The 254,174-nt window shown below is 42.1% G+C and overlaps 3 protein-coding genes and 2 long non-coding RNA genes across 10 annotated transcripts; 3 read left to right on the forward strand and 2 right to left on the reverse strand.

Moving 5' to 3' along the window:
- On the reverse strand, positions 20,408-126,741 carry LOC102160777. Its single transcript, XR_001300354.2, has 3 exons — positions 126,542-126,741; positions 85,478-85,582; positions 20,408-21,586 (listed from the first exon to the last, which is right to left on the reverse strand). It is a non-coding gene; the product is annotated as an uncharacterized LOC102160777 (long non-coding RNA).
- Positions 64,013-123,522, forward strand: LOC100515582. Of its 4 annotated transcripts, none has more exons than XM_013982099.2 (11): positions 64,014-64,152; positions 69,063-69,295; positions 71,153-71,305; positions 77,823-77,971; positions 80,364-80,504; positions 80,898-81,043; positions 88,641-88,733; positions 106,608-106,740; positions 113,369-113,448; positions 121,339-121,451; positions 121,897-123,522. In XM_013982099.2, the coding sequence occupies exons 2-11, from the start codon at positions 69,116-69,118 to the stop codon at positions 121,906-121,908; spliced, it is 1,200 nt and encodes a 399-aa protein (XP_013837553.1). In that variant the 5' UTR covers positions 64,014-64,152; positions 69,063-69,115; the 3' UTR covers positions 121,909-123,522. The 4 variants fall into 4 exon arrangements, with proteins under 4 accessions (XP_020925206.1, XP_013837553.1, XP_020925205.1 ...); XM_021069546.1 differs by having other exon boundaries at positions 64,015-64,152; positions 113,342-113,448; XM_021069547.1 differs by lacking the exons at positions 121,339-121,451; positions 121,897-123,522 and having other exon boundaries at positions 64,013-64,152; positions 113,342-114,315.
- On the forward strand, positions 126,776-133,189 carry RNF7 (ring finger protein 7). Of its 2 annotated transcripts, none has more exons than NM_001245011.1 (3): positions 126,776-127,095; positions 131,246-131,293; positions 132,618-133,189. In NM_001245011.1, exons 1-3 carry the CDS (start codon positions 126,921-126,923, stop codon positions 132,734-132,736), a joined length of 342 nt encoding a protein of 113 aa, NP_001231940.1. In that variant the 5' UTR covers positions 126,776-126,920; the 3' UTR covers positions 132,737-133,189. The 2 variants fall into 2 exon arrangements, with proteins under 2 accessions (NP_001231940.1, XP_005669960.1); XM_005669903.3 differs by having other exon boundaries at positions 126,921-127,088; positions 132,618-132,674.
- Positions 155,905-208,990, forward strand: GRK7 (G protein-coupled receptor kinase 7). Of its 2 annotated transcripts, none has more exons than XM_021068531.1 (4): positions 155,905-159,225; positions 161,014-161,451; positions 198,343-198,617; positions 201,106-201,639. In XM_021068531.1, exons 1-4 carry the CDS (start codon positions 158,614-158,616, stop codon positions 201,191-201,193), a joined length of 1,413 nt encoding a protein of 470 aa, XP_020924190.1. In that variant the 5' UTR covers positions 155,905-158,613; the 3' UTR covers positions 201,194-201,639.
- LOC110256308 lies at positions 208,306-232,099 on the reverse strand. The gene is made up of 4 exons (XR_002337704.1): positions 231,919-232,099; positions 221,603-221,696; positions 210,447-210,511; positions 208,306-208,396 (listed from the first exon to the last, which is right to left on the reverse strand). It is a non-coding gene; the product is annotated as an uncharacterized LOC110256308 (long non-coding RNA).

Below are 254,174 nucleotides of genomic sequence, written 5' to 3' on the forward strand. Positions count from 1 at the left end.
TCAGGGAGAGAAGGACTATTGGGTGGAGACAGAGGCCTGATGCCCCAGATGCAGTGGAAGCCTCTGAAAGAGCCAGTGGAGGGAGGCGGCACAGAGTGAAGCCCAGGGCCACAGACCTGTCCAGGAGCTGCTGTTTCTTAGTTCAGGTTCAGCTCTGAGATGTTCAGTGTCAGCTCTGACCCACAGGTGGGGCTGGGGGTGCTCTGAAAAGGGCTATGTGCACGGTTCCTCTGTGCTGAGACCTGCCAGGGCCTACCCAGGAAGGCCCCGTGCTCTGGGAAGGGCCTGCCCAGATGAGCCCATGGGCTACCCAGGTGAGTCCCATGCTCTGAAAGGTGCCAGCCTACTTGAGCCCCATGGGCTACTGGGTGTCTGCCCAGGTGGGCTGCATATCCTGGGAGCACCTGGCCAGTAGAGCCCTGTGAATGAGCATCCGCTTTGCAGCCAGCACAGGGTTGCTTAGCAACTCACCTGTGGGCAGGGCCGGAATGAGACAAGAACCAGAAGAAACTGCAGGCCCCTGGACCCATCTAGAGCAACAAGGTCAGTAGGGGTGGGTGCCGGCTGCTGTGCTGCATCAGGGAGGCCCATGGGTACTTATCTTGGAGAGACAGCAGTGAGTGCTGGCTTGAAATGAGATCTTAATTCTCTGCCAAGGAATTGAACCTGGGCAGCCTAGGTGAAAACCAAGAATCCTAACCACTAGACCAGCTAGAGGCTAAAAGCAGAAATGCCCTGATTCTTGTCTCCTGTTAAAAGCAAGAATGTTTCAAGGAGACAAAGACTATAAAACAGGTACGAAGTTTATTATTAGAGACACAGACACCACGTGGGAGAGCACACAGAAAAGTAGTTTATTTAAGACAGAAGCGAAGCAGTAATACACACCCCAAACAGGAGCCTGGGTGCGGGCCTCCTCCTCAGTGAGGAGCTCCCCAGGGAGGTGATTTAAATAACTTACATAGGACAGTTCTTCCTGGTCTTTGTTTTCCTTTGGCCAACTGTCTTGTTTTATTTCTCACACCTGACTAGACCCAGGGCCCTCCCTGATATGCATGAGCATTTTTGGCAAAGGTGGCTTCCAGAGCAAAGTGTTCTGGGACTGTATCAGCACTTGTTATGACCTGGCGCCCCCTCCTTTTTTGACCCCTAGGAGTTTTTCTGCGCGTGTGCAATTGGGGAGGTCTCCTTGACCCCAGGGGTGATTGAAGTGGTCATCTTACTTTTTTTCACTCCAGCAGAACTCAGCTACTGCCATTAACTTTCTCCTTGATGTGCCGAAGAGAAGCAAGGCCCAATGTACTCAGTCTAGCAAGTCCCAGCTGTTCTCAGCCCAGGGGCCCACCTACTTCCTACCTCATTACCTCTTATTTCTTCCACTTGACACCATGGAAGCCTCCCAAGGACAGAGTGGAAAGCCTGCCCCAGGCTGGTGGGACCTCCTGGTGACTCTGCAGGGACACAGAAGGGAGGGACCAGGAAAGGGGAGAATGGGTGTGCAGGCAGAGCCATGGGGCTCAGGGTCCCAGGGTCCTTCCTGAGTCTGAACTGAGAGCAGATGAGCAGGTGATGAGTGTGACCCAAGAAAACTTCGCCGGTGATGCTGAACCTACTTTAGGATGACAGGCCTCGAAGGTGACCCCCAAAGTAGGATTGTAAGATGAATCCTGTTAAAAGAAGATTTTGTAACATGATTCCCACTGAAGGGGAGGTTTTGCAAAGCTAATCCCCCTAAGAGAAGGCTCTGCAACCTGGTCCCCTCAGAGGTGGGACGTGGAAACTGCTGGGAGCAGGGAGTCCCCTCACACTGAGGTCCCACACCTATGCTTCTGGGTGGGTTATCTGGCTTCTCGGAGCCTCAACTTCCCAGTCTGTTCTGGGGTGATGGCAGTGTGGACTGACTGACTAGTAAGCTGCTCAGAACCGGGTAGAAAGGGGTCTTGCAGAAATTTCATAGAACATTGTCTTTATGGAAATTGCAAATCCTATTTCCCACAAGTCTGTCTTTAGGATCAGGAGAGCCCTGGGATAGGCTTGGTTTGGTGGGTTCTATTTCCTGAATCAGACAGGGAGGTTCTGGTGAGCAGTGACAGGTTCAACCCATATCTGGAAGTGTTTGGACCTCAGGGCCCAGTAGCCCCCAAGCCCTGTGTCTGGACTCTTGGGTTGTGGAGAAGACAAATGGGCTTCTTCCTCGGCCTCCTTCTTTCCCAGGACATGCGAGCTCCAGGCTGTTTTCAGGGAGAAGCAAGAATGGAAGGGAGCCCCGCGTGGGAAGAGGAGAGGGGACAACTTGAGTACATGGATGTCTACACAGGAATGTGGGTCAGTGGGATGTACCTGAGTAAGCAGGGCAGGGCTGGGGGTGTCCCATGGAGGGGATGGGTCATGTTTCACTGATCCTGGGCCTTGGACTCTACTAGCCTTCCCTCTCCTGGTCACTGAGTAGGAGGAGCTGAGCGGCTTTGGTGGAGTGACCACTTTCATCCCCAGGCCGAGCCATTGTTAGCCACTGGGGCTCTTGTTAGGGAGTCCGTGAAGTGCAGATCCAACTGTGCCCACTGGGGATGTTTGGAGGGACTGGCCAGGAAGTGCTGGTGTGGCCAGCACCCATGCAGAGGCTTCTGAGACAGTGTCCTGAGGGAACTCTCATTCTGCACATGGGTTTCAAGTCCACACACAAGCACAGATCAGCCTCTAGTGGGCTTGGTCTATTTTTTCGACACAAAGTCCTAGCATTCTGTATGTCCACTGCCCATGGAAAAGCATATCTGATTTGGTGCCAAATGCTGCTTCCAGGCCCCCTCCTGACTGGACATGGCAATGAGTGTCACCACATCATGACTGTGTTTTCAGTGGAGTCAGGTGTCAGGGAACAAGAGCAAACGGTCCAGGCCCCTGAGGGGCTGCGCTGTCCATGGAGCCAGGGCTGTGGCTGAATGTCTGTCCTCTGCTCACCCCAGGGGCAGAGACCACATCCGCTTACAGATGATGAGGCAGTTGGTCTGACACCTGTGTTGGAGCCTGTGGCCAGTATGTGGAGTGGTCAGCAGTGGGCATGAGGTCAAGAAAGGCTGTGTGTTTACACACTAGATGTGAACATGGGTACAGATGCAGAGCTGCCTGCAGATGGTGTTATGAACACCCTTGAATTCTTTCCTGAGAATATTAGGGGGGACATTCAGGCAACAAGGCAAACAGCTTGTTCTAGTTGCTCTTGTCAGGGAGTGGGGGCACAGACAGGGGCTCAGCCTGCAAAACCCCAGAACTGATCCTAGAATGGCAAGGAGAAGTGGTTCTTCCACTTACTAGACTTGGAGAGAAGGGTCTTGGTCTTGGTCTGCAGGGCCACCCTCACTTTTGGGGACTTGCTGGGAGGCTCACTGGGCTCAGCACATGCTTTGTGCTCAAGGCTAAGATGGCTCAATCACAGTGCACAACAGGGATGCATAGGGGTGCTGGGGGCAGGAATCCCTGCACCAGCTTCCTCATGCCCCCCTCCTTCCCTCAAGGGTCTCAAGAACATCTCTTCTCCCAGTAATGAATGGTGAAACCATGACATTCCCCCCCACCCCGACCAGGGAAGCTCATTAGAGACTTGGTCCCCAGCTGGGACTGGTCACATGGCATCATCTGCCCTCACCTTCCAAAATGCCAGTGTCCAGAAAGGGAGCTGGTGTTCAGCAAGAACTACATGGTTTGTGCAAACTGTGTAGGTGCAGGGGACAGCCCCTAATAGGAAGGAGGTTTAGATAAAGGCAGAGAGGTTTTCACCAGCTATATTAGCTCCTCAAGTGGCTGTGACTAATGATCACAAATGGATGCTCAGAACAACAAAAACCTATACTCTCTCCTGGAGAACAGAAGTCTGAGATCAAGGTGTCTTAGGGCTGAGCTCTCTCTAGAGGCTTCAAGGAAGGGTCCTCTCCGCCTCTTCCAGCTTCCAGCTGTTGCCACAAACTTGGATATGGCCAAGTCCCTAGGCTTGTGGCCACATCCACTGAGGCTCTCTTCCCATTTTTCATGTTGCTTCTCCTGTGTTTGTCTTCTTCTGTCTCCCATAAGGATACCTTTCCCTAGGCTTAGGGCCACCCTCATCCAGGATGACCTCATCTCCAGATCCTTAACTAATTATCTATGCAAAGACCTATTTCCAAATAAGGTCTCATTCCTAGGTTCTGGGGGTCAGGATGTGGACATAACTTTTAGGAGGGGCATTCGACCCACTGTAACAACCCAGTTCTCAGTCCCTGCCTGGCCAAGGGCCATCCACGTGGACTGAACTAACCAGGTCCCCAGTAGTGAAGAGTGGTTATATTCTGGTTATATTTGATAGTAGAACCAATAAAATTTCTTGACATACGGAATGTGGGAGAAAGAAAGAAGTCTAGGAAGACCGAGTACTCTAAGCAATTGGAAGAAAGGAGGGGTCACTTACTGAGATGGAGAAGATTATAGGAGGAGATGGTTTATATGTGCCTTACCTGTGTCCATACTAGTTATTTCTAGAAACCAGTACGTTTAAATCACTTAGTAAGTATAGCATGTAGTTTATCTAGTTTTATACATTTATCTTATCTTACTCACTAGATTGTAAATGATTCCAAGGGTAGGGATGACTTTATCATACCCAATAGCTTCTTGCCCTTAGATGAGGAAGACAATGCAAACTCCATGATTGAATGATATACTGTGGTTGATGGTGGAGCAGCAAGGGCCATGGTTGAAAGTCATTGACTCAACTAGAAACAACATTCATGATCTTGATCAGATAACACCTTTGGGTTTGGGTTTCCCTATACATGTGAAATGTAAAAGTCTCTATCCTTAAGAACAATGTATTGGGCTCTTGCTATGCACTAAGCACTCTGCTAAACCCAGGAGCCCCTAAAATACTGTCCTCAGTTGTTCAAGGTCAAGCTAGAAACTGGAGCAGAGTAACTTGAGGTTCTTCTACAAGCTCAATATCCAGACAACCCCTAGCATCCCTCATACTACCACCCAACTAAATATGTAGATAATTCAGTTCCTTCAGTTGGCCCTTCATGGAAAAATCTTCCTAGCTATTCCACAAAGCTCCATGACTATGAACCAAGTCAGCAGCACAGATCCTGCTGGACCCTATGGATTGTAATATCATGTTTTAAGGAATTAATAGAGTCCTGGTCGTTATTGAAATAGCTGACTTATAAATGAAGCAGACTATTTGTAGGAAAAGCCCAAGGTGTTATTAATTAAACAAAGAGACCATTAGATTGAGGTGGCTCTAATGCATGGCACCCATGTAAGCAAATCAAAAGCTAAGCCTGTAAATGCCTCAGGGTTACCAAAATGCTAAGAACAAGCAACCCCAAATACTCAATCAGGCTTTAAGCAATCAGTTTCCTTTCTTTGCTTCTGCACTTTCTATATCTTTCCCCAGCTGCTCTCAGAGGAACTATCCTAACGATTTCTGGTTTGGTGCTGCCCCATTCAAACTGGTTTTTGCTCAAATAATTCTTAAAATTTTTAATATGTCTCAGTTTAATCTTTTAACATTTTGTAGAAGAAAATCAGCCTTAAAATAGCACAGCTGGAACTGGCTTGTTTAGGTGGTTTCTATTTGGACTCAAATTAAGGAGATAAAGGGACACTTATATTCTAATGTCACAGAGGACATCGTTTTGATAATCAGCCCTTCCAGTGAGCAAAGCTGAGGCACAGACCAGGCATTTTCCCCTCTGCTGGTGGCTTCATCTCCCACAGCAAGCTGCTCCCCTGTGGCCACCCCCCCCTTATTTATGGGGAATATGGAAGAAATTGAAACCCTTAAATAATGACAGTGTAATGATCATTTGGGGACTCAATTAGTGGCTGCTTTTGTGTGTGCATGTGTGATGGTTTAAAGGAAAACAACTAAAAATGCTAAATTTTCAAGATTTTTTTTTTTTGGTCTTTTTAGGGCTGCACCACCAGTGGCATGTGGAGATTCCCAGGCTAGGGGTTGAATCAGAGCTGTAGCCACCAGCCTATGCCACAGCCACAGCAATGCCAGATCCAAGCTGTGTCTATGACCTACACCACAGGTCATGGCAATGCCAGATGCTTAACCCACTGAGCAAGGCCAGGGATAGTATCTGCATCCTCATGGATACTAGTCAGATTTGTTTCTGCTGATCCATGATGGGAACTCCTAAATTTTCAAGAATAGTTGTAGCAAGAAAATGAAAAAAGTCATTCATTGTCTCTCATTGACTTTTACAATGACATACCCTGTTTATTGGCATCTTGGAAATTTTGGATACATTTTATTTTACTTAATGCATACAGAAATAAAGAGACCTACCCAGCTAAGAGATCAAAATACTTCAATCTAATTAATCTGTTTGAAGTATTTTGTCAGAGGAAGGATCAAGATGGCGGAGGAGTAAGATGAGCTCACCTTCTCTCACAAACACATCAAAAAGACCAAATTTACATGTAAAATGATTCGTACAGAACATCTACTGAATGCTGGCAGAAGAACTTAAACCTCCAAAAAAGGGCAAAAAACTCTCAACATAACTGGGTAAAACAAAAGAAAAAAAGAGAGAGAGAAGGAATCAGGACAGGACTAGCATTCCTGAGAAAGAACTGTGAAAGAGGAAAGGAATCCACACCCTGGGAAGCCACCTAACTGACCCGGAGATCAGCCAAGACAGAGGGACCTCAAAGTCGCTGAGAAAAGTATAGCAGCTGGACTGAGGAGAGCAAAGTAGAGTGAGAGCCACACAGATCATCTTCACCACTGCCCTGGACACCACAGCCTGAGATGCTAGGGCGGGGACTGGGTGCTGAGACTCTGGCTCTGGAGGTCAGTTCTGGGGAAAGGACTAGGGTTGGCTTTGCAGAGGCAGCCTAAAGGGCTAAGGGGAGGTGTGCCGTGGGCTGGGGAGTAGAACACCACAGCTGAGGGAAGCCAGGAGGTCTGGGCACACAGGAGAAGCAAGGTGCCATTGTTGGGGAAGGCAAGAGCAGAAGGGGTGGACAGCCATAGGAATCTCCCTGTGGCAGTGCAGGCTCTCAGAGGGTGGGGCACCTCTGGCACAGGCTACAGGTGTCAAGAAGCCACTTGCTTGGGCTATGGGAGACCAAGAGATTTTTGTGCAAGCTATGGGTAGCCAGGCACCTCTTGTGTGGGCTAAGGACAGCAGGGGCTAAGTGCGATATGGTGCCCCTTGAGTGATCTACACATGGCAGGGACAAGCCAAAGCAGTCATCTAAAAAACCAGAGGGAGGTGTGGCCTGCCACCACTAAGGGTCTGTGAACAGGCTCCACCTGTAACCCCAGTCACCTCAGAGGTCAGCAAAAAAGAGGGCACTGCAACGGAGCACCACCTGTTGTTGCTCTCACTCCCCTGGGTACATACCTGCCCTGCTGCTACCACTGCCAAATGCTCTAGGCTGTGCCCAGATGCTTGATCAATGTTCCTTCCCCAAGACCCTGCAGTTAGAAGCAGATGGTGTAGCACCTTCTGTGGGGGCTATGTGGGACAGGGTGCTTCTTGCATGGTCTATAGGTGGTAAGGGAAAACCACTGCAGTTATCTCTGAGTCCAGAGGTGGGTGTGGTCTGCTACCACTAGGGGTCCCTGAACAGGCACCACTTGAGGCCCCAACCACATCAGAAGGCACCACAGAGGAGGGCACTGTTACTGAACACCACCTGTTGTTGCTCTCACTCTCATGGGAACATACCTGCCCTACTACTGCCACTGCCAAATGCTCTGGAAAGTGCCCAGATGCTTGATCACTGTCCCTTACTAGGAACCTACAACTAGGAGCAGCCTTTGCAGCACCTCCTGTGGGGTCTAAGTGGGACAAGGTGTTTCTTTTATGGTATACAGGTGGTGGGGGCAAACCACCGCAGTTATCTCTGCCTTCATAGGTGGGCATGGCCCGCCACAACCAGGGGTCCCTGAACAGGCACCACTTGTGGCCCAAATAACCTCAGAGGACACCACAGAGGGGAGCATTGTGTCTGAACACCATCTTTTGTTGCTCTCATTCCCTTGGGAACTCATACACCCTGCCACTGCCACTGCCAAATACCCTGGACACCTCATAATAAGACCCATTACCACTTCCAAGGGCCCTGCAACTAGGAGTAGCCTGCACCACCTTCCTGCAGTTGCTTGCTGCTATTAAGAGCTCAGCAACCAGGCACTGACTACTAACCCTACCCACTGCCTCCTTCTCCATGGAAACACACTCAGCACCCTGGGGATAACAGCCTGGTCACACTGAAGAAAGAGACAGCAAATATCCAAACTCCCATGGCAAAAATTAATGGTAACCCCCCACAAAATACAAAGGGGTGCTCTTGCGTAGAAGTAGCCCTCTAAGACTACAGTTTGGCTTCCATAAACTCACAGAAAATTAAAAACATAAGAAAAATGAAGAAGCTCAGGAACCATTCCAAGTTAAAAGAACTGGAGAACTCACCTGAACCAGCAATGAAACAGACATGTGCAGTCTGATAGACACTAACTTAAAAAGGGAGGTAGTGAAAATACTGAAGGAAATAAGGCTGAGTATCAAGGATTTAAGAGCAGATATGAACAGTAATACAGATTACTTTAGAAAGGAACTAGAAAATATAAGGAAGAACATAGAAAAATTAGAAAATTCATTTGCAGAGATGCAAGCTGAGCTAAAGGCACTAAAGAGCAGAATGAATAATGCAGAGGACTTGGAAGACAGAATAATGGAAATCACCAAATCAGCACAGAGACAGAAAACCACATGAAAAAACATGAAAGCAATATAAGAGACCTATGGGATAATATAAAGCAGGCCAATCTATGCATAATGGGAATTCCAGAAGGAGAAGAAAAAGACAAGGGGACTGAAAATATATTTGAAGAAATCATGTCTGAAAACTTTCCAAATCTAAAGGAAACAGATATCAAGATACAGGAAGCACAGAGGGCCCCAAACAAGTTGAACCCAAACAGGCCCACAAAAGACATATTATAATAAAAATGGCAAAAGTTAAAGGTAAGGAGAGGATTCAGAGAAACACAAAGTGTTAATTATAAGGGAACCCCCATAAGGCTATCAGATGATTTCTCTACATAAACACTACAGGCCAGAAGAGAGTGGCAAGATATATTCAAAGTTATAAAAGGGAAAAATCTGCAACCTAGAATACTCTACCCAGCAAGAATATAATTTAAAATAGAAGGGGAAATTAAAACATTCTCCAACAAACAAAAGCTAAAAGAGTACAGCAATACTAAACCCATTCTAAAAGAAATACTGAAAGTGTTTCTCTAAATAAAAAAAGAAGTAAGAAGAAATAGGATGGGGGAGATCACAACTGGAAAGCAAAAACTTAAATAATACAGAACTAAAAGGTGGGAAAAACCTATTGTAAAAGAGACAATAAATACAAGGAACAGCAAAAGGACAAGCATGAAGATGGTAAAAAAGGAATTCAAAATAATAGAATGTGGAGAAGGAAAGTAAGAAAATCTTGACTCTATTTTTTAAATAATGTGTTTGAGCCTATATGACTGTCAGGCTAAAGGAAGCAGATATAAGAAGGGGTTAACATACTTAGGAAACACGGCAACCACAAATCAAAAGCAAACATTATATTCACAAAAAAAAAAGAAGAGGATATAAGCACAAAATAAAAGGAAATCATCCAACGCCCCCCCCCAAAAAAGGAAAGAAACAAAGGAGATATAGAGAATCAACTGGAAAACAAGGTTTAAAATGGCAATAAATACATATTTATCAATAATTACCTTAAATGTCAAATATCAATGGACTGAATGCTCTAATCAAAAGTCACAGAGTGGCAAGTTGGATAAAAAAGCAAAAATTTTGAATCTCCTGTCTATAAGAGACTCACCTTAGGGCAAAGGATACATATAGATTGAGAGTGAGAGGATGGGAAAAGATATTTCATGCCAATGGACAAGAGAGGAAAGCAGGAGCTGCAATACTCATATCAGACAAAATAGACTTTAAAATGAAGGCCATAAGGAAAGACAAAGAAGAACACTATTTAATGATAAAAGGATCCATTCAAGAAGAGGATATTATAATCGTCAATATACATGCCCCTGATAGGAGCACCCAGATACATACAGCAAATACTAACAGACATAAAAGGAGAAATTGATGAGAATACAATAATAGTAGGAGACATCAATGGACAGATCCTCTAGACAGAAAATCAATAAGGCAACAGAGATCCTAAAGGACACAATAGAAAAGTTAGACTGAATTGACATTTTCAGGACATTACATCCAAAACAACTGGAATATACATTCTTCTCAAGTGCACATGGAACATTCTCAAGGATTGACTACATACTGGGGCACAAAACTAACCTCAACAAATGTAAGAGTATAGAAGTGATTTCAAGTATCTTCTCTGACCACAATGGCATGAAACTAGAAATCAACCACAGGAAAAGAAATGAGAAAAAACTAACTACATGGAGACTAAACAACATGCTACTAAAAAAAACCAATGGGTGAATGAGGAAATCAAGAAGAGAAATGAAAAATACCTCAAGACAAATGATAATGAAGACACAACCATTCAAAATCTATGGGATACCACAAAAGCAGTGCTTAGAGGGAAGTTCACGGTGATACAGGCCTTCCTAAAAAAAAAAAAGAAAAATCTCAAATTGATGACTTAACCCACCACCTAAATGAATTAGAAAAAGAAGAATAAGCAAAATCTAAAGTAAGCATAAGGAAGGAAATCATAAAGATCAGAGAGGAAATCAATAAAATAGAGATTCAAAAAACAATAGAAAAAAATCAATAAAATCAAGAGCTGGTTCTATGAAAGGGTAAATAAAATTGACAAACCTCTGGGCAGACTCACCAAGAAGAGGAGAGAAAAAACCCAAATAAAATAAGAAATGAAAAAGGAGAAATCACAGCGGATACTTACTGCAGAAATAAATAAAAAAAAAAGATGGAGTTCCCATCATGGCTTAGTGTTTAATAAATCCTGCTAGGAACCATGAGGTTGCGTGCTGGAGGCCAGCTCCAACAACCAGGTCCGGCAGCCAGGGTGTATACATCCCAATTGGAGATGGACAGCGTTGGCGAAAGAAACGGAGACAGCCTCTTTGTCCCTTCTTTCAGGGCACTGGACTGCTCAAACTTTATTGGCATAAATGGTTGATTATACAGACAGTTTTTCACTACAGATTACATCACAGTGTTAAAAGTACACTGGTTAACTATTAGACTTTGTTTTTTGATCACATGGTACAGTAGCAATATGTCATGTTTTAAAATCTTCAACTTAAGTAAATTTAGTGAGTACAATTCAAGGACAAACAGGCACAGCATATCATGTGGGAAAGAGGAGACCCAGCACAAACCATCTCATGGCCAGCCAGTTCCCACAAGCTGAAGAAGTTACAAACACAAAAAATCTCATCTTCAGACTAGTGTCTATCTTCAAAGTGTCCTTGGCAGAGAGACAGTGTGAGAAAATACAAATAAACTTAGCTGGCTACCACAAAAAGTTTCTAAAATCAAGGACAAAACTCACAGCTGGGTTTCTTTTGATCAAGAATAATATATGTCTAACTTTTAAGAACATCATTAAAATCCTAACTCTAAAGTTTACTGTATAACTAGTTAGTAGATAAACACTATGTTTTAATTACATTGGATATGAATAGGGAAAAGTCCTTCAGGATGAAATTCTTATTATATTACTGTTGTAATTTTGTTAAATTACAAATCACCACAGGAAAATAAGAATGGGAAATAAGAATAATAAGCAAATAATCAGGAAAGACTGAGGAAAACTGAATAACAAAAAAAAAAAAAAACAACAGGAAAGACTAGATCACCTGAGAAACAATCCATGATCTCTGGTGCAAACAAGGAAATTGTTTTCCCAGGAAAGCCCCAATTCTTCCCCATCAACATCAACATGAGAGCCGTGTAACCTGAGGCCTGCCCTCAGATTGCACTGTACAGGCAGGCCTCAGCCTGTCCTCGGTTTTTCACCACACAGGCAGGCCTCAGCCTGTCCTCGGTTTTTCACTGTATGGGGAGGCTTCTATCCTGACCAGAAGCCCACCCTCAGCTTGCACAGTTAAGGCAGGTCCCTTTTTCTGATGAGGAGCCTGCCCTCAGTTTTGTACCTTTCAGGCAAGCTCCCTTCCTTGGCTCCTTGTATCTTCTTGGCTCCCCGCAGTTGCAGGTTTGATTCCTGACCTTGCTCAGTGGGTTAAGGATCCAGCATTAAAGTGAGCTGTGGTGTAGGCTGCAGACACAGCTTGGATCCTGCTTTGCTGTGACTCTAGTGTAGGCTGGTGGCTACAGCTCCGATTAGAACCCTAGCCTGGGAACTTCCATATGCTGTGGGTGCGGCCCTAAAAAGACAAAAGACAAAAAAAAAAAAAAAAAAGAGAGAGAATACTATAAACAATTATATGCCAACAAATTTGACACATAGAGGAAAGGGACAAATTTCTAGAGACTTACAGCCCACCAAAACTGAACCAAGAAGAATTAGATCAACTTAACAGACCAATCACTAGAAATGAAATTGAATATATAATGAAAACAATCCCTACAATCAAAAGTCCAGGACCAGATGGCTTTACCAGTGAATTCTACCAAACATACAAAGAGGAAATTATACCCATCCTCCTTAAACTTCTCCAAAAGGTTGAAGAAGAAGGAACATTCCCAATGACATTCTGTGATGCCACCATCACCCTAATAACAAAACCAGACAAAGACACTACAAAAAAAGAAAATTATAGGCCAACATCTTTGATGAAAACAGACACAAAAATTCATAGCAAAATTTTAGCCAATGGAATCCAACAACATATAAAAAAGATAATGCACAACCAACTGGGATTCATCCCAGGTTCACGACCAAGTGGGATTCATCTCAGGTTCACAAAGATGGTTCAACATAAGCAAATCAATCAACGTCATACACCACATTAACAAAAGAAAAGTCAAAAACCACATGATCATCTCAATAGATACAGAAATAGCATTTGACAAAGTCCAATATCCATTCATGATAAAAACTCTTACCAATGTCGGTATTTTTAACATAATAAAAGCCACTTATGACGAACCCACAGCAAATATAATACTCAATGGAGAAAAGCTGAAAGCCTTCCCTCTAAAATCTGGAATAAAACAAGGGTGCCCACTCTCACCACTGTTATTCAACAGAGTAGTGGAAGTCCTCGCCACAGCAATCAAATAAACAAAAGAAATAAAATTTATCCAAATTGGAAGAGAAGAGGTAAAACTGTCACTGTATGCAGATGACATGATACTATATATAGAAAACCCTAAGGACTCAACCCAAAAACTACTCAAACTGATCAATAAAGTCAGCAAAGTAGCAGGATACAAGATTAACATTCAGAAATCAGTTGTATTTCTGTATACTAACAATGAAATGTTAGAAAAGGAATACAAAAATACCTTTTAAAATAATACCCCCAAAAATTAAATACCTGGAAATAAACCTGACCAAGGAGGTGAAAAACTTATACAGAGAGATCTATAAAATGTTAATCAAAGAAATTAAAGAGTATTCAAAGAACTGGAAATATATTCCATGCTCCTGGGTTGGAAAAATTAATATTTTAAAAATGGCCATACTACCCAAAGCAATCTACAGATTCAATGCAATCCCCATCAAATGACCCATGACATTTTTCACAGAACTGGAACAAACAATCCAAAAATTCATATGGAACCATGAAAGACCCAAAATTGCCAAAGCAATCCTGAGGAACAAAAACCAAGCAGGAGGCATAACTCTCCCAGACTTCAGGCAATATTACAAAGACGCAATAATCAAAACAGTGTGGTATTGGCACCAAAACAGACATACAGACCAATGGAAGAGAAGAGAGAACCCAGAAATAAGCCCAGACACCTATGGCCAATTCATCTTCGACAAAGGAGGCAAGAATATAAAATGGGAAAAAGACAGTCTTTTCAGCAAATGGTGCTGGGAAAACTAGACAGCTGCATGTAAATGAAACTGGAACATACCCTCACCATGCACGAAAATAAACTCAAAATGGCTTAAAGACTTAAACATAAGACAAGACACCATCAAACTTCTAGAAGAGAACATAGGCAAAACATTCGCTGACATCAACCTTACGAATGTTTTCTCAGGTCAGTGTGCCAAGGCAGCAGAAATAAAAGCAAAAATAAACCAGTGGGACCTAATCAAACTTAAAAGCTTCTCCACAGCAAATAAAACCATAAAAAACACAAAAACACAACTTACAGGATGGGAGAAAATAAATTCAAATGATACAATGGACAAGGGCTTAATCTCTAAAATATACAAACAACTTATACAACTCAACAGCAAAAAAGCCAACAACCTGATGGAAAAATGGGCAAAACACCTGAATAGTCATTTCTCCCCCAAAAGATACACAGATGACCAACAAGCACATGAAAAAATGCTCAACATCACTGATTACTAGAGAAATGCAAATAAAAACTACAATGAAGTACCACCTCACACCAGCCAGAATGGCCATCATTAATAAGTCCACAACAGAGACAGGATTAAGATGGTGGAATAGAAGAACTTGAATCAACTTCTCCCATAAAACAACAAAATTACAACCAAATGCTGAGCAACCTTCAACCAAATGGACTGTAAACTTTCAAAAAGATATCCTACTCCAGAAAACAAAGAGAAGGCCAAATCAAGAGGTAGGAGGGGCAACTACACGATAAAAGCAACCCCATACCTGCTGGGTGGGAGGCCCCACAGATTGGAAAGTAACTGTATCACAGAGACTCACCTACAGGAGTGAGATTTCTGAGCCCCACATCAGTCCCCACACCTGGGGATCTGGCATTTGGAGTAAGAGCCCCTGGAGCATCTGGCATTGAAGGCCAGTGGGGCTTGTGTGCAGGAGCTCTACAGGACTGGGGGAAATGGAGACCCCATTCTTAAAAGGCGCACACAGACTTTCACGTGCCCTGGATCCCAGGGCAAAGCAAAGTCTCCAAGGGAATCTGGGTCAGACCTGACCACAGTTCTTGGAGGACTTCCTGAGACAATAGGAGGTGAGTGTAGCTTGTTGTGGGGGAAGGACATTGGAAGTAAAGCTGTTGGGAATATTCAGCAGCATGCCTTTCTCTGGAGGTGACCATTTTGGGAAAATCTGGCCGCACCCATCAGTGCTGAGAAGCCCTAGGCTAAACAACAATTCAGGTGGGATCATATCCCCACCCATCAGTAAACAAGCAGTCTACAGGCACAGAGCCACCTCCTTCTCACCTAGAGACAAAGCCCCACCCACCAGAGGGATAGGAATCAGCTCCACCTACCAGTGGGCAGGCAGCAGTCCCTCCCATCAGGAAGCCTACAAAAAGCCCCTGTACCAACTTCAGCCACAAGAAGGGGTAGACACCAGAAGTAAGAGAGGCTACAACTCTATTATCTGTAAAAAGGTCACCACACCAATAACCTATAAAAATGAAAAGATAGAGAACTATAACTTTTGGAGATTTTCAGCCTCCAGGAAAAAGACTTTAGACTGTTGATGCTGAAGATGATGCAAGACATTGGAAATAAACGGGAGGCAAAGATGGATAACTTACAGGAAACACTGAGCAAAGAGATACACGATATAAAACTTAAACAAGAAGAGATGCAAAATACAATAACTGAAATTAAACAATTCATTAGAAGCAGCCAAAGCAGAATACAGGAGGCAGAAGAACGAATGAATAAGTGAGGTGGAGGACAGATTAGTGGAAATCATGGATTCGGAATAGAAAAGAGAAAAAAGATTGAAAAGAAATGAAGAGAGTCTCAGAGAACTCTGGGACAATGTTAAATGCACCAACCTCCATGTTATAGGGATTCCAGAAGGAGAAGAGAGAGAAAAAGGGACAGAAAAAATATTCCAAGAGAAAATAGCCAAAGAATTCCCACATGGGAAAGGAACCACTCACTCAAATCCAGGAAGCACAATGAGTCCATATAAAATAAACCCAAGGAGGAACACCCCAAGACACATACTAATCAAACTGACCAAAATTAAAGACAAAGAGAAAATCTTGAAAGCAGCTAGGAAAAAGAAACAAATAACATACAAGGGAACCCCAATAAGGTTGTTGGCAGATTTCTCAACAGAAACTCTGCAGGCCAGAAGGGAGTGGCATGATATACTTAAAGTTATGAAAGGAAAAAACCTCCAACCAAGATTACTTTACCCAGCAAGGCTCTCATTCAGATTTGAAGTAAAATCAAAACCTTCACTGATAAGCAAAAGCTGAGAGAATTCAGCAACACTAAACCAGCTTTACAAGAAATACTAAAGGAACTTCTCTAGGCAGAAAATAAAAGGCTGCACCCAGAAACAAAAATTCCACAAATGGCAAGGCTCACCAGTAAAGGTATATATACAGTAAAGAGACAAAATAATCCATGCACAATTATGCCACCAAAATCAGAAATCGTGAGAAGAGGAGGGTACAAATGCAGGACACCCAAGATGCACTTGCAATTAAGAGACCGACAACTTTAGGAGTTCCCGTCGTGGCGCAGTGGTTAACGAATCCGACTAGGAACCATGAGGTTGCGGGTTCGGTCCCTGCCCTTGCTCAGTGGGTTAACGATCCGGCGTTGCCGTGAGCTGTGGTGTAGGTTGCAGACACGGCTCGGATCCTGTGTTGCTGTGGCTCTGGTGTAGGCCGGTGGCTACAGATCCGATTAGACCCCTAGCCTGGGAATCTCCATATGCCGTGGGAGCGGCCCAAGAAATAGCAAAAAAAAAAAAAAAGAGACTGACAACTTTAAAAAGTCTCATATATATAGAGAGAGACTCTTATACCAAAACTTCAGAGTAACTGCAAACCAAAAATCTACAATTGATACACAAACAAATAAGAAAAATCAACTCAGGAGAGAGGTGAGATGGCAGAAGAGTAAGAGGACATGCTCACCCTCTCCCACAAACACATCAAAAAAACCACATCTACATGTAAAACAAGCACAGGACATCAACTGAATGCTGGCAGAGGAACTTCAACCTCCTAAAAGGGCAAGAAACTCTTGACATCACTGGGTAGAACCAAAAGAAAAAAAAGAAGAGAGAGAGAGAAAAGGAATCAGGAAGGGACAAGCATTCCAGAGAGGGAGCTGTGAAGGAGAAAGGCAACCCACACCCTCGGAAGCCACCTAACCTATGGAAAGATCAGCGGAGTAGTAGGGATCTCCAAGACACCTAGGAAAGCACAGCAGCAGGTCTGAGAACCAAAAAACAGAGTGAGAGAAGCACAGATCATCTGAACCACTAGTGCAGACACCACAGCCTGATAAGCTCAGGTGGGGCTGGGCCCTGAGACCTAGACTCCAGAGGTCAGTTCCTGGGAGATGGCTGGGGTTGGTGGTGTGGAGACAGCCTAGGAGTCTAGGGAGCCATGCACTCCCTAGACTCCTAGGCTGAGTGGAAAGCCACAGCAGAGGAACCGGGAGAAGGTCCCGACCCACAGGAGAGATAAGGCGCCACTGTTGGGGAGGGGAGTGGAAAAGGGGCAGGCTGTCTTTTCATAGCAGAGGGCGGAGCTTCCGGGGCAGCCCCTCGCCCAGTGGGAAGCTGAGAAGCTGAGCTCCACACCTGCAAGAAGCTGGCCGTTTTACAGGGCTCTGGCCTTGACCTGACCCAGGAGAAGCCGTGTGACTTAGCAGTGCTCCAGGCCCTGCCCCAACCCGGGGGAAATCACTGTGCCTCACTGCATAGCTCCGGGCTGCCTCCCCACGCCGCTCAAGAAGCCCTGCGCCTGTTGTAGGGATCCAGTCCCGTCCAGACCCAGGGAAAGCCCTGTGCCAATCCGCAGAGTTCCAGGTCACCCAGCCCACCCTGCAGAAAGGCGTGTGCCACTTTGCTAGGTGCTCGGGGCCCTGTCTCCAACCACAAGAAGCCACCCACCACCTTGTAGCGCTCCAGGCGGGGGGAGAGGAGCCGAGCACCCATCCTGCATAGCTCCTGGCCACCTGGACCCACCCAGCCAGATGCTGCCAGTTGCTTTGCATCGCTCCAAGCCACCTCGCCCCCCAGAAAGCCGCACTACCCACCCTAGATTGTGCCTCTTATCTGATACCCCTCAGGACCAGAAGTCATTTGCTAGCCCAGCATAGACCTGGTGTCTCCAGCAATGGGAAGCCCCTTGCTAGTCCATGGTGGACCAGACCTGTAGGTGGTGGGAGCAAACCACCGCAATTATCCCTGACTCCAGAAGTGGGCGTGGCCTACCACAGCTAGGGATAGCTGAGCAAAAATCACTTGCAGCCCCAACCACTTCAGAAGGCATTACAGGGAAGGACACTACAGTGGAACACCACCTCTGATATTGCTCTCACTCCCCTGGGAGCACACACACACACTGCAGCTGCCACTGCCAAATGTTCTGGGAGGGGCCAGACACTTGATCACTGTCCCTTCCTAGAAACCTGCAACTAAGAGCGCCTTGTTCAGCACATCCTGTGGGGGCTAAGCAGGACCAGGTGCTTCTTGAATGATTTACAGGTGGTGGGGGCAAACTGCCACAGTTGTCTCTGGCTCCAGAGGGGGCAGTCCCTGGACACCACTAAGGATTGGTGACCAGGCACCACTTGCAGCTCCATTCACCTCAAGGGCATCACAGAGGAAGGCATTGTGTCTGAATCAACTACTGGTGCTCATGCACCCTTGTGAACACACTGGCCCTGCTGCTGTCACTGCTGAATGTTCAGGGCAGTACCCATATGTCAGATCTCTGTCACTTCCCAGGATCCTACAACTAGGAACAGCCTGTGCAGCACCTCCCATGTAGACTAAGATGGATCACCTCATACATGGTCTACAGGTGGCAGAGGCAAACCACTGCAGTTATCACAGAAGCTAGAGATGATCATGGACCACTCCCACTAGGGGTCCCTGAACAGACACCACTTGTGGTTCCAGTCACCTCAAAGGAGGGTATTGCAATTAAACACAAGCCTTTATTGCTCTCACTCCCCTGGGAACTCACGAACACTGCTGCAACTACAGCCAAATCCTCTGGTCACCTTGCAGATCCTTCTAGAGCTCATTACCATTGCCCAGGGCCCTGCAAATAGGAGTAACCTGTGCCACCTTCATGCAGGTCCCTGCTTCTGTTGAGAGCCCAATGAACAGGCACTGAATGCTGGCCCTACCCATTGTCCCCTTCTCTCTGAAAACACACTGGGCATCCTGGGGATAACAGACTGCTCACACCAAAGAAAGAGACAGCAAAGATTCAAACTCCTACACCAAAAAAAAAAAAAAAAGTAACACCCCCCAAAAATACAAAGGGGTGCTCTTGCATAGAAATAGACTTATAAGACTACAGTTTGGCTACCCCAAATTCAAACACACACACACACAAACAAGCAAGATGAAGAAGCTCAGAAACCATTCCCAGTTAAAACAACAGGAGAACTCACCTAAAGCAGTCAACAATGAAACAGACCTCTGCAGTCTGACGGACTTTGAGTTCAAAAGGGAAATAGTGAAAATACAGAAGGAATTAAGAGAGGATATGAACAGTAATGCAGATTCCCTCAGAAAGGAACTAGAAAATATAAGGAGGAGCCAAGAAAAACTAGAAAATTCATTTGCAGAGGTACAAACTGAACTAAAGGCAGTAAAGACAAGAATGAATAATGCAGAGGAACGAATTAGTGATGTAGAAGATAGAATAATGGAAATCACCCAAACAGGAAAGCAGACAGAAAACCAAATGAGAAACATGAAAGCAATATAAGAGACCTATGGGATAATATAAAGCAGGCCAATCTACACATAATAGGAATTCCAGAAGGAAAAGGGAAAGAAAAGGGGATTGAAAAAGTATTTGAAGAAATTATGTCTGAAAACTTTCCAAATCCAAAGGATACTGATATCAATATACAGGAAGAACAGAGGGCCCCAAACAAGTTGAACCCAAACAGGCCCACACAAGACATATTATAATAAAAATGGCAAAAGTTAAAGATAAAGAGAGAATTCTAAAGGCAGCAAGAGAAAAGCAAAGCGTTAATTATAAGGGAACCCCAATAAGGCTATCAGCTGATTTCTCCACAGAAACACTACAGGCCAGAAGAGAGTGGCAAGATATATTTAAAGCACTGAAAGGAAAAAATTTGCTACCTAGAATACTCTATCCAGCAAGAATATCATTTAAATATGAAGGGGAAATAAAAAATTTCTCCAACAAACAAAAGATAAAAGAGTACAGCAACACTAAACCTATTCTAAAAGAAGTACTGAAAGGGCTTCTCTAAGTTAAAAAAAAAAAAAAGGGAAAATCTAGGATGGAGGAAACCACAATTGGAAAGCAGTCACTTAAATAAGCCAGCGTACTGATCTAAATGTGAAGATGTTAAAAGAAAAAGGAAAAAAAGGCATCAAATTCATACAATGTGGGCAAGGGAGGTAAGAAAAATTAGAAAAATCAGCTCAAATACTGCCAGAGTCCAGCTCCAGGAGCCAGGGTGTTCCTGCGGGGATGGATGGTGTTGACGAATGCACATGGAGACAGCCTCTTTGTCCCTTCTTTCAGGGAGCTGGACTGCTCGAATTTTATTAGCATAGGTAAGAATTTATATAGACAGCTTAATTGTAACTTACATCACGGTGTTTAGATCATATTTTTAAAGGTTAAACTTTTAGATTACATGGTACAGTAGATATACATTGTGTTCTAAGGATTTCAATTAAAACCAACAGATACAATACATCATGTAAAACTATAATGGGTACAAAACATCATGTGGAAAAAACATTATATAAAAATAAGGAGTTTTGATACAAAGCATCTTGTGGTTACTACCTATTATTATGTTAAGTTAATCATTAACAGTCAGAAAGGTCACAGGCATAAGAATTGACACTAACAAAGTTCATTTTTAGATTAAAACCTAGGGAAAAAACTTCAAAGTATTATGGCAAGGGGACAGAATAAGAAATTATTTTTATTTCTAAATTAACCAATTTATTAAAACTTAAAAGCTTCCCAGGAAATTAAAAACAAGATTTATAATTATTATATTTTTAACATGAATAATGCATACCTATTTTCAACCTATTGTGTACTCCAAATACCTAACTCTAAGACCTATTGTTACTTATAACAAACTAATGAATATAATTTCTTACTTTAACTAAATTAGATTTGAATGGGGGGGAATTCTACCAGGGTGAAACTCTTATTGTTCCATTGTTATTTCAGTTTACTAAGTCACAAATCAATACAGGAAAGTAAAATAAAAACAAATAACATAAGAGACTGAATTATCCAAGAAATAGTTTCATTTCTTGCGCTGCTAAGCAGCCCCTTCATTTTTTTGTTGTTAGGTCAGAGGTGAGCCTTATTGTCTTCTAGGGCCTGTCATAGGAATAGTGCCATATAGGCAGGCATTTCCTTGTTCAGGAACCTGCCCTTGGATTTGCACTGTTCAGACGGGCCTTGATCAGGAGCTAGCCCTTGGAATTGTACCATTCAGGCAAGCTCCCTTCCTCGGCTCCTTGTATCTTCTTGGCTTCCTGCAAAATACAAAATTAAAAATAGTCATCAAACCACAAGAGGAGAGAAAAAGAGAAGAAGGAAAAGAAAAAGAGCAACAAAAACAAATCCAAAGCAATTAATAAAATGGCAATAAGAACATACATATCAATAACGACCTTAAATGTTAATGGACTAAAGGCCCCAACCAAAAGACACAGACTGGCTGAATGCATACAAAAACAAGACCCATATATATGCTGTCTTCAAGAGACCCACTTCACTTCTAGGGACACATACCAATGGAAACTGAGAGGATGGAAGAAAATATCCCATGCAAACGGGAATCAAAAGAAAGCTGGAGTAGCAATACACATTATCAGACAAAATAGATTTTAAAATGAAGACTATTTTTAGGGACAAGGAAGGTCACTACATAATGATCAAAGATCCATCCAAGAAGAAGACATAACAATTTTAAATGTCTACGCACCCAACATAGGATCACCATAATATATAAAGCAACTGCTAACAACCTTAAAAGGAGAAATCAACAATAATACAATCATAGTGGGGGACTTTAACACCCCACTTACAGCAATGGACAGATCAACCAGACAGAAAGTCAATAAGGAAACACAGGCCCTGAATGATGCATTAAACCAGATGGACCTAATAGATATTTATAGGACATTCCATCCCAAAGCAACAGAATACACATTCTTCTCAAGTGCACATGGAACATTCTCTAAGATGGATCACATGCTGGGCTACAAATCAAACCTCAGTAACTTTAAGAAATTGAAATCATACCAAGCATCTTTTCCGACCACAATGCTATACAACTGGAAATCAACAACAAGAAAAAATCTGCAAAAAACACAAACATGTGGAGACTCAACAACATGCTACTAAACAACCAATGGATCACTGAAGAAATCAAAGAGGAAACTAAAAAATACCTAGAAGCAAATGACAACAAAGATAAAACACTCCAAAACCTATGGGATGCAGCAAAAGCCAATCTAAGAGGTAAGTTTATAGCAATACAAGCCCACCTCAGGAAACAAGAAAAAGCTCAAATAAACAACCTAACTGTACAGCTCAAGCAGCTCGAGACAGAAGGACAGACAAGACCTAAAGTTAGTAGAAGGAAAGAAATCATAAAGATCAGAGCAGAAATCAATGAAATAGAAACAAAGAAAACCATAGAAAAGATCAATGAAACAAAAGGCTGGTTCTTTGAAAAGATCAACAAAATTGATAAACCCTTAGCCAGACTTATCAAGAAAAAAAGAGAGAGGACTCAAATCAATAAAATTAGAAATGAAAAAGGAGAAGTAACAACGGACATCACAGAACTACAAAGGATCATAAGAGACTACTACATGCAACTATATGCCAATAAAATGGAAAACCTAGAAGAAATGGACAAACTCTTAGAAAAGTACAATCTTCCAAGACTAAACCAGGATGAAATAGAAAAGATGAACAGACCCATCACAAGAACTGAAATTGAAACTGTGATTAAAAAAACTTCCAACAAACAAAAGTCCAGGACCAGATGGCTTCACAGGCGAATTCTAGCAAACATTTAGAGAAGAGCTAACACCTATCCTTCTGAAACTATTTCAAAAAATTGCAGAGGAAGAGATACTCTCAAACTCATTCTATGAGGCCACCATCACCCTGATACCAAAACCAGACAAAGATACCACAAAAAAAGAAAAGTACAGGCCTATTTCACTGATGAACATTGATGCAAAAATCCTCAACAAAATACTAGCATGCCACATCCAACAATACATTAAAAGGATTGTACATCATGATCAAGTGGGATTTATCCCAGGGATGCAAGGGTTCTTCAATATCCACACATCCATCAGTATGATACACCACATTAATAAACTGAAGAATAAAAACCATATGATCCTCTCAATAGACGTGGAAAAAGCCTTTGACAAAATCCAATACCCATTTCTGGTAAAAACCCTTCAGAAAGCAGGCATAGCGGGAGCCTACCTCAACATAAGAAAGGCCATATATGACAAACCCACAGCAAACATCATTCTCAATGGTGAAAAGCTGAAAGAATTCTCGCTGAGATCAGGAACAAGACAAGGATGTCCACTCTCACCACTATTCTTCAACATAATTTTGGAAGTCCTAGCCACGGCAATCGGAGAATTAAAAGAAATAAAAGGAATCCAAATTGGAAAGGAAGGAGTAAAACTATACCTATCTGCAGATGACATGCTACTATACCTAGAGAATCCTAAAGACTCCACCAGAAAACTGTTAGAGCTCATCCATGAATCCGGCAAAGTCTCAGGATACAAAATTAATACACAGAAATCAACCGCATTTCTATATACTAACAATGAAAGATCAGAAAGAGAAATTAAGGAAGCAATCCCGTTTACCATCACATCAAAAAGAGTAAAATACCTAGGAGTAAACCTACCTAAAGAGACAAAAGAGCCATACTCTGAAAACTATAAGCCACTGATGAAAGAAATCAAAGATGACACAAACAGATGGAAAGATATACCATGCTCATGGATTGGAAGAGTCAGTATTATCAAAATGACTATACTACCCAAGGCAATCTACAGATTCAATGCAATCCCTATTGAATTACCAAGGACATTTTTCACAGAACTCGAACAAAATATTTTAAAGTTTGTTTGGAAGCACAAAAGACCCAGAATAGCCAAAGACATCCTGAGAAAGAAAAGTGGAGCTGGAGGAATCAGGCTCCTGGACTTCAGACTATACTACAAAGCAACAATCATCAAAACCACATGGTACTGGCACAAAGACAGACATATAGATCAGTGGAACAGGATAGAAAGCCCAGAATTCAACCCATGCACCTACAGTTAACTAATCTATGACAAAGGAGGCAAGGATATTCAATGGAGAAAAGACAGCTTGTTCAATAAGTGGTGCTGGGAGAACTGGACAGCCACATGGAAAAGAATGAAATTAGAACACTCCCTAACACCATACACAAAAAGAAATTCCAAATGGATTAAAGACCTAGATATAAGCCAGATACTATAAAACTCTTAGAGGAAAACATAGAGCAAACACTCACCGACATAAAGAACAGCAACATCTCCTCAGATCCACCTCTTAGAGTAATGACAGTAAAAACAAAAATAAACAAATGGAGCTTAATTAAAAGTTTCTGTATAGCAAAGGAAACTCTAAACAAAACAAAAAGACAAACCACAGAATGGGAGATAATCTTTGCAAATGAATCGACCAAAAAGGTACTAATCTCCAAAATTGATAAACACCCTCTGCAGCTCAATACCAAAAAAACCCAAACAACCCCATCACAAAATGGGCAGAAGATCTAAACACACAATTCTCCAAAGAAGACATACAGGTGGCCAAAAAATACATGAAAAGATGTTCAACATCACTCATCATTAGAGAAATGCAAATCAAAACTACGATGAGGTACCACCTCACGCCAGCCAGAATGGCCATCATCAATAAGTCTACAAACAATAAGTACTGCAGAAGGTGTGGAGAACAAGGAACCCTATTACACTGCTGGTGGGATTGTCAACTGGTGCAACCACTCTGGAAAATTGCGTGGAGATGCCTCAGAAAACTAAAAATAGAACTACTATATGATCCAGCAATCCCACTCCTGGGCATCTATCCAGAGAAAACCATGACTCACAAAGACACATGTACTCCGATGTTCATTGCAGCACTATTTGCAATAGTCAAGACATGGAAACAACCGAAATGTCCATTGACAGAGGAGTGGATAAATAAGACATGGTATATACACACAACAGAATATTACTCAGCCATTAAAAGAAATGAAATAATGACATTTTTAGCAACATGGATGGCCCTAGAAATTATCATGCTAAGTGAAGTCAGCCATACAACAAGACACCAACATCAAGTGCTATCACTTATATGTGCAATCTGAAAAAGGACACAATGAACTTCTTTGCAGTATCTTAGAACAGATACTAACTCACAGACTTTGAAACACTTATGGTTTCCAAAGGAGACAGGTTGGTGTGGGGGATTAGGCTGGAGGTTTGGGATGGAAATGCTACAAAATTGGGTTATGATGATCATTGTACAACTATAAATGTAATAAATCCATTGAACAATAAAAGTAAAAATTAAAAAAATTAAAAAATAAAGAGACTCACATACGAAAAAAAAAATTAGTAAGTCAACAAATAACGAATGCTGGAAAAGGTGTGAAAAAATGGAACCCTCCTGCGCTGTTGGTGGAACTGTAAACTGGTACAACCACTAAGGAGAACAGTATAGAGGTACCTCAGAAAACTAAATATAGAACCACCATATGACCCAGCAATCCCACTCCTCGGCATATATCCAGACAAAACCTTCCCTGAAAAATACATATGCAGTAATATGTTCATTTCAGCACTATTCACAATAGCTGAGGCACAGAAATAACCTAAATGTCCATTGACAGATGAATGGATTAAGAAGATGTGGTATATATACACAATGGAATACTACTCAGCCATAAAAAAGAACAAAATAATGCCATTTGCAGCAACATGGATGGAACTAGAGATTATCATACTAAGTGAAGTCAGTCAGAAAGAGAGAGAAAAATACCTTATGATATCACTTTATCTGGAATCTAATATACAGCACAAATGAACCTTTCCACAGAAAAGAAAATAATGGATTTGGAGAACAGACTTGTGGTTGCCAAGGGGGAGGGGATAGAGCAGGATGGACTGGGAATTTGGGGTTAATAGATGCAATCTATTGCCTTTGGAATGGATAAGCAATGAGATCCTGCTGTATAGCACTGGGAACTATATTTATCACTTATGATGGAGCAAGATAATGTAAGAAAAAGAATGTGTACATGTATGCGTGACAAGATCACCTTGGTATAAAGTAGAAAACTGACAGAACATTGTAAACTAGCTATGATAGAAAAAAATAACCTTTTTTTTTTTTTTTTTTTTTTTTTTTAAAGAAAGTATTGGAGTTCCCGTTGTGGCTCAGTGGGTAACAAATCTGACTAGGAACCATAAGGTTGCAGGTTTGATCCCTGGCCTTGGTCAGTGGGTTAAGGATCTAGCACTGCCGTGAGCTGTGGTGTAGGTTGCAGACGCAGCTCAGATCCTGCGTTGCTGTGGCTCTGGCGTAGGCCGGTGGCTACAGCTCCAATTCAGCCCCTAGCCTGGGAACTTCCATATGGCTCAGGAGTGGCCCTAGAAAACACAAAAAGACAAAAAAGAAAAAAAAGGGAAAAAAAGGAAAATATTTTAGCCACATATTAAGAAATATGTGGAGACTTTTACAAATAGATCACTAAAATGCAGTAGAGAAGCCATATAACCTGCATAATGTGATTTCCAAATAGCAGTAAGTAAAAGTTCCAAAATTCAGTTAGCTTTCGTTTTTCAGCCACCCTAGCAAACAGAGGGGCAGAGAGGTGGCATTCAAATTTCCAGCTACAGTTCAAGGGGTATTTTCTCAAACCCAGATGCAGTTTTGCTGCAATTCTGGTTCAACAAGCCCCATTGGGTGTGGTTTGGTAAGAACCTGTCTGTTAGTGGCCTCTCCCTGGGACTCCTCACTTGTCATCTTAAGGTTACAAAATGGACTTGGGAGAGGGGACCTCCTGGGCGTACAGGAGCCACTTTGCCAGAGCACGAAGGGCTGGCCCACACCAGCCTCTTAGGGCCACATAGGTAGGCTCATGGAGTCCACGCCATCATGGCTTCTGCTGAACTATGCACATGATTCTTTCTGAATAAATGGTATCATTAAGACTGTGAGGCCAATATAATCCAATAACCCTACTGCCGGGCATATAGCCAGACAAATCTATAATCCAAAAATATGCATATACCCCTATGTTCATAGCACTATTTACAACAGCCAAGACATAGAAACAGCCTAAAAGTCCATTGGCAGAGGAATGGATAAAGATATGATACATAATACAATGGAACATCACTCAGCCATAAAAAAGAATGAAATAATGCCATTTGCAGTAACATGAATGGGCCTACAGATTACCACACTAAGTGAAGTAAGTCAGAGAAAGACAAATACCATGATATCACTTATATGTGGAATCCAAAATATGACACAGGGAGTTCCCGTTGTGGCTCAGTGGGTTAAGAACCCAACTAGTATCTATGAGGATGCAGGTTTGATCCCTGGCCTCACTCAGTTGGTTAAGGATCTGGCAGTGTCATGAGCTGTGGTGTAGGTCGCAGGCGCAGCTCTGATTTGGAGTTGCTGTGGCTGTGGCTGTGGCTGTGGCTGTGGTGTAGGCAAGCAGGTGCAGCTCCAATTCAACCCCTAGCCTGGGAACTTCCATATGCTGCAGGTGCAGCTTTAAAAAGAAAAAAAATAAATAAAAATATGACAAAAAAGAAATACCTATAATACAGACTCACACACAGAGAACTGACTTGTGGTTGCTAAGGGGGTGGGGTGTTGAGGAGGGAAAGATGGGGAATTTGGCATTAGCAGATGTAAACTATTATATATGGGATGGATAAACAACATGGTCCTACTGTGTAGCACAGGGAACTATATTCAATATCCTGTGATAAAACTATAATGGAAAAGAATAGGAACAATACATATACACACACATATATAAAGCTGAATCACTGCTGTACAGCAGAAATTAACACAACATGGCAAATCAACTATACTTCAATAAAATAAAATAAAATAAAATAAAAAGCTGTGAGGACTAAGAGCAAGTCTTTTCTCACAGAAGAGCCCCAAACACTGGTAGCATCCCTTTCAACCCCTTAGGTTCTCTCTGAAGGAGACACCACCTTGCTCTGCCTGAACTATTAAGACCTTGTCTTAACAGCTCAGGGCATCAGGAGACCCGTTCCCACTTCCTGACCTCCACCCCCACCCCAGCCAAGCACCTAGATCTGTCCTCACTGATAATCCTGGTGATGTTGATGTCCATGGCCAGCTGTGTCTGGGACCCAAAGGTACAATCCAGTGCTACCAAGAATGCCTGTTCTTTCCACGAGGACACAAACAGGTGGGAACTTCTGGACAAGCCCCCCTGCGCAGTACCTGCAACTTCTGCAGTGATACCTTCCCACCCACCCCACCACTGCCCAGTGGAAGAGCCCTGAGAGCCTCTAGGAAGGCCTCTGAGGAGGCTTCCCAACAAATGATAGCAAGTTGCTTTGTCCTTTGAGTTGAGATGACTGACTCACTGACGCTGATGACAGGATCAGGTTCATGGTGGTGTTGATGTCTGTCTGCCCTGGGCATGGGCTTCTGCCCCCCTGCTATAGCTCAGGGCCTAGAGCCTTGCAGCACGTGTAGCTGAAGCCCAGGAGCCCCAACACCTGCCAGAGTTTTCCAACAAAAACATGTTCACCAACCAAAGAAAGAGAGAAAGAGAGGGGAAGGAAGGAAGGGAGGGAAGACAATATAGGAAATCCAAGTTTAGATTTCAGAGGAAAAAAAACTACTTTTTAGTATAAGTCTATCCCACGTAGTATTCCCCAGTCTAATCTGGCAACCCTGCTTCTCCATATGCAGAGTTCAGTCCCACAGAATAAGCGCTCTACCTGCAGCCAGCACCAGGGTGGAGGGCTCTGAAGCCCAGAAGATGCAGGATGCCTGACGGGGGCAGTCCTGTAAGCAATAACTAGTGGTATCTTCACAGTTCCCTTTTGAAGAGACTATTTTCAAGTCAATGGGAAGTGCTCAGGTGGAAGATGGGACAGGATGACAAGCAGACCCAAGGTGGACCCACCCTCCCTCCCTTCCCCCTGCCCACCAGCCCTCTCCTCCCTCAGTCTCTGCCCAGCCCCCTTCCTCCTGGCCCAGCCTCAGCATGGACTTTGTGTCTAGAGCCCTCGCTGAGGAGACCAACTCACCCAGCCCTTACTCAATTGATGAAATCCAGCCTTCTTACTGAGATGAAGAAACATAGGAATCCAGGCTGGTGTGGACATGTCCCAGAGCCTGGCTCCAATCTTCACCATCATGGGCCCTTAAGGCAGGTCCCCAGCTGGCACCAGTCTCCATTCCTTCCTCCATCGGCTGCTTCCCTCAGAGGGATTGTATGGGGCCAAAAGTATGTGGTCAACCGTAAAAGATGACACCTGTGTCAGGATGGTTACTGTCCTCTGGGTCCCTAAATCCAAGTCCATGCAGGGGCCACTCACGTGCTCTCCACTCTTTCCCATTTGAAACATAAGGTTCCAGATTAGCTGAGGTAGAAGCTCCAGGATCCCTTTAAATTCTCCTAACAGAAGAGATAAACTGCCTATGGGGAGTCACCAGAATTAGTGGCACCTCAGAGCAAGTGTGGCCCCCTCAGTTCCTGCCAGTCCAAGTCCTCACTGTTGAGTCTTTTCACATATCAGAAATCTTCAGAGCATCGTCCACTGTTTTTTAGATTCCCATGTCATCTAAACTTTTATGAGGTGGGGGACAGGGGAGCCCTGACCACACTTCTAGCTTCACCAGGCTCTATCTAGATGCACACTCACCCCTGTCCCTCCAGCATCCACCCCAGGCTCCGGTTGCCAACTGGAGGGCAAGGTTCTGGTGCCAGACACAGAGGTCAAAGGGGACTGCAGTGCTAGAAGTGGGGACAGAGGCTGGAGAGGCATTAATATACACTTAATGAGCATTCTCTTATGGGATCTCAACAGTCCTGACACCAGGGAGAACCTGCACCCTGAGAGGCTAAGTGACCTTCCCAAGGAGAAGGGTGTGGACCCAAAACTGTCCTGCTTGTCAGGCCAGTGGGTGGAGCTGGAGCTTAAGGCTTCAGAACATGAAAGCAGGCCTATGTGCCAGCGAGTCCCACTGCCACTGAGAAGCAAGGGGCAGAGTCACGGGATGTGGTCAGTCTCTCCGAACAGGAGGGACTCTGAGGGTTCATCAGGGCCCAGGAATCTGGAAGCTGGATGAGGAAACAGGAAGCAGCAAGGCAGATCTCTGAGGTCTGGATGGGCCCGGGGGAGTATGGATGACAGTCAGGATATGGAGGTGCTATCAGAATCTGTGACCGGGGGCCTGGGCCAGAACTCAAGGAGATAGGTGGGCCAAGGTGGCAGCATCAGAGCCCAGAGCCCTTGGCCAACCCTGCAAGTGCCCTGAGGGCTACACAGCACCTCATTTGCTGGGCCCAGACAAAGGGCATTGGGCTGCAATGGGGCCTGAGTCACCCCTGCCCTCAAGCTCAGAAGCCACGTCCACCTCCATGTTCCCACACCTGCCTGCCAGCTCCTCAGCATGACCCCCTGACCAGCCCACTTGCCCCCACGCAAGCCCAGGTCTCAGGCTGCCTGGATTTCCCCCATACAACACCTGTTCCCAACCCCTAGTTCACTGACGGAGCTTTGTGCCCAGTCTGTGGACGCCCTCCTGGGCAGAGAGTGAGACTAGGACCCAGGGCTCAGGCTCCAGGCTCCCTCCTCTCTCTGGCTCAGTCCCAAGGACTAGGCTCAGACACCCTGTATTTCAGGCAGCCACAGAGAGCCCAGGATAAACCTCTTCCAGCAGAGTCATACCCAGGGAGTGGCCATACCTGGGTGCCTTCCAGAAAGTTGTCAGGTACCAGTTAGACCCTAGACCACCTTGATACATCCCCTTCTTATCCAGGCCTGGGAACCAGCAAAATGGCTTTTCTTACCCCTCCCTACTTAAACCCCCACTTAATTAGCGGGGGTGGCAAAGAGAGCCTTTTCTCAGGCCTCTTGGAATCAGCTACCCAGCTGTGAGTTAACATTTTGGAAAGCTTTGGAAAGAAAGAGCAACATTAGACTAGATGTTTTTAAAGTGAAGTCCCAGGACCAGCAGCATCGGTATTACCTGGAAATGTTTAGATGCAAATACTCAGCCCCCAGTCCCTGCCTGTAGAGTCAGAGCTCTGGGGGTGCGGTCCAACCATCTGGTCAACCTGCCCTCTGGGGATTCAGACAGCTGCTCAACTGGAGAAGCCCCACTTTAGCCTTGGGGAGCTGGTCTGCAAAGTTTCAGGTATCATCAACTCCATGGGTGTTCTCCCTGACCACTGCTAAAGAGGGGAAACCAGCCTCCACGTCTGGAGGCTGAAGATATTCCTAGAAGTGCCATGTTGTCTCTAATGCTCTCTGACTGAATGTAGGTATTAACATTGGGGGGAAAAGCCAAAACTGAATCAAGTTGGAGTGAAGCCATCAGAGATAAAAAATTAAAGTTTCCAAAATATTATTGTTGGGAGTACTTAGGGAGGCTCTTGTGTGGTGCCTTTTACACAAATATTGTGAGTCACAATAACTGTGTTTGTCTTCTTTTTCCTTCAGCAAATAAGGAAACATCTGTGGGCGTGCTGATATTTATTTATTTTTGGATAAGCATCGTGATAGTGGAAATATCTCATATGTGATTACAGAACCCTTCGCTAAAGCACTGCCCCTGAGGAGGAGGGAGGAGTTAACTGGTATATAATGTAGACATTCCCTTGTGCTTAAAATCTCACTGTGTTCCACTTGTCTTTAAAGTGACGTCACTCCAGGCATCTCTCTTCTCAATAAAAGGCAAGATCAGGCCGGTGTGGGAAGGAAGGCAGTTGGGAAGGAGGGCAGTCCTGGCAGAGGGTGCCTGGCCCGACAGTCTCAGATCATACTGCTTTTCTGTGCCTCCATTTCCCCTATTCCTTGGCCTCAAGGGGGAGCTGAGAAGCCAGATGCACTGTAGACTCAGACTTCTGAGCTCGTCTGGAGCCAGCCCCTCACGAGGAATCTTAAAGTATGGATCCCTACAGTGGCTGCCATAAACCTCCTGCCTAAAAACGGTGTTGACCCACGCGGCTCATGCAGTAAAGAGGGTACCCATGCAATGTGATGATGGAGGCCTGTTAAACATATAAGTAAAAAAAGTCTGACTCAAAGGCAAGGTACATCCCCTGACTCTACAGTCTTGAGAAAAAGCCTGGACACGACTGGCCTTTGGAGAGAACAATGATTTTTAAGATTGGATTGAGAGAAACAAAAACACATGTACACACAGAGACTTGTATGGAAGGTTTAGAGCAGCTTTATTTGTAATAACCAAATAGTGGAGAGAACCCAAATGTCCATTAACAGGTGAATGGATAACGAAACCATGGTATGTCCATCCTAACAATGGATCACTCACTGCTCAGTGAAATGAAGACACGAACTACCAACACACCAAACAATAGGGGTGAATCTCAAAGTCAAAATTTTGAGTGACTGAAGCTGAGCAAAAGGGTATTTGCATACTATATGATTTATTAATATAAAATTATAGAAAGTATAAACTAGTCTGCAGTGACAGAAAGTAGACCAGTGGTTATCTGGGGGGAGGAAGTTGGGGAAGAAGCTCCAAAGGCATGAGGATCCAACTCACCTCTCGACTGGGGTGTTGTTCTCATGAGTCAAAATAATCAAATTATACACTCAAAGATGTATAGTTTATCGTATGCCAATTACATGCCAGTGAAGTTTAAAAAATATGAGTTGGCGATTCTGTTTCTCAGAGAAACTGGTCACATTTTTGCTATAGTCCCTCCTCTTTCTGGCTGAGTTGGAAACAGATTTTTGTGATGCTCTATTGATATCAAGAGAAAGATGGTAGGTATTCCAGGGTAAATGGTATGTACGTTTGTGAGTGTGTGAAGCAGGAAATGAAGAAACATATCTCTTTCATAGCAACTGTGATATTAATAGTCAACAATCTGAGCACTGATTGTCTGCCAGGCTGAGTATTTTACAAACATTGTCTTATTTCATGCTCACATGACCTTGTGAGTATATGTTAATAGACCCTTTTTACAGAACGTACAACCAAGTCTCAGAGAGATTACATAACTTCCTAAGGAGTGGTAGGTAGATACAGAATTTGAAATGGATATTTACTCAGGTGCTTTTCAAACTTTCTGCAATGAACATGTATTAACTGGAAATATCTTTCAGTGTTTAAAATTATTATAACCACTTTGTCACAACATTTGAAAATTTCATCTCCTAAAAAGATAATTCCCATTCCATTGAGCTTATTAGACACCACACACTTCATCTCTCTTTTCAATATACAAGTTAAGAATGGCAAGCTGAGGCTCAGAGCAGGTGAGCTATGTACCCCAAAATGTTCCCAAACCCAAGTTTGTGTGTGCACAGAGAAGCCCAAAATACTGAAACGTCAGAGTTTGGAGCAGAGAAAGGTTTACTGCAGAGCCATGCAAGGAGAACAGGTGCACATTTCTCTGACTATGTGATGGTGAGGTACCAGGGCAGTGTCACAGGGTTAACATTATCAATCCTTAGGTTCCAGAAAGACTGGGGGATACGAGTCACTGATCATCAAGTAGTTAATTTCTTCCATTTAGTGATGGTTTTTAGCATCTGAAAAACTCAGGAAATATGCATGATATACTACTTTCTGAGTACTTGAGAGAGGAGCTACAGCAGAGGACATGGGGGAGGGGCCTCTCCTGGAGAAGCCCCTATAGGGTCCTGCTGGGTCACAAAATCACAAAGCTAAGGAGTAGGAGAGCAGCATGTGAACTCAGAACACTCTGGGTCTGAAACGCTTGTCCTTTTCCTGTTTGTAGCCCCATATCTCACCACATCCACCAAATGCCTGCCTGGATGTTTCAACTCCTGGAGTCCCCTCTGGTCTAGGCCATGTGCACACAGATTTAATGTAGCTGCAGTCACAGTGTCCATCTGTCACTGTCCCATTTTTTCCTCTTCAGATCAGAGGAGAAATGTTTTCCACAATAATACATAGATTTCTCATTCATTCTTTAAGAAATGTGTAATATTTCATGCAGAGATATATTATCACTAGTTCAGCATCCCTCTATGACTGGTCTCAGTCAGCAGCAAACTTTTCATGGAGAACAATGCTATCTGTCAAGGAGCCAAAAGAACACCTGGTAACCTACAATGGTCTCCAAAAACAACAGAGAGCCAGAAGGGGAAAGATGCTCTGATGATCAGAGGCAGGTTATTCATATCCCCAATCAGGACAGGGAAAGGCTCAGCAGTATTAATTTTTTGTCCACATGAAGGAATGCCACTGGGTTTAGGGAAGAGTTCAGAAGATTTCTCCATGGTGATTGCTTGCAGAGCTTGTGTCAAAGTTTATTTCTGCTTTTCAATAAAGACAGCACATTTCTCTTCCACTCACCACGAAACAAAAGATTGTTCTTCTAACCTCTTCCTTGGGAACAGTGCACAAGGGTTCCAATTTCTCCATATCTTTGCCAACACTTATTTTCTCTTTTTGTTGATTATTACTTTTCCTATACATTTTTAAATGGTTGGAAAAACAAAAATAAAAATAGTACTTCATGACCTAACAAAATTATACGACATTTGAATTTTTTTTGTTTGTTTTCTCTTTAGGGTGGCACCTGTGACATATGAGAGTTCCCAGGCTAGGGGTCAATTTGTTGCTGAAATATTGATTGCCTCTGTACACCGATGCCAAATAGAAATGTGGAGACAGAGTTGGAGGAAACAGAAAAAGTAGCTTTAATTGCCAGGCAAACAGGGGTACACAGTAGGCCAGTGCCTCAAGGACTGTGCCCCCCCCCCTTGGAGGGTGTAGTGGGGAGTCTTATAGTGTTTGAGGAACAGGGTGTGATCCAGGGTGTGATCAGCTCCTGGATATTTTCCTGACTGCTTGATGGTGAGATAATTGGGAGTCAGTATTATCAACCTTCTGGTTCCAGTCAGTCTGAGGTCTATATGCTTGTGGCCAACATACATACCTGGTTGGGGCTTCAGCACCTGCAAAACAATTCCAAGGACATGGCTCAAAATATTATCTATAGGGAGAAAGATCAACATGGCAAAGAGTAAGACATGGTGCTCACCTTCTCCCACAAACACAGAAAAAAAAAATCTACAGATAGTATGATTCACACAGAACATCTACTTAAAGCTGGCAGAAGACCTTAAACCTCTAAAAAGGGCACAAGATCCTCCACATAACTGGGTAGAACAAAAGGAATAAAAAAAGAGAGATTCATTGCAGCACTATTCACAATAGCCAAGACATGGAAACAACCGAAATGTCCATTGACAGGTGAACAGATTAAGAAGATGTGGTATATATACACAATGGAATACTACTCAGCCATAAAAAAGAGCAAAATAATGCCATTTGTGGCAACATGGATGGAACTAGAGATTCTCATACTAAGTGAAGTCAGTCAGAAAGACACATACCATATGATATCACTTCTATCTGGAAGCTAACGTATTACACAAATGAACCTTTCCACAGAAAAGAAATTCATGGACTCAGAGAACAGACTTGTGGTTGCCAGGGGGAAGGGGGAGGAAGTGGGATAGACTGAGAGTCTGGGGTTAATAGATGCAAACTATTGCATTTGGAGTGGATAAGCAGTGAGATCCTGGTGTATAAACTAGTCACTTGTGATGGAACATGATGGAGGATAATGTGAGAAATAGAAGGTATATATGTATGACTGGTTCACTTTGCTATACTATAGAAATTGACAGAACACTGTAAACCAACTATAATAAAAATCATTAATTAAAAAAATAAACTTAAAAAAGAGAGAGGGAGAGAGAGAAAAGGAATCAGGAACAGACTATCACTCCTGAGAGGGAGATATTAAAGAGGAAAGGAACCCACACCCTGGGAAGCCACCTAAGCAATGGGGGATCAGCCAAGATGGAAGGACCTCAAAGTCGAGGAGAAAATCACAGCAGCTGGGCTGAAAAGGGCAAAGCAGAGGGAGAGCTGCATAGACCCTCTGTACCACCACCACCAGACACCGCAGCCTGAGAGGCTTAGGCAGGGGCTTGACACTGAGACTCAGGCTCTGGAGAATAAGAAAAATATAAGCAAAATGAAGAAGCTCAGGAACCATTCCAAGTTAAAAGAAGAGGAGAATTCATCTGAAGGAGCAAAAATGAAACAGAACTTGCAGTCTAACAGACACTGACTTCTCAAAAAGGAGACAGTGAAAATACTGAAGGAATTAAGAGTGAATATGAGGGAATTAAGAGCAGTTGAATAGTAATGCAGATTAATTTAGAAAAGAAGTAGAAAATATAAGGATGAGCCAAGAAAAATTAGAAAATTCATTTGCAGAGATGCAAGCTGAGTTAAGAGCAGAATTAATAATGCAGAGTAATGAATTAGTGACTTGGAAGAAAGAATAATGGAAATCACCCAGTCAGTTCAGCAGACAGGAAACCAAATGAATAAACATTAAAGCAATATAAGAGATCTATGGGAAAACATTAAGTGGGCCAATCTATGCATAATAGGTATTCCAGAAGAAGAAAAAGAAAGGGGGATTGAAAATATATTTGAAGGAATTATGTCTGAAAACCTTCCAAATCTAAAGGAAACAGATATCAAGATACAGGAAGCACAGAGGGCCCCAAACAAGTTGAACCCAAACAGGCCCCACCAAGACATAATAAAAATGGAAAAGCTTAAAGATAAAGACAGAATTCTAAAGTCAGCAAGAGAATAACAAAGCATTAATTATAAGGGAAGCCCCATTAGTCTATCAGCTGATTTCTTGACAGAAATACTACAGGTCAGAAGACAGTGGCAAGATAATATTCAAAGTTCTAAAAGGGAAAAATGTGTAGTGTTTAATACACTCCCCAGCAAGAATATCATTTAAAATAGGAGAAATAAAGAATTTCTTCAACAAACAAAAACTAAAAGAGTACAGCAATACTAAACCCATTCTAAAAGAAATACTGAAAGGGCTCTCTAAATAAGAAAGAAGTAAGAAGAAATAGGATGAAGGAAATCACAATTGGAAAGCAATCACTTAAATAAGCAGTATACAGATCTAAAAGGAAGAAAAAACTATTGTAAGAGTGATAATAAACACAAGGAATAGCAAAAGGACAAACACGAAGATGTTTAAAAAGGACATCAAAACTTAAAATGCAGGGAAGGAAAGTAAGAAAATCTAGATTTTTTTCTTTTTTAAATGCATTTGAGCTTATATGACTATCAGGTTAAGCAAGCAGATATAGGAAGGGGTTAACATACTTGAAAAACAGGGCAACCACAAGTCAAAAGCAAACATTACATTCACAAAAACTAAAAAGAAGAGGACACAAGCATAAAATAAAAGGAAATCATCAAACCAAAAAAAGAAAGGAACAAAGGAGAAACACAGAATCAACTATGTTGATTCAATCAAACATAGACTCAACTGGAAAACAAGGCTTACAATGGCAATAAATACAAGTTTATCAATAATTTCCTTAAATGTCAATGGACTGAAGGCTCCAATCAAAAGACACAGAGTGGCAGACTGGATAAAAAAAAAATCAGGAACATACAATATGCTGCCTATAATAGGCTCACTTTAGAGCAAAGGACAAAGATAAATTAAAAGTGAAGGGATGGGAAAAGATATTTCATGCCAATGGAAAAGACAGGAAAATAGGAGTTGCAATACTCATATGAAACAAAATATACTTTGAAATAAAAGCCACAGAGAAAGACAAAGGCAGACGCTTTTTAATGATAAAAGGATCCATTCAAAAAGAGGATATTACAATTGTCAATATATATGTCCCTAATATAGGAGCACCCAGATGCATATGACAAATAATAACCGACATACAAGATAAATTGATGGGAATGCAAAATAGCAGGAAACATTAACTCCCCACTCACATCAATGGACAGATCCTCTAGACAGAAAATCGATAAGGCAACAGAGATCCTAAAGGAGACAACAGAAAAGTTAGACTTGACATTTCCAGGACATTACATCCAAAACAACTGGAATATACATTCTTCTCAAGTGCACATGGAACATTCTCAAGGATTGACCACACACTGGGGCACAAAACTAATGTCAACAAATTTAAGAGTATAGAAATGATTTCAGGTATCTTCTCTGACCACAATGGCATGAAACTAGAAATCAACCACAGGAGGAGGACGGGATTAAGATGGCGGAATAGAAGGACTGGAGCTCAACTTCTCTCCTAAAAACAACAAAATTCACAACTTAAGACTGAGCAGTCTTCACCCAAGTGGACCGGAAACCTTAAAAAAGATATCCCACTCCAGAAGAAAAAGAGGAGGACACATCTAGAGGTAGGAGGGGTGATTACACAATATAAGAAACCCCATACCTCCCAGGTGGGAAGCTCCATAGACTGGAAACTAACTGGTTCACAGAGACTCACCTGCAGGAGTGAGAGTTCTGAGCCCCACATGAAATTCTCACGTGTGGGGATCTGGCATAGGGAGAAAGAGCCCCTGGAGCATCTGGCATTGAAGGCCAGTGGGGCTTGTGCGTAGGAACTCCATGGGACTGGGGGAAACGAAGACCCCATTCTTAAAAGGCACACACAGACTTTCACGTGCACTGGGTCCCAGGGCAGAGCGAGGTCTCCATAGGAATCTGGGTCAAACCTGACTGCAGTTCTTGGAGGACCTCCTGGGAAAAAAGGGGTGAATGTGGCTTGTTGTGAGGGAAGGACATTGAAAGCAAAGCTCCAAGGAATATTCAGCAGCCATGCCTTTCTCTGGAGGTGGTCATTTTGGGAAAATCTGGCCCCACAATCAGTCAGCTGCTGAGAAGCCCCAGGGCAAACAACAACCCAGGTGGGATCACAGCCCCGCCCCTCAGTAAACAGCCCACCTAAAGACCCCTCAGGCACACAGCTGCCTCTAATCCCATCCAGAGACTAACCACACCCACCAGAGGGATTAGAATCAGTTCCACCTACCAGTGGGCAGGCATCAGCCCCTCCCATCAGGAAGCCTACAGCAAGCCCCCATACTGACTTCAGCCACAAGGGGGGCAGATATCAGAAGTAAGAGAGGCTACAACTCTATTATCTGTAAAAAGGTCACCACACCAAAAACCTATAAAAATGAAAAGACAGAGAACTATAACTCAGATGAGAGAGAAAGAAAAAACCCCAGAAAAACAGCTAAGCCATTAGGAGATTCTCAGCCTCCAGGAAAAAGATTTTAAACTGTTGATGCTGAAGATGATGCAAGACATTGGAAATAAACTGGAGGCAAAGATGGATAACTTACAGGAAACACGGAGCAAAGAGATACAAGATTTACAACTTAAACAAGAAGAGATGCAAAATACAATAACTGAAATAAAAAATTCACTAGAGGAGTTCTGTCATGGCACAACGCAAACGAATCTGACTAGGAACCATGAGGTTGCTGGTTCGATCCCTGGCCTCACTCAGTGCGTTAAGGATCCGGCGTTGCCGTGAGCTGTAGTGTAGATTGCAGACGTGGCTGAGATCTGGTGTTGCTGTGGCTGTGGTGTAGGCTGGCAGCTGTAGCTCCGATTAGACCCCTAGCCTGGGAACATCCACAGGCCGTGAGTACAGCCCTCAAAAGACAAAAAAAAAAAAAAAAAAAAAAAAAAATTCACTAGAAGCAGCTAATAGCAGACCACAGGAAGCAGAAGAATGAATAAGCAAGGTGGAGGACAGATTAGAAGAAATTATGAATGCGGAACAGAAAAGAGAAGACAGATTGAAAACAAATAAAGAGAGTCTCAGAGAACTCTGGGACAATGTTAAATGCACCAACATCCACATTATAGGGGTGCCAGAAGGAGAAGAGAGAGAAAAGGGGACAGAAAAAATATTCCAAAGATAAAAGCCAAAAAATTCCCTAACATGGGAAAGGAACCACCCACTCAAATCCAGGAAGCACAATGAGTCCATACAAAATAAACCCCAGGAGGAACACCCCAAGACACATACTAATCAAACTGACCAAAATTAAAGACAAAGAGAAAATACTGAAAACAGCTAGGGAAAAGAAACAAATAACATACAAGGGAACCCCAATAAGGTTATTGGCAGATTTCTCAGCAGAAACTCTGCAGGCCAGAAGGGAGTGGCATGATATACTTCACGTTATGAAAGGAAAAAAACCTCCAACCAAGATTACTCTACCCAGCAAGGCTCTCATTCAGAATTGAAGGAGAAATCAAAACCTTCACTGATAAGCAAAAGCTGAGAAAATTCAGCAACACTAAACCAGCTTTACAACAAATACTAAAGGAACTTCTATAGGCAGAAAAGAACAAGAGAAGAAGGAAAGGAAAAAGAGCAACAAAAACAAATCCAAAGAAATTAATAAAATGGCAATAAGAACATACATATCAATAACGACCTTAAATGTTAATGGACTAAACTCCCCAACCAAAAGACACAGACTGGCTGAATGCATACAAAAACAAGACCCATATATATGCTGTCTTCAAGAGACCCACTTCACTTCTAGGGACACATACAAATCGAAAGTGAGAGGATGGAAGAAAATATCCCATGCAAACGGGAATCAAAAGAAAGCTGGAGTAGCAATACACATTATCAGACAAAATAGATTTTAAAATGAAGACTATTTTTAGGGACAAAGAAGGTCACTACATAATGATCAAAGATCCATCCAAGAAGAAGACATAACAATTTTAAATGTCTACGCACCCAACATAGGATCACCATAATATATAAAGCAACTGCTAACAACCTTAAAAGGAGAAATAAACAATAATACAATCATAGTGGGGGACTTTAACACCCCACTTACAGCAATGGACAGATCAACCAGACAGAAAGTCAATAAGGAAACACAGGCCCTGAATGATGCATTAAACCAGATGGACCTAATAGATATTTATAGGACATTCCATCCCAAAGCAACAGAATACACATTCTTCTCAAGTGCACATGGAACATTCTCTAAGATGGATCACATGCTGGGCTACAAATCCAACCTCAGTAACTTTAAGAAACTGAAATCATACCAAGCATCTTTTCCGGCCACAATGCTATACAACTGGAAATCAACAACAAGAAAAAATCTGCAAAAAAACACAAACATGTGGAGACTCAACAACATGCTACTAAACAACCAATGGATCACTGAAGAAATCAAAGAGGAAACTAAAAAATACCTAGAAGCAAATGACAACAAAGATAAAACACTCCAAAACCTATGGGATGCAGCAAAAGCCAATCTAAGAGGTAAGTTTATAGCAATACAAGCCCACCTCAGGAAACAAGAAAAAGCTCAAATAAACAACCTAACTGTACAGCTCAAGCAGCTCGAGACAGAAGGACAGACAAGACCTAAAGTTAGTAGAAGGAAAGAAATCATAAAGATCAGAGCAGAAATCAATGAAATAGAAACAAAGAAAACCATAGAAAAGATCAATGAAACAAAAGGCTGGTTCTTTGAAAAGATCAACAAAATTGATAAACCCTTAGCCAGACTTATCAAGAAAAAAAGAGAGAGGACTCAAATCAATAAAATTAGAAATGAAAAAGGAGAAGTAACAACGGACATCACAGAACTACAAAGGATCATAAGAGACTACTACATGCAACTATATGCCAATAAAATGGAAAACCTAGAAGAAATGGACAAACTCTTAGAAAAGTACAATCTTCCAAGACTAAACCAGGATGAAATAGAAAAGATGAACAGACCCATCACAAGAACTGAAATTGAAACTGTGATTAAAAAAACTTCCAACAAACAAAAGTCCAGGACCAGATGGCTTCACAGGCGAATTCTAGCAAACATTTAGAGAAGAGCTAACACCTATCCTTCTGAAACTATTTCAAAAAATTGCAGAGGAAGGGATACTCCCAAACTCATTCTATGAGGCCACCATCACCCTGATGCCAAAACCAGACAAAGATATCACAAAAAAAGAAAACTACAGGCCTATTTCACTGATGAACATTGATGCAAAAATCCTCAACAAAATACTAGCATGCCACATCCAACAATACATTAAAAGGATTGTACATCATAATCAAGTGGGATTTATCCCAGGGATGCAAGGGTTCTTCAATATCCACAAATCCATCAGTGTGATACACCACATTAATAAACTGAAGAATAAAAACCATATGATCCTCTCAATAGACGTGGAAAAAGCCTTTGACAAAATCCAATACCCATTTCCAATAAAAACCCTTCAGAAAGCAGGCATAGCGGGAACCTACCTCAACATAAGAAAGGCCATATTTGACAAACCCACAGCAAACATCATTCTCGATGGTGAAAAGCTGAAAGAACTCTTGCTGAGATCAGGAACAAGACAAGGATGTCCACTCTCACCACTATTCTTCAACATAATTTTGGAAGTCCTAGCCATGGCAATCAGAGAAGTAAAAGAAATAAAAGGAATCCAAATTGGAAAGGAAGGAGTAAAACTATACCTATTTGCAGATGACATGATACTATACCTAGAGAATCCTAAAGACTCCACCAGAAAACTGTTAGAGCTCATCCATGAATCCGGCAAATCTCAGGATACAAAATTAATACACAGAAATCAACCGCATTTCTATATACTAACAATGAAAGATCAGAAAGAGAAATTAAGGAAGCAATCCTGTTTACCATCACATCCGAAAGAGTAAAATACCTAGGAGTAAACCTACCTAAAGTAACAAAAGACCTATACTCTGAAAACTACAAGCCACTGATGAAAGAAATCAAAGATGACACAAACAGATGGAAAGATATACCATGCTCATGGATTGGAAGAGTCAGTATTTTCAAAACGACTATACTACCCAAGGCAATCTACAGATTCAATGCAATCCCTATCGAATTACCAAGGACATTTTTCACAGAACTCGAACAAAATATTTTAAAGTTTGTTTGGAAGCACAAAAGACCCAGAATAGCCAAAGACATCCTGAGAAAGAAAAGTGGAGCTGGAGGAATCAGGCTCCTGGACTTCAGAATATACTACAAAGCAACAATCATCAAAACCACATGGTACTGGAACAAAGACAGAAATATAGATCAGTGGAACAGGATAGAAAGCCCAGAATTCAACCCATGCACCTACAGTTAACTAATCTATGAAAAAGGAGGCAAGAATATTCAATGGAGAAAAGACAGCTTGTTCAATAAGTGGTGCTGGAAGAACTGGACAGCCACATGGAAAAGAATGAAATTAGAACACTCCCTAACACCATACACAAAAAGAAATTCCAAATGGATTAAAGACCTAGATATAAGACCAGACACTATAAAACTCTTAGAGGAAAACATAGAGCAAACACTCACCAACATAAACAACAGCAACATCTCCTCAGATCCACCTATCAGAGTATTGACAATAAAAAGAAAAATAAACAAATGGGATCTAGTCAAACTGAAAGTTTCTGTACAGCAAAGGAAACTCTGAACAACACGAAAAGACAACCCACAGAATGAGAGAAAATCTTTGCAAGTGAAACAACTGACAAGGGATTCATCTCCAAAATTGATAAACACCTTCTGTAGCTCCATACCAAAAAAAACAAACAACCTCATCAAAAAATGGGCAGAAGATCTAAACAGACAGTTCTCCAAAGAAGACACACAGATGGCCATAAACACATGAAAAGATGTTCAACGTCATTCATTATTAGAAAAATGCAAATCAAAACTACGATGAGGTACCACCTTATACCAGCCAGAATGGCCATCATCCAAAAGTCTACAAACAATAAGTGCTAGAGAGGGTGTGGAGAAAACGGAACCCTAGTAAACTGTTGGTGGGAGTGTAAATTGGTACAACCACTGTGGAAAGCAGTATGGAGATTCCTCAGAAAACTTAAAATAGAACTACCATTTGATCCAGCAATCCCACTTCTGGGCATCTATCCAGAGAAAACCACGACTCACAAAGACACATGTACTCCAATGTTCATTGCAGCACTATTTGCAATAGTCAAGACATGGAAACAACCGAAACGTCCATCCACAGAGGAGTGGATAAAGAAAAAGTGGTACATATACACAACAGAATATTACTCAGCCATTATAAAGAACGAAATACCAGAATTTTTTGCAACATGGATGGACCTAGAAACTATCATGCTAAGTGAAGTCAGCCATACAATGAGACACCAACATCAAATGCTTTCACTGACATGTGGAATCTGAAAAAAGGACAGATTGAACTTCTTTGCAGAACAGATGCTGACTCACAGACAATGAAAAACTTATGGTCTCCAGAGGAGACAGTTTGGGGGGTGGGGGGATGTGCTTGGGCTATGGGATGGAAATCCTGTGAAATCAGATTGTTATGATCATTATACAACTACAGATGTGATAAATTCATTTGAGTAATAAAAAACAAGAAAAAAAGAAATCAACCACAGGAAAAGAAATGAGAAAAAAACTAACTACATGGACACTAAACAACATGTTACTAAAGAGCCAATGGGTGAATGAGGAAATCAAAACGGGAAATTAAAAATACCTTGAGACAAATGATAATGACACAACCGTTTAAAATCTATGGCATGCCACAAAAGCAGTGCTTAGAAGGAAGTTCATAGTGATACGGGCCTTCCTCAGAAAAGAAGAAACATCTCAAATTGACAGCTTAACCCACTATCTAAATGAATTAGAAAAAAGAGAACAAACAAAACCTAAAGTGAGCACAAGGAAGGAAATCATAAAGATCAGAGAGGAAACCAATAAAATAGAGATTCAAAAAACAACAGAAAAGTCAACAAAACCAAGAGCTGGTTCTTTGAAAGGGTAAACAAAATTGACAAACTCCTGGCCAGACTCACTAAGAAAAGGAGAGAAAAAACCTAAATAAGTAAAATAATAAATAGAAAAGGAGAAATCTCAACAGATACTGCAGAAATACAAAAAAACATAGTGAATATTATGAACAACTACATGCCAACAAATTTGACAACCCAGAAGAAATGGACAAATTTCTAGAGACTTACACCCTGCCAAAACTGAATCAAGAAGAAATAGATCAATTGAACAGACCAATCACTAGAAATGAAATTGAATATGTAATAAAAACACTCCCTACAATCAAAAGTCCAGGACCAGATGGTTTCACAGGTGAATTCTACCAAACATACAAAGAGGAATTTATATCATTCCTCCTTAAACTTCTCCAAAAGGTTGAAGAAGAAGGAACACTCCCAATGACATTCTATGAAGCCACCATCACCCTAATACTAAAACCAGACAAAGATACTACCAAAAAAGAAAATTATAGGCCAAAACCTTTGATGATGACAGACACAAAAATTCTAGGCAAAATTTTAGCCAACCAAATCCAACAACATATAAAAAAGATCATACACCATGACCAAGTGCGATTCATCCCAGGTTCACAAGGATGATTCAACATACACAAATCAATCGAGGTCATACACCACATTAACAAAAGAAAAGTCAAAAACCACATGATCATCTCAATAGATACGGAAAAAGCATTTGACAAAGTCCAACGTCCATTCGTGATAAAAACTCTTACCAAAGTCAGTATAGAGGGACCATACTTTAATACAATAAAAGTCATTTGTGACAAACCCACAGCAAATATAACACTCAATGGAGAAAAGCTAAAGCCTTCCCTCTAAAATCTGGAACAAGACAAGAGTGCCCACTCTCACCACTGTTATTCCACAGAGTAGTGGAAGTCCTAGCCACAGCAATCACAAACAAAACAAATAAAAGGCATCCAAATTGGAAGAGAAGAGGTAAAACTGTCACTATATGCAGATGACATGATTCTATATATAGAAAACCCTAAGGACTCAACCCAAAAACTACTCAAACTGATCAATAAAGTCAGCAAAGTAGCAGGATACAAGATTAACATTCAGAAATCAGTCACATTTCTAGGTACTAACAATGAAATATTAGAAAAGGAATACAAAAATACAATACCTTTTAAAATAATACCCCCAAAAATTAAATACCTGGGAATAAACCTGACCAAGGAGGTGAAAGGTTTATATGCTGAGAACTATAAAACATTAATCAAAGAAATTAAAGAGTATTCAAAGAATTAGAAATATATTCCATGCTCCTGGGTTGGAAAAATTAATATTGTAAAAATGGCCATACTACCCAAAGCAATCTACAGATTCAATGCAATCCCCACAACATTTTTCACAGAACTAGAACAAACAATCCAAAAATTTATATGGAACCATGAAAGACCCAGAATTGCCAAAGCAATCCTGAGGAACAAAAACTAAGCAGGAGGCATAACTCTCCCAGACTTCAGGCAATATTACAAAACTGCAGTAATCAAGATAGTGTGGTACTGGTACCAAAACAGACGTACAGACCAATGGAAGAGAAGAGAGAACCCAGAAATAAGCCCAGACACCTACGGTCAATTGATCTTCGACAAAGGAGGCAAGAATATAAAGGGGGAAAAGGACAGTCTCTTTGGCAAGTGGTGCTGGGAAAACTGGACAGCCGCATGTAAATCAATGAAACTAGAAGACACCCTCACACCATGCACAAAAATAAACTCAAAATGGCTTAAAGACTTAAACGTAAGACAAGGCACCATCAGACTCCTAGAAGAGAACATAGGCAAAACATTCTCTGACATCAACCTTTAAGTTTTCTTAGGTCAGTCTGCCAAGGCAGCAGAAATAAAAGCAAAAATAAACCAATAGGACCTAATCAAACTTAAAAGCTTTTGCACAGCAAAGGAAACCATAAAAAAAAAAGTCAGTCTATGGAAGGGAAGAAAATAGTTTCAAATGGCGCAACTGACAAGGGCTTAACCTCTAAAATATACAAACAATTTCTACAACTCAGCAGCAAAAAAACCAACAACCCAATTGAAAAAATGGGCAAAAGACCTGAATAGACATTTTTCCAAAGAAGACACACAGATGGCCAATAGGTACATGAAAAGATGCTCAACATCACTAGTTATTAGAGAAATGCAAATCAAAACTACATTGAGGTACCACCTCACACTAGTCAGAATGGCCATCATTAACAAGTCAACAAATAACAAATGCTGGAGAGGGTGTTGAGAAAAGGAACCCTCCTACACTGTTGGTGGGAATGTAAATTGGTACAATCACTATGCAAAACAGTATGGAGGTACCTCAGAAAACTAAATATAAGACTACCATATGATCCAGTAATCCCACCCCTGGGCATATACAGAAAAAAACTTTCATTCAAAAGGTTATATGCACCCCTATGTTCACTGCAGCACTATTCACAATAGCTAAGACATGGAAACAACCTAAATGTCCCCCAACAGGTGAATGGATTAAGAAGGTGTGGTATATATACACAATGGAATGCTACTCATCCATAAAAAGAAAAAATAATGCCATTTGCAGCAACATGGATGGAACTAGAGATTCTCATACTAAGTGAAGTCAGTCAGAAAGAGAAAGACAAATACCATAACATATCACTTATATCTGGAATCTAAAATACGGCACAAATGGACCTATCTACAGAATAGAAACAAACTCATAGACTTGGAGAACAGACTTGGGGTTGCCAGGGTTGGGGTGGCGGGAGTAGGATGGACTGGATGTTTGGGGTTAGTAGATTCAAACTATTGCATTTGGAGTGGAGAAGCAATGAGATCCTCCTGTATAGCACAGGGAACTATATCTAGTCACTTGTGATGGAACATGATTGAGGATAATGTGAGAAAAGGAATGCACATATATATGTATGACTGGGTCACTTTGCTGTACAGCAGAAATTGACAGAACATTGTAAATCAACTATAGTATAAAAAATAAAAATCTTTAAAAACATTTTTAAAAATGGGCTCAAAAAATATTACCTATAGTCCTTGAAGACGAACTAACCAAAGGTCCTTGACTTTGTTGAATGGCTAAACCATTATCTGTCTTGCTTGATTGTTTTCCTTTTTCTCTGTATTTGTTTTTCACTTCTTTGATTAAATTGATTTTTTTTTTTTTAGGGCTGCACCTGCAGCATATAAGTTCCCAGGCTAGGGATTGAATCGGAGGTACAGCTGCTGCCCTATACCATAGCAACGTGGGATCCGAGCTGCATCTGCGAACTACACCATAGCTCATGGCAATGCCAGATCCTTAACCCACTGAGCAGAGCCAAAGATTGAACCCACATCCTCATGGATACTAGCTGGGTTCATACCTCGCTGAGCCACAATGGGAACTCCAAATTGATTTTTGACTAAAGTTTTTCTACAGATAAAAAGTCAGGTGGAGGACACGAGTCGGGGGTCCACTGTGGGAAGGCCTCGAAGGGTCCTGCTCAGTTACAAAATCATAGTTGCAGCCGCCAGCCTATGCCACAGCCACAGCAATGCCAGATCCAAGCTGCATCTGTGACCTACGCCACAACTTGTGACAATGCTGGATCCTTAACCCACTGAGTGAGGCCAGCGATCAAACCCGCATCTTCATGGACACTATGTTGGGTTCTCAACCCACTGAGCTACAAGAGTAACTCCTGACTTTGAATTTCAGTGTCCATGAGTAAACTGCTCCTTGTAACACATCCATGTTTTGTTCATTTACCTATGGCCACTGCTTTCACAGTATAATGGTAGAGTTGACTAGTTTCAACAGAGATCATGTGGCCTGCAAGCTTAAAATAGTTACTGTCTGGCTTTTTACAGAAGAAGTTTGCCAATTCCTGCTATAAGAGCTTCCCCCAGGGATGATGGTGGGTCAACTTGGACTGAGGCTCAAAAACCACACACCAACACACCAATGGCCACATATCTATGAAATCTGTGCAATTTGTGTGCCTCCCACCTGCCTCCTAGCCCTCAATTGCTTTCTCAATGTCGACCCCAGCCACACTGATGTGTGGCTCAGCCTCCCCGCATTCAGGCTGTGCTCTGGCTTGACCTCATTCAGCCCATGAAGCCAGAGCCCACTGAGACTCTGCTCCCCTATACACTCTAGCCTCAGATGACATATTTGCTTCAGAGCCTGGGGTCTGCTCCCCCAGTGGCTCTCCTGAGAGCCACAACCTGGAAGTGCAGGGAACTGAAAACTGATCCATGAGAGACAGGAGGGAGCTAACAGATGAATTCTCCTGGCTCCTCCCTGACCATCAACATCTGCAGGACGATTTGCTCTTCACCCCTGTAGGTCTTTTCCCTCAGCCCACTGCCCTGGGTTTGCCATCTAGGAAAGCCTGACTATGACACCTGTAAAAGTCTTTTGTTTGATGTAGTAATTTCCTTAAAGATTCACACACTTTACTATTATAAGCCTCAAAGGCATGCCTCTATGCCTATGAAACATATTTCATGAAATACTCAGGAATGGTAGATTTGTTTGTTGGTATGTTTTAGATATTCCTATAAGGTACCATATCATTCACTTTGTAGAGGAAAAAAAAAATGGCACATGTTATATTTGATCACAATCAATACAATAGAAATTACTTTGAAAAATCAGTTCAGTACACAATTTGAGGAGTAGATGGTAACTGCCAATGCACTTGTTAATTACTCAGAATAAAAATATCCTGTCTCCCCTGATATATAATGAGCTTCTAGAAATCAATATGAACACCAAAATTAAAAAGTAAAGAAAAATAAGTATTAGTACAGTAGGTTCATAGAAAAGGAAATATGGCTTTTTTTATATATGAAAAAATGCTTAATCTCACATAATAAAAAATACAAATTAAAACTACAAGGTACTATTTTTCACCTACCAGTTTGGAAAAAAATTGAAAGTCCCTATGCACTGGAGTGTAAATAAATACCTTTAGAAATTTCTATAAGAGTTATTTGCCCATAGAGGAAAACTTTCCACTACAAAACACCTAAAACCCTCGGAACAAATTTTTTAATATTTTAAAATTTATGGTTGGAAATTCTTTAGAAAATTTATGGTTAAGCTGACATGAAACTAAATCCTCAGAAGTCAGAATTAAAGTGACAGCACAAAACTAGGAAAGCCAACTAATGCAAAAGCATGACGCAGAAGGGCATCGGCAAATCCCTGGAGAGAAAGGCTTGGCGTTTCAGGCTGAGGGAGGCAACAGATACTCCTGAGGCCTGAAAGAAAGAGGCCAGCACTTAGAGGCAGACAAAGCAAAGAGGCCTTAAAGAAGACCCTTAATGAAGGAGTAATCCATGGAACCATCCATCCCACAAAGGGAGGTAGCAGGAAAACTTGCCAAAGTGGAAGGGACAGAGAGGCCCCTGGAAGCCTCAACTCTCCAACTCATTATATAAAGTTAATATTGCTTTGATACTCAGACAGAAAGCAAGAAATAACTCAGAATACATCTTGCTCATGAACATATATTCAAAATCCTAGATAGAGTAGCAGCAAACTAAATTGGGTATTGATCAGCAAATATAACACAAAATGTTGGATTTATCTCAGACCAGGCTGGTTTAATATTAGTGTCCAAAACCAAAATTCAACTTTGGTTGTTGGATAAATAGGATCTTCAAAGTTTATAAAGTTTGAAGATCCTATTTATCCAACAATTCCTGAATCAGGCAGCATCCCATCTAGCTGATGGAAGGAAGCACCGAGGAGCTGTACAAAATGAAAGACTTTTATAGGCAGAAGTGGACAGAAACAAGGTAATCATACTAAGCTAAAAAGCAGACTGGTTATTGCAAGGTCACTTTCCTTTAGCAGATGGCAAGGGTCTGTCAGGCATATGACCTAAGTAGGGCTGACCAGGTGTTCCCTGAATGATTGGTTCAAGATTCCATTGTTGGGAGAGCCAGAGACTGTAATTAAGTCTCAGTCTGGTGATAGTGGGGCTTAGCATGATCAACTGCATTTGGGACCTAGTATCTTGTTTTTAACATTAGAAAATTTATTAATGCAATTGACCATAAGAACAGATTAAAAAGGAAAAGTGATATGATCATCTTGCATTTAGATTCAGTGCAAATACAATGCCAGTGCACTGGTTTCAATATTGAGACCTAAAAAGCACTGAATAATGATTAAACAAGTAACAGTGGAAAAAAAAGGCATATGAAAGCTCCCAGGCCAGAGTTCTTTTTTTTTTTTTAATAATTTTTTTTTTTTATTTTCCCACTGTACAGCGAGGGAGTCAGGTTATCCTTACAGGTATACATTACAATTACATTTTTTCTCCACCCTTTCTTCTGTTGCAACATGAGTATCTAGACAAAGTTCTCAATGCTATTCAGCAGGATCTCCTTGTAAATATATTCTTTGAAGTTGTGTCTGATAAGCCCAAGCTCCCGATCCCTCCCACTCCCTCCCCCTCCCATCAGGCAGCCACAAGTCTCTTCTCCAAGTCCATGATTTTCTTTTCTGAGGAGATGTTCATTTGTGCTGGATATTAGATTCCAGTTATAAGTGATATCATATGGTATTTGTCTTTGTCTTTCTGGCTCATTTCACTCAGTATGAGATTCTCTAGTTCCATCCATGTTGCTGCAAATGGCATTATGTCATCCTTTTTTATGGCTGAGTAGTATTCCATCGTGTATATATACCACTTCTTCCGGATCCAATCATCTGTTGATGGACGTTTGGGTTGTTTCCATGTCCTGGCTATTGTGAATAGTGCTGCAATGAACATGCAGGTGCATGTGTCTCTTTTAAGTAGAGTTTTGTCCGGATAGATGCCCAAGAGTGGGATTGCAGGGTCATATGGAAGTTCTATGTATAGATTTCTAAGGTATCTCCAAACTGTTCTCCATAGTGGCTGTACCAGTTTACATTCCCACCAGCAGTGCAGGAGGGTTCCCTTTTCTCCACAGCCCCTCCAGCACTTGTTATTTGTGGATTTATTAATGATGGCCATTCTGACTGGTGTGAGGTGGTATCTCATGGTAGGTTTGATTTGCATTTCTCTTATAACCAGCGATGTTGAGCATTTTTTCATGTGTTTGTTGGCCATCTGCACATCTTCTTTGGAGAAATGTCTATTCAGGTCTTTTGCTCATTTTTCCATTGATTGATTGGTTTTTTTGCTGTTGGGTTGTATAAGTTGTTTATATATTCTAGAGATTAAGCACTTGTCAGGTGCATCATTTGAAACTGTTTTCTCCCATTCTGTAAGTTGTCTTTTTGTTTTCTTTTTGGTTTCCTTTTCTATGCAAAAGCTTTTCAGTTTGATGAGGTCCCATGGGTTTATTTTTGCTCTAATTTCTATTGCTTTGGGAGACCGACCTGAGAAAATATTCATGATGTTGATGTCAGAGAGTGTTTTGCCTATGTTTTCTTCTAGGAGTTTGATGGTGTCCTGTCGTATATTTAAGTCTTTCAGCCATTTGGAGTTTATTTTTGTGCATGGTGTGAGGGTGTGTTCTAGTTTCATTGCTTTGCATGCAGCTGTCCAGGTTTCCCAGCAATGCTTGCTGAATAGACTTTCCTTTTCCCATTTTATGTTCTTGCCTCCCTTGTCAAAGATTAATTGACCATAGGTGTCAGGGTTTATTTCCGGATTCTCTATTCTGTTCCATTGGTCTGTCTGTCTGTTTTGGTACCAGTACCACACTGTTTTGATGACTGTGGCTTTGCAGTATTTCTTGAAGTCTGGGAGAGTTATGCCTCCTGCTTGGTTTTTGTTTCTCAGGATTGCTTTGGCAATTCTGGGTCTTTTGTGGTTCCATATAAATGTTTGGATTGTTTGTTCTAGTTCTGTGAAAAATGTCATGGGTAATTTGATAGGGATTGCATTGAATCTGTAGATTGCTTTGGGTAGTATGGCCATTTTCACAATATTGATTTTCCCAATCCAGGAACATGGAATATCTTTCCATTTCTTTACATCTGCTTTGATTTCTTTGATTAAAGTTTTATAGTTCTCGGCATATAGGTCCTTTACCTCCTTGGTCAGGTGTATTCCGAGGTATTTGATTTTGTGAGGTACAATTTTAAAAGGTATCGTATTTTTGTATTCCTTTTCTAATGTTTCATTGCTGGTATACAGAAATGCAACTGACTTCTGAATGTTAATCTTATATCCTGCTACTTTGCTGAATTTATTAATCAGTTCAAGGAGTTTTGGGGTTGAGTCCTTAGGGTTTTCTAGGTATAGAATCATGTCATCTGCATACAGTGACAGTTTGATCTCTTCTCTTCCTACATGGATGGCTTTTATTTCTTTTGTTTGTCTAATTGCTGTGGCTAGGACTTCCAAAACGATGTTGAAGAGCAGTGGTGAGAGTGGGCATCCCTGTCTTGTTCCAGATTTGAGTGAGAAGGCTTTCAGTTTTTCCCCATTGAGTATTATATTTGCTGTGGGTTTATCATAAATGGCTTTGATTATATTCAGGAATGTTCCCTTTATACCCACTTTGGCGAGGGTCTTGATCATGAATGGATGTTGGACTTTGTCAAATGCTTTTTCTGCATCTATTGAGATGATCATATGATTTTTGACTTTTTTTTTGTTAATGTGGTGTATGATGCTGATTGATTTGCGTATGTTGAACCATCCTTGTGAACCTGGGATGAACCCAACCTGGTCATGGTGTATAATTTTTTTGGTATGTTGTTGGATTTGGTTGGCTAAGATTTTGTTGAGAATTTTTGCATCTATATTCATCAATGATATTGGGTGATAGTTTTCTTTTTTGGTGGTATCTCTGCCTGGTTTTGGAATTGGGGTGATGGTGGCATCATAGAAATGTCTTTGGGAGTATTCCTTCTTCTTCAACCTTTTCAAAGAGTTTAAGGAGGATGGGCACCAATTCCTCTTTATATGTTTGATAAAATTCACCTGTGAAGCCATCTGGTCCTGGACTTTTATTTGTAGGGAGTAATTTTATGACCTCTTCAATTTCATTTCTAGTGATTGGTCTGTTCAGTTGGTCTGTTTCTACTTGATTCAGTTTTGGCAGGCTGTAAGATTCTAGAAAATTGTCCATTTCTTCCAGGTTGTCAAACTTGTTGCCGTACAGTTGTTCATAGTATTCTCTTATGGTTTTTTGTATTTCTGCTGTATCCGTTGTGATTTCTCCTTTTTCACTTATAATTTTAGTTATTTGGGTTCTTTCTCTCCTCTTTTTAGTGAGTCTGGCCAGGGGTTTGTCAATTTTGTTCACCTTTTCAAAGAACCAGCTCTTGGTTTTATTAATTTTCTCTATTGTTTTTTGAGTCTCTATTTTATTGATTTCTTCTTTGATCTTTATAATTTCCTTCCTTCTGCTGACTTTAGGACTTTTTTGTTCTTCTTTTTCTAATTCATTTAGGTGGAGGATTAAGTTGTCAATTTGGGATCTTTCTTCTTTTTTGAGAAAGGCCCAGGCCAGAGTTCTAATCTGAGCCAAAGCTGTGACCTATCTCATAACTGTGGCAACACTGGATCCTTTTTCTTTTTTTTTTTTTTTTTTTGTCTTTTTGCCTTTTCTAGGGCTGCTCCCGCGGCATATGGAGGTTCCCAGGCTAGGGGTCCAATCGGAGCTGTAGTCACCAGCCTACGCCAGAGCCACAGCAATGCAGGATCCAAGCCGCGTCTGCAACCTATACCAGCGCTCACGGCAATGCCGGATCCTTAACCCACTGAGCAAGGCCAGGGATCGAACCTGCAACCTCATGGTTTCTAGTCAGATTCATTAACCACTGTGCCATGATGGGAACTCCAACACTGGATCCTTAACCCACTGCTCCAGGCTGGGAATTGAACCTGTGCACCTGCAAAGACAAACGGATCCTTAACCTGCTGCACCACAGTGGGAACTCCTGCCACAGTATTTTAGAGATATCCTTTATCTGGTTCCTAGTTTTTCAAAATGGTTTTGTTTAATCATTCTTTAACAAAATGCCACATATAACTGCAGTAAAAAAGGTAATGTACCTAAGAGGAAATCTAACAAAAGACAGATGGGAAAAAATGTGAAATGTAATTGAGAGATTCATCAGTATAAACTAACTATTCTAACAAGCTCCAAACTCTGGATGGTGTAACACAATAGAAGTGTTCTGTTTTGTTTTGTTTTGTTTTCTTACTCTCCCAACCTTTCAATGTGTGTATTCAGTGGGAGACTATCACACAGGGACTGGAGGACCCAGATTCTTCCATTTTGCAGTCTCTTCATTTCTTGGGGGCTCAGAATCCTCCTCATGATCCCCTGGATCCCTTTACAGTTAAGGGAAGAGCTCCTGTGAGGAGGATCCCAGAGGAGGCCCGGTCTGGGAGTACTGCAGGAAGCAATCTCTGCTCCCTCCATTGTTCATAACCCACCCACGTGGGCCACACCACACTTCTGGGGAAGCTGGGAGATGTAGTCCTTCTGTGAAGTGGGCTCAGTGAACCACTAGACAATTCTTGGCCACAGACTTGGGACAAGGTCAAAATTAATGTTTAATGAAGGAAGACAATACCACAAAAGCATTAATTATCCCCAAGTTAACTTTTGGATTCAGTGCAAATGCAATGCCAGTCAAATTCTAACAGAGCTGTTCACAGAACTTGAACAGCTGGTTTAAAGATGTATATGAAAGAGGAAATGGCCAAAAATAGCTAAAATTTTCCTAATGGGGGATGGGGGTTGGAGAATAGCCCTGTTAGGATATATAATTTACCGTAAAGCTCTAGTAACTTAAATGGAAGGGTACTTGCCAAAAGACAAAAAAATATACCGAAGGACCAAAAACAAAAGCCCATAAGCAGAGCCTCAAACATGTAACATGGTGGGGAACCACAGGTCAGCAAGGAAAGGACTGACTTTCCAGTTAATAGTGCTGAGATCAGTTAAGGATCCTTCTGTCAACATTACTATTATTCAAATACTCCATTTACTGCTTTTCTTTTCTTTTTTCTTTTTTGGTCACCCCACAGCATATGGAGTTCCTGAGCCAGGGATCAGATCTAGCCACAGTTGCAACCTACGCCACAGCTGTGGCAATGCTGGATTCTTTAACCCCCTGTGCCGGGCTAGGGATCAAGCCTGTGTCCTGGTGCTGCAGAGATGCTGCCAAGCCCACTGAGCCACAGCAGGAACTCCCAATTATTGCTTTTCTTGATCAAGAATTAAATGTGAAAGGTAAAAACTTAAATGCTTTTAAAAGAAAACACAGAATATCTTTAAGACCATGGGAAGAAAGGATCTTCAAACACGACACAAAAACATCATACAGAAAAAGGAAAGAACTGACAAATTAAACCAACACTAAAATCAAGAAGTAGAGTTCACCTGAAAAGGCCATAAAGAAAATGAAAAAGCAAACTACAGACTATTTTTTCTCAATACAAATAACTGACAGGGATTAACACCCAAATATACAAAGAATCCCCACAAGTCAATAAGAAAAAGAAAACAAATGTAAATTAGAATAAAGACAAGAGCAAATTTTCACTAAAAAAAAAAAGGAAACCCAAATGAACTTAGGAGTTTCAACTCATTAGTAATTGTAGAAATGTAAATTAAAATTATAATGACATAGTGTTTTCCACTCACTAGATTGGTAAAATCTAAAATCCCCAATCCAACAACTGGAGAATAACAGGCATCTTTTTCAAGATGCATACATATATTGTAAATTTATAAAGAAAAAAGGGAACAGTAAATAACTGAGTATAAGGGTTATCTCAGCAGAGGGGGGATAAAGGGAGGGGAGTACATCTGTCTCTGTACTTAAATGAAAGTTGGCTACAAAAATGTTACTATTTTTACTGTCAGTACTACCTTATATGTGTTACATATATATTCTACTATATACACATATATGTGTGTTCTATTGTATATAGAAAATATTCCAGAATTTTAAAATCAGGCTACGAAAATGAAATAAAAATACTATTTTGACTCTGGAAGACTTGAAATATAGTCAAGAAAATAGAAAATCAAATCATCCCAAGATGATGTGGGTGGGTATTAATGCATCATGAGAACCAAAAGGACAGAGACATTAATTCTGCCTGGGAGATGTGGACAGGCCCTACGGAAGGAAGGAAATTTTGAGTCGAGTCTTAAAGAGTGAGAGGAGTTTTCCAGAGAGAGAGAGAAGCGTCCACATGAGGGAGACTAGATTTCCAAAGTGGAGTATGGGGTGTAGAGTATGGCCGTGGAGAGGAAGAGCACAAGAACACTGACTCTGCTCTCATGGGTGTGTCTATACCACACAGCCATTTCTGCGGTTAGGTTGAAAGCAAAATTGTTGCTGCTGTTGTTCTCGTTGTTTTTCAAGCCACCCCACAAGCCTGGCCCCTAAACGGAAAACTGAATCTCTGAAATAAATGAGATTGTGGTAGAAGCATGAAATGGTCAAGTACCCATGACCAGTGTGGGCCCTTCTGCCCTCAAGGTGGTGAGATCCCCCAGCTGACAGACTGCAGGTCTTACTGTGCACCCTCCTTACAAAGCAAACACAGTAAGCTTGTGACAGCGTTTGCAAAGCCCAAGAAAAATGTTGTGGTTATTCTGAGTAAACATAAGCATGGCTTTGAGAGGAAAATACATTGTAGATTTTGAGATCTGTCTAAATTTTAGAGACTTCATATCTAAGTACATTACACTGCCAAGGAAAGGTGGCATTTTTTTCTTTTCCATCAAACAAATGTAAAACAGAATAGACAGGAGCAAATTTTCACTAAAAAAAAGGAAACCCAAATGAGTTTAGGAGTTTCAACTCATTAGTAATTGTGGAAATGCAAATTAAAATTATAATGAAATATTGTTTCCACTGGCTAGATTGGCAAGATTTTAAATCTCCAATCCAACAACTGGAGAACAGGCATTCTTTTTTAAGATGCATACATATGTTATAAATTTATAAAGAAACAAGGGTATGGTAAATAACTGAGTCTAAGGGTTATCTCAGGACTCTAGATAACTAAACTGGCATCCAGCTTTTCCTCCGCACCCCCTTCTGTTCTCTGATAGAAAAACTAAAAAGGGAAAAGGGGCACGGAGGTGGGGGGGAAGTATATTTCTAAAAGGCAAGTGGCCTAAGAAAAGCAATCAGCCAGTAGGATTTGCAGCCTTCACAGCCAGTCAGTCCACACAGAACTGAATATCAGGAGGGAGAGCCTGAGCCACAAGAATTCCTTTAATTTTGACAACTTTCTTCCATTATTGTTAGAAAATCATATTTCCATTATCCAAATTCTCTAATAATTGCTTTTCTTTGCTCAGTCTTTTTCATACACCCTGGGTTTTGCTGAAAGAGTTTTGTGCTTGAATTAGGAGTGACCCAGTAAAGCAGGCAGAAGCCATGGAAACTTAAACTGACATTGTTTTAACTTTTAGCTGTTTTTGGTCTCTCAGCAGGAATCAGGCAAAGAATCTCAAAGGAGTCTACAATCTCTCAAAAGTGACAGTTGAAAAAAGAATGCCAGGAACCCCTCTACCAACTCTAGTCCTTGAAGAATAGGGGCATTGTATTGCATTGACTTTTTTATTAAGTAATCAAGTTTTGGAGGGTTTTCTGTTCTTCTGCTTCCATTGTTGTGAATGCTTTTGTTAATAAACCCAAGAAGGAAGTAGCAACTGACAAAGTGGGTTTGGAGTCAGACCTGATTGGAAGCCAACTGCCATGCCTTAGTAGTTTTAGTAGTTCCTTCATCCAAATAAATGTTCTGTAATTTTGTAACCCCCTAGTTTCCATTTCTTTATATTTATGAATAACACTGTATCAAACATCTTTGTATGAAAATGTTGGTTCCCTATGGCAGACATTATTGGCTGCTTACCTAAGAGTCATTCACCCTTCTTCCTGCCAGTAACACTCTGGTGCCGTGTAGGAGCCCCATCCATCAAGGCAACCTTGGTCCCTTTGTTAATGATATGTCTGGGGGTGTGCATGTGGTCCCATTTTGAACAATGAAAAGGGAAGTGTTGTGGAGGCTTCAGAGAAGGCATTTCTTGTGGTGCAGTGGGTTAAAGATCTGGTGTCACAGCTGTGGCGAAGGTCACAGATGGGAATCAGATTCAATTCCTGGCCTGGGAACTTCCATATGCTCCAGATGTGGGGAAAAAAAAAATAATAACTGAATGCACATTTTCTGAGGATGCATCAGTCAAGGAACACCTATTTCCAGAGATCCCCACTCATTCTGCTGTAGGTAACAGAAATCTGAATAGCTTTGCCTTAAACAAATCAGGGTAATGAGAACCCAGAAGAGGGCAGCTCCGACAGGTCCAGCAGCTCCATGATGCTATCAGAGTCGTGACTCTTACAATCCATCTTTTCAGCCATCCACGCCATGGCTGATATCTGGGGATGACCTACATGACTGGGCATGACAAACATGATGGCAGCCTCACCTTTAGCACAATGACTATACTCTGAGTGAGAAGAAACAGAAGAACAGAAGGTGCTGTCCGGGTCTACCTGTTTCAAGAGCTTTCTGGGAAGCCTCAGCTATCAACTGCTTCTGTCTCATCCACCAGGGCAATGTCACGTGGGCACCCCATGTACAAGGAACACAAGGGAGATGTTGTTTCCCTAGCCTGGCTTACTGACCCACGTGCCAAAATTGAGTTGTCAGCAATGTAAGAGTGAAGGATGGGTAATGAGAAGGCTACCCGCAGCTCAGCCATGTAACCCTCCGTCCCTGCAAATCTTCCATTATTGAGAAAGAAGTTCCTCGGTGTGTTAGTTATATGCTGGAGGTGGAGGAAATTACTCCAAAACATTATGGCTTAATACAACAAAGACATTATTATCTCACACAGTTGCTTAGGGTTGGGATTCTGGGAGCTGCTTAGCTGGGTGGGTCTCATGAGGCTGCGGGACTTGAAGGCTTGACTGGGTTTGAAGGATCCACTTCTAGGATGTCTTGCTCACAGAGCCCTTGGCTGGAGGCCTCAGTCCTTATCCCAGGGGCCTTTACCAGGGCTGCTTGGGTGTCCTCACTACATGGTGACTGGCTTTTCCCAGAGCCAGTGATCCAAGAAGGAGACAAGGAGTATGTCATGATACCTTTTACAAACTAGTCACACACCATCACTTCCACCATCGTTTATTTTTAGAAGTGAGTCACTTAGTCCAGCCCACACTCAAGGAAAGAACAATTAGGTTCTGCCTCAAAGGGAGGAGTAGATATATTTGTGGAGACATTTAAAAACCACCGCCTCTGGAGTTTCTGTCATGGTGCAGCAGAAAGGAATCCGACTAGGAACCATGAGGTTGCTGGTTCAATCCCTGGCCTCAATCAGTGGGTTAAGGATCCTGTGTTGCCATGAGCTGTGGTGTAGGTTACAGAGGTGGCTTGGATCCTGCGTTGCTGTGGCATAGGCCATCAACTGTAGCTCTGATTCGATTACTGGCCTGGGAAACTCCATATGCCATGGAAGTGGCCATTAAAAAAAAAAAAAAAAAGAAGAAGAAGAAGAAGAAAGAAGAAAGAAAAAAGAAAAAGAAAAACCACCACCTCTGGGATTTCCCATTATAGTTCAGTGGGTTAAGGACCATGAAGATGTGGGTTCGATCCCTGGCCTGCTCAGTGGGTTAAGGATCTGGCATTGCCAAAAGCCACAGTGTAGGTCATAGGTGCAGCTTGGATGCTGTGTTGCTGTGGCTGTGGCATGGGCTCCAGCTGCAGCTCCCATTTGACTCCTAGCCCAGGAACTTCCATATGCCACAGGTGCACCCGTAAAAAGAAGAAGAAGAAGGAAAAAAACTCTTCGCCTCAGGGGTAGAGTGCCCCTGGGCTCTTGTGCACCTTCTGACCTCACACCCTCCTTTGTTTCTCTTCTCTCCTCTGCTCACTTTCCCTTTCTTTCCCCTCTTCCTTTCTTCTTCTCCTCCATCATCAGTTCCCCTGGGTTTCCTCTCCTCTGGCATATGATTTCCTGTGTCTCCAGTAGCAGAACAGCCTCCCTCCCCCAAAACCAAATTCACCTCAAAGCCCTTCTAAGATTCTGGTGGCTGGAGTAGGCAGGGAGCAAGGTACAGGGATGAGGTGAGCTTATCCCAGTATTGATTCTGAGGGTACAATCAGGGCTCTGAGAACCAAAATGATCATGGAGCATCTACTTCCTTCCCACGCATAAATCAAAAGCCAAAACAATACTACACTGTAAAAGACAGATAATGAAGTTCAACAAAATTCTGACTTTTCCCAAAACTACCTTGCTAGAGTTTCTCCTGAAGTATGAAATATCAAAGTCTCCCCCTGCATTTGTCGTTATTGTTTTTTTGTTTCCCAGCTTGGCAAGAACTCAGAACTCATGCTTAATCTCTCCAGTAATTGAGTCCTTGGGAGTCACATCTAAAATGGTAACGATTGTGAAATGAGCTCTGGGCTGCTCTGACTTACAAATGTTTGATGTGTGAGGAATCCATAGAATACTTTCAAACTAGTGCCCATCCCACCCACTGCACCGGCTATCCCTGTGGTCCTGGCAGCCAGCATCTGCTGTGGCTCAGGTTGCTAGTTTGCTAGTTATCTCCCAATATCCATCTTCCCCTTCTGTAGTAACAGAAGCTCCCATTTTCAGCTGGGCTCATGTCTGCCTGGAATAAAGACCATATTTCCCAGCCTCCTTTGACTAGGTATGATCATGTCTGTAGGTCTGGCCAATGGAATGTAAGCAAAAGTGTCATACTTGATTTCTGGGAAATGTCCTTAAAGGGAAAGAATATGCCCTTCTTTATCCAGTTCTCCTTCCTTCTATCTGAAGCGGGAACAAAATGGCTGGAGCTCAGCAACCATTTTGGGCCATGAGATGAAAGTCACAGACTGAGGATGGCAGAGTAATAAAGTAGAAAGAGTCTGGATTTCTTGTAAACTTGGGCCTTCTGTAACAGATCTGGACTGCTTACCCCTGAATTTCATTAACATGAAAGGGAAATTAACTTCTATATTGTTCCAACTAGTGTTATTGGTTGCAGCTGACCCTGATCCTAGTGTTACATTTCCTTTACGAACCTGCCCACTGTACATAAGGACTCTTCATCTCCTCTCCTACGGTCTGTCTAGTCTTTGACCCTGGCTCTGTCCCTATCCTCTTGGGCTCTGGCCTTCCTGGTCACTCTCTGCTCCCTCAGCATCTAGTTTGAATCCTAGTTAGACATATCCTTCCTCATTGTGCTCCTGGTCATGTTTCGGGAAGGCTGGACTAGGGCTCAGCAGGGGAAGGAAAAGGTAGCACAAAGCAGACATAAACCAGGGGTTGCTGACTCACCAGGGTATGCTCACTGGAAAGTCTGTCCAAACGAAGGAGCCCTCCTTGCACTTCTTTACGTTCTCAATGGCTTTGATTCACTTTGTGCCAAAAATTCTTTCCATTAGAGACATTTAGGTTTAAAACATATACTTAAAAAACTATAGCAAGTGTGAAGGAATTACGTGACTACTTTCCATCTGAAGTTTATTGTGAATTAGTTTAATTCTAATTTTCTTTATTCATTCTTTTATTAAATTTTCATCAAGAGTCTATTCTATATCCTAAGAGAGTGAGATTATCTGACAGTTCAGGAGTCCCAAATGGGTCTCACTGGACTAAAATCAAAGTGTCAGCAGACCTGAGTTCCCTTTTGCAGGTTTGATAAAATCCACTTCCACACCTTTTCCAGCTTCAAGAGGCTGCCCACATTACTCAGCTCACATCCCCTTCCTCAGTTTTAAAGCCAGCAACCAGCAGTTGGGTCCTCAGTGCATTTCTCTGAACTTTCTTCTAATCACTATTCTCTCTGAGCACAGTTCCCCCACTTCATGTTTTCAGACTCAGGCTTGGATTGGTCCCGAATGGATAATCAAGAATAACATTCTAGGAGTTCCCGTCGTGGCTCATTGGTTAATGAATCTGACTAGGAACCGAGGTTGCAGGTTCAATCCCTGGCCTTGCTCAGTGGGTTAGGGTTAAGGATCAGGCACTGACATGAGCTGTGGTGTAGGTCGCAGACACGGCTGGGATCCCACATTTCTGTGGCTCTGGAGTAGGCCAGCGGCTACAGCTCTGATTGGAGCCCTAGCCTGGGAACCTCCGTATGCCACGAGTGCGGCCCTATAAAGCAAAAATAAATAAATAAATAACATTCCATCTCAAAGCCTGTAACTTTAATCACATCTGCAAAGGCGATTTTACCACATATGGCAACACATCTACAGGTTCACAGGATTGAAGCATGAATATGTTTGGGGGCCCCCAGATCCTTAAATTTACAAGCCCAAAAGCTGCCGTCCACAGCAAGGTTTCTTAAAATCCTTTTCCTCCCCCATTTACTTCCTCTGAAAGCTCCAACTACTTTTGCGTCTAAATATTCCCCAGAAACACCCCTTCACAGACAGTCCCTGAACTGCCTCCATTATCCTGGCGCTCCCCTTCCTCCTGGGGTTGGGGAGGGAAAAAAAAGTCAAAGGAAACCTCTCTAGTGGGCAGGAAAGTGCCCTCACACTGGTTTCTGCCTGTTGCTGTGGGATGTAACCACCATTTATGACTTAGTTTCTTTGGGAAACCCTGTTATGGGCTCCCGGTGCAGTCCACAGTTGACCTTAGCACAGTAAAGGTGGTGGCATCTATCCTTTGGAGACCTTTGCCCCCACCCCGACCATCAGTGCTCTACTAAAGTCCCCAGTTTTTGATCGCTTCTAGACTTCGTCCTTGCAGCACCATTGGCTGCAATGACCTTGACCCGCAGCCGGGACACCTGGCGTTCTCCAGGTCCGAGGCCAAGCCCCGACGAACCCCCACCCCCACCCCCACCAATATTTCAGCCACGGCCTCCTCCTCCAGCCCTCAACTCTTCTCCCTCCAGCTCCCGCCCGGCCCTTCACAGGTCACTGACTCTTTCCGGCATCCGCCCCTCGTTGCGCCCGCCCCTGGCAGCGGTCACCAAGGCGCCGCGCCAGCCGACGCAGGCAGCCGCCGGGTGAAGTACGCAGGTACCGCAGGTACCCGGCGCCCGCCCGAGTGAGTGCGGGGCGTAGGCAGGGGGCGGAGGGCGGGGGGCGGCTGGGAGCTTGCGAGGAGGACGGGGTTGCTCTGGCACCCGAAACTGTGAGGCCCCTGGTTGGATGCGCCAGACAGGCTGGGACCTGGCTCCGTAGAGATTGTGCTTGGGCCTCCCTTGCCCCACAGACACCGCCCTTCCCCACCGGGGCATCCCCAGGGCAGGGGCACCCGGCGCCCACAGCAGGGATTTTGGGCCTTGGCTGAGAGAATTCTTTTCGGAATCTGTTGAAATTGTTGCCTTGGGAGAAAGGAGCAGAAAGCAGCCCCTCCTTGCCTTCCCTCTCCTTGTCCCCTGGGAGCCAGCAGCTGTGGGAGCTGGGCAGGCAGGGGACTCAGAATGGGCCTCTTCTCCCTCTCCTCCTCAGGATAGACAACAGGGCCTTCTGATTCCTACTCACTCCCTCAGCCCCCACCCCCACCATCCCATCTCCAGGAAAGTCATAGCCAAACAGATGAGAAAACCTAGCATAGGGTGGGGTACCTGCTTCTTAGGCCTCCAATAAATATTCATTAACTTATTAGCCAATCAATGCTGGCCTTGAGCATTTAGGTAGATGCTAACCTGGGCCACACATTTACTGTATATGGAAATTACAGAAAGAAATGCTCATGATAAAATATTAAGTGAAATACGCAAGATTTAAGAGGGACTTAATAGAATATTTATAGAATGTATGTGTTGTACTTTGTACCTTAATAAATACCCAGAACAGGCTGTTGAGAAATACTTCATTTTGTGAGCAGAAATTATTGTATAGTACCTTTCTTAGTCAGCTTGGGCTGCCATAATAAAATACCAAAAACGACAGAGACCCGGTTTTCACAGTTCTGAAGGCTGAGAAATCCAAAATCAAGATACCAGTAAGGGAGGTTTCATTCTGAAGACTTGTCTCTTGTATTGTAGGTGATGGCCATCTCAACAGCCAGGGGTGGAGCAGCTGGGGATGAGACCTCAGGTGTTTTTTCTTATAAGGGCAATAATCACATCATTAGGGCTCCACCTTCATACCTCCTTTAATCGTAATTACCTCCTAAAGTTCCCATCTCCAAATACTGGGAATTAAGGCTTCAACAAAAGAATTTTTAGTGGGTGCAAACATTCAATCCATAACAGTATCTAATAGGTAGTACCTCAGAGTGGTTACACATTTGGGCCTGGAGCCAGGCTGTCTGAATTTGAATCCCAACTGCACCATTTACCAGTATCTGCCCTTAGGCAAATCTCTTAACCCCACTATGCCTCATATTTCCCATATGAGCATTTACTATGTGCCAGGCTCTGTTATTAGCATTTGTCATGAACTAATTCATTCTTCTTCTTATTAATCCTTTGTCATCATCATCCCCATGTTACTGATGAAAGAAACTTTATATATGTTGTCTCATTTAATCCTCACAAATGCCAAAGAGGTAATATTCCCACCATTCTTACAGCTTAAGAAAATGAGGTTCAGGGAAATGAAATTTATTACCCACAATCACCCTGCTAATAACTGACAGACACAGAATTCAAACCAGTTCCGCTTGACCCAAAGCCTGGGCCTCTCCCTTGCCACCCTCACAGTCTTCCATGGTGCCATGCCAGTGTCTGCCACTTGTGAGAGGTTAAGCATCACCTGAGATGCTTTTCAAAAATAATTCTGGGATTCAGCAGGCCAAGTTCATTTTCAGCCAGGGCAAGTCCCCTCTTTCCCTTCCTGGGCCTCATTTTTGTTCTGTGTAAAACAAAGGTTAGACCAGGCCAAGATGGCAAATAGGTCTTGGGTAGTTGTCAAGTCTGGTTGCTGTGCAGCAGCTGCTGGAGCATAGCTGGGGCTACAGTTGGGTGATAGCCATGGGTGGGGGGAGTGGTAGGATGAATAACTATCTGGTTTGCCCAGTACTTTCCTGGTTTTAGCACTCAAAGTCCTGGGACAGTTGGTCATCCTAGTGATGGCTTCTCTGTAAAGTCCAAACTACAGCTAATAATATTGTCATTTTCCCTTACTCATTCCTTGTGTCTCTGCATTCTACTGGGTTCACTCTCTTTTTCCAGAATGTTTTTCTTTTTTTTTTTTTTTTTGGTCTTTTTGCCATTTCTTAGGCTGCTCCCGCAGCATGTGGAGATTCCCAGGCTAGGGGTCGAATCGGAGCTGTAGCCATTGGGCTACACCAGAGCCACAGCAACGCAGGATCCGAGCCGCGTCTGCAACCTACACTACAGCTCACGGCAACGCTGGATCCTTAACCCACTGAGCAAGGCCAGGGATCAAACCCGCAATCTCATGGTTCTTAGTCGGATTCGTTAACGACAGGAACTCCCCAGAATGTTTTTTCATTTATGATGGGTTAAGTTGTTTTGTAGCAATAGGATACTAGTATAAAGTGATCTAATATGAAAATGTGAACTACTTCCAATAGCTCACATGGCATCTAAGAGATGTTGCTAGCTTTCCCTTGAGTATTTAACATATTCCAAAGTGCCCTATAAGTCTGCAGTGCCTCCATGAACCTCAGTACAGTTGGAGAATTGTGGCACTGAGACACAATGCATTTCTAGAGATAAAGAGGGATATTAAATAATGAAAAAAGGGTAGATTCCCCCAGGAAAATTTATCAGTTCTAAATTGGTAATCACCTAGTAATATAGCTTCAAAATATATAAAAAAAAATTTATGCTACAAATAATAAATGATAGAGAGGGCATGGAGAAAAGGGAAGCCTCCTGCACTGTTGGTGGGAATGTAAACTGGTGTAGCCACTATGGAAAACGTTATGGATATTCCTTAAAAAACTAAAAATAGAGTTACTATATGATCCAGCAATCCCACTCTTGGGCATGTATCAGGAAAGGACGAAAACTCTAATTTGAAAAGACGCGTGTAGCCAAATGTTGATAACTGCACTATTTACAATAGTCAAGACACAGAAGCAACATAAATTCTCATCAACATATGAATAAAGAAGATGTGGTCTATATATACAATAGAATATTACTCAGCCATAAAAAGAATGAAATAATGCCATTTGTAGCAACATGAATGGACCTAGTGATTATCATACCAAGTGAAGTCAGAGAAAGACAAATATCATATGATATCATTTATATGTGGACTCTAAAAAAAAGGATACCAATGAACTTATGTACAAAAGAGAAACAGATTCACAGATATAGCAAACAACTTTTAGTTACCAAACGGGAAAGGGTGGGGGATGGATGGGTAAATCAGAAGCAAGGGATTAACAGATACACACTGCTATATATAAAACAGAGAAACAACAAGTTTAGGTCCCTGTACTATACTGCATTAATGTAATATAATAAATTATAATGGAAAAGAATCTGAAAGAGAATATATATATGAAACTAAATCACTTTGCTATATACCTAAAACATTGTAAATCATATATACTTCAATAAGAAATCATAAAAATTTTCTTATTTTCAATAAGAAAAATAAAAGTGTATGAATTAATAGCAGAAATAGACAAATTTACACTTACATACCTCTCTCAATAACTGGTAGAGGAAGCATATATAAAATTCAGTAAAGGTAAATGTAATAGGGAACCATGGAGAGATTTAAGTAGAAGAGTCATATGATCTGACTTATATTTCAAAAACATCACTGGCAACTGGGTGGAGAACAGACCTAAGGGGGGCATATAGGCTGCTAGAGTCATGCAGGTAGAAAAGTAATAGTAGTGACAGCAAACAAGTGGTATTCCTTTTGATGTCTGCTTTTCTCTACAGCCCCTGTCTCCTTCCATTTTCTTTGGAATGCTCCACCAGGCCTGGATTCAACAAGGAGAGGCCCCCCCCCCGTTTTTTTGTCTTTTTGCCTTTTCTAGGGCTGCTCCCACAGCATATGGAGGTTCCCAGGATAGGGGTCTAATCAGAGCGGTAGCCACCAGCCTACGCCACAGCCACAGCAATGCGGGATCCGAGCCGCATCTGCTACCTACACCACAGCTCATGGCAACACCAGATCCTCGACCCACTGAGCAAGGCTAGGGATTGAACCCGCAACCCTATGGTTCCTAGTCAGATTCATTAACCACTGAGCCACGACAGGAACTCTGAGAGCCCTTTTTAATGTGAGATAATAAACACATGTTTTGACAGTCTCTAGCTAGAAAATTTCTCAAGTGGGAAAACAATAATTTCCATAAATCTTTGTCTCTATAAACCCAGTTCAGAGGCCTTAAGTTATCATCACATGGAGAGACCCGTTGAGTCTAGATAATTTAAAGGACAAAATCAGTACTGATTCTTGTGGCCAGCAGAATAATAATAACACTGGTAATAATAGTTTATTGCGCACTTCTACCATGTGCCAGATGTTGTGCTAAGTGCTTTATAAACTTACCTCATTTAACCCTTATGACAACCATAATCCATTTTACAGATGGGGAAATAGAGGCTGAAAGAGCTTCATACTTATCTAAGGCCATCCAGTGAGTCAAATGTTGAAGACAAGAATAAAATTCAGGCCTGCTCCCCTCCCTCCAAAGCCCACATTCTTAACTACTATAGCATACTGCCTGGCAAGAATTATGTTTGTAAAGGGAACTATGCCACTTTTAAATCAATTTGTCCTAGGAAATATTTAGTACTCATTATTAAGGTTAATTGTGTTCCTTTATAATTGAGTTCCATGAGTACTGTCCCCATTTTAAAGAATCTAAAAGAAAGAACCTGGTTCCATGAATATAGAAGTGGCAAACTGAAAAATTCTGCTCAGCTGTCTCGATCCTGATTCCCTTACTCCCCTTTTAAGACTAGTGAAGCACTTTTACGATTTTCAGAGAAGGATGTGCAGCAGTATTTGCCAATTTTTAGTGGGGAAGGTGTGACCTACTCCTTAAAACGACATTTGTGTGTTAAGTTTCAGGGCAAGTTACTGTTTTCAGAATCCAAGGGGAATCTAACACCTAAACAATGCCACGAGAAAAGGAAGGAAAACGAAAAACTAAAGGAGCACTCCTGCCCATCATTCCAACTCTTAAAAAGTTCCTGAAAACGTATGAGAAGTATTGTGCACAGACTCAGACGTCTGTGTGTCCAGCCATCAAAAGGGACTTGAAAACCAGCATCAATAATGAACAAATTCTCAGGAAGGTGAGTGTATCCTCTCCTTTCCTTATTTTTCCCTGAAATGAACTGACTAGGTTTTCAGCCAAGGAACATGAGCTCCAGTCCCCTCAAGCCTAGAACTGGGGGTGCTGCCCCCTCTGCGTTCCTGCCTGCATGCCATCCAAAGCCTGACTCTGGCACCAAGGTCTGCTCAGCATTTCTCCCACCTTCCTGCTCCTCCCTCCCAACCTGCTCATCCCAGGCCTTCCAGCAGGGCTGCCTTTTCTCACACTACTTCATCTCCCAAGTGGCCAACCTGCCCCTCCTCCCATTCTACATCTGGAGAGTCCAGCTCAAAGCCACCACTTTTGTCATCCTTGAAGGACCTCCCTCCCCTAGCACTCCTGACCCCTCCGAAAGAATGTCTCCTTACCTTGACAGCTGAGTGTCCATGCCATACGGCCAGACCTGCACACAGCCACACCTCCTATCTCAGAGTGAGGTCAGCAAACACATAATTTGGATTTGGGGGAAAAAAAACCTGATGTCATATCTTTTCTGAGATTAAATCTAGGGATGGGGTGCCAGGTCGGGGAGAAGAAAGACCAGCTGTGAAACCAAAGGGTCAACTGAAGAAGGGGCACCTGACAGGCCAGAAGCGGAAGCCTGGCACCCAAAGTCAGACTGTCCAGCTTTACAGCTTTTCTATTACCAGCCCAGAAAGACAATGTTTTGATAATCACATACCTACTGATATCCTAAAATGCTGAATGTTAAACCAGACAACAAATTAGAATAATTAGAGACAGATGCTTTAAAAAACATTAATGTGATTTTGACACAAATCCATTCTACCCATATCCTTCTTGAATGAGTTTTTGGAGGTGGGAGGGTGATTATATTGCACCCCACACAGAGAGTTCCTCTCCGTCTCCCTCTTTCCCCTGAACTTCCACTTCCCAGGGGAGCAGCCCTCCACTCCACCCCCTTTTGTCCCTGCAGCCTATGCTGCAGCAGTGGCAATGCCAGATCCTTTAACCCATTATACTGTTCTAACCTGCATCCTGGTGCTGCAGAGATACCCCAATTCTCTTGCACCACAGTGGGAACGCCCCAGGTCTTTCAAATTCCTTCTTTTGTAGTTGCTTCTTGGGCTTCCCACACATCTCCCAATTCATCCTAATGAAGGAGCTTCCTGGAGCCATCTTTTTTGTGGTAAAATAATTACTAAAAAATTATTTTTTTCCCTGGCCTGGGAACTTCTATAGGCCATGGGTATGGCCAAAAAAATTATTTTCCTAAGAGTCTTTATAATTAGCCTCTACAGCTTAATCATAAGAGATAATCATAAATCTTGTTCAAATCTATAACCTCCTTGGCAATGTTTTCCAAATATTTTTAATTACAATCATCATCAGAAATATAATTAATATCATGACCTCATATATAAGTCCTAGGGTGAATCAGTATGACCATAAGAGCTGTTTATATTGGGTGGGCTGTCTTGGCTGGGTCTCCATTTTGATTTTGTTTATTTGTTTAATTTGATTTTTGTTTTATATCCATTTTGATTTTGAATATCACTAAATAAAAGTCTCATGAAACAATTATTCTTTACTGCATAAGATACACTCAGGTAATGTTTTTTCATTTCTATTTCATTAAAGAAAGGAAAAAAAATGGTTGCAGCTGCTAAATTGATTTCCTGACCCAATAAGGGAGAGTAACCTGCTGGAAAAATCTCTGCCCTGTGCTGAATTTTTACCCCAATGCACACCTGGTCAAAAGTTAGTAACTATTTTAAATGTTTTGCTGCTGTCTAATGATATTATTTCTCCACATATTAGGATACATGGACATCTGCTTATGACACCCACTTACAGTTTTTTTCTTACTTTTCAGTTTGTACTTGTAAGACCTGATGACTCCCCGCCAGGCATCCTACCAATTTCCTTGGAACCTTTGCTCATGACAGTTCAGGATGAGTGTTTCACTCTGGGGAGAGAGATCTGCATTTGGGGCCTTCAACTGAGCAACCCAGAGATGGCCAGACTCGTGAGTCACGCATTTTAAAAACAGTTCTTCAGTTAACCTTAAAACTGAATATAGCATATTACATCGTGTGTTCCACTTGTAGTTCATTTGGTTGTTGACTGATATGCTATAGAGTTTTCTTTTAAAAAAAATTTAATGAAATGTTTCAAACTTACATAAAAGTGCAAAAAACAATAAAACTGGCATCTGTGTACCCACAATCATGTAATATACTTTTTAAGAAATGAAATACTAAAGCTTCATTTCACTTCTTTTCCCCCATCTACTTCCCAGAGGTACCACGAGCCTAGAGTTGATGTGTATCAACTCCACACGTTTTTATTTTTTATTTTATTTTATTTTATTGTCTTTTTGCCATTTCTTGAGCCGCTTCTGCGGCATGTGGAGGTTCCCATGCTAGGGGTCAAATCGGAGCTGTAGCCGCCAGCCTACGCCAGAGCCACAGCAATGAGGGATCCGAGCCGCATCTGCAGCCTACACCACAGGTCACGGCAACGCCGGATCTTTAACCCACTGAGCAAGGCCAGGGATCGAACCCACAACCTCATGGTTCCTAGTCGGATTCGTTAACCACTGAGCCATGACAGGAACCCCTCCATGCATGTTTTTATACTTTTATTACATATGCATGTATGTTTTACTTACATAAGTGGAACTGTACTTTGCGTATGATTCTGTGAATTACTCTTTTACTCACATTATGTTGTCAAGATTTCTCCATGCTAATTAATTTTGAATGTTATCATATCACATACTTCATTCTTAAATGATAGTTTTGCTGGATATACACTTATAGATTAACCATAATTATTTTTTAATTGACCTTCCACTATTGTGAGTGAGAAGTCATATATAGGACTTTACTTCTGAAAAGGGCAAATTAGATAATTCAGACCAATCCTTTCACTGAGGAGAAGATAAGCAAGATAGGAGATAAAGAAACTTGATTCTTACCTTACATCATACCTCAGAATCAACTTCAGATGAATTATAAACTTAAAGGCAAAATAATCAAATTTCTAGACAATAATATAGAAAAATACCATTATGAGTCTGAGGTGGAGAAAAATTTCTCAAACAGGACACAAAAAGCACTAACTAACCATATAAGATTTATAAGTAGGATTCCATTAAAACTAATAACTTCTCTTCATCAGCAAGCACTTTTAAGAAAGTAAAAGGGCAAAAGTACCATGAGATACCACCTCACACTGTTCAGAATGGCCATCATTAACAAGTCCACAAATAAATGCTGGAGAGGGTGTAAAGAAAAGAGTACCCTCCTACACTGTTGGTGGGAATGTAAATTGGCAAAACCACTATGGAAAACAGTATCGAGGTACTTCATAAAACTAAATATAGAATAACCACATGACCCAGCAATCCCACTCTTGGGCATGTATTTGGACAAAACTTTCCTTGAAAAAGACACATGTACCTGTATGTTCATTGCGGCACTATTCACAATAGCCAAGGCATGGAAACAACCTAAATGCCCATCGACAGATGAATGGACTAGGAAGATATGGTATATATACACAATGGAATACTACTCAGCCATAAAAAAGAACAAAATACTACCATTTGCAGCAACATGTCTGGAACTAGAGACTCTCATATAAGTGAAGTAAGTCAGAAAGAGAAAGATGAATACCATATGATAGTACTTATATCTGGAATCCAATATACAGCACAAATGAATCTTTCCACAGAAAAGAAACTCACGGACTTGGAGAACAGACTTGTGGTTGCCAAGGGGGAGGGGGAGGGAATGGGATGGATGGGAGTCTGGAGTTAATAGATGCAAACTATTGCATTTGGAGTGGATAAACAATGAGATCCTGGTGTATAGCATAGGGAACTATATCTAGTCACTTGTGATGAAACATGATGGAGGATAACGTGAGAAAAAGAATGTATGTATATGTGTGACTGGATCACTTTGCTGTACAGTAGAAAATTGATAGAACACTGTAAACCAACTATAAAATAAACGATAAAATAAAAATCATAGAGAAAAATAAAATGTTTAGATACTGCTTTGAAAGAAAAAAAGTCAAAGGGCAAGCCACAGGCCTAGAAAAAAAATATTTGTTACATACATAATCATAAAGGATTCATATGCAGGTTATATAAGAACTCTCATTCATCAATACGTAAAGGACAAATAATTCCATAGAAACATGGTCAAAAACTTGACTACTTGACTAGGTGCTTTACAAAAGAAGGTATCAAATAGCTAATAAACATATAAAAAGGTGCTCAACTTCATTAGGGATGAGGAGAATGCAAATTAAAAACATGAAGAGATACCACTATATGGCCACTGAAATAGTGAAAATAAAGGCAAATTACTAAGTGTCAGTGAGGATTCTGAGCACCTGAAATTTTCATACACTGTAATGGGAGCGTAAATTGGTACAATTACTTTGGAAAACTCTATCACAGTATCTACTAATACCAAAGTCTATAATCCAGCAATTCTCCTCTGTAGCCATGTACCTGGCATAAACTGGGGGTGGGGAGAGGCACCAGGAGACATATGCCAAAATGTTCTTGGAAGCATTAATCATAATAGCCAAGAACTGAAAGTAACCAAATGTTCTATCAATAGAGAATGGATAAAGAAACTGTGGCATATTCATATAGTAGAACACTGTATAGCAATGAAATTGTACTTACTACAGTTATTCAAAAATAAAATATGATGACTCTCACATAGTAATGTTTTACAAGTGAATATATATTGTATGCTTGCAAAAAGCTATAGCATTTGATTATCGTAAAATTAGTTTCAGGAGTGTGTGTGTGTGTGTGTGTGTATGGCTCGCTCTCCTGTACAGCAGAAACTGACAAAAAATCAACTATAATAATAAAAAATAAAATGATAAAATTACTTTCAGGGAGGAGGGGGGAAGTGCAGATTGGAAGAGGACATTACTGTCCATTTTTCTAGTGTTTTGCCTTTCAAAAAAAAATCTCATTTCTCTGAATGTTAAACTTCTTTTAATAGTTTAACAGTCTAACAGTTTCAATAATCTGAATTATTTTGGAGTCTGATATTGCTCACTCTTGCTTCTATTGGTTCTTATGGTGACATTTCTTTGTGTGTTTTTGTGATTTATTTCTTTACTGTAAACTCATATTTCCTGAGAAAATAGTTGTGGCAATTCCTTGAGCTCTGGTTTGAAGACAGCTTTCTATAGAGAGGATTTGCATTTGTTTCTACCATATACTCAGGGTGCTACTATCTCAATGCTACATGAAATTAAATTCTTGAGCTGAGAGTTTGTTGAACCATCCAGGTGATGTTAATTAAGGATGCAAACCTGCACTAAGGCTACTTTGTGAGTTCTCAGGGGATGTATTTTTTTCCCATATACTCAGTATCAGTTTGAGATTTTCCCTGGGATCTTCTGGGGAAGGGAGAGTTGGGTTTATTTCTAGTTCATCTTTATGCTAAGGGCTTAGCACTACAGCCCACTTTATGTTTTGGGCCACACCTCTAAGGAATATTTCCTATTGGACTCCTCACCTTGGAGTCTAATGCTTTAAAGATGCTCTCAAAGGGAAAGCTGGCTTCAGTGCCGTGCATACCCTCTAAGGTTCTACTTTCTCTTATTCACTGACTTTGGGTATTCTTCACTAACCTGCCAGTCAAGCAACACATTTTAAAAACATATTTTTAAAACTTTTAGAAGAATGCATAAAGGAAAACCTCATGATATTGGATCTGGCAATGCTTTCTTGGATATGACACTGAAAACATAGGCAACAAAAGAAAAACTAGATGAAGTGGACTATGTCAAAATGAAAAACTTCTGTGCTTCAAAGGACACAATCAACCAAGTGAAAAGGGAGAAAATAATTTCAAATCATATATCCGATAAGAGGTTAATATCCAAAATATATAAAGAGCTCTTATAACACAACAACAACAAAAAATAAGCAACCTGATTTAAAAATGGGCAAAGAACTTGGAGTTGCCAATGTGGCTCAGCAGTAACAGACCTGACTAGTATCCATGAGGATGTGTGTTTGATCCCTGGCCCTGCTCAGTGGGTTAAGGACCCGATGTTGCCATCCACTGTGATGTAGGTTGCAGACATGGTGTTGCTATGTATGTGGCATAGGCCCGCAATGTCTGTGGCTACAGCCCCAATTTGACTCCTAGCCTGGGAACTTCCATATGCCAAGGGTGCAGCCCTAAAAAGAAAAAAAAAGGGGGGGGGGAGGACTTGGACTTGAACAGACATTCTCCAAAGAAGATAAACAAATGACTGATAAGCACATGGAAAGATGTTCAACATCATTAATCATTAAAGAAATACAAATCAGAACCACACTGAGATACTATCGCATGTTGACTAGGATGGTTACTATAAAAAAAAAAAAGCATAGAATGATATAGTGATGAGGGTATGAAGAAATTGGAACTCTTCCCACTACTGGTGGGAATGCAAAATGGTACAGCCACTATGGAAAACAGTATGGCAGTTCCTCAAAAAATTAAAAATAGAACTACCATATGATCCAACAATGGGTACATACTCAAAAAGAATTGAAAGAAGGTCTCAAAGAGATATCTGTACACTCATATTCATAGCAGCATTATTTACAGTAGCTAAAGATAGAGGCAACCCAAGTATCTATTGACAGAACAATGGTTTAACAAAATATAGTATATACGTACAATGGAATATTTTTCAGCCTTACATAGGAAGGACATTCTGACATGTTACAATGTAGATGAACGTTGAATAACTCATGCTAAGTAAAATAAGTCAGACAGAAAAGGATAAATACTGTATCATTCAACTTATATGAGGGACCTAGAGTAGTCAAATTCATACAAAGTAGAATGGCAGTTGCTAGGTGCTGGGGGAGGGGAGAATGAGAGCTTTTGTTTAATAGTACAGTTTAACTTTCACAAGATGAAAAAATTTCTGGAGATGGATAGATGGAGGGTGATGAGAGTTGCGCAACAATGTGAAAATACTTAATGTCACTAAACTGTACACTTAAAAATGATTAGGATGGTAAATGTTATGTGTATATGACCAAAATTCAAAAATAAATTTTACAAAATATTTTAAATAGAAAAAAGAACTTTTCATTGTTTTTATTCAGATGGTCATTCAGGGTATCCAGTCCATTCAAGCGGGAAAGAGAATGCGGTCCACGCATGTTAAAAGTGACCCTTTGCAGTTAAAACGTAACCCTCTTGGTAATCCGGAGGCTGCTGAGGAATTCTATTGGAGGTGGCTGTGGCCTTGCCCAAAGCAGTGCTGGTGCCCCAGGGAGTGACCCTGCAAACCACTGGTTGAGACCTTCAGGACCTGGTCCAGAGGTTATTTTGCGCAGACCAGTGTTAACATCAGCAGTGATGTGCCACATGGCCTCCTCTGTCTGAAACAGGGCTTTAGAAATCCAATCTAGCACTCAAACTAGACATTCTCTCATTAAAGAGACCTCAGGCATCAGCTCTGTAGTTAAGGTTGCAAGGGTTTTTTTATTCTCAACCAAGGTATAATTTGGAATCCTGTCTCTGACCAACAAACATATCATTACCTCACAAAACCCTAAATCCTCCAAACTCTGCCAAAGCCTCTTTTAGGCTGAAATTCCGAACTGAAGGAATCCTCAGTTTGTGGTGATTCTAATTGCTAAAAGCTGGTCATCATGATTTGTAGCTTTAAATACCCTCTCTTATCAGTTAGGTAGGGATTTAACTGCCGTTGGGGTCCTTTGTTTCCAGAGATGACCTTGCCATAGGCGTATGCTTATATTGTGCTATATCTTATATCATAAAGTTTGGTGTTTCCCATATAATTGTTCAATGAGTCTTCTTTTTTTTTTTTTTTTTTTTTGCCATTTCTTTGGCCGCTCCCTCGGCTTATGGAGGTTCCCAGGCTAGGGGTCTAATCGGAGCTGTAGCTGCCAGCCTACGCGTCTGCAACCTACACCACAGCTCATGGCAACGCTGGATCCTTAACCCACTGAGCAAGGGCAGGGATCGAACCCGCAACCTCATGGTTCCTAGTCGGATTCATTAACCACTGTGCCACAACGGGAACTCCAATGCGTCTTCATTTTAAAGGGAAATTATTTTGTTTTCATGCCACTTAGATAACTAGAAAGTTATTTTGGAGGCAGAAATTTTGAGGTAATTAACATAAGTGACTTTTTATTCTATTTTATCTTTTTTAGGACTGCACCTGTGGTAGGTTCCCAAGCTAGGGATTGAATCAGAGCTGTAGCCTCCGGCCTACGCTAGAGCCACAGCAACATGGGATCCAAACCACTTCTGTGACCTACACCACAGCTCACAGCAACGCCAGATCCTCAACCCACTGAGCAAGGCCAAGGATCGAACCTGTGTCCTCATGGGATGCTAGTCAGATTCATTTCTGCTGAGCCTCAGTGGGAACCCCAACATAAGCAACTTTTAAATAACATATGAAAACAGATCATATTTGTCTTCATGGTGTCAGCACTTTTTACCTTGTGTTCTCAGGCTTTGCTTTTGGAATCAAAGGGGTGCACCACCTGCCCATTTACCACCCTGGAACTCATTGATTGCAAGATGGATCTGTGGTCCCTGGGGAGACTTGGGAAGGCTCTTCAGTCCAGCAGTTTGCAAACTCTTGTTCTTGATTACTGCAAGTAAGGTGGAATGTGGGGTTCCTTCAAGGCCCTTCCTGCAGTTGGCTAGGGGTGGCAGAGACAGGGGAAGGCAATGTCCTGGTTCCTTGTGTCTCATCAAGTCACTGCTGTAGGACACACCTCCTGAGAGCTCATGTTCCTGAGTCGCTCGTCATTCTTTCAACAAATATTTGTTGAAGACCAGTTTGTGTAAGACACAGCACTTGTGCTAAGGAAGGTCTAAGTGTATTTAAGGCAATGCCATTGTCCAAGGGAGTCCTTGGTACAGTAGATGGAGGAGACATGACTTTGATTGTGTATAATGCAGGGTAGGCAGTCTGAATATTACAGCAGATATCCATGTACATTTTAGTGGTAGTTTGGATAAGGGAAACCACCATTCCCTAGGTGATGGGTCAGTGTTCATCAGGAGAGAGGGGAGTAAAGCTGTGGTGCTAGAGAAGAGCAGAGAAAGTCCTTTAGAGGGCTGGGCACCAAGTGTGTTGGGGGGAGGGTCAAGGGTAGTGATAATAGTGATAATAACACCACCAGCTAATGGTTATTGAGTGCTTACTGTGTGCCAAGCACAGTGCATGGATTTTCTCATTTTTTTCCTCCCAACAGTAGATATATATATATATATATATATATATATATATATATATATCACTACATAAGCTATACGATGCATAATGACAGATATGTATTACTTCTATTCCTTGACTATAGATGGGGGATAAACTCAAGGGGATTAATTGGCTTGTTCAAAGCCATTCAGCTCTTGGGGATTGAGCCCAGATGTGAATCCAGGTGTCTGAATCAGAGCCCACCTCTGATCCATGATTCTGGATTGCTGGAACCTATAATTTACCATCCATAAATAATTTCAAGCTGCTTGTGTGAGCTGGGGTAGGTCATGCAACCTCTCTGATCGATAACGAGATGATCTCTTCCACTTCCCATATCTATGATTCCATGATTCTTCTCATGGAGCCAGGTGGTGCCTTGTACTCAAAAGGCCAGTAGGCCATGAAGTGAAGGAGATGATTCATGCCTGAGATGACCATGACACAAAGGCCCTATTAAAGACTATGGTCTTACTAGGATCTTGGTGGTGACAGTGGACAAGTCCATCAGCAAGAGCTGGGGAGAGCAAGTATTCTGTGAAGGTTCTCCAGCTTTCTGAAATACTGGAACAAGCCTTAGTTAGGATTTCCTAACACAGGACAGCAGAAGGCCAGGGTCCTCAAAACACCAATGCAGTGAGTGCAGGATGGGCTAGAGTCTCCCCAGCTCCCCAACTAGACCAGGCAGAACTAGCCCCACTGCTTAGTGACGCCTCTGGACTCAGGACCCCTCTAGTACAGAACATGGACCCAGAGACCTGTGCTGGGGAGGAGAGAGAAGGATGAAAGAAGGAATACCCATCTTTAGGAAACAGCTTATTTTGATTGTCAGTGGAAATCTTGCTGCTGCTAAGACATGTAGAGTTATTAACGTTAGGTAGTTGCGAATCAGTGCCGAGACCTCAACACTGGTCAGATGCTGATTACCAGCCTCTGAGGACTGGAGCTCTTTCCTGGCCATCTTCCCCGACAGACTGTGAAGTCCAGGATCCCCCTTTTTCTCAAATACAGTTGCATCCCCAGGTAAGGCTGGAAGATATTCCTCTTTCTCATGCGTAGCCACATTCCCAATTAAGGTTGGAACTACCTTAGTAGAACTACCATGGTAGCTAGCCTTCAATAATTACTTGTTGAACGAAGTAATAAGTTTTAAAAGTTATTTCTGTTAATACTTCTCACTTCATTTTAAAGTTCAAGCCTTGACATTCCAATTTCCCTGACGATATCCCTTTTACCTCACTGGTCCTCAGCTTCTTAATACCTACCTACCCCCAGAGGCTGTTGCTGGCATGAATGAGATGATGGGTGTGATTTCATTTTGCGAACTCTAGGGACTCTGCAGTGTAAGGTGAGGAGCAGCTTGGGACCAGGAGGGCCAAGAGGCTGAACTTTCCTGAAACTGCTCTGGATGTGGTTTAAAAGGCCCCTCCTTACAGAGTCTGGTACTAAGGGGTCTTGCCAGCCCCCTTGGTCCCTGCCAGCTGGGCCACCTCATCTGTCTTCAGGATCCACAGCTTGCTCGCTCTTTGCACCCTTAAACGGGCGCTTCAAATAGTTCTCTGCTCCCTTTGCCCAGGAGGCAGACTCCAGGTCCCCCTTCCTCCTATGCAGGCTGTGCCCCTCAATCATCCTAGCCCACCCCCACAGTCAGCCCTGGCCCTGGAAGCTCAAACTGAGGACCAGCAAAAGTTGCTCTAATTGCCCTGGGGAGTGCCTTCAAATTAAATAATCCAATGGGTGACATAGTTTTAAAAATTACTTATTTGCTCCTGTCATTTCTTTTTTAGATTTGGAAATGAAGAAATTGAGAGGATTTTCTCAGGCCTGGAGAACAACCAAAGGCTTCAAGTCCTCAGCTTACGTTACTGTGGTCTGGGGCCACAGATTGGGCCAAGGCTGGGCTCTATCATATGCCAGAGTGCCATTTGGTGAGGGTTCCCTGCTTCCCCTCCTACATCTTGGCACTGTTATGTCCTGAGTTATATAACCAGGTACTTACAGAGCCTACTAGCCCAGGGACGCCCTTGATTTTTCTTTATGTTTTTAATCTTTCTTCCCTCTAGTTATTTCATTTTCTTTTTCTTCATTATAATAGAAAGATCCTTTTAGTTACGCTGAGAATCAAGGATGTCGCGCTAAATGCATGCTTTGGCCAGTTGATGTTACTAGGTCCATTTTTTATGACGTGGTCTATTATTATTTATTATAATTTTTTATTATTTTGTAACTAGGTCTACTATTTTGTGAGGTAAAGATCTCAAATAAAATTTGAGAAAGTGGAAAGAACACCAAGTGAACAGTGTATTTCACTCCTTCCCCAGTGAGCTGCACCTTGATGGCAATTACTTGCAGTGTTCTGGAGCTCTGGATCTCCTCAGACCCGTAGCAGAGTATGCAGAGATGCAGGGGAAAGACCAGCCAGCCACTTGCTCACCAGACCCTAGGCATCCCCCTCAGCTGCTCCAAGGTAAGCAAGGAATTTGGCTTTACACTCTGTTGGGGCCACTAAAAGAAGGAAAATTTTGCTTTGCAATGAAAAGTAGTCTTCCCAGTGATCAATGGAGGTGCCTCTTCCTGAGAATGTGTGGAAGCAGAATAAAAGACCCCCAAAGATGTCTCTGTCCTCATCTTCAAAACCTATACCTATGTTACCTCAACACTGCAAAAGGAACTTTGCAAATATGATTAAGTTAAGGGTCTCAAGACAGGAGGACTTATCTTGGATTATTTGGTTGGGTCCAGTGTAATCACAAGGATCATTATAGGAGAGAGGCAGGAGGGTCAGAGGCAGAGAGAAGGAGATGTGACAATGGGAGGAGAGGTTGGAGCGGTCATTTGTTAGAGCAGTATAGGAAATTAGTACAGCGTGTTAACCAGCACTTTTTCAGTTAAAAGTGAAAGCAATTCAAACAGAATTAAAGATATATAGGGGTTTACATAACTGGCACGTCTACAGGTGGAGCTGTCTTCAAAGATAGCCGACTCCAGGAGCTCAAATCATGTCATCAGGAGACCCTGAGTTTGCTGCTCATTACTCTACTTCCCTTCTGAGGGTTGGCCTTCTCTCCCAAGACAGTTTTCCTCCAAGCAGGAATGGCAGTTTATACATGTGCCAGTGGTCCCAGGGCTATATCATCATGACTTGTAATTATTCAAGTCATCTTTCTTCCAGTGACTATGGGTCAAATCCCACAAGAAGGGTAACTGGCTTTCCTTGGGTGCAACCAGAATCACAGATTTGCAGGGGGAAGTAGCAGTCCACAAGAAGTAGACAGATGAGAAGGACAAGTGTAGGACAGATGAGAACAACTGCTTACTTCCCTATAAGTATTGTTTTCTTTTAATAGATTCCAAGTACACATATTCATGACACTTTTAAAGGTGATTCCCTTTTTTTTGGGGGGGGGCCACACTTGTGGCACATGGAAGTTCCCAGACAAGAGATCAAATCCACAGTACAAGTAGCGACCCAAGCCACTGCAGTGACAATACTGGATCCTTAACCAGGGAACTCCCTAAAGTTGACTACTTTTTTTTTTTTTTTTTTTTTTTTGCTTTTTTTAGGGCCACATCCAAGACATATGGAAATTCCCAGGCTAGGGGTTGAAATCGGAGCTGCAGCTCCCAGTCTACACCACAGCCACAGCAACACCAGATCTGAGCCACATCTGCAACCTACACCACAGTTCATGGCAACACCAGATCCTTGACCCACCAGGAGAGGCCAGGGATCAAACTTGAGTCCCCATGAATACTAGTCGGGATTGTTACCACTGCGCCACAACAGGAACTTCCTGAGTACTTTTGTCACTCATAACAGTAAATTATAATAAGAGGTTAATAACACAGACTTAGAATCAGACCTGGATTCAGATCCTGCTTCATTATCTCATTGATCTAACTTCAGCTTCTTCTGCTACAAAATAAACATAGTGATAAACAACCTTCTGGTGTTTAGTGAGAATTAAGTGATATAATGTAAAGCAGTTAGCATATGTCTTACACACAATAGTACTAGAGGGAGGTTAATTATCATCATCACCCTTATCATTACCATTATAGCAACAACTCTTTCTCAGGAGAATAAAATGTTGAAACATATTCATGAAAACAATCACGCTACTCACTGGAAAAAAAATGTAGATAAAGACCTGAAGTCTGGTGTACAGCATCATGCCTACAGTTAACACCACTGTATTGCTTAATTGAAAGTTGCTAAGAGAGTAGACTCTAAAAGTTCTCACTACAAGAGGAGTTCCTGTCGTGGTGCAGTGGAAACGAATCTGACTAGGAGCCATGACTTTGTGGGTTCGATTGCCGGCCTCACTCAGTGGGTTAAGGGTCTGGCATTGCCATGAGCTGTGGTGTAGGTCGCAGATACAGCTCAGATCCTGAGTTGCTGTGGCTCTGGTGTAGGCCAGCAGCTGTAGCTCCAATTAGACCCTTAGCCTGGGAACCTCCATATGCCATGGGTGTGGCCCTAAAAAGCAAAAAAGAAAAAAAAAGTTCTCACCACAAGAAAAAAATATTTGTGACTATGTGGTGATGGATGCTGACTAGATTTAGTGTGATCACTTCACAAATGTGTGTAAATATAAAATCATTAAGTTGTACATCTGGAATATAGTGTTATATGTCAATTATATCTCAATGAAAATTATTGAAATATACTTATTCACTGACTTGCCCTCCTTAAAAAAAAAAAAAAAAAAAAAAGAGCTGAAGTCCAGGTTACCTTGTGTAAATGAGTGCAAATTGTAACTAACTGAGATTTAAAAATATAATGGTTGTCCTTCATTTAGGAAATTTCAGGGCATCAGAATTATATAGGTTATTTGTTGAATTTGATAATTCAAGTCAACTCAAAAAATATACAAAAGGAAGCTGGGAAAGGATGTTTGTCATCAAATATTATTTTCACTCTGCCGTTTTTACCAACATTCCCGTAGAAAGCCAAGCTCTTATTTATGAAGTCCTGTATTGTAACTTCCAGATCTATTTAGTGAATCTGTGATTTTTTTTTAATAATTGGAAATATAAAAGTGCCATCTCAAAGGACTGGAGCATGGTGAGCAGGGACAGGTGTGAGAGGTGTGGGACTAGAATGGTAAGAAGTGAAAAGGGTGTCAGGAAGAAATGCGGAGGTCTCTTATTCTGGTTGCTCTAAGCGGTTTCTGCTGAAAGGGCATTAAGGCTTAATCTTAAAGGAGAGAGAGCCAAAAAAAGCCAGGGTCAGAACTGACCTCAGAAGGGCCTACTCTGTCATCCTTCATAGCAGTCCTGGCCAGGGTGGAAACTACTCCAGCTGGGTCAGGCCCTGCTGTCAGTGGTCACCATACAGAACCTCTTTTAAGTCCCTGTCACTAGTCAGGATCTCAGCAAGACAGCAAAACCCACTTAACAAGTACATTTCTAGGTTCTTCCCCTCACCCCCAAGGCTAACTATGACAGTCTCCTAACCGTCACATTCACTTTAATCTCTACCAGTTTAACTGGTGCATTTTAGCTACTCTGCATTCTCTATTAGTCTGTTCAGGCTGCCAAAATAAAATACCACGGGCTGGGGGCCTTAAACAAAAGATTTATTTTCTCACAGTTCTGGAGGCTAGAAGTCCCAGATCAACGTGCTAGCTGATTCGGTTCCTGGTAAGAACTCTCTTGCTGGCTAGCCGATGCCATTCTCTTGCTGTGTCCTCACTTGGCCTTTTCTAGGTTGTGTGTGTGGATTAGAGAGAGCAAGCTCCTTGGTGTCTAATAAGAACACTAATCCTATATAATCAGGGCCCCATCCTTATGACCTTGTTGAACCTTAATTACCTCCATAGAGACCCCATCTCCAAATATAGCCATACTGTGGGTTCAACTCAGTTTGTTTCAGGACAGGTTTGTAAAGAGCAAGGACCAAGGAGCTTTTTACAGGTGAGCTAACACACAGGTGTCTGGGGGTGGCTGCCAGATTCCGTGGCTCAAGAATCACATTTCATGGTGACAAAGTCCAACTGGTGGCGCTTGGATCCCACACCCCTGGGGTCAGGCAAGGGCTGCTAAGATGCCATAACCATCTTTATGGCCTCATATGCCTCTTTTTTTGTTTGTGGCTAATCCTGCTGGCAAAGAAGTGAAATCAAGAGGGGAAAACTAATTTGCCTGAGCAGAGGCCTATCGATCCAGCTCTGAAATAGAAGGCACTTTTACTCTCTGCTGGTGTGTATGTTACTCTTATGGACTGAATGTTTGTGTTCTCTCAAAAGTCATATGTTGAAGTCTTCATCGCTAAAGTGATGATATTAAGAGGTGGGTCCTTGGGAAGGTGATTGGGTCATGAAGGTGAAGCCCTCCTGAATGGGATTAGTGCCCTTATGACAGACCCCAGGAGTTTCCCGTCGTGGCTCAGCAGTTAACAAACCTGACTAGTATCCATGAGAACATGGGTTTGATCTCTGACCAAGATCAGGCCTTGCCGTGAGCTGTGGTATAGGTCACAGACGTGGTTCGGATCCTGCATTGCTGTGGCATGGGCTGGCTGCTACAGCTCCGATTGGACCCCTAGCCTAGGAACCTCCATATGCCACAGGTGGGCCCTAAAAATACAAAAAATGACAAAATAAATAAATAAAACAGACCCCAGAGAGCTCCCATACTCCTTCCATCATGTGGGGTTCTAGCAAGAAGATGGCCATCTATGAACCAAGAAGCGGCTCTTACCAGACACTGGATCTGGCAGTGCCTGCAACCTGGACTTCCCGGCCTCCAGAACTGTGAGGAGTAAATGTTGTTTATAAGCCACCCAGTATATGGTGTTTTGTTAGAGTAGCCCAAACACATTAAGAGTACTCACAAACTTCCCAGTGGCTGTGTTTGAGGGGATGTGAATGGTTTTTTAAAATGTCCAGATTCTCACCTTCCATAATGACCCAGTACCTGGTGGTTAATATCGTTGGTCAAATCATCCTATTTTGCCAAAGAAAGGCATACTTGTCTCTCATCCAGCATCTGAGTATCTCCCCTAAAGTGCAAAAACAAAGAGACAATTAAAAATTTTAAGGGTTAACAAAATGAATGACTCTAATAACAGTGATAAATCATATTTTACACATCAAGTGGCTTCCACTTTTTGCTTTGAACTAAATTGAAGGAGGATTTAAGTTAACTGACAGGTCATTAAAATTTTTTTTGCTTATGGTTTTCAGCCTACAGCTCAGGAGTTCAAAGAACTGAAGAGTACTGCTGTGATTAAAACTCTTTTTAGGATTTTTTTTGTTTTTTTAGTGTTTTTTGGTTTTTTTTTTTAGGGCCACACCTGTGGCATATGGAAGTGCCCAGGCTAGGGGTCGAATCAGGCTGCAGCTGCTGCCTATGCCACAGCCACAACAACACGTGGATCCAAGCCACGTCTGCAACCTACACCACAGCTCACAGCAATGCCAGATCCTTAACCCACTGCGTAAGGCCAGGGATTGAACTGGCATCCTCATGGATAATAGTCGGGTTCATTACCGCTGAGCCACAACGGGAACTCCCCCAGGGTTTTTTTGAATTTTAGATGAAAAACAAATAATTGGCTATAGGTATATTCCATGCAGTATTTGGGATATAATTAACAAAATAATTACTCTTCATTTATCTGGCATTTAAACTCAATTTAGTATCCTGCATTTGAGGGATAAAGGAGGCTGAATCTGGCAACCCTATTAGTCCATTCCCATCTACATGAACAAGATTTCTCAGCAGTTACAACTACAACATTGAAAAACACTGATGCTTAAGTCTGCCTTGTTTTAGCAGTAATATTCTTTAATGAATACATGGATTAATTATTAAAACAAATAAAACAGCATCATCCATCTCTTTGGGAGAGGTGTTCAGTAAAATTTTATTTTTGTACTTAATTAGGATTTACTAAAATATATAAAATACATATGCTATATTAACCAACTGCATATTTCTAAAATTTTATTAATAACTGTAGAATTTTTAACACTTTAGAGACATGATCTCAAGAAATATTTAAAATTTAAATATTTGTAAATGTAGCATTTTTATTAGCGAGAAGTATTACAGGATGACCTACAAAAGACTTTCAACTATAAAATTCTGCAGAGTCAGTAGAATGGAAATACCAATGAAAACACAAGGAAAAATGGAATCATAAAACTTCCAATCACTCTAGAAGTACTGCTCATGTTTTAGGCTATAGGGATATTTTTAATGAATGATGGTAAGTGTCAAAGTGCTTGGAATTTAGATTCCATTTGATGCACTTAAGAGAATGGTATAACAGATTTTATTTTATTTTAATTAAGTATAACTGATTTACAGTATTATTCCAATTTCTGCTGTACAGCAAAATGACTCAGTTATACATATATACATTCTTTTTTTATATTCTTTTCCATCATGGTCTGTCCCAGGAGACTGAATATAGTTCCCTACAGATTTTATTTTTAAACGTCAATATTTGCCATATGCTAGAAAGTTCATCCTTTGACATTTTAAAACTCACAATGAACAAGTTTAGATATAAAACTAAAAATGTACACGATTGTACATAGCTTTTCCATATTCCTCTAGGATTTTGAGAGCAAAAATGTTTTGAGGCCACTGCTTCATAAGACCCAAATGTTTGTTTTTTTCTCCTGTTCTGTGAGCTACTCCCAGGCCTCCTAGTAATTTCTTCTTCTTGCCAGAGGCAGGCACAGGACCTTTCTGTTGCCAAAAACTGAAGAGGCACGAATGTCTCACTATCCAATGACAAGTCTGTTTTAATTACTTGTTAGAATGTCTAAAATCCAACCTTAGTAATGATACTCCTTCATTGTATATGTGTGTACCTGTATCTCTCTTTACACACATTAGAGATAAAACAAAGATCCCTGTCCCTGAGGAGGAGGCTGGGAATGCAGTGTGCCTGTGCATGCTTGTGTGTGTGTGTGTGTGGAGGGGGGTGCAGAGTGTTAGATAATTTTTAAAAGGCAGAACTATACATCTGCCATTGTTTATTAGAAGATGATAATTGCTATGGAAAAGAAAATTGAGCAAGATAAGCAAGTTTGGGGATCTGTGGAAGGAAAAGATGGTTGTGATTTTATTTTTTTCCCCTAAATCCAAATAGCTTTATTGTTTGCTAACTTTAGGATTCACACACACACACACATACATATACTTTCAGGTGCAAGTGTACCAATACTGAAAATTCTCAGAAGAGGAATTATAGGGCCAAAAGGGATGGAAAATTTTGAATGATTTTAAATAGATGGTTGTATGTCAGCCTCCTTGAAAAGGTGGCATTTGTGAAAAGACACAGAAGGTGAGGGAGTGAGCCTGTGGCTAAATGGGGAGCATTCCAGGCAGAGGAAATGCCCCAAAGCCTGTGTACAAGGAGCAGGTACCTAGGCAATTACAGGGGCCAGAGGGTCAAGGGCCTCGTTAGCTAGGAAAGCGAAGGGGAATCAGGACTTAGTTGGGACTTAGGTTTGAGAGAGACCCTTCAATTTGCATGGCAAACATACTAGGTATGGGGGGAGGGCACAGATAACTTTGGGGAGGCAAATGTCATTCAGATGAGAGGTGGTGGTAAGAGGTGAGAGGGGTCCATCCAGAGGAGGTCAGGTTCTATATCTATACTGTTCCCTGACAGATGGGATGTGGGAGGCAAGAGAAAGGGGAAGAGGGGTCTAGAATGACTCCAGTGTGACAATATTACCAATATATATTTTAAAATATGTCAAAAATATGTTCCTCTGTGCTACATTCTTACTAATTCCCAATTCAAAACCACTTTTATAGAGGGCAGCTGTGGAACAGAAAGAAGAATTTACACAAGGCCCTGCAGGGTGATTCTTGGAGCCGTGCTTGGTCACATGTTCTCCTTAAGCCTTTGAGAGGAGAAACATGAAAAAGACAGGACTGACATGAGGTCAATAGGTCAGATAATTCTCTTTTATAAGAAATACCTCTGTCCAAAGTGTACATAAAATGAAGCCAAGTAACCAATATCAAAGTATGTCAAAAATCCATTCATGCAACTTTGAACTAGCTTTTTTTCAATTTATTTTTTAATACAGCTAAGCAGAGAGGAAGTTCAACTTTGAACCAGATTACAAAGTCATCTGGAGCTCTAACAATGAAAACTACTTCAGGAAAGAAGAGAAAAAAAGGTATTGTTGTAGTTGTTTGAACTATTCCTCCCATTTCCTTCATCTTGTAAATCACTTCCTCCTTAAAGTAATTATTCCAAAGAGAGAGAAAAACCCAAGTGGAGAAGAACACTCAGTGTCTGATGGCTTCAAGTAGACCAAATACAGAACATCTTAGCCATTTCCACCAGAGGAATTTGTCTTTGGCTCATTCAACAAGACCAAAAAACAAGTATGGGAATATCTCTGCAATAAACAGCCAGTGTGACCTGATACTTCAGCTTGAAGACTTTTCTTCTATGCTCAGAAGCAGAAACTGAGTCAATTAGAGGGAATTTTAAGAAATCATCAATACTATAACCTCTGAGCAGGATTAAACTAAGAGGGAAGCTGTTCAAGTATTAAAAGTTTGTAGCTAAATGTTAGGGAACTAGGATTGTGCTTTCAGCACTTGCCTGATGCCTGGGCCTCAGCATCTTACTCTACAAGTCAAGGACTTGTGCTCACACTTTCCTAAATTCCACTACAGCATTAACATTTTGAGGTTATAAAGAGACAGCACAAGATGACTGATCCCTGGGTGTATCAGGAGCACAGTCTTTGGGAAACTCCTCGTGGAGGCTAACCTAAATTTTTTTGTTCTGTTTAGGTTGTTTTTGTTTTGTTTTGTTTTGTTTTGTTTTTGTAGTTTGTTGACAATGGGCACTTATAATGAAGCTCTTTACTCTTTGGCTATCTCTTCCTCAACTTTAATCTGTTCTCATGTTTTGTTTTTGATTTGTTTTTCTGTCCTTGAATTATCCTTGTATCACCTCTGTGAAATCTCACTGAATGAGAAAAATACAAAATTTTATGATCTAAAAAGCCAAATGAAAAGGTAAAGTAAGAAATTTATAAGATCCTGGCTCTGTTCTCTGATGTAAATATAGTCTCTCCACTGGATAGTGCTAGTAGATTTTGGAAAATCTACTACAAGGGGGAAAGAAGGAGAAGGGAGGAGCAGCAGCAGCATTAGCAGCAGCATGCTAGGTTATCATTTGTTTTAGATGGTTTCTGTTTGGGAACATTTTCAACCAAGAATGCTTTCAGAGGAGTTGACTGGGGTTCCTGTGGGGATGAGGATGACCAGTGTCTCCAAGACTGATAGCCACACAAAGGACAGTACTTACACTTGGCCAAATGACATCTGAGGGGAGAGGACTGCTGGATCCAATTCTGACTCTGCATCTAGAGGTAACGAAATGTGGTAGCAAGGACAATGACTGAGCATCTGCATCACGCTGTGAAGTCAAGTTGGCATTGTGGAGAGACCAAAAGGACAAAATCTGTCTGGGAATTTCAAGGGTTCCCAAGACTGGAGAGAGGCTCTGACCACTTCTATTTGTTGACCTACTTGAGCTAAAAAAAATTTTTTTTTAATTAATTAATGGGAGTTCCCTTTGTGGTTCAGTGGTTAACCAACCCAACTAGGAAGCATGAGGATGCGGGCTCAATCCCTGGCCTCGCTCAGTGGGTTAAGGATCCAGCATTGCTGTGAGCTGTGGTGTAGGTCACAGACGCAGCTTGGATCTGGTATTGCTGTGGCTGTGGTGTAGGCTGGTGGCTACATCTCCAATTCAAGCCCTAGCCTGGGAACTTCCATATGCCTCAGGTGTGGCCCTAATAAATAAATAAACAAATACTGATGGCAAAAGTTCAAAAATGGATAATATTTGAAGTCTTTACATTTAAAAAGCAAATTCTTGGAGTTCCTGTTGTGGCTCAGTGGAAACGGATCTGACTATTATCCATTAGGACTTAGGTTCAATCCCTGGCCTCGCTCAGTGGGAAGGCCTCGCTCCATTCATTTAGCAGCTACAGCTCCAATTTGACCCCTCGCCTGGGAACCTCTATATGCTGAAGGTGTAGCCCTCAAAAGACAAAAGATTAAAAAAAAAAAAAAAAAGGCAATACAATCATTCATTCATTCATAATATGATCATTCATTTAGCTTTCCAACAATAGCTATGTTGAGGCCCAGGTCACAATAGCAATCATTCAGCTACTAAAATCTGACCAAAAATACCAGACTTGTGTTTTTTTGGCCTTCATGAGCTGTATGTAGTCTCCTGCCAAGCCCCACAGGGAGTCTAGTATCTTGCATTTTCCAGGGAAGAGGTGAGAGGTTCTACGTCATTCTTTCAGTCAACACTTATGAAATAAAATGTCCTCAAGGCAATTTGGGGCTGGTGTATAAGGGGTGTAGTGTGAAAGATCCCTGGTCTCTGCCCCCAGGGAGCTTACCTTCTGGTCACTGCACCTGCCTCAACAGGTGGTTATCAAGTGCCAGCTCTGTGTGGGGCACAAGGTGTGCTCTTGTCTTTTAAGGATACTTTGGCAAAGTACCACAGACTGGGTGGCTAAAACAAGAGAAAGGTATTGTCTCACAGTTCTGGAGCCTGGAAGTAAAGATCAAGATATTGGCAGAGTTGGTTCCTTCCAGAGGTTCTGAGGGAGAATCTGTTCCATGTCTCTCTCAAAGCTTCTGCTGGTTTAATGGCCATATTTGGTACTCCTTGGCTTGTACCAAAGACGCATCACCCCAGTCTTTGCCTTCATGTTCCCCTGGCATCCTCCCTGTGTCTGTGTCCAAATCCCTCCCGCTTTTTTTGGCCATGCCCACTGCATGCGTGAGTTCCCAGGCCAGGAATCAAACATGCACCACAGCAGGAATCTGAACCTCTGCAGTGACAATGCTGGACCTGTAACCTGCTGCACCACAAAGAAACTCCCAAATGTCCCGTTTTTATAAGGACATCAGTCATATTGGATTTGAGGCCCACTATACTCCCAGTATGACCTCATCTTAGCTATCTGCCATGATGTTATTTACAAATTAGATCACATTCCAAGGAACTGGAGGTTAGGACTTCTGCATATGAATTTTGGGAGGAGACACAATTCAATCATAACAAGGGGACTCAGAATGTAGAATAAGGATACACCTCGGAAATGAATAACTACAAAAGCCAGCATTTTTCAAGGGCCTGACATGGACACTGGGTTCAGAGAAGAGCTTTCTCCCTAGAAATGGAATTGAGGCAAAGGCTCTGTGAATGAACTAAGGAGCAGACTTGATATGGAAAGAAATAAAGGACTTATGTGAGGAAGGACTTAAGTGAGGAAGAAAGGCCCTAATGCAAGCCACAGAGGAGCTGCATGGACATTTTTCAAAAAAGACATGCAGATGGCCAGCAGGCCCATGAAAAGATGTTTGACGTCACTACTTACTAGGTAAATGCACATCAAAACCACTATGAAATATTGCCTCACACCTGTTAGAATGACTATTATCAAAAAGGCAAGAAATAACAAGTGTTAGCAAGGATATAGAGAAAAGGGAGCCCTCAAACACTGTTGGTGAAAATGTAAATCAGTGCAGCCACTATAGAAAATAGTAGAGAGATTTCTCAAAAGTTAAGAATAAAATTACCATATGAGCCAATTATCCCATTTCTGGGTATTTATCCAAAGAATATGAAAACACTAATTTGAAAAGATCTATGCATCCCTGTGTTCATCACAGCATTATTTACAATGGCCAAGATATGGAAACAATCTAAATGCCCATTAATAGATGATGGATAACTAAGTTATAGAATACTAATGAAATCTTTCCTTTACAACAACATGCATGGACCTTGGGGTTATTATACTAAGTGAAATAAATCAGACAGAGAAAGACAAATACTGTATGATTTCCCCCCCCATGTGGAATATAAAAAACAAACTAAACCCTCCAAAATGAATGAACAAATTAAACCAAGTAAAAACAAACACAAAGGCACAGAGAACAGAGTAGTGATGCCCAGAAGGAAAGGGGCAGTGGAAGGAAGGGAGGGTGAAACTAAAAGGGATTAATTGCATAGTGATGGATGGGAACCAAATATTTGGTGATAAGCACACTGTAGTGTATACAGAAGTAGAAATATAATGTTGTATATAAGAAACCAATGTTATCTCAATAAAAAAATGTTTAGGGAGTTCCCATTGTGGCTCAGTGGATTAAGAACCTGATGTCTCTGTTAGGATGCATGTTCAATCCCTGGCCTCACTCAGTGGGTTATGGATCCAGCATTGCCACAACCTGCAGCACAGGTCACAGATGCAGCTCAGATCTTATGTTGCCTTGGCTGTGGTATAGGCCTCGGCTGCAGCTCCAATTAAGTCTGTGGCCCAGGAACTTCCACATGCTGCAGGTGGAACCATGAAGAACATAAGATAATATGAGGAAAATAATGTATGTGTGTGTGTATATATACATATATATATGTATAACTGAGACACTGCTGTACAGCAGAATTTGACAGAACACTATAAATCAACAACAACAACAATAATAATAATAAAGCAAGCCACAAGCCTACAAGTTTAGCTGAGACTAGAGGATGTAAGAGGATGGACCTGGCAAGAGGGGTAGGCCACATTAAGGAGGACTTTGCGTGTCAGGCCAAGAGTTTGGACTTAATTCAAAAGACAATGGAACATTGAAGTCTTTTGTCTCCCTAGGAATCCTGTGCGCAAATAAATAGAAACAACTTTGCATCTAATATATATTTACTTCCTAGCTTCTCGTCAAAGTAGAGAATTTTCACGATATCCTCAGTTCATAAAGCAAATTAAAAAACAGCTCCCCACATTGGATAATTACTTTCACAGTCATAAGAGGTTTATTTGTCTGGGGATGACTTTGGTCTTGGTGGAAGAGTTATTCTTGTTTCAAAATAAAGGGTCAGATTGAGCTGATTTACATCAACCTCCTGGGTGAGGAGTCCAGATGGTTTCCATTTGGTCCCAACTGGAAACAGCCAAACTATTTTTATACTCGCCCCTTTGTGGACAAGAGGCTTTTGGCCTGCTGCTTGGAAAGCCGAACTCAGAATACTATATGATCAAAACCTCTACTCAGAAGCCTGACACTCTATATTCCTTCCAAATGTATGACTACAAGAACCCGTAAACTTTACATTTAGCAGCCATTTCTAAGTTGCTAGAAGAAGCAAAGGAGTACATTTCTATGCTTGCTGAAGGGTGATGGCTCTTTGTCCAAGCCAATCTTACCTCAAAGCATCCCTGAACATGAAGCATCATTAGATCAGTGGTTCTTAAACTTGAGCAAATTAAAGGCACCTGGAGGTCTCATTAAACCACAGATTGCTGTGTCCTGCCACCCTCCCCCACCCAACTCCCTGGGTTCTGAGTCAGAAAGTCTGAGATAAGGCTGGAGAGTCTGCAGTGCTATTAAGTTCTCAGGTGATGCTGATTCTGTTGGTTCAGGGTCCATATTTTGAGAACCACTGCTTTAGACCTGAAAGAAAATCAGATTTCCCACTCTTTTTTTTTTATTATTATTATTTTTAGGACTGCACCCATGGCCTATGGAAGGTCTCAGGCTAGGGGTACAATCGGAGCTACAGCTGCCAGCCTACACCACAGCCACAGCAACATCAGATCCGAGCTGCATCTGCCACCTACACCACAGCTCACAGCAACACCTTAACCCACTGAGCGAGGCCAGGGATCAAACCTGCAACCTCATGGTTCCTAGTCGGATTCATTTCCACTGCACCACAACAGGAACTCAAGATTGCCCACTTTTGATTTATTTCACTGAGTAAAGAAAGTCAGAAAGCAGAGCAAGGCTCCTAGATGCGTTTTCTCCACCATGGAAAGCACAGAACAAATAGGGCCCAAACCTATTTCTGTTCCAGCTTCTCTGTCTCTTCCAGACCTGGTCTGGCCCACCTCTGGGCATGGCTCTGTACCAGGGGTCTACAGGAATTGTGGACCCTGGGCCTGGAGGGTGAACAGCACTCACAAGGGGGATGTCTAGCTTGGCTTATGCCTAGTCATAAGCTTGTCAGGTCCATAAATATCCAGAAGATGGCTAAAGACTGAAAGTCTCCAAAAGGTCATCAGGAATAGTCATCTGCAGATAAGACAGCTTCCCTGTGCCCCATTCAGCCAGTTCTGCCATGTCACCTCAAGGCCTCCAAAGTTCTTGAAAGACTCATCAAGATCTTAGCAGCATCCTGTCCCCTGGGTCTGTTCCATGTCCCAGCCCAAGCCCCACACCATAGTTTCCAGGACTGTCTTAACTCTCAAAGATTTAGTACTGGGAGCACCAGCACATGACTTGGACGTGTACAGGGAGCAAAATCCAAACATAAAATGGTCAGTACCCAAGCTTGGAATTGATCAGACCTTTACTGCAGTACCAATGCCACCCAGGTAGCAAATTCACTTCCCCACATAGGGCATTATTGCTTATGCCATTGCCACAGACCTTTGGAATGCTGGTGGCATTAAGGAATGCAAGAATCAAGTTCAAAAGTCAAGATGTAATCTTCAAAAACAGATTTATTAGTTCCAAGTCAGGAAGTTACTGGTTATAATTCTGAAATTATTTTACTCAGGATTTTATCCTAAGTGATAGCTAAACAACGGAAACCTTTGTGGACAGGCTCCAAGGTCCAAGGCGTAAATCATCCAACACTAATTACACTTTGCTTCCTTAAATCCTGAAGTCAATAGAATTTATACTCTAGCTTATAAATCTCTAGTAATTACACAGAAAATCATTCCTGTTCCTTGTTGAAGAAAAAAAAGCTATTTTAATAGGTTTCTTTACAAAATCAACCTCTAGAAGAAGGTCCTATCAGGATCTGGCATCCACAGATGAACATTTGAGTAATGGTTAAGCAAAACAGTCTCATGCCCTCTGGATTGTATGTTGCCCACACAGTGGTCTCAGAAGAGCCTAGAGAGTGAGAGATGTGGACTCCCTCTGGGGAACTTCTGGTTCCCTGAAAATTTATTCTTGACCTTTGGGAGCTGGCCCATATGGCAAATTGAGCTCTCTCTGGAAGGAATGAGAAGAGGTTCATCAACTTGGAAAGAGAGGTCATTCTAGGCAAAGGGAGCCACATGAGAAAAGACTCAGGGTAGAGTTCCCTGGTGGCACAGTGGGTTAAGGATCTGGCATTGTCACTGCTGTGTCTTGGTTCACTGCTGTGGCGTTGGTTCGATCCCTGGCCCAGGAACTTCTGCATGCCTGGAAGGGTGCAAGTGCCTGGTGTGTTCAGCACAGGCAAGTGTGATGTGGTCACTAGGAGAGGGCTGGAAATGTAGCTGAAAAGGTCAGTAGACACACATGGCCAAAAGCCATGAAAGCTGTGAAGGAGTTACACTTTCCTGTGTGCCAAGAAGGAAACATGATACTTTTGAAGCAAGACAATAACATAATAACTGGAGTTTTAAAAAAAGAACCTCCAGCAACTTTGCAGAACATGTTTTAGAGACAGGGACATCTGGACGATGGCAGACTAGTTTGGAGGCTTTTACAAGGTTAATGCAGGAGAAGATAAAGTGAAGAACAGAGGCTGCAGTGATGGATGGAGTTTAGATATATTTTGGACAGAGAACTAACAAGACCTAGTAGCCTCACTTCAATGAGGGTGGTAAGAAGGATTCTGGAATCAGGGACAATTGGGGAGATCTTGGCAATTAACCAAAGAGAAATGGGAGGAAGCTCAAGGTAGGGTGAGTCTGTACTGAGTCTGGTGTGGCTCCCAAGGGGAGGGGTGCAGTTGTTAGAAATATGTACCTGATCCTCAGAGAGGTAGTGGCAGAAGTGGGGACATCTTATACATGGAGGTTCTCCACCAGGTTGCTCCCATTCCAGGGTTCCAATGACACAACATCCAGAAATGAAGCTGGGAAGCCAGGCAGTGTTATTTGCTATGTACCATGTGCTTCTACAACTGTTGTTTCATCATGCTTCCCAGACAATCTTTGTAATGCATCTAAGAGATGAGTATTATGACCTCTATGTTAGCAATAAGGACATTTAGGTTCAGAGAAGTCAAGTGACTTTCTGAGGAGTCACGGCATTTTCCAGAGAGATTTTTAGCAGGGAGATTCTGCTCATTTCAGTACACCATCCTTCCTCAGGGACAACTGACATTGCTATTACCACTGCTAACTTCTCTGAGACAGAGGAGGGTAAACTTAAGCAGTCATTGTTGGTGAGCTTATTTTTGCTTTAAAGCAAAGAACCGTAAGATTAGGTTAAAATAGGTTGGAGTGAATACAAATGGGGTGGATCAAGCATTACCAGGGAATGAGCAGGTACCCACCTTTACTCCATTTTCCATCCAAAGAAAAGAATTTGGTTCTGCTTGAACTTTAGTTAGAGGCCTGGAGCAAGAAATCCCTGTGCTAAAGTAGCATCAGCCTTCCTACCTTCTAACATGGCACTGTGACTCACTGGAGGTCTAAGTGCTACAGAGTGGCTTGGACTTGCATTTTCCTAATTGGTTATTTTTCAGGGGTCAAGACAACACTGTTACCTCTCTTACCACCAGTTGGAGGGAGATTTGGATTGCCTTTCCCATGGGGATGCAAGCTAGACAAGGCCAATCACAAGCTTGGAAGCTCCCTTCCTCTCCAATGGCACACATCTATGTCATGCTGGCTCAGTTGGGGGTGTAGACTGGCCAAGACCATTTTTGTTTCTTTCCTTGCAAAGCTGAATGGCTGTACAGGAATTTGGCCTATGGCCTTTGGCCTTGGCCCCCCTGGCCTCATGCTTCATCGCCACTGCTTTCTGGCATGCCAGAGGGGGCAAAAAGAAATGAATGCCACATGAAGTCAGTATATACATCATTAATCATTCTGGGCAGTCAACAACTTTTCAAAGGCATTTATATTTGTGAGGAGATTTTATAAATAGAAAAATCGTATTTTATTTGTGTTCACTAGCTGTCTCAAGGCATTATTAACTACACTATGCTTGGAAAAATAGTGACAAGTGAGATAAAAGTTTCTACAATCTGATTGCACTCAATACTCTACTATTCATTAATTTACTCATTTATTCAGCAATTATTAAATACCTACAGTGTGCGATAGACGTTGCCAGTATAACAGCACTGTTATACTGTTCATAATGGCTATCATTTGCTACCATGCCCATACCCTGAATGTAAGGACAAGTGACATTTGGACCAGTTAGACTTATGCCAAGTAAAACCAAAGTATGGGCTAGTTTTCATCCCTTCAACAGTGTATGAAAGGAAACTAAGTCCTGCCTATACCCTTCAACAACCCAGCAGATTATGGATTCATACCTAAATAAACTGATCTAATATTTTTTAAGCATGCTTTTTTTTTTTTATCTTTAAGTGGCAAACTGGACTGGCCCAATATCCAAATTTATCACCCTTCCCTAAAAAGTCAGCTCTCTTTCATGACTTGAAAATGTACCCTTAGTCATCACCCACTCGCCTGTCTTCCTTGCTCTTCCCAAACTCTAGTTAATATTCCTCCATGTCAGCTTCATGAGAGCAGAAGTTTTCTCTTGTACCCTGTCAGATTCCCAGCACCTAGTACATTGCCCGGCACATAACAGGAGCTCAAAAATATTTGTTGAATTCTGAATGAATTTAAGTACAGGAAAGTCCTGTTAGTCCTGGGGTTAGGTTCTCAAGTCAACATGTTGGGCAAAATTAGTATATAGCTAAACGAATCTTTAAAAATCCCTTAAATTATCCACAACATATAGATATAACATCTCTAAGTTCCATGCAGTCTCTCCCTGACTTTGGAACTGATCATTGGTTGTCAGTTAAGCCCCATGTAAAGTAGTTGGCTAAGGTTCCAAGGGTCATGTTGCACATAAAGCATATGACTTCAAACATTTAGAGGCCCTTGGGAAACAACCTGGCTTTGGGACTGGAGATTCAGATCTTTCATCTCATACTTACTGAGTGGACAAGCCAGCACTATGTCCATGGCTCTTTTCTCTTTCTCCATCCCCTTCCTATTTTTTTTTTCTTTGCCAAACTCCTAAACTTGTAAATCAAGTGTGAACATGATGCCACCCCACAGTGCTGACACTGAACTTTGTGAAAGCTGGATAGAAAAATGAAGGTGGACCAGACTCTAGGACCTCGGAACTCAATCATGAAATCTATGATGGCAGGATGATTCTTCCTCCAAATTTGCCCTTCTAGAGCTTAAAAAATGTGACAACTTTGCAGGATCTTTTAAAGGGCTGAATTCCTGTAAAAGGGTTATCCCCTAGGAACAGCATTGATCTTCTAGTGAGAAATTTCTATAGACATCAATTTTATCTTTAGCCAAAGTAAAGACAATTTAAATGTTAGATGAACTTGGGACAAGATGGCAGAGTAGAACTTGGGCTCACCTCTCATGAAAACACCAAAATTACAAAATTGCTGTTCAACAATCATCAACAAATTGACTGGAAGCTACCAAAAGATATCCTACACTCAGAGACAAAGAAGCCACAATGAGATGGTAGGAGGGGTACTTTCACAATATAGGCAATCCCGTACCTGCTGGGTGGGCAACCCACAAACTGGAAAGTATATAAATCACAGAGGCTCTCTCACAGGAGTATGAACCCCACATCAGATTCCCCAGCCTGGTGGTCTGGCATTGGGAGGAGGAGTCTCTGGAGGAGGAGCACTGAAGGCCAGCGGGGCTTGAGTGCAGTAGCTCCACAAGAATGGAGGAACAGAGACTCTACTCCTAAAGGGTGGACCCAGGATTTCACGTGTACTGGGTCCCAGGGTAAATCAAGGACTCCATAAAAATCTGGGTCAGACCTTCCTGCAGGTCTTGGAGGATCTCCTGGGAAAGCATGGGTTGACTGTGGCTCACTGTGGTGGCAGGACACTGAGTGAAGGAAGAAGTCCCAGGGAATAATCATCAGTGTGATGCTCCTGGAGGCTGCCCTTTTGGGAAAGAAAAATCTGGCCCCATTCAACAACAGCCTGCAGGTACAAGTACTCAGAAGCCCCAGGCCAAACAACAAACAAGGTGAGAACACAGCCCCACCCATCATCAAACAGGCTGCTTAAAGTCCTCCCAGGCACAAAGCCACCTCTAATCATATCCAGAGACTCAGCCTCACCCACCATAGGTTCAAGACTCAGCTCCACCCACTAGTGGGCAGGCACCAGTCCTTCCCATCAGGAAGCCTACCACAAGCCCCTGTATCAACCTCACCCACAAAGGGGCAGACACCAGAAACAAGAGAGGCTACAACCCTGCAGCCTACAGAAAGGAGCCCACAAACACATAAAGCTAGGCCAAATGAAATGGCAAAGAAATATGCTCCAGATGAAGAAAGAAGACAAAACCCCAAAAGAACAGCTAAGTGAAGTGGAGATAAACAACCTACATGAAAAAGACTTTAGAGCAATGCCAGTAGGATGATCCAAGCCATTGAGGGAAAAAGCAAAGGCAAAGATCGAGAATTTAAAAGAAATGTTTAATGAAGAAATATAAGATTTAAAGAACAAACAAGCAGAGATGAAAAACACAATAACCAAAATGAAAAATTCACTATAAGGAATCAATAACAGAATACAAGAGACAGAAGAATAAAGGAGATGAAAGACAGACCAGTGGAAATCACTGACATTAAACAGAATAAAGAGGAGTTCCTGTCATGGTGCAGTGGAAATGAATCCGACTAGGAACCATGAGGTTGTGGGTTTGATCCCTGACCTTGTGCAGTGGGTTGAGGATCCAGTGTTGCCATGAGCTATGGTGTAGGACACAGACGAGGCTCGGATCCTACATTGTGTGGCTGTGGTTTAGGCCGGCAGCTGTAGCTCCAATTGGACCCCTAGCCTGGGAACCTCCATAAGCCACGAGTGCAGACCTAAGAAGCAAAAAAAAAAAAAAAATGAGGACAGTCTAAAAGAACTCAGGGACAACATTAAACGCACCAACTTTCACATTATAGGGGTGTCAGAAGGAGAAGAGAAAGGGCCAGAGGAAATATTTGAAAAGATCATAGCCAAAAATCTCCCTAACATGGGAAAGGAATCATTCACTCAAATCCAGGAAGCACAACGAGTATCATATAGAATAAACCCAAGAAGGAACAGCCTGAAACATATTAATCAAAATGACCAAAATTGAAGACAAAGAGAAAACATTGAAAGCAGCTAGGGAAAAGCAACAAATAACATACAAGGGAACCCTGATAAGGTTATCAGCTGATTTTTCAGCAGCAACTCTGCAGGCCACAGGGAGGTGGCACTACAAATATACTTAAAGTAATGAAAGGAAAAAATCTGCAACAAATACTCTATCCAGCAAGGCTCTTATTCAGATTTGATGGAGAAATCAAAAGGTGTTACAGACAAGTAAAAGCTAAGAGAATTCAGCACCACCAAACCAGCTTTATGACAAATACTAAAAAGAATTTCTCTAGGTGGAAAAGAAAAGGCCACAACTAGAGACAATAAAATTACAAATGAGAAGGGTCACCAGTAAAGGCAAACATAGTAAAGGTAGGAAATCATCTATACACAAATATGCTATCAAACTAGCAATCATGAAAAGAGGAGAGTACAAATGGAAGATACCTGGGAGTTCCTGTCGTGGCACAGTGGTTAACGAATCCGACTAGGAACCATGAGGTTGCGGGTTCGATCCTTGCCCTTGCTCAGTGGGTTAAGGATCCAGCATTGCCGTGAGCTGTGGTGTAGGTTGCAGACGAGGCTCGGATCCTGTGTTGCTGTGGCTCTGGCATAGGCCGGTGGCTACAGCTCCGATTCGACCCCTACCCTGGGAACCTCCATATGCCGCGGGAGTGGCCCAAGAAATGGCAAAAAGACACACACACAAAAAAAAATGCAAGATACCAGAAATGCATTTGTAATTAAGAGACCAGCAACTTAAAACGGTCATGTATATATATATATATAGACTCCTATACCAAAAGTTCACGGTAGGAGTTGCAATTGTGGCACAACAGAAACAAATCTGACTAGTAACCATAAGGTTGTGTGTTTGACCCCTGGCCTCACTTAGTGGGTTAAGGATCCAGCATTGCCATGAGCTGTGGTGTAGGTCACAGACTCAGCTCGGATCCTGCATTGCTGTGGCTGTGGCACAGGCTGGTGGCTGTAGCTCCGATTTGACTCCTACCCTGGGACCATCCATATGCCACGGGTGTGGCCCTAAAAAGCAAAAAAGAAAAAAAAAAACCCACAATAGATACACAAAAATAAGAAAAAGCAATCTAAACACAACACTAAAAATAGTCATCAAACCACAAGAGAACAAAAAAGGGAAGGGAAAAACACTAAAAAAAACTTTTCCAAAACAATTAATAAAATGGCAAAAGAACATATGTACCAATAATTACCTTAAATGCAAATGGATTAAATACTCCAACCAAAAACATAGACTGGCTAAATGGATACAAAAACAAGACCCATATATATGCTGTCTACAAGAAACTTGTAGGGACACATCAGACTGAAAGTAAGGATGGAAAAAGATATTTCCAAGCAAGAAAGCTGAAGTGGCAATACTCATATCAGATAAAATAGATTTTAAAATAAAGGTGATTAAAAGAGACAAAGAAAGACATTACATAATGATCAAATGATATGATCAATTCAAGAAGAAGATATAACAATTGTTTTTCTATCCAGCAAGGCTCTTATTCAGATTTGATGGAGACAACCCAGTCAGCAGAAGCAAATAAATCATAAAGATCAGAGAAGAAATAAATGAAATAGAAATGAAACAAAACAACGGAAATGATCAATGAAACTAAAATCCAGTCTTTGAAAAGATGAACAAAATTGCTAAACCCTTAGCCACACTCATCAAGGAAAAAAAAAGGAGAGGGTTCACATCAATAACACTCCCAACATAGGAACACATCAATATATAAGGCAAATGCTAAGGGCCATAACAGAGAAATCAACAATAATATAATAATAGTTGGGGACTTTACCATCCCACTTGCAGCAATGGATAGATCATCTAAACAGAAAATCAATAAGGAAAGACTGTCCTTAAATGATGTGTTAGACCAGATGGACTTAAGAGTTATTTATAGAACATTTCATCTGCAAAGAACAGAATACACATTCTTCTCAAGTGCACATGGAACATTCTCTAGGATAGATCACATTTTGGACCACAAATCAAGCTTCAGTAAATTTAAGAAAAATGAAATACCATGAACATCTTTTTTGATGCTATTAAGGCTGTAAATCAACTACAAGAAAAATGCAAAAAACACACTTAAAGACTAAACAATATGCTACTAAACAACCAATGGATCACTGAGGAAATCAAACAATACCTCGAGACAAATGTCAACAAAGATGCAATGATCCAAAACTTAGAGGATGCAGCAAAACAGTTGTAAGAGGGAAGATTACAGCAGTACAGGCTTATCTCAGGAAACAAGAAAAATCTCAAATAAACAACCTAACTTTACACCTAAAGCAACTAAAGAAGGAATAACAAAACCCAGTCAGCAGAAGCAAATAAATCATAAAGATCAGAGAAGAAATAAATGAAATAGAAATGAAACAAAACAACGGAAATGATCAATGAAACTAAAATCCAGTCTTTGAAAAGATGAACAAAATTGCTAAACCCTTAGCCACACTCATCAAGGAAAAAAAAGGGAGAGGGTTCACATCAATAAAATCAGAATTGAAAAAAGGAGGAGTTAGAATGGACATCACAGAAATGCAAAGGATCATAAGAGACTACTACAAGCAACAATATGCCAATAAAATGGACAACCTAGAAGAAATGGGCAAGTTCTTATAAGGGTACAATCTTCCAAGACTGAACCAGGAAGAAATAGAAGAGATGAATAAGCCAATCACAAATTCTGAAATTCAAACTGAGATTTAAAAATTTCCAACAAACAAAACTCCAGGACCAGATGGCTTCACAGGTGAATTCTATCAAACATTCAGAGAAGAGTTAGCACCTGTCCTTCTGAAGCTATTCCAAAAAACTGAAGAGGAAGGAACACTCGCTCAATATAATAAAGGCCATAAGTGACAAACGCACAGCTAACATCATTCTCACAGTGAAAAACTAAAGGAATTCCCACTAAGATCAAGAACAAGACAAGGATGTCCATTCTTGCCACTTTGATTCAACATAGTTTGGATGTCCCAGTCATGGAAATAAGAGAATAAAAAGAAATAAAAGGAATTCAGATTGGAAAAGAAGAAGTAAAGCTGTCACTATTTGCAAATGACATGATACTATACATAGAAAATCCTAAAGATGCTACCAGAAACTAGAGCTCATCGATGAATTCAGTAAAGTTGCAGGATACAAAATTAATGCACAGAAATCTATTGAACATCTATATGCTAACAATGAAAGATAGGAAAGAGCAATTACAGAAAAAATCTCACTTACCATCACATCAAAAAGAATAAAATATCTAGGAATAAACCTACCTAAGGAGGCAAAAGACCTGTACTCTGAAAACTATAAGAGGCTGATGAAAGAAACTGAAGATGACACAATAGATGAAAAGATGTACCACATTCTTGGATTAAAAGATTTAATATTGTCAAAACGACTATATTACTCAAAGGCAGAGTTCCCGTCATGGCTCAGTAGTTAATGAATCCAACTAGGAACCATGAGGTTGCAGGTTCGATCCCTGGCCTTGCTCAGTGGGTTAAGGATCTGACATTGCCGTGAGCTGTGGTGTAGGTCACAGACGCGGCTCAGATCCCACGTTTCTGTGGCGCTGGTGTAGGCCAGTGGCTATAGCTCTGATTGGACCCCTAGCCTGGGAACCTCCATATGCCACGGGAGCTGCCCTAGAAAAGGCAAAAAGACAAAAAAAGTTTAAAAAAAATTAAAAAACAAACAAAAAGCAAAGGCAATCTACAGATTCAATGTAATCCCTATCAAATTACTGATGGCATTTTTTCACAGAACTAGAACAAAAAAACTTTAAAATTTTGTTTTAATTGGAAACACAAAAGACCCCAAATAGCCAAATCAATCCTGAAAAAGAAAAAGGGAACTGGAGGAATCAGGCTCCTGGCTTCAGACTAGACTACAAAGCTACAGTCAACAAAATGGTATGGTACTGGCACAAAAACAGAAATATAGATCAATGGAACAGCATAAAAAATCCAGAAATAAACCCACACACCTATGGTAACTAATCTACAACAAAGGAGGTAAGAATATACAATGGGGAAAATATAGTCTCTTTAATAGTGGTGCTGGCAAAACTGGACAATTACATGTAAAAGAATGAAATTAGAACACTTTCTAACACCAAACACAAAAATAAACTTAAAATGGATTAACGACTTAAATATAAGAACAGATATTATAATACTCTTAGAGGAAAACATAGGCAAAACACTCTCTGACATAAACCACAGCAGTATCTTTTCAGATCCACCTCCTAGAGTAATGAAAATAAAAACAAAAATAAACGGGAGTTCCCACTGTGGCTTAGCAGTAATGAACCTGACTAGTACCCATGAGGATACAGGTTCAATCCCTGGCCTCATTCAATGGGTTAAGGATCCGGCGTTGCAGTGAGCTGTGGTGTAGGTTGCAGACTCCGCTCAGATCTTGCATTGCAGTGGCTGTGGCTGTGGCTAGCAGCTACAGCTCCAGTTTGACCCCTAGCCTGGGAATTTCCATAAGCCTTGGGTGCAGCCCTAAAAAGACCAAAACAAACAAACAAAAACAAAAAAACAAATGGGACCTAATTAAATTTAAAATTTTTATTCAGCATAGGAGACCATAAACAAAAGGAAAAGAGAACCCACAGAATGGGAGAAAATATTCCCAAAGCGACCAAAAGGGGTTAATCTCCAAAATATACAAACAGCTCATGTAATTCAATATCAAAACAACAAAAAACTCAATCAAAAATGGGCAGAAGATTTAAATAGATACTTCTCTGAAAAAAACACACAGATGGCCAAAAAACACATGAAAAGATGCTCAACATCAGTAATTATTTGAGAAGTACAAATCAAAACTACTATGAAGTACCACTTTACACCAGCCAGAATACCCTTAATTTTAAAAATCTACAAATAATAAATGCTGGAAAGGATGCAGAAAAAAGGGAACCCTCCTAACAGTGTTGGGGGGAATTGATTCAATCACTATGGAAAACAGTACAGAGGTTCCCCAAAAAACTAAAAATGAAACTACCATGTGATACGGCAATCCCACTCCTGGGACACATGCACCCCAATGTTCAATGCAGTATTATTTCTAATAACCAAGACATGGAAGCAATCTAAATGTCTATCGACAGAGGAATGGATAAAGATATAAATATATACAATGGAATATTACTGAGCCATAGAAAAGAATGAAATAATGACATTTACAACAACACAAATGGACCTAGAGATGATCATACCAGTGAAGTAAGTCAGAGAAAGACAAACATCATATGATATCTTTCTATGTGGAATATAAAAAAGGGATAAAAATGAACTTATTTGCAGAACAGAAACAGACTCATAGACTTTGAAAACAAACTTATGCTTATCAAAGGGGACGGGTGTGGGGAAGGGATAGGCTGGGGGTTTGGGACTGGTATATGCACACTTGCTATATGGAATGATTGACCCATGGGGACTTGCTCTATAGCACAACAACTCTACCCAATATTCTGTGATAATCTGTATGGGAAAAGAACCTGAAAAATGGATGTGTGTGTATGTTTAACTGAATCACTTTGCAGCAGAAGTTATCACAACATTATAAATCAACTATACTTCAACAAAATTTTTAAAAAGTGAAAAAAAGTTAAATGAGATTTTCTTTCATACAGATCAATGTTAGGGTTGCTATGGTAAAGAATAAAGGATGTGCTCAGTAGTTTTTTAAAATTATATGTATTTCCTTGATATACTACAAAATGCATCTATTCGCACTAGTCAGATCAGTGCAATCTTAAAAAAAAAAAAGAAACAATTTAGCAGGTGGAACAGAGGAACTATTGTCTAAAAATAATAAAATACTCTAATTTTTTGTCAGGAATCAAGAAAAAACTTAAAAATTCGGAAGTTGGACCTTGGTTAGTGAAGTTGTATTTGGCAGATAATGGCATAGATGGAAAAGGAAAAGAAGGAGAAAATAACTTGCTGGAATTCACTCAAATTTTAACATGGTGAGTAGAAAATTGAGAGGCTTTATTTGTTCACCATCCAGAACTAGGTGTGTGGGTTAAATCATGGGGACAATGATTTAACTGCAGCCTGTTATCAGTGCCAAGTGAAATTTTTCAGTTAAGAAGGAAGCAGTGACCCATCTTGCTCTTGGTACGTGATACCTACAAGGCCTGAAATCATTAAAATGGCATGACAGACAGTTGTATGTGAACCCACAAAGGGGTCTCAAAGACCTCAATAGAAGAGCCATTTTAAGAAGTTGATAACTAAGGAGAGGCAAGAGGTATGACTTCCAGAGTTTTTTCTCCTAAGGTTGAGCTATCATGTAAAATGTAAGCAAGGTGATCTGAGAAAGAAAGGCAGCCTACTCAAGAGTGTCTTTTGTGTTTGATTAGTTGTCTCCCCCTTCTTAGGGAAAAAGAGTTATTCTCAAAAGCTTCTGGAAAACAAAATATTTCCTTGCCACATTTATCTTCACAACCTTGGACATCTCCCTGTCCACTTTCCTGAATGCACATCCAGTGGGCCAATCCACAAGTGACCATTTGCAGCACTATAAGAAAGCTTCCTGGATTGGCTCTAAGCTATACCGTCTTAGTATATCAGTACTTGTTGGGGCAATCAAGGTCAACAGAACATAGCCAAGATTTGAGGCTTGAAGGCTAGTTGATGGTTATTATTTTAAAAGAAAAAGATTCCTCGAGTTCCTGTCGTGATTTAGTGGTTAACGAACCCTACTAGAATCCATGAGGTTGTGGGTTCAATCCCTGGCCTTGCTCAGTGGGTTAAGGATCTGGGATTGCATAAACTGTGATTCAGATGTGGCATTGCTATAGCTGTGTTGTAGGCCAGCATCTAATACAGCCACTCCAATCTTCTTTTGATTAATATTAGCATGTTATATCTGTCTCTATTCTTTTTTCTTTTTCTTTTTCTTTTTTTTGTCTTTTGTCTTTTTAGGGCTGCACCCACAGCATATGGAGTTTCCTGGCTAGGGCTCGAATCGGAGTGGCTGCTGGCCTATGCCACAGCCACAGCAACACAATATTCAAGTCGCATCTGTGACCTACACCATAGCTCATGGCGACACAGGATCCTTAACCCACTGAGCAAGGCCAGGAACTGAACCCACGTCCTCATGGATACTAGTTGGATTCATTAGCCACTGAACCATGAGGGGAACTCCTCTATCCTTTTTTCAATCTGTTTTTATATCCAAACTGGGTTTCCTGTAGACAGCATGTACTTGAGATCTTTTTTTAAATATCCATTTTGACAATTCATGTCTTTTAATTGTTGTTTAGACCATTACATTTAATATGATTATCAACATGACTGCGTTTTTATTTTATTTATTTTACTGGTCATGCCCACAGCACATGGAGGGTCTTGAGCCAGAGATTGAATCTGAGCCACATCTGTGACCCTTTGGCAATGCTGGATCCTTTAACTCACTGTGCTGGGCGAGAGACTGAACCCACATCTCTATAGCAACCCAAGCCACTGCAGTCAGATTCTTAACCCACTACGCCACAGTGGGAACTCCTGTTTGGGTTTTTAATCTACCATCACACCATTTGTTTTCTATTTGTTTCATCTATTTGTTCCATTTAACTATTTTTCTGCTTATTTTTGGATTGAGTAATGTTTATAATTCCATTTTTATCTCTTTTATAGTTTCACTAACTATATTTCTTAGTCTTTTTTTTTTCGTGGTTGCTCTAGTGTTTACACTATTTGTTTCAACATTACAATTTATCTTCAAATAATATACTATTTCACTTATTGTATAAGAATCTTACAAGTTCCTGCCATGGCACAGTGGGTTAATAATCCAACTGCAATGGCTCGAGTCATGGCAGAGGTGCACGTTCAATCCCTGGCCTGGTGCAGTGGGTTAAAAGAGTCCAGCATTGCTGCAGCTGCAGTGCAGGTTGCAAGTGCAGCCTGGATTCACTCCCTGGCCTGGGAACTTCTATATGCCGTAGGCAAAGCCATAGGGGGATTTTAAAAAATCTTTTAACAATGTGTTTCCATTCCCTCCAACTTTTGTTCAATTGTTGTCACATATTTTATTTTCACAAGTGTTATAAATGCCAGAATACAGTATTGTGTTTGTTTTAAGCAGTTAATTATTTTTTTAAAAATTAGAGGGGAAAGGGAGCTCCTGCTGCACCATGGATACCAGTCTGTTAAGAATCCAGCATTGTCTGTGAGGCAGTGTGGATTCAATCCCTGGCCTGGTGCAGTAGGTTAAAGATCTGGCATTGCTGCAGCTATGGCATAAGTTGCAGCTGTGGACCAATTCGATCCTTGGCCTTCAACTTCTATATACCACAAGTACGGCCAGAAAAAAAAAAAAATAAGAGGGGAAAGTCTTTTATACTTATTCACATATTTACTATTTCTATCATTCTTGAATCCTTTGGATATATCCAAATTTCTACCTAGTATCATTTTCCTTTTATCTTTTATTTGAAGGACCTTAAACATTTTTAATAGTCCTTACCTATTGGTAATGAACTCTCTGAGCTTTAGTATGTTTAAAAGTCTTTTTTGCCTTCATTTTTAAAGTCTTTTTTTCTGGATATAGAATTATTGGTTGACAGTTAATACTTTCAAGATGTTGCTCCACTGTCTTCTGCTTGTGTTGTTTCTGACGTCTGCTGTCACTTTTATCCTTGTTCTTTTGAACACAGTTTGTCTTTTTTTCTCTAGCCGCTTTTAAGACTTGCCCTTTACTACTCTAGTGACCTACAATGTAAATTCATAAAGTCAGCTTAGTCCAAATTTAACATCCATGGTCTCTGTATCATTCATCTATTCTGGACCTTTTCAACCTCACCGTATCTCATAGGCAATGGATGACTTTTGTTTGTTTGTTTGTTTTTTGTCTTTTTGCCCTTTCTAGGGCTGCTCCCACGGCACATGGAGGTTCCCAGACAGGGGTCCAATCAGAGCTGTAGCTGCCACAGGCCCACACCACAGCAACAGCAACGCAGGATCTGAACTGCGTCCGCGACCTACACCTCAGCTCACAGCAACGCCAGATCCCCAACCCTCTGAGCAAGGCCAGGGGTTGAACCCACAACCTCATCATTCCTAATCAGATTCGTTAACCACTGACCCATGATGGGACCTCCAAAGGATGACTTTCTGATGTGACTTTTGAAGTGAGCTGCACGATCACCTCAAGGATAGCTCCCCTCCTCATTTCCACTTTTTTTTTTTTTTTTGTCTTTTTGTCTTTTTAGGGCCACACCCATGGGCATATGGAGGTTCCTAGGCTAGGGGTCCAATAAGAGCTGTGGACGCCAGACTACGCCAGGGCCATAGCAACAAAGGATCCAAGCCACATCTGCGATCTACACCACAGCTCAGGGCATGGGGCCAGGGATCAAACCTGCGTCCTCACAGATGCCAGTCAGGTTCGTTAACCACTGAGCCACGACAAGAACTCCTCATTTCCATTTTTGCAGATCCAACACCCATTTTCCTTCTGCACCTCTCTACAGTGCTGACAACCTGGTGCCCTAGAAGTAGACGCACCATCTTCACAACCCTCCACACCTACCTGGGCAGGCCCAGTTCTGGGCCAGCTGTAGAGCAAGTTGGAGGATGACTGAACAGACTCCAGAAGTACTTAGAGGGACAGATTTATGGCTCCTCACCTTTATCATTGAGGGTCCTGAGTATCTACAAAGGAAGCGCTCAGTGGATGGATAGGAAGGCAAGGAACTTATCATGGGGCCTGCTAGCGAAGTCAGCTCCAGAAGTCTGCTTAATTGAATATTTACATGGGATGGCTTATGCATATGTATTTATCTTAGGGAAGATTTGATGATGGAGATTATGGTCACTAACCATCTGCCTGCCCACTGGCCCTATTCACTCTCAGGACCACATGGATCTAGCCTCACCTTCAGATCAGCTGGCCCATAGACCAGCTTTTGCACTGTGATGAGGCTTTATCTAGGTTTGCTGCTTAAGTCTACCCCTAAAGACAATATCAATGACTTCTTTGAGTTTAAGGCAAAAACCAAATGTAAGTTTAGGTGCAGGAACCCTGCTGGTTCCCCTTTTATGAGTCAGGCCTCCCTCTGACCAGGATTCATCCAATAGACTGACAGTACAGTACAGTTACTTAAAGCTGACCATTAGTCAGATTTTGCGTTTGCTCTGACCACACTGTATATGACTAGCTACAGAATTTGTAGGAACCCAATGCAAATGGAAACTCATGGGCCCTTGTTCAAATATTATTAAGAATTTCAAGATGAGGAATTCCTGTCATGGCGCAGTGGTTAAGGAATCCAATTAGGAACCATGAGGTTGCGGGTTCGATCCCTGCCCTTGCTCAGTGGGTTAAGGATCCAGCGTTGCCCTGAGCTGTGGTGTAGGTCGCAGACGTGGCTCGGATCCCGCGTTGCTGTGGCTCTGGCGTAGGGTGGCGCCTACAGCTCCGACTGGACCCCTAGCCTGGGAACCTCCATATGCCGTGGGAGCGGCCCTAGAAAAGGCAAAAAGACAAAAAAAAAAAAAAAAGAATTTCAAGATGATAATAACATTAAACCAAGTGAGGAGCCCTCTGAGCATGGAGCCCTGCACAACTGCTAGCTCTGTGTGACAGGGACATAAATACCACTAACAAGGTGCATCAGTGCCAGGAATTCCTTTCCTGTGTTTGTTTAATTCTGATGGTAAATACTTAAATATTTTTGTTCTCTTTTTTAAAGTGTGAATATTGAAAACTACTGAAAAAACATTTTCTTGGTATACTCAAATCATGCTTCACGGTTAGTTTCAAACAGACTGCCTGAGTTCCTATCCTGCTGGATTTAATCTTAGGCAGGTTAAATAACTTCTCTGTATCTCAGTTCCTCATTTGCGAAAATGTGGATAATAACAGTGTCTAACTCAAGAGATTGTTATAGGGTAAATGAGATCATATATGTTAGGTGCTAAATATAGTGCCTGAGGCTCCAGCTAGCAACTTTACACAAATTAGAAAAAGAGCTCCTTTGGGCAGATGAATTAAAAGGTTCTACCCCCACCAATGAGTCAAAGGAAGTTACCCCTTCCAGGTCTGTGCTTCAGAGCTTGGCTGAATTTCAGTTCCACTCCTACCCTTGGAAGTCCCCTTTGTACCAGCCATAAGTGCTTAAGCATGTGGGTGGCCATGCTAACATCTGGTGCATAGTAAATGCTCCATAAAATCACAGCTTTTGTGAGGCCTGTGAAGTGTAGTGGTTAAATCCATGGCCTCTGGAATCAGATCTAGATGTAGAATTGTTGAGTTGTGAAGTCTGTCTTCAATACTCTCCACTATCCTTCTGTATGTCCCCTCTCCCTGCTTCCTCCTTGAAGCATCTCTGCTCTCCTACATCTTGTCTGAAGGAACTCTACAGTTAGGCAGTTCAGAAAGCCAAAGACTGTCAGGTGCTGATTAGTTTCCTTGGGAGCAAGACCTTCAAGAGGCAAAGTCTGGCAGGACTCTTCAGCCTCGGCCTTGAATTCTGGCTTCTGAATCAATAGAAAATGTGTACAGGGAGCAAGAAAATAGCCTTGTATTCACTACGGCCTTAACTGATATTTCATATCCCCATATGGTAAAGGGTTCAAAATTGATTTATTTATAGTCATCTGATAATTTCTTTCAGAGCAGAAGACATGTGCTAAATTCCTTTTAATCCCTGCAATGTTAGGTACTTAATATGTATTTAGTTAGTATGCATTCAGTATTAATAGCATCATTGGTATTGCACTTTGCAAGATGCTTTCATAGAAACTGCCTCATTCTATTTTACTGCAGCCTTATGAAATAGGCAGAATCGCCCTTTTGAGATCAAATTTACAGATGAGAAAGGTAAGATCCAAGAAGGCACATGGCCTGTCCACGATCGCAGAGTTAGCAAAAGGTAGAAACTGACCAGGAACCCAGGCCTTTGCCCAAATGCCATATCCACTCACAATGCCAGAGATTCCCAAAGTTCAGATGGCAGGCCAAGGCCAGGACATGAATGAATGAGTTTAAGTAATTCTCAAAGAGATTAGAAAAATAAAGACATTTCTTCATTTTTCATAAAGCTAAACTTACTTGATTTAAAAGGCTGTCCTTTATTTTGAGACAGTGCTCTTCTTAAATTTATATAAAAATATGTTCTTTTATAGTATTTCTAGGTAAGTTATTTATTTGACACACTAAATATTACCAAACTGACCTTTGGCTGTCTCCTCAAGTTATTTGACATTTCACTGGTGTGTAAAATCTGAAAGACCAAGAAGCTACACAATGACACAGCATATATTTTGAGTAAATAAGTGAATGGAAGATTTAAGGGAACTAAAAATCTTTATCCTATCTACTTACTTAGAAGAGGCATCCAAACCAGAGAGATTAAATTGGAGGGAGAAAAAAAAAACTGGACTCAAGATGTCTCCAGTTTCAAATTGGGTCAGTGCCTCATCTCTAGAAGGGAGGTGGAAAGGGTGGAGAGGACCTAAAACAACAGCGCATACACCACAATAACTGGATTGAGTTTCTGTGAGTAACCACACTTGGCACAACACCGCTTTTGTTCTGTCATTTTCTCTGGTCAGCCTGATCAAATACTCTGCCCATTTAAGGGAGATTGACCTTGGAAACAATGTCCTGGGAGAAATGGCTGCTGCTGACATTCTTGAAGCACTGAGAGCCAGAAAGACAGGTAGGGTGTTTTCAGTTTCTGTTTCCCTCCATCTGTCCACAGCCGCTCTTTCCTAAAGGCTGCATGCACTAGTCACAACTTGCTCCACTTTTTCCCTAAAATAACTGGCCTGAGCTAAATGGTGACCAGGAGCACTGACACAGGCTGGCCACGACTGTGTCAGTTTGTCCTATGATTTGCACAAAGTTCAAGAGCTCTTCGATGACAAATGTAGTCTTTAAGTAATGAATGCTGTTAAAGTGAAATTTTCTTTATTGTTCTCTTCTTCCTTGTCTCTCATCCTCACCTACTCTCTGAGGAACTCTCATTCTCTATTCTTCTCCGCAACCCAACCTGCAAAGATTTCTCCAGGTATCAACTGGAAAACTCAAGTAACAGCCCTCATAAAATTCTGATGTGCTTCCTATATCATCAAAGAATGGTTAAAGTGTAACTGGCATAGAGAGAGCATTAACGGTATTTTATGATCATGTAATCCTTTGAAAATAAGAGAATCACATATGGAACAAGCTGTTTAGTATTGGCCACGCCTGTCCTCTCCTTCACAATATGCATGGCCAGAATTAATGACAGCCACTCCTACTGCTGACAGAGTGATGAGGAAATGTCATTTTAAATAAATCTCAATGAAAGGCATCATAAATACATTTGAAAATCCAAATTCAGCGTTAACAAAACAGGGAGAAATCTTGGTGCACAATCTGGTAGGTTATGTGGAAAGAATTAAGTGATATAAACAACCAGTTTTTTTTTTATCATTTCTACAATAAAACAGTCTTGGAGACATGACAATTTAAGATGGCAATTTTTAACACTGATAGTTTTAGAGAGAATTATAATACTACTATCTACTGCTTTTTTTTTTTTTTTTTTTTTTTTTTTTGCTTTTTAGGGCCATACCCACAGCATATGGAGGTTCCCAGGCTAGGGGTCGAATCGGAGCTACAACTTCTGGCCTACGCCACAGCCGGCAACACTGGATCCTTAACCCACTGATCGAGGCCAGGGATCAAACCCACAACCTCATGGTTCCTACTCGGATTCGTTTCCCCTGCACCATGATGGAAACTCCTTCATTGCCATTTTTAAACTAAAACTACTGTATTGCCATTTCTTAACAGCCAATCAAATGATTCCAAGATTTTTAAATTCTCCCTTCATTTTAGGGAAACAGAACATCTACTTCCTAGTCCATTTGAGTTGAATTTAAATTCAACAGAATTATTCTGTTAAAATTAATTCAAATTTAACTTAAGGCTCAATAAACTGAAGGCAGGTTAATGACTTTGTTTTTTCTTGGCACTGTAGTAACGTTTTCATAACACACTACACCAGAAGACATCATAAGGCAGCAGGCAGTCCACTGACCATTTCTGTAGTGGGTGCTAATAATGGGCAGCCTCAGATGGTTTGATGGAAAATGATTACTACTAAGCATATATTTGGAGTTGCAAGACATTGCTTAGTAAATAGTTCTAGTTGCATAAATGGGAAGATGATCATGAAATACCCACCTGAAAATACTCGTTTAAAAAGCATTAAAAAGTAATTTCTAGTTCAAGAAATACTTCCCAAATGTGGTAGTATGTAAGTAGCTTTAATGCATCCATATTTTGAACCAAAATTACAGTGAGATATTTCTTATGGAGCAGTTCAATCAGATTGCTGGTTTGAACACCAAGATTCTTCAAAACAGGGTTACCGGGTTGGATTCTGTAGGAAAACTATCTGGCCATTTAGCCCTAATGGCACCATTTTAAACATTAAAAGCAGTTAGTACTATCACTGATTATAGAACTAATTTTCTTCTGATTGCTTCTGTATTGTCGTTAGCAAGTTAACAAGCTAATTTCTAATTCTAATTCTACCTCCCCTCCCACCTCACGAAATCTAAATTAATAGCCTAAGGTTATGCATTTGCCTGCCAAAGAGTTCTTAATGACCTATCTTTACTAATACAACATACACAATGAAAGCTTCCTCAGAAACAACAGAAACCTCACTTTTTTAAAAAAGAAATTTAACACAAGGACAAACTGCTATCCACATCTTACAGGGTCGTTTTTTGCGTAATTTTTTGTAATGAACTACTTCGGGGTGACTTCATTTATTTATATTTATTTCTTTCATAAACATTTATTAAATGCCTATTGTATGCCAGGCCCTGTTCGAGAAGCTGGGAGTTGAGCAAAGAAGAGAATACCTACCTTGATTGGGCTTAACTTCCTAGTGGTGAATGAGACAGTAAACAACAACAACAATTTCAAAAAGAAGTAAAATGCAGACTATTGTATATCAGATGGGGATTATATTTAAGGGAAAAATAAAGCAAGAACAGGAGATTGAGTGTGCACGTTGGTGCATGAGGGCTGCAATTTCAGTTAGTGCCACCCAGGAAAGCTGTACTAAGGGACATTTGACTAAAGCTGGGAAGGAGGGAGGGAACAAGCCATGTAGAAAGCTGGGAGCCGCACATTCCAGGCAAATGGAATAGCAAGTGCAAAGGCCTTGAGGCAGGAGCCTATCTGGTGTGTTCTAGTGCCAGTAAGGCAGCCAATGTGACTGCCATGCAATCAGAGAGAATGAGAAAGGAATAGGACAAAAATTCCAAGAAGTAAACATGGAGGGCAAGGGGCCTTCTAGACAATTATAAGGACTTGAGTTTTCAACTTTACTGAGATGGAAAGATTTGAGAATTTTAAGCAGAGGAGTGACCTGATCTGACCCACATTTTAACAGGATCACTCCAGTTCTATGTTGAAAATAGATTGGAGGGGAGGCAAGGACAGAGCAGGGAGACCAGTTAGGGAGTTTTCTCTATAAAAATTAAACAGACTTTCAGCAGACCGAGGACACCCAGGAATGAGGATGAGATGAGAAGCTGGAAAGAGGAAGATTAAGGAAAATTCTACACACTAGAGACTTGGGATTCAGCTTTTACCGCCTTTCTGATCACCCGAGCCTTCTTTATCTGCCTTGATTCCAGAAGGCTGACAGCTATGTAGAAGACTAGGGTGTCCTTTAAGAAAATTAATAGCCACAGAGAAAGGGATTCCAGATGCTGACAGCTGGCCACTCTCTTACCATTCAAAGAAGCCTAGCAGGTAAGCAAGCCCTGCACATACCCAGGAGCTTCTCATCAGCCTTTGGATGTCTTATGCTTCACTGTGAAGAGAAATCTGAGAATCTCAGACACATGAGGCAATTCTCCTATACAGCAAACCATGCCTGAAACAAGGAGGGAGAAAAAAGGAACCCAGAAGACACAGAGATAAAGCAGAAAATGTTAAAAGGAAATTAGTTTTAACGCCCTCAGTGAAACACAAGATAATGCATCTGTAAAACAAGGAAGTAAAAATGATAGCCAAAATAAAACTTCCAAAATTAATGTCAAAAGATGAATTCAAGAAAAACTCTTCAAAAAGTAGAACAGAAGGTAGGGAGATAAAAAATCGGTGAGAAAATATAACAGACAGGTTCAGTCTAAGAGCACTAGCATCAAACTCAGTTTCAGAAAGAGAACAAAGTGGAGAGAGGAAATTGTCAAAGGAATAAATCAAGCATTTTCCTAAAACTAAGGGATCTAAATCTACACAATGAAAGAGCCCACTGAGTCCTCAGCACAGTGCATAATAAACAGTATGTCATCACGGCAAGTTTCAGAACATTAGGGATAAAGGGGAGATCCTAACAATACATTTTTTTTTTTTGGTCTTTTTGCCGTTTCTTGGGCCGCTCCAGTGGCATATGGAGGTTCCCAGGCTAGGGGTCTAATCGGAGCCGTAGCTGCCAGCCTACACCAGAGCCACAGCAACGCGGGATCCGAGCCACGTCTGCAGCCTACACCACAGCTCACGGCAACGCTGGATCCCCAACCCACTGAGCAAGGGCAGGGATCGAACCCGCAACCTCATGGTTCCTAGTCGGATTCGTTAACCACTGCGCCACGACGGGAACTCCAATACATATTTTTTTAAAAAATCACATAAATGACTGGGAATTAGAAGGACCTTCAGACTTTTCTCTTTCTAGATAACTGAAAAGTGTATAGCTTTCTCGCCATGCCATTCATTATTATAAAACTCCATCTCAATATCTAATACAACCTTTTTTTTTTTTTTTTTTTTTTTGTCTTTTTGCCTTTTCTAGGGCCGCTCCTGTGGCATGTGGAGGTTCCCAGGCTAGGGGTCGAATCGGAGCTGCAGCTGCCAGCCTACGCCAGAGCCACAGCAACGCTGGACCCAAGCCGAATCTGTAACCTACACCACAGCTCACGGCAACGCCGGATCCCCAACCCACTGAGCAAGGCCAGGGATAGAACCCTCAACCTCATGGCTCCTAGTCGGATTCGTTAACCACTGAGCCACAATGGGAACTCCTATCTAATACTAAAGTTGAAGAATGAGTACAACTTTATAAGAAAATGAAGTGAAGATGATGGAAAATATGTTGTTTAGGGAACATGACAGTCTTTTGTGAGTTTGGGGTGCCACACAAATCCTCTGAGGCCTTAGGATAGCCCCTAGACCACACAGTTGGCTCCTTTTTAAGTGGTCTCCAGTCCCTAATACTCATCACAGCCTGAGGCACACACGCATCCTGCACTCTCTCCTGACCTTCTCAGAAGTCACGAATTTAGACTTTGTTTTCTTTTGAAAACCTCATCCTCCTCTACTATGGACCTATCCTCTTCAAACACACACACACACAACTATGAGCTCTGTTTCTTTTAAATGATTTATACCTATTTGTTATTAAATTCTGCATCAGTTAGAGATGGTGTTTGGCTTCATGTAACAGAACAAGCTACAGTGGCTTAAGCAGGTAGAAGAAGACTGGGCAGGTAATAGACACTCCACCATGTTGTCCATGTCCCAGGTTTCCTCTCGCTCTACCATCAATCTTAGCAAGTGGCTTTTATCCTCATGATTGCAAAGAGGCTGCTTTGCCTGTAGCCTCCTATTTCCATCCCACTTCAGAAGAAAGAGAAGGAAGGGACAAGAAGAAAGTGCTGGTACCTGTATGAGAAAAATCTCAGAAATGCCCAGCATAGTTCTACTTATGTCTAGTTGGTCTGGAGTGTGTCAAATGCACACCCCTAATGCCAAGGAAGACTGGAACAATAGTTCTTTTAGCTGGGCACACTGCTGCCCTAAAAAAAAATAATCTGAGTTCTTTGAGCAAAGAAAAACAGAAAAGATACCAGGCAGTGAACTGGCTGTCTTTGCCTCAAACTCTTTTAGATTGCTATTATGGGCCAGTCAGTCTTCTGTTCCCTAGACCTTGCCAAGGGCTCTTGAAGCCAGTGACCTCTCCAGAGTGGCTCAAATGAGATACCAGAGACTTTATCAGGTATTTGGTATGACCTCTTGTGTCACCTAGCAGACCTGCATCAGTGTAACTTGCTCTAGAAGGAAACATGGAAGATACATACCAGGTCCAAAAGCAGACCGAGGAAACACAAAGGGCTACTACACAACTTCCCGATCCTGGCACGCCCCTGGAAGATGATTACCTTAGATTGTATCATGGACCAACCCCATTGTGGAGAGCAAACCCCCACCCCATTAACATGCACCTTGATTTTCCGTGATGAGCCGTGGGATGGAAGGATCCCTTAGCACATCAAGTATGAATAAGCAATGCTCACCAGAGGAAAAATCCAGCTGCCATACTGACTTTGCTTCTCTTCCAGCCACATCTGTACCACCCAGACCCTCGGCCCCCAAGTTCTGGCCCTTTCTAAGTCTTGAAATTATAAACCATATTGTTATTCCTCCAAGTCCCTCACCCTCCACTACTCTGTACTGTGCCCAGCCCAGTTTGATCCCACACCCTTACCACCATCCTCACGTTTCAACCTCAGCTCGAATCCAGGTTGTTACATGTACTTCTGACCAACTGACTATAAATCAGAATCACTCACACCCCCCTCCTCAGGTTTGATTAATTTGCTAGAGCAGCTCATAGGACTCAGGAAACCAGTTTACTCATGGGATTGTTGGTATATTACAAAGGATATTAAAGGATATGAATCAATGGCTAGATGAAGATACACAGGGTGAGGGCCCAAACAAAGGAGCTTCTGTCCTTACAGAGTCTGGGGCCCAGCACAGTGACACCTGGAAGCATTCTGTTTTCCCAACCTGGAAGCTCTCCGAACCTCATTCTTTTGGGTTTTATGCAGGCTTTGTTGCATACGAAGGATTGATTAAATCGCTGGACACTGGTGACTGATTCAACCTCCAGCCCCTGTCCTCTCCCCTCCCTGGAAATCAGGGTGGGACTGAAAGTTCCAACCCTCCTTCCTGATTGGCTGCCTTGGCAACCAGCTCCACTCTTTAAGGGATTTCCCAAAGTCACCTCGTTAACATAAACCCAGTCTTAGCGAAAAGGGGCTTGTTAAGAAAACAAGACACTCATTTCACCTTGATAGCTCTGAAGCATTTTCAGGAATTATATTTATTGAGAATAAATATAATAAAAGATACTCCCATTGCTCTTATCTGTCAGGAAGTCCAAGGATTTGGGGAACTATAAGCCAGGAACCATGGACAAATACCTTAAGAAATATATATTTCTCATGCTTTTTGGTCATCTCAATGACAAAACCACATGTTTCTTATAAATCACAGTATCAAAGGCCTTTATGTGAAAATTAGTGAGAATTTTTGGTTTGAAGTTATACAAATCCAATTCAAATTGATTTTAATACTAAGAAAAATTCATTGACTCATATCACTGAAAGTCTGGGGTGGTTCTACCTATCCGTTTCACTGGAGTAGGGGTTCAAGTAATGCCACCTACCTCCATCACTTGGAAGTTTTGTTGTTGTTGTTGTTGTTGTTGTTGTCGTTGTTGTTGTTTTTTCTCTTGGAAGTTCTGATTCTTTGTTGACTTTACTCTCAGGCAGGATCTTTCCACACAGTGGCAAACTGGGCAGCATTAGCCAGAAGTTAACATTCTGCCAGTCTAATCACAAGAAAGAGCCTTTCTCTTTACTTTCACTTTCAAGAGTCACACACACACACCTGTTGACCAGGCACTGAACTAGGGAGAAGAAATGCATGAACTGGCCAGCTCTGAGCTATATGCCCAGCCCTGTAGGGCAGGGAATGGAACCCCCAAAGAAATTCAAGGTTCTGCTCCAGCAAGCAGCTACAATGGAAGTTTCAAACAAGAGATGTCTGCTAAAGATGGAGAGCTAATAATGTCATTAGAGTTGATGAATGCCAAGACGAAAATTTTTCTTTCAAATAATTAATCTGGAAGCAGGGTCCAGGATGGATTCGCAACTGACGAATTCTAAGACTAAGAAGACCAGTTAAAAAGCTACTGTAATCATCCAAGTAAAAGATATGACAGTAGAAATAGAAAAGAAAAGACTAGTATGAGAAGTTATTCTAGTTTAGAAGTGAGAGGCCAAAAAAAAAATTACCACTGAAACTAATTATTATAAACACTCAAATCAAGAAGATATAAGGAGGCATTCCCATGGTGGCTCAGTGGTTAACAAACCTGACTAGTATCCATGAGGACTCAGGTTCGATCCCTGGCCTTGCTCAGTGGGCTAAGGATCTAGCGTTGCCATGAGCTGTGGTGTAGGTCACAGACGCAGCTAGGATCTAGTATTGCTGTGGCTGTGGTGTAGGCTGGTAGCTCTGATTTGACCCCTAGCCTGGGAACCTCCAAATGCCGCGGGTGTGGCCCTAAAAAGATAACAGACCAAAAAAAAGAAGAAGATATAAGGAAAGGGCACTAGGTGAAAGGAAAGTTTCCTGGTTAACAAGAATGTGGGAGAATGCCCCACTCAGAAGGCTAAGACCTCGTCCATCAAGTGGAATTATGAGATACCCTACCCACTTACTTTTATGTTCCTCCCTTTCTCAGGTAAACTTCCAGTTTTAAAAGTTACAGTAACCCCCCAGATCTCTTCAGATACCTTCATGTCTATTTGGGAAAATAGCAAGAAATCAAGTACTACCCATAAAAAGAGGAAAAAGGTATGCTCTCAGATATCTGTGCTGGTAAGTAGAAGCCACCAGGGGGTGCTCTATGGAGTCTGGGCACTCTGCTAGGATAGATGGTGCCCTGAGTAGCACATTTTGCACTTGATCAAATCAGGAACATTTGGGTTCTAGGTAACACTCCCCTAAAGCATCATTCCACACTGATGGATGATGACCAAGGGACGAGCGGTAACAGAATAACATAGTTCTCTCAAAGAATAGTGCAAACTCTACCTCTTCTCTTCAAACCACAACATACACACAAAATCCTGGCTCCAATTAGCCTATTTGTGGATCTAAAACAATGAATTTACCTAAGCTCTTTATGAAGCTGTTCTACATCTTAAGGGGTAATGATTTACATGTGCTTACTCTCTATGTAGTTGAACTTCCTTTTTCATTTTTTTCTATTTATTATCTCTTGTTCATTTTTTCACAGGCTAGAAACTGAATATGGATGCCATATAGCCATATGGATTTTATCTATTTCCATGACCTACCACACATGCCTGGAAAGATATTGTTTGTTCTATAATAATATTTTTCACTATAACCAAGCCCCTTTCAAGTTGTAAGATTTGATAAGACTCCTTAATGAAAGTTCAAAGTAGTGTTAGTCCTACCATGCTTGTCATTTTCTAAAATGTTGACTTTATAAATAAGCCTTGGTAAAAATAAGTGGGATTCTTCTCTGAAGCTTGTTCTCTTGTGCGTGTGAAATTTATAGTTTGAAGGAAGTCATGATCTTTAAGAAAGAAAGACTTGTCTTTCATAAATATATCTATGGTTGGGAAAAATAGGGATTTTGGGGGAAAATAACCACTTTCTAAAAGGCAACAACCCTAACAATGGGGATCTTCCCCAAATGAGGAAAATTCTGATCACTCTACCCTCCACACTCTGTAAGATTTCAATAGCTCCAAAGGAAATGGAAGCAGTATCCTGATCAATGCATAGATGATAAATTGAATTAGGTAAATTGTATACAGTACAGGGATAAAAAGCATGGGCTAGGCAATTAGATGAACCAGAATTCTCTGTGGAATCCTGCTGCTTTCCGGGTGACCTTGAGCAAGTCAGTTAACCTCCAGGTACCTAAACTTCTCCTCTGTAAGATACAGATAAGAATGGTACCTATCAGAGTTCCCTTGTGGTAGAGCAGGTTAAAGATCTGGCATTGTCACTGCAGCAGTTCTGGTGGCTGAGGACTTAAGACTTCATTTTGAAGTTATAAAAACAAACCCTGTCATTCATCCAACATATAAAATGTAACAAGTGCTAGGAAGTTAGTGGAACCCAACTAACTGAGGAGGTGAGGTTGGGTACAGAAAATTGTGTCCACTCTTGCAGATTAGCATCTAACAAGGAAGATAAGATCCTCATACATTAAAAGTAAAAAACATTAGAGCATGAGTTGAAATAGTATAAATCCTTAGGGTAAGGAAGCCTACAGAGTAGTGACATCAATTTAACAAGTCTCCAGAACTTATATATCCAATGTGTGAGCCCTCCTGAGAAATTGTTCTTGCTCAAAAACCAAAACAAAACAAACTTTTTTAAAGATTTCCCACTGACATCCACTGGGTAGAAGTGTAAAATCCGTGTGCTTATTTAGGGGTCTTTTGGCAATGTCTATCAAAATGAAAAATACATAGCCTTGACTCAAACATTCTACTTCTAGAAATTTATTTTACAGATATACCTCACACATATGCAAAGAAATGTGTATAAAGATGTTCACTGCAGCATTGTTCATTGCACAGTGGAAACAGCTACATGTCTCAAAGGGTTCTCCAGGACATAAACCACAGGAAATACACATGGTGGAAAACTACCACACAGCCATTAGGAAGAATAATGTGGATATGGAAGTGCTTATATGGAGAGATGTCCTAGTCATACTATTAAAGATAAAGAAAAGCCCAGATAAGAGTATATGTGAATTTTTCATATTAAAAATGAACTAAGGGAGTTCCCATTGTAGCGCAGTGGTTAATGAATCCGACTAGGAACCATGAGGTTGAGGGTTCTATCCCTGCCCTCGCCCAGTGGGTTAAGGATCTGGCGTTGCCGTGAGCTGTGGTGTAGGTCACAGACTCGGCTCGGATCCCACATTGCTGTGGCTCTGGCATAGGCCAGCGGCCGCAGCTCCTATTAGACCCCTAGCCTGGGAACCTCCACATGCCGCTGGAGCGGCCCTAGAAAAGGCAAAAAGACAAAAAAAAAAAAAAAATTAAAAATGAATTGATACAACATGAATCAGCAATTTCACTTCTGGGTTTATATCAGAAAGAATTGAAAGCAGGATCATGAAGAGATAATTGTACACCCATGTTCATAAAAGCGTTATTTATAATAATCAAATGGTGGAGGCAACCTATGGATCTATCGATGAATGAACACACACACACACACAAAAGAATATCACTTAGCCTTAAAAAGTAAGGAAATTCTGACACATGCTACATACAGCATGAAAGAACCTGGAGGACTTTATGCTATGTGAAGTAAACCAGTCACAAAAAAGACAGATATTGTACAATTCCAATTATATGAGATATTTAGAGTAGTCAAACTCAGAAACAGAAAGGAGCATGGTGGCTGGAGGGAGAAGAGGGAGATGGAGAGTTGTTTAATGGGTATACTTCCAGTTTTGGAAGGTGAAAAAGCTCTGGAAATTGGTTGATAACAATGTGAATGTGCTTGATACTACTGAATTCTACACTTTAAAATTGTTAGGATGGTAAATTTTATGTTATGTGTATTTTTACCACAATTTTAAAAATTCAAGTGAGTTGATGTGCTCTGTGTTTGTTAGTACATACAGAGCAATTTCTGGAGACTCTATTGACAGTGCTTGCTTTTTTTCCCACTGAATACTCATTTTCCTATTTTAAAGGTCTTATCACTTATGAGCTATCAATTTGTAAAAACTCAAAATTGTTTGATAATCATCAGTAACAGCACTGTTTGGTTGTTATGTGACCTAGTGCCAAAAGAGTGGAAGAAACACAATAAGCGCTATGATTTTTCTGGGAGGAATGCATAAATAGTAGCAAAGAGTGGTCAGTAAGGACACGAAAATTAGTTTTCCTCACAGCAAACGCAATGTAGTTAGAGCAGACAGAGGGAGGTTCTGACCACTTCCAGAGATGTTAAATGGAGTCGGGGGAAGAGAAGAGTCTAAGGTGTCTTTGGATGGCTGAATCAACTAATCTGATGAGGGTCTCAGAGAGGAGTGCTTGGAGATAACATTAGAAAGGTAGGTTGGGGCCATACTGTGGCAGGATTTAAAGGACCAGCTGGGACATTTAGATTTTGTTCTGATGATAATGGAGAGCCATGGAACATTTTGAGCAGGCTAGTGTCAGGTGGAAAGGGGGATCTAAGCAGATTAAACAGGCACTTTAGATTGAATGGGGAGGCCAGACAAGAAGTCAGGACACAATAAGCCAGGAACAGAGTGAAGAGGTTCAGATGAGGCATAAGCATGTACCATTCCTTGTCCCCTTCTTTTTTGGCCACACCCAGGGCATGCAGAAGGGACAGGGATTGAACATACTACAGCTGTAACCTGAGCCAGAGCAGTGACAATGCCAGGTCCTTAACCCACTGAGCCATGAGAGGGAACTCCTACCATTTCTCATTCTTAATCATCCTCTAGCCTTTCATCTGAGTTCCCTCCTTTTCTCTTTCAAACTGCCCAGTTCCCCCCAACTGGGGGCATTTTATCCTCATCTGGTTCTAGCCTTCTTTTTTAAATTAACTATCTGGCATTTATAGCATCTCTAGTCAGATGTGTGGTAGCTTAATGTGAGTAAAATGTGTGTCCTTTATGGTTCATCTGGGTTTGTTTACAGGCATTTTTGTCTGGCTCATAAACTTAGTGGGGTCAACTTTACATCTGCCACCACTACTACTGCTCTGTTCAACCTGACAGCCTTGCAGAGGTTTGCTTTCTCCACCCACTTCCGGGCCTCCGATGCCTCCCATCTTCCCCCAGTTCAAACGTCACCTCTTCCATCAGCATCTAGCCAAATGTGACCCAAATGTATCCACATTTATATTTTCACACATATATGCTTCCTTGCCTCCTCCGCCAGATTTCTGGAGCTTCTAGCCCCCATCCAGACATCAGGAGAGGAGGGGATGAGGCCCAGTAGGAAAAGGTGGGAGGCTCTGAATTCCAAACCCGACACAGCAGGTGTCCACCACTAGGTGGTAGTGGTGATCAGGCATCTTCGTGGGCTCTCCATACCACAGCTTTCTTATTTAAATAGAGATGTTATCTGCTTTGCTTGGGAAAACATAATAATATGACCCCGGGCTAGATGCAGAAGAACCCTGGATTCAAAACAGTTACCTTTAGGGAATAATGGTGTGTCTTTATCTTATTTTTCTGGACCTCAACATTCCTATCAATAAAAGGAGGATGTTGGACTAGATAGAGGTTCTCAGAGTGTGGTCCCCGGGGGTTCCTGGGATCCTTTCAGGGGAAACAAGGTCAAAAGTATTTGCATAACAATATTCACCGCTATTTCTCTTCACTTTCTCCTGTGAGTATACAGTGGAGTTTTATAAAAGCTACAAGATATGTGATATCCTTGTTCTAATGATTACTTGTAATGGGTTTATTGCTTTTCCTTGCGGGGGCGGGGGGTGGGGGCACACCTGTGGCATATGGAAGTTCCCAGGCTAGGGGCTGAATCGGATACAGCTACCAGCCTACACCACAGCTCACAACAACACCGATCCACTGAGCAAGGCCAGGGATTGAACCTGCATTCTCATGTATACTAGATACTAGTCGGGTTCCTCATCGCTTAACCACAACAGGAACTCCTATGGTTATTTTTTAAGTGAATACATTAAAATTTTTTTCGTATTTCTTAAAAAAAAAGTGTGTGTTTGTGTGTACACATATTTTACAAACCGAAAGTTCTTTAATGTTCCAGTGATTCTTAAGTGTAAAGGGGTGCCAAGACCAAAAAGTTTGAGAACGGCTGAACCAGATTTCTAAAAGATAGTCATTCATTCACTCAACAAATAACTACCCCTCCTGAGGCCAGGCATTTTTCACATACCCAGGAGAAGGTGGTGATCAAGTCACGTCCTCGCTCCGATGGCGTTTTCATTTAGGAAGGGAGTACATCAATATGACAACTTGTGAGAGCCAGAAGGGTCACGAAGGCATAAAGCAGAACACCTGCTTCCTGCACCGGCAACCCTCCTGAGCGCGGCGCCCATTCTTGGCCAAAGAGTCGGAGCGGGCCGGGCCCAGGGCGCGGGGGCGGTGACGTCACTGGGACGCGCCAGCCAGTCTCGGGCGGCCTCCGTCGTAGGCCCCACGGTGGCCCGCAGCCTGCGGGCGGCGCTGTGGCCCGGCGAGGGGCCCCAGGGAGCCGCCATAGTCGCCCGCCTTCCGCAACCTAACGTCTCCGCCGCCGGCTTCGCGCCGCCGCCATGGCAGACGTGGAAGACGGCGAGGAGCCCTGCGCCCTGTCCTCTCACTCCGGTAGCTCAGGAACCAAGTCGGGAGGCGACAAGATGTTCTCTCTGAAGAAGTGGAACGCGGTGGCCATGTGGAGCTGGGACGTGGAGTGCGATACGTGCGCCATCTGCAGGGTCCAGGTGATGGGTAAGCGCTGCACTCGAGACCCTGGCTGTGCTGCGGCCTCCGCGGGCCCAGCTCCGGCCCGTGGGACACACCGAGCCTCGGAGAGACTGTTCCTGGAGGTATAGGGGCGGGGTCGCCCTGCCTGGGAGCGAAAGACTGGGGCCACGCCCGTGCTGCTGCTAGTCGGAGGGCTGCGGCCGGCGACGGGGACTGGTAGTCTGGGGAACGAAACAGGTGGAAAGCAGGGCAGTTAAAAAGGTAATTTCAGGTAGTGATGGGTGTGGTCAAGACAATAAAAGTAGGTGAGTTGATGGGAGCTGCGAGGCACCACTTTGGTTTGTGGGCCCAACCTCGCCACCCTTTTCTAAAAGCAAACTGTAGAGGTCACGGTCAAGGCCCTGAGTCAGCGGGTCGTTTTAATGCTTCTTTTCACACACCAGAGTGATGCTCTGGAGTCATCTTCCACAGTAATGACTCTTAGTCTTGTTCCGGAGAGGCGCAGGAAAGAAGTGTCCCTAGCTGTTGCCTTTCGGGATTAGCTACTGTTCTGCTGGCTTTAAAACTTGGATGATTCAAGACTGGTCAGATGGCAGTAGCTTGTCTTGAAGAAGAATGTTAAGCCCTTTATTCAGAAACATAAATTTTAATCTCATTCCTGGCCCTACGCTATCAAAGGATGCCATTTCCTGGAGAAGACAGTGTCCTGATAGGCCTTTGTGGAGAATTTTCTTTTACAAATAAGTCACTTCTTTCTATAAATTTTTTTAAAAATATTGGACCAAGTGAAACCTTTCGGGACAGCTTCATCCTGTTATATTTTATATGGTTTCTGTTCTAAGATCTCAGAACACCTTGAAAAAGAGATGCTGTTTAAATGCATCCTTATTTTTTTTAATAGGGCATTTAAAATCACTGTGAGAGCATCTTAAATGAAACCGAGGTTTCTATAGTTTGAAAGCTTTTACATCTTAAACCGAAAAATCAGAGTTTTGGAGAAAATAACTCAAAAATTGCTCTCAAATCAACTATAAGGAGTTCCCTTCGTGGCGCAGCAGAAATGAATCCGACTAGGAACCAAATCAACTATAAAAGAAAAAATAAAATCTAAAAAAAAAAAAAAAATCACTCTCCCTTCTTGAGGAATGAAAATTCAGAACTGCCAGAATCAAGAGGTTTCTTCATTTACCCTCTCTGTAGTATGTTTTCTTGTTTTTTATTCATAAAATAAGGACTCATTTTAAAAGCAGATTTACAACAATGAGATATCATATATTTATTTTTTTACTTTTAAAAGAATTTTATTTCAGACATGATCCACGTGTTTTGCATATTAGGTTTTAAAAATACCTTGTTTATTGGCCTGCAATACAGCCCCCTTACCCTACTCCTTACTTAAAAACTGAAATCATAATTTCTGCTTTGAGTGGCATTTTTGACTTATCCAAACAATTTTTGTTCTTTTATGAGAAAAAACTTTGTTAAAAATTTTATCCCCTAAGTGATTAAAAAAAGAGGTTTTTCTGAAAGGTTATTTTCTTCTTCTCCCCAGGGAAAAATTTTAAATTTGTAAATAGAAATGCAGAGTTTTAAATAATGGTTGAAATTTGGCAGCAAATAAACCTTCCTGGTCAAAGTATGGGCTCTAAATGACTTAACAGGCACATTAACTTTCTAATTATAGCAAGTATTCCGCTACTGTGGATTAATGTTGCAGATTTACAACAGCTGTACTTTGGATTCAGGAAAGTATTCTGGACTAGACCTCTATATTTTGATTATAAGGTGTTAAAATCCACTTAGTGGTCAGGTGACGGCAGAAGGAAGTTTTATAGACTTGCCAATCCTTAGGGTAGCGTCATTCTTAAAGGTGTTACTGTTATTGTACTCCTTAGAAATGTGCTGTTTTAGATATTAGGAATATCACCAAAGGAAAAATGTTTTCTTTTATCTGAAACTTTAGGAATTTTTATACATTTAGGTCAGTTGTTTTTTTTTTAAATAATTAAATCAAAGCTATAAGCATAATTCAGAGATTTTTAGATTCTACAAAGAGCCTATCTAATCCCACTTCCTTAATATTTGGAATTCAGAATTCATCTCATACATCTAAATGATTTGTTATGACTTCTTTTTTAAAAAAATTTATTGTAGTTGATTAAAAGTGTTTCAGGTGTACAGCAAAGTGATTCAAATACACACACACACACACTTTTTTTTTCAGATTCTTTTCCATTGTAGGTTATTTCAAAATTTTTATGACTTCTTGATCTAAGATTTACCTGTCCACCCATTCTGATGTAGTTAACACTTCCTTGTTTCCACTCTTCCCCACCCCCACCCCCTTCATTCTGAAAGGAGCAAATGACACAGTGAGCAAGCACTGACAAGGAAAAGGGGAATAGGTTTGCTAGTACTGTAGAGGTATAAAGAGCGAGAGCTGGAGTTCCCGTTGTGGCTCAGTGGTTAACGAATCTGACTAGGAACCATGAGGTTCGATCCCTGGCCTTGCTCAATGGGTTAAGGATCCAGTGTTGCTATGAGCTGTGGTGTAGGTCACAGATGCGGCTCGGATCCCGAGTTGCTGTGGCTCTGGTGTAGGCCAGTGGCTGCAGCTCCGATTAGACCCCTAGCCTGGGAACCTCCGTATTACACGGGAGCAACCCTAGAAAAGGTAAAAAAGACCAAAAAAAAAAAAAAACCGAGAGCTGCATGTTAACTGGGACATTTGACATAACCTTTTGGAGCCTTGTTTTCCCAATTTGTAAAAAAGGCAATTGGGGTCATTAACTGTAATTCTCTGATTGCACAGAATCAGGGCCTTGTCTTCACCCTGATATCATGATCCTTATATGTAGTTGTTTGCCTCTCTACCTCCCCATTTGCTGGTGAGAGCAGGGATCCAGACTCGATCATTTTGGTGTCCTGAGGGCATAACTCTTTGCACAGAGGAAATACTCAGTAATTGTGGAATTGAAGAAGTCGTCAGGAGATGTTGGTTGTTTGTAATCCACACTGAAGAGGCCAGGGTGGTGTGGTTTTTTAAGGGAAGACCATGCAGAGTGGTGCAAACAAATGCCTGAGCAAAATCTAATGTAAGAAGAGAAGCAGGCTTCAACTCCACTATTTCTATTTTTACAGAATTATTTTTCTCCAATTTATGTTTAAAACTTATTTTTTCTGTTGGTTTAAACTTCCTTTTACCCAGGTTTGACTCCTTTCAGCTAGTGAATGAATCCATTTAATTGGTTCTTACAATATTCTTTATTACCTCCATCAAGCAATTAATACTGACTGAATTTTGAAAACTTGTAGTATGCCCTTTTGTTCCCACTCCTCATATTTACTCCCAAGTAATTTATTAAAATACTTTACCATTAGGTAAATGCTTTGGCCTCAGACATATTTGTAAAGGGAGCATTTCCTTAAAAACTAAAAAAAGAGAACTAGGTATTTGGGAGTTTTTTTACATTTAATTTTCATATAGCATATAAAGGAGTTCCCACTCTGGCACAGTGGGTTAAGGATCTGGCATTGCCACAGCTGTAGGTCACAGCTGCAGCTTGGATTTGATCCCTGCCTTGGGAACTTCCATATGTTGCCAGTGCGGCCAAAAAAAAAAGACATAAGCTTATACAGTCACATAATTTAAAAATCTGAGAAAATATACAATTAAAAGTCCTTCCCATTTTATCCCTTCCCAGATAAACTTTATTATTAGTTTCTTGAGTATCCTTCTAGACTTTCTATGTATTTGTAAACAAATACCAGTATATATGTGTGGTTTCTTTAAAAGAATGTCTGGAAAATATACTACCCATGAGATTGATCTGTGTGAGCATGCCCAGTGAGCGTGTAACAACTCCTAATATAGTGGAGTATGGTGTATTTTTCTCTGGTGGTTTCATCCACTGTCAGGACATCTTTTCATCAGAATTTGTAAAAATAGAGGGTCAATAACCCTTGTGAAATTGCTCCTGGTCATAAGTAAATTAGTAGAGTTCCTTGCACTTTATTCATCTTTAAGCAGTTATGTTCGAATGAGAAAGTAATAATATGAGTCCTTTAATCTTCATCTATAACCCTTTGGGCCTTTATTTGACTTTGAAGTGTATGGGTTTTAAAAATTGCATTCAGAGCATCAGAATGAGAATTGCTATTTGTTTACTTTTAGATGCCTGTCTTAGATGTCAAGCTGAAAACAAACAGGAGGATTGTGTTGGTATGTTGTAATTTTGTTCTCTTCCTTTTTCAACTGAAGATTTTCTCTCAGTGGGGATGTTTGAATTTGCTATTAAGATTGACTTTATCAATACATAAAATAAACTGTAAAGCAGTAATCCATTATTAATATAAAGTGTGTTGGTTCTCAAAGGGCCAGTTCTCAAATGGAATTAATCTTTAAGTCCTTTAGTTGCTTGTAATTAAGAATTGGTTATATATTCTAGACACAGGTGTGATAAACGTTTTGATAATCACAAAAGAAATAATTGCCTTTTATTAAGAATAGTATAAAGTAAGAAATTTGTCAAAATATCTTTTAAATTTTGAGTATGTTACAGGTCAGTTTTTATCAGTCAGGATTATATTCTAATACAGCATTTCAATATTCAATACTCTTATGATCCAGTATTTTAACTTTTCTACTAAGGTAGAAACTATTCTCAAGATTTTTTTGGAATGTAGTTTACAGATAAAAATCTGTTAAATTTTACTAGAGAAGTTGTTTTAGGCTAAGTATTTTAAGTAGTTCAAAGGTTTTTATGTCTAGGTTCTTTAGGTTATCACTTCTAGATTGCTATATAAAAGTGTTAAAGATTTTCCTGGAATAGAAGGTTAACTTTGTACTTTGTGTTAGTATGGCTTACCTGCAGCTTATTAATGATTTGTGTAATTTTGACCAAACCCTGTTTCTTCCTCCCAAAAGACCTAAAATGAGTCCCCCTTGCTTCCTACCCCTACAGCCAATTTGCATAAGGATTTTTTCTTTTTCTTTTTCTTTTTTTCCAGTTTCTTTCATTGTTCTGTTATAGCTCAGTTGGTCAAGCAAGGAGCAAACAAAGCCCATGTTTGAGATTGTGTTCCAGATTATGGGTGGTTTTTTTCTCTGTTTAAAATAGCCTACTGTGAACTGAAAACATTTAAAATTCGTTATATCTTGGTGAATAAAAATCAGGAAGACATTTTTCAATAAAATAAAGCCCAAAATGTCTCTGAGGTCAGTGTATGACTGAGATGGTATGAGATCTAAGGAAAACTTAAGTTTTTAATCTTGTAATTTGAGAAGGACAGCATGTGGAGCTATGTAGGAACTGCATCACCCACAGATTCTGAAATGATGGAAAGTTCCCAAACACAGTGCCTTCTCTCATTTCTTAAGTGTGATTTAAGAAAGTTTCTATTTCTTCTTTTGACCAGCTAACCGCCTTTATTCAAGATTATGAACCATAATTATTATACAATATAAAATAAGATAGAATTTTGAGCTCAGTAATTTAAATTAAAATATGTTGTCAGATATTCTTTTTTTCTTCTTCTTCTTTTAGTGGTCTGGGGAGAATGTAATCATTCCTTCCACAACTGCTGCATGTCCCTGTGGGTGAAACAGAACAATCGCTGCCCTCTCTGCCAGCAGGACTGGGTGGTCCAAAGAATCGGCAAATGAGAGCGGTGGAAGGTATTCTTCATGCAGTTGTGTGGAGCCCTGGGGATTCTTGTTATCAAGTGCTCTACCAAGGCTAGAACTCTCCAAGGGGACTAATTCTTCTAATAGGAGGCAATGGATCTGTGGTCCCTGGGACTCATCAAAGGCATGGTTTAGTCTTTTTCAGTTTTTTTTCGGAGAGGAGGTGTTGTTTTCAGAAATGCTCTACAATTAAGAAGATAATTTATTAAAAATGGTCTTTCCTACCTCTATGGTATGTGTCTCACACACTGCTTAGAAGTACTATAAAAGAGAGAGCTACAAATTGAACAGCCTTTATAGTTTACTTACTTATATCCAAGGGGCTATGGAAGCAGTTCCATTGAGAAGTGGACTTTTTGCATGCTTATGGTTGATCAGTTTTTTAAGAAAGATAATGTTATAGTAACAAATAAAGTGCAGTTTAAAACCCGACTCTTACCCTTAATCTGTTCCTAATATTTATTTTTGGCAGGAAGGAAATGATTCATGAAATCTTTATTTGATATAATGAGAATTTTTAAGTTTGGACCAGTGAATAGGGTAAATAAAATTTAACCTTTAGTGTGTAGGATTTCAATTGTCTTTGAGTTTATCATCCTTTATCTTTGACTCATCAAGAAAACCATAGATCGGAGTTCCTGTCATGGCTCAGTGGAAAGAAATCCGACTAGGAACCACAAGGTCGTGGGTTCAATCCCTGGCCATGCTCAGTGGGTTAAGGATCTGGCATTGCTGTGAGCTGTGGTGTAGGTCACAGACGCAGCTCGGATCTGGTGTGGCTGTGGCTATGGCATAGGCCGGCAGCTGTAGCTCTGATTAGACCCCTAGCCTGGGAACCTCCATATGGTGTGAATGAAGCCCTAAAAAGCAGAAAAGAAAAAGAAAAAAAAGAAAACCTAGATCATTGTTCAGTCATTGAGTGGTAAAGGACAGAAGTATTTTCAATTCTGGTCATGTTGTTTTGTGATTTACCTGTTTTAAGTGGAATATTAATGAGGGGAAATATTTACCATTATAGCATTGGGTCAGAAAGTTTGTTATCACAGTGTTTTAATAAATGATTTATTCTGTTTGCCTTATTTGAATTGTTTTATTACAAGTTTATGCACAACCTTCAGCTTAATATTTATAAACTAATTTGTTTATTGAGTGAATGATTTTGCTTAATTTGAAGAAATATTCATTTACTCTTTCGTTGATAATAAAATTTTAACTTTATTGGCTGGAAACATAACTGTAAGAAAATACTTAAATTTTATCAAACCAACTCACATTCAGTGGAAGTTATCTTAGAAGAATTTATGGACCACAAGTTCATTTTTAATTTTTCTTTAATAGAGCCTACTGCTTATGTATTTAAAAAATTAAGATTTCGGGAGTTCCTCTTGTGGCTCAGCTGGTTAAGAATATGACTAGTATCCGTAAGGATGCATGTTCAATCCCTGGCCTTGCTATGTGGGTTAAGGATCCAGCATTGTGATGAGCTATGGTATAGGTCACAGACTCAGCTCAGATCCTGAGTTGCTGTGGCTGTGGTGTAGGCCAGCGGCTACAGCTCCAATTGGACCCCTAGCCTGGGAACTTCCATATGCTACAGGTGTGGCCCTAAAAAGAAAAAAAAAAAAACTTAAAATCTTAACCATTCACCTTCATAATTTCTGAGTTTGCCAATCTGAATCATTTTTAAATCTAAGGCATGAAGATACATAAAAGAATATTAAAAACATAATAAAATAAAATTAGAATTCTGTATGCATTTACCTTGGCTACTATTTATCAACCAAATTTCTTATAAATTTTTGCTTTATCTTTTTTCACAATTTACTGAAAGAATTAATTACAATATACAGATACATTTGACCATTTGAATGTGCTTCTTCTGCAGTAAACTATTTTAGCAGCTCTTTGACCTTTTTAAAAGCTTGTGTCTGTAAAATGTGAACCAAATATTTGGCTTTATAGTAAAGAGAGAAATAGTAAGAATGTTAAGTAATTTTAGTCAGTACGATGGTATGTAAATGAAACGTGGAGGATGGTGGCAATAAGTTGATTTTTCCATATACCAAAACCACAGGCCCACCACCTAACAAAGCTCTGTTTCTGTTACACATCAGCATCTGAGGGTAGAAGAGGAGGAGGGACTGGGACAAAGCTGCACTGATCCTACCCGTCCAGGGATGATATCAGCTCATCTGCATAGCCATCTGAAAGTTTAGTACATGCTGTCTCATCAGAAAAGAACACTCTGTGACATTTATGAGTTCCAATGCAAAAGTTAAGCATTGAACAGATTTTCCTTAACATTTGATTAAAACAGTGTTAAACTTTACTTCACTAATCTATTGGAAACAGACATTTGTCATCTTCAGCTATATTTTCCATCTGCGTAAGTTACATTCTTGTAGTACAGCTGACATCTAAGTAAATCTCACCGGCCAAACTCATCACATCTTTTTTATTAAAAATATGTCCCCTTGGAGTTCCCGTTGTGGCGCAGCAGAAACAAATCCAACTAGGAACCATGAGGTTTCAGGTTCAATCCCTGGCCTCGCTCCTGGGTTAAGGATCCAGTGTTGCCATGTGTAGGTCACAGACAAGGCTTGGATCTGGTGTGGCTGTGGCGTAGGCCAGCGGCTGCAGCTCCAGTTAGACCCCTAGCCTGGGAATCTCCAAATGCTACGGATGTGGCCCTAAAAAAACAAAAAGACCAAAAAAAAATATGTCTTTATTATCCTGAAATGAAGTTCATAAATATGTCTCCACACATAATTAAAGTGTATATACTACTAACTTAATTGTAATATAAAGTAGATAAGTGGATATAATTCATTTCTATTTCAGTATGTAAGTGCTTAGACGCAATTACACCAGGAGACACAATGAAGTCCCCTGATGAGTGTGGGAATGTGGTGTGTATAATCATTACAAGAAGACAGCAACAGTATAACCTTGAAACAGCAACAGTGTAACCACAAGGTTGCTGCATTCCATCCCTGTCCTGGCTTAGTCGGTCAGGGATCCTGTGTTGCTGTGGCCATGGTGTAGGCCCGTGGCTGTAGCTCCGATTCAACCTTTGGTCTGGGAACTTCCATATGCCATGGGTACAGCCCTAAAAAGCAGAAAAAAGAAAACTCATATTTCCAAAACATGCCCTTTAGAGGTTGCATTGGCTGAGCGGTGGGGGATGGTTTTAAGCGCTTGTATAGGCAATTATAACATATACTTTGCTTCTGCTGTCTCCAGAGGAAAATCCTGAAATGACACACAAAATAATTTTTTTCAGATATAAGAGGTTCAGAATTGTGAAGAGCTGCTATCCTAAAAAGAATTCATAGAGCCAAATCTTAGTGATCTGGGCCCTCTTCTCTAAAGGTATGAACAGCTCTTACATTAGTGTTTAATAGCTGGAACACACATGTGATGGTCAATATTCACTTAACAGTCTTCTAGACTTAAAGAATAAGCCTAAACTTGTTCCATTTAACTGAAGCTAAAAGGCTTTGGAATCAGAAAAAAAAAAATTTTTTTTTAAGTGTTCCTTTAGAAGTTTAGTAGACATCTGATAAGAAAGGTAACTATTAAAAAAATGCTTTGTTGCTTTTTTAGCATATTGCCAAGGGCTAACTTTGGGTAATAGTCAGAAAAGAAAATGAAAATATTTCCATGTTTACTTTAGTAAGCCCTTGTTTAAAAAAACATTTAAGGAAAATGTTGCTGATTTTGATATAAAGAAAATTGGAATTAAAGTACAAATAATCGTTTTTTTGTTTTTTTGTTTTTTTTTGTCTTTTGTCTTTTGTTGTTGTTGCTATTTCTTGGGCCGCTCCCGCGGCATATGGAGGTTCCCAGGCTAGGGGTTGAATCGGAGCTGTAGCCACCGGCCTACGCCAGAGCCACAGCAACGCTGGATCCGAGCCGCGTCTGCAACCTACACCACAGCTCACGGCAACGCCGGATCGTTAACCCACTGAGCAAGGGCAGGGACCGAACCCACAACCTCATGGTTCCTAATCGGATTCGTTAACCACTGCGCCACGACGGTAACTCCTTTTTTTTTTTTTTTTTTTTTTTTTGTCTTTTGTCTTAAATAATTGTTAAGCCATTTTATATTAGACAGTTGAGTGATGTAACAAAATACATGAGAAATGCTTACATGACAGTTCTTTTTTTTTTTTTTTGTCTTTTTTCTAGGGCCGCTCCTACAGCATATGGAGGTTTCCAGGCTAGGGGTCTAACCGGAGCTGTAGCTGTCAGTCTATGCCAGGGCCACAGCAACACAGGATCTGAGCCGCATCTGTGACCTACACCACAGCTGCCAGCAACGCCGGATCCTTAACCCACTGAGCGAGGCCAGGGATTGAACCCGAAACCTCATGGTTCCTAGTCAGAGTCATTTCTGCTGTGCCACAGTGGGAACTCCAATACTCTGCATTTTGATACTCAGCTTAGAGGCTGAAAGCTGAGACTCTAGTGCCAGAATACCTGGATTTGCATCCTAGTGCCACCATTTATTTGTGTGACCTTGAGCAAGTAACTTTGCCCCTCTATACCTGAGTTTCCTTAACAATACCTACCTCATGAGATTGTTTTGAGGATTGAAGACAAAATGGTTTAATACACATGTAAAACTGAGTACAGTTTCTAGCACGTGGCAAGTGGTATTTTGTTACATCATTTTAGTAAGTTTTGGAAGCTCCTTTAATAGAAGTAGCACTTTAATGTGTTTTTAATTATGGGGAAAAGCACTCCTAACTGTTCTCAATAAAAATTCTGTAAGGAAAATTAGTTGTAAACCTGTTGGCTGCAGGCAGGCTTTCCCTGAGTGACAATAGCCATGAACTAGCAGAGTAGCTAAGATGGCAATTCTAAGCCACTCAGCCTGGCTTGGAACCTCAACTCCATCTGCATGATCTTGCATTTGTGCAAGATCCTTAACTTCTCTGTGCCTATTTCCACAACTAAAATAGGATAACAATATTATCTATCTCATAGAGCTGCCATGATGATTAAATTAACCAGCACATGTTAACTGTTTAGAACAATGCTTGAAACAGATTATGCACTCAATAAATGGTAGTCATTATTATAGATCAGTACTGCCACTGCTCATCTCTGTCTTAATTAGAGGATGGTCTTTAAGAAAGGTATATAGTTTGCATTGGCACTTCTTGTAAGAATTGTGTTTGTGTGCACCCAGAACCTGTGAAGAACTGTCAACATAGGTTTTTAGGAAAATCATTTTCAACCTTCTTTTTTAAACACCTCAACACATCTGAAAAGTACATTTCCATCAGCAACAATGGGCTCGGCCCAGAGTGACTCCCAAAAGTGTGTGTGTAGCAAAAGGGGCAGGGAGGAGAGTTAGAAAAAACTGCCCAGGAGTTCCCATCATGGCTCAGTGATTAACAAATCTGACTAGGAACCATGAGGTTGCAGGTTTGATCCCTGGCCTTGCTCAGTGGGTGAAGGATCTGGCTTTGCCATGAGCTGTGGTTTAGGTTGCAGATGCAGGTCTGATCACACGTTGCTGTGGCTCTGGCGTAGGCCAGCGGCCGCAGCTCCTATTAGACCCCTAGTCTGGTAACCTCCATATGCCACGGGAGTGGCCCTAGAAAAGGCAAAAAGACAAAGAAGAAGAAAAAACTGCCCAGATGAAAATCTCAGTTAAAAACTTTTGGCACTATTTTAGGACAGATGAAATAGTCTATGCCGGTTCCATTTTATCCTAGCCTCTAAGGAGATGCCTACCAACAATCTAAATTTATTGGGATTTTTTATAGAAAATGCAACTAAGTTCTTTGTACTAAAATTTTAATGTAATAGAATAATCAGAATTCTTACCAAACTACCAGGGGTGTGACTTTATAAATACAAAAAATACATAGGGTAGATCAAGCTTTCCATGGTTGTTATAATGTAATTGTCATCTACCTCTTGAGTGGTGATTCTTAAACACACCCCCCCCCTTTTTTTGTCTTTTTAGGCCGCACCCACAGCATATGGAAGTTCCCAAGCTAGGGTTCAAATCAGAGCTGCAGCTACTAGCCCCAGCCACAGCAATGTCAGATCCAAGTGTATCTGCAACCTACACCACAGCTCGCAGCAATGCTGGATCCTTTAACCCTCTGAGCAAGGGCAGGGATCAAACCCACATCCTCATGGGTGCTAGTCAGATTCTTAACCTGCTGAGCTACAACAGAAACTGATAGACCTTCATTTTATTTTATTTTATATCACTTTATTATTACTATTTTGTCTTTTTAGGGCCACACGCATGGCACATGGAAGTTCCCAGGCTAGGGGTCGAATAGGAGTTAGAGCTGCCGACCTACACCTCAGCTATAGCAATGCAGGATCTGAACCGAGCCTTCGACCTACATCACAGCTCACGGCAACACTGGATCCTTAACCCACTGAGCAAGGCCAGGGATCGAACCCAAGTCCTCCTGGATACTAGTTGGGTTGTTACCCCTGAGCCACCATGAGAATTCCTATACCTTCATTTTAAATTAATGCCTGCCATGCCAACTCCTGTTCTTTTATAGAAATTATATATTTATAATAAAATTTTATTAACTCTTGCTTGCCATAACAATAGAAAGAATTTGAATACAAATAAATTTTCTACCTTCAGAGCCAGCAGGGGCTGTTAGGGAATGTTAGATTTACAACAGGACTGTGAAGTGGACTGTGGTGAGCCTTCTCAGAGATATGCAATGCTTTGGGAAATAGAAGGGAAAGAGCACATTCACTTGAAGCAATATAGTACAGCCAGCCCTCTGCATCTTAGGCTTCTGCATTGAGGATTCAACCAACCTGTCAAAAGTATCCTCCAGGGGAAAACAAAGTTACAGAAAATTCAAAAAATCAAAACTTGGATTTGTCCCACACTGGAGACCACTTACAAAGTTTTACATTGTATTTGGTAGCATAGGTAATCTAGAGATAGTGATTATAAGGATGGGGAGAATGTATATAGGTTATATGAAAATACCAGACCATTCTCTATAAAGGACGTGAGCATCCTCAGATTTTGGTCTGACAAGGGTCCTGGAACCAGTCCTCCGCCTATACTGAGGGATGATTATATGATTATGAGGATCATTTCTCTTTGCAGATATGAAAACCAATTTCTATTTAATCTTAACAGTATGTGGTCTGTATGAGTTCCCTAGCATTTTGGGGGAGGAAAGGTACATCCTCCAAAAATGTAATTCGAAAAGACACATGACCCAAAAGACACAGCAGCACTATTCACAAGAGCCAAGATTTGGAAATAACCCAAGGGCCCATGGAATATTACGCAGTCATAAAAAGAACAGATGCCATTTTGCAGCAACCTGGATAGAACTAGAGATTACCATACTAAGTGAAGTAAGTTTGACAGAGAAAGACAAATACCATATGATATCACCTATAGGAGGAATCTAAAATATGACACAGATGAACTTTTATGAAACAGAAACATTCACAGACATGCAGAACAGACTTGTGGTTCCCAACAGGGAAAGGGGAGGGGAGGAATGAATTGAGAATTTAGGGTTAGCAGATGTAAACTATTATATTAGGATTCATAAACAACAAGGTCCTACAGTATAGCACAGGGAACTATATTCAATATTCTATGATAAACCATAATGGAAAAGAATACTTTTTTTAAAAGTGTACATAGATGTACAGCTGAATCACTGCTGTACAGCTGAAGTTAGCACAACATTGTAAATCAGCTACATTTCAATTTTAAACAGGGGGCATCCTCTTGAAATACTTGTCCTCCTTGTTCTCACTTTCTTGCCTACCTCCTTTGTCTTCATTTCCATCTCCTCTCCACACACCCTCATATTTGCCTGGTGGTACCCTTCTATATAGGGCAAGAGGAGAAGGGGGCCTGACCATTGACAAAAATACTCCCTTAAGGAATAAAATAACATGGAAGATCATTTCTTTCCTGAAGGGTATAGATCCATGCTATAGAATAGCCACTAGCCACGTGGCTATTTAAATTTATATTTAAATGTAAAATAAAATTTAAAATTCAGTCCCTTCATTATACTGATGATATTTCAAGTGTCCAGTGTCACGTGTGCATGGTGGCTTCCATACATTGGCTATCACAAAGAGAACATTTTCCTATGGAAGAAAGTTCTGTTGGATAGTGCTGGTGCAGTTCATCTGTTTATAAGGTCTGTTCTATCAGAATTAAGGAATCATAGGAGCCTCCTTTTAAAAGATTAACCCTGGGGGAGTTCCCGTCATGGCACAGTGGAAACAAATCCGACTAGGAACCATGAGATTGCAGGTTCAATCCCTGGCCTCGCTCAGTGGGTTAAGGATCTGGCGTTGCTGTGAGCTGTGGTGTAGGTGGTGGCTAAAGCTCCCATTAGACCCCTAGGCTGGGAGCCTCCATATGCAGCAGGTCTGGCCCTAAAAAGACAAAAAAAAAAAACCATAAAAAATTAAAAAAAAAAAAGATTAACTCTGGGAAGTTCCAGTGTGGCACAGGGGGTTAAGGATCCCAGGTTGCTATAGATGAGCGGCAAGATGGATCCCTGGCCCTGGAACTTCACATGCCGTGGGTGTGGCCAATAAATAAAATAAAATAGTATTTCCGGAAAGTAGCATGTTGAATATGAACTTTATTAATTAGATCTTATCCTTGACAAAGAGAAAGAATTAAACGTTTTTAAACCTTTAGCTGGTCCAGCCATTGTACATAGGAGGGAAAGACCCAAATACAGAAATTCAAAATGAGATGAAACACCCCAGTATTAAGTATAGAAAAAGATTGTTGACATAGTTTCCTATCCCTAAGTTTTGTAAAAATTTTTTATATTTTCAAAATGGCAATGTTTTAAACCATAAATTCATGTAGCTGCTTTGGTGTCCTTGATAGACTTAAAGCAGTGGTTCTCAACCAGGGTGATTTGGCCCTGAGGGTGGCATTGGGCAACGTCTTGAGACTTTTGTGGTTGTCACAACTAGGGAGAGGGGTGCTACTGGGATCTAATGGGTGGAAGCCAGGAATGCTGCCAAACGTCCTACAGTGCACAGGATAGTCCCTTACAACAAAGGCTGATAGGGCCCAAAATGTCAATAGCACTGAAGTATATAAATTACCTGGTTAATGGTAATTTATATACTTTTTTTTTGTAGTTGACAATTTTTGTTGTTGTTTTAATAGTTATTTCCCCAATACATTTTTTTCTACTTTACAGTACAAATATATTTTATAATATATTTGAGAAGTTGCAATTCTCTATGAGAATCTTGCTGTAATATGGTCAGTAACAATAATAAAACTTGTATAAGGCTGTGTGCCAAGTTATGTTCTAAGAGCTTTACATGTATTAACTCATTTAATCCTCATAGAAACCCTTTTTCCATGATCATGAACTCTTCTTTTTTTTTTTTAGGGCCGCACGTGCAGCTTATGGAGGTTCCCAGGCTAGGGGTCAAATAGAAGCTATAGCCACTGGCCTACACCACAGCCATAGCAATACCAGATCTGACCCGCATCTGTGACCTACACCACAGCTCGTGGTAATACCAGATCTTTAACCCACTGAGTGAGGCCAGGGATTGAACCTAAGTCCTCATGATTACTAGTCAGATTCTTTTCCACTAAGCCATGACGGGAACTCCAGATAATGAACTCCTTTTACAGCTAAGGAAATAGATACTAGGAGCCTAAGTAACCTGCTACTATGGACTAAATTATGTCCCCCTCACCCAAATTAATTTATATGTCCTAATCCTATAGGATTGATGGACTTAGAAAAAGAGGAAGAAATCTTTCTCTTTCTCTCAATCTGTATGTGCATGTGTGTTGTGTGTGTGTGTGTGTGTGTGTGTGTCTCCCCCTCCCCATATGCACCAAGAAAAGGCCATGTGAGGACTCAGGGATATAGCCATCTGCAACCCAAGGAGAGCCCTCACCAGACACTGACCCTGATGTCACTTGGATCTTAGACTTTCCAGCCTCTAAAGCTGTAAGAATATAAATCTCTGTTGTTTAAGCCTCCAGTCTATGGTATTTTATTAAGGTACCCCAAGCCAAGACACCTACCTAACTATGAAACTAGTGAATGAGAAGCAGGATGTGAATCCAGGCAGACTGGATCTAGAATCTGTGTTGTTCACCACTAGCTTGTACTGTCTCAATAGAATACCTTATTTGAATATGTTTTTCTCAAAAATTGCTTTAGTAAAGTTTGTTCACATATTTCCATTTTCAGTTCTATGAAGCCTCAGGCATACTTCATTTATAGCTATATTTTAGAACTGTATATTCTGCGTTTTCAACTATTGGCCACACCTATGTTCTGTACCATTTCATGTGTTCTATACCATTTTATTGTGCCCTAGTACACTGCTATCATATCTGCTCTAAATTCAAAAGTTCATTTGAGGTACAAACTATTATGTATAAAATAAGCTACAAGAATATCTTGTACAATACAGGGAATATAGCCAATATTTTATAATATCTGTGATTGGAGTATAACCTTTAAAACTGTGAATCACTATATTATACACCTGTAACATATAATATTGTACATCAACTATAATAAAAAGAACATTCAAATATTCATAAGCTGAGAAAGGTTTAAGTTTGTTTTAAGAGAGTAGGAACAAAAGAAGAGATCATTGGTTGAAAAAAAATGTAATATATTAAAATGTTTAGTACATTTTCCATAAAAGCTAAAACAATATTGGAGTAGGTTATTACTAGATTTATCAGTGTTTTAAAATTTGGGGAGTTCTCTTATCACTACAGTGGCTTGGGTCAGTCCTTGGCCTGGGAACTTCCACATACCTTGGGCTTGGCCAACAAAAAAAAAAATAAGGAGTTCTCTCATGGCTCAGTGGGTTAAGGACCTGACATTTTCTCTGTGAGGATGCAGGTTCAATCCCTGGCCTCACTCAATCCAGGCATTGCTGCAAACCGGCAGAAGTCGAAGATACAGCTCAGTTCCAGTGGTGCTGTGGCTGTGGTGGAGGCCTCAGCTGCAGCTCTGATTCAACCCCTAGCCCAAGAACTTCCATATGCCGCAGGTATGGCCATAAAATAAATTCATTAATTAAATTTGGTTCCTAGAATAAATAATGTGGTGAATTGAAATGTTATGCCCTTCTAGCTGTAGCTCCAATTTGATCCCTAGCCTGGGAACCTCCATATGCTGCGGGTGCTGCCCTACAAAGACAGACAAAAAAAAAGAAAGAAAGAAAAAGAAGAAGAAGAAATGTTAAGCCCTTCTGTTCCTATAAAATTATAACTACGTCTTAATATTTGGAGTTCTTTGAAAAACTATTTAAGTCCTTAATAAAGCTGGGTTCAATGAACAGGTAATGGTAAATAATATAAAGAGTTAGTTTCCTATTTGGTCTGGTATCTACTTTTAAACACTAGTGAATCAGCTGGCAATACATTTGGTAGCAAATATCATAAATCCTGACCACACTGGCTCGAAAAACTAGGGGATAATTGTCTCACACATAAGCCTAGGGTGGAAAGTCAAGGGCCAGTACAATATCAATGGTGCCATCAGGAAGCAGGCTCTCTCCTTTCTGCTCTTGACATCTTCATCTTGAAGTCTTTTCATGCCCTCTCGCTGATGATCCCACGAGGGTTGCTGTATTTTCATGCCTCATATTTACATTCTTGGAGAAATGTGAGGGGCAAAAGGATTTTTCTTTTTCTTTAGCAAGACTGACTTCTACTTGAGATGGGCTGCCCTTCCCAGTGGCTTTATTACTCCTTGGCCAGAATTATGTCCCATAGCCTTTTCTAGATACAAAGGAAGACAGAGATGAAGTTTGGCTTTTCAGCTTTTATAGTAGAGAAAAAATAATGGGGAATAGGTGTTGAATGAATCAACCTATATTATCCCACAATTCATGTTAACAAATAACTTAACAATTGTTTATACTTAGGGAGTTGCTACTGCATGTGAAACCATGCCCCATAGTGTTCACAGAAGCTGGTGACTAACAAATTCTTGAGCTTGTCTTATAGAAAAATAAATAAGGGAACAGTTTGTTAAAACCCTGCTGCTTGTAACCTGTCTTTACTGGTTAAGCTCACTTTAGTTTTTTGTTTTTTGTTTTTTTAATTGCCTACCCTCCAAGCTTCACATATCTTAGGTAATCTGTCACAAGACTAATTAACTACCCCTACAGATAACACGTCTGACCTATGGGTTACTAGTAATGGGGGCTTAAGTTGTTTTTTAAGAAGTTGGAGTCAGCTCTTCTCCAGTTTGAGCCAGAGAAGACTGGTTGGGACCGCTAATCTTAAAACTGGACCTGCACAGATGCCCTGACAATGACCTTTTGATGTCAGAGGACCAAAAATTCCATCCTCAGATCATGCAAATCACCTTCATTTTTGATCATGCATCCATCCCATGAAAACGCATGTAACCCAGATACACGGCACAAAACATCAATTACCTCACTTTGTCCCTACCTCCAATCACCTTTCCCAATGCCTCAGACCACCCTGCTTATTTATCCCATAAATATCTCAAGTCCCTCGCCTTCAGGGAGGCATATCTGAGACTTGTTCTCTCATCTCATTTTTAGCTGCCTTGTGAACAAATTTTCTGCTGCAAACCTCAGCATCTCAGTGTCTGGCCTGCTATGCATCAGACAAACAAATATTTGTTTACATAGACTCTTAGAATTGGAAAGGATCTTAGAGATCATATTCTCTCTGAACTGATGTTTTTGTGCTTATATTTTTTAAAGTTTGTTTTTTTTTTTCTTTTTAGAACCTGACCTGTGGCATATGGAAGTTCCCAGGCTAGGGGTTGAATCAGAGCTGCAGCTGCAGGCCTGTGCCACAGTCACAGAAATACCAGATCCAGGCTGCACCTGTGACCTATGCTGCAGCTTGCAGCAACACTGAATCCTTAACACACTGAAAAGGACAGGAATCGAACCATCTCAGCAAATATGTTGGGTTCGTAACCCACTGAGCCACAATGGGAACTCCCTAATGTTTCCTTTTTCTTTTTCTGGCCACTCAAGATCAAACCCACGCCACGGCAGTGACCCAAGCCACTACAGTGAAAATGCCAGATCCTTAGCCCATTACACCACAAGAGAACTCCTGTGTTTATATTTTTAAATATGCTGACATGCAAAATAAAAATGTTTAATGGGCCTTTAGTACATGTCCATTATAACATGAATTTAGATAGTCTTTGAATGAAATTACGTCTTGAAAATATAAATCTGTTAAAAACAGTTAGGCTGTAACACCACGTTTTTGTTTTTGTTTTTTTTTTTTGCTTTTTAGGGCCGAACCCACGGCATATGGAGGTTCCCAGGCCAACAGTAGAATCGGAGCCACAGCTGCCAGCCTACGCCACATCCACAGCAACATCAGATCCGAGCCGCATTTCGACCTACAACACAACTCATGGCAACACTAGATCCTTAACCCACTGAGCAATGCCAGGGATCAAACCCCCAACCTCATGATTCCTAGTTGGATTTGTTTCTACTGCACCGCAACGGGAACTCCTGTAACATCACTTTTAGATATTTTCCCCAACTCTAATTTTATGCAGAGATTATAGAATAATTGGTCTTTGTATTTTGAAACTTTGAACTAAAATAGTACATGGAATCTTCTTTTTTTTGGCTGTGCCACAGCAGCAAACTGAGCCAGATTCTTAACCCACTGAACCACATGGTTACTCCAGAATCATTAACAAGTAAAAACAGTTGCTTCTACAATTGTCCTGAGAAATTTAAACTGTTGAAAAGATATGAATCTAATGCTCTTACCTGGCTATCTTATTTCTGCCTTCACTGCCTCAATATCTGCAAAACATTTAGCATCTCTACTCAAGAACATGATCAGTCAACAGAATACTACCTGATGAGACCATGTTATCAATAGAAGTTTAATTAAAGAACTGGATATTGGGAAAATCGAAAAGATACTTTACAGAAAGAAGACATACAAATAAGTTAGCACATGAAAATATGCCTAATATTCCTCATCAGAAATGCAAATTAAAATCACAATGAAATATCTCTACACGCCCCCTAGAATACCTCAAGCTAAAAAGACTGATAATACCAAGTCTTGGTGAAGATGAGGAGGCTCGGGGATGCATTTACCCTATGATCAAGCAATTCTATTCCTAGGTATTTGCCCAAGGAAAGTGAAAAAACATTTGTCCACAAAAAAATATAGATGAATTCTCAAAGGTGCTTTTTTCATGCTTAGAATGGCCCCAAACTGGAGAAAAAAAAAAATGTCCATCAGCAGAAGAACAATGTTCTATTCGTAGAATGGAATGATGGAATAGCAGTAAAAAAGGAAAAACTGATATATGCTAGAACATGGATAAATCTCAAAGCATTGTGTTGAGCAAAAAGATCCAGGCATAAAAGAATATTTAATTGGGAGTTCCCCAGTGGTCTAGCGATTAGAACTCAGTGCTTTTACCACGTGGCCAGGGTTTGATCCCTGGTCTGGGAACTGAGATCCTACATCAAGCCGATGCATGTCGTGGCCAGAAAATATAAATAAATAAAGTTCTTAATTGTATGATTCTGTTTCTACAAAGTTCAAGAACAGACAAGACTAATCTACAGTGATAGAAATCAGAAGAATGGTAGCTTCTCTGTGGGGCTATTGACTAGAAAAGGTATAAGAAAGCTTTCAGTGATGATGGAAATATTCTATAAATTGACTTGGGTGATGGTTACATGAGTGTACACATTTTTCAAAGCTTCATACTGTACACCTTTTACTCTATGTAAAATAAATCTGCATTTTTTAAAAAGAAATGGATATTGTTGTTTAAGATTGCAGTCAACACTTTTACATTTGCTACTAAGTGTAAAATACAAGAAAATGCATTCACGGTTGTTCCATTTGTCTTATTGTTCAACTCTTCAAGAAAGCACTGAAATCAAAATAATTGTGTTTCTCATCTTGTTCTGGTCCCCTGTGGAGGTAATCTGAGAAAGTTCCTTGGAGTTCATTAGAAGTGCTACATTTTCGAGAAGTTTGTCAAAATGCAGAAGAAATAAGTAAAGGAAGAAGTGATTTTTTTAAAAAGAGCAAATGTTTTCTTCATTCTAACTCTCTTCTAGAATATTTTTGAAGGTTTTAAATGTACAAAATCTTTGCACTTCCCATAATTATAAGATGGAAATTTTAGGGTAGCCTGAAATTCTTCAGTGAACTCTTAAACTTAAACTTAAACTTAACTCTTAAACATTAACTCTGAACCTTTCTAACAGGCTTAGATTTTATTAAGAATAAAGATATGGATGTGTGTCTTTCCCAGACCTATGCTTAAAATAGCCCTTGATAGCCCTCAGTCTGTAGTGTGTTTCTGTTGGATAGATGGCCCAGAATCAAGGTCTTGTGAATGCATACAAACACCCTAATAAAGCTTAGGAGTGTTGGAGTCCCCCCAGCTCCACCAAAGCCCTGCTGTTAGGTCTTCAAGGCAGATGCAAAGTCATATGAGTTACTCTTGGAGTTTCCTGGTGGCCTAGCAATTAAGGATCTGGCATTGTCACTGCTGCAGCCTCGGTCACTGCTGTGGCATAGGCTCAACCCCTGGCCTGGGGAACTTCTTGACATTTTTATGGGGTCTCCACATAAAACCCTCAAGTCCACTGTCTAACCCTGAAAATACCCTAGGTCTTCCCAGCTCAGGTCAGACCAACCCTCTGCCAGCTCCAACCACATAGACCAGGTGGGAGGGGCCAAAGTGTTTCACATAAGATGTCCCTCAACTCTGGCCTCAGTGGTCCAGTGGGAGCTCAGGTCCAGCACCTTGCATGTACTCCTTCCTGCCTGGGTAACTCAGGATCTGGCCACCACCACCTGCTTTGAGACCATCAGTCTCATCCTGCCCTTCATCCTTTCTTGACTGAGTTAGCTCAGTCAAGAAACCCAGGCTTTCCAGGTCACCTTGCAAGCTCTCATCCCAAGTAGTTCTTCATATTCCTTTTTATTTCTCCATTTCCACTCCCCCAACTTCTGAAACACTTCCTCTGTGCCCTCTGATATTCACACCAACAAAACATCCTCCATCCTCATTCTTCTCTGCAAGTCCTCTTTCCTTTCCTTTCCTTTCCTTCCTTCCTTCCTTCCTTCCTCTCTCTTTCTTTCAGGGCCCCATCTGCAGCATATGGAGGTTCCCAGGCTAGGGGTTGAATCGGAGCTACAGCTGCCGGCCTACGCCACAGCCATAGCAACACAGGATCCCAGCCTTGTCTGTGACCTACGCCACAGTTCATGGGAATAGCAGATCTTTAACCAGCTGAGCAAGGCCGGGGACTGAACCCGAACCCTCATGGATACTAGTTAGGTTCTTAACCCGCTGAGCCACAATGGGAACTCCCCCCTTTACTTTCTTATTCTCATTTAAACTTGAATCTCCTCTGAGAACACTGCTTCTTCTGCATTCCTCCTGCTCCCTCACACCGCTGGACCTGGCAAAGTAGGATGCCTTCGTTTCTCTCTGTTGCTGCTTCCCTCCCTAAAACCACCCAGCTTTGAGGCTCGTTGTTAGGTTCCACTGCTCCATAATGGCCTCACAAGTCACTTCCCTTTGTTCTATGGACATGCTAGTCTCAGACTCTCCGTCAGTCTCCATCACTACTCTTTGTATAACTCAGTGATTTCAACATTCACATGGATAGTGCTTCTAATACACTGGTTTCTCAATTTCCTGACCTTCTTTCCTCCAATAATCATGGCTTCTCCACCTTGGCTTTGGCCACTCATTCTAGTGGTCCCACCCATGAGCAAAACTCCTTAAAAGAGGTGTGTGTGTGTGTGTGTGTGTGTGTATATATATATATATACACCTATGTACTATGTACATACAGGAATACAATATAGTGATTCACAATTTTTAAAGCTTCTACTCCATTTATAGTCATTGTAAAATATTGGCTATATTCCCCATGTTGTGTAATATATCCTTGTAACCTATTTTATACATAATAGTTTGTACTCCACAATATAGTCTTTCATGTTCTACTAAAAACACCTTTGGCTTTTATTCTTCCTTATAACCACAAGAATTTTTCCCGCTGATTTTCCCTGTTTTCCCCACATATCAAGCATATGTTTTGTGGACTTTATTTTGCTTTTTCTTTGTTAATGTTATATTATTTGTTCTTCTCTAACAATCCCATAGTCTTGTTTAATAAAATCTCTTATTCTCTGGAAAGTCGTTTAATAGATGTTTAAAATCTCATTGTTTGAACACATGCAGTTCATTGTCTTCTGCACATCTGCCATAATCCATTTTCTTTTCTTTTTTCTTTTTTTTTTTTTTTTTGTCTTCTTGTCTTCTTGTCTTTTCTAGGGCTGCATCCATGGCATATGGAGGTTCCCAGGCTAGGGGTCTAATCAGAGCTGTAGCCACCACTCTATGCCAGAGCCACAGCAATACCAGATCAGAGCCGCATCTGCGACCTACACCACAGCTCATGGCAATGCCAGATCCATAATCCACTGAGCGAGGCCAGAAATCGAACTCCCAACCTCATGGTTCCTAGTTGGATTCGTTAACCACTGAGCCATGACGGGAACTCCATAATCCATTTTCAAATTGAACTTCTATCAGGAAATATTTTCCATGTCCTTCAAATAAACCAGTTATTAAATTTTGCTCTCTTAGCCACCATGATTCCTTGTTTAAGAAGAACTTCCTCTGTTATGGGTGAACAGTCATTATTAAAACAATTAGAGTCTTGTTTAGAGAGGAAGATGTTTATGTTATACCAGATTTTGGATCCTAAGGTTCAATATTTATGAATTTAATTTATGATAAAAACAAGAGACTTTAAACATGTCGACAGATTTTTTGGGGGCCTTATTATAGCATTTGTGACTTCTCTCAAGTAGCCTAAAAAGTAAAATTTCTTGGCATGGCTTTTAAAGAAAGTCAGGATTCTTGTTGATGAAGGATTTTTCCTTCAAGATACACAGTAACTGTTTCACTATCAATTGGAAAAGAGCTGAGCTAAACATTTAGTGTTACATCATGACACCAAGTAAGCCTGAGAACTAGAAAAGCTATCACTATAAGAAACAAAGCACAGGAGTCATTTCTATATACAGTCCTAGCATCTTCCAGTCCAGACTGGCTTCTTTTGACCTCCCCAGCTTCTCTGTGCCACAGAGACAATGCAGAATGAAAAACAAAAAAACAAAAAAAAGCCCTGGATTAGAAAGTAGGTCTCCCAAGTTCCCAGTCCAAATCTAACACTTGTTTTCCTTCTGGTCTAAGAGCTTAGATCAGTCAAATCTAAGGTTAGTTATGTTATATTTAACTCTTTAAGTCTGTGGCTGTTGGATAATGTTTGGAGTTACTATGAAAATGGAGTTCCTGTCGTGGTTCAGCAGTAATGAACCCAACTAGTATCCATGAGGACCTGGGTTTGATCCCTGGCCTTGTTCAGTGGGTCTGGGATCTAGCATTGCCATAAGGTATGGTGTAGTTCGAAGATTTGGCTCAGATCCTGCATTGCTGTGGCTATGGTGTAGGCCAGCAGCTGCAGCTCCAAATTGACCCCTAGCCTAGGAACTTGCATATGCTGCAGATGCGGCCCTAAAAAGTAGAAAGAAAGAAGGAAGGAAAGGAAAGAAGGAAAGAAGGAAAGAAGGAAAGAAGGAAAGAAAGAAAGAAAGAAAGAAAGAAAGAAAGAAAGAAAGAAAGAAAGAAAGAAAGAAAGAAAGAAAGAAAGAAAGAAAGAAAGAAAGGAGGGAGGGAGGAAGGGAGGGAGGGAGGGAGGGAGGAAGGAAAGAAAACAAGCCAGCACCACTGCCTTCTCCCTCCATTCATAGCACTCTGGCTACACTGGTCTTTGGCATCGCTTGGGCTGCTCTCTCTTCCGGAAATGCTCCTCCTCTCCCTACTCTTTCTTCAGAACTCAGCCATCCTTGAGCTGCCCAGCCCTGCCACACCCTGCATTGTTATCATATAACTCCCCACTGCGTCACTCCAAACAAATGGAAAATCACGGGGAGTTTCCACTGTGGTGCAGCAGAAATGAACCTGACTAGTATCCATGAGAATGCAGGTTTGATCCCTGGCTTCGCTCAGAGGGTCTGGGATCTGGCATTGCCATGTTGCTGTGGCTGTGGCATAGGCCAGTGGCTACGGCTCTGATTCGCCCCCTAGCCTGGGAACCTCCATATGCCACATATGCGGCCCTAAAAAAGAAAAAAAGAAAGAAGGAAAATCATGTAGTTAATTCTGTCTTAGATAAGTCCCATGGGGACAGGGACCTCATCTGCTTTGTTTCCCCACTCACTACAGCCCAGCACAATGCCAGGCACATGGTAGGCCCCTTGAAGGGAGGAAGAAGGCAGGTAGCAGGGAACTTAAAACACGATTGTACCCCCACAACCTGGCCGTGATCTCCAACACATAGTAGGTGCTTATTCAGTGTTCTGAACAAATGAATGCAGGCATGAACGTCATAGGTTCTCACTTGGTAGGGGCAAGTAGTAACATATAGAGGCTGATAAACAATTTCAAGCTGAGGAGTTCCCGTCGTGGCACAGTGGTTAACGAATCCGACTAGGAACCATGAGGTTGTGGGTTCGATCCCTGGCCTTGCTCAGTGGGTTAACAATCCGGCATTGCCATGGGCTGTGGTGTAGGTTGCAGACGCGGCTCAGATCCCGCGTTGCTGTGGCTCTGGCGTAGGCCGGCGGCTACAGTTCTGATTAGACCCCTAGCCTGGGAACCTCCATATGCTGTGGGAGCGGCCCTAGAAAAGGCAAAAAGACCAAAAAAAAAAAAAAAAAAAACGAAAACAATTTTAGCCTGAACTAATGTGGGCTGGGCAATAAAGAAAGCCCCAAATCTCAACACTTAAGGCATGAAATTTTATCTCTGGACATGAAACTATATTAAGGCATTCTTGGTAATTGCATTAGAGGGGATAATGGCATGATAATTATGCTGGTCATCAGCCTGTTTCTTCTCAGATGCTTCCTCTGACTTTGCCCTTCTCTGAACTGCATCCCAGGGGGCTCACCTCCCAGCCTTCCGGCTGGATCAGCCAGCTGGGGATGCTATCAAAACACCATAGACTGAGTGGCTTAGACAACTGAAATTTTTCTCTCACGTTTCAGGAAAGCAGAAGTTCATAAGCAAGACATGGGCAGGATTCGTTCTTTCTGGAGCCTCTGAGTGAGATCATGTTCTGTGCTTCTCTCCTAACTTCTGGAGATTGTCAGCAAACCTGGCTGTTCCTCAGCCTGTAGAGGCAGCACTCCAGTCTCTGCTTCCATCTTCACATCACTCTTCTCTATGTATCTTCTCTGTGTCTCTGTATCTAAATCTCTCCTTATTTTCTTCTCTTTGTTTTTGGCCATGCCCATGGCATGTGGAAGTTCCTGGGCCTGGGATGGAACCTTCGCCACCACTGTGCTGGATACTTAACCAGCTTAACCATCAGGAACTCTTTTTTCTCCTTTCTTTTTTTTTCTTTTTCTTTTTAGGGCTGCACCTGTGGCATATGGACATTCCTAGGCTAGGGGTCGCATTGAAGCTGCAGCTGCTGGCCTACACCATATCCATGGCAATGCTGGATCCTTAACCCACTGATGGAGGCCAGGGATGGAACCTGCATCTCACCGATGTAGTGATGAGTGTAGAGAGGGAGAGAAATATTTCAAAAGAAAAAGAGAAAAATCGAAGAGCTTGAAAACTAAGTTTCTGTGAGAAAATTCTGTGACCACATTGAAACAATAAAGTTTATCTAGCTCCACCTCTTCTCTGTTTAGTATCAAGGCATTGGAGCCAACGAGGGATAGCCTTAATTTCTTCAAATTATTAAAATGTGAAATGTGGTCAGCTGTCATGGGAAGGATAAGGACCCGTTTGCTTTTTCTCCCAGTAGAGGGCTGCTACTGAACAAAAAAAGCAAAATCTTTACAATGGAAGGATTTTTAACCACAAGTTGAAGAAGAATCTGGATACCTTGGGTGTCCTAATGTTAACATATTAGTCCACTCCAGAATTTATACTGCTCAAAATAGCTTCTGTTTCTGAGACCATATAATATGCTCTACTATTTCATAATTCTTGAACCTTCAATAAAGGTGCTAGCATACCATGCAGTGGCCTGTGCATTGCAAAGCATGGTCACATTCTTCCTAGAAATCTAGCTTTGACATTTCCTTTATCCTAGGGTGTATTTTCAGAATGAAAAATCCTTAGAAAGAGAAGGAAACCCAGTGTATTCTAATACTAACCATTAATTTAAATGTTTGGGGTTTTTTTGTTTGTTTGTTTTGTTTTTTGCTTTTTCAAGCATCACTCTCAGCATATGGAAATTCCCAGGCTAGGAGTCTAATAGGAGCTACAATTGCTGGCCTGCGCCACAGCCACAGCAACACAGGATTCAGCCGAGTCTGCCATCTACACCACAGCTCATGGCAACGCCAGATCCTTAACCCACTGAGCGAGGCCAGGAATCGAACCTGCTTCTTCACAGATACTAGTCAGATTCATTTCTACTGAACCACAAGGGAACTCCTAAACATTTTTTTAAATGTTCTTTGCATTTCAGATGTTGTAGACATCAGAGCATTTTATTTATTTTTTATTTATGGGTTTTGAGGTCTGTTTTTGTTTGTTTGTTTTGTTTTGTTTTGTTTTGGTTTCGGTTTACCAAGTAGAAAACAAACACTAGGTACTTTTACCGTGGGTAAAGGGGCAGTGGCCACATCTCATAAGACAGATAAAGCAGCTTCATAAATAGCTATGACAGGAGACAGAAAGTGGTCAGAAGCACAAAGTGCACATGATTCGGGGGAGGTGAGGCAAGGCCTCTCAGAGCCAAGAAATGCCTGGATTGCTCCCAGTTTTGAGGCTTCTGGCGTAATGTCTGCTGGGAGGCAACAATCAGCAAAAACCAGGTGAGGTTGGGAGCCCTCTGGAGAGGCAGCAGGTGGGAGGAAAGTGATCAACAAAAGGTTTGTTTCTTTAAGCCTGTGTTCTCAAACTTGAGCATGCACATTAGATCACCTGGAAGGCTTGGCAAAACACAGAGTTGGGCTTCTGACTCAGGAGGGCCTCTGACTCAGGAGGTCTGGAGGGAGAGCCCAGGACTTTGCATTTCTCACCCATTCCTTGGTGCTGCTTTGATGTCTGTCCTAGGATCACACTCTGAAAAGCACACAATATCAGAGCATTTTAAAATCCAAGAACAGGAGTTCCCGTTGTGGCTCAGTAGTTAACGAATCCCACTAGGAACCATGAGGTTGTAGGTTCGATTTCCGGCCTCGCTCAGTGGGTTAAGGATCTGGCGTTGCCGTGAGCTGTGGTGTAGATTGAAGATGTGGCTCGGATCCCACTTTGCTGTGGGGTAGGCCAGCGGCTGCAGCTCTGATTAGACCCCTAGCCTGGGAATCTCCATATGCTGCAGGTGCAGCCATAGAAAAGATAAATAAATTAATTCATTAAATAAAATCTAAGAACATATATCTCATAAATAACTCTTTAAGGATTTCCTGCTGTGGTGCAATGGGTTAAAGATCCAGCATTGTCACTGCTGTGGCTCAGGTTGCTGCTTTAGCAAGGGTTTGATCCCTGGCTCAGTAACTTCTGAATGCCACAGGTGTGGCCAAAAAAAAAAAGTCAACATTATCTCTGTTTTCCCATAATGAGACTTAGGCTCAGAGAAGTTAATTGGCTGAAGGTCACACAGCTAGGACTTTCTAGAGACAGGAGGTCTCCCAAGCAGTGCTGGAGGTAGTGTTTATAAACATGGGGCCCCATTTCCAATCCAAGATTTCTGATACTTTTCGCTGCTAATGCAGGGTACCCCGAATGTGGGTAGCACTTAGCTCTGCTTATAAGCTAAGGATTCAGTGCTGTTCTTTAATTGGGTCTATAATTACTATTTCATCAAATTGAGAAAAGCCCTGGACCCTAATTGTTAGTAATTACGTAAAGTGTTCCATGTTTTAAATTTTTTTTTTTTATTTTTGCTTTTTAGGCCCTGCCTGCCACATGTGAAAGTTTCCAGGCTAGGGGTTGAATCAGAGCTGCAGCTGCCAGCCTATGCCACAGCCACAGCAACACTGGATCCAAGCCATGTCTTTGACCTCCAGCTCACGGCAATACCAGATCCTTAACCCACTGAGTGAGGCCAGGGATCAAACCTGCATCCTCGTAGATGCTAGTCAGATTCGTTTCTGCTGAGCCACAATGGGAATTCCCAAGTGTTCCATTTTAAATAGACTTATTTTTTCAGGTGGGTAAAACTTTAAGTAATGGTACTCTAAAATTGCCAGTAGTTGACATATAATCATTTTATAACTTCTATGCTTTGTATCAAATATTATCTAATATCAGTCATTTTATTTTTAATTATTGAGGTTTTTTTTTTACCCAAATAGTCTGTAGTATTACTTATTAGGAAAAAAAGCAAAAGTAAGACTTTCTCTTACTTATGAACAACAAAGCTACATGAAGAAGGGTAAGTCTGGGAGTTTCTGCTATGACGCAGTGGTTTAATGATTCACCTTGTCTCTGCGGAAGCTCAGGTCCCATCTGTGGCTTGGTGCAGTGGACTAAGGAGATGCCATTGCTGCAGCTGTGGTGTAGGTTGATGCTCAGGCTCGGATTTGATCCAGGGAATGTCCATATGCCTCGGGGTGACCTAAAAATTCTTCTCCAAGAAGGTTAAGTCTGTGCTGCCCAACAATGTAGCCGCTGACCAGATGTGGCTACTGAGCATTTGAAATGTGCCTGGTTTGAACTGAAATGTGTAAATGTAAAATACCAAGCAGGTTCCAAAAACCCAGGAGACAAAAAAGGATGTAAAATACATCTGATTAGCAATTTTTATATCAATTACATGTTGAGATGATAATGTTTTGCATATGTTTGGCCAAGTAAAATACATCTTTAAGTTAATTTCACTTGTTTCTTTTCACTTTTTTAATATGATTGCTAGAAAATCTGAAAATCCATATGTGGCTTTGCATATGTCTATTGGACAGTGCTGGGTTAAGTGATTACTCAGGGATAAAAGAAAGTATCAGTGTGAGTGGAACCAAGCAGTTCACAGCAGATCTGATCATCAGTGAAAAACATTCTTTTTTCAGTGATAGAGTTAAATAGTGATGTGATGACAATTCTACCATTTTCTCAAAGTTCTGCCCTGTAGTCGTAAAAACCACGGGAAAAGGCATTTCCTCCTCCAGAGAGATTCCCAGACTGATTTTTCACTACTCGGAAATGTGGGCCCCAGGATGACATATCAAGAACAACAAAAAGGACAAGGCTTTCTTGTATGGCTTTCAAGGCAGATGGCACCGGTCCGAGCAGTGGTCACTTGTGCAGATCTCCCATCTCTGCCATTGGGCTGACGATCTACAGTGCAGCAGTGCAAAGCCAAAGGGCACCCACGAGTTCATTACATAATTCTTGGCAGCGTGAGGTCAAGTGTGTATCTGTGCTGGGGGACAGTCGGCAGGCTCTGTCAGGCAGACCAAGGCCGTCATGATGATGTTTTCACAGAGTGTGTGCTAGGGGTTGTTTGTTTGGAAAAAGACTGACCAGCTTTTTCTTCCCCCTCCTCCCTCTCTTTCTTTTTACCCTTTTAAACACTCTGGCATAATACTGAATGACTTTGTTTTTAAACTGTCTTAGCCTTGCTTTGTGAAGAAAAAGCCCGAGTATTCTTTCCCTGTAGGACACAAGTGTTATTTTTGGAGCAGAGATTCTTAGCCTGATCTCTGTCTAAACCAATTTCTGTTCCTTATGAGGTCGTGGTCTGAGGTGGGGGGAAGCTCTGAGGGATCTCCATGGAGGGAAGCTTCCCAGCTTCGTGAGAGAGCCTGGGCTGAGATGTCCAGGGGCCATACCTGGAGTTTCACTGCTTGGGGTCTCCACACATGGCTCCTTCGCCTTCAGATCCCCCTTTTTAGGCTTGTGCCCTTGGAACGGTCTCGACCCCATGCTGTGAAGTGGTATGATTTTCCTGCTGATGTCACTTCATGGGATGTTTTGGATCAAGGTCACCCCCCTCATTAAATCGGGTACTTCATTTTTATTTATTTACTTATTTGTTGGTGAATGTTCATGGTAGCTTTATTTATTTAATAATCAGGTACTTCCCACCACAGATTCCTCAGAACTAAGAAAGCCAAGGCTGGAGGATCTTTGCAGCCTGTTGAGGGTTCCACTGACAGTGGGCGAGCCCCAGCCCACTCTGAGGGCCACCACTTGGTCCCCAAGGACCTCTGGGAACAAGTCTCAGGACTCATAGCTCAGAGCATCCCCTGCTGTAATCCGCTCTGTGTCAGGCTGTTAGACACAAGGAAGAAAACCTTTTCCCAGTTCCACTTGCTGACCTGTTATTCCTAGGAGTTTACATAGCTTGCACCTGCTGGGAAACACATAAAATCAGACACAGCTGAAAATACTGCTAACAGCAACAAATAACGTGCCACCTTATTAGGATTCCTTTCCTTTGGAAATTGGTAGCTGGGTGGATTCAGGGAGCAGGTGTGTATGAGAAAGGTCCCATGATGCTCATGTAGACCCAGCAGGTGTTGCAGGCTGCTATAGGCTTGCTGGGTGACCTGTGATGCGCCCTTCCCTGGCCGGCTATACATAGCCAGCAAAGCTTCTTAGAAGAGAAACCTCTTTCCTCACCCTCCACCAGTCCCACCCGCCGACCAGAAGACTTGCTGTAAATCCCCTGGAAGTTTCTGCATCTTGGTTGGAACGGAAAGCAGCCAGCTAGTCCCGGGACCTGAGCGCCTCCCCGCTGCAACCCTCCATCCTTCTTGATCTGTGCCAGGGGAGCACGTTCGGTGCTCAGCCATGGTCGACATGGGGGGCCTGGACAACCTGATCGCCAACACCGCCTACCTGCAGGCCCGGAAGACCTCCGACGCAGACAGCAAGGAGCTACAGCGTCGGCGCCGGAGCCTGATGCTTCCCGGGCCGCAGAGCTGCGAGCAGCTCCGCCAGGCGATGCCCGCCGACTTCAACAGCCTATGTGAGCAGCAGCCCATCGGCCGCCGTCTCTTCCGGGACTTCCTAGCCACCGTGCCCGCCTACCAGGAGGCCATGGGCTTCTTGGAGGAGGTGCAGAGCTGGGAGCTGGCGGAAGAGGGTCCCGCCAAGGGTAGCACACTGCAGGCGCTGGTGGCAACTTGTGCAGTTGCCCCAAACCCGGGGCAACCACACTCCTTCCTCAGCCCAGCTCTGGTCACCAAGTGCCAAGCGGCCACCACTGATGAGGAGCGAGCATCCCTGGTGGAGCAGGCCAAGGCCGAGGCCATGGCCTTCTTACAGGACCAGCCCTTTCGAGAGTTCCTGGTCAGCCCCTTCTATGACAAGTTTCTGCAATGGAAAGTCTTTGAGATGCAGCCGGTGTCAGACAAGTACTTTGAGGAGTTCCGGGTGCTGGGGAAAGGTGGTTTTGGGGAGGTAAGTATCTCAGCATGGCCAGGCTGGAAGACGAAATATACTGCATAATAGAGTTTTGTTTTGCCTATTTTTTTCTTGTTTAATCTCAAGGGAACCTACTAATAACTAATTTTAGTGTCACCTGTGGAGAAAGAATTCCTAGGAGTTCCAGTAGTGGCACAGTAACTTAAAGTTCTGGTGTTGCTGCAGCTTTGGCTCAGATTCGATCCCTGACCCAGAACTTTCATATGCCTCAGGTAGAGCAAAAAAAAAGCCAGGGGTGGGGGGGATTCCTAGCTTGCTCTCATCTCTTTTTTCTGGTCACCACATGAAATAAAATGAGAATGGTATAGGAAAACAGACGAAACGTGGAACAGGCCAAGAATATTTATCATGAGGTCTACCCGAGGCAGGACACACTGAAATGCCCAGTTGGTGAATGACAGCAACATAGGATGGGAGATTAATTGTGGTAATGGAGATAATCTGAGAAAAATTTCAGCTATTTAAGAAAACACTCATTGGGAAGTAAAGCCTAGAATCTATTTTGCATCATTGCTATGCTCAGCTTTCTTTTTTTTTTAAGTAGAAAAAAATCTTTGAGAAGTTCCCATTGTGGCCCAGCAGAAACAAATCCAACTAGGAACCATGAGATTCAGGTTCAATCCCTGGCCTCGCTTGGTGGGTTAAGGATCATGCATTGCTGTGGCTGTGGCACAGGCCAGCAGCTGTAGTTCCGATTCGACCCCAGCCTGGGAACTTCCATAATGCCTCGAGTACAGCCATAAAAAAGAAAAGAAAAATCTTTGAGGTAAAATTCACAGAAGATTAACCGTTAATCATTTTGAATTGTACAGTTTAATTTAGCACATTGCAGTTTTATATAGCCATCATCTCTATCTAGTTCCAAGATATTTTCATCACCCCTATAGCCATTAACAGTTATTCCCCTTTCGCCCCATCACCTAGCCCCTGGCAACCACTGGTCTGCTTTCCGATTTGCCTATTCTGATGTGTCACAAAAATGGAGTCATACAATATGTATCTGGCTTTTGTGTCTGACTTACTTAATATTTTGGAGGTTCATTCATGTTGAAGCATGTATCAGTACTTCATTCTTTTTACGGCTGAATAACATTCCATTGTATGGGAATACTGTATTTCATGTGTCCATTCATCTACTGATGGATAGGTGGTTTGTTTCCACCTTTGACTATTGTGAATAGCGCTGCTGTGAATAGTGTCTAGGGGAACTGCTAGGCCTTAGGGCAATTCTGTGCTTAACTTTTTGAGGAATCACCAAAACTCTTCCAAGTTTTAAGTTTCCACCAGCAAGACATGAGGGTTTTAATTTCTCTACATCTCCGTCAGCCCTTGTTATTTTTCCTTAAAAAAAAAAAAAGAAAATTACAGGGAGTTCCCACTGTGGCCCAGTAGGTTAATGATCCAGCTAGTCTCTGTGGTGGCACTGGTTTGATCCCCAGCCCAGTGCAGTGGATTAAGAATATGGCATTGCTGCAGCTGTGGCATAGGTTGCGGTTCTGGCTTGGATTCAGTCTTGGGTCCAGGAACTTCCATATGCTTTCGGTGTGGCTGAAAAAAAAAAATTACAGCCCACCTACTGAGCATGAAGCGATACCTCACTGCAGTCCCAGCCCCTTCTTACTCACAGCTCCTCCTTTCTCAGAAGCCTGCTGTCTTTCCACTTTGGCTGACTTCTGCCCCTTCACCCCTGTATCACTGTCTCCCCTTCCTCCTGCAGTGCTGTCTGCTTCTACCTCTTTCTCTCCCTTTCCTTTTCTCTTTAAGGTATGTGCTGTCCAGGTGAAAAACACTGGTAAGATGTATGCCTGTAAGAAACTGGACAAGAAGCGGCTGAAGAAGAAGAGTGGCGAGAAGATGGCTCTCTCAGAAAAGGAAATCTTGGAGAAGGTCAGCAGCCCTTTCGTTGTGTCTCTGGCCTATGCGTTTGAGAGCAAGTCCCATCTCTGCCTGGTGATGAGCCTGATGAATGGGGGAGACCTCAAGTTCCACATCTACAGCGTGGGCGAGCGGGGCCTGGACATGAACAGGGTGATCTTCTACTCGGCCCAGATGACGTGCGGCGTGCTGCACCTCCACTCCCTCGGCATCGTCTACCGGGACCTGAAGCCTGAGAACGTGCTTCTCGATGACCTCGGCAACTGCAGACTGTCTGACCTGGGGCTGGCCGTGCAGATCCAGGATGGCAAGCCCGTTACCCAGAGGGTGAGTGGCCCTCCACTGGCCCCAAGGGTGGGACACAGAGTCACAGAGGAGAGGAGAGGAGAGGGCTGTTCTATTCCCAGGGTAGAAAGATCCTTGGATTTAAGGCTTCTAATTCCTCGTTCCTAAAGCCCTTATGTCATCTTGCCTTAAGTGGAGTGGTATAAGAGGATTAGCTTAACTGGCTATGTGGGGGCTACTTTGCTCTCCTCCCATCGGAAGCAGAGGGGAGTCTTCTTTGTGAGCTGAAGATGGTCTGTGCCTTCACGATGAGATGGCAAGGCCTGAATCCACAGCCAGGATCTAGGTATGTCCCACCTATAACCACCTCCCTGGTGCCATGTTCCTGAGTCAATAGACCCTTGGTTTTCTTTTCTGGAAAATTTTAGGGGCTACACCCTAAAATTCTAGAATTCTAGGAGGTAAATTTTAACAGGATAGAAAAAAGAAGAAACCCTAACCCTTAGCATATTGAAGTAAATATCTCCTTTCTTGTTGAGTGCAGAATGGAGGACTGTTTTACATTGGAAAGAGGTGACATTTTAAGTGAAAAGATATATACATGACAATAAAGGCAATTAATGTTTATTTTGATCAATTTGGTTCAAAGTGACTTGCAGAGAATTCGTTGATTCAAAAGGGAATTATAATTATGCACTATGTTATGTGAACAATACAAACCTCTCCAATTCTTTTTTTAATTGCTCAATGAATTTTATTACATTTATAGTTCTACAATGATCCTCACGACCCAATTTTATAGTATTTCCATCCCAAACTCCCAGTGCATCCCCCCACCCTGCAACCCATCTCATTTGGAAACCATAAGTTTTTCAAAGTCTCTGAGTCAGTATCTATTCTGCAAAGAAGTTCATTGTGTCCTCTTTTTAGATTCCACATGTAAGTGACAGCATATTATATTGGTCTCTCGCTGTCTGACTTCACTTAGCATGATAATTTCTAGGTCCATCCATGTTGCTAAAAATGCTGGTATCACTTTCCTTTTAATGGCTGAGTAATAATCCATTGTGTATATATACCACTTCTTCTTTATCCACTCCTCTGTCAATGGACATTTAGGTTGTTTCTATGTCTTGACTATTGCAAATAGTGCTGCAATGAATATCAGAGTACATGTGTCTTTGCAAGTCATGGTTTTCTTTGGATAGATGCCCAGGAGTGGGATTACTGCATCAAATGGTAGTTCTATTTTAAGCTTTCTGAGGAATCTCCATACTGTTTTCCACAGTGATTGCACCAATTTACATTCCCCCCAATAGTGTAACAGAGTGCCTTTTTCTCCACACCCTCTCCAGCATTTATTATTTGCAGACTTTTTGATGACGGCCATTCTGGCTGGTGTGAGGTGGTACCTCATCGTAGTTTTGATTTGCATTTCTCTAATGATGAGTGATGTTGAACATCTTTTCATGTGTTTTTTGGCCATCTGTATGTCTTCTGTGGAAAACTGTCTGTTTAGATCTTCTGCCCATTTTTTGATGGGGTTGTTTGTTTTTTTGGTGTTGTGCTACAGAAGGTGTTTATAAATTTTGGAGATTAATCCTTTGTCAGTTGATTCATTTGCAATATTTTCTTCCATTCTGTGGGTTGTCATTTTGTTTTGTTTAGGGTTTCCTTTGCTGTGCAGAAACTTAAATTAAGTCCCATTTGTTTATTTTTGTTTTTATTGTCAATACTCTAAGAGGTGGATCTGAGATGTTGCTGTCGTCTATGTCAGAGTGTTTGGCCTATGTTTTCCTCTAACAGTTTTATACTACCTGGTCTTATGTCTAGGTCTTTAATCCATTTGGAATTACTTTTTGTGTATGGTGTTAGGGAGTGTTCTAATTTCATTCTTTTCCATGGGGCTCTCCAGTTTTCCCAATACCACTTATTGAAGGGGCTGTCTTTTCTCCATTGTATATTCCTGCCTCCTTTGTCATAGATTTAGTTGACTGTAGGTGTGTGGGTTGAATTCTGGGCTTCCTATCCTGTTGCACTGATCTACATTTCTGTTTTTGTGCCAGTACCATACAGTTTTGATGACTCTAGCTTTATAGTACAGTCTGAAGTCAGAGAGCCTGAGAACCTGATTGCTCCAGCTCCACTTTTCTTTCTCAGGATGGCTTTGGCTATTCTGGGTCTTTTGTGCTTCCAAATAAACTTTAAAAATATTTAATTCAAGTTCTGTGAAAAATGTCCTTGGTAATTCAGTAGGTATTGCATTGAATCTGTAGATTGTCTTGGATAGTATAGTCATTTTGACAATATTGAGTCTTCCAATCCAAGAGCATGGTATGTCTTTCCATCTGTGTTATCTTTGATTTCTTTCATCAGCACCTTATAGTTTTCAGAGTACAGGTCTTCAGTCTCTTTAGGTAGGTTTATTCCTAAGTATTTTATTCTTTTTGATGCAATGGTAAACAGGGTTTCTACCCTAATTTTTCTTTCTGATCTTTCATTGTCAGTATATAGAAATGCAGTCAATTTCTGTGTGTTGATTTTTGTATGCTGTGACTGCCAAATTCATCAATGAGCTCTAACAGTTTTCTGATAGCATCTTTAGGATTTTCTAGGTATAGTATCATGTCATCTGCAAATAAGTATAGTTTTACTCCTTCCTTTCCAATTTGGATTGCTTTTATTTCTTTTTCTTCTCTGATTGCTATGGCTAGGACTTCCAAGACTATGTTGAAGAGTAGTGGCATGATCCTGATCTTAGCGGGAATTCTTTCAGCTTTTCACCATTGGGAATGATGTTTGCTGTGGATTTGTCATATATGGCCTTTCTTATGTTGAGGTAGGTTCCCTCTATGCCCACTTTCTGAAGGGTTTTTATCAGAAATGGGTGTTGGATTTTGTCAAAGGCTTTTTCCGTGTCTATTGAGAGGATCATATTGTTTTTATTCTTCAGTTTGTTAATGTGGTGTATCACACTGATCGATTTGCGGATATTGAAGAACTCTTGCATCCCTGGGATAAATCCCCCTTGACCATGATATACAATCCTTTTAATGTATTGTTGGATGTGGTTTGCTAGTATATTGTTGAGGATTTTTGCATCTATGTTCATTAGTGAAATTGGCTTGTACTTTTTTTTGTGGTATCTTTGTCTGGCTTTGGTGTCAGGGTGATGGTGGCCTCATAGAATGAGTTTGGGAGTGTTCCTTCCTCTGCAATTTTTTGAAATAGTTTCAGAAGGATAGGTGTTAGCCCTTCTCTAAATGTTTGCTAAAATTCGCCTGTGAAGCCATCTGGAACTGGACTTCTGTTTGTTGGAAGTTTTTTAATCACAGTTTTAATTTCAGTTCTTGTGATTGGTCCATTCATCTTTTCTATTTCATCTTGGTTTTGTCTCGGAAGATTGCATTTTTCTAAGAATTTGTCCATTTCTTCTAGGTTTTCCATTTTATTGGCATATAGTTGCATATAGAAGTCTCTTATGATCCTTTGTATTTCTTTTCTTTTTTTTTTTATCTTTTGTCTTTTGAGGGCTACATCCATGGCATATGAAGTTCCCAGGCTAGGGGTCTAATCAGAGCTGTTGCTGCCAGCCTATCCCAGAGCCACAGCAACACCAGATCTGAGCCGCATCTGTGACCTACACCGCAGCTCAGGGCAATGCCAGATCCTTGACCCACTGAGAGAGGCCAGGGATTGAACCCATAACCTCATGGTTCCTAGTTGGATTCATTTCTGCTGCACCACAATGGGAACTCCTTCTCTCTTTTTCTTGATGAGTCTGGCTAAGAGTTTATCAATTTTGTTGATCTTTTTGAAGAACTAGCTTTTAATTTTGTTGATCTTTTCTATGGTTTTCTTCATTTCTATTTCACTGATTTCTGCTCTGATCTTTATAATTTCTTTCCTTCTATTAACTTTCAGTCTTGTCTGTTCTTCTCTCTCTAGTTGCTTTAGCCGTAAAGTTAGGTGTTTATTTGAGCTTTTGCTTGTTTCCTGAGGTAGGCTTGTATTGCTATAAACTTGCCTCTTAGAACTGCTTTTGCTGCATCCCACAGGTTTTGGAGTGTCATATCTTTGTTATCATTTGCTTCTAGGTATTTTTTAATTTCCTCTTTGATTTCTTCAGTGATCCCTTGGTTGTTTAGTAGCATGTTATTTAGTCTCCACATGTTTGTGTTTTTTGCAGTTTTTTTCTTGTTACTGATTTCCAGTCATATAGTGTTATGGTTGGAAAAGGTGCTTGATATGATTTCAATTTTCTTAATTTATCAAGGCTTGATTTGTGGCAGAGAATGTGATCAATCCTGGGGAATGTTCCATGTGCGCTTCAGAAGAATGTGTATTCTGTTGCTTTTAGATGGAATGTCCTATAAATATCTGTTAAGTCCATCCAGTCTAATGCTTCATTCAGGGCCTGTGTTTCCTTATTGATTTTCTGTCTGGTTGATCTGTCCATTGCTGTAGTGGAGTGTTAAAGTCCCCCACTATGATTGTGTTATTGCCAGTTTCTCCTTTTAAGGTTGATAGCAGTTGCCTTACATACTGAGATAATCCTATGTTGGTTGCATATATATTTACAGTTGTTATATCTTCTTCTTGGATTGATCCTTGGGTCATTTTGTAATGTCCTTCTTTGTCTCTTATAATATTCTTTATTTTAAGATCTATTTTGTCTGATATGAGTACTGCTACTCCAGCTTTCTTTTGATTCCCGTTTGCATGGAAAATTTTCTTCCATCCTCTCACTTTCAATTTGTATGTGTCCCTAGAAGTGAAGTGGGTCTCTTGAAGACAGCATGTATATGGGTCTTGTTTTTGTACTCATTCTGCCAGTCTCTGTCTTTTGGTTGCGGCGTTTAGTCCATTAACATTTAAGGTAATGTTTGATATGTATGTTCTTATTGCCATTTTATTAATTTCTTTGGATTTGTTTTTGTTGCTCTTTTTTCTTCCCTTCTTCTCTTGTTCTCTCCTCTTGTGGTTTGATGACTATCTTTGGTGTTGTTTTTTGAGTTGATTTTTCTTATTTGTTTGTGTGTCAATTGTATATTTTTGGTTTGCAGTTACTCTGAAGTTTTGATATCAGTCTCTATATATATGAGATTGTTTTAAGTTGTTGGTCTCTTAATTGCAAATGCATCTCAGGTGTCCTGCATTTGTACCCTCCTCTTCTTGTGATCTGATTTTGGTGGCATAATTGTGTGTGGATGATTTTGTAACTTTATTGGATATATACCTTTACTGGTGAGCCTTGTCATTTGTGGTATTTTTGTTTCTGGTTTCTGTCTTTTATTTTCTGCCTAGAGAAGTTCCTTTAGTATTTGTTGTAAGGCTGGTTTAGTGTTGCCGAATTCTCTTAGCTTTTGCTTACTCCTTCAAATCTGAATGAGAGCCTTGCTGGGTAAGGTAATCTTGGTTGGAGGTTTTTTCCTTTAATCATGTGAAGTATATCATGCCACTCCCTCCTGGCCTGCAGAGTTCCTATTGCAAAATCTGCTGATAACCTTATTGGGGTTCCCTTGTATGTTATTTGTTTCTTTTCCCTAGCTGCTTTCAGTATTTTCTCTTTGTCTTTGATTTTGGTCAGTTTGATTAATATGTGTCTTGGGGTGTTCCTCCTTGTGTTTATTTTATATGGTACTTGTTGCGCTTCCTGGATTTGAGTGAGTGTTCCTTTCCCATGTTAGGCAAGTTTTCGGCTGTTACTTCTTCAAATGTTTTTTCTGTCCCTTTCTATTTTCTCCTTCTGGCACCCTTATATACAGATGTTGGTGTGTTTAATGTTGTCCCAGAGTTCTCTTAGACTGTCTTCACTTGTTTTCAATCTTTTTTCTCTTTTCTGTTCTGCAGCAGTGATTTCCCTAGTCTGTCCTCCACCTCGCTTATTTGTTCTTCTGCCTCTTGTATTCTGCTGTTGGTTGCTTCTAATGAATTTTTATTTCAGTTATTGTATTTTGTATCTCTGCTTACTTAAGTTTCTTTGCTCAATGTTTGCTATAAATTATCAATCTTTGCCTCTAGTCTGTTTCCAATGTCTTGCATCATCTTCACTATCATCAGTCTAAAGTCTTTTTCCTGGAGGCTGAGAATCTCCAGATCACTTAGCTGTTTTTCTGGGTTTTTTCTTGCTCCCTTATCTGAGTTATAGTTCTCTGTCTTTTCATTTTTATAGGTTTTTGGTGTGGTGTCCTTTTTGCAGACAATAGAGTTGTAGCCTCTCTTACTTCTGATGTCTGCCCCCCTTGTGGCTGAAGTTGGTACAGGGGATTGCTGTAGGCTTCCTGATGGAAGGGATTGCTGCCTGCCCGCTGGTAGGTGGAGCTGATTCTTATCCCTCTGGTGGGTGGGGCTTTGTCTCTGAGCGAGATTAGAGGAGGCTGTGTGCCTGGGGAATCTTCAGGCAGCCAGTTTAGTGATGGGTGGGGCTGTGATCCACCCCCCTTCGATTATTGTTTGGCCTGAGGCTTCTCAGAGCTGATGGGTAGGGCCGGATTCTTCCAAAATGGCCACCTCCAGAGGAATACATGCTGATGAATACTCCTGAGACTCTTGCCTCCAACCTCCTTTCCCCACAATGAATCAGATTCACCCCCTGTTTTCCCAGGAGATCCTCCAAGAACTGTAGTCAGGTCCAACCCAGACTCCCACAGAGCCTCCACCCTGCCCTGGGACCCAGTGCACATGAAAGCCTATGTGAACCTTTCAAGAATGAGGTCTCCATTTCCCCCAGTCCTATGGAACTCCTGTGCACATGCCCCACTGGCCTTCAATGTCAGATGCTCCAGGTGCTCTTTCTCCCAGTGCCAGATCCCCAGGCATTGGGACTTAATGTGGGGCTCAGAACTCTCACTCCTGTAGATGAATCTCTGTGATACAGTTACTTTCCAGTCTGTGGGCTTCCCACCTGGCAGGTATGGCGTTGCTTATATCACATAATTGCCCCTCCTACTGTCTTGATGTGGCATCTTTTTTTGTCTTCTGGAGTAGGATATCTTTTTGAAAGTTTCCAGTCTGTTTGGTTGAAGGTTGTTCTGCATTTGGTTGTAATTCTGCTGTTTTTATGAGAGAAGGTGAGCACTGGTCCTTCTATTTTTGCCATCTTAATCCCATCTCCCCCAAAATCTCTTGAATTCTGACAGGTCTTTACTAATGAGTTTCTGTGCACAAAGGTGGGAGAATTCCCAGGAGGGCAAGGGCCCAGGTCGGGTTCCTAAACATTCACTTAAATTTAATTTTTGAAAAGTTTCCAACTTACAAGGCAGAGACAACAATCAGGCAAGGAAGTAAAGAAAAATCATGGCAAGTTTGGGAAGCTGCAGGTGATTTTATGTGGCTATAATGTAATGAGTGTTGACAAGGTGTGTAGGGCTCATGCAAAGGCAATGGAATTCTTTCTTGTGAAGGACTAGGAGCCATTGAAGAGTTTTAAGAAAGGGAATAACATGATTAGATTTGTATTTTTAAGAGACCAAATTGGAGAGTTCTGCGGTAGTCTAGCAATTACCTCTGTGACCTGGGTTCAATCCCTGATCCAGGAACTGAGATGCCACATCAGGTCCCATATCAGGCCATGGCATGCCTTGACTAAAAAAAAAAAATACCAATTTGCATTATAGATGGGAGGCAGAGGCAGAGGAATTAGTTAGGAGACTTACACAGTGGCCCAGGAAGAGAGATGGGACCTGTATAAGACAGTAGGATTGAAGAAGTGAGAGTAAATTGGAGCTGTTGGAAAGACACTTTATGGGACTTCAGGACCATCTGGATATTAGGGTGAGGGATAAGGAGTATCTCTGACTCCAGTCTAGAAGGAGGAGCAGAATTACGGGAAAGCTGGCAAATTGAATTGTGAGTGTAGTGTATATTAGGCTCCTATGTGACAGGCAGGTGATCATTTAGACCTAAAGGTCTATGCTGTGGAAGGAGATCTGGGTTACACATTAGGATTTGGAATCATCGTAGCTTGGGAAGTAGCAGACACCACTGGGTCATTTGGGGAACTGTGGAGGGAGAGGACCAGGGATGGTAACTCAGGAACATCAACATGTAGGAAGTGTGGAAGAAGAGGGGCCTTGAAGAGATTAAAGAAGTAGAATGGGAATGTCCAAGTCATGGGAGCTGTATCAGTTAGGGGTTGATTTCAGCAGTGTAATTATGGAAAACCCAAATAATGGTGGATCAAACAAGAGAGGGGATTATTTTTCTTCTGTAACAAGTAGTATGGGGCTAAGCCTGGCTGGTATTAGTTCTGCAGCTACAGGATAATGGAATAAACATCTTTTTGATTTTGAGCTTTTCTATGTGTTGCAAGATGGCTGCTGTAGCTCAAGCCATTAGGTCCATGTCCCAGGCAGGAGAAAGGAGGAGGGGTCAGGAGTATACACACAGGAACTGAATATGTCTCCCTTTAAGAAGCTTCTCTGGAAGACCCATCTGACAGCTTCCACTGAAATCTCATTGGCTAGAACTGTTATCTGACCGTCCTATCTGCAAGGGAAGCTGATCGATGACTTTTTTGGTGTGTGTGTGTGTGTGTGTGTGTGTGTGTGTGTGTGTGTGTGTGTGTGTGTGTTAGGGGGTAGTTCTAGTTAGTAAGTAAGGCTATGGAGCAGGTAACTGGCAGCCTCTGTCACAGGAGCCAAAGGGAAAGAGAATTTGAGGAAGGAGAACAGTTAGCACTGTTACATGCTACCAAGAGGCTGCAGGATGTGACAATCAGGAAACCACAGTGTCCTCAAGAAGAGCAGTTTTCAAAGTCAAAAATCCCATGGTTGGGGGAAAAACTGTAATTGTAATGTATACATGTAAGGATAACCTGACCCCCTTGCTGTACAGTGGGAAAAAAAAAAAAATCCCATGGTAGAGGTTGGATTGACCTGGAAGTAGAGAGCAAACCTAAAGAAGGAGGGAGGCTGGTTGCTAGAGGGGGACACAGGAAGAAGAACAGAGTTTTAAGGTGGGGAGAGTGGAGATGTAAGAGGCTGAGACAAGAGTCAGGAGAGGTAGTGCTGGTTCTATAGGAGCAAAGAGGTTGAATGATGGTGGAGAAACCAAGGAAGAGGTGGAAACGGGATGGAGGACTTCAGTGTCACAGTCTCCTAAGGGTGTGTGTAGTGGGGGAGGTGTGCAGGGAGGGAGAGATAGGGAGGAGGCAGAGTGTTTGCCTCCCTAGGACTGTGGTGGGAGTTCCCGTCATGGATCAGTGGTAACCAATCCAACTAGTATCCACAAGGATGCAAGTTCAATCCCTGGCCTTACTCAGTGCATTAAGGATCCAGCATTGCTGTGGCTGTGGTGTAGGCTGGCATCTAAGCTCCAATTCAGTTCCTAGGCTGGGAACTTCCATAAGTCAGAGGGGTGATCCTAAAAAGACCAAAAGAAAAAAAAGAGAGAGAGAATGGCAAAAGAGAAATGTCATGAATCTATGTCTGCCTATCCATGAAAAAACAGATGTGTATTAATTCAAGATTTGGAATTTGGATTGTCAATTATGTAGAGGAGATGTGTTCCTTCTGAGCATCCCAGATGCATCATGCTAATTGGTGGTGCATCTCCACTGTGCTGGAGGTCAAGGAGACATGGCTCTGTCTCTAGTAAGTCCCTTCTCAGTCTTCTTCTGGCTCTGTTCAAGGGCTCAGAGACTTTTTTAAAGACAGTTCCTTCAGTGGCTCCTGTGTCCAGCTCTCTGGCCTTACTGGAATCCACAGGAAACTTTCTGTGCTTTCTCAATATTGTCCAGTATAACAATGCAGTTGGTGGGGAAGTTTATGCCTTGAGACCTCTGGCCCTTTTTGCCTTTCCTGAATCCCTCTTTGTCCCATGAGACCAAACTTCTGGGTTTAGACTGCTTGTCTCATCCAAGAAGCTTTATATCCCAGTCCTCAGGCCGGCCTCTGAAGCCCAGGGGACCAGCAGGAGGGTGAAGGGAAAAGAGTCAGCAACTTTAGAAGCCATAAAAAGCACACTATTACATTTAGAATGGATAAGCAATGAAGTCCTGCTGTATAGCGCATTGAACTATATCCAGTCTCTTGAGATAGACCACAACGGAAGATAATATAAGAAAAGGAATGTGTATACATGTGTATGACTGGGTACACTTTGCTGTACAGCAGAAATTGGCATAACATTGTAGATCAACAGTACTTTAATAAAAAGTATTGTAAAACTCCCAAAAGAAGGAGACCTAAAACGAAAGAAAAAAGGAAAATATCCCCCCTTCACTGTTAAACCCTCTATGTAGCTAAAAAGAGCCACTCGGTTTCCTATTTACTGCACTTCCCACACATATAACTGGGCCCCCAAATGGATTTAAGGTCATTACACTTACAACATTTCATGGAAGAAATGAAGAGGAACATGTCTACAGGATTTCTGCAACCACTAACATTGCTCTAATGTCAAGCTACTATATAAAGAATTACTGTGAACATTATGAAGATGATGCAAAGGAAAAATCACCCTGATTATGAAGATTGGTACCTGCCTGGACTCTGTGCAGCCCTTACAGAGAAGTCAAGGTGTCATGGCTTTGGAGATGTGGCTAGATACTTCTCATTCAGCTACCCATTCAGTCCTGTGTAAGCTAAGATTGGTTTTTTTTTTTTGTTTGTTTGTTTTTTTTTTTTGTAAATAGTACTAGATTGTCAACAATTTCAGTGCCACGGTCTCTGTGGAAATCTCCTTGTCTTTTCCTCCTGTCTCAAGATGGCTTTTGCAACTCTGAACATCAAATACACATTCCAAGATGGAATAAAAGTAGAGAAAGGAACAATGTTAACATACTCTGCTTATATCCCATTAGCCAGGACCATGCTACTTGTTCACCTCTGGCTGCAAGGGAGCCTGAAAAATTGTTTTTCATTTTCCAGCCTCTATTGTAGGGGATAATAAGGGAGAAGGGAGGTAAGGTTAGGTGTTGGGTGAGCTGACAGCATCTGTCACACCAGCCCCCAGCAAGAAATATTGACAAGGATGAGGAAATCTGATTCAGCTTCTTAACTCACACAGGAATTAAAATCAGATAGTAATTGTTACAGTGGTATGGTAAGCACAATTCTAAGATGACCTCCAATGACCCTTGCCCTTGTATAATTATCCTCCCATTGATTATTGGCAAGACCTGTGAATATGATGAGATATCAATCCCATGATTACATTACATTATAAAGCAAAATGCACTTTGAAGGGAGTTCCCATTGTGGCTTAGAGGGTTAAGAACCCAACATAGTGTCTATCAGGATGCAGGTTTGATTCCTGGCCTTGCTCAGTGGGTTAAGGATCCAGCATTGCCATGAGGTAGGGTGTAAGTCACAGACTCGGCTCTGATCCAGCATTGCTGTGGCTGTGGCATAGGCTGGCTGCAGCTCTGATTCGATCCCTAGCCCTGGAACTTCCATATGCCATACATGTGGCCCTAAAAAAGAAAAAAAATTTTTTTGAAGATGCAATTAAGGTTACTCATCAGTTGAGTTTGTGTCAGGGAGTTCCCCGGTGGCCTAGTGGTTAGGACTCTGCTTTGGCCCCAATTTGATCCCTGATCTGGGAACAAAGATCACACACTGAGCTGCTGCACATTGTGTCCAAAAATAAAAAATAAAAAGAGAAGTTCCCGTCATGGTGCAGCAGAAATAAATGTGACTAGAAACCATGAGGTTGCAGGTTCAATCCCTGACCTTGCTCAGTGGGTTGAGGATCTGGCATTGCTATGGCTGTGGTGTAGGCCTGCAGCTACAACTTCAAGTCTACTCCTAGCCTGGGAACCTCCATATGCTGCAGGTGCAGACCTAAAACAAACAAAAAAAGAGAAATTAGCCAAGTGGGACTGACCTAATCATAAAAGTCCTTTAAAAATTGGTGAAGAGGTCAGAGACAGCAGAACTCAGAAATTTAAAGCCTGAGAGGGCTTCAAAACACCATTGCTGGCTTTGAAGATGGAGTGAACCATACAGCAAGGAAGGTAGTGGTTTGCAGAGCTGAGAGCTGCCTTTGGCTGAAGCCAGCTTGGGAACAAGGACCTCAGTCCTACAGCCACAGTGAACTGAATTCAGCCATAATGAGGCGAACTTGGAAGAGGATTCGGAGCTCCAGATGCAGATGCAGCCCAGCAGATATTATGACCCTGGCTCTGTGAGATCCTGACCGAAGAACCCCTCCATGTTGCGCCCAAACCTACAGAACTAATAAATGGGTTTGGTTTTAAGCTACTAAGTGTATGGTAATTTGTTCCACAGTGATTAAAAAAAAAAACAAAAAATAAAAAAACCTCATACAAGCTGTTAATAAAGGAAGGTAGCCAGTGGAAAAAAAAGAAAGAGAAATTAGCCAAGCATCAAAATTAATGGTGATGATGGACTTCCCATGTGGCTCAAAATTAATGGTGATGATAGAAAAGTACTGGGCCCCAATAGAGGGACAAAGTTTTCCTTCCCAACAAGGATCAGAGTACCTACTACCTATTGCAGACATAGCTCAGAGATACTATGGGTTCTGTTCCAGACCACCACAGTAAAGCCAGGCCTACAAATTTTTTGGTTTCCTAAGGCATATAAAAGTTATATTTATACTATGCTATTGTTTACTAAGTATTCAGTAGAATTATGTCTCAAAAACTATGCATGTCTTAATTAAAAAGTAGTGCTGTTGGTGGGGAGTTTCCTGCTGGTCTAGTGGTTAGGTGCTTTCATCAATGTGGTCTGGGTTCAATCTCTGGTCTGGGAACTGAGACCTCACATCAAGCCACTGCATGCTGCAGCTGACAATAATAAAAATAGTAATAATAATACTACTATGGAAAAATGGTGCAACAGATTTGCTTGATGCAGGGTTACCACACACCTCTAAACTGTAGAAAATGCAATGTCTGCAAAGCACAATAAAACGAGGTATGTCTCTGTAATAGAACTTGAGGCTGTTAGTTGAATTCTGGATGAGATTCTTCCCAGTGGTAACCCTTTCCTGGGTCTGAGCTGGACCTCCCTGGAGGGACACAGGCCCTGTCAAGTTGTTGTAAGGACAGCAGGTGAAGTACTTTGGACATTGCTCTCTAGGCAGCAGGGAGCTATTGAAGGTTTTTCAACAGGAAAATGGCATGAACAGAGTGGTTTTTTAAAGAGATGATTCTGGCACTACATATGATGAATTGAAGGAGAAAGAGGCAGAGATTGAGGAGAAAGGGGCAGTGGCGGGACAGTGGGGGTGGGGGGGCTTTAAGGAGCTACCGTGATAGTCAACCATGAGGTAATGAGGGCTGAAGCAGAGCCGAGGGCTGAAGAGTCTCACATCCAGAACTCAGCCACCTCATCTCGGCACCATCAAAACCCACATCTGTCCTCAGGGCACGTTTGTTGGGGGAAAGGAGTCACTTCTAAAAGGTGGTGCCTTTTGCCCCGTGGGCCTCCCTGGCTGCTGGTAGTTGGGCAGGGACTCAGGGAGAAACGATGAGGGTGGCTCTGCCCGGGGCTGAGAAGCCTGAGACCTACAGGCAGGGAGAAATGGGGGTGCCTGAGAGCACTGGCCTGGGAGGCAGGAGACCTGGCTTCCTGTCCCCGACTAATCCCTGACTCACTGTGTCTAATGTCTCAGGCAGGCCCAGGACATCCTTAACCTCTAAATAATCCTTCATTTCTTGAGTCTATGAGATAGTCATTACATTATTTGAAGGGAAAAAAAATGTGTAATCTCTAAAGATAAACATATGGGGAGTTCCCATCGTAGCTCAGCAGTAATGAACTGGACTGGTATCCATGAGGACATGGGTTCAATCACTGGCCTCGCTCAGTGGGTTAAGGATCCAGTGTGGCCATGGGCTGTGGTGTAGGTCACAAATGTGGCTCAGATCCCTTGTTGCTGTGGCTGTGGTGTAGGCCGACAGCTGCAGCTCCCATTTGACCCCTAGCCTGGGAACTTCCATATACCGCGGGTGTGGCCCTAAAAAGACAAAAAAAGAAAAAAGATAAACATATGAAATTATGTTTTACTATGATTTACTGGGCTATCAGTCAAGGTCCTTCCAGACAAAGTTACTTAAGAAAATGAAATTAAACAGTTCCCACCATGGTACCATGGGATTGGGGGCATCTTGGGAGCACTGGAATGCAGGTTGGATCCCTGGCCTGACATAGTGGGTTAAGGATCTGGCATTGCTGCAGCTGCGGCTTAGGCCACAACTGTGGTTCAGATCTAATCCCTGGCCTAGGAACTCCATATGCCGTGGGGTGGCCAAAAAGGAAAGAAATTAATGGTTTACATAACTAAGAAGCCCAGAGGCTTGACCTCACCAGCATCTGAATGGTGTCCCTGGGAGGCTCTCCCTGTGTTTCCCAGCTCTGTTCTCCTCAGTGTCGGCCTCACCCTCACTCTCAGGGGCTCCTGCGTGGAGGCCACTGGCAGCTCCATGCACATCCTCCCCACTGAGCAATCCTGTGGAAAGAGAACAGGTGTTTACACACAGGAAGGAACACACAGTCCCTTCAAATTCTCAAGGAAGATTGTCAATGGACAAGTTAAGTCACTCACCCAAACATAACCAATTCCACTGGCCAGGGCTAGATCTCTGCTATTCTCAGGAGCCAGGGTGCAGATCTGTCCTAAATGAGTGTCATGGATTGAGACCAAAGGAAAGTGTTCTCCAAAGGAAAATTGGGATGGAAGAGAATGAGAAATGGAATTCAGAGAGGCAAAAACAGTGGACACCCCTCATAATTGCAGTCATCTCAATGGCTTGAAAGGTTTGGAATCTTTCTGACCTTTCACCAAGAGATGATGGGATCTAGAGCCTTTACAAAAAGTTCTATGAGGTCGGGAGTTCTCATTGTGGCTCAGCAGAAACAAGCCCAATTAGTATTCCTAGGATGCAGGTTCGATCCCTGGCCTCGCTCAGTGGGTTAAGGATCTGTGTTGCCATGAGCTGTGGTATAGGTTGCAGATGCAGCTAGGATCCCACATTGCTGTGGCTGTGGTGTAGGCCAGCAGCTGTAGCTCCTATTTGACACCTAGCCAGGGAACTTCCATATGTCATGGGTGCTGTTCTAAAAAGCAAACAAACAAACAAAACCTATGAGGTAGGGACTATTATTAGTTCCATTTTACAGATGGAGAAATTGAGATGCAGGTTAAGTTACCCACCCAAAGTCATATCATTCATAAGGGAGATGAACCTAGCTACGTCAGATTCAAGAGCACTTATGGGAGAGTTACCATTGTGGCTCAGTGGAAATGAATCCAACTAGTAACCATGAGGTTGCGGGTTTGAACTCTGGCCTCCCTCATAAGGATCTGGTGTTGCCATGAGCTATGGTGTAGGTCTCAGATGCAGCTCGGATCCTGCGTTGCTCTGGCTGTGGCATAGGCTGGCAGCTGTATCTCTAATTCGACCCTTAGCCTGGGAAACTCCGTATGCCACAGGTGCTGCCCTAAAAAGCAAAAAAAAAAAAAAAAAAAAAAAAAAAAAAAAGCACTTATGGGGAGTTCCCTGGTGGCTCAACAGGTTAAGGATCTGGCATTGCTACTGCTGTGGCTCAGGTCACTGCTATGGCATGAGTTCAATCCCTGGCTCAAGTACTCCTGCAGGCCACGGGCACAGCAAAAAAAAAAAAAAAAAAAAAAAAAAAAAAAAAAAAAGGAAGAAAAAGAAGCACTTAGGGTTTTGACTCTACTTCATTTAGTTCACACATACGGCAGAACATGGCCTCTGGTTTTTAATACTTATAAAAGGTGATCCACTGAGTAAAACTCAGAACAGGTGCATATGATCACATAGCATATCTTCCTCAGTCTGGTCTGATCTGGACACCATTCTCAAGCCTCGCTGAACCTCTGATGGAGTTAAGATTTTGGAAAAGGAATAGCTTAGCCTTTCCAGGGAATGATGTGACTAAGAGTGAGCCTTCCCACACCCAGGCACGATATGATTAAACGTGATCCCAACAGCTGTCAACATTCACCATTAATAAAATGTGATAGGCACTGCCTCCTGTTCTCAGCTGACATCTGCGTGCACACAATAAAACTGTTAGCATTTTTAGAGATGCCAGGTAAATATAATAGGAAAATCAAGCAGCAGGGCTGGTACTAGGACTTTCCAAATTCAACAATCTATGTCGAGAAGAGTGACCTTCAGATTTTACAGAACATGAGTCAATCCTTAAAACTTGCTCTTCCATCAGGAATTGGGATGGAGTTACCATAGTGACCCAAAAGCTTGTGACATGTTTGGTTACACGTCCGGCCTCTGCCCAACTCCTCACATTCAGAGGGATAATGGGTGACAGAGTTCAGCCGTTATATTTATTTTGAAGCTTTTGTCATTCTGACCACAATACTAGGCACCCAGTGAATAAGTAATTTTAAGAACATATCTGAATGTGTTTCATCAGAAGTTAACACTTACATACTCCACAACCATTATGACCCTACTCCCTTTGAGAATTTACCTCTGAGAAGCACATAGGACAGCCATTCTGGTAACTTCATGGTCACATGTTGGTCTCCACCAAAATCATAACCACTGTCATTAACTAAATTTTGTTCCAATAATTTTTTTTCATGGGTTTTTTTTTTTCGGTTTTTTTTTTTTTTTTTTTTTTTGTCTTTTTGCCATTTCTTGGGCTGCTCCCGAGGCATATGGAGGCTCCCAGGCTAGGGGTCTAATTGGAGCTGTAGCTGCCGGCCTACACCACAGCCACAGCAACACAGGATCCGAGTTGTGTCTGCAACCTACACCACAGCTCACGGCAATGCCAGATCCTTAACCCACTGAGCAAGGCCAGGGATCGAACCCGCAACCTCATGGTTCCTAGTCGGATTCGTTAACCACTGAGCCACGATGGGAACTCCAATTTTTGACCACTCCAAAAATTTCAAATGCATTCTCACAGTATTTACCACTATTAAGGGCATTCAAAAGTATTCATTACAGTCTAGAAATTATTTTTAACATTCTTTCATTCAAAAGGCATTCATTAACTCATTCATTCACTCACTCACTCATTCAACATATGTTAATTGAGCATTTCCCACACCAGGACTATGCCAAATATGAGACATACAAGGAATTGTGTCAAATCCAAGTCAAAAAACTGCTTATTACCTGTATGTCTCACTTATTCAGACCATGTCCAGTGTCTTAGCCAGTTGGTCAGATGAGCAATTTTTATCATAATAGTATCCAGTTTTTACCCACAAATCCTAGTTGGACACAATGCCTAACCAGCTCTGTCAGTTCTATTTTAAAATATCTGAATAGGTATTCCCTGTGGCACAGCAGCTTAAGGATCTGGCATTGTCACTGCAGGAGCTCAGGTCACTGTTGTGGCACAGGTTTGATCCCTGGCCCAGGAACTTTACATGCTGTGTGCCTGGCCAAAAAAATGTGAATATAGCAACTTACAGCCTGACTTTGGTCTCAAAAATTCTTAAAAGTATAGATTTATTGAATTGGTAAAATATTTATGCTACCATATATTCCAAAATGCAGTAATAAAGAATGCATATGCTTTTTTTTTTTTAAGCCATGAGGCATAGATTGATGAACAAAAAACAGACATGATCTCCTACCCTCATGGGGCTTACAGTCTAGTGGAGGAGATAGAACTTTATAATCACCCAAATGAAGGTAAATTTTTTTTCTTTTTTTTTTTTTTTTTTTTTTTTGTCTTTTTGCTATTTCTTTGGGCCGCTCCCATGGCATGTGGAGGTTCCCAGGCTAGGGGTCCAATCGGAGCTGTATCCACTGGCCTACGCCAGAGCCACAGCAATGCAGGATCTGAGCCACGTCTGCAACCTACACCACAGCTCACGGCAATGCCGGATCATCAACCCACTGAGCAAGGGCGGGGACCGAACCCGCAACCTCATAGTTCCTAGTCGGATTCATTAACCACTGCGCCATGACGGGAACTCCGGTAAAATTTCAATGATGATAAAAGCTGTGAAGTTGTGGTACGTGGGGCTCTCCAAGGAGGATTTGTCTTAATGTGAGTCGGAGAGTCAACCACAGGGGAAATACAACTTACTGATGTCAGAAAGACAGATAGGAATTCATTCACCAAAGCAGTTGGGGTGATGTCTTGGCTGGGTTCCTTGGACACTGACTCTGAGACAGATTTCCATGTGGAAGATTTATCAGGGAGCACTCTCCTTAGACCCTTGCATGAGGAAGGCAGGATTAGGCAGTGAGAGAAGCTGACTCTCAGTGAGGTCAGCCCTTCAGTGAGCTCTGGAGTTAGGATGGCCCTTCCAAGTTGTCCTAGACTTAGGCAGGATCCAGGCTTTTGTATCTCCAAGATCAGTCTGTGACCTTGGGCAACTGCTGCCAGACAGGGGAGTGAAGCATTTCCCTGGGGCAGATGGTGATTTGGAGGGGGGATGGGAGCAGGGGGCAGCTCTGAGCCATAAGTAGTCAGGGGTCCCAGCCAGGCTGGCTAAATAATGTTCAGGGCTCATTGCAAAATGAAAAGGCAGGTCTCCTTGTTCAGATACTGGGGAAAAGCTTTCTTCTTTCTTCCATGCTCAATCTTTCAATAAGTCATGGTGTTTTTGTTACTTGCTATTTCACATTGCACTCCATCAGGTTCTGAGATACACAAGGAGTAAGTGGAGACCCTCACACATGCTGAGAGCCCCCCTTCATAACTGGACCTCAAGATGCATGTGCCTGACCCCAACCCTCCCTGCATTAAGTCCAGACCCCACCTGTGGCATGGAGCAGCCAACAGTTGCTGAGCAGAGTCAGAGCAGCAGACAGTCCAGAACCCATCACTGGAGGGCAGGAAAGTATCAAGAGAAGGCCTTATGTGTGAGCTGAAGCTCCAGGATCCAGATCCATGCTCCTTTGTCTCATTGGACTTAATTACAGAATACAAATTCAAAAAGTAGTCAAGAGAGCCTCCACACAGCATTAAACCTCAGTACCATGCAGCTTCTGAGCCCAGGGACCTTTTTTTTTTTTTTTTTTTTTTGTCTTTTTAGGGCCGCACCTGCAGCATATGGAGGTTCCCAGGCTAGGGGTCTAATTGGAGCTGTAGCTGCCAGCCTACGCCAGAACCACAGCCATGCCAGATCCCAGCCACATCTGTGACCTACACCACTGCTCATGGCAACACTGGATCCTTAACCCACTGAGAGAGGCCAGGGATCAAACCCACAACCTCATGGTTCCTAGTTGGATTCGTTAACCACTCAGCCACAGCAGGAACTCCCCAGGACCCTATTTGACTGCACTGAAGACTGGCCCTGGACCCAGCAGTTGGGAAGAGCAGGCCAAGATCTGAAGAGGAACCTGGACAGAAGACCCCAGTATCCACTCCAGGTGGGGCAGAGCACACAGGCAGTGGGAATACAGTGCAAGGTGCCTGCTGCTTGGGTAAAATGAAAGGAAGCCAGGCAAAGAAATGCAGAAAGCAAGAGGAGGCGTGGTTCAAATGCAACTGGGGAGGTGGATTTTTACTGAAGAACACTGGAAAGCCTTTGAAAATGTTTAACCCAAGCTAAGACTTCTGCTTTGAAAAAAAATCACTCCATCTTAAGTGAGAACACATCAGAGACGATTTGGGTAGATTTTGGTGATTTGTAATCCAGGTGAGAGATGATGGCAGGTCAGCCCACAAAGGGGGCGGTGGAGCCAGAGCTCAGTGTTTGAACAGGGAAGAGATTTCAGAACGACTGGGTTTGGACGTGAGGTAAAGGAGAGAAGGGGGGCCAGGTGTGACTTACTAGGTGAGGTCGTACCATAAGTACAGACGTGGCTCCGGGATACTGGGCACACAAATGCCTGCCTTCATGACACCAAGGACAGGGAAGAGATCGACAAATAAAAGGGCAGTGATGGTACAGTGGTCAGGCCATCAAAGGGGTGCATAGGAAGGGCACTCAGCCTGACCTGGTGTCATGGGGTCAGGAGGGGTTTCCAGGAGGAAATGACAATCAAATTGAGACTTACCAGGCAAACGGAAAAGAGGCAGGTGAAGAGGAAGATGAGCGGGCTAGGAATTCTCTTATGACACAGCATCACTGTAGCACCCCAGTTGCTGCTGTGGCACAGGTTCAATTCCTGGCCCAGGAACTTACCCATGCTGCAGATGCAGCCAAAAAAATAAAAAAAAAGAGAGTGGGCTAGGTAAAGGGATCAGCATAGGACAGTGGTCCTCACTGGAGAGTAGTTTTAGCCCCCAGGGCCCTTGACAATGTCTGGAGACAGTTTTGGTTGTCATGAGGAGAACTGCTACTGGCATCTAGTGGGTAGAGGCCAGGGATGCTGTGAACATCTTGCAATGCCCAGAATATCCCCCTACTACAAAGAATGGTCCCCTGTGTCCACAAGGCCACAGCGAAAGGCCCTGGCTAAGATAAAGGCTTGGAACCAGAGGTCTGGGACTCACTCACAGAACTGAGTGTTTCTGCAGCTGCTTAGAGTGAGGGATGATGAGGGCTGCAGCTGGAGAGTGTAGCATGTGTCAGGCCCTAGGGGACTGGAGGAGTCACCCTTGCACCCAATGCCAAGGGTGTTGGGAAGCCATTGAAGGCTTCCAGGCAGGGAAGTGACAAAATCAGCCTTGGGAGGACAATCAGGAAGAGGGAGTTGGGATGAGGTTAAAGAGGAGGCGAGCACAGTGTTCATAACCGCAGTATTTACCAAGGCCAAGACGACTGGATTAAGACGATGCAATATGTTTGAGTTCCCACTGTGGCACAGTGGGTTAAGAATCCGACTGCAGGAGTTCCCATCATGGCACAGGGGAAGCGAATCTGACTGGGAACTATGAGGTTATGGGTTTGATCCCAGGCCTTGCTCAGTGGGTTAAGGATCCAGCATTGCTGTGGCTGTGGTGTAGGCTGGCAGGTGTAGCTACAATTCAACCCCTAACCTGGGAACCTCCATATGCCACAAGTGCAGCCCTGAAAAAGCAAAAAAAAAAAAAAAAAAAAAAAGAAGAAGAAGAAGAATCCGACTGTAGGAGTTCCCATCATGGCTCAGTGGTTAATGAACCCAGCTAGCATCCATAAGAATGCAGGTTTGATCCTGGCCTTGCTTAGTGGGTTGAAGATCTGGCATTGCCATGAGCTGTGGTGTAGGTCACAGATGTAGCTCAGATCCCGCATTGCTGTGGCTCTGGTGTAGGCTGGTGGCTAGCTCCGATTGTACCCCTAACCTGGGAACCTCCATATGCTGCAGGTGTGGCCCTAAAAAGACAAAAAAAAAAAAAAAAAAAAAAAAAAGAATCTGACTGCAGTGACTCAGGTTACTGTGGAGGTGTGGGTGCAATCTGGCCTGGAGCAGTGGGTTAAAGGATCTGGTGTTGGCACAGCTGTGATGTAGGTCGAAGCTGTGGCTTGGATTAAATCCCTGACCCAGGAACTTCCATATGCTGCAGGTGCGGCCATACAAAAAAAAAGATGTAATGTATATGTGTGTATGTGTGTGCACATACACAATGAAATATTACTCCTCCATAAAAAAAAGAATGAAATCCTGCCATATACAGCAATAAGGATGGATCTAGAGAATATTATATTTTGTGAAATAAGTCAGAGAAAGATAAATACTGTATTACATCACTTATATGGGGAATGTAAAAAAATAATACAAATGGGGTTCCCACTGTGGCAGTAATGAACCTGACTAGTATCCGTGGGGATAAGGGTTCGATCCCTGGCCTCGCTCAGTGGGTTAAGGATCCCTGATTGCTATGGCTGTGATGTAGGCCAGCAGCTGCAGCTCCCATTTGACCCCTAGCCTAGGAAGTTCCACATGCCACAGGTGCAACCCTTAAAAGCAAAAAAATAAAATAAAAATTAAAAAATAATAATACAAATGAATGTATATGCAAAACAGAAACAGACTCACAGATATAGAAAGCAAACTTGTCATTTCCTGAGGGGAGAGGGAAGAGGGTCTGGCACTCTGCATGGCCAGGTGAGTGGACCACAGCTTGGCCCTTAGTCTCTCCTGGGAGCTGGGCAGGCTGGTACATTGTCTATAGAGTTGTGGCCGTGAGGAGAGAGAGCCAGGAGGTTTGAAAGGTGTGGCAGGAGGTGGCTGTTGTGCTGGATGATGCAGTCCAGGGAAAAGCAGTTGCCACATCACCGACCTTGATGTAGACACATGCTGGAAGCTCAGGGCATCCTTTCAGATCAGGTGCAGTTGATGATGAAAGACAGTGCACAAGATCAACGAGATGGAAGGAGTTTTAAGTGTGCCGATCCGGTTCTGCCGCTTAGTATGGCTGCTGTGTACCGATGCTGTCCATGCACCTGGGGCACCTGGCCACGAGGACAGTGAGAACTGAGGGCCAATCCGTGCTCCACACACCAAGCCAGGCAGAGTGCCACCTTCTAATTAGCCCAGACCTGCCACTTAGACTGGTCGTAGCCTTGCACTTGACCCCAGGCAAGTCATGCCTCTTCTCTGAGCCTGGTTAATACGGCTCACCTCTTAGACCTGATGAGAAGATTAAGAAACAAGGTAGATAAATGCCTAGCAGAGCACTTGGTAGGCACTCGAGAAATCATTCTCTAAGAAGCTGCGCTCCAGACCCTCTGTCATGATCCCCATCGTTGTGTTGTTTCTGCCTCACCTGAATGGCACTGTAGCTGCTCAGGGGAACCTTTGCTGCTCTGCTCCATTCTCTGAGGAACACAAGGAGCCAGTGGGACCCCAAGGCTGCAGCAGTGTGGGCAGTGGGGGAGGGGGCAGCTCAGTCGTGGCTGAGTGGAGCAGACACACACCACTGTCTTGCTTCCTCAGCCATGTGGGGCTTTGCTTGTGATTTCACTCCGAGGATCTTAGAGGCACCATGGAAAACAGGAGTAAGCCCACTGCTGGACAGATTCACAGAGGATGAACCCACCAAAGAACATTCTTCCGAGAAAGAATCACAACTATTGCTCTTGATGTGCCAGGCACTTCTTTCAGTCTGATGGAGTCTTAGAAGCTTCTGGGTTGTTCTTTTTAGCTTCCCTGCCTGAGACCAGCAGAACCTGGTTTGTGACCATCGTTGCTAACACCTATTGAGGGCCTTTCATGTTCCAGGCTTTGGAAAGGCACCCAGTATGTCTTATGGCTTTAATCTTTATCACAGTCCTATGATGTAAGAGCTCTGAGGCTCAGAGAGGTTGAGTAACTGGCCTGGGGTAACCAGCTAATAATGATAGAGCTAGGATCTGCACCACAGCAGACTGATGCCAGACTAGATAGCTGTAGAATTAGTTATCGCAGGGATCCTTCTTTTGGATCCCCTCTTCCCAGGGGTGTCAGAGAGAGCAGGAAGGCCCCTCTGGTGAGGCTCCTGTCCCTGCCCAGGAAGTGGCTGGCAGAAAGCGACAGGCTGGGGAACAAGAAGCAAAAGTTAGGCCCCCGAGGGGCCCTGGCCAGAGCTCTGGAGGCTGCAGCCTGGGGCTGAGCACACAGGGTGGAGCCTCGGAGCCAAGTCCCCTGGGGTCCTGGGTCGCATTCCTCCGAGGTCTGCAAAGGCCACTGCTTAAAGGCGCAGAGGAGCAGCTGGGAACGAGAACAAAGCAGCCAGGCCCCCCTCGGAGGAAGGAAGGAGAGAGCCCCAGGAAACAGCTGATAGCGCTAAGCTCAGCTTGTTTTTTTCCTCTGCTCAACAGTTCTCCTGCCACGGCAAACAAAAGATGTACATTCTGATTCCCTCTTCTGTTTGGATTGTGCTGTCGAGTGGATCTGGTTTGTGATGAACTGGGGGGAAGAGGCATCCGAGGGCGGTTTCTTGCTCTGCTGGCCAGTTTGCAAGCCGAAGGGAAACACAGAAGTAAAGCTTCCTTTACTGCCTCTTTCAACACCCCCACCCTCCCACCCCTCGGCTCAATAAATCCAGCCTGGTCTGGCCACACCAGGAGCACCACGATACAGGCATTAACTTTAATGATGGAATTTAAGGTTGCCAGCTTTTCAGGTTCACTGGGAGCTGGAGGTGACCTTGACCTTGAAAGACCTGCACATACACCCAGCGGCATGTGCAGGGGCACACATATTTTATGGATGTATGACTATTAATATGAGAACTGTGCCTCCTCAGCCACACTTGAAAGGCCACTCCCTGTTCTCATCACTGTGGAGGTCACAGTCTGCTCCTGCTCAGAGCCACATTGGAACTGCTCAGCCTGCAGACTCCGCCCAGCCTGGGCCCTGCCATTTAGCTCACCATGGGCCCAGGGTTGAGAGTGACAACTGCAGAGTCAGTGGAAACTAGCATCCAACAGCAAGAGCAAGGTACGGGGTGTCCCCACATGTCCTAACATGCTGGCTCTAATCCTGAACCTACCTTCCTCAAAGTCTGGACACCTGTAGGTGACAGTGGCCGTGATAGGACTGGGCAATCCACATGTAATGACATGTAGGTGGACTTCTTGCTGCCCAGTGGGGGAGGAACTCAGACCCCATCTGGCTTCTTAAAACCTGTGAGGTCTGATGCTTGATGCCCTGAGTGTTTTGTTTGTTTCTTTTTTGTTTGTTTGTTTGTTTTATTATAACCGATTTACAGTGTCACATTAGTTTCAGGTATATAGCAAAGTGGTTCAGATATGTATATGTGTGTATATGTGTATATATATATATATATATTCTTCCATTATAGGTTATTACAAGATATTGAGTATAGTTCCCTGTGCTATATAGTAGGTCCTTGTTGGGCATATTTTGTTTTGCCTGACTGGGTGTTTGTTGATGGTGTGGATCCACCAAAGGACACTATAAAACCAAAGCAAAAAATAAAATGAAGCAAAAAAAAAAAAAAAAGTTAAACCATACACAGAAACCTCACTGAGCTCTGTTGCTGTTGACACTTGGGTGATCCCTACAGCCCTGGCAATGGCAGTTCTGCTCACAGACTGAAAGTGATTGTTTTGATGCCACAGAGACTGATGTGTGGGGGCCCTTTGTAACGGCAGGAGTTAAACTGAGCCGTGAGAGGTCAGCGTGGTTGGACCCTGCCCCATGCTGCTTGGCCTGTTCTCTCCTCCCACCCCACTCTGAGGAGGCAGTTCACATGTAGAAGACAAATGGCATAAAGGGCAGGCAATTAATTTTTTCAGCTGGAGGCTGCGATGGAATTTGGGAGCTTAGACTCTGGCGTGCGCCTCTAATTCCATTCTGCTCCTCTGTGAAATACCTCCACTCTGCAAGGAGGTGATGCCCTTCAAAATTCCACCACTGACTTTTTTTTTTTTAATTTTGGATTTTTAAAAAATTTTATCAGAGTATAGTCAACCTAACAATGTTGGGTGAGTTTCAGGTGTATAGCAAGGTGAATCAATTATGCATATGCATGTATCAATTCTTTTTCAGATTCTTTTCCCATATAGGTTATTACAGAGTGCTGGGTACATTTCCCTATGCTATACAGTAAGTCCTTCTTATTTATCTATTTCATTTATTTTTGGCTGTGCCTACAGTATATGGAAGTTCCCAAGCCAGGGACTGAACCTGCGCCATGGTAGCAACCCAAGTAGCTGCAGTGACAAGGCTGGATCCTTAACCTACTAAAGCCACAAGGGAACCCCCTCTATTTTATATATGGTAGTGTGTATGTGTTCATCCCAACCTCCTAATTTATTCCTCCCCCCATCTTTCCCCCTTTGGTAAAGATAAATTTGGTTTCAAAATCTTTGAGTATTTCTATTTTGTAAATAAGTTCTTTTACATAATTTTTATTAGATTCCACACATAAGTGATATCATATGATATTTGTCTTTCTCTGTCTGACTTACAAAACTCAGTGTGATAATCTCTAGTTCTATCCATGTTGCTGCAAATGGCATTATTTCATTCTTTTTTATGAGAGTAGTATTGCATGGTATATATGTACCACATCTACTTTATCCATTCCTTTGCTGTTTTTTTGGCTTCCCCCAAGGCATGCAGAAGTTCCCAGACCAGCCACAGCAGCCACCAGAGCTGCTGCAGTGACAACGCTGGATCATTAACCTGCTGAGCCACAAGAGAACTCCACATCCATTCCTCTGTTGATGGACATTTAGGTCTTGGCTATTGTAAATCATGCTGCAATGAACATCATGGCCTGGTGTGCAGAGATACAAGCAAAGAATGGAGAGCTTGTTGAGGAAGGGGAAGAGGAGTGGTGTAAGCAAGAAGGGAACAAGATGAAGACTTAGTATTTGGCAGAGAAGGAAAAGGAAGGAGGGTACTCAAGAGGGAAAAAAGGAAATTCTGAAGGGAATTTGGAGGGGGGAAGAAAAAAACTGCCTCACCTATTTGCACAGAAACAGTGTAATGTGATTTACAGTGCAGGCCATGTGTGACTCTTGGATGGGGGACCTTGGGCAAGATTTAACCTCTCTGTGGTTTAGTTTTCTATTCTTCAAAATGGGGGATAAAATAGTCTCTATCTCATAGGGTTATCGTGAAGATGAAACAAGAAATTCACATAAGGCACTTGAGAAACTATTTAGCAGGTAATAAACATTCAACAAGTATTGTCCATTATTATTTCCAAGTTTCCTCCCAGCACACGTCTCATGACCCTTTGTTCAGGACTGGCATATGCTCTCCACTTTTACCCTACACCTTCTAGTGAGCAGGCCCTGACATTTATCCAGGGTCCTGATTAGCAATTTTTATCCTTAGTCACTGGCTTCTGAAATCGGATCATTGGAAGGCTGCTACATACAGAGCAAGCTCACAATAAATGTTGCTGAGTAGAATTTGCCAATCACCACCAGTCTGAACTACAGTTGGATGTTGTTTATGCCTCTCCCAATGCAGCTGAAAAGATTGAGCGAGAGAGAAGCCTGATCCAGGAATACATAGCTCAACACAGAGTGGTGGAGAGTGAAATACTGGGTACCAGGAGACCCCTAGTCATTTCACACCTCAGCCCCCAGGATGAGGGCAAGCGGCTGACACCTCTCAGGGAGGGTGTATTGGAGGGTCTTTCTCTGGAGAAACTGAGCAACCTAACATAAAAGATCGACAGGTACTCACAGGTGGGATCCCCAGTGACATGACAGCATAATCACCCTACAGTGAAGCCCATCAGTTGATAAGCTTCTTGTCTTTTTGGTTTCACACTCTTAAATGTAAACAAAGAGTCAAAGATGGTTTGTCATTTGAAAAAACTCTCCAAAAAGAAAAACAGTGCCAAAACAAACAGAAGAAAGAAGCCTGTAGAAAACAAGAACAATACAGAGAGTAGAAAAGAACAGTTTTTAAAACCTACAATGAGCATCTTTTGAGATTTAAGGGAAGACATTGCATCCATGAAGCAAGGACAGATGCCATAAAACAAAGAACATTCAGGAGTTCTCGTCGTGGTGCAGTGGTTAATGAATCCGACTAGGAACCATGAGGTTTCGGGTTTGATCCCTGGCCTCGCTCAGTGGGTTAAGGATCCGGCGTTGCCTGAGCTGTGGTGTAGGTGGCAGATGTGGCTCGGATCCCTAGTTGCTGTGGCCCTGGCGTAGGCCAGTGGCTACAGCTCCAATTGGACCCCAGCCTGGGAACCTCCATATGCCGCGGGAGCAGCCCTAGAAAAGGCAAAAAGACAAAAAAAAAAAAAAAAAAAAAAAAAAAAAAAACAAAGAACATTCAGAGAAGACCAAGGACATTTGGAAATAAAAATGTATGTTTGCAGAACAACATGGGTAAATCTCAAAATATATACATATATGTATGTGTATATATTTATTTATATATACATATATATTGAGATATATATATATTTATACACATATATTGATATATATATATTTCTTGCTTTTTAGGGCTGCACCACAGCATATGGAGGTTCCCAGGCTAGGGGTCTAATCAGAGCTACAGCTGCTGGCCTATGCCACAGCCACAGCAATGTAGGATCTGAGCCACATCTGTGACTTACACCATAGCTCATGGCAACACCAGATCCCAGACCCACTGAGCAAAGCCAGGGATCAAACCCACGTCCTCACAAATACTAGTTGGATTAGTTTCCTCTGTGCCGCAATGGGAACTCCCTCAAAAATATTATGTTTAAAAAAAAAGAAGTCAGACACAGAAGGGTATCTACCATACAATTCCATTGACGTGAAATCCAAATAAAATTAATCTGTGGTGACAGAAATCAGAAAGTGTTTGCCTGGGAAGAGGGGAGGAGAATAGACTAGAAAGGGCACCAAAGAACTTTCTGGGTAGATGGAAATGTCTATTATCTTGTTTGGATTGTATTTACGTGGGTGTATTCAATTATTAAAATTTACTGAACTGAATATATAAGATCTGTATACATAATCCTGTGTTAATTACATGTTAATAAAAACATTTGCAGAAATGAAAAGTTCAGTAGAAGTAAATCTAGCTGTCAATTTACAGGAAATGCAAGGAACAGAGGAACATGTTAAATGACACTGCAGGAATGCAGTCAGCAAAATCTGTGGGAACTCTACAGTTTAATGGGTTTTTTCCCCTACAGAAATATGCTGTTGTGGGGGGAGAGATAGAGGATAAACATATATTCACGAAGACTTAAGAGGCATATCAATCAGTCACATAGTGTGAAACTTATTTGGATATTTATTTATTATTTTTTGTCTTGTTAGGGCCACATCCATGGCATATGGAAGTTCCCAGGCTAGAGGTCAAATCAGAGCTGTAGCTTCCAGACTCTACCACAGCCATGGCAACTCGGGATCCAAGCTACATCTGCGATCTTACACTGCAGTTCACGGCAACACTGGATCCTTAACCCACTGAGTGAGGCCAGAGATCGAACCACGTCCTCCTGAATACTAGTCAGGTTTGTTATCACTGAGCCATGATGGGAACTCCTAGATCTAAATTTAAACAAACTATTTAGGAGTTCCTGTTGTGGCTCAGCGGAAACAAATCTGACTAGCATCCATGAGGTTGCAGGTTTGATCCCTGGGCTTGCTCAGTGGGTTAAGGATCTGGTGTTTCCGTGAGCTGTGGTGTAGGTCACAGACATGGCTTAGATCTGGCATTTCTGTGGCTGTGGTATAGGTCAGTGGCTACAGATCCAATTCGACCCCTAGCCTGAGAATCTCCATATGCTGTGGGTGCGCCCCACCCCCCCAAAAAAGACAAATTATTTAAAGGACAAGTTTATAGGACAATTTGGAAAGTGTAAACATGTCCAGATATTTGATAATATTAAAGAATTATTATTATTATTATTATTGCCTTTTTTTAGGGCAGCGCCTGCGGCATATGGAAGTTCCCAGGATAGAGGTCAAATCTGGCTTCTGCCACTGGCCTAAGCCACAGCCACAGCAATGCTGGATACTTAAATAACTGAGTGAGGCCAGGGATCGAACCCGCATCCTCATGGATCCTAGTTAGGTTTGTTAACTGCTGAGCCACAAAGGAAACGCCCTTACTGTTATTTTTAAAGTGAGATAAAAATAGTGTTTGTGGTGCTTTGGGTTTGTTATTTGTTTTTTTTAAGTGACCTAATCTTTTAGAGATTCATAGTGAGATACTTACAAACGATATCTAGGATAGTGGAGCAAGGGGTAGGGTGGGGGCATGGAGAGTGAACAGGGACACATGACACAAGAATATGTGGGAGTTCCCGTCGTGGCTCAGTGGTTAACGAATCTGATTAGGAACCATGAGTTTGCGAGTTCAATCCCTGGCCTTGCTCAGTGGGTTAAGGATCTAGCATTGCCATAAGCTGTGGTGCAGGTCGCCGATGTGGCCAATGTGGCTTGGATCCCGAGTTGCTGTTCTAGGCCGGCAGCTACAGCTCCAATTGGACCCCTAGACTGGGAACCTCCATATGCCTCAGGAGCAGCCCTAGAAAAGGCAAAAAGAAAAAAAAAAAAAAAAAAAAAGGAATGATCATGTTTATAATTGTTTAAGCTGGGTGTAGAGTATACTGGGTTTATTATTCTAGCGTATTTTGTATGTTTGAAATTTCCCATTAATAAAGTACTTTTAAAAAAATAGAAGAGAGGGGAGTTCTAATCATGGCTCAGCGGTTAATGAACCCAACTGGGATCCATGAGGATGTGGGTTCAATCCCTGGCCTCACTTAAGGATCTGGTGTGGCCATGAGCTGTGGTGTAGATCATAGATGTGGCTTGGATCTGGTGTTGCTGTGGCTGTGGCATAGGCCGGCAGCTACAGCTGCAATTCGACCTCCAGCCTTGGAACCTCCATATACCATGGATGCAGCCATAAAAAGCAAAAAAAAAAAAGAACAGGCATTCCAATTGGGCTCAGCAGGTAAAGGACCTGATGTACTCTTTGTGAGGATGTGGGTTTGATCTCTGGCCTGGCTCAGTGGGTTAAAAATCCCAGTGTTGGAGTTCCCATCGTGACTCACTGGTTAACAAATCCAACTAGGAACCATGAGGTTGTGGGTCCTATCCCTGGCCTTGCTCAGTGGGTTAAGGATCCGGTGTTGCCCTGAGCTGTCGTGTAGTTCGCAGACGGCTCAGATCCCGCATTGCTGTGGCGCTGGTGGAGGCCGGCAGCTATGGCTCCGATTAGACCCCTAGCCTGGGAGCCTCCATATGCCGCAGGAGTGGCCCAAGAAATGGCAAAGAGACAAAAAAAAAAAGAATCCCAGTGTTGCCATGAGCTGCGGTGTAAGCAGCAATTGCAGCTCTAATCAACCCCTGTTCTGGGAACTTCGAAAGGCAGCAAGTACAGCTATAAAAAGGAAGAAAAAAAAAATAGAAGAATTAGAAGAAAAATTGAGGAGGTCTCCAGAAAAAAAAAAAAGAAAAGAAAAAGCACAAAGAGATGGCAAATAGGGTCAAAAGACAAGAAACAAAAGGATAGGTTTAGGATTTAAGAGAGAGAGAAGAAAGGAAGAAAAATGAAAGGGAGAAAATGATCAAAGAAATAATTTGGAAAAATTTCCCAATCCTGATAGCCATTAGTTTCTGGGTTGAGAGGCCAGTCGGTAGCCAGTACCATGGAATATAAATGCCCCACACCAAAGCCTATCATTGAGAAATTTCATAAAGTTGGTAAACTAGACCACAAACCTCATATACCTTCTTACGATCTGCCTCCTTTTCTCTCTCTCTTGGACAGTGCCCTGTTGGCACCACTTCTAGGCTGAGTTGCTCCTCCATTTTTAGAACAGGATGAAACACCATATTGTGGGATGTGGGACCTAGTTTTCAAGGTATCTGCTAAGGGTCTGGATGACATGTCTAGAAACATAAATAAGTTAGCTTTAGGGAAGCCTTTTTTTTCAGGCTTTAACAATTCTATTCTTTCTTATATTTAGTGATATATAATTTCAAAATACATACATGTCAGAATTCAAAATGATATTTCCTTTTTTTTTTTTAGGGCCACACGTGTGGCATATGGAGGTTCCCAGGCTAGGGGGTAAATCAGAGCTGTAGCCATCAGCCTACACCACAGCCACACCACCACCAGATCCGGGCCACATCTGCAACCTACACCACAGTTCACAGCAACGCCGGATCCTTAACCCACTGAGCGAGGCCAGGGATCGAACCCCCAACCTCATGGTTCCCAGTCGGATTCGTTAACCACTGAGCTATGATGGGAACTCCCCCGATATTTCTTTTTTAAATTGAAGAAGAGTCGATGTACATTATACAAGTTACAAGTGTACAATATAGTAATTCACAGTTTTTAAAGGTTATGCTCCATTTATAGTTATTATAAAATATTGGTTATAGTCCCTGTATTGTACAATATATCCCTATAGCTTACTTTATACATAGTAGTTTGTGTCTCTTAATCCCCTCCCTGTATTTTACCTCTCCCCCGCTTCCCTTTCCCCACTGGTAACCACTAGTTCTCTATATCTGTGAATCTGCATCTTTTTTGTTATATTCACTAGTTTGTTGTATTTTTTAGATGCCATGTATAAATGGTATCATGAAGGGTAACGAATGACTAATAACAATGGAGATGGGAGGGAGCTAGGCAGATAGACCCCCTTCTTCTGCTCTCCCCTGTGGTTCCTCCTTGTGACTCTTCCAGAAGAGTCCCATGTGCCTGCTAAAATTAGCAGCCAATGTGGTAACATCTGATCTCACATCCCCCTTCCCTCGCTCCTTTTTTTCCTCCCCTGTACATTCTATTATGAAAACTTTCAAACAGACAGGAAGTTGAAAGAATTCACAGCAAGCATCTGTACACCCATTACCTAGCATTTACCTTTGACATTGTAAATAGCTTTATTAAGATATAATTTAAATACTATAAAATCGACCCATTGCAAGTGTACAATTCAATGGTTTTTAGTATATTTGTAGAAATATGCAAACATTATCACAATTTTAGAATATTTCCTTCACCCCCAAAAGAAACCCCCTGCCCGTGGTCACTCCTATTCCCTTTCTTCCAACCCTAAACAACCACTAATCTACTTTCTGGTTCTATAGAATCACCTATTTTGGACATGGTATATCAATGGAATGATACAGTAAGTGGTCTTTGGGGACTGGCTTCTTTCCCTTCACTTAATGTTTTCAGGGCTCATCGATGCTGTAACATGTATCAATACCACATCCCTTTTCATAGCTGAACAATATTCCATTGTTCATTATTAACATTTTACTAGACTGGCTTTATCATATGTCTATCCACCTATCCATCCCTCTGTTGATTCATTAATCCATCTTGTATCTTTTATGTATCCACCCTTTTTTTTTAAGTTTTTTCCCAACCTTCAGTGCCTTCATCTTGCACACCCCTCAAGTAAAGCTCAATCACATAATCACATGGTCGCCTGAGGTACAGGAGGCTGGGAGATGGAGTGCTTAGCCTTCTGGTTCTATAGTAAAGGGACAAAGGGAAAAGGGAGCCTGGGAATGGACTTTTACTACCTTGGTAGACAGCAGTTCTCAATCTCATCCACATCTGCCCTTCCAGTCTCCTCTCCCACCATTGCATCCCACAGATGTTTTATTCCAGAAATGCCAAATCCCCACATTTTGCCAGACTCCATCTCTTGCACATGTCCATTACCTGGACAGCCTTCTCTGTATGACAGGTTCAGCTCAGCTGTCCCTTCAGTAAAGTAACCCCAACACACACACACACACACACACACACACACACACACACACACTCTGGCTCTGTATTTGTTTTACATTCCTGTTATGGCATTTACCCTCCTTTATTGAATTAACCTAGTGACCTGTCTCCACCAGCCTGTAAATCCTCAGGAGCAGGAGCCAGGCCTTGTACGTCTGGGTGCCCCTAGAAATCACTGCAGGGCGTGGCTCAACAAATATTTGTTGGATAGTGAACAGAAGCCATCTAGTTACCTTCTTTACTGTTGCTTACTTAACAAACATTTCGTTGGGCATGCAGCAAGGGAGGCCCCAGGGCAAATACCTGGTTTGAGACAAAGATGAGTAAGACTTTATCCTGGGCCTCAGGGTAGCCTACAGCACCTTTTGTGTAGGCAGATGCAACACTGGACACGATGCCAGGACAACAGATGTAAACTGGGTCTGTCCCAGGCCAACCGGAACATATGGTCACCCAAATTACATATCCACTTCTATGAAAACAGCAGTGCCATGCTGACTCACTCCCATCCAGCCTGTCAGACCCCGGTCACTTCCAGAATTTTCTTGCACAAGTCAGTTACTTCTCATTAGTGCTTGGGTCATTTATGTTTTACATTGTTGTTTCCTTGGAAAAAATTATCCACAAAATTTAATATTCCAAGGGTATTATATACATTGTACATATAAAAAAAACATGTACTTAAGCAATTAGGAAAGAAGTCACCGAAAGAACAATTAAAAACACATTCTAGGAGTTCTCGTCATGGCGCAGGGGAAACAATTCCGATTAGGAACTGTGAGGTTGTAAGCTCGATCCCTGGCCTCCCTCAGAGGGTTAAGGGTCCGGCGTTGCCAGGAGCTGTGGTGTAGGTCACAGACACTGCTCGGATCTGGCGTTGCTGTGGCTGTGGTGCAGGCCGGCAGCTGTATCTCCGATTTGGCCCCTAGGCTGGGAAACTTCATATGCCGTGGGTGCGGCCCTAAAAAAAGACAAAAGACACACACAAAAAAACACATTCTAACTTTTTTTTTTTTTGTCTTTTGTCTTTTTAGGGCCACACTTGCAGCATATGGAGGTTCCCAGGCTAGGGGCCAAATCGGAGCCACAGCTGCCAGCCCAAGCCACAGCCACAGCAACTCCAGAACTGAGCCACCATTTTCGACTTACACACAGCGGGTGGCAATGCCGGATCCTTAACCCACTGAGCAAGGTCAGGGATCAAACCTACGTCCTCATGGATGCTACTTGGGTTTGTTAACCACGGAGCCATGACAGGAACTCCCCAACCTTTTTTGGTGTACTGAATTCACATTTATAATCAGTATTCAAAACCCATTACATATACAAATTTCTTGACTGACTCTGATCTATCGTCTTTGTGGAAAGGCATTGGATGTTTCCAACTCGTGAGCATAATGAATAATGGCATTATGAACATCTCCATGTAGTTTCCTTTCCCTTTCTTTTGAGTTAATTCTTTGAGGTACCCGCTCCAAAATTGTGTGACCTGATGAAGAACAGGAACAGTTGATACATCTTGTCTTCTGTTGCTCGGTGTCTCACTACCCTCTTAAAAATCTGAGTCAGGAATTCCCATTATGGCTTGATGGAATTGAATCTGACTGGTATCCATGAGGATGTGGGTCAGGGATCCAGCATTGCCATGAGCTGTGGTGTAGGTTGCAGACGGGGCTCGGATCCCGTGTTGCTGTGGCTCTGGCGGAGGCCGGCCATTGTAGCTCCAATTCGACCCCTAGCCTGGGAATTTCCATATGCCGTGGGCGTGGCCCCAAAAAACAAAAAACAAACAAACAAACAAACCAAAAATCTGAGTCAAACTACAGAGCACATCTGTTTCTCACAACTCTTGCAATAACTTATGTTCTTGTTTTTATGTACTAATAGAAGTTTACTATCATTTTAAGGTATTCTTTGTTTGCAGAAGTCTATACATTACACTTTAACCAAAAGCAACTTGGTTTTTGTGAAAGCATATTATAAATATACACTTTATAATTACAAGGTATGTTGTAGGTATTTATTAAATATTTATTGAATGGAGTTCCTGTCGTGGTGCAGCAGAAACGAAGCCGACTAGGAACCATGAGGTTGCCATTCCGATCCTTGGCCTTGCTCAGTGAGTTAAGGATCTGGTGTTGCCATGGCTCGGATCTGGCTTTGCTGTGGCTCTGGCGTAGGCCGGCAGCTGTAGCTCCAATTTGACCCCTAGCCTGGGAACCTCCATATGCCACAGGTGTGGCCCTCAAAAGACAAAAAAAAAAAAATTATTGAATGAATGTATTAAAATCACACTCAGTTACAAAGAGACAGGTGCTGCATGAGTCCACTTTATGAAGCATATAGAATAGTCAAATTCACAGAGACAGAAAGAAGAATGGTGGTTGTCACAGCCTGGGAAGCATGAACAGTGGGGAGTTGTTTAATGGGTACAAAGTTTCAGTTTCTAAAGGTGAAAAGAGGAGTTCCCATCGTGGTACAGCAGAAACGAATCTGACTAGGAACCATGAGGTTGCAGGTTTGATCCCTGGCCTCACTCAGTGGGTTAAGGATCTGGCATTGCCATGAGCTGTGGTGTAGGTTGCAGACACAGCTAGGATCTGGCTTGCTGTGGCTGTGGTGTAGGCCAGCGACTACAGCTCCAATTCCACGCCTAGCCTGGGAACCTCCATATGCCGTAGGTGCAGCCACAAAAAGCAAAAAAAAAAAGAAAAGAAAGAAAGAAAAAGAAAGTAAAGATGAAGAGAGAGTTCCCTGGTGGCTCAATGGGTTAAGGATCTGGAGTTGTTACTGCTGTGGCATGGGTTTGATCCCTGGCCTTTGAACTTCCACATGGCATGGGCACAGCCAAAATAAATAAAGATGAAAATAGCTCTGGAGATACATTATACAATGTTAATGTACTTATTTCTCTTGAACTGTACACTTAAAATGGTAAGCTGGTAAATTGTATGTCATGCGTATTTAAAATACATATATATGTATATATTAACCCAAAGGTCGTTTGATGTATATTGTCAGTAGAAGTGTGCCTAGAGTAGATGTCACGAATGTTAAATGAAATTTCACATGTGGATTTTTCTGTATTAAAATGACAGTATTAATTTTTCAATGCAGAGACACACAGGCCAAGATGTGTGATATTAATATTATCACACTGTAAATAGAGTAAGAAATATCATAGACTAGTATGTGAACCCCTAATATTAGCAATAAAGAATTCTACCTTTTCTTTTTTTTTTTTTTTTGCTTTTCAGGGCCGCATTTGTGGCATATGGAGGTTCCCAGGCTAGGTATCTAATGGGAGCTGTAGCTGCCGGACTACACCACAGCCACAGCAATGCCAGATCCAAGCCGTGTCTGCAACCTACACCTCAGCTCATGGCAACACCAGATCCTTAACCCACTGAGCAAGGCCAGGGATCATACCCGCAACCTCGTGGTTCGTATTCAGATTTGTTTCCTCTGCGCCACAATGGGAACTCTAAGAACTCCACCTTTTAAAAAAAAAATCATGCACCTAATTTTTTATTATCTGGGAATAAAAAGCACAAACAGAGCTTAGGGGGGTCTCATAGACAGCCAGGTGAACTTCTCACCTTAAAGATGAGGTGAGGAGACTAAGAGAATCTGGGTGGTTTTCCCACTTCAAGAGCAGCCGTATCTGTCTCTTTTATAATAAACTCCAGACAAATCCTCTTTATGTCTCATTGGCCAGAATGGATTACATGGCCTTCCTTGACTGCGCCAGAGGCTGCTGGGAAAGCAGAGAATAAAATAGGTTAGACACATGACCACTCCAAATGAATGAGGGTTCCCTCAACAAGGAAAGAAAGGAAAATGGGTATTGGGTAGATCATCGGCAGCATCTGTTATACTCACATTAGTGTTTTTGTTTCGTCTTGTTTTTGTCTGGGGCATTACAGGCTGGAACCAATGGTTATATGGCTCCTGAAATCCTAATGGAAAAAGCAAGTTATTCCTATCCTGTGGACTGGTTTGCAATGGGATGCAGCATTTATGAAATGGTCGCTGGACGAACACCATTCAAAGATTACAAGGAAAAAATCAGCAAAGAGGATTTAAAGCAAAGAACACTGAAAGAAGAGGTCAGATTCCAACACCAAAGCTTCACAGAGGAAGCAAAAGATATTTGCAGACTCTTCTTGGCTAAGACACCAGAGCAACGCTTAGGAAGCAGGTAACTGTCATATAACAGACATGATTAATGATGTCAGCATTGTCCAAGGGATTTGGAGAATATTTTGGATTAATCACAAAGCCTTGGAATTAAGTAGCAGTATTTTCCTATTCTTACTTGCATTTATGTGGTTAAGTATTTTCAACACTTTCAAACACTATGAACACTCAATACAGGACAATCTCCTATATATATACATATATATATGTGTGTGTGTGTATATATATATATAAAATATGTTTATATAGTTTTTTTATTTGGCTGCACCCATGGTATATGGAAGGTCCCAGTCCAGGGATCAAATCTGAGCTGCCACAGAGACAACACTGGATCTTTAACCCACTGCACCACAGCAGGAACTCCTCCAAGATACATTTTAAAGTGAAAAAATGAGGTGAAAAGCAGCATACATAAAAAAGAAGAAAAAGAATAAATAATTCAAATAATTGCCTTGGGATTTCTCATGTGGCACAGTGGGTTAAGGATCTGGCATTGTCACTATGGTGGCCTGGGTCACCGTTATGGTACCAGGTTGATCCCTGGTCTGGGAATTTCCACATGTTCTGGTGGGCTCCTCGCCCCAACCCAAACAATCAAAAGAAACAAACAAAAAAACCTCAAATAGTGGCACAGAATATTTTGAGAAGTGTAAATAAGGAATGTATAGGATTGATTGAATTTATTTATTTATTTATTTATTTATTGCCTTTTTGCCTTTTCTAGGGCCGCTCCCATGGCATATGGAGGTTCCCAGGCTAGGGGTTGAATCAGAGCTATAGCCACCGGCCTACGCCAAAGCCACAGCAATGCGGGATCCAAGCCTCGTCTGCAACCTACACCACAGCTCACAGCAACGCCAGATCCTCAACCCACTGAGCAAGGCCAGGGATTGAACCTGCAACCTCGTGGTTCCTAATCAGATTCATTAACCACTGCGCCACGATGGGAACTCCAGGATTGATTGACTTTAATAAAGGAAAACTAGAGACTGGTAACAGGGATGCAAATAAGGATTTTCAATGTATAACTCTATTAGCTCTTGAATTTTCAATACTATGAATGAATTATCTATTCGAAAGTGAATAAAATTAAACCTTAAAATAAAAAACCATTGGTACTGGAGTTCCCCTTGTGGCTCAACAGTAACAAACCCAACTGGTATCCATGAGGACCCAGGTTCAATCCCTGGCCTCACTCAGTGGGTTAAGAATCCAGCATTGCTCTGAGCTGTGGTGTAGGTGGCAGCTGCAGCTCTAATTCAACCCCGAACCTGGGAACCTCCATATGCCACAGGTGCAGCCCTAAAAAGCCAAAATTAAAGAAAAACAACACATATATTTGGTAAGAACATATGATGTTGCCATCTGTGTCAAGTATAGTTGAAATTAGTTTTGAGGAAAGTCAAATTTTATTGCTTACAATGGAATAAGATCACAATATTTTAGAAGAAAAAAATAAGAAAATCTGACCTATGAAAAGATCCTTGGCAGAGTTCCCACTGTGGCACAGTGGGTTAAGGATCCAGTTGTTATCTCTGAGGCAGCGAGTGTTCAATCTCTGGCCTGGGAGTTTCTGTATGACGGGGGTGTGTCTGAAAATGGGGAAAAACAAAAACAGGAGTTCCTGTCGTGGCTCAGTGGTTAATGAATCCATCTAGGAATCATGAGGTTGCAGGTTCGAGTCCTGGCCTTGCTCAGTGGGTTAAGGATCCAGCATTGATGTGAGCTGAGGTGTAGGTTGCAGATGCGGCTTGGATCTGGCATTGCTGTGGCTCTGGGGTAGGCCAGCAGCTACAGCTCCGATTAGACCCCTAGCCTGGGAACCTCCATATGCCTCGGGTGTGGCCCTAAAAGATCAAAAGACAAAAACAAGCAAGCAAACAAACAAACAAAAAAAAAACACTTGGCAGTGAGTGATTGCATTAGAAGGAGAAAACTACGTGTTTTCTAAATTTTTTTTTTTCCTAGGGCCACACCTTCGGCTTGTGGAGGTTCCCAGGCTAAGGGTCAAATCAGAGCTACGCCTGCCAGCTTACACCATAACCACAGCAACTCAGAATCCGAGCCACATCTGTGACTAACACTGCAGCTCACAGCAATGCCAGATCCTCAACCACTGACTGAGGCCAAGGTTCGAACCCACAACCTCATGGTTACTAGTTGGATTTGTTTCCACTGAGCCACGTTGTTTTTTTTTTTTTTCGTTTGGACTTTCAAGCCATATAGATTCACATCCCAGCTATGCCAGGTAACTGGTCATTTTACCTCAAGCAATTGAATTACTTTCTCTGAGTATCAACATCCTCATGTATAAAACAGGCCTTTGGTGGGCGTGATGGTTAATTTTATGTGTTACCTTGACTAGGCCACAGTGCTCAGGTATTTGATCAAATGTTATTCTAGATGTTTCTGTGCAATTATTTTTTTAGATGAGATTAACATATACATGAGTAGGTTTTGAGTAAGGCAGGTTATTCTTCATTATGCAGATGGGCCTCATGTGATCCGTTGAAGGCCCTCACAGAAAAAAGACTAACCTTCCTGGGAGAAGGAATTCCACCAGCAAATCACCTTTGAACTTGAACTGCAAATCTTCCCTGGGTCGCCAGCCACCCAGCCTACATTGCAGAATTCGAAGGTGCCAAACCTCCACCATTGCCTGAGCCAATTCCTTAAAATAAAGCTTCTCTCTCTCTTATATAGATACATATGTATTGTATGGAGAGGGATACTTTTCCTCTACCCTCTTAGATTTGGGAATGGAGGCCTGAAAAATTAAACCGACAATAGATGATTAGCAAGAGAAAAGAGAGTTTTATTTATGAACATACACAGGAGTTCACAGAAGAATGTGAACAAGAGGCAGTTAGAACTGGGGACTAACATACCATCCTTCTTTTTTTTAAACATGCCATCTTAATAGGGAAAGGGAATGGGGGAGAAGTTCACTTAGAGGAAAACAAATGACTTAGAAATGGTAGGGGAGGAGTTCCCATCGTGGCTCAGAGGTAACCAACCCAACTAATATCCATGAGGATGCAGGTTCCATCCTTGGCCATGCTCAGTGGGTTAAGGATCCTGCGTTGCCAGGAGCTGTGGTGTAGGTCACAGACCCAGCTGGGATCCCTCATTGCTGTGCTGTGGTGCATAGCATAGGCTGGCAGCTACAGCTCAGATTCAACTCCTACCCTGGGAACTTCCATATGCCGAGGGTGCGGCCCTAAAAAGACAAAAAAAAAAAAAAAAAAGAAAGAAAGAAAGAAAAAAAAAATGGTGGGGGGAGGGCACTTATGGGAGAACAGCTGACTTTTAGGAAAGGTAAGTGGCCCTTAGGAGAATAGATGGGAGATGTGATAGTTTCCTAACAATGTCTATTTAGGTGTGGCACTGACTTCTGTCACTGGTGGTAAGAGTCAGTTTTTCCTGGTTCCTAAATTCCTGAAACTCCTGGGGAGAGGATTTATGGGTTGACTTCTCCAAGGCTCTGCTTATCTTAAAGGCAGATGAGGGGAGTTCAAAACCTGATCTGTTGATTCAAATACCTTCAGCTCAAGGAGTTCCCTCTGTGGCATGTGGGTTAAGGACTTAGGGTTGTCTGCAGTGGCTCTGGTCTCTGCTGAGGTGTGGATTCCATCCCTGGCCCAGCACAGTGGGTTAAGGATCTGGTATTGCCAAAGCTGCAGCTTGAGTTTAATCCCTGGCCTGGGAACTTTCATATGCTGTTTTTTTTTTGGGGGGGGGGACTGTGGCCCAAAAAAAAAAAAAAAAAAATTCAGCTTAAAATAATTTTTATGGGAATTCCTGTCGTGGTGCAGTGGTTAACAAATCCTACTAGGAACCATGAGGTTGCAGGTTCGGTCCCTGCCCTTGCTCAGTGGGTTAACGATCCGGCGTTGCCGTGAGCTGTGGTGTAGGTTGCAGACGCGGCTCGGATCCCGTGTTGCTGTGGCTCTGGCGTAGGCCAGTGGCTACAGCTCCGATTAGACCCCTAGCCTGGAAACCTCCATATGCCACGGGAGCAACCCTAGACAAGGCAAAAAGACCCCCCAAAAAAAAAAAAAAGAATTATGAGCTTGAGTGTCTTAAATTACATGGACTGAATTTTGAAATTCTAAAAATACATACAAATATGAAAGCTACAACCATAAATTAATATAACTGCTTTTTTTTTTTTTTTTTTTGGCTTTTTAGGACTGCACTTAAGGCATATGGAGATTCCCAGGCTAGGGGTCTAACTGGAGCTGTAGCTGCCAGCCACAGCCACAGCCACAGCAATGCCAGATCTGAGCTGCATCTGCAACCTACACCACAGCTCATGGCAATGCCAGATCCTAAACCCACTGAGCGAGGCCAGGGATTGAACCTGCAACCTCATGGTTCCTAGTTGGATTTGCTTCTCCTGCGCCACAATGGGAACTTCCAATATGACTGATTTTTAATATTACACCAAAACCTAGGTAGCCAAATTACTCTAAATCTTGCCAGTGGAGGCTATAGAACAAGGCTGCCTTAGCTCACAATGTTTGCATTGTGGAAGCAGACTTTTTATTTTTGACCTGATTTTCTAAAATAGGGAAATAAAATTCTCTTGTAAGACTCTCAAAGCTTGACAGAAAGAGCAACAAATGAGGTTTTTTTTCTTTCTTTTTTCTTTTTTTTTTTTTAAGGGGCGCACCCACACATATGGAAGTTCCCAGGCTAGGGGTCTAATCTGAGCTGCAGCCACCAGGGTACACCACAGCCACAGCAATGCCAGATCCAAGCTGCCTCTGGGACCTACACTGCAGCTCACAGCAATGCCAGATCCCCAACCCACTGAGCCAGGATAGGGATGGAACCTATGTCCTTATGCATACTGGTAAGGTTCATAACCTGCTGAGCCCAAACAGGAACTCCCAACAAATCAGTATTTTGGAATGAGATGGAACTCCACATTTATGTTAAGTAAATGTGGAACCGATTTTATTTTTCTTTTCTTTGGCTTTTAGCCAAAGAAGCTGTAGCATGTGGAAGCTCCCAGGCCAGGGATCAAACCCAAGCCACCTCTTTGACCTACGCCACAGCTGTGGCAATGAGGATCCTTCACCCACTACTCCAGGCCTGGGATTGAACCAGCAACACCACAGAGACAAGTTGGATCCTTAACCCAATGTGTCACAGCAGGAACTCCTGGAACTGATTTTCTTGTCTAGATGCCAACACTGTTGTATTAGCATGATCAGAATAGGCCATGTTGTGATAACAAGCAAATCTCAAAATTTCAACCTCTTAAAACTAAAGGATAATTTCTCATTCCCACGGAGTCCATTATGGATTCCGTGGTCCTCTAGTGTATCTTCCTTCTGAGCAATGACTCAGAGCTCCAGACTGCTTCCATCTTTCAACTCCATAGGAACTGATGGCTTCCAGTTGCTATGACAACACAAGTACCCACGGAGAATCTGGGGAGTTTTACCTGCCTCAGACCACTTCATATCACTTCAGACACACTTCTGTTGGCCACAGTGATTCCTTGGGCCCTGCCTAAAGGCAAGAGGGATGGCTAGTATCGCCTTCTGTCTACCCATGAAGGAGAAGAGAGCTGGAAATGGTGACCACTGACCATCTGTACTGTCCTGGTTCTCAAGTGCATGCAGGGAGCATCAGAGGCCATACTGACAGTGGCTGAGGCAGTGGAAGAAGCAAACAGTCTCTTTAGATGACTTCCCTGAAGGGAACACCAGCTACTTGGTGTGTTGGAATAAAAATCTATCTCAATACTTTATAAGCACACTTTGAGTCTATAAAATCAAACATTGACCAACTTCTTTGGGAAAACACTACCCTATAGCACTGGATCATGGCCTGAAGCTGCTCTGTCAAGCAAAACCTTTTTCTAAGCATCCGTTGTTGTGACTGTTTTGAATAAAAACTGTTTACAACATTAGAGAGAAAGCATATAAAAACCAGCTGTTCAGTGAAAGAGAAAACCTTCCAACGTTTTCATTTCAGTTCTTTGTAGTTTTTAAACATTCATTCAAATGAGATAACATTTGATTAATTGAGTGGGCTCTTCCAAAGCCAAGCAAATGCCCAGATAGCATGGCACACAGGAGAGAGGTCAAGTCTCCCCTCCCTGCGCAGTCAGGAGCATTTGAAATAAATTAAAAACCCTTCTCCTTCTCTAGACATCACCAAAGAGGATCTCCTCTTTTGCTTTTATGGGTCTGTGAGTCCACCTTGCATGGAAGCCAAAAGCTCTTCTAAGCATCTCAGGGGGGCTCCAAATAGGGTCACCTGTGGTGTTTTCCAATCTAATAAAAGGAAAAGACAAGTATTTTGCAAGATTTGTTCTCATCAGTCAATGCAGAAGAACAAGGGCAAATAAACATGCAAGTCTCTGACGTAAGTGCTCCTCCAACACACAATTTAAGGCCAATACCAACTGTTCTTAGCAGACCAAACCCCACAGTGTGGGCCTTATGTATGGGCAGCTGGTTCTTTTCTTTCTTTTGTTTGTTCGTTCGTTCTTTCTTTTAAGTTTTATTTAGGTATAGTTGATTTACAAAGCTGGCATGTTTTCTTCATTAACTGCTACAGGAATTGTAATCTCAGGAGTTCCCGTTGTGGCCCAGTGGTTAACGAATTCGACTAGGAACCATGAGGTTGCCGGTTCGATCCCTGCCCTTGCTTAGTGGGTTAAGGATATGGCGTTGCCGTGAGCTGTGGTGTAGGTCACAGACGTGGCTCGGATCCAGCATTGCTGTGGCTCTGGCATAGGCTCGCGGCTACAGCTCCAATTGGACCCCTAGCCTGGGAACCTCCATATGCCGCGGGAGCGGCCCAAGAAATAGCAAAAAGACAAAAAAAAAAAAAAAAAAAAAAAAAGGAATTGTAATCTCAGAGTTCCCTGGTGTTTCAGTGGGTTAAGGATCCAGCATTGTCATTGCTGTGGCTCAGGTTCAATCCCTGGTCCAGGAATTTCCACATGCCTCGGGCACAGCTGAAAAAGAATTGTAATCTCAGTGTAGGGTTTGGGAACACTAGAGCCCATCAATGATCTGAAATATATTCAATAAGCAGCAGAAGTCATCCCATAGCTGCCAATTTGGCCTTAATGAAAAGTGCTGCCTCCATCGATAGCCTCTTCTATTTGTCCAAAGTGCACTGTATGATGATGGGCTCTAAGAGCTGCCAAAGTCAGAGTCAAATAATCTTCACACTATTTCTTCTTCTTTTTTTTTCTTTCTTTTTCCTTTTTTTTTTTTTTTTTTTTTTCTTTTGGCCACCCCTGTAGGATGGGGAAATTCCAAAGCCAGGGATCAAACCTGCGCCACAGCAGTGACAATGCCAGATCCTTAACCTGCTGAGCCACCAGGGAACTCCTTCAAACTATTTCCAGTTACTCAACTGAGGTAAGCATCGCTAATGCAAAAGAGCCAATTGATCCAGAGCCTTGGACACACAGGAAAAGGAGGAGAAATTGGAGAACCTAGTCTTTTGTTGTCAACATCAGCAATCACAGGCATTTATTGGAAAGGGGAATAAGGCATGGGCCCTACCCTCCAGGGGCATCTAGTTGGGGGTGTTGAGGAACATAAATAAAACCTTCAAATGGCCCATCATTCCCTTGTCTTCTGCGTTAGCAAAAGTGCTGTAGTCAGCCATTCCTAATGGACAAACCCAGGCCATCTGGACCTGATTGCTGAGATGTGAGTTGAGAACTGTTCATCTCAATATGAAGACTGGCTTGGCAAATTCCTCAAGTTTCCTGAGCCCCCCAGGGCGTTCTTTTTATCCAAGTTAAACCTGCTCAGAGTGACTTTAAACGTGTCCTCTTGACCTCTAGTACAGTGTGTTCATGCCTGCCAGAGGTCATCAAGGTGGTACAAGCTCCTTCTTCACAGTACCTGGTCCATTCCAACTCTTCTGTTCTTTTAAAGATACACAGGCCTAGAGTTCTTTCTTGTTCTACTTAGATGAAATTTTGTTCTATCCTTCTTCTCACACATTTAAAATCTATCTTATGCCAAGCCCCATTCCCTGAATCTATTTGATACTTTATTTTTTTAATTTTTTAATTTTATTTTTTATTATTCAATGAATTTAATACATTTATAGTTGTACAGTGATCATCACAATCCAATTTTATAGGATTTCCATCCCACAACTCCAGCTCATCCCCCAACCCCCCCTGTCTGATACTTTAAAATGTTGCTGTGTTGGACTTCCCTGGTGGCCAGTGAGTTAAGGACCTGGTGTTGTCACTACTATGGCTCAGGTCACTGCTATGGCATGGGTTGTGTCCCTAGCCCAGGAACTTACGCATGCTGCAGGCATGGCCAAAAAATACAACGTTGTTGTATAAATCATACCCCAACAAATCTGACTTTTTAAAAAATCCATCCTTGAAGCTTCGATTTATCTCAGCAACCCTCTTACTCTATAGGATGTAAACCACACAGACATTGGTCAGTATGTTCTAATAACTGAGTTTCTCTTTTCCATAATAGTATGTGTCTACAATTTTTCCTTTGAAAAATTCACTTACATTTTCTGGGTTTCTTAGATGTATGGCTATTCACAAATGCAAAAGCAAGTATTAAAGAGGATAAAAATATAGTTTCTCTCGGTCTGACTTATTTCACTTAGTATGACAATCTCTAGGGCCATCCATGTTGCTGCAAATGACATTATTTCATTCTTTTTTATGACTGAGTAATATTCCATTGTGTGTGTGTGTGTGTGTGCGCGCGCGTGTGCACGCACACATGCACACACACACACACAGCATATCTTCTTTATCCATTCCTCTGTCATTGGACATTTAGGTTGCTTCCATGTCTTGGCCATTGTGAATAGTACTGCTAGGAACTTGGGTGCTTGTATCTCTTTGAATTGTGGTTTTTATTTTTATTTTTCTAAATTATTATTTTTTTTGTATAATTTCTCATGTCACATTTTCTTTTCTTTTCTTTTCTTTTTTTTTTTTTTTTTTTTTGTCTTTTTGCTATTTCTTGGGCCGCTCCCGCGGCATATGGAGGTTCCTAGGCTAGGGGTCGAATCGGAGCTGTAGCCGCTGGCCTACGCCAGAGCCACAGCAACATGGGATCCGAGCCGCGTCTGCAACCTACACCACAGCTCACGGCAACGCCGGATCGTCAACCCACTGAGCAAGGGCAGGGATCGAACCCGCAACCTCATGGTTCCTAGTTGGATTCGTTAATCACTGCGCCATGACGGGAACTCCCTAAATTATTCTTTGCGTTATCTTTTCAATCGAATTGAAATGTACTCTAGGAAAAGAATGCCATACACTTTGTACTGCTAGAACATTTCCTGTTTTGGTTCATTACTGTGTCTCAGGCTGACCATCTCCTTTCTTCACAGAGAAAAGTCTGATGATCCCAGGAAACACCATTTCTTCAAAACCATCAACTTTCCTCGCCTGGAAGCCGGCCTAGTGGACCCTCCATTTGTGCCAGACCCATCAGTGGTTTATGCCAAAGATGTTGATGAAATCGAAGATTTCTCTGAGGTCCGAGGAGTTGAATTTGATGATAAAGATAAGCAGTTCTTTCAAAGATTTGCAACAGGTGCCGTCCCCATAGCATGGCAGGAGGAGATTATAGAAACTGGACTATTTGAAGAATTGAATGACCCCAACAGGCCCGCAGGTTGTGGGGAGGGTAACTCATCCAGGTCTGGTGTGTGTTTGTTGTTATAAGGTGTTCTCTCTACCAGACAGGCAGCAGGAGTCTCAGCTGACATAATCCTCAAATGTTTCTAATATATGAAAATCTGTTGAATGAGAACTGATCAATCAGGAGGGGATTGCAACCACAGAACAGTTAAAGGACAGGTGAGCTCACCACTAAGACACACTTTCTCTCCTTCCTTCTTCCTCCCTCCCTTCCTCCCTTCTTTTGTCTTCCTTCATAAAGAAGAGTACAATTTCAGTTTTCACTGAGAGCTGGGAAAAGGAATGCTCAGGTTTGTTTTGATAAACTAAAAGCAAGAGCCCTCACCATCATATCTGTGAAAATTACTCCAAGTCCTAGGATCAGAGAATGGAACTTTGTGGTGTGCTCAGGAAATGAGCATTTGCAATTCTTAGTAAATAATTGTTCTAGTTTTTCTTTGTTTATCTTTTCTTCCCTTCATCTTTCATTATTTCTTCTGCTTCTGTACTTATAAAAAAGGGTTTTGAAGCTGGAAATAAATATTCCTGATATTTCCCCCACCCACCTCCCCCCAAAAAAGGAGTGGATTGTAATATTTTGGCAATATTTCAGATTACAGAATAATTTTTAATTTCCTGAAAGTCTCTTTTTCATATTTTTGAAATATTCTACTCTTATAATGTTGAAGCATATTAAATGTAAATATACATGAGGTCTGTGGATTAAAGTATTCTTTAAGTAGAATCCTTTAAGTAATATTCTACAAATTGCTTACCCGTATAATTCCATATGCCATCTGTTCCCCAACTTGGCTAAACTTTGGAATCACCTAGGGATCTTTTAAAATACTAACATATGACTCCTACCTCCAGGTTTTAATTGGTTTTGGGTACAACCTGGGCAGCTAGAGTTTCAAAAGCCTGCCACGTGGTTGCAACGTGCAGCCAAGTTTGGGAACTACGGCCATGTAGATTTAAATGTTACGACATTTGGGCCCTTGTTTTGGTTGCTCAAAAGTTCAATCATACATTTGGTAGCAATTTTTCAAATACCCCCAAAACGTGTAACTTTGGCAATTGCAGTGCAAATGAAACTGAAGATAACCTGTATTCATCTTGTAGATTTCCTTGCCCTTGCACACTTTGGTTCCTCAGACATATCTTGGGAAGTAGATCTCTTGGCTATTTCAGGACTGGCAGGAGGAAAATGGACTTAGAAACAGATTTGAGGCGTTCCTGTAGTAGCTCAGTGGTTAAAGAACCCGACTGGTGTCCATGAGATGGCGGGTTCGATCCCTGGCCTCACTCAGTGGGTTAAGGATCTGGTGTTGCCATGAGCTGTGGTGTAGGTCGCAGACGCGGCTCGGATCCAGCATGGCTGTAGCGTAGGCTGACAACCTCAGCTCCGATTTGACCCTTAGCCTGGGAACCTCCATATGCCCTGGGTATGGCCCTAAAAAGACAAGAGACCAAAAAAAAAAGAAAAAGAAAAAGAAAAAAAAGAAAAGAAAAAAAGAAAGAAAGAAAAAAGAAAATGATTTGTACGTGTGGTGGCCCTTATTTCAGATGGCTTCCCACCAGCATATATATATATATATATATATATACACACACACACACACACACACACACGTATATATTTAAGATATATGTGTACATAAGGAAACCTCACTTGTTCCAATGTCAAGAAACCTGGCTGAAGTTATTTTATTTTGATTTATATATTTTTTTCTTTTTTCAGCTGCACCTGTGGCATATGGAAGTTCCTAGTCTAGGGGACAAATCGGAGATGCAGCTGCCAGCCTATGCCACAAGCATGGCAACACCACATCATCAACCCATTAATCAAGGCCAGGGATGGAACCCAAATCCTCACAGACACTATGTTGGGTTCTTAACCCTCTGAGCCTCAATAGAAACCCCTGAAGTTATTTTGAAAGTTTTGTCCTTTGAGCAAAGGAGCCAAGAGTTACAAAAATACTGGCCAAAAAATGTTGGGTTAACTGGGATCCAGCTAATAGTAATCCTCACCTACAAGACAATATCAACCCTACTTGGAACAAAGAGAAAGAAACCACCTTGGAGTTGGGTCCTGGATTAGAACACCCACCACTAACCCTCCTGCTCATCCTCTATCCTCAGTGAGCTCCTAGAAGCTCCAAGCCTTACCCTGGAGACACTGCAGTCCTGAGTCACCAAAGCAGAATACAGGTGTGTCTAGCAGACTCTTCTTCCTAAGGCAAGAAAGTAGATTAAAACTTGATAAAATTTCTAAGTCTGTTTAACAGAAAACTAATTAACAGTTAACAGAAGTCCAGTTAACCAGATCATTCCAAAAGAGGTTTCAGGATTTAACTTTATAAAAATTACACATTTAAAAAGTGACAACTTCTTATATTTGTTCTTTCATGTGAATGCCTACTGCTTTCGATAAACTTTTTTTTTTTTTTTTTTTTTTTTGCTTTTCAGGGCCACACCTGCGGCAAATGGAAGTCCTTGAACTAGGGGTCAAATCAGAGCCACAGCAACACAAGATCCGAGCAGTGTCTGTAACCTACTCTGTACCTCACAGCAATGCCTGATCCTTAACCCACTGAGCAAGGCTAGAGATCAAACCTGCATCCTCAGATACTAGTCAGGTTCTTAACCCACTGAGCCATGACAGGAACTCCTGCTTTTGATGAACTTTAAACATAAATCTCTGTTTCATTTTTTTAGAAGTAACTCAGGAAAATAATTGAGTAAGATACTCTGTTAAATAATCACCAAGTATGTGTTGCGCTCGAATCATATTTTGAGCCCTATTCTGAGTGGTGCTGAGACACAATCGAGAAATGAGAGAACTACCTAAGAAAGGCTGGATGGAGTAGCGCAGAATGCAGAAGCCTAGGGGTGTTAGTATTCATATTTTAAAAGAAGAAACTGATGCTCATAGATGTTTTGAAGGTTGTCCAAGGTCACACAGCTTTGCAGAGTTGCCATGAAGACTAGCAATAATGCATAGGAAGCACAAAATGCATGACTTGCATGTAGTAAGGACATAATAAATTGGAGACTACAGTCAGTAAATAGCAGCCAAGAGACCTTTTTTTTTTAGGCCTGCACCTGCAGCCTACGGAGATTCCCATGCTAGGGGTCGAATTGCAGCAGTAGCTGCTGGCCTACGTCACAGCCACAGCTATGCCAAGCCCCATCTGCAATCACAACACAGCTCACAGCAATGCCGGATCCTTAACCCACTAATTGAGGCCAGGGGTCAAACCCACATCATCATGGATGCTAGTCAGGTTCATTTCCTCTGAGCCATGATGGGTACTCCAGAGACAGATCATTAAAAGCTGAACCCAGTCACCTTCATTAAAAATTCTAAGAGTTCCTGCCATAGCACAGTGGGTTAAGAACCCAACAGCAGCAGCTCGGGTCGCTATGGAGGTGAGGGTTCAGCAATCCTCATTCCGGGAACTTCCATATGCCACAGGTGAAGCCAAAAAAAAAAAAAGTTCTAGAGTAAGTGAGAGAAGCAAGAGAGCTGGTTCCTGGAGTGTGGTGGAGAAGGGAAGTTGTTATTCACAATGAAAGAAAAATCTAATTGGAGTAAGCGGAGATGTGGGAGCCCATCCTAGGCCTCCTCCCAATCACATGCCAGGTGCGGATCGACCTGGGCCAAGTCAGAGTAAAGGCGACTCAGGTCTACCAGGGAAAGGCAGGGGAAGGACAGACCTCGGCATAGAGATTTGGTGTTGTGGATGGAGAGAAATAAGCAAATACAAAGCAATCTGCTCAGGTTGTGGCTGGGATTCAAGACTTAAATAAGACACAACCAGATGTTTCATCAAAGGAAGGAAGTGTCATTTTTTCTTTTTTTTGTCTTTTTGCCTTTTCTGGGGCCGCTCCCATGGCATATGGAGGTTCCCAGGCTAGGGGTCTAATTGGAGCTATAGCCGCTGGCCTACACAACAGTCACAGCAACACGGGATCCAAGCCACATCTGCGACCTACACCATAGCTCAGGGCAATGCTGGATCCTTAACCCACTGAGCAAGGCCAGGGATCGAACCCGCAACCTCATGGTTCTTAGATTCATTAACCACTGCGCCACGACGGGACTCCGGAAGGAAGTGATTTTTGAAAAGGGATAATGCTTGCTTATTTTTTCAAAATTAAAATGAGCTTATGTTTTTAGAGAAAAATCCTATAAACATAATGAAACAAGACATATATGAGTGAAATATTTAGACAAAGAAGAACCAAAGAGAAGTTTTTTGTATTTTTTTGTTTTTTGTTTTGTTTGTTTTTGTTTTTGGCCAAATCTGTGGCACATGACGTTCCCTGACCAGGGATTGAACCCTTGCCACAGCAGGGACTCAAGCCACTGCAGTGACAACACTGGATCCTTAACCAACTGAACCACATGGGAACTCCCAAGGAGAAGTTTTTGGGTTTTTTTGTTTCATTTTGTTTTGTTTTGTCTTTTTAGGGTCATACCACCGAGGCATATGGCATTTCCCTGGCTCGGGGTCCAGTTGGAGCTCTAGCCTCTGGCCTACACCACACCCACAGCCAGAGCAGCACCAGATCCAAGCCACGTCTGCAACCTCCACCACAGTTCATGGCAACGCCGCACCCTTAACCCACTGAGTGAGGCCAGGGATCAAACCTGCATCCTCATGGATACTAGTCAGATTCCTTTCCACTGAGCCACAGTAGGAACTCCAAGAAGTTATTTTTATTCTTCTAGTTTGTCAGGGATTATTTGAAATGTTTGTTTCTTAAAGGATGAGATGGATTTAATAAATTGCTTGAAGGGCCTTGCAAAGCAGAAGGTATGGATTCACCACTGTTTCCAATGTTTTCAAAGGAAATAGTGATGAATCATTGATTTTAGGATTGCAAGTCACAGAGTTAAAAAAAAATATTCTCAATTATTTGAGTATCAAATGTAAGATGTTTTTCATTTAGGTGACCAGGCTGGAGGTGAAATAATTAAATAATTTAAACTTTTCTTCTTAGGAATTGCATATTTGAAATCATGAGAGAGTAACAAGTTGATTTTTAAAGATCATTATTATATTGTATTTATCATTAGGACAGTTTAACTTATGTAGATCGTATGCATAATAAAACATGATGAAAATATACAATCCTTTCTTCTTATGTTGTTGTGCTTTGCAATTATAATAAGCCTTAAGGGAAAAAATGATAAGGGAAAAAATAGATAAAAGAATTTTTTTTGGCCTGAAAGGCTTACCATATTAGCCATTTGGTTATCAAAAATATTAAAAAGGGAGTTCCCATCGTGGCTCAGTGGTTAACAAATCCAACTAGGAACCAAGAGGTTGCATGTTCGATCCCTGGCCTCGCTCAGTGGGTTAAGGATCCAGTGTTGCAGTGAGCTGTGGTGTAGGTTGCAGACGTGGCTTGGATCCAGCGTTGCTGTGGCTCTGGTGTAGGCCAGTGGCTACAGCTCCGATTGGACCCCTAGCCTGGGAATCTCCATATTCTGTGGGAGCGGCCCAAAAAAGTTAAAAAGACTTACTAGATTTTCTTGGATCATCTAGGAAGAGTAATTATAGTCATTTAGGTTTCAATAAATATTGGTGCCTGCAATGTGCCAGGCCCCATTTTAGTTTAGGGAGATGTGCTGGGTTTTGTCCCTTTAAAATTTTTAGATTGGAAAGTGCTTTTATGTCCTCTGTTAATCAGTAAAACGTCGTGTCTCTCCGAGAGAAATTTTGTTCTTTCCATTTTTTCCTAAGTTTTTTACACCGAACATATCTTTCTTTTAAGAATCAGGAAAAAGTATGTTATTTAAAGCAAGGCAGGATCTGTCATAATTGGACTTGGGTGTGTGCCCAGGCTGGCTTTGGCAGTAACCAGCCCCCGAGGACCCCTTCCCGTTTGAAAGGCATTAGCCTAGATACCGGGAATAAGTCCAAGACACCTGGCTTGAGCCAGAAGAGCCTCCCTGGGCAGAGCCAGCTATTGGCACCTAAGGTTGGGCCAGATTAGTGGTTCCACAATCCAGACCATGACCTGTGACTGGTTGGTGGTAAAATTTTCATCAAACCTCGAAGAAGAAAAAGAAAGGACAATGTGTCCCATGCTTCTAAATATCTTCTTTTATGAAGTAGTTGATATTTGACTAAAGTAAAAACTGAAGACCTGGAAATCCCATTGTGGGTTAAGAACCCACCTGGTATCCAGGAGGATATTGGTTTGATCCCTGGCCTTGCTCAGTGCGTTAAGGATCCGGCATTGCCATAACCTGTGGCATAGGTTGCAGATGTGGCTGGGGTCCTGTGTTGCTGTGACTGTGGCATAGGCCCACAGCAGCAGCTCCCATTTGACCCCTAGACCAGGAACTTCCATATGCTTCGGGTGTGGCCCTAAAAAGGAAGAAAATAAAAAAATAAAAAATCGAAGACTAGATGGCCATCCCTCAAATTTTTTTTTTTTTTTTTTAATTTGGTGACCCATGAGATTCCAAAATCTGGGACCCTCCTGGACTGGATGACCTGTAAGTGTTTCCCAAAAGACCAGATAGTAAATATTTTAGATTGGCAGATGGCAACTACTTAACTTTGCCTTTGTGGTGGGAAAGCAGCCACAGGCAAGGGAAAGGACTGCATACGTCTGTGTGCCAATAAAGCGTTATTTCCAAATACAAGTGGTGGAGCTGGATTCCCCCCACGAGTTCATGGATTGTTGTCCTAAATTAGTCTCATTATTAAACTGACTGAGGTATCTGATTCTAACAGAACTATTTTACAGTTCTATAAATTATAGATAACTAATTGGGATGTAAAATAATTCTTATTTAGAGACATTCCAGTGACCCTTCCCCATGGTATTAGTTTGTCAGGGCCGTGATAACAGTCCTGGGTGGCTTACGCAGCAGAAATTTATCTTCGTCCTGGAAGCTACAAGTCCAAGATCAAGGTGTCACTGGGGTTGGTTTCTTGTGAGGCCTCTGTCCTTGCTTGACTTCTAGACAGCCGCCTTCTCTTCCTGTCTATGGTTCTCTTGCATGGGTCTGTGTCCTAATTTCTTCTCCTTGTAAGGACAACAGTCCTATTGGATTAAGGCCCACTCTAATGACCTCATTTTAACTTGATTACCTCTTTAAAGACCTTATCTCCAGAGTCATGCTCTGAGGTCCCAGGGAGTTAGGGCTTTAACATTTGAATTTTAGGAGATGCAATTCAGCCTAACAACACCCCTAAACCAATTTTGTGTCCATTTGCTCGTTCATTTCAACATTCCTTTACCCACCCCATATAAATCCATGCATTTTATTACTTCTTTTAACTAGTTATAACACCAGTTTCCTCATTAAAGAGTTAAATAAAATCTTTTAACATGTGTTCATTTTTATTTCTGTACAACAGGCATGATTTTATCCAGCCCACCCTACCCCCACTTTTTTTGAGGACTATTCATTTACACAACACAGAATCACAATGCCATCAAGAAACCTGGGGGCATATTTTTAAAAGTCTTGTTCCATAAGCAAAAGTTCTCAGCAAGAGCCCTCTCTCTCTCTCTCTCTCTCTCTCTCTCTCTCTCTCTTTTTCTCTTATGAAACACGCAACAGAGAGCAGAGCCCCTAAACAAGCTCTGGCAGGATCAATGATGAGCCCCCAAAGCCGCAAGCTAGCATTTCTCAGGGAGTTTGGTTGAGGTGCTTGGGGCCAGCTGACTGTGACATATTTTTAAACCTATTCTCCCACCCTGCCTCGCTGGCTTGCACAGCCAGCTGTCAAGCACATTCCTGCCATGCCCACCGATCCTGCATGCAGCAGGGGAAGACAAGGCAAGGAAGAGAAAGTCAGGAGCCATAAGAAAAGACAGCTTCAGACATTCACCTGCTATTAGTGTGAAGTGCTGAGCCTGAGGCCATCAGCGCAAACATGCATTCCAGAGGCACACTCAGTGGCGGGCTTCATTTTAGACTCCCTGGGCTACCGACTCCCTTCCAAGGTTTGTCAGTTCAGATGCAGGATGTCCTGTTGAATTTGAATTGCAGGAGTTCCCGTTGTGGCTCAGCAGGCTAAGAACCCAGCCTAGTGTCTGTGAGGAGGCTGGTTCAATCCCTGGTCTTGCTTAGCGCCTTAAAGATCCGGTGTTGCCACAAGCTGTGGCGTAGGTCACAGATTCAGCTGTGGTGTAGGCTGGCAGCTGCGGCTCCAATTCAACCCCTAACTTGGGAATGTCCTCATGCCCGTAAAAAGACCAAAAAAAAAAAAAAAATTTTTTTTCTAGTATAAATGTGTCCCAAATACTGCATGGGACGTGTTTATACTAAAAATGTACCTCTTGTCCATGAATAGGCATAATAAGAATAGCCAGTGGCTGGGATTAGAGAAAATGCTGGAAAACTCCCAGCACAGTACCTGGCACACAGTCAGAGCACCTCCTGGGTTGCCTTAACCTGTGGGAAATGGGTCCTCCTACACAGCTGCTGTGAATTTTTTTCAGCAAGCCCACATGTGTGCTCTATCTCACCTAAAGAGTTGGCATCACCACTAACACCACCATAAATACGTCTATTCATTGGCACCTACTACATGGTGGGTGCTGCACTTGGCAGTTTTTGTGTGTTACGCCCAATGCTCAATCTTCCTGGGAAGTGGGCATTATTATCTTCATTTTATAAGGAAGAAGGAAACCTCCAGAGGGTAACAGACTTATCCTCCTACACAGTAAGTGGTGAGTAAACCCAGGTTTGTCTGATAGCTCTTGGCTATGTGGTCATTGGTTTCCCAGGTAGAAGCTGCCTCTGTTCCTATTCCCTGAAATATTTCCTGCAGGGCTCAGAGCAGAGTGAGAGGACCAAACCCAAGGAAGAAATAATCTTTTCAAATATACTTTGTTGGCCTTAAGTGGACCAGTAGGACCTGGGAAGAGAGCGAGGTGAGTGAGGCAGCTAAGGCAAAATATTTCAGACATTTAAGCTGGCACTCACTCTCAGGATCATGCAAGCGAGTGCAGCCTTGAAACTGCACAAAACCAGAAGTGAGTGCCTCCTTCAATTCTGTACCTTAGATCTTTCCTTCCTCTTGCCCTAACTCTGGGACTGTGGACTAGCCAGCTCAGGTGTAAATTCTTAGAAAAATCCTTTCAAAACGACATTTCTTTATTTCTTTGCATCTTTGAAAATAATCATCTACATTCATGCCTGCAGAAAATTCTAATTTGGGGCTTACCATGTGCTAGGCCTTGTTGTAGGAGACAGGAATACTGCCCAGCATGGGCCAGGCCCATCCTGGATGGGTCCCCCTTTGAGCAATACCCATGAGTCATTTTTCCTCATTCTCTTGTCACACTTTAGTTTATGCCAAGGACCCAGAAGCACCAAGCTCAGGGGATAATTAATTAAGAGCTGAAATTATGTTTCCCCTCTTCTTTTCCTCTCGAAAAAATTTCTCCCAGATTTGTTTTAAAGCCCTTATTTGGGGGGTTCTCTTGTGGTGTAGCGGGTTAAGTTAGATCCAGCATTGTCACTGCTGTGGCTCAGGTTCAATCCCTGGCCTGGGAAAGTCCAGGTGCCTCAGGCGTGGCAAAAAAAAAAAAAAAAAAAAAAAAAAAAAAAAAAAAAAAAAAATCCTTGTTCTTAAAAAGCTGTGAAATTAAGATTTGTAAACTCTTCATTTCATCTCCCTCAAAGTGGAAAGTTACAGGCAGGCCAAAAGACACATCCAGATGGGATCTTGGTGAGTGTTGTTTTAACAAATGCCAGTGGAATGAGGGGGCAAAGCCTGCTCTGGCACATGTCATAACTGGTAACGAGGCAGACAATGGTGAGACAGCAGCTCAATGAAACAAACATGTGGATGCCCTTGTCTGCTCCTCTCTTCCCAGGGAGCGGGGTGCCCTCCGGCCCTCGCCTCTGCTTGGTGGTGTTCTGGGCTAGGCCCATAAAACAGCACAGCAGATACTGCAGGGCAGAGCTTGGCCCAGACATGTGGAGTTTTCAGGACTGTTATTACTTTATGGCTTTGTCGGCAACATTTCCTGTCATGGTTCAGGGTTTGATCAATTCTAAGTCACTTAAGTCTCATATGCAGTCTGTGGACTCTCTTGTCCCATTGCCTCTCCCTCCCACAGCCACCTTTGGTCCTTTGGTCACTCACTGTGCCCCACCCCGTGGTGTGTAGGGGGGCAGAAAGGAAGAGAAAGAGATTGATCCATTTGATTATGGAATAGGAATTTAAGAAGAGGGCCAAAACCACTAATCAAAATCCAGATTCTCAACATTTAAATGACATACTCTATCTGCTCCTTTCTCCCACCCTCTTTTCTTTTATAGCCATAGATAACTCAGCCTCAGATGCTATATTAGCTTGGAATTTTCTTGTGGGTAATGCTTGAAACACACAGGAACTGAATCACCTATATTTAGCTCCTTCACCACCCTTGCATGGTGACCTTCTTGCCAGTGAAAGTGGCCATAAGTAGAGTTCCCTGGTGGCTCAGTGGGTTAAGGATCCAATGCTGTCACTACTGTGCTTCAGTTAAGGCTGTGGCGCAGGTTCGATCTCTGGCTGGGGAACTTTCACATGCCATGAGTTTGGCCAAAAAAAAAAAAAAAAAAAAAGAAAGAAAGGAAAGAATGAAAAGTGAACATAAGCCAGCATTCTCTGGCTCATTCCCTCAACCAAGGAAGAAAGAGAGACAGTGGGAAAGAGTGAAAGCAAAATGCAATTCTAAATCAAAGCTTACCTCTAACCATAACCCCACACTGAAGACTAATTCAGGGAGCATGCGAGTGTATGGAAGGTTTCCTTTGGAAAAAAAATTCCATAGAGAGTGTGTTTGACTAGTCCTTCCCTGTTTTGAAAGAAGAGGACTACTGAAGTATTGTGTCATGAGGACATGTCAGCACTGGCCCTCGGGCACACCTTTCCTCATCTCCACTGTCTGGGTGACCTCAGCTCAGAAGCTTGGATTCGACCACAGGTGTATCTGCATCAAAAAATTCGCAAATCCTACAAATCAGGTTTGTGTTCTCTGGAGAGCAAGTTATTAAGCATTTACCAGAATTTTACTGACTTGCCCCTGAAACATAGTGTGGCTGATTAAGTTGTGACTCTGCCCAGGACCCCACAAGGTCTGCTCCAAGCTTTGCCTCCATTTTCCCGGGGGGTGGACAAGGCTGTAGGGGAGAAACCAGCTAAAGAGTCACAAGCCAGGAGTTCCTGCGGTGGCGCAATGGAAACAAATCCGACTAGCATCCATGAGGATTCAGGTTCAATCCCTGGCCTCGCTCAGTGGGTTAAAGATCATGTGTTGCCGCAAACAGTGGTCTAGTTCCTAGACACGGCTTGGATCCCAAGGGGCTGCAGCTGTGGCTCCGATTCGACCCCTAGCCTGGGTACTTCCATGTGCTGTGGGTGCGGCAAAAAAAAAAAAAAGATTAAAAGAAAAAAATCACAAACCATTGTCCATGGGAGACACTAGGCAAAAAGGCTGGGAAACACCAGGGAAGATGGATTGGAGGCTACCAAAATCTGAAAGATGACAGGAAGAGAACACAAAGAAGGGCTTCCACATGCTGCAGGCAAAGCCAAGAAGTTTGAAGGAAAAAAAAAAAAAAAACAATAAAAAGACAATTCAGAGTTCCCTTTGTGGCATAGCGGTTAATGAACCCGACTAGGATCCATGAGGATTCGGGTTCCATCCCTGGCCTCACTCAGTGGGTTAAGGATCTGGCATTGCTGTGAGCTGTGGTGAAGGTCACAGACTCAGCTCAGATCCTGAGTTGCTCTGGCTGTGGTGTAGGCCGGCAGCTGTAACTCCTATTGGACCCCTAGCCTGGGAACCTCCATGTGCCTCGGGTGCGGCCCTAAAAATAAAAATACAAGATGAAGCAAGATTGACCATGAGTTAATAATTGCTGAAATTCAGTGATGATACATGGTGGGGAGGAAGGCATTCACAATTTTTTCTATTTTTGTCTATATTTTAGTTTTTCCAAAACAAAAAGTTTAGAAAAAAGCACAGTATGTTCATTGGATAAAATCAGTAAAAAACTAAGTACAAAAAAGGAACACTATCTTAAGCACTGTTTATATTTTGATGGATACATTTAGTGGACTGGTTGGTTATATATTTGGTGAATTTGGTAGACTATTTGGTGGAGAGATATACACTGGTTTTAAATACTGTGGGGTCATATACATATATATATATGTATATATACATAGTTTGATACTTTGTTTTCCATTTAATAATGTATTATAAATATCTTCCCATGTCAAAAATTTCTTGTTCATCATTTTTACAACTGCAGTTCATTCCATAGATGTACCATAATTTAACCAATCCTCTGTTTTGATTATCAATATTCTTCTGCTTTTCCTTATTATAAATAATCTTGTAATGAATGAACAACCGTGTAACTATCTTGCAACATCCTTAATTATTATTTATGATTGTCCTAGGATAAACTCCTAGAAATGGAATTTTAGGGTATACATAATTTTAAGGCTTTGGATAAATATTGTCAGATTGATTGCCAGAAAGGTTATGCCAGGTTGCATTCCCAAGAACCTTGGGCTGTGATCTCCTGATAAGATAATAGAAAACTAGTAGCATCAAAGGCTTGGTGGCTGATTGTTGCTAGATGGCCGTGTATCAAGAACAAATACTACTTGCATGTATGCCTCAGTATTCCCATTAGGAAAATGCCCAGAATGTAATTCCAGACCTTTAAGGTCAGTTTAGAACTTATCTGATCCAACTCCCTAATTTTACAATGAGAAAATTCAGACCCAAGATAGCATAACTAATTAGAAACTTTCTGGAATTTCTGTACTACAGAAGAATTATGTCAATGTTGTAGCCCTAATAAGAACAGCTAACTTCTAACACATTGTAAATCAACTCTATTTCAATCAAAAAAAAATTTTTTTGTTGTTGTTGTTTTGCCTTTTCTAGGGCCGCACCCGAGGCATGTGGAGGTTCCCAGGCTAGAGGTCGAATCAGAGCAGAGCTTTAGCTGCCGGCCTACGCCAGAGCTACAGCAACACGGGATCCAAGCCGAGTCTGCAACCTACACCACAGCTCACGGCAACGCCGGGTCCTTAACCCACTAAGCAAGGCCAGGATCAAACCCGCAACCTATGGTTTCTAGCTGGAGTCGTTAACCACTGCGCTACGATGGGAACTCCTCAGAATTTTTTTAAATGAAAAAAAAAAAAAAAAAAGCTAACATCTATTGAGCCCTTACTCCATGATTTTCATGAAGTCATTACCTGATCCCTCCCCAATCCCATCTTATATTTAAGAAGGCTCTAAGAAGTAATGAGACAAAAGACACTCACCAAAAACTTTGAAGATTCTAGTTCAAAGCCAGGCAAATAATGTCCCAAACCCAAGCTTGACCATAGATTATCAGTACATCAGTCATTTTTCATCCTGGAAGGGAAATTTAATCCATAATTCCTTTCAGACAAGGCTGGTCCCCACCTAGTTTTCCAGGAGCACAGGTGTGACAGGACTCCCTTCCTTGATAGTCTGCATCTCCACCCACCTCACGCCTGTCACTGCTCACCTCCTCCTGGTGGAAGGATTTTTATGGAACTTCACGTGTAATGGGTTTGTTTTCTGTTTGGGTTTTTTTTTTTTTTGGCCTCAGTCACAGCATTTGGTAGTTCCCAGGCAGGAATCGAACCTGCACCACAGCAGTGACAACATGGGCTCCTTAACCCATTGAGTCACCAGGGGACTCCTTAATTTCTTTTCGGGTTGTTGGTAGAAACTACTCTTCCTAAAGAAAATCCTCTCTGTGTATAGCCTGAGGGGACAATGTTTGTGATTTCCCCCTCCTGAATATAGTTAGAGCTGAAACTTTTAGCTCCTTAGTAACACTGGAAGGGATAGATACCCAGCAATTGTAAGTTTGCATGGTTACTAATTGACAGCTCTTCCTGGGGTCTTCCTGTCAGAAAGAGCCCTGGCAGCTCCTGGGCTATTATTTGCTTTAAACAATGAAAGTGCTCACAATGGCAGAGGAAAAAGTTACTAGACCTGGAAATAAAGTAATCTTCAAATAATCCTCAGGTCTTTTTTGAGCTAACTAAGGCAGACTTTTAAAAAAGCTGTTTCGGGGTTCCCACTGTGGCTCATAGGGTTGGGAACCCGACATAGTGTCCACAAGGTTGCACGTTCAATCCTGGCTTCACTCAGTGGGTGAAGGATCCGGCGTTGCCATGGGCTGTGGTATAAGTCAAAGACATGGCTCAGATCTGAGGCTGTGGCTGTGGTGTAGGCGGGCAGCTGCAGCTCCGTTTTGACCTCTAGCCTGGGAACTATCATGTGCCATAGATGCGACACTAAAAAGAAAAACAAAACAAAACCAAAAAAACAAAATAAATAAGTTAATAAAAGCTCTTTCCTCCTGGTGTCTTCCAAGGTGGCAACACATAATGAATGACATTGCTGGGCAGGGGCAACCAGGTCTCAGTTGCAGGGCAGGCAATGAGGTCCTGTTCACAGCGCTCACAGGGGGGGAAGATAGAGGCAAGAGATCTGCTTATAATAAAAGTCCTTCATTTTACCTTTTTCCCTTCCATTCCTAACCTAACATTTAGACTTCTGAAGGAGAACGTGGTCATTAAAGAACAAGACAGCCACTAGCAGATTACAATGTTATAATAACATTATTTTTTTTTTTTTTTTTTTTGCCAGAAAGGAGCACCCCACCTCATGAATCATCCAACCACTATTCTTTGTCTGGCTCTTTCTCAGCTCATTTCCTTAGTTCTGTCAATTGCCAATTTTTTTTTTTTTCTTTCTGCTTGAAGAGAAACCTCACTTTGGGTTAACCATCTGCCCCTGTGGCTAAAGCCCGCCAGCAGCACAATCTAGGTAGGTGTTCGGTTTGCCGAGGTAGGAACGCACAGGCCTCAAGTTGGTTAAGTAAAGCAAAAGAGATTTATGGAGGCATCAGAGGGGAACAGGCTGAGCTCAAGATGCCACCAGCCCTGACTGTGAGGAGGTGCTAGGCTTATAAAGGATCTGTGGCGGGAATCTGTGGCTGGAGTTCATGGCAGAAACGTGTGGCAGGAACGATGGAGGAGGGGAAGGTCAAGGGAGGGGTAGGTGGGGAGGAGTATGTGGTCGGGGTCGAGCCCTGTGACAGAGGGCAGTTAATCCTTATAGGTGGTTAATCTACGCTCCACATTCCGGGAAAGGGTGTAGATCTTGTGCTGGGCGTACCCATGTCCCAGCAGGTCTCCGAGGTGAACAGTCACATTCAGGGCCGGGGCCGGGGGGCGGCAGGGGGGTGTCCTGTCTCCATCCTCCAGGGAACCTATCAGTAAGGTCCATTTTAATTATCTTATATAGCAGAAAGGAGCATGGCTGATTTTCTGGGACTGCGAGCTGGGGGACAGGAGCTGGGACACCCTTCCCTTTCTCCAGAGCATCAGAAGACTCAGTTGCCATGAAGTAGTTGTCAACTCACCCACTCCATGGCTGAAGCTAAGAAAGCAATTTAAAGGTGGATGTCGGAGTTCCCAATGGGACATAGCAGGTGGGGAATCTGACTGCCGGGGCTCAAGTCACTGGGGAGGCACAGGTTCAATCCCCAGCCAGGCAGAGTGGGTTAAGGGATCCATGTTGCTGCAACTGCTTGAATTCAATCCTTGTTCCAGGAACGTCCATGTGCCTCAGGTGCAGCCATAAATAAATAAATAAATAAATAAAATTGGATGTTTAGATAGCAGAATAGAGGAGTTCCCTGGTGGCTCAGCAGGTTAAGGATCCAGCATTGTCACGGCTGTGGCCCTGGTCACTGCTGTGGCCGGGGTCCAATCCCTGGCCAGGGAACTTTCTCACTTTCTCGCATGCCATGGGCTTGGCCAAAAAAGAAAAAAGCAAGCAGAATAGGGTGTCCTGGACAAACCAACTAAATGGTCTTCTCCAATCCATGTGTTCTGGTGGGCTGTGCTGGCATATCTTAATGGTTATCAACTAAACATTGTAATTTCTGTCAAAGTGCACAATGCTGTCTAGGGCATCCCACGTTACCGGGAATTGTGCCTGTTGATTACAGCTCAGATGAGGCCCGAGGTTCTCAGGCTCTGAATCATTCCCAGGCTCTCCTGTTTTTGCTCTTTTCTCTGCTTCACCCTCATCACAGAGCTTCATTTCAGTCCTGCCTATTTCCTCTCTCCTCAGTGGCTTCCTTAGGATTTCTCAAAGTTCTTGAATATGAGTCAGCCCTTTTTATAGTTTTTGAAACTCTCAAAACTTTGAACACTTAAATAAACATTTAGAAAGAGCGCTCAGAGATACAAGTGACCCTCACCTGTATTCTATATGTTGCACCAAATTCAAGATTGGTGATGGAAGTTGGGCTTTAAGAAGTGTAGAGATCCTAGGCTGAGTTTGAAAAAGATAAAGGAAATAATCAGTCTCTTTTTGTAAATGATCACTGGCATTGGTAAATTAACCAGGTTGAAAGATAGTCAAGGAATAGGGATAAGCATGTGGACTCTAGGATCAGACCTGTCTGGGTTCAAATTCTGCCTCATACTAGCTCTATGACCTTGGTCAGGTTACAAAATGTCCCCCCCTCTGGAAAGGGGAGGTGAGCAAACTAGCATATCTCACAGGATTGTTGTTATGATTAACAATATTTTTATAACTATTAATTTCTTTTTTCTTTTGTTTTATAACTATTAATTTAATAGTAAGAACTCATATAAAGTATTTATAAGTCTGACACATTGTAAGCACAGAGAACTATTAACACTTGCAGAAGTTCCTGTCGTGGCTCAGCAGAAACAAATCTGACTAGTATCCATGATGATGCTGGTTCAATCCCTAGCCTTGCTCAGTGGGTTAAGGATCTGGTGTTGCCGTGAGCTGTGATGTAGGTCACAGATGCAGCTAGGATCTGACTTGCTGGGCTATGGCATAGGCCAGTGGCTACCGCTTCAATTCAACCCCTGGCCTGGGAAACTCCATATGCCTCAGGTGATGCCCTGAAAAGACAAAAAAAAAAAAAAAAAAAAAAAAAAAAAAACTTGCACAAGACGTCAGGAGAATATGAATGATTTTCCTAATGAAGTCAGTCCTTCGTTCATAGTTTTGCCAGAAGATGGGTTAGTTCTCGGCCCCTTAAATTTGCTGCCATCAGGTACTAGACATCTTAGAGTCTGTGCTAACAATTCCATGCTTATTAACAATAAACTCCAATTACAAACGTTTGATCTAACAGTATATACCTGACTCTAGGTTTAATTGGATATGCTAAGTATCTTCCAGGTTGTATTCACAGGAATTTTCCTTTATTTCCCTATGCCTCAGTTTTGGGTGTGGTCTCTGCAGGGCAAAAGGTAAATTCATGATTTTTTCTTTTACCCATAGACATAAGCCAAGTTTTTAATTTTTCCTGGCGTACATGTGCACACACATATGCACACAATCTTACATTTGTGTAGGAGTTCCCATTGTGACTCAGCAGATTAGGAACCCCACTAGTATCCATGAGGATGTGGGTTTGATCCCTGACCTGGCTCAGTAGTTTAAGGATCCCAAGCTGCATGAGTCGTAGATGCAGCTCAGATTTGGCATTGCTGTGGCTGTGGCATAGGCCAGCAGCTGCAGCTCTGATTTGACTCCTAGCCTGGGAACTTCTGTATGATGCAGGTGCAGCCCTAAAAAGCCAAAAAAAAAAAAAAAAAAAAAAAAACAAAAACCCAAAAAACAAAAACTTACATTTGTGTGATGCTGAACAATTTACAAAGGACTATCAAATAGATTTTCCCTCAGTCCTTAGTGTAACACTGAAATAAGCAGGGCAGCTATTCTTTTTTTTTTTTTTTTGGTCTTTTGTCTTTTTAGGGCCGCTGCCGTGGCATATGAAGGTTCCCAGGCTAAGGGTCTAATCAGAGCTATATCTGCTGGCCTATGCCAGAACCACAGCAACACCAGATCCAAGCCACATCTGTGACCTACACCAGAGCTCATGGCAACACTGGATCCTTAACCCACTGAGCAAGGCCAGGGATCAAACAAGCAACCTCATAGATGCTAGTCAGATTCGTTTCTGCTGCTCCAAGATGGGAAATCCAGGGCAAATATTCTTATCCTCACCCTCTTGTGTTTGGAACTTAATGCTTAGAACCCACCATTCCCTGATTCTACAAATTTTCACACCTTCTAGGATGGTCTGTGCTCTGTTTTCTTCTTCTTCTTCTTCTTCTTTTTGTATTTTTAGGGCTGCTCATGCAGCATATGGAAGTTCCCAGGCTAGGGGGTGAATCAAAGCTATAGTTGCCGACCTACACCACAGCCACAGCAACACAGGATCTGAGCCACGTCTCCTACCTACACCACAGCTCATGGCAATCCCTAACCCACTGAGCGAGGCCAGGAATCAAACCCATGTCTTCATGTATACTGTTGGATTGGTTAACCACTGAGCCATTATGGGAACTCTGACCCAGGACGACTACGTCGTCTTCTTCTTCTTTTTTCTTCTTCTTCTTTCTTCTTTCTTCTTCTTCTTTCTTCTTCTTCTTCCTTCTCCTTCTTCTCCCTCTTCTTCTTCTCCCTCTTCTTCTTCTTCTCCCTCTTCTTCTTCTTCTCCTTCTTCTCCTTCTCCCTCTTCTTCTCCCTCTCCCTCTCCCTCTCCCTCTCCTTCTTTTTTTTTTTTTTTTGCTTTTTAGGGCCATACCCTGGAGGTTCCCAGACTAGGGGTCTAATCGGAGCTACAGCTGGCCTACGCCACAGCCACAGCAACGCCAGATCCAAGCCGCATCTGCAACCTACACCACGGCTCACAGCAACACCAGATCTTTAACCCACTGAGTGAGGCCAGGGATTGAACCCGAAACCTCATGGTTCCTTATCAGATTTGCTTCCGCTGTGCCACAACAGGAACTCTGAGGACTTCTTGAATAAAGAAGTCTTCTTAAATAAAATGAGGCTAATATTTATACCATTTATATACATGTGTCAGGCACTGTACAAACTAGCTCACTCATTCCTCCCCAAAGCCCTAAAAGAAGGGGTTTTTCGGCTCAATTTTACAGATCTCACTGGCTCCAACATGTTTTGGCTCCAGGCTATTTGACTCCAACTGACTTCTTTCAGTAGAATACCTTTCACCTTTTAAACAAGAATGATTCTTTTATGCTACCTGCTGCTCCTGTATTTGAGAAGGGAAAATAGATAAGTATGTAAACAGCTTTGAGACTCAGTAGTTGGGTTTGTCTCCTCCTTTTTCTGCACTGTCACAGTCCTAAGTGTCCTTCACTAGGGCATCCTACAAGTGTGGGCTCAGAGAGATCCTTGATAGACATCACAGACATAGAATGTTTGCATCAACTAGTGACTGACTCCAGAAAATAGTGACCTTTAATCTTTCTGAACAGACACAGACATAAAATCACACAGATGTGCTTTTTAAATTGTGAAAAACAACATACATACCTAAAAGTGGACAAAACATAGGATGAAAGCTTTAAAAATTATCATAAATTAAAATCCATATAAATACCTCCCAGGCCAAAAAATAGCTCATCAAGAGTTCCCTAGTAGCTCAGTGGCTCACTGCTGTGTCTCTGGTTACAGCTGTGGCAAGGGTTTAGTCCCTGGCCCAGGAACTTCTGCATGCCATAGGCATGGCCCAAAAAAAAAAAAAAAAAAAAAAAAAGCTCATTACCATAAATAAGTTACAAGAATATGTTGTACAATGTAGGGAAAATAGCTAATATTTTAAAATAACTATAAATGGAATATAATTTTAAAAATTGTGTATCACTATGTTGTACACCTAAAACTTAGATGATATCATACATCAAGCAGACTTGAATAGGACTTCCCCTGTAGCTCGCAGCATAACTACTCAGCATTGTTGCTGCAATGGCTTTGGTTCAATCCCTGGCTCAGGAACTTCCACATGCTACAGCTGTGACCACATGTTTAAAAAAAAAAAAAGAAGTGTACCTCAAAAAAAAAAAAAAAAGAAAGAAAGAAAGAAAAAGGAGTTCCCATTGTGTCTCAGCTGGTTACAAACCCAATTAGTATCCATGAGGATGTGAGTTCTATCCCCTGGCCTCGCTCAGTGGATTAAGGATCTGGCATTGCCATGAGCTGTGGTGTAGGTCACAGAAGCTGCTTGGATCCCTTGTTGCTACGGCTGTGGTGTAGGCCGGCAGCTGTAGCTCTGACTCGACCCCTAGCCTGGGAAGCTCCATATGCCACAGGTGCATTTTTTAAGGTGTGCCCCTAAAAAAGCAAACAAGAAAACCCAAAATAGTTCAGCAGCACCCAGAAGCCCCTCTTGCCCCCTCCCCATCACTTTCTCTTCTACCAGAGGTAACTACTACCCCGATTTTATGAAAATCACTTCTTTACTTTTCTTAATAATGTATTGCCTAGCAGGCATTTCTAAACATTATAGTTACATCTTGCTTATTTTTGAACTTTATATATATGGGATCATATGATCCTTCTGGATCAGACTTGTTTCACCCAACATTACGTTAATGAGAGCCACAATGTAATAGAATTTTATATTTCATTGATGTATAGTATTCTATTGCATAAATATACTACAATTTATTTATCTACTCTACTGTGGATAGACATGAGGATTCTTCCACTTTGGGGCAATGGTAAATAACAGTGCGAAGACCCCTAGGATATTGAGTCCGGGGACTTTTTCACTAATCCACAGGTGTTTTGCATCTCTCTACTGTCTAGAAATGATAAACATTCACCACCCTACCCCTACCCCATCATCTGCTGTTTAACTGGAGATGTCAAAACATTATAGTACAAGCTGGGAGCCAAAACTATTGAAGAAATAAGAGGTCAAAGACTTTCCAGAGGCCTCCCTTCCTTTCTGCTCCAGATTTGACTTCTGATAACAATAGCAACAACAACCAAAAAATACTTAAAAACACGAAAAGAATTCTTATTCATTTCCTCCAGGTCATGGGGTTGGGGAAATAAGGGAGAGAGTGCTGAGTTTGTAGGTTCTGCTGCTGAGGCTGGGCCCAGGTTCAGTAAAACCTCAAGCAGGTTTCGGGGAGGCGGGTCCACTTCTGCAGAAGGCTAAGGGAAAGGGCTGGCCTTCTGCTTCCATCTAGGGCCTGATCCATAGACAGTTTTCAGATAATTCAAGGGGGAAGGACAGTGAGGGCAGCAGCAAAGGGGCTCATTCTAGCTGCAGGTGATGCAGGAAGCTAGCCAGGCTGGCTGGGCCATCAGTTCACTCTATCAACTTGGTTCAGAGAAGGTGGGCCTGGGGGGGGCTAGAGGGAGTGTCTTTTCTCCTGCCTATGCTGAGAGGTACCACAGTGGAGAGGATATATCTGACCCAATAGACTTCTCACTGGGGTAATGAAATACAGAAGACTTTAAGTAGTTGGTGGATGACAAGCCTCTAGCAGAGGAAGCCTTCCCTACAGGCCCTGAACCAGCCCACGAATCTCCCTCCTAAAAGTTTTCTGGGTCATCTGCTAGTGAAACCATCTAGCTGCTGCCCTTTATTTTGTTTTGGTCTAACTTTTATTCTTTTATTTTTATTTTTTTGATTTTTAGGGCCACACCTGCAGCATATGGATGTTCCCAGGCTAGGGGTCCAATCAGAGCTACAGCTGCTGGCCTACACCACAGCCACAGCAACGCCAGACCCAAGCTGAGTTTGTGACCTACACCACAGCTCACGGCAATGCCAGATCCTTACCCCCTAAGCAAGGCCAAGGATCAAACCCGAAACCTCATGGTTCCTAGTCGGATTCATTTCCGCTGAGCCACAATGGGAATTCCCTAACTTACTTTTATTGAAGTATAGTTGATTTATAATGTTGTGTTAGTTTCAGATATATAGCAAAGTGATTGAGTTATACCTACATACATATTCATACTCTTTTTCAGATTATTTTCTCTTATTAGTTATTATAAAATACTGATTATAGTTCCCTGTGTCATACATGGGTCCTTTTTGGTCATCTATTCTTATATATAATGGTGTGTATATATTAATCCCAAACACCTAATTTACAGGGGTATATACTATACATAATATTTAAAAATCTTGGAGTTCTCGTCGTGGTTCAGTGGAAACTAATCTACTAGCATCCATGAGGACACAGGTTTGACCCCTGGCCTCTCTCAGAGAGTTAAGGATCCAGCATTGCCATGAGCTATGGTGTAGGTCTCAGGTGTGGCTCGCATCTGGCGTTGCTGTGACTGTGGTGCAGGCCAGCAGCTACTGCTCTGATTCAACCCCTAGCCTGGGAACCTCCATATGCCTCTGGCATGGCCCTAAAAAGACCAAAAAATAATAATAATAATAAAAATATTTATTTTTTATTGCAAAGTAATACATGCTCATTGAAAAATATTTGAAGATTTTATTCAAGGCCACTCCTTGTAAGCAACCACTGTCAACAGTTCGGTCTATTTCCTTCCCACATATTTATATTTTCAAGTGCTTTACAGTGTACAAAACAAACATCTTTTAATTCTCACAGGAGTTCCCGTCGTGGCTCAGTGGTTAACACATCCGACTAGGAACCATGAGGTTGCGGGTTTGATCCCTGGCCTTGCTCAGTGGGTTAAGGACCCGGTGTTGCCGTGAGCTGTGGTGTAGGCTGCAGACTCGGCTCAGATCCTGCGTTGCTGTGGCTCTGGTGTAGGCCGGTGGCTACAGCTCTGATTAGACCCCTAGCCTGGGAATCTCCATATGCCATGGGAGCAGCCCGAGAAATGGCAAAAATGACAAAAATAATATAAATAATAATAATTCTCACAATAACCCCTGTGATGTAGGACTTTTATTTTCCTGATTTTTTTCAGCTAAAAAACAGACTCAAAACTATTAAATCTGGAACACCATCACTATTTTCTGGAATATAAAATTGGCATCAGGAAGTTCCTGGTGGTCTAGTGTTTAGGATTTGGCACTTTTACCTGGAAACTGAGATCTCACATTAAGCTGCTACATACCACAACAACAACAACAAAAGGAGCATCAGCATAAAGACTCATATCCTTGGCTGGTCCTACACTTATCAATTTTTGAGCCCGTGGGAAATGAGATTTGGAAGAGATGCTGACCTTCAACCCCATCACAGTGCAAGAGTTCCCTTTGCTCCATTCAGAGAGGTGGCCCTCCAGTCACTTCTTGGCCCTGCCCTGTGACACAATGGAGGACAGCCCCCTTCACTTCATGGAGCCAAAACCTACCCCCTCCACTTGAATTCCTTGGCCCCGGTTTCTCTTCTGCGTCCAGATATTACTGGTGAGTCTGGCAAACACAGCAAGGTTATTTACCCAGAGGGCTGGAGGCAGCATGGTATGGGGGAAATGCAGTCATGATGAAGGAAGAAGTTGCTAGACCAGAGACTGGATCAAGGGTCAGGTTTGAAAGCCAGCTTCCAGGCCCCAAATAGAAAATGAGTCAAATGAACTGGGGGCTGAAGAAATTTAAAAATCTGTTCAGAAGTTGCCTGTGTATGAGGGTGAGCATGCTGGTTTTGGACTGCATCCAGTATCTAGCCCTGCAGAGAGCTGGACTAGACACTCTGGAATGATACAGAAATTCACTCACTCTCCCACACAAGAGCACTCTGAGAATATACACATCACCCCACCCCCCATCATGACTCACCTTAATCTTCTCTTCAAAACACCCCTGCAAAGATCAGATGTCCTTCCGCATCCAGTTAATGTTTCTGGATATATGGGGCCTTGAATTGTGTCCTTGTTGATTTCTGGTTTTTTTAAATGGCTGCACTTGCTCATATGGAAGTCCCGGGCTACGGATTGAAATGGAGCTGCTGCTGCTGGCCTATGCCACAGCCACAGCAATGCCAGATCCGGGCCGCATCTTTGACCTACACCACAGCTTACAGCAATGCTGGATCCTTAACTCACTAAGGCCAGGAATGGAACACTTGTCCTCATAGATACTAGTCCAGTTCTTAACCTGCTGAGCCACAATAGGAACTCCTGTTAATTTGGTTTCAATTAGTTATGTAAACTAGTCACTGGATGCAACTTCTGTCCTATAATTTTTTTCACTGTGGGTAGGGAACAAGGGACTCCATGTACATTAAAAATGGACAGTATGTACCTGGGCATTTCTTTGTGTTATATTAAATATCTCACTAAAAAAGGTCTCAAGTCTCCTTAGAGGAGGTGGGAGCTCAATTTATTCCACTCACACACATTCTACCATGCAGCCTGGGAAGATCCTGTCTTGTTTGTTTGTTTGTTTTTTGTCTTTTGGTCTTTTTAGGGCTATTACCCGCAGGATATGGAGGTTCCCAAGCTAGGGGTCGAATCAGAGCTGTAGCTGCAGGCCTACACCACAGCCACAGCAATGCCAGATCCGAGCCTCATCTGTGACCTACACCAGAGCTCATGGCAATGCTGGATCCTTAACCCACTGAGCAAGGCCAGGGATTGAACCTGCGTCCTCATGGATGCTAGTCAGATTCATTTCCGCTGAGCCACGACGGAAACTCTGAAAGCAAATATTTTAATGAAATAACTGGTTGACCTTTAAGTCTTATTCTTTCCTTGGGATTCCTCCTGCTTTAGTGGAATTGTAAGGTTAGCTGATGATGCCAAACCATAGAGTAAAATAATTAATGCTGAATGCAAGTGGCCTTTTCACCTACACACACACCCACACATACACACCCACACACCCACACACACACACAAAGGAACACCTATCTACCAAGATGGCAGTATCCAAATGAGATTTCATGTCTTTGGTTGATGATATGGCAAGACTGGCAGAAAATATCAAGTTAGGAATTCCCATGGTAACTCAGCAGAAACGAATCTGACTGGTATCCATGAGGACGCAGGTTTGATCCCTGGCCTCACTCAGTGGGTTAAGGATCCAGCATTGCTGTGAGCTGTGGTGTAGGTCACAGATGCCGCTCAGATCCCACGTTGTTGTGGCTGTGGTGTAGGCCAGTGGCTGCAGCTCCAGTTCCATCCCTAGCCTGGCAATCTCCATATGTCGCGAGTATACCCCCCCAAAAAAAAGGAAAAAAAGAGAGAGAAAACTCCCAAGTTATATTCCTTTTGTAAATGAGAAAATAGAGTATGAGATCTAATGGTGTTTAATTTAAATATGTTAGTCTTTTTTTTTCATTTTTAAAAGCTTTATTAAATATAGTTGATTTACACGATCGTGATATCTAGATTTTGTTGTTATTATTTTGTTTTGTTTTTTGAGCCTAAACATCCTGCTGATGAAAATGGCCATCATCCTAGCTATCTTTTGTCTTAAAGACCAAAAATTTCCTGAAGAGTTATTGGATTGAAGACACTCTTTTCATTGTTATATTCAAGATATAAGCTTTTTTTAAAAATGCTCGAACATAATACAATTAAAGTTATAAAATATATCATTCGGATAATTAATTCATGCATCTGTTCACTCATTCAGTCCTGAAAAATAATGATCCAGCTATGCACAGATCCAGGAAAGAGCATTCCAGAGAGCAAAAACAGCAAGGCCAAAGGCTAAGAGCACCTGAGCTTGGGAATTCCTGAGAAAGTAAAAGATGGGTGAAGCTAAAGCATGGTAACATGAAGGGAAGAGAGATAAAATATTAAATCATAGCAGTGGGCAAAGGAACACAAGTCAGCAGAAAGGTCCAGGCTGGAGGTATAAATTTGGAAATCAGTAGCAAAGAGATGGCATTTAAAGCCTTGAGATTGAGTGGGAACACCTATTGAATATGGCTAGAGCTCTGGCAACTGTCCTCCTTTAGAGATTTGGAATGTCCTCCCTTAGAGACTGAGAAGAGGCTGAGGAGGAATTACCAGAAAAGTGAAAGGAGAACCAAGAGTGAAGTCAAGAAGTTACACTCATACGGTGCTAAAGGAGAGAGGGATCCTGGGTGTCCAAGGCTGCTGAAAAAGTATAGTGAGAATAAGAACTAAGAACTGCCCAGTGAATTTGGAAGTGTAAAGGCCCTGGGGATATTGACAAGAGCTATTCTGCAGAGTAGAAGTGATAAAAACATTGCTGGGATGGTCCCTTGTGGCACAGTGGGTTAAGGATCTGGTGCTGTCACTGCAGCCGCTACTGTGGCACAGATTCAATCCCTGGCCTGGGAACGTCCATATGCTGTGAACACGGCCAACCCCACCCCCCAAAAAAACAAAAAAATTAACAAGCAAAAAAAGAAAAAAAAAAAACCACCTTGCTGGAGTGGATGCAAAGGAGGAGAAGCAGTAAAGACAGGAAGTGTGGAGAACTCAAGAAATGTTGCTGTAAAGGGAGAGAAGAAGCGGAACAGTAGCTGGAGTTAAGAACATTTTTTTCTTTTTTAGGTTTGGAGAAATTGCAGCATGCCTGCATATTGATGGGAACGATCCAGGAAAGAGGGAAAAACTGGTGACGATACATATACCCAAGAGTAATGGAGGCTTATATCTACCAAAAGACATGTGCAAAAAGGTCCATAACCACTTGATTCAGAATAGCCAGAAATTAGAAACAACCCAAATATTTACCAGTAGTTTTCTGGTTATTAATTGTGTGTAACAAACAATTCCAAAATGTAGAGGCTTTAAACAACAGCATGTCAATATTATTATATATCTTATGGTGCTGTGGAATTGGGAAATCAGACAAGGCACATCTTTGCTCAATGATCTCTGGAACTTTGGTGGGAGCTGGCAAGGGAACGCTCACTTTTTGCTTTTTTTTTTTTTTTTTTGGTCTTTTTAGGGCAATACCCAAGGCATATGGAGGTTCCCAGGCTAGGAGTCGAATCAGAACTGTAGTCACTGGCCTACACCACAGCTCACAGCAATGCCAGACCCTTAACCTACTGAGCAAGGCCAGGGATTGAACCTGCATCCTCGTGGATGCTAGTCAGATTCGTTTCCTCTGAGCCATGACAGGAATTCCCCATGAAGGGAATTTATTTATTTCCAGGGTAGAGGTCAAATCGGAGCTGCAACTACCAGCCTACACCACAGCCACAGCAACTCAGGATCCAAGTCGCATCTGCAACCTATGTCTCAGCTTGTGGTAACACCGGATCCTTAACCTGCTGAGTGAGGTCAAGGATTGAACCGGCATCCTCATGGATACTGGTCAGATTCTGAAGCTGCTGAGTCGCGGCAGGAACTCGGATATGATAATATTTTTAATATATTTGGTTAAATAAAATATATTATTAAAATCGATTTCACCTTTTTTATTTTATTATTATTTTTTTTTCTTTTTCGGCCACCTTGCGGCATATGGAGTTCCTGGACCAGGGATCAGATCCAACCTGCAGTTGCCAACTAAGCTACAGCTGCAGCAAGGCTGGATCCTTAATCCACCATGCTGGGCCAGGAATTGAACCAGCATCCCAGCATTCCCAAGACTCTGCTGATTCTGTTGAACCACAGTGGGAACTCCTCTTTTTCTGCTTTGTAAAGCAACTACGAGAAAATTTAAAATCATATGTGGCCCACATTACATTCTGTTTACAGTCCTGTTCTAGGGTCTCAGAACCTTCCATTGGATACTCTCCACATGGCTACAGATAATAGAGCAAACAGAGGGCAGTTTCCATATTCCTTTGTGCAGAACTCAGTCATGATGCCACTTCTAGCTACAAATGAGTAGAGGAAATGTCATCTGCCCAGGAAGGAGAGGAAACAGGTTTGGGGAGTTGCAAGCTGGCCTCTGGCACAGGTAGGGTGAAAAAACAAGATAATTGAAAAGAGGAGGTTGAGGTACTGGAAGGGAAGTATTGGCAAGTTTGTCTATATGGAATTTCTTTTTTTTTTTTCATGATGTAATTTTTTTCGATATAGTTAATTTACAATGTTGTGCTAATTTCAAGTGTACAGCAGTGATTCTGTTGTATTTATATGTTTGTATGTATGTCTGTATTTTCTTCAGATTCTTTTCCATTATAGTTTATTACAAGATATTGACTATGGTTCCCTGGATCTATACCTTAGGTTCCTGTTGTTTACAGTCCATATGGGTTTTGAAATTACCATGGATTTGGAAAAAGTACCAGGGAACAAAACTCTTCCAGACCTCCAGGGTCAGAGTTCCCACTGTGGCTCAGCAGGATAAGAGTCCAACATAGGAGGTTCTCATCATGGCTCAGTGACTAACGAATCCGAATCCGACTAGGAACCATGAGGTTGAAGGTTCGATCCCTGGCCTCGATCAGTGGGTTAAGGACCCAGTGCTGCTGTGAGCCGTGGTGTAGGTCGCAGACATGGCTCGGATCCTGAGCGGCTGTGGCTGTGGTGTAGGTCAGCAGCTACAGCTCCGATTCAACCCCTAGCCTGGGAACCTTCATATGCCGCAGGAGCAGCCCTAGAAAAGGCAAAAAGACAAAAAACAAAAAAAAAGAGTCCAACATAATGTCCATGAGGATGCAGGTTCAATCCCTGGCCTTGCTCAGTGGGCTAAGGATCTGGTGTTGCCACAAGCTGCATCATAGGTCACAGATGTGGCTCGGATCTGGTGTTGCCATTGCTGTGGCTGTGGTGTAGGCTGGCAGCTGCAGCTCTGATTTACCCCCAGGCCCAGGAACTTCCATATGCTGCAGGTGCAGCTGTAAAAAGAAAAAAAAAAAAAAAAAAAGACCCCCCCAGGGTCTAGAGTTGATTCCAAAAAGAGGAGTATTTAGTAAGTAGAGTTTGATAAGGTGCTTCAGAGCTATGAGCTTTTGAGGAGAGAGGACAATGAACCTTGAAGTAGCAATCAGGAGAAAGACACCTCTCCCACTCCCAGGCCCAAGGCTCCAAGGTGTGGAGAAGAGAAAAAAAAAGCCCCCTCCTGAAAGGGTTTCCGGGGAAGCAGTGTCTTTAACCAGAGACTAGGGTTCAGTATGTGACCATAAGTAAGTTATTTAACTACTCTGTTTGAGATTTCCTTATCTTAAAATAGGGATCATAATAATACTTATAGGGGTTGTTGTATTAAATACTAAAATACCTGTAAATTATCTGGCATATAGAAATGAATATGTTAAATATTTTCTAATGTAGTACTAAAAGCATACTGGTTTCTCCTTTGTTTATATCGTCTTCCTTTGTGTATTTACTTTCCTTTGTGTGTGTCTTCATCTGACCTTGCCACAGACTTTTTTTTTTTAATTGTCTTTTGTCTTTTTAGGGCCACACCCGCAGCATATGGAGGTTCCCAGGCTAGGGGTCCAATTATAGCTAAAGCCGCCAGCCTACACCACAGCCACAGCCACATGGGATCTGAGCCGCATCTGCAATCTACAACACAGCTCACCTCAGCACTGGATCTTTAACCCGCTGAGCAAGGCCAGGGATCGAACCAGCATCCTCATGGATGCTAGTTGGGTTTGCTAACTGCTGAGCCACTGTGGAAATTCCCTTGCCCTCAGATAAATGAAAGCAATCTGTTAGCTCTGCTCTTGTTCTAGGACATGATTCACTAGCAAAATTCACTGGTTCCATGAACATTTATGTTGCCATTTAGAAGAAAGGATGGAAATTGATTTTTTTTTTCTTTTTAGGGGTGCACCTGAGGCCTTTGGAGATTCCCAGGCTAGGGATTTAATCGGAGCTACACCTGCCAACCTACACCACAGCCACAGCAACACCAGATCCAAGCTATGTCTATGACCTACACCACAGCTCATGGCAACACTGAATCCCTAAACCACTGAGTGAGGCTGGGGATCAAGCCCTCAATCTCATGATTCCTAGTTGGATTCGTTTCTGCTCTGCCACAATGGGAACTCCAAAGATGGAAATTGATGTAATCATAGACTATAGTTGGAGAAAGGAGCACACATGTTCTTCTATAAATAGAGTAAAAAAATCTCACTATCAAAAAGGAAAAACTTTGTGTGGGAAGAGGGAAGTCCTAAGAGGAGGGTGTGGCTACTTTCCAGATTGCTGTTGATGAAATTGCACAGAGAACTTTTTCCTATTGCCTAATAGGGACTTTGTATATAAATGGCAAAATAACGGGAGATATTGGGCAGTCCTTCTCATGTTCCTTTTTTTTTTGCACCATTTCCAGTGCAGAGACTCAAAGGCTTTTGTTTATGTTGTCTATAATAAAATATTTAAGCAGAACTTTCTGGGAATAAAACTAAATCTGTGCTCTGTATCATTGTTTGCTTTCCAGAGGGGACATCCCACAAATCACTCTTCAGGTCTCACCCCAGAAACTAAGGAGCTCTCTAGACAGTCCTTTAAAATGTGGAGTGCCCAGAGTTCCTGTCGTGGTGCAGCGGAAACAAATCTGACTAGGAACCATGAAGTTGAGGGTTCGATCCCTGACCTCGTGCAGTGGGTTAAGAATCCAGCATTGCTGTGAGCTGTGGTGTAGGTTGCAGATGTGGCTCAGACCTGTGTTGCTGTGGCTGTGGTGTAGGCCAGGGGCTACAACTCCGATTCAACCCCTAGCCTGGGAACCTCCATATGCCATGGGTTCAGCCCTAAAAAAACCAAACGACAAAAAAATAAAAACTAAACTAAACCAAAATGAGATGAAGTACAGCTTCCTCATGTAGCTCATTTTATCACAGAATCACTGTAACCACTGACTCAGAGTATAAGGTACCCAATTTCTCTCCTGGGTAGTGGCCACAGACAACAGTGGCTCTTGGGTTCTCTGAGATATTCTCCGTGTCTAAAATCTTAGGCAAATGGAAGAAAATGACCACACTTCTCTGCACGTGGTTTTTATTTTTCATTTAACATTTTCCCAACAGTTCTTTCCCATTAGTTAAGAGTAAATGTAAAGGAGGGAGGGAGAAGATAAGAGACTGGGAGGGGAGGGAGAGGGCGTATTTCTGAGCCTGATCACTTACATTTGAAAACCTGGCCTTTAATTCCTCCCCCTCAAGCTGAAAACCACATTTTAGTTTCCTATTACTTAGAAAATCCCATCTAAATTTTTAACCATGAATTTGAGAGCCGATGTGACCTAGCCCTAACCCACAATTTAAAGTTTATTTCCCTAGGGTCCTGTATAAAACTCTCTGCCCTGTCCAGCTGGTGCCTGCCTTCCCAATGCACAACTTCTTACAGTAAACTACTTCTCAGGTTTTAGGGCCTCATTCCAACCTCGTCTCATTCAATGAAACTCCCCTGACCTCTGCAGCTAGAAAGGATTCCTCCTTCTTATGAATCTCAGTTGTACTGATGGTTTGATAGCTAACATTTAGCACTGCATCATCTCATCTCATCCATAAATACTTGTTAACTGAATGAGTTTTCCCAAATGGATTGTAAATCACTGGAGATACGTAAGTAGCTCTTTATTTCACCAGCCCAGCTATATGTTTAATGGGGATGTGATTGATCGATAAACTGATTTTCCCTATGGTGTTTGCTGCCTGCATTCCAGAGATAAACCCATCACCCCTGGCTCCAGATCAAGAGCTGGTGGAAATAGTTTGGGTATTTTGGTATATCTGATAAATGGTAGTGATTCTTGTTTCCGTGAAGGTGATTTTCTCTGCAAACTAAAGCTGCCTCTGGCTTTCCATTCTTTGGGTTGTTATCCAGAGGGACAAATCAGATCCCTCTTGTTCATAGTAATACCCATGAATCTGTCTCAGGAAAATGGAAAGCTATGGCTGTGTTCTGGCTATCTGTTCTCATTTTTCTCCTTGGCGAAATTTCCATTGACTTACTGAGTCCAACAACTTGGGTTTCTTTGCTTCGGTTTTGCCATGTGAAGCTTTCTACTAGAATCATTAATTTCATTAAGGATTGTATTAGAAAGCATTAGAGGAATTCCCTTGCGGCCCAGTGGGTTAAGAGCCTGGCGTTGTCGCTGCAGCGGCTCAAGTTACTGCCATGATATGGGTTTGGTCAACAATTAGAACATAGAAAAGAGGAATACATGGTTGATTGAAACACATCAAATCTCAGAGAATCCAGAAGCACATAATGACAAGAGAAATCCAGGGGAAAACTCATTTGTCACTCTTGAACCAACTCTTTACATTGAAAGTAGATAACAAAGAAGAAAGTATTAACCATTTATCTTGCCTTTCCAGTAGCAACTCTAATGCAGAAACCAAATGGCTCCGTGGAGAAGGGGAAGCTCTACAGAGGAGTCGTTTTAGTCCCTAATGAAATGACTGATTCAAGCAAGGATTATCAATTGTTATCAAAACCTCTGTGGGTGGGTACTTATTATTCAAATAGTGTCAAAATGATCAAGTTTGGGTCAGTTTTTGGTCACAAGAGATAAAAACATAACTATAATAGAGGGATCAGGCTGCTCCCACCTAAACCTAGTGGTCCTCTATCCCATTAGCATGACTAATGGCAAGATAACCAACCATGTGTCTTTTGATGTGATATAATGCAAAGCACATACTATCACACATGTCGCATTCTAGCCAAAAATGTTTAACTTGAATCTAACCAAATGTTTATATCTAACTTATTTACTGAAATATGGGGGATATAGGGCTAAACAACAATATGGGGAAGCAAGAAAGGAGCCAAAAAAAGAAATTCTGGAGTTCCCATCATGGTGCAGTGGAAACGAATCTGACTAGGAACCATGAGGTTGCAGGTTCGATCCCAGGCCTCTCTCAGTGGGTTAAGGGTCAGGCATTGCTGTGAGCTATGGTGTAGGTCACAGATGCTGCTCAGATCTGGCATTGCTGTGGCTGTGGTGTAGGCTGGCAGCTGTAGCTCTGATTGGACCCCTAGCCTGGGAACCTCCATATGCCTCGGGTGGAGCCCTAAAGAGCAAAAAAAAGTAATTCAAATATGTATTAAGAAATCACCATTGTTTTTTTGATGTGAAAAGTTATTTTTGGCTATATAGAAAGATGTTCTTATTCTTTTTTTTTTTTTTTTTTTGCTTTTTAGGTCTGCACCCACAGCATATGGAAGTTCCCAGGCTAGAAGTCGAATTGGAGCTATAGCTGCCAGCCTACGCCACAGCCACAGCCATGCCAGATCTGAGCTGCATCTTCGACCTACACCACAGCTCACAGCAACACCTAGATCTTTAACCCACTGAGCGAGGCCAGGGATAAAACCTGCAACCTCATGTTTCCTAGTCAGATTTGTTTCCGCTGCGCCACAACGGGAACGCCAAGATGTTCCTATTTAGAAATACGTGCTGAAGTATTTATAGCTACATCAGGAGTTTATTTTTTATTTTTTAAATTTTTATTTTATTTTATTTTTTTTAGAGCCACAACTGTGACATATGGAAGTTCCCGGCTAGGGGTCGAATGAGAGCTGCAGCTGCTGGCCTATGCCACAGCTAGGGCAACGCAGGATCCAAGCTGCTTCTTCAACCTACACGGCAGCTTTTGGCAACTCCAGATCTTTAACCCATTGAGTGAGACCAGGGATGGAATCCACCTCCTCATGGATACTAGTCAGGTTCTTAACCTGCTGAGACACAATGGGAACTCCTGCATCAGGAGATTAGAAGAACAACAAAATTTTTTTTAATTTTATTGAAAAAATAAATAAATAAATTTTATTGAAGTATAGCTGATTCACAAAGTTGTGTTAATTTCTATAGCAAAGTGATTTAGTTATACATACAAATATTCTTCTTCTTCTTTTTTTTTTTTAGGGCCGCACTCACGGCTTATGTAAGTTCACGGCTTATGGAAGTTCCCAGCTGTAGCAGCTGCTGACCTACACCACAGCAACGAGGGATCCAAGCTGCAACTTCAACCTATACCACAGCTCATGGCAACACTGGATCCCTGACCCAGTGAGCGAGGCCAGGGATGGAACCTCATGGATCCTAGTCCTCATGGATACTAGTCAGATTCGTTTCCACTGCACCATAAGAGGAACTCCCATATATTCTTTTTCATATTCTTTTCTATTTTGGTTTATCACAGGATACTGAATACAGGTCCCTGTGCTATGCAGTAGGATCTTACTTTTTATCCACCCTAGTTTGCCTCTGCAATCTCAAACTCCCAATCCTTCCCTCCCTACAACCTCCTTGGCAAATACAAGTCTTACAAAAACAAAAAATTATTTCTCACATGCTACATCACTATCCCAGGTTGTCTTGCCACCTTCAAACTGAAGGGGCAGGTCTGTTTAGGACTTTGCTGATCTTTTGGTCAAAGGAAAAGAAAGATGATAGAACCACACTGTGACCAGCAAAATGTGGGCTTCACTTCTACTCATATTTTACTGGCTAAAGTATAAATTGGGAGTTCCTGTCATGGCGCAGTGGTTAACGAATCCAACTAGGAACCATGAGGTTGCGGGTTCGGTCCCTGCCCTTGCTCAGTGGGTTAATGATCCGGCGTTGCCGTGAGCTGTGGTGTAGGTTGCAGACTCGGCTCGGATCCTGCGTTGCTGTGGCTCTGGCGTAGGCCAGGGGCTACAGCTCCAATTCGACCCCTAGCCTGGGAACCTCCATATGCCGCGGGAGAGGCCCAAAGAAATAGCAAAAAATAAATAAATAAATAAAGTATAAATTGTATGGCCAAGTCTAGGATCAATGGGATAAGGAAGTGTAATTCTCCCATAGGGTGGGGCATAACATTATTTAGAAATCAGCAACAATGGGAACAAAGCATCTCAACAAATCAGCAACAATGGGAACAAAGCATCTCAACTCTGAATCATAACAAAAATAGTTTCTCAGAGAACAAATTATGGTGTTAAATCCAGATGTTAGCAAGCAAGAAAGGCTGAAAATAAGTGAACTTAGCATTCAACTAGAAGAGAAACTAGAAGAGAAATAAAAAATAAACCAAAGTAGGTAGAAGGAAGGAATTAATAAAGATAAAACAGATAATATGAAATAGAACACTAAAAACAATACCTTTATCTTCTATGCTTTGACAAGATCAAAACATAGAAAGCCTTTGGCAATTATGTTCCAGAAAAGAAAAAGACACAATAACATTAGGATGGAAACAGGATGCAGTGATTTAAAATCTTTTTAAAATGCGTATATAGCTTCATTCCAATGACTTTAAAATCCAGGAGTTCCTGGAGTTCCCATCATGGCTCAGCTCTTAATGAACCCGACCGACTAGGATCCATGAGGATGCAGGTTCTATCCCTGGCCTTGCTCAGTGGGTTAGGGATCTGGCATTGCTGTGAGCTGTGGTAGGTCACAGACACAGATTGGATCTGGTGTTGCTGTGGCTGTGGTATAGGCCAGCAGCTACAGCGCTGATTGGACCCCTAGTCTGGGAACCTCCATATGCTGCAGGTGTGGCCCTAAAAAGACAAAAAAAAAAAAAAAAAAAAATCCATGAAGTTTCTGTAGTGGCTCAGCGGTAACAAACCTGACTAATTACCATGAGGATGTGAGTTCGAGTCCTGGCCTTGCTCAGTGGGTTAAGGACCAGCATTGCTGCAAGCTGTGGTGTAGATCACAGACATGGCCTGGATCTGGCATTGCTGTGGCTGTGGTTCAAGCCTGCATCTACAGCTCTGATTAGACCCTTAGCCTGGGAACTTCCATTTGCTGCAGGTGTAGCCCTAAAAAAGACCATATTAAAAAAAAAAAAAAATCCAGGCCAAGGGAAATGACTTTCTAGAAAAAATGCAAATTACCAAACTTGACTAAATAAATAGAAAGCTTGATATTACCCCTATTAACACCAGTGTTAACATAAGAAATAGGTAGTCAAAGGTCTACCTTAAAAAACAAACAAACAAAAACATAACATGGCCCATAAGATTGAGTACTACCAAGATTTCAAGGAGGAGGTAAACCCCATGTACTGGGAAATGTTCCATGGTTTAGTAAAATGTGGAAACTTTGCCAATGGCAGATTATCACTTTTCAGTGAAAGGTACCATAGGATGAAGTTCTGATCAGTGAAAGAAGGGGAAAGAAAGGTATGTGCTTTGGGGAAAGGTTTTCTTCTCTAATAATGAGAGGGAGGTGTGAGGAGACACTGCTCCCCCCTCCTGCTTGGGGACATGTCCCTGTAGACCTGTTGCAGCCATCATGTGACACCCGAGAGAACTGTTGGCTGACCCACCGAGAATGAATTGGATTCTCCATGATGTTGTTGAGTGTTGAAATAACTCTGGGCCCTCCCAGAGAAAAATATATTCTTGGTCTGGAGTTCCCGTCGTGGCGCAGTGGTTAACGAATCCAACTAGGAACCATGAGGTTGTGGGTTCAATCCCTGGCCTTGCTCAGTGGGTTAAGGATCCAGCATTGCCGTGAGCTGTGGTGTAGGTTGCAGATGTGGCTTGGATCCTGCGTTGCTGTGGCTCTGGCGTGGGCTGGTGGCTACAGCTCCGATTCGACCCCTAGCCTGGGAACCTCTATGCCGCTGGAGTGGCCCAAGAAATGGCAAAAAGACAAAAAAAAAAAAAAAAAAGAAAAGAAAGAAAAATACATTCTTGGTCTATAAACCACTTTTATTTTGTTGGTGAAAGGCAGCTTAGAACAGCCTAACTAAAATACATGAGCTCTATCAAACTTATACAGCATAAAACACCCGAGGTAATATCATTGGGTTCAGAACCCAGACAAAGTTGAAAAGCTTTACAGCTAATTTGACATGTGTTGGTCTTATATAATCCTCTTAGTACAACTAGATACTTTCAAATATCATTTCTAAAAGGAATTTTGTCTTGTAAAGCCTATACTGCAATTGGTCTCTTGAACCATTTCACTGCTGAAAGAGAAACAGAAATCCTTCTTTTTAAGAAAGTAGCTCCAGGAGTTCCCATTATGGCTCAGCAGTAATGAACCCCACTAGTACCTATGAGGATGCAGGTTCAATCCCTGGCTTCACTCTGTGGGTTAAGCATCTGGTTTTGCTGTGAGCTGTGGTGTAGGTTGCAAATGTAGCTCAGAACCCAAGTTGCTGTTGCTGTGGCCGTGGCTGTGGTGTAGGCCAGCAGCTGCAGCTCTGATTAGACCCCTAGCCTGGGAACTTCCACATGCTGTGGATATGGCCCTAAAAAAAGACAGAAAAAAAAAAGTAACTCCAAACAAATTCTTACTGGCAAAGTTGAATCATTTTTTTCTGCCGAGAAAACTTAGAGACAAAACAGAGTATATCCATGTTCATTTTTTTTTCTCTTTTAAATGATGAGATGATCATGGCAATTGTTATGCCTATGATTCTTTTTTTTTTTTTTTTTTTTTTTTTTTTTGCTTTTTAAGGTCCCTGGATCCTTAACCTGCTGAGCCACCAGGGAACTCCTAAATGGGACTCTTGATCAGCTGGCTGTTTTAACTGGCTCAGATTTTACGGAAATATTTGCACTGCTTGTTATCCTTGTTATACTGGTAGTTAAGTTTCTTCCCACTTATGAAGTGTTAGGTAATTGTCCAGTCTTTTTTCAGCCCATCTTCTGTACTTGTCAGCTGGTAGCAAGTTAATGAGTTGTTTTCAGTGAGATTCAGGGCATTCAATAAGTTTAACAGCTCAGGTGTGGAGTTTTCTGATTATTAAAAAAAAAAAAAAAACAAGTAGTTTTCCTTGTGGCTCAGCAGGTTAAGAACCTGATGTAGTCTCCGTGAGGATGTGTGTTCAATCCCTGGCCTCCCTTGGTGGGTTGAGGGTCCAGTGTTGATGCAAGCTGTGGCATAGGTCACAGACACGGCTCAGATCTGGCATTGCTATGACTTGGCATAGGCTGGTATCTGCAGCTCTGATTAGACCTGTGGCCTGGGAACCTCCATATGTTGCAGGTACAGCCATAAAGAGAAAAAACAAAACAAAGAACTAAAGCTAAGTAGAATATATGCCCCAAATGAAAAGGTGAACACTCTTACATCTATGTTCGATTAATTATTCCATGCCAAAAAGGGGTGAAATGTATGAGATAACTCAGTTGTAGGGGTTTAGGAGTCAAGGTCAAACAAATTTAGTTATTAGTCAGGGAGTTCCCTTGGTGGCTAAGCAGATTAAGGATCCGGTGTTGTCACTGCTGTGGCTCAGGTTGCAGCTGTGGCACAGGTTCAATCCCTGGCTCTGGAATTTCGGCATGTCATGGGCATGGACTGAAAAAAAAAAATTACTGGAGGGAACAGAGGGCAATAACTTCCCTGTGAAACTGGGAGGGAAACGCAATTACCAGGGACTCGGGAACAGTCAAGGGTCAGCCAGGAGCAAGAAGATAGGCAGGTCTTTTTTACTAGAAAACTTATTGGTTTCTAGAAATCCAGAAACCAAAGTCGAGGCAGTCACAGGAAAGAGCAAGACCAACTCTGTCCTGAGCCAGTGAATTTCCCATCAGGGCTCCGGAACTTCCTGCCCACAAGCCTCATCCCTAGAGTGGAAGGCAGACCTCAGCCTGGAGGTGGAAAATGAGAGTGGTCAGAAGACAAGGAAAAGCTCTAAGATAAGTTCATTGCACTGGACAAATGACCTGCTTCCTTAGAACCCTAACTGCAGTCAGAAAAGGCTAACAGATTACTGCTTTCAGATGAAGGCCTATGTTTTTGTTGTTGTTGTCTTTTGGGGGCCACACCAGTGGCATATGGAGGTTCCCAGGATAGGGATCAAATCAGAGCTGCAGCTGCCAGCCTACACCACAGCCACAGCAACACCAGATCCAAGCCGCGTCTGCGACCTACACCACAGCTCATGGCAATGCCAGATCATTAACCTGCTGAGCGAGGCCAGGGATTGAACCCACATCCTCATGGATATTAGCCAGGTTCATTAACTGCTGAGCCACGATGGAACTCCAGAAGACCAATTGATCTACTAGATCAAAAAGAGCTGACTCTGGAAAAAATTATGAAGACAACATTCTGTATTCAAAGTGTGTAAACCCTCTTCCAACCTCCACATTAACTTCAGGAATCAAACCACACTCACTTCAAAAGACTGGCCCATCCAAGAAGTCCAAAGTGCCTGCAAGAGGATTCACTAAGCCCCTCTTACAAAGATATACAAGGAAACACTTTGCCCTAACTTCTGAAGTTCTCCTGTTTGAGGATCAGTTTTATCTGTAAATCTGGGAAACACAGAAAGAAGGTAATCTCTACAGGGATTAGCCTTTCTGAGAGAATCCATCCCTCAAGGCTACAGATAGTGAGGGGAGTGTCAACTCAGAAGCCAAGCTCTAGGGGGAATGTCCTGCAGAAGAAGAGCATGGGGTCAAGGTGGGGACTAAACTCTTTAGCTTCCTTCAGGCTAATGTGCATTGTCTCAGAAACAAGGTCCTATTGTTCCAATGGTCTGCCATTTTTCCCTCCACAATACCCAAAGGACTTCCACTAAAACATTTACTGTCAAATCTTGGTGAAATTTTCAAAGGATGTCTTTTTCTACTATTTTGCCAAGTTGGATCATCAAGCCTGCTGTTGTCTTTCTCTACTTTTTGAATGTGTCTTCTCTATTCCACTTTCTCTTCCATCTTTCAAATTTAGTGACCTGCCCTCAAACAAGACAGTCCCAAAGTCTATAGCAGGAGGACCAGAGCAACCTGTTAAACAGCAAAATATATCTTTTTTTTTTTTTCATCCACACCCAGGCATATGGAAGTTACTGGGCCCAGGGTTGGATTGGAGCTGCAGCTGAAACATGTGAAACATGTGATCCGAGTTGCTTCTGCCACCTACGCCGCAGTTTGCAGCAAGGCCAGATCCTTAACCCACTGACCTAGGACAGGGATGGAATCCGCATCTTCACAAAGACAAGTTGGTTGGGTTCTAACCTACTGAGCCACAACAGGAACTCCACCAAAAAACGTCTTGCCCCTAGAAAAGGAATATAAATAAATCCTCTAGGTTTGCAGATCTAATGAATTAGCAAGAAATTAACACCAGTCCATGGTACAACAATCACCAAGGCCTTCCTTTTTTCATGATATCCTAGATGTGTACCAGTTTCAGAGTGCTTTGTTAACAGGGCAGGCACAGTCAAAGCATGGTTGAAAATGTTTAAGTTGTACTTTCTGTAAGTGTTTTCCCAAACCTTGCTTGTTATCTTTTTGCCACTTCCAGTTACTCAGTCAGTGGGACATCAGAAATAATATGAACAATTCCTATCCCTTCTTATTCTGTATAACCCACATGCTAGAGAGATTAAGCTTTCTGATCTCACTCCACCTAGACCTGAGCAGTATTTGGGAACCTAGTCCAATCATTGTATGATGTATCGACCACTCCCTTTCATTTAGGTCAGGGTGATCTCTCCCAAGAAGTAGAATGTGCTTATCTTTCCTCAGCCACTCAGAAAAGCAAGATTCTGTTTCAAATGTCACCATCAAATCACAGTATTGGTGTTCCCTTTGTGGCTCAGCGGGTTAAGAACAAGATGTAGTCTCCATGAGGATGCATGTTTGATGCCTGGCCTTGCTCAGTGGTTAAGGAACCAAAAATGCAGCAAGTTGCAGTGTAGGTCAGAGATGGGGCTCAGAACCAGCATTGCTGTGGCTGTGGCTGCAGATCCAATTCAACCCCTAGCCTGGGAACTTCCATATGCCACAGGCATGGCTGTAAAAAGAAAATTTTAAAAGAACAAACAAACAAAAAACCCAAAACAAATCACAGTATCATTATAAATTTTATATCCAGAAGTGGATCACTTATATATTTTGATGATCATATAACCCAAGAGTTCTTAACCTGGGCTTGTGAATGGGCTTAGAGGAGTCTATTAACCTCTCAATTGTGAATATAGAGTCAGAAGGTATATCTGAGTAGGGTATGTGAGTGGTGAGACAGCTATTTCTCTTCCTTTCCCAGAAAACTGAAAATGTAAGAAATAAGCCCCCCCCTCAAATATGGGGGTTCTTGGGAAACCAGTTTTCTTTATCTCATAACTCTGCCTCTAGTCTGCGTTCTAATTATTAGTGCTTTCTCTTAAAGGGGAACCCGAAAAACAGAGTGAAAAAAATGATGTCATGCCCTCGCACAGAGGGAGCCCTAAAGAAATGTTAGTTGAATAAATCAATGAAAGCAAGAATGACTATATTTTGAAATGCTAGTTTTTGAAGGCATTTAAATAGAAGGCTGTAGGGAGTTCCTGTCGTGGCTCAATGGTTAACAAATCCGACTAGGAACCATGAGGTTGTGGGTTCGATACCTGGCCTTGCTCAGTGGTTAAGGATCTGGCATTGTCACGAGCTGTGGTGTAGGCTGCAGATGCCGCTCGGATCCCACGTTGCTGTAGCTCTGGCATTGGCCAGCAGCTACAGCTCCGACTAGACCCCTAGCCTGGGAACCTCCATATGCTGCGGGTGCGGCCCTAGAAAGGGCAAAAAAAAAAAAAAAAAAAAAAAAAAGAGAGAGAGACTACATAGAAGGCTGCAGAATTTATGCCCCCCTCCCTCTGCCTGACACTATTCTAAATTTTTTTTTTCTCTTTTAGGGCTGCACCTATGGCATATGGAATTTCCAAGGCTAGGGGTCAAATCAGAGCTGCAGTTCACAGCAATGCCTCATTCCCAACCCACTGAGGCCAGGGTTTGAACCCTCATCCTCATGGATACTAGTCAGATTGTAACCCACTTAGTCACAACAGGAACTCCTATTCTAAATTTCTGACTATGCATTTGGGAGAGACCGATCCCACCCCCGGGCCAAGAGTGAAGCCTCCTGGGCTTGACCCCATCAGTATACCCCCTCTCCCTGGATCTCACAGTTGGTTTAGACAAACACAGTACCCAAGTCAGGGCAGAGGGGGATGGGCAATGAGACTACATTTTGGAGGGTTGTTGGTTTTTTTTTTGTCTTTTCTAGGGCTGCACCCTCGGCACATGGAGGTTCTCAGGCTAGGGGTCTAATCAGAGCTGTAGCCTCGGGCCTATGCCACAGCCACAGCCACAGCCACAGCAACAGCAACGAGGGATCCGAGCCGTGTCTGTGACATACACCACAGCTCACAATAACGCTGGATCCTTAACCCACTGATCGAGGCCAGGGATTGAACCTGCAACCTCATGGTTCCTAGTCAGATTCGTTAGCCACTGAGCCATGATGGGAACTCCTACATTTTGGAGTTTTATTTAAACTATTGATGATGCTGTCTCTCTTTTCTGCTGGATTCAAACCTGGAAATATGTAGGTCCAGAAGCATTTGGAAACTATTTCTAAGATAATAGAAGCAAATGTAAAGTAAGAATCCAGGAGTTCCCATCGTGGCGCAGTGGTTAACGAATCCGACTAGGAACCATGAGGTTGCGGGTTCCATCCCTGGCCTTGCTCAGTGGGTTAACGATCCGGCATTGCCGCGAGTTGTGGTGTAGGTCATAGATGCGGCTTGGATCCTGTGTTGCTGTGGCTCTGGTGTAGGCTGGTTGCTACAGCTCCAATTAGACCCCTAGCCTGAGAACCTTCATATGCCGCGAGAGCGGCCCAAGAAATGGCAAAAAGACAAAAAAAAAAAAGAAAAAGAAAAGAAAAGAAAAAAAAAGAAAGAAAAGAAAATAAGAATCCAGGATTTATTAACTTCATTTGGGCCCTGGGTTAAAACTTTCTCAAAGCTGGACTTTACACTATGTTCATCTAAATTTTCCTTATTGTTTAAGTTAATTTGAGTTTGCTTTCTGTTTCTTGGTATGGAAAGATCATTAGGAGATATAAGCTTACGGGATTTTCAGAATGTTGAAACACAATATGCATTTATGGGGATTTCCTAATTCCCGAACTGTCATTTAGCCAAAAGTTCATTCTCCTCAAAATATCCCCAGGAAGGCAGAATTATATACTTGTACACAATGCATTAGAGATAATGAATTTGTGTAAAAGTAATTAAGCCATGGTAGCTGTGGTCATGTAGTAAATTGGCTGCAACACAATAATTAGAATCAAGGAACTTGAATTCCCATGTCCCTAGAGACATTATTAAGTCTCTTAGGAAATAATGTTTCGATATTGCCTAAAGTGACATTTAAATTTTCCTTCATGTTCCTCTTAGATTGTGACAGAGAGTTCCTGCTTAAAAGAACATAGTCACTTCTCTGACACAATTATTTTTCACTAAAAACAAAACATCAAACTGAAAGGAAAAGAGATTGCTTAAATAATAAGTCAGGGATTTTTTGTTTTGTTTTCTATTTTATTTTTACCACCGCTCCTGCAGCATATGGAAGTTCCCAGGCTAGGAGTTGAATTGGACCTGCAGCTGGGGCCTATGCCACAGCCACGGCAACTGGATCTGAGCCCCATCTGCAACCTATGCGCTTGTGGCATCACCAGATCCTTAACTCACTGAGCAAGGCCAGGGATGGAAACCACATCCTCACAATGATGGGTCCTTAACTTGCTGAGCCACAAAGGGAACTCCAATCAGTCATCTATGAATGCTATGGTAACGCAATCCTGGCAACTAGAAAATTGGATTCAAGTTTTGAATTGCTCCAACTTTGCCCCAGAAGTTGTCTGGCAAACACACCAGAAGCCTACAGCTTATTTGAATAGAAGGAAATGAGCCCTTATCACTATTTGTGAGATATCTTTGTTCAAATACAGATGAAATATGGAAAGATAGGACCTGCTATTCTTCTAGCCCACATTTCCTTATTCATTGAAGGATGCCCTAGACTTCAGGATATGGAAAGTATTTTGTTTACCACCATTAATTATTCCTGATCTCTGAGGGTCAACATTTTTTTTTAAGTAGAATTTCTGGAGAATCATGATTTTCCAGGTTTACAGAGGTCCATTTTAAACTAATTTCTTTAGGAGCTCCCTGATAGCCTAGGAGATAAGGATTTGGTGTTGTCACTTCTGTGGCTCATTGTCATTGCTGTGGCTGGGTTTGATCCCTGGCCTAGGACTTCTGCATGCAGTGAGGGCAGCCAAAAAATTAAACAACTTAGTTTCTTTAAAAAAAAAAAACAAAAAAACGGGATTTTTTTTTAAATGGGTACACCTGTGCCATATGGAAGTTCCTGGGCCATGGATTGAATCCAAGCTGCAGCTGTGATCTCCACGGCAGCTACAGCAACACTGGATGATTTATCCCACTGCCCTGTGCCAGGGATCAAAGGAACATGCACCTCTGCAGCCACCCAAGTTGCTGCAGTCTGATTTTTTTTTTTTTTTTTTATCTTTTTGTCTTTCTAGGGCCCCACCTGCAGCATATGGAAGTTCCCAGGCTAGGGGTCTAATCAGAGCCATAGCCGCAGCCAGCCTATGCCACAGCCACAGTAATGGTAGATCTGAGCCAAGTCTGCCACCTGCACCACCTACAGCTCATGGCAATGCCGGATCCTTAACCCACTGAGCGAGGCCAGGGATCGAACCCACAATCTCATAGTTCCTAGTTGGATTCGCCTCCACTGTGCCATAATGGGAACTCCATGCAGTCTGATTCTTAACCCACCGTGCCACAGAGGAAACTCCAAAACCTGCATATTTTTGATGGTGAATTTCTGCATTAAGGAAGCAACAAAGTATAATAGAAGGTCCTACCAAAAGTTGAACACTCTTTAGTCAGCTTCTCCCTTCAAAATCAGTTGCTCTCTTGGCCTGCTCTACAGTTATTATTTTAGGCCTTCCCTTCATTGCACCCCTGGGTTAGGACCAGTGTTTCTTGCATCTCAAGTTTTTCTTTCTTAGATTCCTTTTTCTTTTTACTAGTCCATTCTTAGTTGATGTTTTCAGAAAGGATTTGTGAGAGGGGGACTTTTTGAGCACTTACATGTCTGCACATGTCTTCACTTTACCCTTATAGCTGATAGCTTAGCTGGGTATGGGATTCTGAATCTCAGAACCATGCAGGCAGTGCTCCAACTGTCTTCTGACACTGAGTGTTGTTGATGAGAAGACTGACGCCAGTCAGGTTTTCATTGACCTGTTGTAGCTGATCTGCTGTTTGTTCTCTGGAAGCTTTTAGGCTCTTCTCTTAGTATTTGATGTACTATAAAAACCACAAGATTATGGTGAAGTATGGTCTATATTTATTTATTGTGCTTGGCATCAGTAAGTCCTTTCAGTCTGAAGGCTCCTATTTTTCCTTAACTCTAGGAATATTTTTTTCCTATATTTCTCACATTATTTTATCTGTTGCATTTTCTTGTCTCCTTCTGGAACTATTAATTGACTCTTGTCCCTACTGAATTGAACCGAGATAGTCTTTGGACTTTTAAAAACACAGTGTTTCTTGCCTTTCATTTTTATGCTCTACACTCCGGGAAATTCCATTGATTGACCTCTTCTTTCAGGTCTTATGTTGATTTTTTTTTATTATTATTACAGGAATTGATGGTTTGTTTGACACTATTTATTCATTTATTTATTTATTTTTATTTATGTCTTTTTAGGGCTGCATGCATGGCATATGGAGATTCCCAGGCTAGGGGGTGGATTGGAGCTGTAGTCACCGGCCTCTACCATAGCCATAGCAATGCCAGCTCTGAGCCGCACCTGCAACCTACACCACAGCTCACGGCAACGCCAGATCCTTAACCCACTGAGGGAAGCCAGGGATCGAACCCGCAACCTCATGGTTCCTAGTCTGATTTGTTTCCGCTGAGCCACAACGGAACTCCAAGAATTGATATTTTAACTTTTCAATAACTTTTTGTCTCAGATACACACACACACACTCACATATAACATATACCTGTCCTTGTTTTATGGCTACAATTAACTTCAAAAATTTACTGAAGTTTACTAATTAGAATACAAAAGAATTTTTTTCTTAAGTTCTAGATAACAGAATTATCTGTTTCACAATAGTTCCGTTTTTTTAAAAAAATAGTTTTTGTGAAGTTCCCATCATGGCTCAGTGGAAACGAATCTGACTAGCATCCATGAGGACTCAGGTTCAATCCCTGGCCTTGCTCAGTGAGTTAAGGATCCAGCATTGCAGTAAGCTATGGTATAGGTTGGTGGCTACAGCTCAATTTGACTCATAGCCTAGAAACATCCATATGCCAAGGGTGAGACCCTAAAAAGATGGGGGAAAAAAGTTCTTTTGAAAACATTACATCTATATCTTCTTCTGGTTATTTTTCAACTAACTGGAAAAATATGCATCA

Source organism: Sus scrofa, chromosome 13 (assembly GCF_000003025.6).
Source record: "Sus scrofa isolate TJ Tabasco breed Duroc chromosome 13, Sscrofa11.1, whole genome shotgun sequence".
NCBI lineage: Eukaryota > Metazoa > Chordata > Mammalia > Artiodactyla > Suidae > Sus > Sus scrofa.

Bases quoted from the DNA above. Each gene is read 5' to 3' on its own strand.
- LOC100515582 (XM_021069546.1), top strand. From the start codon at position 69,116: ATGCCACGAGAAAAGGAAGGAAAACGAAAAACTAAAGGAGCACTCCTG. The intron at 77,972-80,363 runs GTAAGGTGGAAT...TTTCTTTTTTAG, and splicing joins CTTGTTCTTGATTACTGCAA to ATTTGGAAATGAAGAAATTG. The intron at 113,449-121,338 runs GTAGGGTGTTTT...TCCCTTTCTCAG, and splicing joins ACTGAGAGCCAGAAAGACAG to GTAAACTTCCAGTTTTAAAA.
- RNF7 (NM_001245011.1), top strand. From the start codon at position 126,921: ATGGCAGACGTGGAAGACGGCGAGGAGCCCTGCGCCCTGTCCTCTCAC. The intron at 127,096-131,245 runs GTAAGCGCTGCA...GTTTACTTTTAG, and splicing joins CTGCAGGGTCCAGGTGATGG to ATGCCTGTCTTAGATGTCAA. The intron at 131,294-132,617 runs GTATGTTGTAAT...TTCTTCTTTTAG, and splicing joins CAAACAGGAGGATTGTGTTG to TGGTCTGGGGAGAATGTAAT.
- GRK7 (XM_021068531.1), top strand. From the start codon at position 158,614: ATGGTCGACATGGGGGGCCTGGACAACCTGATCGCCAACACCGCCTAC. The intron at 159,226-161,013 runs GTAAGTATCTCA...TTTCTCTTTAAG, and splicing joins GGAAAGGTGGTTTTGGGGAG to GTATGTGCTGTCCAGGTGAA. The intron at 198,618-201,105 runs GTAACTGTCATA...TTCATTATGCAG, and splicing joins GAGCAACGCTTAGGAAGCAG to ATGGGCCTCATGTGATCCGT.